At 41.6% G+C, this 282549-nt stretch overlaps 4 protein-coding genes and 5 pseudogenes across 24 annotated transcripts; 6 read left to right on the top strand and 3 right to left on the bottom strand.

The window, feature by feature from the left end:
* Positions 1-1193: 1193 nt before the first annotated feature.
* Positions 1194-22660, bottom strand: Podn (podocan). Of its 6 annotated transcripts, XM_087214826.1 has the most exons (13): positions 21455-21572; positions 20970-21024; positions 17466-17517; positions 14785-15101; positions 13806-13899; positions 12523-12587; positions 11209-11318; positions 10517-10673; positions 10133-10248; positions 8430-9087; positions 5580-5728; positions 4423-4631; positions 1194-2159 (listed from the first exon to the last, which is right to left on the bottom strand). In XM_087214826.1, the coding sequence occupies exons 4-12, from the start codon at positions 15094-15096 to the stop codon at positions 4448-4450; spliced, it is 1845 nt and encodes a 614-aa protein (XP_087070952.1). In that variant the 5' UTR covers positions 15097-15101; positions 17466-17517; positions 20970-21024; positions 21455-21572; the 3' UTR covers positions 1194-2159; positions 4423-4447. The 6 variants fall into 6 exon arrangements, with proteins under 6 accessions (XP_087070952.1, XP_012922708.2, XP_004869284.2 ...); XM_013067254.3 differs by lacking the exons at positions 20970-21024; positions 21455-21572 and adding an exon at positions 22191-22660; XM_004869227.4 differs by lacking the exon at positions 20970-21024 and having other exon boundaries at positions 21455-21566.
* Positions 22661-30896: 8236 nt separating this feature from the next.
* Scp2 (sterol carrier protein 2) lies at positions 30897-171742 on the bottom strand. Its single transcript, XM_004869228.4, has 16 exons — positions 171560-171742; positions 146612-146669; positions 140303-140374; positions 137000-137131; positions 135036-135100; positions 117310-117436; positions 104083-104146; positions 102517-102603; positions 101141-101291; positions 97069-97216; positions 91448-91555; positions 67080-67233; positions 54922-55015; positions 46197-46326; positions 34302-34381; positions 30897-31844 (listed from the first exon to the last, which is right to left on the bottom strand). The coding sequence occupies exons 1-16, from the start codon at positions 171626-171628 to the stop codon at positions 31749-31751; spliced, it is 1635 nt and encodes a 544-aa protein (XP_004869285.2). The 5' UTR covers positions 171629-171742; the 3' UTR covers positions 30897-31748.
* LOC106008107 (polyribonucleotide nucleotidyltransferase 1, mitochondrial-like) lies at positions 84979-88067 on the top strand (annotated as a pseudogene).
* Positions 151938-153997, top strand: LOC106008097 (zinc finger MYND domain-containing protein 11 pseudogene; annotated as a pseudogene).
* On the top strand, positions 171627-179158 carry LOC101704911 (uncharacterized; annotated as a pseudogene). Its single transcript, XR_015452631.1, has 2 exons — positions 171627-172029; positions 177798-179158. The product of XR_015452631.1 is annotated as an uncharacterized LOC101704911 (transcript).
* A 17724-nt stretch (positions 179159-196882) lies between these two features.
* On the top strand, positions 196883-197742 carry LOC101705652 (protein AF-9 pseudogene; annotated as a pseudogene).
* Positions 197732-199376, top strand: LOC147827294 (protein AF-9 pseudogene; annotated as a pseudogene).
* Positions 199377-202372: 2996 nt separating this feature from the next.
* On the top strand, positions 202373-218399 carry Echdc2 (enoyl-CoA hydratase domain containing 2). Of its 9 annotated transcripts, none has more exons than XM_004869229.4 (10): positions 202373-202698; positions 207455-207522; positions 207596-207683; positions 208937-209023; positions 209974-210066; positions 210984-211040; positions 211242-211429; positions 215678-215728; positions 217059-217106; positions 217876-218399. In XM_004869229.4, the coding sequence occupies exons 1-10, from the start codon at positions 202542-202544 to the stop codon at positions 217951-217953; spliced, it is 915 nt and encodes a 304-aa protein (XP_004869286.1). In that variant the 5' UTR covers positions 202373-202541; the 3' UTR covers positions 217954-218399. The 9 variants fall into 9 exon arrangements, with proteins under 9 accessions (XP_004869286.1, XP_021103587.1, XP_087070962.1 ...); XM_021247928.2 differs by having other exon boundaries at positions 202387-202698; positions 207455-207513; positions 209977-210066; XM_004869230.4 differs by having other exon boundaries at positions 202394-202698; positions 209977-210066.
* Positions 218033-273503, bottom strand: Zyg11a (zyg-11 family member A, cell cycle regulator). 7 transcript variants are annotated; one of them, XM_087214830.1, is made up of 14 exons: positions 273269-273503; positions 261012-261177; positions 257833-258584; positions 253952-254092; positions 247738-247914; positions 239556-239621; positions 238252-238350; positions 238113-238166; positions 232468-232629; positions 232348-232392; positions 229141-229236; positions 225982-226043; positions 225513-225610; positions 218033-221055 (listed from the first exon to the last, which is right to left on the bottom strand). In XM_087214830.1, exons 1-14 carry the CDS (start codon positions 273356-273358, stop codon positions 220892-220894), a joined length of 2172 nt encoding a protein of 723 aa, XP_087070956.1. In that variant the 5' UTR covers positions 273359-273503; the 3' UTR covers positions 218033-220891. The 7 variants fall into 7 exon arrangements, with proteins under 7 accessions (XP_087070956.1, XP_087070954.1, XP_087070958.1 ...); XM_087214828.1 differs by having other exon boundaries at positions 229042-229236; XM_087214832.1 differs by lacking the exon at positions 232468-232629 and having other exon boundaries at positions 229042-229236.
* Between the last annotated feature and the right edge of the window lie 9046 nt (positions 273504-282549).

A 282549-nucleotide genomic window follows, 5' to 3' on the forward strand; every position in this document is an offset into this window, starting at 1 on the left:
CCCTTGGTGAGTGGTTTGCCTTAGAGAGGGGACACGCCCATGGCATCCCAGTGTCTCCCCCATTCCCCTCGCTGCAGGTAGCTGCAGGAGGCCTCTGGGAGGGTCATACACCATGACATCCATGAAGACATTGACATCCAGGGAGGGACAAGCCTCCCAAGGTCACCTTGAAAGGAAGGCACCTGCTTCTACCCTAGCTCCCAATCTATATCCATCTTGCTCCCGGAATGACGGTGTGAAGAGTCCAGGAAGGGCCTGGGCCCTGGGCTGCCCCAGTCACTGCAGGGCTGGGGGCCTTACAGCCACCACAAGACTTCTTTCCATTCTCAAGGCCTCAGCACCTAAGAGAGGCCAGATGGCAGGCTACCAGTCACTCCCACCTTCGTGTGGATGGGCTTTTGGGTCCTTCCCAGAGTCACATTTCTTTCTTTCTTTTTTTTTGGTACCGGGGATCGAGGCAGGTGCCGGAACCACTGAGCTAAATCCCCGGCCCCTCAGGGTCACATTTCTAAGGCCCTTTAAGCAACCAAGTCAACCCCATCACAAGGCAGGAATCTATTCTTTAGCAGCCTTGACAGGCGTGTGGTTACACACCTCCAGTAGCAGGGAGGTCACTACTTCCTGGGCATCACATTCTACTGTGGGGCAACTCTGTCCATTAGAGATTTTCTTCACTGGGAGCTAGGTGCCATCTCCTGCAGCTTCCTCTCCGGGCCCCAGCTCTGCCCCAGAGACACCACACTGGGCCTGTCTGTCATCTCTTCCCCACAGAAACTCTGCCCCTAGGGAAACTCTGCTCCAGCTCCTAGGCCTGCCTCCTCCTTCCCACTTCCGTGGGACAGACCAGATTGGTAACAGCCCCTCAGTGCAAAGGTGACCCTCTAAATGAGCCTTGAGCAGCCCGATGCCCGGCAGGGCCTTTGCTGGGCTTGTAGGCCTGGTGTGGCAGTCCCAGTCCTATCTCCTGATTCCCACCCACCCGAGGGTCCGTGTACACTTCTAGGTCTCCTTACCAGCCACAAAGCCCCATTTCCCTGGTCCCCTGCCCATGCAGCTCCTTTGGAGGCGCCCCAAGAACTGAACTCTGCCCTGACTCCTGCTGGTCTGGCAGGATGCTGCAGCTCTTGTATCCTGCCCACCCCTAGCAGACCCCAGCCCAGCACCTGCCAGGAACCACACGTAGACACGCCAGCTGCAAGGACAGGGATAATGCTTTTATATTAGTTTTTCTGTAACAAGAAAAGTCAGCTTTGAGATTTTTATCATTTTTCTTTTCTTAAAAAAAAAACTAAACTAAACTAAAAAGAAAAAAAGGCACCCAGAACTTCCCTGAAGGCCCTAAGTATAGAGTGTCTCCTAGGTATAGCCCGGCCCTTCCTGCCTGCTCCTCCAGCTCCATGGCCTCGGCTCCCCGGAGTACCCAGGAGGCCTTCCACTGGCTTCCTTGAGGCCTGTCCATCAAAAGTGCCTGTGGCCTGCCAGTGCACAGCAGGGGGGGGCGCGCTCAGCAGGGTGACTGCCTCAGCACCTGGCGGGCAGAAATCCAGAAGGTTCCTGTCCCCAAAGGGAGGGAAAGGAACAAAAGCCAGCTTTTGTGAGTTCCAGACCGCAGAAAGCACCTGGACACAGAGCAAGGAGATAACCCTGTGTATTCTCCAGGTAGCAGACAGACAGAAGGCCAGGCAGATAGTGAGCAGTCCTGGCCACATGTGGCTAGGGGCAAGAGCTGTTGGTGGCATTGATGTATGTGTGTGTGTGTGTGTAGGGGGTGCTTGCAGGTGAGTGTGTGTGTGTGTGTGTGTGTGTGCACAGGCTAAGTGTGCCAGGGAAGGACAGGCCCTGCCTGAGTCTGTGTGACTCAGAGGGCAGGCAAGTCCGCAGAGGTGGGCCTGAGCTGGAGAGTAGGATCGTTTGTTTGGAGGGTGATGCGCAGCTGGCTCTGTGTGTGGCCAAGCTGGGTGTGCGTGGGTGTAGCGTGGTGTCTGTACTTGTCTGGCCGTGGGACACATTGCAGGAAGGGGTAGGGACCCAAGATGGCGTTGAGCCTCTGGCAGGTGGGATGGCCCATGGGTTCCGCGCTGGGTGCGTCTGTGTGAGCGTGCAGATGGTGCTCACAGGACATGGCACGTGCTGCAGAAAGGAGTCCATGATCCATCATCCTGCAGAATATGGAGGAGAGTCAGGGGCCCGCCCAGGGCAACACACCAACCATACCAGCAGCCCCCCACTTGAGGGGGCTCTGGGAAAGCCAGGGTACTATGAGTGGGGAGGGAGATACCCAGGGAGCCTGGCGCCCAGAGGAGATGCCCATGCCAGCATGAGAAGAACAGGTTTTGGATCTCTCTGGCCACTTCCCGGGGCCTCACAACCGACCTGACTGTAGCCAGTGTCTTCCAGAGGGGCCGGATTCTTTCCCATCCCAAGACTCCACAGCTCCCTTAGTAGGGCCATGCAATTTGTATGGGGTTGTGCTGTGTTTTGTTTTGAGACAGGGTTTCCTTATGCAGTTCAGGCTGAACTTGAACCCACTATGTAGCCCAGGCTGGCCTCAAACTCATGGCAATCCTCCTGCCTCAGCCTCCTGAGTTCTGGGATCACATGTATGTGCCACTATGCCTGGCCCATGGAATCCTAGTGAGTATCAGCTTACCCCCATAGCTGACCCCTGGCTCTGCGTGAGGATGATGCCTCCGGAGAAGGAGCTCTGCCTCATAACCAACCCCCAGAGTAAGACAAGGGGACTCTGGAGCACTCCCTCTGGGCCTGACCCCAACACTCAGATGTTAGCATGCAAGCTGAGATCAGCATGGATGCCTCTCCCCATTCGTCACTCACCCACAGGGCTGCTGTCATACATCAATAGGCTGCAGGCCCCTCTCTGCCCCAGGTCCTATTTCAAGTCAACCTCCTGGTTCCCTGGTAGTAGCCTCCCATGGCCCTGTGACCCCTGGAACAGCTCACCGCCAACTCATCACCAACTCTGATGTCCTCTGTGACCAACCACCTCTCTCCCGGCTACTGTCCCACACTGGGCCTGGGCTCCACCATCCTCCCTTCCATACCTCTTTCCCTACTCAGCCTGGCCTCGGGACCCATGCCTTCAGCCACCCCTTCTTAATGCACTTCACCTCCTTGTTCCTCTTCCTCCTAGTCCTGTACCCTTCCTGGTCCCACAGCCCAGCCATGGATGGATTCAGTGGTCCACCTTCTCCCCACTCCATGGTCTGCTAAGCACCTCGTACTGCATGGGGGAAACAAGGCTGCAGGCTAAAGGCCATATGACTTCATATCCAGCCACCGAGCCACTCACTTGCCTGTGACTGCAGCCACTGGGCTCTCTAACCCTCCTACCACAGTGGGAGTGCATAGGCCTCCTGCAGTCCCTACAGCAGCCTCACATCCACTTTGCTTCTTATGGCAGGCCCTGCCCACTGCCCTGAGTCAGCATCCACCAGCTCCAACCCTGAAGAAAGCACCACGTGAGAGGAGCCTTTCCCGAGCACATGCTGCCTTCGTCCTTCTGCCCTGCCTCACCTCTTCACAGCCAGACTTCCCCAGAGAAGGGATGTGCTCCCCTCCAGCCACGGCCATCTTGCCCTTCTCCCCATGAAGGCACAGATGACTCCACATGCATAAATGCAGTGGGCTCTGGACAGTGCTGACACTGCCAAGTCCCCTGCTTCTGGATAAGCCTGTGCATGTACACACCACGCACACACGTGGCCCACCTGTGAAGGCCTGTGCACAGCACACAGGTATGCATGTGTGCACATGCTTATAAGCAGGCACATACATGCAAGTCTGTACATGGTTGGTGCTTATGTATCATGGGCTATGTGTGTGTCTCCCTGTGCGTGTGTGCAGTGTGTGTTCTGCAGGTGTTGTTTGTGACTGCGTGTGCATGCTTAGACTAGTGTGTTGGTGCATGTGCTTGTGTATAGTACCCGTGTGATAGGCATTTGCAAAGCCCTGTCCCCCAGCCCCACCTCCACCTCCGCTTTCCCAACTTCCCCAGCTGTCTCCTCTGCAGGTCCCACACTCACCCTGGGCGATGACCCCCACCCGCCGGCAGCTTCAGTGCCTGTCTCAAGGCTGACAGAGCTTGGATCCCCAGCTCCAGCCTAGACCTCCCTCCTGAGGCCCCGACCCCTGTGCCCAACCTGGCCCAGCTGGCTCCCACAGCAGCACATATCACCCTGGATTAGGGTGCCCTGGCACATGCCAGCCTCCAGGGCTGCTGTTCCACCTCAATCCCTCACCCCGGTCCCGGCGCCTCCCACATGCCAAGCAAACACATGCAATCGCAAAATGAAGAGATGAAGAGGGGATGAGGGTGAAGAATGGACAAAAAGACCCTAGGATGGGGTTAGGGCAGGATGGTGGTGAGGGACAGTGAGCACCGTCCCCACACAGACCACCTACCTAGGTCAGATCTGTCACCTTGTCACTATCTTGTTTCCTCCTCATCTTCCTCCTCTTCCTCTTCCTCCTCCTCCTCTTCTTTCTCCAAGTGGCCACGGCCCTTGGAAGTATCACCAAATTCAATGTTTCCTTCAATGTCCAAGACCTGCAGGTGCTTCAGCCTCCGGAAGGCACTTTCAACCACAGAGCCCACGGCCAGCTTGTTAAACCTGGGTAGCATACAACCGGGGTCAATGCAGGAGCCCAGCCCCGGGGTCCCACACCCACTGACCTTGGAAGGTAACAGGAGGAAGCCAGCCCGCTGGGGTGACACAGCGAGATGAAAAGGCTGGGTTCAGGAGTGTGGTGCAAGGTGGCAAGCGTGAGTTGTTCAGGGTAGTGACAGCAGCTCAGGAGCGGGAAAGGGTACCGGGCCGGCCATCCACAAAGCGAGAGGAAGTCTCTCTCTGCGCACATTCTCACTGGCCATTGTGGGAGCCTCTTCTCTGCCCACTCTCAGGTGCCAGCTCCAAAGTCTGGGCTGGCACCCAGGCAGGGCCACAGCTGAGCCGGGTGGGGAGCACACTCAGGTGAGGGATGGCAGAGGCCATAGCTCTGGTCTCAGGCGCCCTCCAGAGGCCTGAGGACATGTCACACCACCCAGTGTTCCCAAGCACTGGGCCTTCTGCTGTGTTGTTCTGTCTGCTAATTTGGGGGGTACGGGCAGTGTTGGAAAGAACCATGCTGGCTCTAACGGAAGTGCCCATATCCTCCAGGAGCTGGGTCCTCTGAATCATTCCAAACCCCCAACCTCCCCCCATCCATGCTCTCTGGGCCTTAGCTCTCCCAGCTATAAATGGGAAAGATGATCTCTGAGGTCCCTCCCTGCCACATTAACATCAATAATACCCAAGTGCACTGCTTTTTAAAGTTACCGAGGCTGAGGCTCGTTTACAAACCTACAAACTATATCAGCCTGGCCAGGGCTGTGCCCATGTTTGAAGGCTGAGACAGCAGTACCTGGTGTGTTCTGACTGTCGCAAGGTCCATAGCCACTCAGCAATAGAGCAGGCTGCATGCACTGACCTCTGCCTGCAAGCTCTTCCCGTGGGCCTCAACTGACCTGCTGGAGCTGGACACCCAGAGGGGTGCATGGGGGGCCATGGGGGGCTTCCTACCTGAGAAAGATCCCCTTGAGGTTGGGTGTGGAGTCAAAGGCATTGGCGGGCACGGTGCTAATCTTGTTGTTCTGCAGATACAAGTACTCGAGCGACTCAGGGAGCCCTTCGGGGATCTCTGTGAGCTGATTCCCAGCGATGTCCAGCAGCTGCAGAGGTGACCAAGGGAGTCAGGGACTCCCACCTGTGCAAAGCACTCAACAGCTTACAAAACTCCCGCCAAGGCCCCAGCCAATCTAAACCATATAACCCTGCTGAGGAGAGGGGTCTGTCTAAACGATCTCCATTTTCCACATGGCGAAACTGAAGCTCAGAGACACTCAGTGATTCACCCAAGGCCACACAGCCTGTAAGAGGCTGGAACCTGGTGTGCCTGAATCCAAACACTTATTATGACTGACATAGGTCCTACCCATACCCTTGTGCCTTCACATATAAAGTCATAGCCAAGATGTTTGGGCATCACAGTCCTGGCCTTCTTAATACATCTGTCACTCTCATCAGACTAAGGCCTAATACAAGTCAGAGGCTGGGGATCATCCAGCCTTTGAATCTTGTCCCATCAAACCTGGGTGGGGGTGGAAAGAACTGCACGGGGGCACTGCTCACCTACTGACCTCAAAGGCCACATGTGCAAGGCCCGTGTGAGGACACGAGGCCTGCGGTGACCCTGGCACAATGGCCAGACCCCGAGGTGGTCAGCTCGGAGCTATCATGTGTCTGGAGTCCAGGAACCATCAACCAGGGAATGGGCTGGGCTTCACAGAAGCAGAACACACATGGGACTGGGTGGACACAGCCCTGTGGTCCCCAAGCTCCCTTCCCAACCCTGAGAGGCTGGGAGTCAGGATCAGGAAGCTGGGCAAGATGGCCTCGGGACTGAAGGGGAGCACAGGTTCATGCACTTTAGGGAGCCTCTCTGTAACCTCCTCCTAGCTCAGGGCTCCCTGCTGTCCCGCGTCCCAGAGCACACGGTGCCCTTCATGTTTCTCCATGTTAGCACTTCCTCCTGCATCCCAAATGTCCTCAGTGGCCCTCGGTGCAGGGGACGTGGGCTCCACTGAGACACGGCTCCACCTCTCTGTAGGAGGAAGACTCTCTTCATCTTGCCAGGCATTCCCAGCTGAACTCCCCCATTCTCTCTGCCCATTGTTGGTAGAGAGAAAAGTGACAACCAAGTTGTGTCCTAGGTATACGTCTAGCAGGGTAGAGGGCTTCCATCTAACTCCCCATGGGCTTCCCACTCTTGGAGCTGTGTCTGGAACATGGTGGGGGCTGGGTCCAGAATCATGGAGTGAAGGGGCAGGCGTCTCCTGCGAGCAAAGGTGAGGGGCCTCCAGCAGAAGGGCCTGGTGCACTTGCAGCTGGCAGAGCAGGCCCTGACAGCCATGGCAGTGGGGATAAGGAACATGAAAGGGTATGTGGTTGTTAAAGATTTTCTTGCTGGTATATGGACTACCACGGTGACAAGCTCCTAGGAATCTGGGCAAGAAATGGGTGGCTTGGTCTGGGGCCTGGAAACAGGCTAGAGAGAAGTAGACAGAATAAGAAGTGTGAAGGCAGTACAGTGGGTCAGGTGCTGAGGGGCCACTGGAGGCAGGTAGAGGTGAAAAGGCAGCTTCCAGGTTTCCCCGGATGCCACCCTGTCCCTTCAGTGAACTAGAAAATCCAGCAGGACGGGCAGGTGTGGAGGAGAAAACAGCGGGCTCTGGGCTCTCAAGAACTGGCTCTTGAGGAACACCCTGAGGTGCCATAGGTAGCTGGACCCTGGTCTCAGCAAGGCTGTTTGGATGAGGAGAGACCTCAGCTAATCTGCAGGACCAGCTGCCTCACCCACTCACATCCCACACTCCATGCAGATGTCCCAGTCCTGACAGCACTTCCAGTGGAGGTGATGGCTCTTCCTGTCCTCCCTCTACATGCAGTGACCATGAACCTGCCATGGACAGCCACAGACACAGGAGACTAGCATGCCTGTCCTGACCGAGGGGCAGGCAACACCAAGTGAGGTGACCTGAGCCTGCAGGAATAAGGCTTATGAAGAAAAAAAAGCAGAGGAAGACTGCCCTAGGAGATGGTATTGAGCAGACCCTCAGAAAGAGAGAAGAGGAAGCTCTGAGGATGGGGCAGGGGCAGCTATGCAGAGGGCCTGACCCTGTGTTAGCTCTGTTGTGAAAGATGGCTCTGGCCCGGCAGCAGAAGGGCTGTGGCAGGTCAGGGGCAGGGCCTCTGCCCTCCATCCCAGCTGGCCAAGGACTCCCCTTCACCCATGCTTACTGAGAGGGGAGGTTTCACTCGTCACCTGGAGGCTTGACTCATGCCCAGATATCCTACCTGACTCAGCACGCGGCCACAGCAGCTGCCTTCCCTGAACAGCTCCAGAATGCCTTGGACAGACCCCTGCTCAACCCCCAGCCCTCTGTCGACTTGAGGCAAGGCCATGCCCCCGCCTATCCCCCAACCTTTACCCCAAGGCCTAGCCTTCAAGCACCTGTCCCTGCAGGTGGATAAGCTTGACTCTCTGTGCCCCCTGAACTGCCCTGCAGTCCTCCTGAACTATGGGCCCCTGCCTGCAGCTATGACCTCTTATCTCCTCACTCCTTCTCAAGCCTGCATCTGCCTGGCCATGTCAGTCAGACACTCCCACACTCTCCCTTCACTCCTGTGTCTGCAGGGGTCTGGGCTACCCGGGCACAACAGCCATGCCCTCTGCCTGGCTCACCTCGCTGCACCCTGAGCCCAGCCTGGCTGTACCAGAGGAACCTCCTCCAAGGCCCAGCCCTCACCTGGTCCCAGCAGATGGGCCGGCTCAGGGCAGCCACACCAGTGGCATCCCAGGCTAGCCTTTACCTGCAGGTGGGCGAGGTCTGACCAAGCACGGGGGGCCAGGGCACGGCTCCACAGGTGGTTGCTGGTGAGGTAGAGCTCTCGAAGCTGGGCCATGCCCGCCAGCGCCCCACGCGCCAGGGCAGCCAGCTCATTGCGCTTGACCTTCAGCACATGCACATTGCGGGGCAGCCCTGGGGGCAGAATGTGCAGGCGGTTGCCGGACAGGTCGAGCGAGCGCAACAGGCGCAGCTTGCGGAAGGCGTCACGGTGCACCTGCGGGCTGGTGATGCGGTTGTAGCTGAGGTTGAGCTCCTCTAGGAAGTAGGTGGTGGCAAAGTCCTCACGGCCGATGCCTGTGATCTGGTTATGCAAGATCATGAGGGTGCGCACACGGCGGGGCAGGCCACTGGGCACGCGCTCCAGTGCGTTGTTGTACAGGTGCACTGTGTGCAGCCGCTTGAGGCCCTGGAAGGCCAGTGGGTGGATGCCGTCAGCCCGAAGCTGGTTGCTGTGCAGCAGCAGGTACTCCAGGCTGCGGATGGGGGTCAGCACATCGGCGTCCACCCGCTGGATGATGTTCTTCTCCAGGTGCAGCAGGACTAGGCTGCGTGGCAGCCCCACAGGGACCCGTGACAGGTTGTTGCTGGACAGATCCAGGTACTCCAGGCTGGAGAGCTTCCTGGGGGAGGGGAGAAATAGGACACTGGGGAGAGCCCACCACTGCTGTTCCTACCATGATTCCCAAGGGAAATAGTAGAGGACCCCTTGAAATCACCCAGCTCTTCCCAGAGCCTTCCTCTGGGTTGACTCAATGATATGCAACGTGGTAAAAATAGACGGTGAATTTTAAATTATAAAAGTTTTATTACAGTAAAAAGCACATTGCCATCAACCCCTCCCTTGCTCCCGAACTTAATCCTATCATTCTTGTCACTTTCTAAAGTAATTTGAAGTCCTTTTTTGTGTCTTTAAGAAGTAGGATCAAAACTACAGTGAATGATGCTGCTTCCGGGTGCCATCCAACAGCAAGGCCCTCTCATGAAAACATTAGTGCTCATCCACTATGCAACTTCTGGTCTTCCTCCAAGTCAAAATGACCACAAAAGGCAAACCTTTTGAACCCATCCAGGACATTGAGGCAGCCAACAACACAATTTAAAGACCCTCAAGAAAGAGGACTTCCAGAACAGCTTCAGAAAGTGGCAAGAACGTGGGATAAGTGGGTTCAAAGTGAGGGGGATATTTTGAGGGGGATTAATGACAATGTATCTTATATTGTAATATTTTTCAAATTTGAACATTAACGAGTTTCAATCATACTTTATACATTTGTGTAGGAAGGATTTTGCCTCATTTCTGACTCATGGGAATTTATTTGAAGACCACCATTGAACATCAGCCTTTTGTGGCTGTCTGGGGCTCCCCCAGATGAAAACATATTTGCTCTCAGCAAGAACGCTGCGTTTGCATTTTGTACCCAGGACCCAGTCTCCTTCAGCAGTACCTGACTCCCTGCCATCTCAGTAGCCCTTTACCTAGACATACCACTTGTTCCTGGAGCGAGAAATGGCAACAAAAGCATGAACCTCAAAGATTCTCCTCCAGGGAAAGCGGCCAGGGGAGGTGGGGAGGGCTGCGTGACCACGCCTGGCTGGGGAGGCCCTGGAAGGAGCTTGCCAATGCCATGGTGTCGCTGAGGCTGTGCTGAGACGGGACCCACCCACCAGAAGGTCTCATTGTCCAAGCCCTGATCCGTCAGGTAGTTGTTCTGTAGGTACAGCTCGCGCAGGTTGCTCAGCTCACTGAAGGCCCCAGGTGGGATCTTCTCCAGCTTATTGTTCTAGGGATGGAGAAATCGGGAGCAGAGTGTGAGGAGGCAAGCGGCAAGAGCAGGGCCTCAGGGGAGATGTGGGAAGGCCTGGGGCCACCAGACAGGGGCTCACACTTGGAGCCTGGTGCGCAGTCTCCTGTGTCCCCACAGTGGGCTTTCGATCTGGCACGTGCAACACTGCACCTGCGTGGGCTGGTTTCTTGCCTTTGCAGGTCCCCACCCTCGGGCCCCAGCCCTGGGGTCTGCTCTGCTCTGTCCCTGCTACACCCCTCCCCACCTTGAGGTGCAGCTTGTACAGGGCAGGTGGCAGGTGCTTGGGCACGTGGCGCAGGAAGTTGCTGGACAGGATGAGGATCTCGACATTGCTGGAACCATTGAACATGCTGTCCGGCAGCCCGGCATCCGCCAGCTTGTTGTTGTGCAGGTACACAGACCTGGGGTTGAGGCATAGGTTCACACACATCTCGGCTCCCCCGAGCCCTGGGCCAGCTTCTAGTGAGCGCTTAAACCTCCGCTCAGGCTGGGACTGGGGCCCAGGACTCTCTCCTCCCATCTTAACCCAAGGACAGAGTCAAAGAGCCTCAGACGCCATCTCCACAGCCCAGGGACCAGTGACCAGAAGTCACCCCACAAGCTAGTGGCAGAAGGAGGCGTTCCTGACCCCCAGCCCAGGCCCCTCCACACCAGGACCAGGGAAGGGCGGTTCTGCCTGTGGAGGGTACTCTGGAGCCCCAGCCCCTGCCCACAATTCCCACAAAACGCTCTCCATTCCCACCTCCTGGTCTAAGTCCTCTCACATCTAGGTGTGAGCCCCCTACAGTCTTGAGCTCCTCCCGAGTCCAGATGCCCCTGCACCACAACCCTTGGCCTTGTTGGCCCACTGCAAAGCAAGCCCCTCCTCATGGTCTGTCTGTGCCCTACCTCAGCCTCCCTTTTCTCCCCTGCCAAGCCCAGGACCATCCCTCTGACCTCAAATTTGGCTTCTGACCAAAGGTGAGCCCATAGATCTTGGTGAGATAATTGGCAGCAAAGTCCACGCTGATCAGGGCATTTGGCAGGAATCGAGGTGCCAACGTCAGCTGGAAAGGGAAGAGTCAAGCATGAAGACCAATGAGGAAAAAAGGCCAGCTGCTGGCTGCTCATCTGCGCCCCTTTACTTCTCTCTTTCTGGCAACCAGGACCAACTTTCTGAAGTGGAAGCCTGTCCCACTCGCTGATAGAGCCAAACTGTCTCCAGCTGCCCCAGCTCTTAGCTTGGCAGGCAAGGCCCTCTGCATCTGTTGTGCCCCACCCATCTTCCTGGGCTCAACCGGGGGTGGGGTGGGGAGTAGAGAGGTAGAAGCAGGGCTGCCCTCTGGCTGCCCCGAGGAGAAAGGAGAAGGAAGTGAGGCAGAGGGGCACGAGGTGGTGGGTGGTGGACCTGAGCCTGTGGGCAGCTGAGGGGCTGGACATGGGTGAAGGAGGCTCAGGGTCCAGGAGACTTCCGATCTGTGGCTCACACAAGCAGTGTGGGTGGCGGAGGAGGCCTTCTCGAGGGTGGGGAGCTGGGGGGTTTGGGAGCTGCAGGCAGGAAGCAGTAGCGTCACTTCCACTAGATACCTAGGGGCGACGTCAAGAAGGCAGGCGGACCTTTTCATCTCAGCCCGAGGAATGGATGGGGCTAGAGACTGCCTCAGACATGGCCATGGCACACACTGGCTCGAAGCCTGGCAGGAATTTGGGGGCATTCAGAGACATAGGGGCTGGGATAGGGCTCTGGGATACACTAAATATTTTGAGCCTAGGTGCTTTTATGCTTCACTCTGCTGTCCCTTGTTCATTCATTCATTCATTCATTCATGACAAGGTCTTGCTCTGTTGCCCAGGCTGGTCTTAAATTCCTAGAGTCAAGTAATCCTCTGCCTTCAGCCTCCCAAGTGTTGGGACAACAGACCATGCCATTGAGCCTGGCACCTGTCCTTTCTATTGCAGTGCCCTCCGCGGGGGCCCTGGCTAGAATTTGACTTCATTGCCTTGCCCACATGCCATCTCCTCCAAGAAGCCCTCCCAGTGCCCCCTCCCAGTGGGTCAAGCTCTCCCTCCCCGATGCTACAGAAGGACTTGGCTTCCATCTCCCTGGGTTACAGGGGTGAAGTCTATGGTTTCTTCCCCATCTTCTAGGATCATGTCTGAGCAGCAACAAGGACCTGACAGACCAGAAACAGCTGGTAAAAGGTCACAAAATTCCCAGGAAGACAGTGCCAGGGGGACAGAGCAGCACACTCCACCTTCTGCAGCCCTCACCTTGTTATTGGCCAGGTACAGGTAATTGAGGTTGGTCAGGTGCTCAAACGCCTCCTCGGGGAGCCCTTCAAAGGACAGGTCAGAGCCCTGGATGAAGGAGATGCTACAGGGGAGCACAAGAGGCACCCCACCCTCACACCCACCTCATTGCTAGAGAAGCAGGCAGGGGCAGCTGGAACCCCTTCCCGGTTGGTCCAGATGGCCCTGTCCAGCCCTGCATTCCTTCTCATTGCTCACGTGGCCCAAGCACATGCTCAAGCAGTTAAATGTCTGCGGAGGGACTGAGCAACCTCGCCTGACCCTTTAGCCCGGAAGGAGTGCTCCCCTGAGAGTTGCCACTGGGGTCAGAGCTCCTCCTCACCCCAGCCCCAACCACAGGCCAGTGGGGCCGAGCTGGGTCTCCTCACCACCTGACTCTGTCTTGCCCCTTCTGATGGATGTCACATGACCAGGAGCCCAGCCAGACTGGGCCCTTCCCAGAGATGAGGTGGCCTCTGACACTCAGTTCTGGGCTCCTGGTCCCCTAGATGCTGGGGCCCACCCAAGTTTCTAAGGAGCAGGAACAGTTACATAAACCATGGAGCGATGCTACATTGGCTACCCTGCTGCAGGGTGTAAAATGACAGCCAGAGAGGGCTTTCGCAACATGAGAGGCGCTATGAGTGAACTATTTAGTGAAACCATGAAGGTTATCTGTCTGTGAATGAGTTCAGCTGTGAAGTTAAAAAACTGCTAAGAAAAAATGACTGGGTTGAACTGTCTCGATGGTGATTATATAACTGCATAAACTTACTAGAACTCATCAAATCGTAATATAAGTTGAGCAAATGTTACAGTATATAAGTTATACCTCAGTAAAGCTGCTTTTTCTAAAACATGGAAAGAAATACATGAAAATGCCCACACTGATTAATTCAATGTGACAACATTATGAGTTTTTTCTTTCCATTTAATTTGCCTAATTTTCTATCTTAATAATATACTATTTTTGCTATCAGAAAAAAATTTAAGTTTGAAGCCTCCAGCTGTCTGAATCTAAAGGCCCTGTGAACTGAACAGTCTATGAGAAGGTCTGGGGATGCCCAGGGGTGGCTCTGGGTAGCCTCAGGGAACCCTGCTGCGTGTAGAGCCAGTCTTTGTACAGCTCCATGGCCAGCCTAGTCCAGGCCAGCCGCTTTCCCACAGTCCAGCATCTACAGAGCCAATATGACCCCTTGGGTGCCTAGCACCACTCAGGACCCCGAGCCTCTACCTGGTGTCCCCTGACTCTGGTGACCCCTCACCTCGGGAGGTCAGGCGGTTGTTCTGGAGGTTCAGAGTCTCCAACCACTGCAGCCGGGAGAGTTCCTCAGGGTAGATCTTCTCCAGCTGATTGTTCTAGAGCAATGAGGAAGCAGCATCAGCAGGAGGAGGAAGGATGCATCTACCCTCAGCACCCATCCTAGGCACTTGTCCCTGTCTTGGGTACCTGCCTTGGGATTCTCCTCCATGACAGTCAGGCCCTGGATACCTGGGGCACAGCAGTGGCCACAAAGATGTAAGTCCTACCTTCAAGGACCCCACACCTGGATACCCACAGACTGGAAGCACCTGATAGGCAGGGTATGTCCAAGTCCTTCCTAAGTGCTCAGCACCCCACATAAGACCAGAGGCATCGGGCAGGTGTCCAAGAGACAGGCTGTGTATGAGTAAGTGGGCAGATGAACTTCATCAGAGCTGTCCTCAGTTTGTCCCTTCCTCACATGGGCCAACCTAGCCCAGGTTCATAGCTAGTGTCGTGTGAGCCTTGGAGGGTCACTGGACCTGACCTCCTCTGAAAGGGTACGGCGGCCCATCCTGGGTGCCCCAGAGCCCACCCAGTCTGGGAGGCCAAGCCCACTTCTCAAGGGGAGGGTTCTCTGCTCGAAGCCTCTGAGTACTTGAGCCGGTCATTTGGCTCTGATTTTCCTGGCCCTGGACCCTGCCTGTTCAGAGAGAGGGACAGCTGCCTGCAGGTCCCTTACGTGTCCACCAGGAGACAGAGCCCAGAGCCGTCTCAGTGAATAAGCAGACCACATTGTCTCAGTGCTCTGTGGCCAGACATCAAGCAGGCTGTCACTTGGGTGGCCAGGACACCACGAATCAGACCTATTCAGCACCCTGGAATGGGGCTGAGGGGCCACAAGACCTGGAGGCTCTGGGTGAACAGGGAGGGGATCTGGGAGGGGAGCCATGAGGGCAGGGAGCAGCCCCCGGTGACCGCTGGTGCAACATCAGCCTCACCTGCAGGGACAGGTGATTGGTGTGCTCAGGTAGGTCCCCTGGGAACTCACGCAGGTCGATGCCTCCACAGTCCACAACCCCTTCCTGGGAGCAGGCACAGTCCCGGGGGCAGTCAATGGTGGCAGGGCCAGGCCTTGGCTCCTCGGGGCTCAGGACCAGCACAGGCTCCTCCTCCACAAACTCGTTCTCCTCAGGGCTTGGGCTGTGGGCACCACTCCGGCCAAACCCCAGGGGCCTCACAGCGATCACAGGTCCCAGGTGCAGCTGCGGCGGCAGCAGCAAGAGCAGCAGCAGTGCTCTGCTCTGGGCCATGGTGCCTGCAGAAGGGTCCAGTCAGATCCCCCTGGCACCGGGGCCAACTTGTTAGGAACACTGGGCACATGGCTAGGGCCCTCAAAAGTCATGATGGAGCCCTCTGGGGCATAGGCAGCACACACGCTGGACCCCACCCTTGGCACCCTGCTGGCCTGCTGACTTCTCTCCCCCTGGGCCCCTACCAGGACTGCCCTCTGGATGTTGGAGTGGGGTGAAACCTACTCTTTAGGCAGGTCTGCACTTCCATAGCTCTCACCAGGCTGGCTCCCATGGAGTCCATACCCCCATTTCACAGAAGGGGAAGATGAGCCAGGACCTGGACTTGGCTGAGCTCCTGCCCCCTGGTACAGGCAGTGCAGGGAGCCCTTGTCCCTTCTCCAGCAGCCACAAACCAGGGAGGGTCAGGCCAGTGGGTGTGTCTCAGCACTTCAGCTTGCCCTTCTGGGACCCGCAGACTGCCAGCTGTCCTCTCCCAGCCATCCCATGCCCATGTGGGTCTTCCCTCCATGCCCCACACAGGCTGCTCCTTCTGCCTCCTTCCACTCTCTTGTGCAATCAGCAACGTCTTTTCTGGGAACCATCTCCAGGGTATGACATACGAAAGGTTCTGAGATGACTCAGGGCTCAGCGTTAGTTGAACTATGAATGCTCAAGGGTGTCATTCACACACAGGGCTGTGAGCAGCTTTCGGTGTCTGGACATAGGCCAAGCACAGACCTGGTACAGGAGCCCCCGTGACCTCCCACATCCCATTCCTGGTGTTCACATGCTCAGCTGCCCTCCCTGGGACCTAATGTGTTCACATGTCAGCTGCCACCTGCAGGAAGCCACGCCCCAGCATGGTCCCCGGGTATAGCAGGAAGGGGTGTTGCCTGAGGAAGATGCGGGAGTGACATTGTCCCAGCAGCCCCATGGACCTGGGCTTGGCTCAGGGATGGGGGCCTAAGTTCTTGTTCAGGGCCTCAAAGACAGTGTCTCTGGGGCGTGGTGAGTCATGACAGGTAGTGGTCAGGAGCCCTGACTCTGGGGTCCCACAGCCCTATTTGAGTCCCACCTCCACCACTTGGTGGCTCTGATGCTGAACCCCAGCTTCCCCATCTGCATGCAGACGCTCCGTCTAAACTCACAGCCCTATGAGAAGTCAGTAAGGCACCAGGCTCAAAGCACCCGGCAGCACTCACTAGGCGACAAGGACCCGCCATGGCTATTGTAGTGACTGCACATTAGTACTCCAGTTGCAGGGTGGGAAGTGGGGGGCCTCAAGGGTGTCCACTGGGGAGCAGAGCACATGGTCCCCACTAGCTTGGGAACCACAACCCACAGAGCGTGTAGAAGGGTCTGACCAGAGCCTGGGCCTAGGCAGGTTTGGGAAACAGCTTGACAAGACGCTGCTGTCCGGTCAAGAGGATGTGCCCTGAAGCCACATGGCCAGGGCTGTGATCTCACTGGCTCTCAGCAGCTGTGTGACTCAGGGAAAGTTTTGAAACAGTCCTAATCTCAGGTTCTCATCTGCCCTCGGGACGCTAACAGAACTGTCCTCAGGGGGAGGCATGGACTCAGTGAGATGCTACGCTCACACACTGAATGCTCAGTAAACATCTTCTACTTCCTGACCATACTATCCCCCACTCCAGAGTCCCTGCTTCTCCCCCTTCCCTTGCCCAGACCCCACTTGGGCTTTGCAGCTTGGGCCCAGCTGGTCCCAGAGATACATACTGGCCGCCTGTGGGCTCCTCCAGCCCTGGGGGCTGCTGCAGTATTTCAGATACTGCTTCCTCTTCCTCAAGAGTCAGCCAAGTCTCCGAAGTGCAGCCCTGTCTGTACCCAGGCCTGTGCTGTGAGATAACTGCCATGCCTTCTTTCTGGAGGGGACAGCACACCCCAGTACCAATAACCACTGCCCACCCAGACCTGGGTAGCAGTGTAAAGGGGTCCCTAGGAGGATGAGGTCCAAGAAGGAAAAGGTATGAGAAGAAGAGGGGTGGCAGCCAGGCCTCCTCGACCCGACAGGTCCACCTGGCCTAAGCAGACTTGCGCCCCAGCCCCCTGGCAGACAGCTCCTGGGCTCCAGAGGTCAGGCAGCAGCAGTGAATGACACCCACCGGCCACACCTGTGCTGCCCCAGGGCGCTTACCAAATGCCAGTCTGCAGACCATCACTACCCCAGCACATTACAAAGCCTACAGCTGGCTCTCTAGCCTTAACCCCGGAGCTGCCAGCCTTAGACCACAGCAAGCCTCTCCCCTCCCTGTCCCCACTGCAACAGAGGTAGGCACAGGTCCAGGTCCCAGATTCTCTCAGGGCAGGAGGCTGCGGAGAAGGATCTGGGGAAGGAGTTCAGGTCCCCTCCTATCCTGTGCACTTACTAGACAGGCTGGTCTTCCTCTCTCGTCTTCAGTTTGGATCTGTAAACTGCATCTGTACAAATATTTAATTTATATTAACATTCTGAACTATATTGAAGCTGTGTTTATCACCACGTTACAGATCAGGGAGCATCAGCCAGTGTCACTGCTCTTGAATGGCCAAGCTGAGCTCCAGCCCAGGTCTTCAGCACCATCCTATCCTGCTCTTGCCTGGGCTGAGCATGGATGGGGTCTGGGGGCACAGATGGGCTCCCGGCCTTAAGAGGGTCACAGCCACACTGCTCACTCTGGTAGTCACTCGCCACACGTGGCTAGAGAGCAACTGAAGTGACAAGCTCCAACTGAGGTGTGCTGTAAGTATAAACTGCCGTGTTTATGGATTTCAAAGACATGGTACAAAAAAGAATATAAAATACCTCATTAATATTAATGATACAACAATTTTCATTTATTTTTATGATTACTGGATAATGCAGTAGATATACTGGGTTAAACAAAATTAAATTAACCTGTTTCATTTTACTCTTTTAAATGTGACTTCTAGAAAAGTTTACATTGCATCTGTAGCTCACATTAGACTTCTGTTAGATGGTCCTCATCTATAGCATTATGTGTAAACTGAGCCTGATAATCTCAGGGTCCTCAGAGCTATAATGGAGGGAAGCTGAGGACCTGGAGGCCGCCTCATCTTGCCAGAGAAGACTTCTCAGAAGAGCTGAGGGCTGGTCTAGCCCTCCTGGAGGCTGGGCCTTGGCAGAAGGAGAAGGGTAATAGAAGCTGGGGTGACACAGGAGATAGGGCTCAGCAAAGCTGGCTGGGGAAGTAGGTGTGACCTGGGACTTACAAGATCCTGAAGTACCTGTGCCCAGGAGATTCTGATAACGGGGTGTCAGAGTGTGCAGCTTGAGGGCAAGAGAGCCCATGTTGCGAACTCTAGGAAGCTCACCAGACTGGCTGGTGGCATGTGGGTACTGGGAATGATAAGAGCAGACACAGCAGCCACAAGCCCAGGCCCCACAAGGCCAGAGTGTCAGCCTTGTCTCAGGAAGATGAGAAGTCCCTGGAAAACATGAGTGTAACAGGCAGGCTCGGCAGGGGTGGCCTGCAAGGCTGTGCAATTCATGCAAGGGCGAGGAATAAAGACCCTGCTCCAGGCAGAGAGAGAGGTGCTGGCTGCAGGGATGGAGAGGCGGGACTAGATTTCAGGGAGTGGTGGGAGAGTGGTAGCCCCAGGGGCTCCTCCTATTCCCCAGCTTTTTTTTTTTTTTTTTTTTTTGCTTAAATTCCTTTATTGGTACATTTTCGGTATACAATTCGTTCACATTTATCATTGGGTGCCTGTCCCTGTACACGATGCATCTTGGTTCTTCTTTTTCCCCCATTCCCTGTGTGCCCTTCTCCCCCTCCCCCCTTCCCTATTTACAAAGACTTTGCTTCCATTTTTTCCTTTTCTCATCATTTTTCCTTTCCCCTCTTCCCTTTCCCCTCCCCCTCCTCCCCAGCCTTCCCAAACATGGGAAGCACAGAGCCCAGGCAGCCCCAGCTCTACCACGTGGCTCGCTGTGTAACCTTGGCCACACCACTGCCCCATCTCTCCATTTTCCCTTTGCTCTCCTAAAACTGCTGAGCAAGACAAGCTCCCGAGACCCCTTCTGAGTGACAGACACGTAGGAAGTGTGTGGGGAAAACAGCAGACAAGCAGATCCCTGGTCTCCAGGAGCTTTAAGTCTACCGGGTGAGGACAATACAAGCCCTTGGGACAGAGGCCAGCTGAGCCTGCAGTAAGCTTTCCCTCAGGTGCAGAGCTATAGAGACAGGAGGACATGATTTCCAATCCTGACTGCTGTATGAGCCTGGAGCAGTCGCTTCACTTCCTGGAGCCTCTGCTCACCAGTTAGGAATGGAAAGGGGCACTCCTTACAAGGATTAAATGAAAAGCTGGCCCAGCCCAGTGCTGGCAAAAAGTAGGAGTGCCATACTGAGGTTTACCGTTACTGGGAAAGTCACTCGGACACGCTGCCAAGCAAACCCCAAGCCCCTCCGTGGGGGGTTAGGGAAGGACTGGAAGAAGGAAGGGAAACTTGAATTGAGAGGCAGACCCTTAGCCCCTAGCTCCACTTTCCTCCCCCACTCGAGTTCAGGAAAAATTCACTGACGCCCTCCTTGGGTTAGGCCACACATTGCTACATCTTGTGATGCCAAGAGAAACCCCAGGATTAAAAGTCTGTCTTCCCACTTTGTAGGTTCAGGACACAAGTGTAAAGCCCCCCTCCCAGCTGCCCTTCCCTGGTAATCTCCTCAGACACCCCTGCTCCGGGGAGCCTCTCCTGCTCCTTCAGCTGGAGTATGGTGCTCCTTGGTGCTCCCACGGAACTCCACACCCTGCTGCATCTTTCAGGGTTCCACAGAGCCTCCCCTAACTCCCAGGCATGGAGTGGGAACTCAAGACATGTTTACTGAATGAATCTGTGAAAGGCAGAGTTGGAAAATGTGTACACTTGTATCTGTCCTCACTCCTCAGATTTGTCTTTTGCCCAGAGCCTTGAGCTAGTCTTGAAGGCTGTGCAGACCTCCAAGGGGACGAAGGGGAGGACAGGCACAAGCAAATGCCTCAGAGGAGATGGACGAGGAGGGAGGGAAGTGTGTTTAAGGAGGCAAAATCAGGAATAGAGGGTGGAGCTGCAGGCACAGTTTGCCAAGGGCATCAGGCGCTGTGCATAAGTGTTGGTGATAGGGAGCCATCAAGGGCTCTGAGCACGTATGTACGACCTGAGCTGAAGGCCTATAGGTGCTACCATTAGCAACGCCTACCCAAGACTCATACAGCAGGGACAAACCATCCTCTCACAAGAGTATGTGAAAACAGTCATGTGAATCTGATACTTCTTAACTTGCACTCTAGGCTAGAAGCAGACTGGGCCCTGAACCCAAAGAACTGACCGAGGGGCCAGAATCCCCAGAGCAGTCACTGGCTGGGGTTCGTCTGAGTGGTTGGCCCTTCTGCCCGGGAGAGCTGAGAGCCCAGGGAGCAAGCCCGGCCCCTCCTGACTTCCCAGACCCCAAGGTTTCCTTAGAAGGGGTTGAGGGACAGGGCGCTCGGGCTCTCACAGTTCACACCTCCTGGAGCCCGACAGACCTCAGCCTCACCTTCCACAGACGCTCAGGTTGGCTCCTGTCTCGCCAGCTGCTTCTCTCCAGCGGCCTCCCAGCCCCAGCCCTCTTCCACCTGACAGCGCCTCAGGTGTCCCAACGGCAGGATCCCGCCCTGCCCCTGCCCCCACCCCAGGCCAGGCTGGTGGTTTGGGAACCCACAACCTGGGGCTTCCACTACTTTAGCGGGAGGGCAAGATCTCTCCTCTTGCCCTCCCCGTCCCTCCGTGCTGCTATCCCGGCCGGGAAGCAGCCACCTAGGCAGACAGAAGGACTCCAGGCCGCCAGCTGAGCGCTGGGTTGGGGCGGCCCTGGCCTGGAGCAGACTCGGAGGCGGACGCGGAGTGCTCTCACCTGCCCACGCGCCCTGGCGGGGTCCCTGCCCCTCCCGGGGCCTCAGTCTCCCCGTCTGTAAAGAGACCGGAGGTTGGACTCGCTGGGGTCCCTAATGAACTGATGCGGAAAAACGCGGAGATACTCGGCCTGGGGTCTAAGTAGAGGGGTCCACGCCCCTCCCCAGCTCCACCTACCCCCACCTTTCCAGCCGCCAGCCCGCACCCCTCCACTCGGCCCCCAATCTGCTCAGATTCTTCCCAGATGTGCACGTCCGGGGAGGGCGCCCTGGGGGCTGGGACCAGACTCTGGCCAGGGAGGCGGAAGGGACTCTGCGGGGGTCTTCCCGGTACCGGGGTGGTATCCCGAGAGGACATCTCCCGCCGCGCCCTCGGTGCAGGGTCGAGACGCGGGGCTCCGCCCGGGCAGCTCCCGGGCCGTCCGAAGGAGGCGGGAAGGGTCGGCGGCCCCGGCCCCTCGCCCACTTCGCCGCCCGCGCCCCGTACCTGCTGCGCCCGGTGCCGCGCTGCGCCCCACAGGCCGAAGCCGCTGCCCGGAGTCTCGGCTGCGCTCCGCGGGCGCGGGCTCCTGCCATTCAAGTCAGCCGGGCGCCGCTCGCTGAGCCAGCTGTGCTGTGAGTTTTCTCCTCCCCGCCTCTCCCCCGCCCGCCACCCCCGCGTGCATCTGCTGGACGCCGGCCTCCTCTGGACACAGGCGAGGGTTCCCCTGGGCCGGGGAGGGGGGCTGCACCCTCTGGCGCTGGGCTGGGCCGGGCCGGGCCCCACTTCCCGGAGAGGCCGGCCGCCCACCCGCTCCTCTCCGCCCCGGCGGGCCGGGCGCACCGCGCCCCCACTGAGACCTGAAGGCCTCGCCCCAGCCTTCGGCACCAGCCTAGGCCCCGCACCTGAAGGGGAGCAGAGAGAGAGGCCTCTTCCGCCCAGTGTCTCCAAGCCCAGCTCCTTCCTCTGGCCTGAGCATCCCGCAGCCGCCCCGTCCGGACGCGAGTACCTTCCCTTTCTTCTCCCACCTTGGGGTCCTGGGCCGTGATGAATGCGGCCGCCAGCCAAGACCCTGCAGGGCCCCTTCCCGGAAAACTCCCTGCTCTCCTCCCGCCCTCTGCCCCCACCCGCTGGCCCTGGGCCCACAACCTGGTGACCCTTGAAAGATGGTAAATTGGGCTGGGCGTCGGGGGAACGCAGATGCCAGTCGAAAAGACAGGGGCTAACAGTGAACCCGCGGTACCTTATTGCTCCCGGGAGCTGAACTGTTTCCAAGCAAAGGAGCCTTAAGTACTAGCAGCTGAAGCAACACTGCTCGGCGCCAGGGGCTGCGCTGGTGCAGGCGGCGGGGCTGGATTTAGGTGGTTCTTGGCACCTCCACGGTGGTACAAGCCTCTCCTTCATACCTGCTCTGGCCTGTGGGCAGGGCACCCAGCGCTGCCTCCCCTGATTCTTGGGGAGGGAGAAGGATAAATAAACCAAACGTGATACCTCTTGCTCAGCTAAACTGCCAAGGCCCTGAACGAATGTGTGGCTCCCTTAAAGCGCCTGCTTTTTTAGTCGCGGCTGCCGCCAAGGCATCCTGTTCCTAAGCATCACATACATCACTGTACTTTTCACAACTCTGTGAAAGAAGCCTGCTGCCTCCCCCATTTCCCAAGGAACAAGACAGCCTCAGAAAGGGGTTCTGAACTGAGTCCACCTTTCCGTACAGCCCTGCCCATGGTGGGAACAGGCAAGTCTGAGCAGGCAAGTGTAGAGCCTGGGTTTGAACCCACGACTCTGTTTCCTTTACACCCATAACTCAGGAATTCAGTGAGAGCAGAAAAGGGAAATATTTTGCCTTTGTCCTCAAATCCCAGTTCTGAGTTCATACTAATGAGCACTGGTATGATTCAGAGGATTGGACAGGGACCAACACAGACACACATCTTCTGTCTTCTCCTGAACACAGATTCAAGTTCAACTGAGAGAACAAGTCTACTGGCTTGAATGGCCAGGAACTAAACTCTTCAAGGGTAATGAGAACCAGCACATACCAAGTGCATTCAAAGTGCCAGGCGCTGTCCTAAAACCCATCCTATCATCCCAACCCCATAGGGAAGGTACAACAGCAAGGGGCAGGGTGTGTAAAGGGCCAGCCATGAGGCACACCACACGCCCACTCCCTAGTGCGCTCACTGAAATAGGGTCTGCCACGCCAGGGCTCACACCTGCTTGGTGCGAGCTGATGACATAGACAGGAGCTACGTTGCTTGTCTGAAGCACACCCTGGAGGACTCACCCCCAGGGTCTGGTGAAAAAATTAAGACAAAAGAAAGTTTCTCACTTTCAGAAGGGCTGTGAGTTTAGGCTTCCTGGATCCACCTGTGCTGCTCCAACTCCTTCACGCTGGCCCCCACGGACAAGTCCCATCTGACATTACTGTAGTGTGTGGCGTTAGGTACAAGCTTTGGGTGTAGATCTGAATTCAGTATCAGCCAGGTGCAAATGAAAATTAAAAATAGTACCTACCCATGACAAAACATCTGCATTAGTGGGAAAATGCAAGTACTGTATAGGACTCTGCTCAGCACCTGACCCATGGTAAGTGCTCAATAAAAGGCAGCTGTAATTACAAAACTATCACCCATACCCAGCCAAACATCCAGGTAACATTAAAAGGGAAATGACAAGTGGCAGGAATTAAACAGGAACCCCTGCACTACCCTGGACAAGTAGTGCCTTCTAATTAGAAACAGAACACTTAGGAGGGAGGGACCGCCCTTGCAGAGTGGTGCACACCTGTAATCCCAGTACTCAGGAGGCTGAGGTAGGAGGATCACCATGAGTTCAAGGCCAGCCTGGACTACATAGTGAGACCCTGTCTCAAAAAAACAAAACAAAACCAATAAAAAGTGGAGGGAGGAAAACACATGGTAGAGAGAGAGCTAGGATTGAAGAGCAAGAATTCTCTCACAGGGGTTTGATAATGAGAAAGAGGAGAAAGGGAATAATGAGCTGTAAAACTATATCATCAAAGGAGAGAATGATTCCTTCCTTTTACCTTGAGCTGAGGGCCCAAGACCTTTCTTATTAAGAGTCCTAAATACTGAGCTATGGCAGTGGCTTGATCCAATCTCTTGGTAGTGTTTGGAGTCTGGGTTCCATCTGAAGGACCCTGATGAAAGACAAGACTCAAGGTGCAAGCAGAGAATGATGGAAAAACCGCCGGCTGGCAGGCACACAGGAGGTCTTCTGGCCTCCCATAACACCTCATACAAACCCTGTTTTAGACTCTCCCTGCTGTACTGTGATCCCTCCAGGGCAAGAACCTCATCTTATGTTCTGTGAGGTCCCCTTTCCAGGCCTAAAAAATATCACCATGATAAGTGGAATGCCCCCCATGTCCACACTGCAATCCTTACACCTGTGGACATGTTACATAACACAAGGACTTTTATATTTTTTATTAAGGTTATGGGTTCTTTTTTTGCTGCTGGGAATGGAATGCAGGGCCTTATGCATGCTATGCAAGTGCTGTACTACTGAGCTACATCCCCAGCCTAAGGTTTTAGACCTAATCTAATCATGCAAGTTTTAAAAACAGATGTTTTTTGGCTGGAGACAGGAGAGATGAAGCAGAGGGGAGGGCAGAGAGATTTGAAATGTGAGAAGGACTTGACTAGCTTTCACTAGGAAGGGCCCATGAGGCAGCTCTAGAAGCTGAAACACCTGCAGCCTTCCAGTAAGAGCCCAGAGAATTTGGTCCTACGGCAGCATGGAACCGAGCTCTGCCAAAACCCTGAGGGAGCACAGAAGTGGATTCACCCCTAGAGTTTCCAGGGAGGAGCTCAGGGCAGCAATAGCTCGACTTCAGCCTTGTGAGACTCCAGCAAAGAAACCAGTAGAACCCAATCAGACTCCTAAGCATGATGGTATCATTGCGCCTTATTTTAGAAGACTGGGGCTCAGGGAGGTTGCAAAGCCTGCCCAGAGGACACATTTAATGAGTTTTTGAGGCAGAATTCAAACTCAGGTCTTCTGGTTCTACTTCCAGCAGGAGTCTCCTAGGCTGCAGCTACCAATCTGTAGCTTGTGGAGTCCACCTTAAGCCAAATAAGCATTAACCAGAAAAAAAGGACCAACACAGGAAGTAAAACAAAACAAAAACCAAACTTCAGCTCAGGCTGCTTTCACACTAGGTAAACGTTTGAATAGTCACTTTGAAATCTTTTGAGTACTCATTTTGAATAAATGAATACTCACTTCTTTTGAATACTTTTGAACACTCATTTCTTTTGCACACTTGGTTTCTTCCAAAGTAAGTTATGAGCAAGTCCAGGTATAAACAAGAAAATAAAAAGATATCAAGTCTTCCTTTTGACGCACAGAAGAAAAAAATACTAAAAGGAGAAATCAAGTGTGGCTATTCACTTTTTTTTTTGGTACCGGGGATCAAACTCGGGTCCTTGCACTTGCGCAGCAGGTGGTGAAAGCACTGAGCTAAATGCCTAGCCGCGGCTATTCCCTTTTGATTTCTCCTGTTTAGCTGATCTTGTACCCACTGTTAAGGTCCATCTCTTGCAATGAAATCCTGTTTCTGTCAGCTGCATTTAGGAACATCTCTGTCCTGGGAGCGGGACACTCCATGCTAGTTTTTATTGTCAAGACATTCAACTGAGTTTCAGCCGGAAATTTCTCTTTACTTCTAATAACTAAGCAAAATAATTCCTCCCCCTGTCTGTCTTCCATCTCCCAAATATTTGTGAACTGATATCACATTCTGCCTGTGGGTATTGTTTTACCAAGCTGAAGCCTTCTTTCAGCCAGCCTCAGCAAACCATTCTCTTAGACTATGGTGTCTTCATGGTCAAAATTCTTTGCTCTTTCTTTCTGTCCTAATGAAGTCTCTAATCTTGAACAGAGAGTGTTTTGCACACTATGGAAGGTGCCATATTCCAAAAGGTAAATTACACAATAGCTTGCAGAAAAAAAAGACATCATTGTTAAGTAGTTGGTTAGAAAATAAGTACTTACTACTTCTCTGTATTTAAATAAATAGCAGATTAAAACTAATTTTCCCCAATTCTACACAAGAGTTGATGGCCACAAATAGAGCAACTAAAAGGTCAAGAGCTTCCTACATGCTGCTGGAAACAGCACTGTGAATATTTATGAAGTATCTGAAGGACTATTAATAGAATAAACAGACATCACTTTTGCAGTAAGTTGTGAATATATTTTTTTAAAAAATATTTCTTTAAGAAATCTGGCTAAAATTCCATACAAGTTAAACTTCCAGCCAAATGGAACCAGACGCCACATTTCTTAAGAGCCAGAAATTTGGCCCAATATTCTTTGTTCTTAGCAAGAACGAAAGAGCTGTTTGTTTGCAGCAGTCTCCAGATAGATCTAATATGAACCTTTCCAGAAGATTTTGTAACTCACTGTTGAGAAAAACTCTAAAATTTGGCCAGACTTGGCTGTAGTTCTGATAGCACATAAATCTTTCAGGCCCCTCATCAGCCATTTAGTACAAATTCCTAATTCATATCAGTGTAGTTTCTAAACAAACTCAATCCCAGAGTAATTACCCAGAGGTACAACCAGGCTGATCATCTTTCTTTTTTTAGTCAATAATATCAAGCAACTTCTCATGTTCAAGAAGCAATCACAGCACAGGCAGCTAGAACTGTAATCTTTGGCCAAAACACACACCTTCTTCTCAAAGACATACTAAATAATTCTATATACATTCATTTAGTTGCAAAAACTATTAATTTTTAATGGGCCTTAAGGAAAATAGAGGGATACAATCAAAGTATCTTGTCCTCGATCCTGAAGCTAGCTGATTATCTGAACCCAAAGGACTGTCTCAGAATGTTCCCATTAATGATTTATGTGAAAGTTTCTCAGATAACCTCAGGCACCACCTACTGAGTACCCACTGTGTGCTAGACATTTTACAGCTATAATGGCCAATCCTCACAACCACTAACAAGGTAGGCACCATTATTCCCTTCTGGTAGGGGGAGACACAGGCTTAGAACCTGTTATTATTAGCTCAGTTCCCAAGGCTGTTTAAGTGCCACAGCTAGGACCATCGATGGGCCTCATACCATCCTGCTCTGTATTATTTTCTAAAACTGCTAAAGTTTCAGGAGATAAAACTGTTAGCTGCAGGCTTTAATTTTCAATTTTTTTCCCTGAAATGACATACTATAGATGGAAAGATATATGTATGTGACTGAGCCTTTTACAAAATATTTTGCAATCTAAAAAGAACTTTAATGATCATTGTCTAGCCTCCATTCATCCACAGAACAGCTATTGAGCTCATTCTGGTGGACAATGCATCAAACACTGGAGTAATTTCTATAGTCAAGGTGCTTCCGGTCTAATGAGAGATTCCCCCCCCCCCCAAATGTAAGGATCCTCCTTAGAATCAAACGAAGAAACTAAAGCCTAGTGAGGCCTGAATGCCTTCCCCTAACAAAGGTTACATGAGGCAGTGACAGGACCTAATCAAGTCCTGATCCAGGAGCCTTCAGGCGGTGGCTCAGCAACTCTCCTCACACTCTGCTTCCCAGCCATGCTTGACATTTCTGTTCCTCCGCACACTCGGCAAGGACTGTAGGGATCTGAGAGTGTGAATTCATCTGGCAGCCAGACCAACATGACTGATGATTTTAATGCACAAAAATCCCAATAGGCCAGTTTGTTGTTTAGAAGTTAATAAATCCATTAATAAGCTGATTTCTCTTACTATTTCAGACTACTTCCACCTGAAGTTGAAAGACTGTTATGATGAAGCTAAATATTTTCAAAGAAAGATCAGGATAAGTTAGGATAAGGGAGAATATCTGTGCTCTTTCATCATCTGGGAAGCAAATGGTCTTTGTAACAGGTTCAGCGGTTTCCTTACTAGGTTCCCCCCCTCAGAAATGCCCCTGGTGAATATGAAGCTGTTTTTAGCTTGTCTCACTCATTCATTTGGGGACAGCCAGCCGAGGCTGTGCTGGGGGTGTCAAAATAGATCATGAGGAATGATTAGGCCTATTTTGTGGCAAACAGGGACAGCTTTCTGGAAGACACTGGAGTACGTCTTAAAGGATGAAGAGGAATTTTCCGTGTGTGTGTGTGCGCGCACGCGCGTGCACGCGTGCAAGGGGTGGGGTGGCCAGGGACTAAATGGTGAGAACAGCAGTGTAAGATGACCTGGCTTAGAACTGTGTCCAGTGCAAGATCACCCAGCTTGGAACTCAGTGTCTGTTGGTACCTGCGACTCCTTAGAATTGTGCATGTCATTGCCAAATGGAATTCTTCTGCTCTTGTTATCCATACAATGTTAGTAAGCTTTCATCCTTACTACTGAACTGAAACTGTTTTTGCAGTGGTCACCAGTGACTTTCAAGTGGCCTAATCCAGGAGACACTTTCAGACACGATCCTATTTGACCGCTCCACTGCAATCGGACCTTCCCTGTTTTGGGTTGTCCTGTGAAGTTTTGCCTCCTCCACTTCTCTGGGCCCTCCGCTCCTCCTCTACTTGATCTCTCATGAGCTAAGAACTTCAGGGTTTATCTCAACCCTCCTTTCCTGCACCCCAGGTAATATGCATTTTGTAACCTTAACTATAACCCATATGTTCACGATTTCCAGATGTGTATCTCTAAGCTGACCTCACCTCTGAACTCATCTTCGAAATCCCACTGTTCCCTTAATATCTCTGTTTGGAAATCTCTCAGGTGTCTCAATTAACAAGTTCAAAAGAGGAAGTTAATTCAGCCCCCCTCCAACCCTGCTTATCCACCACTTCCAGGTCAGGGCCCACCTTGTGACTGGCGTCCCCAGAGTCCTTCTTGCCCTTGCCTCCAGCTACCATCTTCTGCCAGCTCTACCTCTTTCTACTTTCCCATCTCTGTCCCCACTGACAGCCACACTCCTGCAGGACACCAACCTCTTGGATCTGCACATCCACAGCAATAGCAACCCCTTCAGTCCCCTGCATATGGTGCTGCTCTGGTGGTCCTCGGTTCTGCTCACACGTACTCCTAGCTCCATCCTCTCCTTCTGGTAGGTACATTGCAGTTAGATGGGGCATATGATTTTCTTTGGACAATGAAATAGGAGCAAAAGTGATACATGACTTCACTTTTGTCCCTTCCTCTGCCATGATGTTCCAGATAACGACTACCCTATCCGCCTGGGTTCCAGAATTAGGATACAATGGTAAAGTGGACCTGCAGCATCAGTGAAAAACAAACACATACAGCCATATCTTCAACCACTTCTCACTGCGTTGAGATGAAACACAAATGTCTTGCCTTAATGAACGAATTCCAATATAACTAGCTCTTGTGTACTTTCCACCTCATCTTGGGCCTGTCTTTTCTGTTCACTATATTCCACTCATACTGGCCCCCTTACAAGTTTTGGAACATGCTAAGGCCCTTTCTTGTAATCTGCTTTGTGCAGCTTGTTCCTTCCTAACTTTCAGATCTCAGCCTAAAAATTATTTCCTAAACTGGCTGTGGTACACACTTGGGAGTCCTAACGCTTGGGAAGCCGAGGCAGGATCTCAATTTAGAGGCTTGCCTGGGTTACATGGTGACACCCTGTCTCAAAAAACAGCCCTCCCCGCCCCATTACTTTCTCAGAGATGTCTCACTTAACTACATCATCAAAGTCCCTCACTATGACTCCCCAGCACAGCACCCTGATCATTTCCTGCACAGCATTCAGTCTGGAATAATTATTCATCTCTGGGTGACTCTCTCCATCTCCGGTGCCTAGCACTATACCTTCCATATAGTACCCTACATATAGTAGGCACTCAGTAAATACTGTTAAATGAACAGATGAAAAAGACGCCAGAAGTAGGACAGAACTCTACAGACATCTTATCACAGGAGCAGGTGGTGGTGATAATGGTGAGGACGAGAAAGGAGCTCATATTTACTAAATGCCTACAATGTCCCTAGCACTGTTCTAGGTATAGATCAGATAATTGAGGCTCAACCTGCTCAAGTAACACATCTAGTAACAACAGCAGTTTTAACCCTGATCTGTTAATGTCTTTCCTTTAAATCATACACTAGGGGGAAAATAACCCTAGTACTATACTCTTTCACTAAGTACGCCTCTGTTATACACATAAATTACATTCATGTATGAATACACTGGCTGTGTGTGTGTATAAGTGACAAGGGATTGAACCCAGGGCCTTCACAGTGAGCTACATCCCCAGCCCCTATACTGACACAGAGTCTCATTAATTCCCTAACTTGCCCAGGGAGGGTCTTCTTGCCTCAGTATCCCAGAGTGCTGGACTTACAGGCCTGCACCACCACACCTGGTTTCAGATATCTTGTTTTCTGAGACTGGCGAGGGTAGAATGATGCAGGCAAATCAGACGTTCATTGGAACCTTTTTCTTGAAGTCTTTCTTCTCAGAGTGAGAGTATAATTAAGAAGTAGGTCTGTGTTCTGAATTCTTTCTACAGGACTTGAGATTGACTAGTAGTATTGGCTTAATTTATCCTCTGGCCCTATCACTAAATGCTGATACTTCTCAGAGAACACGCAAAGCCCAGTAATCACAGGGGATCTAGTCCGCAGTCCCAACTCTATCAGCAAGGGCTCCAAACATCTAAAACAAATGAATAATTTGGCTTTGTACTTCTAACCACCTGGCCTGCACAACTCCCATACAGTAGACTCACAGGATCATCACAGCAGAAGGGACCTTAGAGACCATCTGTTTAGGGCCTCTCTTTTAACAGCGTGGGAAACAGGTCCAGGTGGCTACGGGTCACACCCTCTTCCCGCCAAACCCCCTAATGGGTGTCAGGGCAATCAGGAGGTACTGTCCAGATAACATTCAGTATATAAAATCCTAGTTTTTCTTCTCATGCTCCACCACGGAGAAAACCCTGAGCAAAAAGAACATATACAATACAAAGGAGATCAGAAAGAGTTATTTTAATTTTCTATTGAACATTCTTCCAAAAGTATTTTTATCCCATATATATGAATTATAAAAATAACAGAATTAGAAAAACTAGGAAGAAAGATAAATGAAGATAATTAGTTACCCAAAACAGGAAAACAAACAAGACTGAGAACTTCATAAACATAAATTAATGAGATAACAGTCTGAGAACTGCATCTGAAAGCAAAATTTATTTGCTCAATTATTTTTAGCAATACCATTTTATGACTCTACTACCCTGATTTTTCAAGAAGGAACATCATTTTAAAAATAATTTTACTTTAAAAATAAGCCTGTGTTCATCTACAAACGTTTCACCCTAAGCTTTGATCAGATTTCTTTTATTTTATTTCGGGAGAACATTTCTTTGTGATGGCATAAAATGCAAAATTTTAAAGATCTGTAATACCAGTACAGAATTTTAAGAACTGTTAGTGAGAAATCAATGACGGTCATCAAGTGGATGACACTAATTGCTGGCCAGCAACTGGTATTGCTTCTTTCCCAGTTCTCCCAAGGAAAATTTAAATTGGATCCACCACAGGATAATTCTTAAATATACTTCTAAGCAAAACAAGAGCTTTTGTTTACATAGTTTTTACTGTTCCTACTTTTATTCTGAAACTCAAATTTACCCCAAACCATAATTACCATATTAACTTTGTCATGCACATTTTATGCAATTCTGCAAAGCAGTAGCATACCATCAGCTCAAAGCTATCTCATATTATTTGCCAACGTGTAGTTTCAGCCTAAGCTCTGACAATGAAATATATGGATCTATATCTCATCTTGATTTTCCAAAGCTGCCAAAGGGAGTTAGTTCTTCACAGCTTAGCTTTGCCTGGCTGAAGCTGAAGATTCTGTAACTTCATTGCCAGGCCCATGTTGCCAGTGATTTTCAATTTACCTTGAAAGAAGGCCTGTGAGGAAGAAGAAAGAAAAGTGGCAGTTTTGTCTTGAGACTGCTAATGTTCCTAGACTATCCAGCACCGAGATCATTCATCCAGGTCACTGATGTTCTTCAAAATACAACACGTAGCTTTTTGGAACAGACTTAGAACCAGACTCCTCAGATGAAAGGACTGTAAAGACCATGCTTTATGTAGAGCAGGAGGAGGGTACACTGTCCCCAAATGTCTTCTGTTTCTTTTTCCTCCAAAATGTCTTCTCCTAGAAACCGAGAATTACTCTGCTTTCCCTGATAAAGACTGGTCCCCACAGAGGACAGGCCCATGCGGACCAGGTGCTCAAGCTACTTGCTGGCCCAGGGAGAAGAATCAGACCACTCTGAAGGGCAGAGCCGAAATCTGTTCCCTTTAACAACACTTGGGATTAGATCACATGATGTTTGCTGAATTTACCATGTAACAAAACCTTAGAAACACTTAAGAGAAACAGCAAAGTTGGGAGCACAGCTTGATTTCCCTGACATGATCTCAATCTTTTAACTCAATTCCTGAAATAAGGAAGAGCTAAAGAGAAAAGTTTCTGGTAGTCTTAGCTTTTTACACAAGTATATTAAGTGAGGGGCTTTGCCCTTTTTTGTACGCCTCTTGGTAAGGGTGACTAATTCCTTTTTTTTCTTCCCTCCCTGTCTGGGCAAACTAAATATTTCCTTTCTATATGGCACGAAGCCTTCTGTCTGATGACTTAAAGGTCAGGTGTCTCAGAACACAATACATTTAACATATGTCATTTAAAAATACAGACCAGCAGTACAAAAGAAACTCTCCATCTTTCCCCTTTTTAACTTAAAAGGGAAAATAATGCTTTATTTACTAATAGAGAAAATATGAATCTGACTCTGTGGATAACCCAAACATACGGATCATTTTAAAGTGGCCTCTAGGTGTTCTTCATGTGTGCTTTGGGCTGGAGAGCACACGGGTTTGTTTTGACCATAGCCAAACACTGGAATTAGAATTTCCACTGCATTTAATGATCTCCAGCCAAGTCCTCTACTGAGCATAAGGGAAGGCCATTAGCACATTACCAGAAAGCTCTGCTGTTTCAATCTGTGATTCCTTTGGGTGCTAACAGGTGCTGAGGGAAAATAAGCTGTCACCTCACTCCCACACCCCAAATAGGCAGTGCACAGATGAATGGAGAGAGAGAAGGCAGCTGATGCGTGAAGTCTGCACACCCTGCCAAAGCAGTGCACGGTGTCTGCAGGGGGACAGGCAGCATGGCTGGGAAGAAGGGTGACTGCCAACTCCTACACTGGTGGCCTCTGTCCTGTCCAGGTTTCGAGAGAACTCTGGGTGGAACTGTCTGTGTATATTCATTGAAACATATGGCACCAACTGAAATATGTGTAGTGGCTCAGAAAAAAGATTTTAAAAGGCATACATGTGACGGTCAGATTGAGCTGTTTTATCTAATCTTAGGAATTACCAGGGAAGGATAAGAACAAGGCCTGAAACAAACAAGGCTGAGGCAACAAACTAAGTTACAATGAAAAGAAAGGTCTCAGCTTCTTTCTGCCAATAGAACACTCAGTATACCAAGCTGACAGAAAGCCCAGCACACCCTGTCTGTTTACCACCATACAACTAAAGAGTACAAGGAACTCTTGACCATTTGGGGATCAGGAAGATCCATACAAGGCACCAATATATTTTAGACAAGCACAATTTGTTCCAACAACTATTTATAAAAACCTGAACACATCAGGCATTGTGCTAAGTTCTACAAACAGAAAGATCAATATGATGTGATTTGTATTTGAGACATTCATTGTTTAATGGAAAAGAGGCACATTACAGCTAACAGGACAAGTGCTAAACTAGCAATCCAGTAAGTGGCTCAGACTTGGGACTCTACAGCTTTCAACAATTTGGAGTCTCAAGAGAGAATACCTAAGCTAATTTCAAAAGTCAGGGGATTTTGTCAGGGAATGAGAATTGAGGCAGGAAGAACAAAGCCAAGACACAAAACCTCAAAGGTCCTGTGTGCTCAACCCCACCCTACACCCTGACGTTACTCCTCTCCACGGTGCACTGCTATCTTCCGCCTGTTGTGGGGCCCCTAGTGTCCCAGAAAACAAGGCTGCTCCTTCCTCTACTCTCCCTGACCACAAGCCAGGCAAGGCACTCTGGATCACTAGTTATATTTACTCTTTTACAGATCTGTCTCATACCACACTGTGGTTGCCCTGACTGTGGGAACTATTTCCTGAATCTGGCACTTCCAGCACCCAGGACAGTGTCTGGCACACAGCTGGCCCCACAAATGTCTGTCATTTGTCAGGTGATGTTCTGGGGAACGCTGAGTTTTGTGGGTCTGACCATTTTGCATAGAGGGTCTGAGGCAGGAGGTGAAGTGCAAAGGGCCGAGAGACCCATCTGCTAGCAGGATTGAGGCTCCATCATACTTACCGACTGAGGGTTCATTTTACCAGTCATCAGAGCCAGCAAGTCTGAGTCAGCCATGGTGATGGTGCAGTCGGCCTTCTTATCTAAAGCAGGACACACAGGAGGAAGAGGAGAGAAGGGAGAGAGTTTGGGTTCATTTATACATTGAACAAGAGCCATGACTGCAACAGAATTGCACCCAGCCTGAAGTAGTGTAAGGAAATGAGCACCCATTTCAATGGCATATGGCAAATGGTAAGATGAGCAAGTTTGATATTTAACATAAAGAGTACAATTAAGTAAATTATATCCATCTAATGGGATACAATGCAGCCATTAGGGGGGATGCTGTGGATCTAGACTTACTGACCTGAAAAATGTTTATGTTCCTCTGCTCAGGATACCATTATATAAGCCAGTTACACAATAAACTATATGTATGATCCTATTTTTGCTTAAAACAGTATCCAATTATCTAAGTATAGGAAAAGTACCTGACAACTTAGATACCAATCTATGACTCAGATTACTGTGGCAAACACACTCTAAAGGGATCCCTGCCTCTTGGTGTACCTCCCTTTGTATAATCCCCTTCCCTCCTGTGTGAGCAGGAGGGCAGGTCCTGTGACTGCTTCTAGCCAAAAGAAAGTGGCAGCAGTGATGGAATGGCATTCCTGTACTGGTATGTTGCATAAGCCTCCATCTTGCCGGCAGACCCATTCTTGCTGTCCTGCTGGCTCTGAAGAGCCATGGACTCACTGTATGAACTTCCCCTGCCAAGGGCTATGCTTCCTGAGGAGCTGGGGTGACTCTGGCATACAGCCAGTAAAACACGAAGGCTGCCTCTCTCACAACCACAGGAAATACATTCTTCCAGCGGGCTGGATAAGCTTGGACCTGAACCCTTCCCTAGTCGAGCCTCTACATAGGACCCAGCCCTGGCCAACACCTCCACTGCAGCCTTGGGTGATCCTATGCAGAGGACCCTGCTAAGCTGTCCTCAGCTGCCTCATCCATGGGAATCTGTAGGGTGATAAATGTGTGTGTTCTTTTAAGCCACTAAGTTTGTAGTAATTTGTTATGCTGTAGGAGAAAGCAAATACAGCCATCTAAATCTGTGGTCAACAAACTTTTCTGTAAAGGACTGGATACTAAATATTTTAGGCTCTATAGATAACCAGGTCTGTATCACAACTACTCCACTGTGCCTGTGTAGTGCAAAAGCAGCCACAGACTACACACAAACACATGTGTGGCTATGTGCCAATATAACTATTTTCAAAGCATGTGGCAGATAGAGGGGGAGAAAATATTTGCAACTCATGCACTATCTGACATCTATATCTAAAATACAGAAAGAACTCCCACTTCTCGGAAAAGCTTGGCTAACCCACTACAAACATGGTCAAATGGCACAACCAGGCATGGCACAGAAGGGACTCTCCAAATGGCCCAAACCATATGAAACACTGCTTAATTTCAGCAGTGTTTGTCAGTGGAAAATCAACATTAAAACCACAACGAGATGCCACATACCTACTAGAATGAATGGTTAGAATTAATTAATTAATTAATTAATTTGGGGGGGGGGGTACCAGGGATTGAACCCGGAACCTTGTGCTTGCGAGGCAGGCGGCGGAACCACTGAGCTAAATCCCCAGCCCCAAGAATTTTTTTTTAAAGTATCAAAATCCAGCGCTGGTGAGGATGCCGAGCAACCTAATACTAGACAGAGGGACTGTACGGGCACTCTGATAACAATCTGGGAGTTCTGTAACATGAAAACTTCAGAAGAGCAGGCCCCTCACAGTCTTGTTCACTGCTGTGTCCCCAGCCCTTGAAGAGAGGTTCACACATAAAGAGCAATCAATAAATTACTCAGTCTGTGCCTTAATGAAAGGATAAACTGTCATAGTGTGGCATATGCCCATACTACTAAATAACTAAAGCAAGATGAGGAAATAAAGTCTTTATTACATGTCTTACAACTCAAGGATTGTCCTTAAAAGACTAAAAGTCAAAGATCATTCTACCCTGGGTGCTAACAAAAATTTTTCTTATTAGGAGGGAAAAAAGGCTTGAAGCCTTAAAAATGAAGGAATTTACAGTTTAGAAAATCCAGTTCTATTGCAGATATATAACATCAAAGAACAGAGAGGAAAAAGCTAACAAACTGAGTTGTTGGTCCTGACCCTAATATTCCAAGAAAGGACTCTTGGTCACTGAAGGGTGACTTGGGGAAGTGAAATCTGCTGCTGAGGGAGCATCAGAGTTTATTGAGCTTTCATGCTGAGCATCTCACACACCTGGTCTCATCTGCTCTTTAAAATAACTTGCCTCAGATTGCACAGCAGATTCCTGCTGCCAAAGCCCATACTCCCAACTCCTGTGCACACTCATCTTTTTTTTGCGGGGGAGTAACCAGGAATCGAACTCGGGACCTTGCACTTTCGAGGCAGGCGCCAGAACCACTGAGCTAAATCCCTGGCTTCATCTCAGTTTTAATGGGGCTTTCACCAATTCATCAGTGTGCAATACATCCCAGATGCTTTCTCAGTTCCCCAAGTCCTTTAGGAGGCTTAGACAAGCCTTTGTGTCCAAGCAAAATTTGTATTTAATGTATGGGCTGGGAGTGAACAATGATTTACAGAGCATGGACAAGTGCCTTATACACCTTATTATCTCATGCAATCCCGACAACATGGGTAGAATTACTCTCATTTATTTTCTAGACAAGACAACTGAACTCTGGGAAGGTCTATACCTTGTCAGGGACAGAGCCCAGATCTGAAGCCAAGCTTGGGTGTCTCCAGAGGCTCTGTTCTATCTAGTGTACTCTGGGGCTGGTGACCCTGAGGCTTTCTATATCCTGTCGCCCATAAAGGACAGGGCTGAGAACTCAAGTGCTGAGAGGCAAAATAAAGAAATAATTTGTCATGTTAGATTAATCAATGTTGGCTTCCCGGCGATATGCTATGTGAGTTATTTCAAAGGAGAGGAGGGAAGGGCAGGACTCATGGAGAACACACTGAAAGGCACCCAGGCAGCACAAATCCACAAGTCCTTAATACCATCATGTACATAATCAATCATTACCAAGCTCTTAGGGGATAAGCAGATGAGAAACACATTTAAGTAAATAAGTAAGTATCACTTCGTTAACAGTAAATAAACCTCCTAACACTATGTACATGGCAAAGAAACCAGCAATTCTCCTAAGGAGCCAGTTCAAACTAGGGCAGGTTACTGATGCTTTAACATAGCTAAATTTTAACAAATGGTCACTTGTTGGTGGAGGTAAAAGGAGCTGGCAATTTGCAGTGGTGGCTTTCACAGGCTAAGTCCACATTTCAACACCACTCCTGACTGCCAACGGTGTCAGTTTCAGGAGAAACTACCCTGCTCGAGGGTAAGATCACTTTGGGTCTCAGACGGGGCACCTAATGTGGAGAGAGTACATGGGAGGTCTCTCTGCAGGGAACACGAGGCTTTTCTGAAATCATTCCACAGCTTTCCATAAGCGGATTATCTTTCCTGATGAAATAACCAACCAGCAACAAAATAGGAGGAAAAGGAGAAAGTTTTTTAAATCACCTTAACATCTGTCTAGGAATTTCAGAATACAATCCTAAGTAACTATTAACCTGTAGTCATTTAAAAAATTGGCACTACTGTATTTCCCAAAGCTCCTTCTAAAAGCTGAAAATCTAGACAAAACTTTGGCTTTTCTTCCTTAGAGCAGCAGCTTATAGGATACAAAGCCTTTTTCTGCCCGGCGGGGGGGGGGGGGGTGTCGTCTGTATAATTCAGAAATCTTCACAACAAAACCATACTTCCCACACTAGATCAGCCGACTCCTTCACCGCTATTCAGCTTTTCCTTCTTAACCTCTTCTTGACTGCCTATTCATCAGTGTGTAACGATGTTCTTAACTTCTCTTGCCTCCATGCTCCGAACTCTATTCCATGAGCTCTGTCAACCTCTCCCCCTTAACCACCATTAAAAAGAAAGAGTCCTCCGTCCTTCCTTCCTAAGGCCGGCCCTCCTTCCACCTGTGCCCCTGGTGTTACCCTCTCCTCCGAGACTGTCCTGAAGTGTGACCTCTTTCTTCTACACCGCATCCAGGTTCCATTAATTCCACCTCTGATACCAGCATCTCCCCTCGAAAAACTAACCTGCTGTGTTCACTGCCACCCTGAGCTGCTCACTCGGTGTACACCCCTCCTCCCAAATGCTGCCTCTCATCTCTACTTTCCAGTCCATCAGGTCCAATGCACCAGCCCTGTCTTCTAAATAGAGCTGGCTTTCATTTTTTAAAAACTTTAATGGATTGATTATATATTAAATGACTTTCAAAGTTCCTATCATGCATAGTAAGCTCTTTGAAAGCTGGTCCCACTTCATCATATTTTAAATTATACCATGTCCTTGCCAGCAGGAGAAACTTAGTGCAAGATAGCTACCACTGACTGAATGTTTTCTACACGACATTCATTCAATCTGTTGTTCAAATGTATTTAGTCGCAAAGCCTGTCATGTGTCAAGTACTATGCCAGGAACTGGGAATGCAGTAAACCTAATGGACAAAAAGTTCTGCGTCTGCAGAGACTGCAATACACATGGGGAAGATGAACAATAAGCAAACAAATGATATTATATGGGATATGGAGACAGTGATGAATACAAAAGAGAAAAATATGGCAGACATGACAACAGGTTATGGTAATAAGAATGTGATCTTTTAAGGTGGTTAGGGAAAAGCTCATGAGAAGGTGACATTTGGGCAAAAAGCAAAAAATCTGCAACCAGCCATGAAGATATCTGGATGAAGACAATTCTAAGCAGCAAGAACAGAGAGTAGAAGCCCCCAGTTTGAGAACACAGAACACCCCACATTCAAGCAATAGCAAGGAAGCCGGCGTTACTGCATCCAAGTGATCAAGGATGTAGTACAACAGAGAAGACTGAGGCCAGATCATGTAGTACCGTCACAGGAACTCTGCTTGATGTGGAATGAGTTGATGGCCATTGGACAGTTTGAGCAGAGGAGATTAAAAAACTTCTGAGTTTTAAAATGATCACTCTGGACTCTCAGTGCAGAGGTTTCTGGGCCGCCATACGACCGCTCCCAGTGCAGAGCAGGTGAGCTGCACGGGCACCAGCAGCACACACACATACCCCACCCCCCCAGAGGCCCACCCCCAATGAAATGAGAAGACACTTAAACAAGTCTCAAAACCAGACTTCCAGATCACCTATAGCAACCCCAAAGGGAAACGAGATGGAACGCTCTGATACTCAACCACCTGGACTCCCTGAATTGGCAACAAAAGAGGATCTGGGAAAAATGAAATCAGAAATAATTTCTCAGATAACAACAGAGATTGTGCTCATAGTGCAAGATTAATAAATCTAGAGAGGAGCTGATGAACATAATGGAATCCCAACATAGGAAACAAATGGAATCCATAAAACAGATGCAAACAGATTTCCAGGAGATTAAAAACTCCACTGAATGTCTACACAGCAGAATGAGCCAATGTGAGGACACAATTTCAGATACAGAAGATAGCATTGCAATTAGTGACCAGGAAAAGGGAAATTGCTTTAAAATTGTAAGGGACCATGAGAAATCAATCCAGCACCTGCTAGACAATGCAAAGAAGAGTAACATAAGACTGATTGGAGTAAATGAAGAAACAGGAGACAGTGCAGATGACATAACAAAACTGTTCACAGATGTGATGGCAGAAAACTTCCCAAGCAGGGGAAAAGAACTTGACACACAGATAAGTGAGGCACATAGGACTCCAACACTAGCCTTGATAAAAAAAAATATATACACATAGGAATATAATTGTTAAGATTCCAGAAACCCAACAGAAGAACAAAGTTCTGCATGCAGTTAGAGAAAAGAAACAAATCACATACAAAGGAAAGTCCATCAGAATCACAGCAGACTTCTCAATGCAAACCCTCAAGGCAAGAAGAGCATGGAGTGACATATTGCAAGCCCTAAAGGGAAACAGCCTCCAACCCAGATTGATGTACCCTACAAAACTATCTTTCAAAATTGATGGAGAAATAAGATACTTTCATGATAAAGAGCACCTTAGGAACTTCATGAATACCAAACCAGCACTCCAAAAAATTTTAGACAATATCCTAGGAAAAGACAACGAGGATCACAACCCTAGGAAACACAGCAGAATGAATCTGTCAGATGCGACAAGAAATTAAATGCAAAGGGGGAGAATCCAACAAAAAGAAAAAGTCATGACAATGACAAGTCAATACGTACCAGTTATAACCATCAATGTTAATGGTCTCAACTCACCAATCAAAAGAAATAGACTAGAAGAGTGGGTCAAGAAGATCCAACAATATGCTGTATACAAGAAACACACCTGATTCAAAAAGAAACTCATAGACTGAAAGTTAAAGGGTGGAAAAAAATACTCCATGCAAGAGGAACCCCCAAAAAAGCAGGAGTAGCTATCCTCTTGGCAGATCAAGTGGATTTCAAACCAACACTGATTAAGAGAGGCAAAGAAGGACACTACATCCTTGTAAAGGAACAATCCAACAGGAAGAGATGATAATCATAAATATCTATGCACCAAACACTAGGGCATCCAACTATATAAAACAAATACTAACGGACATGAAGTCATATATGCACTAATACAATAATAGTGGGGGACCTCAATACCCCATTGTCACAGATAGATCAACTAGACAAAGAATAAGTAATGAAATACGAGAACTCAATCAAACTCTTGAACAATTGAACTTACACATGTATACAGAGTGTTCCACCCCACCAAATCAGAATACATATTCTTTTCAGCTACACACAGGTCATTCTCCAAACTAGACCACACACTTGCTCATAGAACATGTTTAAGTAGGTGCAAAGGAATTGACATTATCCCCTGTATATTAACAGACTACAGTGCGATGAAATTGGAGATCAATAGCAAAAGAAACCACAAAAATTTCATAAACACATGGAAACTGAACAACACACTTCTGAATAACCAATGGGTCACAGAGGAAATTAAAGAAGAAATCAGACAGTTCCTTCAATTAAATGACAATGACAATACAACATATCAGAATCTATGGGACACAATGAAAGCAGTCTTACGAGGGAAATTCATAGCAGTGAACACTCATATTAGGAAAACAGAGCTAGCCCAATTAAACAACCTGATGCTGAACCTCAAGCTTCTAGAAAAAGAAGAGTAGGACAAATCCAAAGCTCATACAAGGGAGGAAATTATAAAGAGCAGAACAGAAATCAATGCAATGGAGACTAAGAGAACAACACACAAAAAAAATCAATGAAGCCAAGAGTTGGTTCTTTGAAAGAATCAACAAAATTGACAAACCCTTACCCAAACTTATCAGAAAAAGGAAAGAAAAGGCCCAAATCCATGCAATTAGGAATGAAAAGGATGAAATTACAACGGACCCAGCAGAAATCCAGAGGATCATCAATACCTACTTCTAGAAGCTATACACCAATAACATGGAAAACACAGAAACGGACAGATTCCTAGATACTTATGAATTACCAAAGTTGAACAAAGAAGACCTAAAAATTCTAACCAACCCAATATCAATCAATGAAATTGAAATGTAATTAAAAACTTACCAACTAAGAAAAGCCCAGGTCCTGATGGCTTCCCTGCTGAATTCTACAAGACATTTAGAAAGGAACTACTGCAACTACTGTTTAAACTCTTCAATGAAATTGAAAGGGAAGCGATACTCCCAAATTCATTCCTGGAAGCAAGCATCACCTTGATCTCCAAAGCAGAGAAAGACCCAACTGAAAAAGAGAACTATAGGCCAATCTCACTAATGAACATAGATGCAAAATTCCTTAGTAAGATACTGGCAAATAGAATGCAGAAGATCATCAAGAAGATAATACACCCCGACCAAGTAGGATTCATCCCAGGGATGCAGGGATGGTTCAACATACGCAAATCAATTAATGTAATATACTATTATCAATAGATCCAAGGACAAAAATCATATGATCATATCAATTGATGCAGAAAAAGCATTCAACAAAATCCAACACACATTTATGATAAAAACCCTACAAAAAATTGGAATAGACGGTCTCTACCTCAATCTGATAAAAGCCATCTTTGAAAAACCAACAGCCAATATCATACTAAATGGTCAAAAACTGAAATCCTTCACACCAAAATTAGGAACAAGACAAGGATGTCCATATCACCACTCCTGTTCGATATAGTTTTGGAAACATTAGCCATGGCAATTAGACAAGAGAAAGAAATAAAAGGAATAAAGATAGGAAATGAAGAAGTCAAACAGTCATTATTTGCAGAAGACATGATACTGTATATAGAAGACCCCAAGAACTCCACCAAAAGTCTTCTAGACTTAATAACCAAATTCAGTAGAGTAGCTGGATACAAGGTCAACACACAAAAATCAACAGCTTTCCTCGACACGAACAAGAGACCCACTGAGACAGAAACAGGGTAAACAATTCCTTTCACAATAGCATCCAAAACAATGAAATACCTAGGAATCAACCTAACAAAAGAAATCAAAGACCTCTTCTCTGAAAACTATAGCACTCTGAAAAAAGAGATTGAGGAGGATATCAGAAAATGGAAAGACATCCCCTGCTCCTGAGTAGGAAGGATCAACAGTGAAAATGGCCATACTTCTAAAACTACTATATAGATTCAATGCAATCCCAATTGAAAGCCCAGCAGCATACTTCACAGATCTTGAGAAAACAATCCAAAAATTCATTTGGAACAAGAAGAGACCAAGAATAGCAAAAGCAATTCTAGGCAACAGAGCCATGCCAGCGGGTATCACAACCCCCAACTTGAAACTATACTACAAAGCTACTGTGATAAAAACAGCATGGCACTGGCAAAGAAACAGACCTGAGGACCAGTGGAACAGATTAGAAGATGCAGAAACAACTCCAGACACACTCAGCCACCTCATCTTCGACAAAGGAGCCAAACATCCTCACTGGAGGAAAGATAGCCTCTTTAATAAATGGTGTTGGAAAAATTGGGTTTCAACTTGCCAACAATTAAAGCTAGACTTATATCTCTTACCATGTACTAAACTAAAATCTAAATGGATTAAAGATCTAAATATTAAAATAGAAACGCTGAATCAGCTGGAACAGAGGTTAGGTAGAACTCTTGAAGACACTGGTGTAGGAAAAGATTTTATGAACAAAACCTCAGTTGCCTGTGAACTAGCACAAACAATCAACAAGTGGGATCTCTTCTTATTAAAAAGCTTCTGCACAGCAAGAGAAACCACCAGCAGTATGAACAGACAACCCACGATGTGGGGAAAAATTTTAACCTGCTGTTCCTCAGACAAAGGTCTACTATCTGGAATCAAGAAAGAACTTAAAAAAAATCAGACCTCCCAAATTTAAAGACCCAATCTGAAAATGGGCATCTGAAATGAACAGACATTTTTCAGATAAAGAAGTAGAAATAGCAAATAAATATATGAAAAAATGTTCAACATCACTGGTCATTTGAGAGATGCAAATGAAAACAATGCTGAGATTCCACCTCACTCCAGAAAGAATGGCTGCTATCATGAAATCAACCAACAACAACTGCTGGTGGGGCTGTGGGGAAAGAGGAACCCTGCTCCAGTGCTGGTGGGAGTGTAGACTGGTGCAAGCACTGTGGAAATCAGTATGGAGCTACCTCAAAGAACTAGGACTGGAAATCCCATTTGACCCCGCTATTCCCCTGCTGGGAATCTTCTCCAAAGAATTAAAAGAATCATACCACAGTGATATATGTGCACCCATGTTCATAGCAGAACAGTTTGTAATAGCTAAAACGTGGAAACAGCCCAAATGCCCATCAACTGGAGACTGGATAAAAAAAATGTGGTTTTTTAATAAAATGGAGTACTACTCAGCCATAAAAAATGAGAAATTAGAGACATTTATTGCTAAATGGATGCACATTGAGGCGATACTCTTAAGTGAAATAAATAGGACACACACGTGTAAATAAAATACTGAATGGTTTCTCTAGTGTGAGAAACTGAAAGTGTAAATAAGGATTAAAAGGTATAATAGACAATGTGAAATAGGAAGAAAAGGGGCAAAGAGGAAGGGGAAGTGGGAGGGCTAGGGGAAAGGAAAGAAGGGAATGGAATTAATATGAGAAAATGAAAAAATGGAAACAAAGTCTTTGTAAATAGGGAGAGATGGAGGAACTGAAGGGAAGGCAGGGGAAGGGGAAAAATAAGAACGAAGAGAGATCATGTAAAGGTGCAAAAAAAAAGAAGAAAAAGATCGCTCTTGCTGCTGTGTGCAGAAGATCCACAGGGGACACAAACAGAAGCTAGGAGACTGCAAAAATAAGGTAACTGCTTAGACCAGGTGCCAGTAGTAGAGGGCAGGATTTGCTGGGCCAGTCTGTCAAGAAAAAGAGCAGCCAGCAGGACACAAGAGCAAGTTACCGAGAAGAGATAAGACAGCAGGAAAAGTGCATGCTTACAGGGAGGAGGAGGAGAAACAGGAGTTCAGCTTCAGACATGGTTACTCTGAGATACCTATTAGGTGCTACAATGTTCTCTCTAAAACTCATGTTGCAATTTAATTGCATTTGTAATAGTATTAAAAGGTGAAAAGCTGGGTGTGGTGAAACATGCCTGTAATGCTAGAACTCTGGGAGGCTGAGGCCAGAGGAGCACAAGTTCAAACCAGGCCGTGGCAACTTAGGGAGAGCCTATTGCAACCAAAGAAAAGGGGGTGGGGAGGTTAAGTCCTTAAAAGGTGATTAAGCCACGAGGGTCTGTCCTCAAGAATGCATTAATGCCATTATCTTAGGTATGGGCTCCTGAAAAAAAAAGTTCAGCTCCTACCTTTCTTTTACTTTCTGTTTCACAAAAGCATACCTGCCCTTTCATTACATTGTGATACAGTAAGAAAGTCGTCACAAGACACACCCCCTCAATGTTGGACTGCTCAGCCTCCACAACCATGAGCCAAATAAACTTCTTTCCATAATTTATTGAGTTCATAACACTTTTATAGCAACAGCAAACACCCCAAGACAGACATCCTAGTCGTAAACCTGTTAATTAAGGATCTGCATATTCACTTAGGTGGTCATGCTGAACACACAAATCTGGGAGTCATCGGTAGAGAGATGGTTTTTAAAGAGGAAAGTAGATGAGATCCCAAGGAATGAAATGGAACCGAGCCTTGCAGCTGTTCCACTGGTTAGAACTTTGAAGATGAGAAATTAGCAAGACAGGCCAAGAAGGAGCAGCCAGGCAGCAAGAGGAAAACCTGGAAGTGTGCTATCATGAGGGCTAGAATTCATCACTGAATTTAGCAACGTGGCAGTCATCGGAGACCGGCAGAAACAGATTTTACATAGTGATCAGAACAAAAGCTCATCAAAAAAGATTAAGATGAGAGGAGGCAGTGGCAGTGAATCCGCATAACCTTGCACTGGACCGTGTGCTTTCCAGGCTAGGAGAGAATCCTCCAATCCCCACATCCAGCCTATGAAATAGGCACCATTTACCAACCCACTTACAGATAAGAAACCCGAGTTTCAGAGAAGCTAAACAATGGGTCCAGGGTCAGAATGAATATGGCAAGGCCAAGACCCCAGGCAAGTCTGTCTAATTCCACAGCCTAAGACTGGCAGTGCTATGATGGGGCCTCCCGACCTTGGGAGGAGGTGGCTCTGTCCTCTCCTGTTTACAAGGCTTCACTTCTGAGGTTCTTTAATAAAACCTAGAGCCTCTAAAGCTGGTCTTTTTGGGGAACCCAAAAACAGACTCCAATTTTCCCTGCTGACAGCCTTTGCGAACTTGTCATTGCTCCATAAATTAAGTCACCACTGCACTGACCTGAGTTGGGAAGCACCGATCCTTTGCCGTTCTTCACATCCACGACCCAGGTGGCTTCTTTACCCCCAGGGCCATCCTTCACCTTGAAGGCAAAAATACCACCGATTTTCTTCACAAACTGCTCACCTTCCTGGAAACACAAATAACACTAGAAGTTACATTAAGTCCTCTTCTTTGGCTTTCTCCTCAGACAAATTAATGTTTAAATAGGTATATTATGGGAGCAGCTGGGCCATCGGGCAGTGCCCAAGCTCCCTTAGGATCTTTTACCCACAAGACAGGAAGGCAACCAGGCAACGACTTCCACATCTGTCAGATCTTCTTTTCAAATGGCTTTCTGGACACTACTAGTAGAAGGAAAGGAAAGATGGGGGTGGTATGGCAGCATTTTCTGCTAAAACAGCCTTCATTTGTCTCAGGGAGTTGGGACAGATTCACTCTGATCTCTCCAAATGTAGGAGGAATTCCTAACTCATCCCTTCGTTTTGCACTCCAATGTTTAGAACTTTGGAGATGAGAAATTGGCAAAATAAATTATATTCATTTTTGGTTCTCCACAATCAGAACTTACAGATAAGTGGTTCTGAGATCAAAGTTTTTTATTTGGGGTGGGGTGTCAAGTTGTTTTCTATATTAATAAAAAGAATTATACACGGAATACACCATCTGCCACTCACGTCTGGGTATCAGGGGTGAGACTGGCCTAATACAAAAAGCATAACCTGAATCATGCCTGCAGGCCGTTTCCCTCTTCCCTCCCTGCCTCTTTTCTTTGGTCCTTCCCTCAGCTTCATCTTTCCTCCCTGAAACATTTACTAAGCTGGACACTGTTCTAGGCACCAAGGATTTGGAAGCAGGACTCAGAAAAGTAAATGACAGCAATGCTCTGCAACCACTAGGACAATATACCATGGGCACAGGCTCTGTGGGAGCAGTTGGCATGGCGAACAATGAAAGGGCAACAGCAGTTCACACATCTTGTTTAAAAAAACCAAAAGCAGCACAGTGATTTTAATAAAATGATTTTTCTCTAGAGAAGAAGCACATTACACAGTGGAGTGGAAAACATTGATAAGGAAAAATATAAATTATTCAATTTTCATAATTTTATCAAAGAAAATCGTATTTGGTATAGATCCCATCTTTTTTCTCTGTATGTATATTTTAAACATGGGATCCTATTATTTTATAATCTACTTTTCTGTTTCATGTAATTATGTGCATTACTATGTCACTATCCTTCCATCCATTTCCCCTTTTAGTTAGTATGTTTGCTATACATAATAAACATGTTCATCGTGGGAAATGGCACTTGTACACGTTCAATCTTGATCCTTTTTACTTCCCTTTCCTCTCATCTACCCAGATCCCCTTCCCATCTCCACGGAGTCTGCCTTCCTGTTTCCCAACATCTATATTTTATTTCACTCTTTAAAATTATTTCTAGCTTGGGTTTCTCATATAAGAGAAACCATATGATATTTAAGCTTTTGAGTCCGATTTATTTCACTCAGCATTATAGTCTCAAGGTACATCCATTTTCCCATGAATGACTCAAATTTATCCTTCCTTACGGCTGAGTAGTACTCCATCGTGTATATAAACCATATTTTCTTTACTTATCTGCTAATGGAGATATAGGCCCCTTCCAATATTTAGCTAACATGAGCTGTGCTGCTATAAACATGTATGCATTTACCACTGTAACATATCTTTAGCTCTTTGGGAAGATACCCAGAAATACGATAGCTGTGTTGAATGGAATTCCTATTTTTAGTTTTTTGAGGAATCTCTGTACTGATTTCCCAAAGTGGCTGCACTAGTGGACTAGTGAGTTCCTTTTTCCCCACAACTTCTCTAGCATTTGTTGGGTTTTTTTGAGTTCTTGATAACCATTTTTTTTTCTGTAGTAAGATGGAATCTCAGTGTTGTTTCTATTTCCAGTTTTTTAGTGGCCAAAGATGTTGACCATTTTTTAATGTATTTACTGACCATTTGAACTTCTTCTGAGAAGTGTCTGTTCATTTCAATTCCCCATTTTTGGGGTTTTTGTTTTTGTTTTGTTTTGTTTTTTTGTAGCGGGGATCAAACTCAGGACCTTGTGCTTATGAGACAGGCACTGTGCCACTGAGCTAAATCCCCGGCCCAAATTCCCCATTTTTGGATGGCACCTTTTATTGTGTGTGGGGGGTGTCTATGAGTTCTTTGTATCTTCTGGATATGAGTCCTCTGTCCAAGGAGTAGCTGGCAAAAATTTTTGTCTCTTCACTCTTTTGGTTGTTTCCTTTGCTGTGCAGAAACTCTTTAATTTGATATAGTCCCATTTGTTGACTCATATTATCTCTCATGTAACTGGGGTTCAGTTAAGAAAGTCCTTGCCTATATTTTCTAGTTTTACCTATTTTATCTTCCAGCAGATTAAGTGTTCCTGTTTTAGTATCTAGGTCTTGGATCCATTTTGATTTTATTTTAGAACAGGATGAGAAATAGGGCTCTATATTCATTCTACATGTAGGTAACCAGTTTTTCCAGAACCATTTGTTTAAGATGCTATCTTTCAATTCTGTTCCACTGATCTACCTGTCTGTTTTTGTACCAGTACCATGCTGGGGTTTTATTTTTTTTTAATCACCTTCCACATAATTTTAAATGGCCACATATAAAATTATAAAAGGGTACTATATTTTACTTAATCAACACCCTTTTGCTTGTTACTTAGTCTAATTCTATCTTCAGGCTTGTGTTACAATGCTCTGAATAACATTCTTATATCTTCATATTTTCACATAGCCTCATTTATTTAAAAGAAAATTCCTAAAAATAAACTTTGCTAGTTAAGAACAGTGAACCTGGGAATCAGCATAGCTTTGAGTTCCTATACTGCCAAATGCTTCTAATAACCCCAGACAAGTTATTAAAATGCTGTGTCTTAGTTTTTTTTAATCAGTTAAATAGAAATAAAACTACCCTCATAAAGTTCTATGAGAATTAAATTATGTAAATACCCATAACGCAGAGTAATTTGTTCAATGAATGTTAGTATTTTGTTTTGCTGTTTTATTCTATGATCTGCCTGTTAATCCTGTGCTAATATAATAGCTTTATAATGTACTTCACTCTGCACAGCAAAGCCCCATCATAATTCCTCTCTTTCAAATACTCTTGGCTATTTTTGGATTTTTTTGTTTGTTTTTTTGAGACAGGGTCTCACTTATTGCAGTTCAGGCTGGCCTTGAACTCACACTGATCCTCCTGCCTCAGCCTCCCAAGTGCTGGGATTATAGCCCTGTGCCACCTTACCTGGCTGTTCTTGGATTTGAGGAAACAAATTTTCTTCTTTACGTATTTGTAATTGTTTTATTAGATTTTTTTCCCCAAAATGCTGATGAATTTAGGATGGAATTACACAGAATATATGCATCTGTTTGGAGCAGAGGTATTATCATCACAATGTTAAGTCTTTAACACTGTCCTTTGATGTCCCTTAGAAAAATGTGATTTTTCCCCCATTTTAGGATTTTGTACATCTCTTGCTACATTTATTCTTAGGTATTTTATATCACTCTTGCTAATAATTAATTTTTTCATTATATTTTATGGCTAGGTTATTGCAAATATATAGAAATATAGTAAGCTTTTATATTTACTTTGGAACTGGCTACTTTTTGAGTTCTTTTATTTCTAGCGTATTTTACTTCATTCTTTCTTTATCTTAGCTTTGCATCTCAGCAATAATTTATATGCAAGATTCTCCCCTTTTTTTTTGGTACCGGGGATCGAACTTGGGTCCTTGCGCTTGCGCAGGTGACGAAACCACTGAGCTAAATCCCCGGCCCCAATATTCACTGCTTTAACAAAGGCCAAAGCTTTTACTATATTCAGGCACTGAAATAAGTACCTAAAACACTCAAATAATTGTTTCTTCTGAGAATTTACTGACACAAGATACTAACCATGTGCTCCTCCACACACAGCCAAAAGCAACAGACCTAAGCAACCATGGTCTGAAACCTCTTCCTTCTTTTAAGTTGAATTATTTAAGGTATTTTGTCACAGCAGTGGAAAACAAACACACCATCCTTTCTCACTAGCTTCTGGCAACCACAAATCTACTTCCTGCCTCTACTGATTTGCTTAATCTGGATATTTCATATAAATGGAACCACATAGGATGTGGCTTTTTGTGGCTGACTTCTTTCACCTAGCACAATGCTTCCAAGAGCCATGCAAGCTGAAGTGTATACTGAGGGGTACATCACTCATTTTGCTAGCCAGTTATTCCTTTGTATGGATGGAGCACATTTTGTTGACCTACCATCAGGTGATGGTTGTTTCTACTTTTGGTTGTTATAAGTAATCCTGCTATCAACATTTGTGAGCAAGATTTTGGGTGGACATAGACTCTAATTAGGTATGTTTCTAGAAGTGGAATTGCTGGGTCATATGATGCTATTTAACTTTTTGAGAAATTACCAAACTTTTCTAAAGTGGGTATACTATGTAACAATCTGTGGTGGTCCATGCCTGTAATCCCAGCGCTTGGGAGGGTGAGGCAGGAGGACTGCCATGAGTTTGAGGCCAGCCTGGGCTACGTAGTGAGTTCAAGGCCAACCTGAACTATATAGCAAGACCCTGTCTCCAAACAAATGAACAAACAAAAAGCAACCAATCTCAAAAGCAATGAGTGAAGGCTCCAATTTCTCCATATCCCTCACTGTCAACATTTACTGTCTTTTAAATTTAGTCATCCTACTGGGTACATCAATCTTTTTCTTATACACAAGTATCACCTCAAACCACCTACCTGAAATCAACCAAGTATCTTAAGACAAAGCAGTTGTTCTAAAAACATTCAGTCCAGGTGCATCTTCTACCTGTGGATGTTCTGAAATTAACTACATATTTTTTATTTGTTTTATTTATTTATTTTGGGGGCACAGTACTGGGGATTGAACTTGGGGCCTTCACACTGAGCTATACCTCTAGCCCTCTAAGCTACATCCCCAGCCCTCTATATTTCCCAGGCTGGATTTGAATTTGTGATCCCCCCACCTCAGCCTCCCAGAGTGCTCGATTCGCAGGCATTTGCTACCACATTGGGCCCCAAATTTTCTAGTTAAACACCAGTATGACTGCCAGGTTTTTAAATGCAAAAGAAATCATCTTATTTTGGTTTTCCTTAAAAAAGCTCAAATTATTTTCAGTTGACTTTAGGAAAAATTATAAACAACAATTTGGGGGAAGACTTTAAAGTTTTCAAATACTTTTATACATGTAATTCCTTTAATCTTCATAAAGTCCCATAAGCAACTGGGGAGCCATTAACATCACCTTATTAAGGAGAAAAGGCAACAGAGGCTTGGAGAGGTTAAGGACCTTTAGACCGGTTAGGAGTGTAGCTCAGTGGTAGAACACTTGCCTCACTCTCACGTGTGCAAGGCCAATCCCCAGAACCACAAACCAAAACAAAAGCTTGAGACTATCCTCTATACTTCTGCCCATCAGGCCACCTAACATAACCCACTGCACACTAATGTAACACATCTAATACTCTCAGACCTGAATTTCATACACAGTCAACAGGATGAAGTCTGTCTTCACATAGCATTCAAGACTCTTCATGATCTAAAAGATACTTGTCTGTTCTTATCTCTAGCCATCTTCTCAGGCTTTATGCTCCAATAATACTAATCATTTTGAATAGATGCGCCATGTTTTCTTTTGGCTCCATGTCCTCACCCAGCACACTCACCTCCTCTTCTTGTCCACTCCCACCCCAAGCTCATCACCCAAGTCTCAGCTCACAGGCTAATTCTCCTGCACAGGTACTCTCAAGGCCCTGGACATGTACCCATGTTTCTTGTTCAAGAAGCTACTTTTCTCTGGAAAAATTTTTCCAGATCTCTCTTACCACGCAATTCCATGAGGAGCAGAGATTTACGGCTAATAAGCAGCAAAACCCAAACTCAGTCCCAGCTTGGTTTACTCCCAAATTCAATGCTCTTTCCATCTGACTATACCATACCACAACTGTAGATTACATCAATACTTCAAACCGGAGTGTATCCACAGAACAGTATCTGCTACCACAGAAGGAGTTAAAAGGAAGTTCAAAGTCTCCTCCACATTCCTCAAAATCTTTTCTCTCTGAGGTTCTATGCAGACAACCCAGGGTGATGGGTTAATAAGGATGGTGTGCTAGGCCACCCAGGAGCCAGGGTCCTCGGGCCCAGCACCACATGGATGACTCTTTCCAGGTGTATCCATAATATCTGCTTGCAAAATGCCTCAGTAATACAGCTATGAGCAGGCACCAAGTCAGAGCAGAAGAACACCAGCAAACATTCAGAAACCCCATCTGTGCACTTGAAGAGAAACTCCTGCAATCTTTCACTTATCCTCCCACCTACTTAAGAAAGATGCAGATTAATTTTCACTTATTACTTCTGAGAACCAATTGGTCCTCTTACAAAATCTCATCCACTGGTGAATAAAACGTGTTCACTTCAAGTTGGCATGAGAGTGGGTAAGGAAATTCGTGAGGAGGAGACAGAGTTAAAAGGGAAAACAAAATGGAGTTGTGAAACTGGAGATCATGAATACTAAGAAAGTCCTAAGTGCCTCCTTATGGAAGAAAAGTACTTCTTTCTGAGTAGGCAAAAAGGTCAAGGAGTAGGTCCTGCCGTAAACTTAGTAGGGACAAAAACTTAAGACAGATTTCAAAGAAGGGCAATGGAGTACTGCTAACAAAGACAAAAGTGTAAATAAAATCTCTTGCCAGGCTGCCTTTGCTAATGCAGAAAATGTATGAATTGACCAAAGAATCCAAGATTTTCTAGTGCTGCAAACACTGAGAAAACTGACAATCGTGGGAAGGAGAAAAGAAACAAGGGTATAAGGTTGGTGGGGTAAGCTTATAGAGGAGAAAAGAATTAAAAATGGGAGCAGGGAGAAAAGGGCATACATATGCAAAACTGAAAGCATGCTGCAAAATAAAAACAGCAATGAATTATTCAATGACTGCCCTATAGTCATACCCCAGATAATCTCTATACAGACTAAGGTTGAAAAAAGTAAAAAAAAAAAAAAAATTCAAGCTCAGCCTTTCTAGTGGGGAGTCTGGCAAACTGTATTAAAATGCAAAATGGCCAGGGATTTAGCTCAGTGGTTTCGCTTCCTGTGCACAAGCACAAGGACCTGAGTTCGATCCCCCGTACCCACCCCCCCAAAAAAGAAAAAAAAAAAGCAAAATGTACATATCTAACAACACAAAAATTCTTTTCTATTCTCTAAGCTAAGTTGATCCTAGCATAAGTACTCAAATGCAAAAGGAAATTTATTGCAGCATTTACAAGCAAAATATTCGTGATAGGGAGTTAGTTAAATAAATTATGACATATTTGTGTAATGCATAGCATGCACTGAAAAGGGATGGTAGGGATTTATATTTACAGCCATGGAATGCACTGTGAAGAGCAAACAGCAGTGGTTAAGACAGGTAGCGTCATGCAGGCATGTATCTGCAAGGTGGCAGCGTGACAGTCCCGTGGCCTGGGCCAGCGCTGCCCTGCCCCCACACCTTAGCCTGGCCTTGCAGATGCTTGTGACAATCCTGAAAGTGCTGCCCTTTCACAAGGACACATCTCCGGCTACCATCCATGGTGTAATTACCTTTGTGCTAAGAAGTTCCACCATAGGGAATTAGGAAATAGGCCCAATGTTTGCTTTTCACTCTCTGACTCTTTAGGGGCGTGAAAGACACAGTGTAAATGCTCTGAATCCTTTTGTTTATTTTAGCACATTTTGATCATTTTATCAAATAGGTAATCTGAACTGTGAGAAATGCCATAATTCTGCCTTGGTCTTAAATCTAATTGAAACAATGAAGTAAATAATTTTGTTTAGGATAGTAATTCCCTTTTTGGAGTTACTGTTCGATTGCTTTAGTGTGATCATTATCTATCAAGAACCAATTCTTATACATAAAAACAATGTGCATATAGAGTGTAATAAAAAAACTCAACATGTATATGACCCGAGTTACATAAAACTGTAAATTTAGGTACAGAAAGAGATGACAGAACGTAGGTTCACCATTGTTAACATTTTAGTGAACTCTGGTAGAATGCAGGAATATTTACAATTTTATATGTTTCTGTACAGTGTAAAATTTATTTAATTACCATTATATTTTACCATAACAAAATAAATTAAAATCTCCTTTTAAAAAAATCAAATACAAATGATTCCTTTTTTAAAAATGTTGGAATCGAGACATTTAAAATATTATTCTTTTTTTTTTTTGGTACCGGGGATTGAACTCGGGTCCTTATGCTTTCGAGGCAGGCAGTGGAACCACTGAGCTAATCCCCGGCCCTAAAATATTATTCTTTAGAATGATTCTAAATAAAATCTTTTTAATTTGGGAGGAAATGAGAACCCCTTTACATACAAACTTTGTCCATAATGAATCTCTCTCTGGCAAACGGGACAAAGAATGACAATTTTACACAATATTTATTATGGCTGTCTAACTCAAATCTGGAGATCTGTGTGTATTCCTTAAGTGTATTCTTATTAATAGACACTCAGAAATCTAAAACACACTCAGTACTTGACAACATGGCATAAATTTTCAACTTGTGTGACTACATGGCAGTAGTTGAAACCTATGTGTGCTTTCTCTGGCCTAGGGTCTTCCCCCAGTATTTTATACAAATCTCACCTCTTCAAGCTTCTTCTCAATCTCCTTGAAGACAAGGTTTGCCTTAAATCCATCCCCAGCAGAGCTGGTTAGAGCAGCCTCAATTTGATTCATCCTGAAAGAAGTGGGGGAAAGGATCAACTTCAAGTCAGCATGTCACAGATACTACGTTTTCTGATTTTTAAACAGTGTTTTCAAGGGTCCTAAAAATAGAGATGTAGCAACTTTTATCTAAAATCTTTAGCAAGCATATAATACAAGCATTTCTCCCCAATTTTTCACCAAATACTGAGTGCTCATTAGGTGTTAAGTGTTCTTGAAAACAGAGTTAATCAAAGAAGCTACCTTCATGAGACTTATGAGGTATAATTGAAAAATATGGGGAATTTAAAAAAAATTAATAAAAGACACTTTGCCATTAATCCTCTTCAAAATACTTCCCTTCACTTTGAACACACTTATCCTATTATTCTTGCCACTGTCTCAAGCAGTTCTGGAAGTCCTCTTTCATGTCCTTATTTGCACTGTTGCGGCTGTGTCAATGTTCTGAACAAATTCAGATGTTTACCTTTCATGGTCGTTTTGACTTTGGGGAAGAGCCATAAGTCACTGGTACCAGAGCCAGTGAATGGGGTGGATGAGGACACTCCGTCATTTTTCTAGGAGCCTGCCTTTCCACTGGATGGCATCAGGAGAATCATTCACAGCATTTTCAATCACACTTTGTAAAAGAAACTCACAAAAAAATGATGCGATGAGTATCTTTGAAGTGAGGGGATATTTTCTGAGGGGAATTAATGGCAATGTGTCCTTTACTGTAATAAAGTTTATTTAAACGTTCACTGTATATTATGATCATACCTCATATATCCTAGCAGAGACAATAACTAAAAATAAAGAATACAGTTACTACAGAGAAAATAAACAAGATAAAGAGACAGAATATTTTATGTGTGTTAGACATGCTGTTTGATTGACTGATTGATGGGTGCTGGGGACTGCAGGGCTTCCTGCACGGTGTGCAAGTGCTCTACCAGGGTGCTACACCCCAGCCCTCTCATCCTATTTTAGACAGTGTGACCCTGGAAGGCCTCTCTGGGGAGGTGATATTTAAGTTAGTCTCAAACTATGTAAATGAGGGAGGCCTACAAAGATTTAGGCAGGGAAATAATTCTAGCCTGAAAACCCCTAGAAATAAAGGATTTAAGGTAGAAACTTAGCTTGGTAGTTAAAGGAAATATAAGGCCAGTTTGGCTGGAACAGAGAAGAAAGTCAGGTCAGAGAAACATATAGGGCAACTGGTGAGGGCCTTTATGATGATGCTCAGAAGTTTCAGTTTTAAGGGAGGGAGAGGCACCTCAATGGTAGAGCCCTTGCTTAAAAAACACACGTGGCCCTGGGACCTCAGCACCAAAATCACTCGCAGAATAGTTTCTGGTTTAAGTATAATGAGAAGAACAGTAGAGCATACTCCAATTTACATATTTCACAAAATCAATCTGGCTGCCAGCTGGAAATTGGGGAGAAAGGGAGGTCAGCTAAGAGGCTATTGCAGCAGTCTGCAAGAGATGATGATAAGCAAAACAGGGCTATAAGGGAGTGGGAAGCAAGCAGAATGGACTTGAGATAGACCTTTACCTGCAACAGGAGATGGGAATTTATCAAGTTCTTTGGTCGTTATAAAACAACCACAAATAAGCACTGATAAGTGGCCTGATGTGGCAGAAGGAACACAGCCCTCACACACCACAAAGGTGCGGGCTCTGAGCTTTGTGGTGTGGTTTCCTCCATTCACAGGGGATGTAATTCTCAGCAGGTTGTTTCATCTGTGTGCATAGTTGCTTTATCTGAGGGCAGAGGTGGGGAGTGCCCACGACTTTGCACAAGTAACCAAGATCTGTGTGAAGGCACCCTGCAGAGTGCAGGGCCCATGGGTGTCAGGTGTGCCCCAAAACCCCAGGGGTCTGAGAAGAGGAGGGTCTCTAGACTGCTAGGCAGCTCTTCTGACCTCCCCCCACACAATCCACTTCTCCCTTTCTATTCCTTTTCCACTTTGTATCACTGCAGAAGCATCTAGTGATTGCCTGCTACACTGCCGGCTGCCCCTGGGGATACAGTCAGACCTAGCCCCTCGCTGGGTTTCCATTCTTCCACTGGAGAAGAAAAAGAAGTGCATACACACAATAATGGCAGATTGCAGCCAGTGTTGGGGTATAAATAACAAGAAACTATGTAGGACAGTCATGGAATGATTTCTTGAGCAGGTGAATTTAGAGCAAGAAAGGGATCTAGCTGTTCAAAGAAGAAACTGCCAAGATCTGAGGGAGAAAAGTGCTTGGTAGATCAAAAGAAAGCAAAAGAAGACAAGGATCATTAGAACACAGTTGGTGGGAGAACGACATGAAATGAAACTGGAGAACAGGCAGGAGGGACCAGACCATGCAGGCAGGCCAAGTAAGGAATCAATCTGGGAAGGTACAGAAATGGTAACAGGGAAAAAGTTTGATTTGCAGTTATTCTTATGACAGTGTACAGAATGATCTGGGGAGGAGCCACAGGAGAGGGGACTTAGTTCTGAGGCTGCTGGAGTGGTCTAGATAGAGAGAGGAAGTGGATTCAAAATAGAAACAGAATCCTCAGGCTTTGTTGCTGGGAGTGAGGGAGATGAAAAGAGATGACGAAACAGCAAGGAGGATTCAGATATTTGTGAGTAACGAGGGATGGCAATGCTATTTACTGTGACAGGAAGAATGCAGTGGGAGTAGAGGGGACCAGCATTCTGAGTCAGGCAGAGTCAGCACAAGATGTGTGTGACAAGAAGGTAGCTGGATGTGAGAGTCTGGAGCTCAAAGCAGAGGTCTAATTGGAGAGGAAATGGAGTAATCAGCATAATGAAAGCACATAAATCCCCAGGAATGGACTATATGGGAATTACAGCAAAAGGATGGCCCAGAACAATGCCCTTTGGAACCCTGTTAGTTAGAGGTCTGAGACAGAAGGGGAAGCTGCTGCCAGTGAGGACTCAGGCAGAAATTCAGGGAAGCACACTGTCATAGAAGCACAGAGAGAAGAAAGTGCAGGAGCAAGGTGTAAGCTATGTCAAATGCTGCCAAGAAGTCAAGCACCTACTGGATTTGGCAATGCTGAAGATTATAGATAACCTTGACAAAGGCAGTGTCAAGTGCTGGAGTGTGGAAATCAACTACAGTGAACTAAAGAGAGAACAGGGAGGGGAAAGAGAGACAGTGCGGCCCCTCTGAGACATTCCTTTAGAGGAAGGGTGAAATAGTGTGGTCTGGGGGAGGGGGATGCTGGTAGCAAGGAAGTTTATTTGGGTTTTTTGGAATGGGATAAAAATGGCATCTTTGAGTAATCTTTTTAAGAAATGTAGCTCTCCTTCTGGATTGGGTATACAGAGATCTTTAACTTCTAAAACTTTTCTACTTTTGTAATTACGTTAAAACTTATATATTTATATATATATATAAATAACAAATATAAAATTTGCCATCCTAGCCATTTTAAGGATACAGTTGAATTGTAGTAAATATATTCACCACGTTGTGCAACCATTACCAACATCCATCTCTATAACCATTTTCATCTTGTAAAACTGAAACTCTGTATCCATTAAACAATAACTTCCTGCCCACCCCACCCCTGGCAATCACCATTCTGCTTGTCTCTATGATTGTGTCTACTCTGATTATGTCCATAAAAATGGAACCATACAGTATTTGTCTTTTTGTGACTTGCTTATATCACTTAATATAATGTCCTCGAGGTTCACTCATCATGTTGCACATGTCAGAATTTTAAGGAGGGTTTGGTTTGGTTTGAAGATTAATGTATCAGAGCATGTACGCCTGATGATGGTAATGAGCCAGGAAAAGAGTCGGAAGGAGAGAAGTCTTAAGAAGATGACAGGGCACAGGATCTAAGACAAGGAGATCCAGGAAAGAAAGGATCAGACAGATGCAAATCTATCAGTTTTGAGAGCGATGATATGGGAACTTGGGTTTAATGACTTCTATTTTCTCACAAAGCATAAGGCAAAGAAATCAACAGAGACAGAGCAAAAGGGTGGGTATGGAAAGTCCAAAAGGCTGAACAGTGAGCCTGCTAGAGGAATCACATTAACATGGACCAGGAATGGAACTGAAGTAGTACGGCAGCTCTGGCGCTGGAACACTCCTGTCCTGGCAAACTCTGTTCATCCTTCAAAACTCAGTCCAGAAAACTCTTCTCAAGATCCACTTCTCAAGATCAGATACCATATTTTAACAAGAATACCAAAATACTTTGTATCCACAGTTTCCAATTCACAACAGGCATTTAGTCTATAGTGACTGACAAACTTGCATTTAATTCGCCCTTCCTAAATCCTGATTTCTCCCTTTCCCATTCAGAGCAGAATCATCTGTAGAACAGCATCTTTTTAGTCAAAAGCCTGAATGAGTGATCTAAAACCAGGTAGTCACAACAAGGACTACTCTACAAACCAATTCCGTTCTATTAATGATCCTATTTTAAACTTTCTCATCTTTGTGCCCTTCTCCTAACTTGCCACTTCTTAAATGTATAAGATAAAGTAATAATTAATACTAGTAGCACTTTTTGGTGTACAAAATATCTTGATCTCTTATGTCCCAAAGGTCCCAGTGTCCTGATGTGTCCCCAATGGTCACATATATCTCTTTACCTTACTTGCTTTGAAAAGCTCATAAAGTTCTTGATTAACCAATTTTTCATCTGTGTTAGGAAAAAAGTACGTATAAAGCGCTATCAATATTCTCTGAAAATCCTTCCTTACAATTTACTTTACTTCATGTGTGCCCTGATCAAGGGGATACTGAACATACCGATTTAAATTCAAAAAAAGAGAGTATTCATAATCACAAAAAGATATTTCTCATGATTTCTTTTTCGTTCTGTTTTGCTTTGTTTTTCAAACAAGGTCTCACTATGTTGCCCAGGGTGGCCTCAAACTTCTGGATTCCAGTGATTCTCCTGCTATAGCCTTCTAAGTGCTAGGATTATCTGCACATGCTACTATACCTGGGTACTCGTGATTTCTTTATAAACAAAGTTCTTTCCAGCCAAGAACGGTGGCACATGTCTATAATCCCAGAATTCTGAGAGCTGAGGCAGAAGGACTGCAAGTTCTAGCCCAGCCTAGGCAATTTTAGTCATTCACCAAGACCCTGGCTTAAAATAAAATAAAACAGCTAAGGATATAGCTCAATGGGAAGGCTGTGGGTTCAATTCCCAGTACAAGTTAAAAAGGAAAAAAAAAAGTTCTTTCCACAGAAACAAAGGTCTATATGTAAATTTCTTGGAATAAATCTAATGTGTAAAATGTTGGAAAGGATCTCGAAGACAGCCAGCAGAATAACCTAGTTGGTGTGTGAATTCCCTCTAGATCCCTCCCCAAATTTCATTGTAAGGCTTACACAGGCTCTTCTTCAACAATAACAAAGACTGAGAACACAGAGTAGTGAACAAACAAGAACTCTGAAGTGGGACAATCAATTCCTACCATGTCAGACTTTTTTTAGATAAACTGTTTTAACTCTGATCATCCATCTCATCTACACACAGGGTACAAAACCTTTGGTGTAGTTTTTATGAGGAATAGACAAAGAAGTGGGACTCGGTACATGGTTCAGTGATATAGCACTTGTCAGGCATGCACAAAGTCCTGAATTTGGTCCCCAGCACAGGAAAAAAAGAAGAAAAAAAAAAAGTGAAGCACCTACCATGTACCTGGCCTATACCAGGCCCTCAGAAAAGTGGTTGTTAAAGAACTCCTACAACTCAACAATAAATAAGCAAATAACCCAATTTAAAAATGGACATTTCTCCAAAGATGATATAAAAGTAGTTAATAAGCACTTGAACAGAGGTTCAACATCATCAGCTATTGAGGAAATGCAAATCAAAATAACAATGAGATATCACTTCACACCCACTAGGATCTGCTAGAACAAAAAAGACAATAACAAGCAATAAGGATGTGGAGAAAAGAGAACCTTCATATAAATGGGATATTATTCAGCTTAAAAGGGATGAACCTTGAAAGCACTTTGTTAAGTGAAAGAAGCCACTCATGTATGACCACACCATTACCTGAAAAGCCCAGCACAGGCAAATCCACAGGCAGAACTAGATGAGCAGCTGGCTGCCAGAGACTGCAAGGAGCAGCAGCTGGGGAATGACTGCTATTGGGTATGCAGTTTGTTTGGGGAAAATGAAAATGTTCTAAAATTGATTATGATAATGACTGCACAACTCTGTGATATTCTATAAACTGCTGAATATACACTTAGAATGGGTGAGTTGTTTGGCATGTGAATTATGTCTCAACAGAGTTGTTTGAAATCATTTTGTTGCTATTCTTCTTAGTGTCTGAGAGGAACACAAAAGCCAACATTTTAATTATTCATTCCCAAATCCATCAGTTAACTGGTAATCAGTTATGCAATGCACGTAAATAAAAGGGAGTAAAGTTCACAATCAGCACATCCCCTTGACCTCAGAGCAGGCACATGGTCCTATGCCAACAGATATACAGTCCCAAGTCCTGGGAGTTGAAAGACAAAAAATGAAACCTCCTAGTGATATGATAGCAAGTGCAATCAGATGTTCCTGAGCCAAGTTCTGAGCTTACACAAGTTAGATATGTACCCTATTCTGTACTAAAAATTCATGTTCATTTTTTCTAAACCCATAAGTCATATCTTTAATTTAATAAATTTTTAATCATTTAACCAGTGACACAAACTACAGACATAGGAAAGAAGAATGGTGCACTGGGAAATAAAAAATCAACAAGTTTACTAAACAATTCCAATGAGTGACGGTTATTTTCTATTAGTTTTCTGATTCCCTAAAGTAAATATTTTCAGTGAGGAAAAGGTTAACATGCTCAAAACATGCAGGATGATTGAAAAGTCAGTAGGATGTTCTATCCCCTGATCAACACTGCCTTTCTGATGAGTCTATAAAAACCCTAAAAAGATGTCGCCTACAAGTGGTATTTAATTACTTTTATAAACTCTTCATTTTAACTCCAAACAAACGGATGGTTACATAAGTATGGAGACAGAAAGAAGTAACGAAAGATTACTGCATGTATTCCTTAAATATTTACTTTAAAACAAAACTAAAATAATGCATATGTGCACATGTGTCTCTGTGTCTGCTAAGAAGGCCTAAAAGTAGCAACAATGAGCACAGAGCTAGAGGCCACACAATGGTTTCTAAATACCACTCTCCACTAAAGAGAACCATGACTCCTTGGAAAAACAACTGATCCCAGGGAGGGAACATGGAAAATACAAAATGATCCAGAAAGTAGCAAAGTACTTCTAAAAAGATTCACAGGGGCATATGATTCAGTTCAGGGGTATAAGGTTCCCACTATCCAAGTCAGGGGCATTCTAAACATCAAGATAACTTATACTAATGGATTATAATCCATTGAGTAAAATAAGAATCCATGAGTTCACATAGTATATATGGATAAATATAAAAATAGGATAGGAGGGAAAGCTCTTCATTGCTGGTGAATGCAGTTAATAAACATACTAGAGGCTAGGTGTGGTGATCCACACCTGTAATTCTAGCACTTGGGAGGCTGAGGCAGGAGGATAGCCATGAGTTTGAGGCCAGCCGTGGGCTACATAGTGAGTTCAAGGCCAGCCTGAACTATGTAGTGAGACCCTGGCTCAAAAAAAACAAACCAACAATAGCAACAACAACCAAAACACCCATACAACAGATGATGAAGTTAGAAGATCATCAGTGGATGCTAAAATGAATGGGTAATAGGTGAAAGTGTGATAGGGCAAAGCATTTCACCACAACTTATTAACTACAAAGTAGAAGAAAAAAAATTCCAGAAACTTTTCAGAGGAAAACATGGTAGATACCATTAATCAAGTAATCAAAGCTAACATTATCAATATAGGACAAGCAACACCATGCACCGCAGGATATGATGTACTGAGGATCATCACTTAACCTGAAACTCATTACAGGGAAACATCTGACAAATGCAAACCCAGAGACTTTTCACTCTTTTTTTTTTTTTGGTACCGGGGATCGAACTCGGATCCTTGCACTTGCAGGGCAGGCGGCTGCACCACTGAGCTAAATCCCCAGCACTTTTCACTCTTAATGAATGTACCTGGACCTTTCAAAACAATCAGGGTCAAGAAATGTAAAGAATGGCTGAAGGATTGTTTCAGGTTAAAGGATACTAAAGAGACACTGCAGCTAAGTGCGTTCAGGGATTTCTTCTGGACAGGGAGAAAAAAAACATAAAGCTTAGATATTCTTGGAACAATTATTGAACTGTAAGTATGTTCTTTAGATTAAATATTATACAGTGTTGTATCAATGTTAAATTGTCTTATTTTGATAACTGATGTGGTTTTTTAAGAGAATGTCCTTGTTCTTAGCAATGCACACAAAAATGAGCTTGTCTCCAACTTTCTCTCAAATAGTCAAGTGAAATATACATATAGATATAAATATATGTAGAGAAAAAGTAACAAAACTAATAAATCTAGGCCCAAGTTTATGAGAGTTCCTTGTACTATTCTGGCACATTTTTCCCATGTATGCTTGAAACTATAGCAAAAGACAAAGTTCTAGTTGAAATGGAAATTCAGAAAAGGAAAAAGCTAATCACCTTTAATGCCACTACTCCAACAAGACTGCTATATTCATTTCTCTATGTGGCTCCTTCAAGTCCTTGTTTATGGGCAGGCACACAGTTGTAATCCTTACATAAAAGCAATTCCTACCTCTAAATTTCAAACGTTCAAGCTTAGCTTCCAATTTAAAAAAATTGGAACAACCCAACTATCCAAATCCTTAATCAGGGAATGAATAAACCAACTGCAGTAAATCCACACAACAGAATACTACTGAGTAATAAAAAGTAACAAATTACTGATACTATACACAATAAAGTGGATGAGTCTCAAATGCCTTATATGCTAAGTAAAAGAAGCCAGCCTCAAAGGCTTTTTGATTTCACTCACATGACATTCATGAAAAGGGAAAACTATGGGAGCGGAAAAAGATGAGTGGTTGCCAGAGATGAAAGGGTGGGAGGGACAGCTGACAAGATATACAAGGAATTAGGGGAAGGGTAGAATTATTCTATATCTTGACTTTGGTGGTAGTTATATAACTAGACAGGCTATGTATGCCAAAACTTGCAGATATGTACTAAAAAGATACATTTTGCTATATGTAAATTAAACCTTACTTTTTAAAAAAGAAACATGTAACAAAGCCAAGTTTAGAAATAGTTTCCCTTTAACCCAGTACAGAGTGCAAATTTATTCTGTCTGCATCATAAAAACTTTCTATTTATATCAAAAGGTCAGGAGGATGTTTTAATCAAAGTTGACACATGTTCAAAACTGGCCTAATTAAAGAAAAATTTAACTGTACATCAAATACATTTGTCACAGTTCTTAACTATGACCTCTTCTCTTCATTTTCAAGACCCTGTTTCAGCACAAACAATTCTCCACACTACTGCAACAGCCTTCTAAGCATTTGGGCTTCTGTCCTCTCCTCCACTGAACTCAAAGAAACACCAGATAGATATAGTGAACACAGAACATAACCAACCACATGATCTTCTGATAAACCCATATTCTACGAGATAAATCCCTAACTCCTGAGCATAGCATTTGAAGTGCTTGGAGACCAAGTTGTACTGTTACTATTGCCCATGCAGTACGGACTCTGCCCTCCTCTCAGGCCCAGATGAAAGAACTTACCCTCCACCCACCCACACAGCACTACTTGCCAAACTTCCTTATATTTTCTTCTTTTTTTTCCTGGAAATTTTTTAAGCAATAGATTTGTGTGTGGTTCTATGGTTACTTTTTAAAGTTTTTAGTTTTCATTAGTACATGTTGGCAGTATATAATGATTACATTTCTTGTGGGAAGGTGGTACAGGTACACAACACATCTTAAGAGTTTTTTACATCTCCTTCCCCTAAATGTTTATACATACAGGCCTGGACTGCCCTTTCTCCTACCCTTCTGCTGGATACACTTAGTTATCCCCATTCAAAATTTATCTTCTTTTATTTTTACTTTTTACTGTTTTTCAGTACTGGGGCATTGAACCAGGGAACGCTGAGCTATATCCCCAGACCCTTTTAATTTTATTTTAGATAGGGTCATGCCCAGGCTACCCTAGAACCTGTGGTCCTTCTGACCCAGCCTCCCACATAGGTGAAATTATAGGTGCACCACAACACTCAGCCTCAAACATACCTTCCTGCAAGCTACAGCACTTGAAAAAAGTATGTCTGCCTTCCCCACATACTTAGAGGATTATACCTGGGGTGCCTGAGCATTCAGCAGTTGCTCCATAACAGCTAGCTCATTTAGTAAGCAAATCAGTTTATATGCCATGTGTAGCTTATAATTTTATTTGCAGCATCAGAATTAAAATTTTCCTAATTTGGCTTTTAACGAGTGAGTGATATTTCATCAGTAAACCTATCAATCATATCAGCAATATGTATTTCAAATCAAACTCCTTTAGTCATTAATACATCACCTGGATTTTTTTCAAGTTTCTGTCTTTCCAGAAATAACCCTAGGTAACATGAGCAACTCCTTCTCCCAACGATTTAGACTCCTAAAAATAATGAAACTATGAGAATTCCACATTTAAAACTGAATCTGTTGCCCAAAGTTCATAACTTTCTACTCCGAGAAAGTTATACAAATTATGCTGGCTCTGGTGGCTCTCCCTAGTTCTGCTTTTACTAAGTATTTTTGACTTCAGGTATAGACTGGATGGAATGCCAGAATCAGTACAGAATCGGCAAATCAGATTTAGTAGCAAACAAGATTCAGTGTCTTTTATCTGACTCAGTTTGGTAAACATTTACTCACTATGGGAGACACTCCAAGGGCAGGGGAATTCAGACTTAGGCCTCAAGTATTTCATGTAACTGTTAATTAGACAAGCTACACTACAATACAACCAAACCAAAATTGCAATAAGACCCAAAAGCTGCGGATATTTAAAAGGAGATAGTACTTGAGATGGGTCGGAAAGAAAAAACTTTTACCAAAGAAATGACATTCTGGGTCAAGAAAGATAAGACGGAAGAGACCCAAGAGCTTGCAAAAGGTAAGAATATAAGGTATTCTGTAAAAGGAGTGTATCTCACATCACTTGTGAACAAATGGTATGAGTAAATAACTAAATAATTACTAAAATTTCAGGTGATAAAATGGAGCCAATTAGCATTAATACCTAAGGCACAACTACAAAGAATAAGACAAGGACATCGACTTCATTCAGAGCAGCTTTACCTGACCTGAGCGGTGAGGTAAGAAACTAGATTGAGGTATTTCAGCAAAGATGGCCCCACAAAATGGCTCATCATGAAAGAGAATAATTAAAGCAAGCAGAAAAGTAGTTTTGTTTTGTTTTTTAAGTAAGTTTTGTTTTGTTTTTGCTGACAAAGGGAAAGAGCCGGTGAAGGAGGAAAGATTCAAAAGCAGGTGTATGTAATATGTGGAATAAAGTTAGAGAGTGGTTGGAAACACAAGCATGCAAAGGAGAAAGTTGGACCTTGAAAAGGAAAGACCCCTTCTCAAAGAGGTGACAAAGAAGTTCCAGGATTCTAGAAGGTACCTGGAGCCTTGAAGAGTGCAGGCATTTGAAGGAGAGGAGGAAAGTCAGTAAGAAACAAAAAGAATTTTAGCAGCAACAGGGCTTGGCCAGGTTTAGAAACATACATTTGCAAAGACCCAATGTCATACGTATTTAGTGGCTTTCTCTAAACCACCTCATAAGCCTGAGATGCCAGCTGTGGAAAAGGAAACCAAAAAGTGACTTGCTTAAACTCCACGAGGTGCCAGAACTGAGACCAGCAGCCAGCCGCTTGGGCTTCTGGCAAAGAATTCTCCTTTGACTACACTGCCTTCTCTTGACGGAACAGAATTTCCCTAAGGCTGGTTAAGTTTAAAAGCCTGTGGCCTGTTTTAAAGCCGTGTGAGCGAAGCGATGTAATGACATACTTTCCCTGGAATACCAGACAATAAAATTAGGATGTTTTACACGGAAAGCATCAACTGTGAAAAGTCATAAGGATGAACTAAATTCAGAATGCCACTTACCTGGCGGCTTCCGGAAAACCCATCCTGTACAGTGTCACTACAACCGCTCCACCAAGGCCTAAATTGTGCTGCAGAGCCACCTTTGCACCGGGAACTTGCATCTTTCCGGCTTCCCCTCTCAGCTGCCAGCAGAGTTCTGCACATTGAGCCAGACCTGGCCAATCGAACACAGATTAGGAAGCGGCCTCCACCAGCTTTCTCGAGCCAGCAAAGGGCTAGCAACTAATCATGACTTTTAATTAAAGCATTTAAATCGGGACCATGTTTGCCTCAGTAACTTCTCTGAAAGCACGGAAGGGTTTTACAGATTGTGTCTCCCCTCCCAAGAAATCTGTATTTAGACAATATCCAGGCCTAAGAAATGCTCTTTATACCTATTCAAGCTGTCGTTTTCTGGCACGTTGAAAGCGAAGACAATATACAATTCACCAGCCCGGGAAAAACAACATACAAATAATTGAACTAATTTTACCACTTTAAATGTATCAGAAAAAAATAATCTAGGATTTGGAGATCACTTTTCCTAAAATATCTGGGTGGTAAAAGGAATTTTTCCTATTTTTTCCCCAAGTAGTTCCCAACAAGTATGAACTGTTTTCCAAAAGTGTTCTCAGCTATTGCAAGGAAACGCCTGGATTCACAAGCATAGTATTATGTCCCTTGGAAAATAAGATCAAAGATTTTTAGAGCTGTAGGGAACTTAATAATGTAAACAGAAAGTTTAAACAATCTGTGGATAGTAAATAATTAGCAAACTAATTCCAGAGTTAAGATTAGAACCCATATCTCAAGATTTTTTAAAAAATTCTTTTATTGGTACATTTTAGGTATATACCTTTACATGATGCATCTTGGTTCTTATCTTTTCCCCATTCCTAGCCCTCCCTTCACCCCCTCCACCCTTCCCTATTTACAAAGACTTTGTTTCCATTTTTTCCATTTCTCATAATTTTTCCTTTCCCTTCTTTTCTTTCCCCTGCCCCTCCCACTATCTCTACCCTTTTGGACCTTTTCTTCCTATTTCGCATTATCAATTATTCATTCTAATCACTGGTACATTTTAGGTATACAATATAATGACATTCATCATTGGAAATTTGCACCTTTACATAATCTCTCTTGGTTCTTATTTTTCACCCTTCCCCTGCCCTCCCTTCAACCTCTCCATCCCTCCCTATTTACAAAGACTTTGTTTCCATTTTTTCATTTTCTCATATTAATTCCATTCCCTTCTTTCCTTTCCCCTAGCCCTCCCACTTCCCCTTCCCCTTTGCCCCTTTTCTTCCTATTTCACATTATCTATTATACCTTTTAGTCCTTATTTACACTTTTAGTTTCTCACACTAGAGAAACTATTCAGTATTTATACATGTGTGTCCTATTTATTTCACTTAAGAGTATCGCCTCAATATGCACCCATGATACTGTATACAGAAGACCCCAAGAACTCCACCAAGTCTTCTAGACTCAAAAACCAAATTCAGTCAAGCAGCTGGATACAAGGTCAACAGACAAAACTCAATAGCTTTCCTCTACACGAATAACAGACTTACTGAGAGAGAAATAGGGCAAATAATAATTCCTTTCACAGCAGCATCCAAAACACTGAAATACCTAGGAATCAACCTTACGAAAGAAATCAATGACCTCGTCTCTGAAAACTATAGCACTCTGAAAAGAGAGATTAAAGAGGATATCAGAAAATGGACAGACATCCCTTGCTCCTGGGTAGGAAGGACCAATATAGTGAAAACGGCCATACTTCCAAAACTGCTATATAGATTTAATTCAATTCCAATTGAGACCCCAGCAGCATACTTCACAGACCTTGAGAAAACAATCCAAAAATTCATTTGGAACAAGAAGAGACCAAGAATAACAAAAGCAATTCTAGGTAACAGAGACATGGCAGGGGATATCACAATCCTCAACTTGCAACTATACTACAAAGCTACTGTGATAAAAACAGCATGGCACTGGCAAAGAAACAGACCTGAGGACAAGTGGAACAGATTAGAAGATGCAGAAACAACGCCAGACACACTCAGCCATCTCATCTTCGATAAAGGAGCCAAACACCCTCACTGGAGGAAAGATAGCCTCTTTAATAAATGGTGCTGGAAAAATTGGGTTTCAACTTGCCAAAGATTAAAACTAGACCTGTATCTCTCATCATGCACTAAACTAAAATTGAAATGGATTAAAGATCTAAATATTAAAATAGAAACGCTGAACCAGCTGGAACAGAGGTTAGGTAGAACTCTTGAAGACATTGGTGTAGGAAAAGATTTTATGAACAAAACCTCAGTTGCCTGTGAACTAGCACAAACAATCAACAAGTGGGATCTTTTCTTATTAAAAAGCTTCTGCACAGCAAGAGAAATCACCAGCAGTGTGAAGAGACAACCCACAATGTGGGAAAAAATCTTCACCTGCTCTTCTTCAAAGGTCTAATATCTCAAATCTATAAAGAATTTAAAAAGATCAGACTTCCCAAATTTAAAGACCCAATCTGAAAATGGGCATCTGAAATGAACAGACATTTCTCACACAAAGAAGTAGAAATAGCAAATAAATACATGAAAAAATGTTCAACATCACTGGTCATTCGAGAGATGCAAATGAAAACAACGCTGAGATTCCACCTCACTCCAGAAAGAATGGCTGCTATCATGAAATGAACCAATAACAAATGCTGGAGGGGCTGTGGGGAAAGAGGAATCCTGCTCCAGTGCTGGTGGGAGTGTAGACTGGTGCAAGCACTGTGGAAATCAGTATGGAGCTACCTCAAAGAACTAGGACTGGAAGTCCCATTTGATCCAGCTAATCCCCTGCTGGGGATCTTCCCCAAAGAATTAAAAGAATCATACCACAGTGATATATGTGCACCCATGTTCATGGCAGCAAAGTTTGTAATAGCTAAAACACGGAAACAGCCCAAATGCCTATCAAATGGAGACTGGATAAAGAAAATGTGGTGGTTTTTTTTAATAAAATGGAGTACTACTCAGCCATAAAAAATGAGAAATCAAGATTTTAAGTTAGCCTATCAGACCAGCTCTAAAAGTAGCTGAATTTGGAATGTTCTATCAAGTTACACTGGTCTCCCTGTCCTGTGCAGATCTACCTAGTGTGTATTCTTCCATCCACAGCCTCAGCCACAACTTCTGATCCCTGTGTACCTGTGACAGTTTCCTACACAAACACCAACCTCCTCAAGAAATTGCTACTTTTCATTTCCAAGCAGTGTGCACATATTTAAAGAATATATCTTAAACATCACCATTACCGTACGGAGGTGTCTTAACTCCGTAGTCTCTTCAACTTTGATTTTTCCATTTTTAAACAACCTTACCAATTTAATCTGTTAAATAGCATCTTTCTGTTTGATTTGACAAAGTGAGGTTAAATACTTTCTCAAATAGTTGTAAGCCATATAGATTTATTCTCTGAGAGGGAAACTAGCAATGTTTCCCCACCCTTGTGTGTAACGCCAGTTTGAATACTTTTTGTCATACATATTCCATTAAATGTTTAGGCTTTTTATAAGGCAGATTTCTAATTAGATGGATTGCCCCAAAGTTGGAGTACAATTGAATCATTTCACTTTGATCTTCCTCATTAATGTTCTTCAGCATGTTCACAATTCAAAAAAAAAATCATTAAATGTGTAGAGTTAGTTTTTTAAACAAAGCTTAAGCCAGCACCTCTTGGGGAAAAAACTCAGGCATAGGCACCATTTTATATACAAGCTATCTGTTTACAGTATCATATTATTATAACAATGAAAAACTACATAATCTAAAAGAGAAATAATTGAGGAATGGTTATATAAATAATGGGCAGCCATTTGTAAAAGGGAAAAAAGAAAACATTTTCCCTCTTTGCTCAATATACCCACTGCATACTTCTGTGACCAGATCACATTCATTCCTCTACCCACCAATTCTCCAGTGGACACCAACTGGGTATCCAATAATTCAATTCAATTCTTAAGACTATCGCTGGGCATGGTGGTACATGCCTGTAATCCCAGCACTCCGGAAGCTGAGGCAGGAGGATCATCGAAAGTTCGAGGCCAGCCAGCACTACATAGCAAGACCCTGTCTCAAAAAACCACACACACACCCAAACCATTGAACAAAACAAAACAAAAAAACCAACTTAAGCTATCTACCTGAGATAATGGCTACAAACCTGAGTCCCACAACTTCCTCCTTGGGTTAATTTGCTAGGATGGCTCTCAGAACTTCGGGAGACACATTTGCCACTTTATTACAAAGGACAGAGAAGAAGAAGCACATAGACCAAGATCTAGAAGAATCCTGAGCATAGGCGCTTCTGTGTGCTACCCTCCTGGCAGGTGTATGTAGTGACCAACTCAGAAGCTCACCAAATCTCCTGGTCAGAAAGTTTTTATAGACCTTGATCTCTCCCCCAACTTTTTCCTTGAGCCCAGGGGGTGGGGCTGAGAGTTCCAAACCTGAAAATAAGACCTAACTGGAAAATAAGCCCTAGCATGATTTTTCAAAGTGCTCCTAATATAAACCCCTAACTCGAAAATAAACCTGTGAAAATCATGAGACAGACGCATTTAGTACATCTGTTGAAACACAGGACACCCAGATCTACACAGGGGCTCCGCCTCTGCTGGGTCCCCTGAGGACAGGCCATGGCAAAGGGTCACAAAGCTGCAGGGCAGGAGTTCCATGAGTCCCCTACGAAGCACTTCAGCTGTGGGGGACTCCACATTTCCTCACCAGTGTCACCCCAGCCTGCGGGGCCGGGCAGAGAAGCCTTGCTCACCTGTGTATCTGCGGTGCGCATGACAGGGATCAGGCCTGGAGAACACAGTGCCCATTGCTGATGCAACAATTCACTTGTCAGACAGGTATTTGGAGTACGTACCACATTTCCCAGAATATAAGACCCAATGGGAAGATAAGCCCTAGTGTGATTTTTCAGGATGCTTGTAATACAAGCTGTACCCTAAAAATAGGCTCTAGTTAAGATCACTAGTCAAATTGATACAAATTGATACATATCCACTGCAACACATGATGGATGTATCGAATTATAAAATAATAATATATAATTAAATATAAATGACATTAATACTTAAAATAAATAATAATATAAATTCTAATTAAGTATTTGTAAATCCCCAAGTAGGTGCCTTTGGACAAGAGGTAAACGCCTATGTAAATAGATGAACTAGAGACTTACCATATTGCCCAATGACCGACCAATGGGAGTACAAACACAACCAGGAATAATTTGCACACTTGATGACAAACGGATGTGGTTGTGTCTAATATGAATGTTCATAATTCAATATGTCCTGTATTATAACAAATATCCTTAATATACTTGTGTAAAATGAGGAAACATTTTCTGAATTTTGGTGCCTGCAATTTTTTGTCATTTTTTGTTGTTCATCATTCTTAGCTGTGATCATTTTTGCTGCCACTCCTGTCTTGTTAAGTCTTCAATTTACCCTTGATTTAATGGAAACTTTGGGAAGCCCAGCCTGCAAGAGGTCGTGACTTAGGTGAAGTTTCCATGGAATAAAACCACTGACGGCTGTGTTGCCAATGCACTTTGAGCAGGCTACACGGACAAGAAGTCCTCATTTAAGGAGAGCTGTATTGCTGGACATGACAGATTAGGGTCAATAGTTCTACAGGAAATGGAGTTGCAAGAAATTCAGGCTGGAGTTTGGGGGTCTGGAGAGTTATGATGATGTTCCAGCAGATGACAGGACTGTATTTGGATAAATGTAAATTTTTGTACATAAATTAATGTAATTTTTTAAATGAATACAGATTGTTGTACATGAAAAAATAAGACATCCTCTGAAAATAAACCCTATTGTGTCTTTTGGAGGAAAAATTAACATAAGTCCCTGTCTTATTTTCTGGGAAATACGGTGATCCTCTAGTCACTTGGTCTTTCTGGTGATCAGGCCCATCTTGAGACTACTTTGCGCATCCCAGTTTAAGTCACTGCTTTATCATAAATTCAGGGGTGATGGAAAGGAACTGTTATGACTAACAATTGATATTCCCATCACTCAGGAAATTCAGAGGGTTTGAGGAATTTTGTACAAGAACAAATAGAAAAGATGGTCCTATTACCATGTGTGTCAGATACCAGATGAAGATCAAAATCCATATATTTCTTACTACACAACATATGATAAATCACTTTATTCCCATTTAAAGTGATGTTTACAAAGTTTGTAACAATACAGGGACGTTGGAACATTCATCCAACAAATATTTACTGAATGTCTATCATGGGCCATCTTCTGGATAAGGCTCAGCAGAACCAACAATAAACAAGATTAGCATGTTTTCCTTGTGAAGTTGATGGTCTGAGATATAAAGACATTGGCATTTAAAATATGACCAATAACACTACCTCAGGCATCAACACAGGTGTTCAGAGGAGGAATACCTAACATAGCTTGAAAGGTGAAGGTGTCCAGATAAATGAAAATCTAAACTGAGGCCCTATGAACAGAGAGGAGCTAGTCAGGGACAAAAGGAGAAAAGAATGTGTCTTGAAGAAAGACAAGCATTTGCAAAGAAGGAACACGGCCTGCTTGGGGAAGACAAAGTTAAGTGAAAGTTAAGCTTAGAGTGTTCAGGACATCCACTATGGGAGCAGGGAAGAAAAACAGAAAGGAAAAGAGGCAGGGAGGGAGAAAAGAGTGGGTGGAATATGAATGAATATATTGGAAGCATTTCCAGATTTCACAATAACTTTAATCACACCTAATACTGCAGAACATGCTGTACACAGAAAGGAGAGAGGGAATAAAGCTCCATATTATCAATTTATTTTCTTATTTGCTTTCAAAAAATGCTAATTGTCAGTAGGCAAACACTGATTATATGAGCTGTCTGTTTTTCTAATTTCAGGTTAAACAAGAGTTCCCTGTATTTCTAGAATCTAGATCTGAATTGACTTCAAGAATCTACTTGAATCTACTTAAAATTTTTTTCCTTCCTTGATAACTTCTGGCATTGAACTGAAAACCATTTTTCCTTCTGCTTGGAGAAAATAAACTATCAAACATGAACATGATATGCTTATAAATAAATTATGGATGAGCATAGGAATGGCTATCAGGTCGAGAAGCATATCCAACCAGTAGTGCCCTTCTAGTCTCTTATGAAGGGAAAAAATTTCCTTTAAACCTGATTGCTTCATTTTAGCATTGTGCGTGTGTGTGTGTGTGTGTGTGTGTGTGTGTGTGTGTGTGTTACTGGGGACTGAACCCAAGGGTGCTCTACCACTGAGCTACACCTCCAGTCCTCTTTTCATTTTGAGACAGGGTCTCCCTAAGTTGCCTGGACTGGCCTCAAAGATCCACAAGACCCACCAGCCTCTTAAGTAGCTGGGATTACAGGCATATGCCACTGTGCTCAGTTCTTTATTTATCTTCTTGCTGCAAAAATTTCTTAACAAGATATTGCTCAATCTTTTTATATAAAATAAATGGCCTTGAGCTGGGAATGTAGTTCAGCAAGATCCCGAGTTTGATCCCTGGTACCAAAAAAGAAAAAAATAATTTGGCCTAGGACTCAACTATATAGATAAAGGTACGTAGTCCAGTTGCTTCTAAAAATAACCCATTCAAACATATATCAGGAACTCTACTAAGAGGTGAAGATACAAAGAATTCACAGCATACTGTAAAGTAGAGTGCCACCAAAGATAAGTACTAAGTGCCATGGAAAACAGCTGAATGGAGTAACTTAGGAGATAGTATTTTGAGAAATTACCTGAGGTCTTTTCTTCTTTCAGCTTCCTTTAACTCATGACCCTTACTATACCATTAAGACAACCAAACACAAAAGAAGTCATATCTGAGTCTTAGTTTCAAATTAGACATTTAAGTAGAAACAATGTTTAAAAAGATGATTTACTACTAATTGAGTCTGGCTTTTTTTTTTTTTTTTTTGGTACCAGGGATTGAACTAGGGTCCTTGCGCTTGCACAGCAGGCAGCGAAACCACTGTGCTAAATCCGCTGCCCGAGTCTGGCTTTTTGAAAAAGAAAAGGCTTGTTGAGTTTCAAAGAGCAAAAAGTTTTAATGGACTTAGCATAAACTAAAAAATATGTATTTATACAGAGTGTTTTTTTCCTCTAAAAGATATAAAATTATCAGTGCTGAATTCTATCAAATCTAAAAACATATTTTGAAAATAAAATAAACTATTTCAGACATACAAAGCTGAAAGAATTTGTCATCACACTACAACGGAGGCTGGGGCTTAGCTTGGTGGTAGTCAGCACTTGTGCAAAGCCTTGAGCTCAACAGGAAGGGAGGGAGGGAGGGAAAGAGGGAAAGGAAAATTTTTTAGGTAGACAGAAAATGATAGTAGGCAGAAATATATTCTGAGGGTCTATGTCATATAAAATGTTGTTAAATACATATATTTTTTAAGCTTTTCTCTTGTCAATCTGTCTATTAGTGTAGGGATGTCTACAATGACATGTGTAATGGGAGAAGAAAAGTTACTACTTTTTTCCCTTAAAACCATAAATACAATCTACAAAATACAAGTAGATAACTGGGACTTTACACAAATTTTAAACTACTGCTCTTCAAAAAATACTACTAAGAGAAAGAAAAAAAGGGCACAGACTGAGAAGCTCTGCGAAGTATGTGTAATGACTTGTGTACATAATATATAAAGAACTCCCAGATTCAACAAAAAGAAAACCTAACTTCAAAAAATGGGCAAAATATTGGAATAGACACTTCACCGAAGGAGATGTACAGATAGCAAACAAACACAGGAAAAAACGCTCAATATCATTAATCATTAGGAAAATGCAAATTAAAACCATTAAAACGCCACAACCCAGATTAGAACACAACCCAGATCAGAATGAATTAAAACACCAAAACAGATTAGAATAAAGGAAAAGTACTAACCACTGTAAGAGCTGATGTGAACCTGGAGGAACTGGAGCTCTCCTACCTTACTGTAGGAATGTAAGGTGGAACCACCAGTTTGGAAAGCAGTGTGTTGGTTTCTTACAAGGTAAACATAAATCTAGTGTGGTGCTCCAGTTACTATACTCCCAGCATTTACTTGAGAGAAAACGTAAAATACTAAGAATTACACTTGAATGTTCACAGTATCTTTAATTCTAATTGCCAAGAAACAACCCAAATGTTTGTCAGCAATACATTGTGGTACATCTATACAGCTGAATACTACTTAGCAATAAAAAGGAGTGAACTACTAACATGTAATAACACTGCTGAATCTCAATCAGACAAAAAAAGTATATAAGATTCCATTTATATAAAACTCTAGAAAATGCAAACTAATCTACATGGACAGAAAGCAGGTCAGTAGTTGATTCAAGATATGGATGGGGAACAGTGGGTGGGAGGGATTACAAAGAGGTATTGTATATTTTGAATATATAATAAGTCAGGTATAGTGGTTCAGGCCTGCAGTCCCAGCTATTTGAGAGGCAGAAGCAGGAGGATTGCTTGAGTTTAAGAAAGTTCAAGACTAGCCTGGGCAATACAGCAAGACCCAATCTCAAAAAAAAAAAAAAAAAAAATTTTGTTTGTGTGTTAATTTTACCTCAGTAAAGCTATAAAGTAATAAATTAAATAAAATATGGACCATATAGGTATAATCTTTCTCTTTTCCTTGTACATGCCAGGAGTGCTAAGAGCTAGGGCCTGCTCCAAGGCATTCCTAGCTAGCAATGGGTGTCAAAAGTAAACAGTCTTGGGCTTCATTTCTCCTGGCACTGGAAGGTATGCATTAGTTTAATCTCAAAACTTATCTCTCCTCACATCACAGTGGTAAAAATGTAAAATTCTGGGGAAGGGAAACAGAGATGGGTACTCTGGGGGATATGATGAAAGGTAGCAGCTGCTTCAGTGAAAAGTTATTTAGGTTTTTTCAGTTGATAGAACTCTATCTTGGACTTAGGTCTTGCCAGGCATTCTTTCAGGATTTATTTCTTTTGGTAACCTCTTGTAGAATAAAAGAACACCCATGCCATAGTTTGCATATGCCAGGATCCCTGTTTAGAATTCCATTTATTTCCACCTTGTTTTTGTTCCCCTTATTATTTTTTTAACACCTAAGAAGTTTGTAATACCTTTAAAGGCACTGGTATGTGTAAACAAAAAAATCACAGGACAGAATAATATATGTACCATTAAAAATATGAAGAACTATGTGAAGCGAAGTAAGAAATAACTACACTCCATTAGGTGATCAGAGCATCTTGGAATCGGGAAGGATCTAAGATTTCATCAAATCTAAGGCCATAACAAATGGGCAATTCCCCTTACAACATTCTCATCTTTTTGTTAAATATATTTTTAGCACATAGCCTCTCTGGCAGGCTATGCATACTCCAAGAAGGTAACAGATTCCACTTTGGAGAAGCCATATTAGAAATTTCTTTGAGTCAAGCCAAAATCTACCTTTCTGTGAATTCTTTCCAAGGATCTTTCCCACACCAAGTACCTTCTCTCCCCCTATGCCACTGTTCAGAGGTTAACAGAGCAATAATGTTTTTGATCATTTCTTTACATACGCAAAGTCTTGTCTTAGGTATTGCATAGGGTAGAGGGACCAGTGAAACATGGACGCTAACTTCATAGGCTCTTAATCAAATAGGGGAGACTTTTCTAAAAGTGTATAATCATAATATGCACTATAAGCATAAATGTCAAAAGCACTGAGAAAATATAACAGAGATTCTTAAAAGAGAAATACTAAATCAATCTCTGTTGGGACAGGATTCCTATGGTGAGTAACACTTAAAAGGAACCTTGGAGATGGGCATTTCCACTAGGAAGGGGCCCTGAGGTACAGTGTTGTGGTTAAGACCACAGTTTCCAGAAATACATGGTCTGGGTTTGAATTTAACTTTGCTACTCTATAGCTTGGTGGCTTCTGACAAATTACTTAAGCTATCCAGGTCTCTATTTTCTTTTCTTTTTACATAAAATATTTTAAAATATGAGAACCAAAGGCATTTATTAATGAAGAGTACTCAGGACAGTGCCCAGCACTTTAAGTGTTTGCTGTTTTTATCACTGAAAAAATAACAAAAATAGAGTCTATAGAAGTCAAAAAGAATTAAACCCATTGAGTAAAAGCAAATAGTTAGGTTGAATTTAAATATGCTCTTCTTTCTGTATCTCTTTTGAACTCCAACTAGACACAAATTCTAGTGAAGTGCCTGGCACATGGGGAGTATTTAGGAACTCTTCACCCCTGATATCCCCCTTGCCTTTGTCTTCTCGTCATAGCTCTGGTCTGTGCTTCTCTGTCTTGTATTATAATTATACAAGTAATTATACTTAATGAAAATAAGGTAGGTATAAGTAATAAGGTAGGTATACAATACAATTACAGGGGAAGATCAGTGCCTAAAATCTGATGAAACGGTACCACAAAGGCACTAACTGCCAGGCCAAACTGGTACAAAATGTCAAACTGAGAAGCCATTTTCCAGCTTCAGAGTAACAATCCTTCTCAGGAGGTTTACCTCAAAGGCACTTCCACACCATTTCAGCAGATCACTGACACTAAAAAACAGCTAAGAATAAGTTCAAGCTAAGTCTTATTTGTTTTAAACAAGTGTTGAGCAATATTTGTAAGTGTTGGGCAGTACATATAAGAACACTTTTAAAACTGAAGTAAAACATGTTACTATTATTTGGAAGCAAATTTGGTTATTTTGTTCTATACATACTGTAAAATAAAATAAGCTCCAGTTTAATATGATTTTTCTAACTGGAAAAATCTAAAAGAAATTCATGTTTTAAACTGAAGATGAACAAAAGAATACTCAATTCAAATGTTTAAACCTATCTTTTTTCTCATAGTATGGGTACTGTTATGACAGCTAAAAACTTTTCTCATTCAGATCTGAAGAAGTTAAAATCAGACAACAGTATCACGGAGTTTTAGTTTTAAAGCTAATGCTCCAATACTGAGTTTCCATCAAAGTGGCACTGCAGTCTTTCCGTTAATCTAATACCTCTGGCAGAACAGGACCCTTACAACCAGTCTTACCATGTTTGGGAAACACTTGACCATCTTCTGATTCTCTCAGAATCCTACTGCAGTTTGTTATCGAAGTAACCACGGGAAAAACATTTAAACTACTCAGAACTGTCATGTTGATACATTTTCCAGTCTGAATTCTTTCTTGGGCCACATTACAGCTACTGGCCACATGTCAGATTTATTTGAAACACATCCAACCCACAATATGTAGCAAGTAAACATTTACTCTTCAATAACTCCTCATCTCTATCCAGACTATCACTCAAGTCATCAAGATTTTTCAGTTTTTCCCTCACCTTCCTTATCACCAGATACTATTTCTCAAAGACTAATAACAGGAAAAATTTACCAACAGCATGACATAAATACTAGAAAATGCTATGAAAGGATACTCTGGAAGATAGTGCTTCCTTTTCAGTCTTTTTTTTTTTTTAAGACAGGTTCTCACTATGTAGTTCAGGCTGACCTCGAACTCATGGAGATCCTCCTGACTCTGCCTCCCAAGTGCTGGGATTATAGGCATGTACTACCATGTCCAGCTTTTCAGAATATTTTAAAAACTGAGTAAATTCTTTTTTTTTTTTGGTACCGGGGATCAAACTCGCATCCTTGCGCTTGCAAGGCAGCTGGCGGAACCACTGAGCTAAATCCCCAGCCCCAGTAAATTCTATCTTTCTGGTGTGTTTTACGTTAGCTTTTCAGTACCCAGGGAGGAAATGAATGGCTTGCCAAATCTGGCAAAAATTTTTAAATTTGATAAGATAATCCAATGTTAACAATATTGAAGAAAAACAAGCATCTTCATACTCTGTTGTTGGTAATATACATTGATACAATCTTCTCTGAACAAAATTCAGCAATCTCCACCAATTTTTAAATATAGTATATACTATCCATTGATGCAGTTAGTCTACTGTTTAGAATTCTATATATTTGTAAATGTATAGAAAGGTACAAGGATGCTCATTGAAGCATCACTGTAATAATAAACTTGATATAACATACATGTTTATAGATACGGGAATGACTAGGTAAATTTCTTAAAATTAGAATGCTATATTGGCATTTAAAAGAATAAAGAATATCTGTACAGAAAAATTTTAACATATAAGTGAAAAAAGCAGTTTACATGTGATAAATACACACATATATCCAGAAAAGTTATAAACCCATATGTATTTGTATAAGTGTAATATTTTGTGAAAAACACAAAGGAAATGTTAATATGGATTGACTAAGAAATAAAACCAAAGGTAAAAAAAGAAAAGAAAGTGCTAAATATTAAAAATTTGTCATCTAGCTATCATATTAAAAAACACATAACAACCTCTCGGAGAACTATTTGGCCATTTTTTATAAAATTAAACATACATATGTTCTATAAACCAGCAATTTCTCTCCTAGTTATTAACCCAAGAGAAATAAAGACATATTTCAGCAAGAAGACTTCCACAAAAATATTTATAGTAGTTTCATTCCTAACAGCCTCAACTAGGAAACAACTCAAACACTTATCAGCAGGAGAATGGATAAACAAACTGCTATATTTCAACAGTGGAATACTGCAAGAAATACTTGACAAGAAAAAAGAACAAAGTACTGATATGAGAAAAACTTGGACGAAACTTACATTATGCTGAGTGAGAGAAGTCAGACACAAAGAGTACATACACTCACTGTAACATTCTGCTACCTATACTCACTGTACAACTCCACTGATACAAAGTTCTAGGATCAGCAAAACTAATCTATAGTGACAAAAGTCAAAAAGTCTTAGCCTGGGAATGATGAAAAGTGAGAGGAATGTTTGAGGAAGCTAGAGGATTGAAAGAAATAGGATGGAACTTTCTGCAGTGATGGAAATGTGCTATATCTTGTTTTGGCTGGTAGTTAGCAGCATGTATACAATTGTCAAAACAAATAATCTATTTCAAGTATACAATGCAATGGTTTTTTAGTATGTTCACAGACATGTATCACCATCACCACAGTCAATTTTAGGGTATTTTCACTGGGAATTTAGCTCAGTGGTGCAGCGCCTGCCTCACAAGTGCAAGGTCCTGAAACTGATCCCTGGTACAAAACAAAAACAAAAACAAAAAAAAATTAGGGTATTTTCATTACCTCAGAAGGGAACTCCATCCCTCCTCCTATTACCTTTGTATATCCTCCAGACCTAAGAAATCACTAATTTACTATCTCTGTGGATTGCCTACTCTGGACATTTCGTTAAAATGGAATCATAAAATATATTGTGCGTTGTGATTAATTCACTTGGCAAAATGTTTTCAAGATTAACCTATGTTGTAGCATGAATCAGCATTTCATTCCTTTCCTGGCTGTAGAATATTCCATAGTATGAATATAGCACATTTCATTTGTCAGCTCATCAGTTCAGTTGATGAGAGACATTTGGGTTCCTTCTACTTTTTAACTATTACAAATACCTAGGCACAATTTTTTGTGAGAACTACGCATCTTATTTTTGAAAACTGTATCTCAGATTTAAGAAAGGATATTGATATAAAAATTACATTGTTACTTTAAAGTATTATTTCTGAATATTTTAATGAATAGAAGGACAAAAATATCTCAGAATGGCACATTATCTCACAACACATTATAACAAAAACATGCTGTTTCAAAGGAGAAAAATGTTTTATGTCAATGAAAACAACTGAATACTATATTCATCTCCTTATGAAACAGAGATCTTCTCTGCAGTAAATAAGAAACTACCCTATGACTTTTTAAGTCTTCCATCACCATGCCACAGAAATATTTATTATCACCCTGACATTCCTATGTCCCGTTAGTATCAAGAATCAACACTGAAGTATGACTTAATTCTTTTTTTGGTATTGCTTTAGTACATCAGTATCAACCCCAGATATACTGAGCTTCTGAGAATTTGAGAATTACATACACAAATAAGAAATGCATTAGTTTTATTTGGCTGACTCCTCTCACCCCCTTCCTTTCCCTCCCTCTCTCCCTTCCCCCTTCCTCCCTTCCTTTCTGTAATAGTGGTGATTGAACCCAGGGCCTTCACTGAGCTACACCCCAGCCTTTAAAAAATATTTTATATTTTGAGATGGTCTTGCTAAATTGCTAAGGGTGGACTCAAACTTGTGATCTTAATTCTTTTTTTTTTTAAGTTAAGAAAACAGTTTAGTCTATTTACCAAAGGGAGAGAGTTTAAAAATAATATCTGTGTGGTACTGGCCATACCATTTATACAGAGATCTGATGCCTTGTGGCTGTCATAGTAGAAGGAAAAATATTTTCTATACAAATTAAACAATGTTCTTTTTCTGAAATAGCTATGAATTATTTTCCATACTATGATACAAGCAAGAGTATTACTGCTGGCCAAAAACAAAAAGCTAGTTAAGTGATCTATTAGGACTTCCTTCTGTAGAAATGATGGAAAAGAACACTAAAAATTATTGTGTTCCTACTGTCTTTGAGGTACTCTGCTAATACTTTTCATACATATATTTTCTCATTGAACCTACAGAACAGTCTTATGTAATAGGGACTACACTTTATTCTCATCTTACACATAAGGAAACTAGGATTAATTAGTTAAGCTATGTACAGAAAAGAGTTGAAGAAGTTAGGATCAAACGCAAGACTTCATTCACACAGAATATATACCTAAATTCAGATATATCCCCTCTTTACATCCCTTTCCATTCATCACCACCTTTCCTAATAGTATACCTGCACTGATAGGGAAAAGTTTTAAAGTAAATTTACTAGATTAGCTATTAAAGCAGTTTTGGAGGCAAAATAGGTAGTGTATCCCTTTAAAAGCTTGCCTTAGCCCATTGCTTCTGCTGTTTAAAGTGAAGGTTATATAGCTCCTTTGATCTGTAGCTCCACTATAGATAACATCCTAGCTCTGAAGAACAAAGTGAGAATCCTTGAACAAACTTGTGATTATACGTGCCTTCACTGTCACGTGTTTAGGACTGTAATCAGTGACAGAAACCACCTGTGTCTAACCATTAAACAGGAATTGGAACTTTATTTACTTAACAAAGACCACTAGGGACGAGATAATGACTGACAAAAGTATAAAAGGTGATGGACAAAGAACGCAATGGGGGGATTCTGACCAGACCACTTTCTGGCATCCCGCCTTGCTAGCAAGTAAAGATCTTTGTTGTTTTACCCGAATTCTGAGTCTCTGTGCGCTTCTTTCTGCAATTCCGGAACAGCACTATTACTGCCATTTTCTCACTTCTAATTCTGAATCCCATGGATTCACAATGACTTTGTAAGAGCCAGATCCAAAGGATTCTTTTGCTCTGTTAATGTTTCTGGCCTTTTACTTTTCAAATGTTCTTCTTCACTGGGTAACTGGGCTTTCCTTCTTAGCATTCTTAAATTACCGGGAGCAATGCTACATAATTTTAGGGTAAAATCATTTGGTTAGCCTAGTTCTCCTGCCTACAGCCCAGCTATGGAATTCCGAGACATAATTCCATTTTGGCCTCCGGTCACAACTTAAACTTCAATGATCCGGTGATGCTGTGATTCTCCAGGACAAGATTACACCAGCTGAAAACATCCTGGGAGGAACAAAATCTTCATCTACTCAGTTCTTCATTGTTCTTGGATTGTTACACCTTGTTTACACGGATGTACTGAACTCTCTGCAAGTCATTTGTTACATTTGGCTTTCCTCTTTGCTGCCCAGAGCAGCACTGATCAGACCCAAAGCTCAGCTTCTTCTCAGTCTCATTTTTCTACCTTTTCTGTAATTCACCTTATGCTGCCGTGGCTCACAGGAGACTAGGACTTACTGCAGAGGTTCTAGTAACATCCCCTTTCCCTGTTTCCCACATTAAATGGCTCTTTTCTTCCTGCTACACCTTTACTTTTTATATCCACTAAAACCTACATGATTATTCTTGATCTTCATGATGGGATTTCTTTTCAACTCTAGAATTTCTATTTGGTTTTTTTTCTGTAATTTCTATCTATGCACTAACATTCCCTACTTGGTAAAACAGTTACATACTTTCCTTCAGTTCTTTATATATAGTTCCTTTTAGTTCACTGACTATGCTATAAATAGATAAAGTCTTCATCTAGAATTCCAATATCGTGGCTTCAAGAATAGTTTCTATTGACTGCTTTTTTCCCCCTTTGTATATTGACTACAGTTTCTTTGCATGTCTCGTAGTTTTTTGTTGCAAATTGGACATTTAAAGAAATATATTGTGGCATTCTAAAAGTCAATCAGATTATCTCCCCTTTCCATAATTCCTGTTTATTTAGTGACTTTTCCAAACTAATTCTGTAGTCTGTATTTTTTTGTCACATATGACCACTCTATTCTTTGCCACATATTACCACATATGTCTATTTTGTAATTTTCTTCTTGGTTAACTTAGTGATCAGCTACTGACTGGATAGAGATTTCCTCAAATACCTGGCACTAACAGTCTCCTGGTGCTTGCCTGGGCCCTGTGTCCACATGTGTGTTTGGATCAAACCCACCATGCAGTTTACCACCCTCACCTTACTTCTGCCAGTGCAGAGCCCAAGGTTAGTTAGAGGTGAGGTCTTTCCTTGCATGCACACAGCCCTGGCCATGCACAAAATGTTCTGTATGCACTTGACTTTCCAGATTTCCTGGAAGGCATCAGATCTTTTCAAAGCCCCTGTGGACATCTTATTCCCCAGTTTTTCCTATTAAGCCTTCTGGTTAGCTTTTTGTTGGCCCTAACTGACTCCACAGGTAGCTGCGCTGTTAAACAGCTGTTGCTGTGGGGAAACACTCTTTGTGTTGAGTTTTTCAGTCAGATTAATAAAGATAAACTTTTCAAGTAGAGTTTACCAGGAAACTGCCTGGCAGAACAAATAATGACATTTTCTGAAAATGGGGCTTTGAAAAAAGCTTTTAAACTCCATTTAGACCCTTTCTGAGCTGACTAGGCTACTTATTTCCATCGTGACTGAGTTTTTAGGCTGCCGTGAAGCCATGAAATTAATACAAACTAAATGCCATGAAATGTGCTGTTTTTACAGAGATTCAGGGGTCTTTTGCTGTTATTGTAAATAGATGCAGATTGTGGTAATAAATTATTGGATAATACCTAAAGTTATGAAAATAGTTGATCTTGATAATTGTTGCCAGTGTTGTTGGCACTTTTATAAAAAAGATTTTCAATATTGTTATTTTGCCACTCCATTTATAACACTCAACTCCGTCATTTTAAATTTTTTTTCAAAATATTAGATTGTTTAAAATCAGTAATAGTAATGGTATACTGTGAGATTTATACTCCATTTGGAAATAAATGTATGACAACACAAAGACTAGAAGGGGTGAACAGAAATAAGGTGTTGTAAAATCTTGCATTATCTGTGAGATGGTGTAACACTACTTGAAGGGTCAGTGGTAAGTGAAGAATGGATACTGCATACCATTGAGCAGGCATTAAAAACAATTGTTTAGGCCAAGTGTCATGGCTGCCTGAAGGCAGTGCTGCTCCTGTCTACAACTCCAGCTAATGGTCCCCTCTGACTATCAGGGTGGAATCTGGCACTCGCTCATTTGCAAGTACGAGCACTATGGAGTAGCACAAGATCCCAAGCTCTATCTGTGGACTTAGGCAACAGAAAATTAGAAATATCTTCTGGAAAACTGGCCAGATTTGCAGATGGGTCTGCTGTAGTACAGTCAGGTGATACTGCGGTAAAGGTCACAGCACTCAGCAAAACAAAACCTTCACCTTCACAGTTCATGCCTTTGGTGATTGACTATAGACAGAAGGCTGCTGCAGCAGGTAGAATTCCCACAAACTACCTTAGAAGAGAAATTGGTTCTTCTGATAGAGAAATTCTTACAAATAGAATAATTGATCGATCATTTATTCTTTCCAGCTCTCTTTCCAGCTGGCTACTCGTATGATACACAGGTCCTTTGGAATGTAAGCAGTAGATGGTATTAATGAACCTGATGTCCTAGCAATTAATGGTGCTTCAGTAGCCCTCTCATTATCAGATATTCCTTGGAATGGACCTGTTGGGGCAGTATGAATAGGAATGATTGATGGAGAATGTATTGTTAACCCAACAAGAAAAGAAATGTCTTCTAGTACTTTAAATTTAGTGGTTGCTGGAACACCTAAAAGATTGGCAGCGGAACCACTGAGCTAAATCCCCAGCCCTATTATTGATATTTTGGAAGTATGTTTATTCTGAAGAAAGACATTGTAAAAGTCATGTTGGAAGCCTCTGCAGAGAATATTTTACAGCAAGACTTTTGCTATGCTATCAAAGTGGGAGTAAAATATACACAACAAATAATTCAAGGGATCCAGCAATTAGTAAAAGAAATTGGGGTTGCCAAAAGGACACCTCAGAAGATATTTACCCCTCTACCAGACATTGTGAAACATGCTCATAACCTTGCCATGGAGAAACTTTACACAGTTTTTACAGATTACAAACGTGATAAAAGTTTCCAGAGATGAAGTTAACAAGATAAGATTAGATACAGAGGAACAACTAAAAGAAAAGTTTCCAGAGGCTGATCCATATGAAATAATGGAGTTCTTCAATGTTGTTTCAAAGGAGGTTTTTAGAAGTATTATTTTGAATGAATATAAAAGATGTGATGGACATGATTTGACTTCACTTAGGAATATAAGTTGTGAGGTAGATATATTTAAAACTCTTCATGGATCAGCATTATTTCAGAGGGGACGAACAGGTGCTTTGTACTGCTACATTTGATTCATTAGAATCCAGTATAAAATCAGATCAAATTATAACAGCTATAAATGGGATAAAAGATAAAAATTTCATGCTGCACTATGAGTTTCCTCCTTATGCAACTAACGAAACTGGCAAAGTTACTGGAATAAATAGGACAGAACTTGGGCATAGCGCTCTTGCAGAGAAAGCTTTGTATCCTGTTATTCCCAAAGATTTTCCTTTCACTGTTAAGAGTTACATCTGAAGTCCTAGAGTCAAATGGGTCCTCTTCTATGGCATCTGCATGTGGTGGAAGTTTGGCATTAATGAATTCAGGGGTTCCAGTATCATCTGCTGTCGCAGGTGCAGCAGTAGGATTGATCACCAAAATCAATCCCGAGAAAGGTGGAATAAAAGATTTTCATTTGCTGACAGATATTCTGGGAATTGAAGATTACAACGGTGACATGAATTTCAAAAGAGCTGGTACCAATAAGGGAATAACTGCATTACAGGTTAATACTAAATTACCAGGAATACCAATAAAAATTGTAATGGAGGCTATTCAGCAAGCATCAGTGGCAAAGAGGGAAATATTACAGATTATGAACAAGAATTTCAAAACCTCGAGCATCCAGAAAAGAAAATGGACCTGTTGTAGAAACTGTTGAGGTTCCATTATCAAAATGAGCAAAATTTGTTGGACCAGGTGGATATCATTTTAAAAGACTTCAAGCTGAAACAGGTATAACTATTAGTCAAGTGGATGAAGAAACATATTCTGTGTTTGCACCAACACCCAGTGCAATGCATGAGGCAAGAGAATTCATCACTGAAATCTGTAAAGATGACCAAGAATACCAATTAGAATTTGGAGCTGTTTATACTGCCACAATAACTGAAATGAGACTCTGGAGTAATGGTAAAACTGTGCCCAAATCTGACTGCAGTACTACTTCATAACACACAACTTGATCAATGAAAGATTAAACATCCCACTGCCCTAGGATTAGAAGTTGGCCAAGAAATTCAGGTGAAATACTCTGGACGTGATCCAGCTGATGGAAGAATGAGGCTTTCTCGTAAAGTGCTTCAGTCCCCAGCTACATCTGTTGTCAAAACTCTAAGTGACAGAAACAATATCATGATGGGAGAACCTATTTCACAATCATCATCTAATTCTTCCAGGTGATTTTAAAAAAAATAGAATTCTAGGGTGATATTCTGTAGCAAAATCCTAAGATGGAGAATTATATATAGTATAAATATATTCAAATTATTTGTATCACAGTACTCATTTACATGTGCCATTTTTTTAAATTCCAAGAATAGTCTATGTTCGCTTATTCTTATTTACATTATAAGTCAATAAGTATTTATTAAAAGTAAACCATTTAGGGCCGGGGATTTAGCTCAGTGGTTCCGGCACCTGCCTTGCAAGCACAAGGTCCTGAGTTTGATCTCCAGTACCCCCCCCCAAAAAAAGAATCTAAAAATAGGACCAGGAATTTAGCTCAGTGGCACCACACCTGCCTGGCAAGTGTGAGGTCCTGAGTATGATCCCCAGTACCAAAAAAAAAAAAAAATCTAAAAGTAAACCATTTATACATCTTTAAAAAATAGTTGTTTAAAGTAATTTAAAAGAAGAGAGAAACCAGGGATTTAGCTCAGTGGTTCTGCTGCTTGCCTCACAAGCACAAGGACCCAAGTTTGATCCCCAGTACAAAATAATAAAAGAGAAAATAAAATCCTAAAAAATACCCAATTAAATTTTTTAAATAGCATAAAAAAAGAGAAAGAAAAGAACCAAGGAGATGAAACAAATGGCAAGATAGCATATCACATTGCAACTATAGTTGTGTACTGTATATTTCTACCTGTCTCTCTTCTTTTCCTTCTCCCTCCATCAATCTTTTCTACTTGGTTATGGGCTTACTAAATTTGAATGGCAAAAATAAACTCAGGTTAACTGCTCTAATAAATACATTATTAATTCTAACTTCTGTTTTGGATCTATGAGAAATTATAAAATTTTACTAATTGAATCAAGCAATAAAATAAGACAATGTGGAAAGAATACAAGACTCACCTGTCTTCTCAAAAGTAAATCACAAATTTTAGTGCTCAAAGTTATTTTGGAAATTGCAAATTTTACAAGTTTGTCATTGTACAATTAAGGAACTAAGAGTCAAAGTAATTAATTGATAACTGATAGAACAATTACATGGCTGGTTAGCAACAGTTATAGTAAAATTCTTAATTTCCATGGAGTGCCACCCATGCATACAACAACATATAAATAATGTGCTCGTTTGAAATGATTCTTATCTAGCAGATCTAGCAAGATTGCTGGAGACATCCTATTAGTTAAGTTTTGTAGCTATCTAAAAACAATCAAACTTTTAAAAATACACATTATTGAATTTAGAGTCTCAATTAATTTAAATTTGCATCAATTAATCCAGATTATTGAGGTACACTGTAGTTAAAGGAAAAATTTAAATATGGCTAAATAATCATTTAAAGCACCTGCTGGAAAGAAAATGGTGGAGTGGTGATCAATAGCAAAATTCAGTCTCTCTGAGATCCAGAATTCAGACATGGGAAAATAACAGCTTATTGAAGAAAAAAAGAGAAGCGGATCACTGGAGTCTTTGTGACTTCCTCATTGCAAGGACAAGATACCAAATACCCACAAATTGAAGGAAGAAGAGTTTATTGTAGCTCACAATTTGCAGAGGTTTTACTACGCAGTCAGCTGACTCCAAGGCAGGGCAGCATGGAAGAGGAAAAACAGTCCATGGCATGGAAGGCAGGAAGCAGTGCAGCTTCCTTCTCCTTTCCCTTTTTATTCCTTCCAGTCTATAAGCCTCTTGGTTGGTGATACCCACACTTAAGGTGAGTCTTCCCTCTTCAGTAAATCCATCATCCATACCAAGAACTATGCTAAGCCAATCAGTGAACTAATCCAGTATCACATACCCATGACCCAGTCACTCTCAAAAGCCCCACCCATGAGGGCATGAAGCTTTGAGAGGATAATCTAAATATACGCCATAACAGCTGGGAATCAGGAAGGAACTGAAAGAAAAAATTAGAAGATACAGAGAGGTTGGAAAGACAATCCACAATGCAGAGAAAAGAAGGAAACAATTTAGACTGTTTTCCCAGCTCTCCCAGCTCATGGGTAGGGGCTTCTCAGAAGCAAGGTAAGAGTCCCAGGCTGGGAGATCCAAAGAGCAGTGGCAGCAGAACATGCCATTTTGTGAACTGCAAAAATAACACAGGGTTTTGCTGTAAAGGGACTCCTTCCACGCTGCAGGCAACAGCCAGAGAGGGATTCAAGCACGAGCACTTACCATATCACCAAAACAATAATCAAGCACCATATGAGGAAGGGGTTGATTATTTAAATTTGGGACTCAGAACAACTAAAAACCAACTTCATTTCAGGGCTACCAGTGTTACCCTCCCATAGTGACTGGATGGGAAAAAGCCATGGGAGACAGCCATGAACATGGAGCAGGCTACAAAATAGATACAACTCTTGGAGACATAGCCATATGCAAGAATTTTCTGACCAGAACTCCAATCACAAGAAGTAACACTTAGAATCAACAAATTAGATCACATCAAATTAAAAAGCTTCTGCACAACAAAGAAACTAACAGAGTGAAGAGACAACAGAACAGGCAAGCAATTTTGCCATCTACTGTTCAGACAGAGGATTAATATCTAAAATATATAAAGAAGATGGGTCATGTGCAGATACAAATTCCCTATGATGAATGTTATCATTATGTCTATCTAAAATGTACCAATAAATGTTTTGCTTAAAAAAGTAAAACAAAATATAAAAACCTCAAAAATTGACCCGCCCAAAATAAAAGACCCAATCAAAAAGAGTTAAAGTCTGGCCTGGGGATTTAGCTCAGTGGTTCCGCTGCCTGCCCCACAAGCACAAGGACCCGGGTTCGATCCCTGGTACCAAAAGAAAAAGAGTCATCCTATTACAGTGATACATGCATACCCACGTTTATAGCAGCATAATTCACAATTGCTAAATCTTGGAAGCAGCCTATGTACCCATCAACAGAAGAATGGATAAATAAAATGTATTTACATACAATGGAGTACTATTCTGTCATTAAGAAGAATAAACTTGAGTCATTTGTAGGGAAATGGATGCACTTTGAGACATTAACGTTAAGTGAAATAAATCAGACACACAAGCATAAATATTGCATGATTTCTCTTATATGAGAAAATCAAAATATGAATAAAGAGCAAAATAAAAGATAATAGGAAAAGGATGGGGGTAGGAAGGATGAAGAGGAGAAAATGAAGCTGGGAGGGAAAGGAAGAGAAAGTGGCATAAAAAATTAAGATGTATTATGTACATGTACCAACTCCTCCTGATGAATGTAATCATTATGTAATCCAAACATGTAATAATTTAAAATAAGCACCGGCTAATAAGTTCAGAGAACACAAACTTACACTCAAAGCAAGGACTAAACCACACTTACGGCAAAAATGACAAAAGCTTATGAAATCTGTGAGTAGTATTACCTGTAGCTCCCAGTGGATGTCCCTTGGAAAGCAATCCACCACTAGGATTTATGACCCACTTTCCTCCATAAGTATTATCTCCTCTATCAACCAGTGTTCCACCTTGTCCTATAGAATGAAAAATAATATTCACAAGTATTAAAAATAATATTGAAACAAATTGCATGTTTTTAATTTATCTATATAGCTAAGAATTTCTCAGAATTTTTTTTGGACATAGATGGAACCCAAAAGTGCTCTACTGATGAACTACAGCCCCATCCATTCATCCATCCATCTATTCATCTATCTGTCTACCTATCTGTTACTTATTTCTGAGACAGGGTCTCATTAAATTGCCAAGGCTGGGCTCCAACTTGCAATCTTGCTGCCTAAGGCTCCTTAAGGGCTAGGATTTCAGCCATGCATCACTACTTAGAGTAAACTTTTTTCTTTTCTTTTTTTTCTGGTACCGGGGATCAAACTCAGGACCTTGTGCTTGTGAGGCAGGCGCGGCGCCACTGAGCTAAATCCCTGGGTCAAGAGCAAACATTTCTTAACAGCTTAATGACAATTTGGCACAAGCATTTCCTAAAGTTAAAAAATAAGTATTAAGCAATAAAGGCTAATCTTTTCAGATATATCCTGCATTTCAAAAACTCCTATTCATTCCTATAAGCTCTCTTCTACCTTACAAAATTGCTCCAAATATATTAAGATTCAAGAGCCAGAAGAAAGGATCTGAAATGGATACAATATTGTGTAATATTATACCTGAAATAATTATAGGAGATTTAAAATTCTTAATTTTCCCAGATATATTCATTTACCTCCATTGTCAACTGTACTGCTGTAGGGTATGCAAATACTTAATTAACAGGGAAAAGCAAGAAAAAAGGCACTTTCATAAAATTAAGGGAAATGGCTAAAAATGCTATTGAACTACAAAAGTGAGAGAAAAACATTACTTCATATTCCTGGAAGCTTAAGCATTCCTTCCAATGTTCTGGTCACTATTTCAGGTAGTGAAGAAGTAAATGAAAGTACATGCATTTGCATTAAATATCCTTCTGGATGATACTTCTGATAAAATAATAAGAGGCACCCCAAATAATGATAATGGTGGTGGTGATGATATACAAGGAGTACTTATGTATATCAAGTCTTGTTCTAATTATTTTTGTGTGTTTATATAATTTAACCTCAAGCTATTATTCTAATTTTCTGGATGAGTAAACACCCAAGGCAAGAATAAGAGACAAAAAACAAACTCTCCTCTACTGGTAAAATAAAATGGACTCATCACAGAATTTAGATAACCAACACTAGTCCTAAATTGGCTTTAAATCTAGGTTGTATATTTTAAAACATATACACACTGCTATGGCATTATTTCTTATTTTTTGGTTTGTTTCCAACAGAACCTACTACAAGGCCCCAATGATCACATGCATTCTACTTACTATTCCCATTTTCAAAACTGCTAATATTGCTATTGCACCATGTCAGAGCAGACAAAATACAAACTATCCCTAAGAAAACCTTACTACACATTTTTTTCCAAAATATATACAAACCTGTGAGGTAGTAAGATTATTAAAAGGTTCCTGAGGAAAGTGATCTTGAACTTACCAACTGACAAGGAGCCAGAGATGAAGGTATTGTAAATGACCACTCTATCTACTGCAGCAGGAAAATAAATGTGCACACTTGGAAAGCAATTGTGTCCATTACGTGCCAAAACATAACCTGAGAACTTATGGATTCAGTAATGAATGAAAAACACAAAAAATCCCTGCTCTTATGGTATTTAATTTAATGTGGAAAAGGGGGTAAGGAAGGGATAGCCAATACATGAAATAATAATATGTAGAGTGGTCGTAAGTGCCAGGAAAATGAGGCAAAAAAGAGAGTTTGGGAAGTGCAGGGACAAGGAAGATGCGAGCAAGGCATTTACAGAGGTTTCCACTGAGGAGACATCAGCCAAAAACTTAAAGGCAGTGACGATACAAATCAAAGGCCCTGGGCTAGGAGCAACCTAGAGAGCTTGAAGAAGCAGGCTGCTTTAGCTGCAGAAGAGCTGAATTAGGGAGAAGTAGAAGAGGTCAGAGAGATGGAAGTGGGGAGTAAAGATACCACATTTGGCTTTCTTATTCTGGGTCAGATGAGAAACTACTGGGTTTTGAACAGAAAAGTGACACTAGCCTGCTACATACTTCTACCAGGATCATTTGGCTTCAGTCTAGTGAAGAGACTACAAGAAGACAAAGGAGATGCAGGGACCAGCCGTGAGACTATTACAATGATTTACGCCAAGAAACAATGCTGGTGGTGATAAAGCATGGAGCAATGCGGTCATATTCTGGGTTTATTTTGGGGGCAAAGTCCATAGCCAACAGGGTTTAGAGATGGATACAATGGGGGCTGTGTGAGAGAGGGCTCCAGGATGACACTACAACTTCCAGTTTGACCATTTAGAGGATGGGAAGATTGAGGGAGGAAGAAATTTGGGAAATAGCAGGAATTGAATTCTGAACATAGGTGTGAGAGGCTTATGAGACAGCACAAGCAAAGAAAAAGAAACCTGAAAAGTAGGCAGCTGGATACCTAAAGCAGTGAGAGCTAAGAACACAAAAATCCTGAAATCATCATCACATATGTGACATTTAATGCTGAGAGTAGGTAACTGGTGGGTTCCAGTTTGGCATATGTTCTCTACTGTACTTCTCCCCCACTGATTACAACTGAAAACACTGGATAAAATAAAAATGGGGATTATAGGGAGAGTGAAAACTTGGAGAAGTCACTGCAGTGATGATGATTTCCCAGTTACCTTTTTCAGGCTCTGTCTCTTAATGGTTTTACCCCACAGTGAGCACAAACTCTAATAGAAACCTCATTTCCCTAACCAAAGGCACCAGGGCAAGAAATTCTTGCAGGCTAGGGAGTAAGGGAAGAAGGCCACAGGGGGGAGATCAAGAAAAAGAGGACCCCCTAATTCTATGCATGAACCTATTTGAGTCTTGGGCTCACTCCTGAGCAAAGTGTACATAAAATGGACCTAAACCCGCATAGCTTAGAGAATGGAATGATGACTTTATCTACCACCCTCCAAAGACAGAGCAGAACTTGTCAAATAAACTGGGCTGACTTCTTGCTAAGACAAAAACATCAACTTTCACTAGAGGATCTGTACAATATAACATTCACCCGGTCCAAGCTAAAATCTAAAATTAATATATAAGGAATCAGAAAAATGCAACCAAATCTCAAAAGAAAATACCATTAGTAGATGTAAAAGCTGAGAAGGCCCAGGTAATGGAATTATCAGACTTGACCACAGACAATAGAACTACAAGGGGAAAAGTCACACTAGAAACAAATACAAAGATACAAGTCATCAGCAGAGAAAAAGAAACTATGAAATGAACCAAATGGAAATTTTAGAACTGAAAAATACAATATTTGAAATAAAAAACTCACTAGAGGGCTGGAGATGTAGCTCAATGGTAGAGCACTTACCTAGTATACATGATCCCTAGGTTTAATTCCCAGTACTACAAAAGCAAACACACAAAAACTCGCTAGAAGGGCTCAAGAGCAGAAAGAAAATAAAAATAAAGGAGTCAGTGAATTTAAAGATATACCAATATAAATTATTTAACCTAAAAAACAGGTAGAAGGGGGACTAAAAATAAACAGATCTTTGTGGCCCCAAGTTTAACCTCCAGCACCTCATACACACACACACAAAAGTTTCAGGCACCTGTGGGATAATATCAAAAGGTCTACTCTACTATATGAATCATTCTAATATCAGAGGTGAAGAAGAAAATTAGAGCAGAACAACAATTAGGAACAATAATTTAAATGACCACAGACACATTAGAAATCATGGATGCCAGAAGACTTCTAGGTCCAGCAAAAATTTCCTTTAGGAATTCAAGACATTTTCAGGTGAAAGAAAACTAAGAGAATTCATCTCCCAGAGATGAATTTATTTATTTATTTATTTATTTATTTTTGGTACCGGGGATTGAACTCGGGTCCTTGCGCTTGCGCAGCAGGCAGCGAAACCACTGAGCTAAATCCCCGGCCCGAGACTTGCACTTTAAAGCATGCTAAGAGAAATACTTTAGGCAAAACGAAATGATTAAGAGAGAAAACTTAAGGATCAGAGGTGAAAAGAGGGGAGTCTGTTAATGTACCTAAATGGTTGCAAGGTTTTTCCATTTCATGTAAAGTGGCACAATATTAACTCAAAGGAGACTGTGAAGGTAAAGTATACACGCTATAGCTCTTAGAGTAGTATCCCTGACTAGGAGAATTTTTGCCTCCAAGAGACATTTGGCAATGTCTAGAGACATTTTTGGTTGTCACAACTGTGGAGGAAGCTGCCGTTGGCATTTAGTAAGTAATAAGACAAGAAAAATGCTGGATATTCTAAAGTTCACATGCCCTATCATACGAACAACAGAGCCCAAACCTTATCCTATAGTAACCACCAGAGAGAGAAAGAGAGAATGAAAACACAAAGAGTTATAGTAAAAAAAAAAATCCATAGATACATTAAAATGATATACTGAAAATACTCAAGTAATTAAAAGAGAGGCTAAATAAACAAAAATTTAAAAACATAAAAAGGAGGCAGGGGACAAAAGAAACAGGTAGGGGGCAGGCACAGTAGTACATGTCTGTAAACCCAGCACTTGGGAAACTGCAGTAGGAGGATTGTGACAAGTTCTAGCCAGCCTGGGCTACATAGTGAGTTCAAGGCCACCTTGAATTACCTAGTGAAACCCTGTCTCAAACGAACTAAAAAAGGAGAGCGGGAGGTCAAAGATCCAAACAGACACTTCACAAAAGAAGATATATGAGTGACCAACAAGCAAAGGAAAAGATGCTTAATATCATTAATCATCAGTTATACATAAATTAAAACTAAAATAAAAATACTACGATACACTCTTCTGTTTGGCTGAGATTTTAAAAACTGACCATATCAAGTGTCGGCAAGGAAGTAACAACTAGAACTCTCATATACTGCTAGTAGTAAAGGAAAACAGTACACTTTAAGAAATGAAAGAAAAAATCTTTCAGATGTCCCCAACCACCTTTTCCATTTTTCTTTTTGTGAGTCTTTATCCTAACACAATTAGAAATACTCACACCTGTAATCCCAGCACTCTAGGAGGCTGAGGCAGAAGGCTCATAAGTCTGAACCCAGCCTGGGCAACTCAGTGACTTAGTAAGACCCCAACTCAAAAATGAAAAATGACAAAAGCACTGAGGATGCAACTTAGAGCAAAGGCCTTGGGTTCAATCCACAGAACCACATAAAAAGCAAAGAAAAATACCTGGGCTGCTGGGTGTAGTGTTATATCCTTTTTAAAATTTAAGGGTACATTATGTGTTCCTAATTTGCATAATATAAATTATTTTTATACTCTGTTACTTGGTGTTCATATTGTCCAAAACTATGTGTTCTAAGAAAGTCCACTAAAACTGCTTACACACACTTTGCTCACTGGCAGAGCCAACATGGAGGGAAAGGCAATTCATGAATTCTTCTGTTTAATGGTAAAAGTGAAGCTTTCTCAGTGAAATTTAACCAATTCATCTGCCTGTCTCGGAGATACTACCTTCTGAACAGAGTCCTAGAGCTTCATAAGTAAGGAGTTCATTTACAGAAAAGCAGTCATGAAGTTCTATTACATCAACATCACTTGGTCCCAGGCCAGATTTCTCATAGCATCTTCTGGCAGCTTCTTTAGTCATATCATAGCCAACCTGAAACCAAAACCATATATAAACCCAGGGCACCAAAAGTTGCTTTTTAGTAAAGTATTATGAAATTAATATATGCAAAAACTTAACAGTTTAGAATACCACACATATCAAAATCTCATTTAACTATTAGACAGAAAGTCCAAATAAAATAATATCCAGGAGGGAGAATGCACAAATTAAATTGTGTACTATAAAGTACAGAAGTTTAAGATATTGACAGATCTATATGAAAGGATTCAGAATTCCTCAGATCATATTTTGTACTAGGTTAATAATACTCTATCTTGGGCTGGGGATTTAGCTCAGTGGTTTTGCTGCCTGCTGTGCAAGCGCAAGGACACGAGTTAGATCCCCGGTACCAAAAAAAAAAAAAAAAAGAATACTCTATCAAATCACAATGGATAGGGCTGGGGATTTAGCTCAGTGGCACCATGCCTGCCTTGCGGGTGCAAGGTCCTGAGTTCGATCCCCGGTAACAACAACAAAAAAATCACAATGGATAATTGTGGTAAATTGAAGATATTTGTCATTATACGGATATACTAAAAATATAAAGGAATTTCTATACAAAAATACACAATCTTCTTTTAGAAAACCATATAGGATTCAAACCATTTTTACAAAGTCCATGCTCTTAAACCTTTTTTGGTCTTATATAATAGAAGAACATGCAAACTTACATTTTCTTCCAGAAATAAAACTAGAATAATAGAGAATGTATAATAATCAGAAAACTTGAATATAAGGTCCACCTCTGCCAAAACCTAACTATGTGATCTTAGTCAAGTTGTAAGGTCATTTTCAAATTCACAACACTGCAAAATCTTTTTTTTTTTTTTTGGTACCGGGGATCGAACTCGGGTCCTTGCACTTGCAAGGTGGGCGGCGGAACCACTGAGCTAAATCCCCGGCCTGTAAAATCATTTTTTAAACTGTAATTTACCACATAATTTACCTATGGGTTAGGAAAGAACCTTCAAATTCAATTAATTCTAAATCTCAATTCTCTTTTTTACTTTCTCTATTTTGCACAAAATCTTTAATCAGGATTTTAAAATTACTATAATTATTAACACATTAACTGTATAAATTAATGTGAAAGTTATATACACACATATGTTATACCTCGATCATTTTCACTTTCCTTCTGCCCAATCTTGCCCTCTGCTTCCTACCACCTACTCCCATTCACTTTCTTTCTTGAAAGTCTCTTTTCTACTTTCAGGTCATCTTTTTTTTTTCACATATAAGACATAATATGTGATACTTGAGTTTTTGTGTCTAGCTTATTTCACTTATGATATCCTTCAGTTCCATTACTTTCCTGCAAATGTCATTTCATTCTTCTTTACGGCTCAATAATGCTGTGATAAACATATAATTTTTTTATCCATTCATTTATTAACAGGCATTTAGGCTGATTCCGTATCTTAGCTATTATAAATAATGCTGCAAATAATATGGGTATGCAAGTGTGTTATCTTTTATGCTGATTTAATTTCCTTTCGATATATAACCAGGAGTGGATAGGTGGATCATATGGTATTTCTATTTTAAATTTTTTGAGAAATCTCCATCTGTTTTCCATAATGGCTATACTAATTTATATCCCTAACCAAGAGTGCACAAGGCCTTCCTTTTTCTCCAAAGTCTTGCCAGTATTAACAGCCACTGTGACCTAGGTGCAGTGGAATCTCAATGATAATGGCCATTGTACTTGATTTTTAATTTTTTAAATTTTATTAGTACATGTTTGCAATTCACGCAATTTACAATCATCTTGTAGAATGCTTACGTATGACAGCTTTTTAAAAATCCCCTTTCCTTCCCTCCCCTCCCCTCTCCAGTTTCCCTATCCCCTTTTCTTAACTTGTTGATATTATTTATCTCATCTCATGCTAAGGCATATAGTGTTTACATAAATTGGGGTTATTAGGTTCCTGTACATGTCACATCCTTATTCTTCTCATTTCCCCTTCCCCTCCTCCTCACCCCTTGCCCTTGTTCCCTTGGACCACTTCCCTGTTGCAAAAGATCCATCCCCTTGTCTCTATCCATCTTTTCTTATTTTCTTTATTAGTACTTTGCCTCTCTCAAATGAGAGACACCATACCATATTTAAGTTTGTGTGTCTGGTTTATTTCACTCAGCATACTTTCCAGGTGCATCTATTACTAGAGTTATGAACTTGAGGTTTCATATTTCCTTGTTTTTTATTATTTCTTATGTTTTCAGGTTGATATCTGTGGATATGTTGGGATGGGTATCTCTTTCACTTTTATCTGAGGCTTCTTATCAAGCAGCCTTCTTTTGATGATGTGTCCTGGGATATTAGCTTGCTGTGTAGTGTTAAGTTTAATACCACTTGGATCTCATGGTAGTTTCCGTGTGACTTCTTGGGCTGTGACTAGTGAGTTTTGATACAATATGCACTGTGTCAGAGCCCAGGGGACCCACTTTCTCTGAAGATCTTGCAAGATGGGGATCCATTTGATGGTTCATATAGGTGTGGTACGGGAAGAAGAGCATGGGATGTACCCTCTATGGTTACCCCTACAATGGGACTGAAAGCCCCCATCAGATAATGGAGTTTCCTCAGACTTTGTTGATACCAGCTCTGATACTTGAAAGCAATTCTGTTCCTGGTTGTTCCAGTTGTGGATGGGCTTAGGAGTTCTTATCCTGTGTTTAGTCATTGATGTAGCTCCAAGTGTTTCATGGGGAAGGACAAGGGATGGGGTCACAGTTCCCCCTATGGCACTCACCTCTTGTCTTATCAGCAATGTATGATCTGGTAGGGCATGGGAGAGCTGATGCTAAGGTCCCTCATAGGTATGATGTCCACAACAGTCGGGTTATTTCTCTCTGCTGTTGCTACTGGGGTGAGTTCCAGGAGTGGGACTTCAAACACCTCTAGTTGTGCTTGCTTCGGGATGGGTCATCAGCTGGATTAAATCCCCATTCATTAAGATTAAGTATTCACCAAGGTCCAGGTGCAATTAGGTCATGGCTGGAGCTGCTACTGCTTGCTACTTCAGTGTCTTCTGCCTGTTTTCCATGGACTATTCCTCCTTCATGATGCCCCTCTGCCATGCCACCCTGCCTTGGAGCCACCCAACTATGGACTGAAACCTCTACAAACTGTGAACTGAAATAAACCTTTCCTCCTTTGAGTGTCGGGTATTTTGTCTCAGCACCATACAAAGTAACTAAACACCTTCTTTCACCTTCCACCCCTCCCTCTGCTGTACTTCAAAAAGATCAGTGCTGGGGGCTCTGTTTTACCCTCTGTCGTATTACCCAAAGTCTCCGGGTTTCCCCAAGTCTCCCTGTCCTCTATTGAACTTCAGCATAGTCCCATGATTACTCACCCCAATAAGCAGCTACACCCTAGTTGTTCTGATTCTGTTCTGTGGAAAAGTAGGCAAATGCTGGTGCCTCCAATCAGCCATCTTGAATCTGCCTCTTATCAGGATTTTTGAAATGCTAAGTGTTAAGAAAGTTCTCTGGATCCAAGTGTAGTAGGGCAAACCTATGCTTTGGCAGGAGGATCACTTGAGTCCAAGAGTTCAAACGCAGTCTGGGCAGCACAATGAGACCTCACCACAAGAAAGAAAAGAAAACTCCCCAGAAACATGGTTGTCTTTCCCTTAACTCAGTAAGCATTCTAGGCATACTCCATCAACTCATAAAAAAGAAAAGTATGTCCAGTTAATTGAAAATTATCTACTCATAGCTCCATCATAAGAAGCATCTGTTTTTATCATTTGTTTTCTCTTAACAGATTCATAAGGATTGGTTATAATTTCTAGACCAATTTTTTGCAAGTAAATAACTTTCAGAGCAGATATCAACAAAATGTCACCTGGCAATTTTAAATACTACTTCCTCAGTCTGATTATTAAGACAGAATCTCAGACATACCATTTTAATAACGCTTTTTTCTTCAAATGTGCTTGGAAAATCAGTTACCATCTCTTGTACCAAAATTTCCACAGCTTTAGATTCCAGGCCATTCTTCCGTACAAATTCTTCACTGGCCAGAACTGCTGCTGCAGCACCATCTGAAGTGGGACTAAGATAAGGTAAAAATAATTAAACCCAGCGCCACCTCAATCCCAGGACTTCAGAGCAAGATAAGAGAAGACAGTCTGACTATGCTTGCTGGTGGGAGCACTATCTTCTCTCTGATATCTACAGTTAAAAATTACCCATGATGGGCCGGGGATTTAGTTCAGTGGTTCCACCACCTGCCTTGCAAGCTCAAGGTCCCAAGTTCGATCTCCAGTACCAAAAAAGAAAAAGAAAAATTACCCTCAAACAAGACCTTAAATATTGTCAGTCACTGCTTGGTCTCTAGTGTCTCTCCTGAAAAGTTCTCATTGCCAAGAATCTCATATTTGCCTCTGAAGATGCATAAGACAACTTTCTGGGGGCTTTCAGAGGAGTCCAAAAGGTTATTTCCCATCCTAATAAAATAAAGATTCTGTTATAGGCCCATGTAGCACTAATTTTGCTATATTCCAAATAGCTCAGTCCTGAAATCCTTTGGGAAACTAAGGAAGAATAGAATAAGGGCTACCAGAAAGTCCATGGTTAAAACTCCTAAGATCTCTTTGAAATAGATCTTTTCCTTGGAGCAAGTTGTAAAAGAAGGTTGCATATACAAGATTCCTCTGTAAGCGCAGCAGGATATTCTCAGCAGATGACTCTCAGATTGCAACAGATAAAACCTGATGGGACTTGTTCACCTGCATCCCAGCCGATATCTCCAAGACACAGCCAAGGATATACTAGGACACAGTCAGGAGCTACACAGTTCTCATTTAATTATCTAGGAAACAGACACTGTGAGGCAATTTATAAGATACAACTATTATCATCATTAAGACTATGATTTTTTCCCTTGTTTTAATTTTACCCTTAGCTACTATTACAGAGAGGTCTAATTAGTTTCCTATATTGGGCATTTACAAAATGCTCAATGAAAAACTCTTTGGACTCCACTGGCCTAAGCTACATTTTAATAAATACAATTAAAACAACCAAAGCAGTTAGAAGTCATGAGATGGGGAGGGAGAAGAAGTTTTCAAGAGTTTTCAAGAGGGAGAAGAAAGTTTGTCTCTGAGCAGGAATAGGCAGTAAAAGTACTTTAGTGAAGTAACCCAGAGTGTGGACTACACTGTAGGAGTTCAACAAAAGGTACGCCAAGATACAGAGCCCAAGGTTAATCACAGAGGGAAAGGCAGGTATGGGAGCATTTATATCCATCTATAAATCTTAAAATATGTTTTTCTTACCAACATTGTAAGATAGTCAAAAAGTCAAAAACTTTTCGAGATGCCATTATTTCATCTAAACTGTATTCTTTTTGGAACTGGGAATACCTAAATACAAAAGAAAGAGTTATAAAATGTGAGATAGTAATTGTAGTTTTTACTGAACCTGTGCTTGGTCCATAGAGAATATTCTTTTTACCACCAAAAGACAGATTATGAGTAGTTTCAACCTTTTGAGTCTTTAAAAAATTTTGAGTTTTTAAAAAAGCTTAACTCCATAATACCTATGCTGTATAATAAAAAATTTGGCCAGTCTTTGTCCTGGGTTCATGCCATGGTGTCTCTTTTTTTGTTTGTTTTTTGTTTTTTTGAAACAGTGTTTTGCTATGTAGTTCGCGCTGGCCTTGAGCTCACTGTGTAGCCCAGGCTGGGCTAGAATTTGTAATCCTCCTGCCTCATCCTCCCCAGTACTGAGATTATAGGCCTGAGCCACCACTCCTAGCACCATGGTGCTTCTGAAACCCTGAGTGATAGTAGTGCCTTTGTTATGTAAGTGAGGCAGTAGGTCACAGTTGTCTTCAAGATGGGAGTCAGATCACCAGATAAATCAGCCCTGTGCACACTGGCATGATTAGACTTCTGAGCCAGTTCAACATCCTGAAGAAGGGGTAAGGCTGGAAACTGAGTGTAGTTATGTGGCCAGTGATTTACTTAGCATGCCTACACAATGAAATCCAATAAAACTTTGATCACAGAAGGGCTGCCTTGCCGGGGAACACCGTGATGTACTGAAAGGGAGACCAGAGGGTAACCTGCTCTTCATAGGGAGAGGCATGAAAGTTCTGCAGTGGGACCCTCGCAGACCTAGCCCTGTTCTTCACTTGACTGTTCCTGATGTGTATCCTTCATAATAAAGCTATAACTGTAATTATAGCACTTCCTGAGTTCTAGGGAGTTATCAAACCTGAGGGGGGGTCACTGGACCACCTGCAGCTGAAGTGAGGGCAGACTTGTAGAGGGCTGAAGCTTCAACTCATCAAGTCTGCGCTAACTCTGATGCTTTGTGCCAGAACTGAGTTGCAGGAAACCCAGCTAGTGTTAGACTAGTTGGAGATTAAAAAAGAACATATTTCTTTCCACATGAAAATAACAATAGACAAGAAAAAGCTATTGACAAAATCCAGCATCTATTCATAATTTTTAAAGTCCTGAAGAAAATAAGTAAAGAAGGACCTTATCTCAATCTGATAGTCATTTATGACAAATTAACAGCCAACATCATATTAAATGGCATTCCCAAAAGAGTTCCACTGAGCTATATCCCAAGTCCTATGTTATTTTTTATTTTGAGACAGAGTCTCACTAATTTGCTAAATTCCCCAGGCTGGGCTGAAACTTGTGATTCTTCTGCCTTAGCCTCCAAGAATGTTAGGATTATATGCCCAGTGGGCATCAGCCTTCTATAAGAAAAAATACCCAAAATATTCTAGTTAATATCTTTAAGACTTCACATTTGCTTTTCAAGTATACGTATTACATGGCAGACTAAACCAAGTTTTCATTATTTCATATTTCTGACATACTTACGGGTTGTTAATCGAGTGTTTATGATTTTTCCATCCAATTTTTGCAAAGTGTTCAATTTTTGTTCCTGTAGAGAAAGAAAACATTGATTAGTGTGTTAATGTTTTTCTGTTGCTTATTAACTAATGTAGCAGTGGTACTGAGTGTTCTGCTAAATATTTCCATATTTTCCCCTTGCTTAAAATAAGGTCTTTAGAAGAATTACATCCTTGTAAGAACTATGTACACTTTTAAAATTCCTAACAGAAAATGCAAATATGTAATGGTGTCAAGAAAACACAAACAAGTACATCAAGAAGGTAAAAAGTATATTTACTACTTCTGGAAAAAAACAGAATGAAATAGGCTTTGAATTTTCATTTAGAGATAGAGAAGCCCAGGAAGGAAAAAATCTACTGATCGGGGCTGATAATGTTATAGATGGCACAGTAAAGTAGGAAATCTCAATTTCAGTTTTATCTCCATATTCTCCGTCAAAGAGGACTATCTTTAAAGCAGAAATATATACATACAATAGAGCAAAACTTATACCAGTTATAGTGAAAAAGAAGAGGAGGAGGAGGTAAGATTCCACACTGGTGGTCTTTTAGCAATAACAGATATTGATCTGGAGACCAATATGAGTTCAATAAAAACAAGCCAAATTAAAATGTTTTGTGATTGATTTGACTGTTAGCTCAAAGTAACACATGGTCTGGGTATCAACAAGATAACTAAGTTGTTCAGGACATCTTTTTGGATAAGACAAAAAATACTGTAGTGTGGGTTTTGTTTTTTTGTTTTTTCATTATTTTTGATGTTACTAAAAAAAAAAAAAAAAAAAAAGGAGGGTTCTTCTGTCAAAAAAGCATAGATGGGTTAAAGACTTCCTAAAAAAAAAAAAATCCCCCCTTTGGACCAGGGATTTACCTCAGTGGTTCCACTGCCTGCCTCGCAAGAACAAGGACCCGAGTTCAATCCCTGGTACCAAAAGAAAAAAAAGACTTCCTTCCTGTAATCATCAGAGTCCTCACCATTGTGTGCAGTAAGAAGTATTTCCCAACTTATCTGACCCATATCACAGAGCATCTTATGACCTTCATGTTCTATAAAACATTCACTGGGAAATAACAGGCATTGGTTAATGCCTAAACCTGAAGAAAAGTCTCTAGCACTAACCCTTAAGCTCAACTGTGCTCGAGTTAATATTTCTAACCAAAACTGAATTATGAGATTAATGGAATTCTCCCCAAACCTGAAGCTGGGAGGGACTGCTACCACAATGGACCCAAATAGGTTTATCAACCGAATGGGCTGGAATATAAATCAAATGTCCATTTCTATTCTTAAGCTCCCAAGACAACCTGGGATAAGGAGCAGCAACTATGATACAGGCTATGAGGTTCTGTTCAATTTATAAGCCCAGTGAGATTTAACAGTGTGATGTGACTACCACAAAAGCTTCCACGTGGTCACAGTACTGAAATTAGACAGGTGGTGGGTCATAAAACAAGTCTCATGAGAAAGAATTAAAGAAAACAGAAAGAATTAAACACAGGATCTGGCTGGCTTTAGATACTTGAAGGGCCATGAGTTTAAAAAAAGCTTATACTGAGTCTTGAGAAATAGAAACCAGACCATGGATATAAACTATAGGGGAAGAGATTTGAGTTTAATGTGAAACCAACTGGAATCACCCCAAAAATGGAACTGGTGACCTTAGTTAATGGCACCTTCCTTGTTACAGGAAGTACAATTGTTTCATTATCTCTCTTAGATTTACAAGGAATTTACACATGGGTTGGTAGGAAGAGGGGCAGCTAAACTACATAAAAGCATTCAGCCTCATGTCCGACACGAGATATTCAATAGGTGCTGATTTCTTTCTTTTTCCTTATCATGGAATCCAATTAATCTATGAAAGACAGCATCCCCTTGAAAAGTATTCTGCCAATCATTTATATATTTCTTTCTTTTTTTTTCTTTTTTGTACCAGGGATCGAACCCGGGACTTTGTGCTTGCGAGGCAGGTGGCAGAACCACTGAGCTAAATATCCCTGGCCCATCATTTATATATTTCTTAAGCTGGGGCACTCACAAAGAGCTCATTAACCACTGACTCAGTCGACTAAGATTGCTGGCTATTCACAGGATATGGCTGCTATTGGATTTCAATCTCCTTGAATCAAACTATGAAGACACAAATATCTGTTGATTCTACAAATGACATAAGCTACTATAAACTTTCTTATGTATTCATTTATCGTTCAGGCTCATAAACAGATGTTTCAAGTGACAACTTAAATTCGAAGAAATTCAGCAGGAAAATGGAAGGATCTTAAGACCATTATGTTAAGCTAATTGAGACAAGAAATAAGAGAAATGCAACTATAAATAAAGAGTAAAATAAAGCCAGACTTTTCACAGTAGGGGAAGGGAATCAGGAAGTAAGAAAGAAGAGAGTAAGAATAGAGGAGAGATAGAAAATGATTATATATTTTTCCCCCAAAACAAATGTAAACATCATGTATTACAAACATAGACCAATTTAAAAATTAAAAACAAATTAATGACTGTCTAACCAAAGAAGAATGCTATGAAATTCTACAACTCGCTTAGAAACCTGTTGAAAAATAACATTTCAACTAAAACAGTGTACATTTTTAGGTCTCACAAACTGTCCAGTTGTCCCAATGCATGTAAAACTTGAGAAAATATATAAGCTAAAAAACACACCAGGAACAAGACTTCCAAGTATCTGAGGACAATGGAAGCTGCAAATCAATCAGTCCTCATTCCCTCTGTCTCCCTGTCTCTCCCTCCCTCTTCCCTCCTAAAAACAATACGTGATAATAAGAAGAAAACAGAAAGGCCACACAAAACCATACAATTAGCATAGCCAGAAAACAGAAGATACCAAACCTTCAAATTATCTATAAGCTGGAGAAAGAGCAGAAACAAAATAGACCAAATCCCAGCCAACAACTGCTCCTGCTCCCACCACAAGTCTTTCTAGGAACAGAGCATACAAAGAAAAACTGCGCAGGTGAGAGTCACAGATGTAGTGGCAGCCTACCGTTCCTATAAATCTGTCATAGGAAGAAAAAGACCTCCTCCTCAAGAATGAACATGCTGAGAATATGTTCCTATTGAAATAAAAATAAAATTGTAAATTGTAAAAAATTACTTTGCAGATTTCTATATAAATTGAATATCTAAATGAAATGGATAATTTCTTGGAGAAATATAGACTACCATTGATCTTATTGGTACTAGGGCATTTAAGCATGAAATAGATAAAATTACCAAGCAACTACCCCACAGAAAAAGAACTAGGCCTAGATAGTTTCACAGGAAATTCTACCAAACCTATTACAATCAAGCGGTCCCAATGCTCCACAAGTGTTTCAGAGCATTAAGAAGGAAAAAGTTGAGCCAGGTATGGTAACCCACACCTATAATCCAAGCACTTGGGAGGCTGAGACAGGAGGATTGCTATGAGTTCCAGGCCAGGCCAGAATACACAGTGAGTTTAAGGACAGCCTGAACTACAAAGTGAGACCCTGTCTCAAAAAAGGGGGGGTGGGGGCGGGGATTTAGCTCAGTGGCACCGCGCCTGCCTCGAAACCACAAAGTCCTGAGTTCAATCCCCAGTATAAAATAAAAAAGTCTTTCATTTCTTTTTATGAAACAAGTATAAAATGAACACTCAAACTTAATAATGACAGAACAAAAAGCTACAAACCAATATCACTTATGAATATTAATTTGAAATTACTAAATAATACTAATAGCATCTAACTCCACATTTCAGATTTCATAGTTTGATTTTTTTTGTTGTTTTTTTTTGGAAACAGGGTCTCATTATGTAGATCAGGCAGGCCTTGAAGTCACTATGTAGTCCAGGCTGGCCTCGAATTCGAAGCAATCTTCCTGCCTCAGCTTCTTGAGTCCTGGGATTACAGGCATGTGCCACTGCACTTGGCTCATATTTTGAATTTTAAATTTAAAATGCTCAACCTGTGTATATCATTGTCCTGGAGTCAAAATCTTATTTCCAGAAAAATCATTAAAATCAAGGTGCCTACTATCTCCACTTAATATGTACTTGTGGTACAAGCTAATGCCATTAAACACAAGAAATTAAATGGATGTTACACTTAGTAAAGAAGCAGAAAACTCTCTCTTTCTGCAGATAACACAGTTGCATATCCAGAAACCCCAATAAATAAAATAAATGATAAAACTAGCTCAAAAATTAGAAAATTAAGTGAAATAGTCACAAAATTAATATACCAAAATCAGTATCCATATATACAAGTTTAGAGGCTATAACAGCAAAGTCTATCTGTAACAGTATCAAAGATGAAGAAATGAATTAGACAAGATCTTTAGAAGTTCAAGACCAGCCTGAACTGTATAGCCAAGACCCTGTCTCAGAAAACAAACAAACAAAAAGATGTTTAGGAGTAAATTTAACAAGAAATAAAACATTTATATATGAGGAAAACGTTAACATTCTCCTGAAAGACACAAAGGTAGAACTGAAGAAATAAAAAGATACAGTTGACCCCCAAAATTAGCAGGGGTTACGTTTCTAGAGCACCCACAAATTGCAAAAAACTGCAAGTTCCAGATATGGTCAGAAAAATGCCTATAAATGACTATTTTATAGTTTAAATCCCAAATATGTTATGTCTCCCACAGCTGTCATTTAATAAAATACTGTATTAATAAAGCCTTAGAAGGTGCAGGGCATTTTGGCGGCATCTTAGGGATCTTAGGGCTTTTAAGAAGAACAAAACCAAGAAAACTGGAGATAGCTATATGTGATAGAGCAACCTGTTATGATGCGGGAATGCTGGTGCATCTGCCAGAGATGGGTTATAGGGCAGCAGCCAATCAGCAACAAGGAGAACTGAATAGTACTCTGAGATTGGCTACTTGCAAACCTCCTTCCAAAAAAACAATTGCAGAGGATATTTGTGATTTCTGTGAAATTTCTGGAGTTTCCCCCAACAATTATTAGTTAGGTTCTAAGGAAAAATCATCGAAGGACTGAGGCCATGAACTCTGAACCAAGACTTCAAGGGGGAATACTGTAATCCCTATTTTTAGGACAGCTTAACATCATACATCGGTTCTCTTTAAATTAACTTCTAAGATTAAAACAAATCCAATGAAAATATCAGTAAGATTTTATAGAGCTAGACAAATGGGGAGTAAAGCTCAAATGAGGTAGTAGGGATAGGAGATACAAAAATCCACACACAACTATGCATGAATGTAGCTAAGAAAACACGGAAAAAGAAAAACTATGAGGGGCTCTTGGGCCAGAAAACAGATGCGAGTGGGATAAATGGTGAAACTTAGTATAAGGTTTATAGATTAGATAATATCATCATTTATAGATTAGATTATAGATTATATTATTATATATATTATAGTGTTATATATTATATTATATATTGTTATATATTATATTATATATTATTATATATTATATTATATTATATTATTAGATTATAGATTAGATTATTAGATTATGGATTAGATAAGATCATGTCACACTATGTTGCCCAGCCTGGCCCTGAACTCCTTAGGCTCAAGCATCCCTCCCATTTCAGCCTCCCAAATAGCAAGGACTAGAGACGTGTGCCACTATGGCTGGCTCAATATTAATGTCTTGTTTTGATAACTAAAATGTGACTATGGAAGAATTGTAATTGGCTCTCAATTTAAAAAAAAATAGTGACATAGATAAAAGAATGAAAAATAATCATGGCAAATGTTAATGTTTAGGGAATCTGGGAAAGAGTATTAAGATTTTTTGTACAATTTCTGCCACATTCTCATTAAATATGAAATTATTTCAAAACAAAATGTTGTAAAAAGCATATTACAACATCCTTTAGTAAGTCTAAAAGCAGCATACCATATTTTAAAACTGATGTCTTTCAAATGATAAGCATGAACAAATATAGTTTTAAAATCATAATCTGGCTATATTCACTATTTAGGAAAGTAAGATAATTTATAATATTAAATAATACATCATAAAATTCATTTTCCTTCCAACTTTACAAAGTAGGTAAAAAAAAAATAAAGAAAGGCATTGTTCTAGCCAACTTAAAAGAAAATTCAAAGCAAAACATGTTTCAATACCTATTTTTTTAATTAATTTTATTGGTACATTTTAGGTATACAGTATAATGACATTCATCATTTGGAGATTTGTACCTTTACATAATATATCTTGATTCTTATTTTTTCCCCACTCCCCTACCCTCCTTTCAACCCCTCCACCCCTTTCTATTTACAAAGACTTTGTTTCCATTTTCAATACTTATTAATAAATGCTGAACAACTGCCTAATCTCCCTCAGCTATGCACAAGAATAAGAAACCAAAAAATTAATACAAAAGGTTTATTGTTTAAAATTAAATATAGCTAGATAAGAAACAGTGAAAAGGATGGATGTTTTATAGCATGGTAGATCTGAGGTCTGTCTGTTTGCTTTTGAGACAGGGTCTCGCTTTGTAGTGCAGGCTGGCCTTCGGCCTTGAACTCTCCTGAGTTCTAGGATTACAGCATGTGCCACCATGCCCAGCTGGTAGATCTGAGTTTGAAACACTCTGCTATAATCTACAAGAAGTTACTTAAATTCCCTAAGCTTCAGTTTGAAAAATAGGCATAAACCCACCTCCTAAAATAATCATTTGATTTCGTACGTAAAATATCTTATATGCATGTGACATGTAACAAGGGGCAACTGTAATTCCTAGAGTATGGCTGCACAATAGAAAAAACACGAGTTTTTAAAAGATGAAATTAGCATTGAGTGCAGACTCTGCTACTTACTAACCATATGATCTGGCCAAATCAAAAACTTCTTTAGATATCAGACTCTTCAGCTATAAATGGGGTAATAACACCTCTGATAATGGGTTGTTTAAAGAATTGAGTGAGATAACTTATGTGTGGAAATTCATTTATTCATTCATTCAACAATGGTCTATGAAGCATTTCGGCTGGGAACTACAGAATTGAAGGAGGAGTAACTTCCTTATATGCCAAGTACTGTGTTAGGTGACCTATCAAACACAAACACAGCAGGCATGGTCTATGCCATCACAGAGCTTATGGACTAATAAGGAAGAAAATAAAGAACAAGCAAAACTACATATGATAAATACACAAATGTAAGTAGTGCCAACGACTATGAAGGAAAATAATATGGCACTGTCTACAAAGGAGAATGACAAGAAGGATCTATTTCAACTTAAATAGTGAAGGAAGGCCTTTCTCTTGGAGATTAAACAATATAAGCCTGTGCCAGGCACTATCCTTGGTGACAATGAACAGAGAATAAAACAAACAAAAACCCATGACTTTGTGGAACCTAATATTCTGGCTAGAAGAGACAGTCAATAAACAGGAAAACAATATGTATAAATATCAGATCATTGGGCTGGGGATTTAGCTCAGTGGTTCCATCGCCTGCCTCGAAAGTGCAAGGACCCGAGTTCGATCCCTGGTATCAAAAAAAAAAAAAAAAAAGAACAGAAAGGAAAGACCCCCTGGAGCAAGTGGTAAAAGCCAAATGGTAAGAGACAAAGTCAGAAAGCTAAAGAGGGTGGAGAGGGCTGGAGATGCAGCTCAGTGGTAGAGCACTTGCCTGGCATGTGCAGGTTCCTGGGTTCAATCCCCAGTACCACAAAAAATAAATAAAATTCAAAGAAAGAAAGAGAGAGAGAGAAGAGAGAAAGGTGGGAGGGAGGAAAGGGAAGAAGGGAGGGAGAGAGAGAAAGAAAGAAAGAGAAGAGACAGATCATGTAGAACCTTGTTGACCAGAAGATTCAGTCTAAGAGGTTTCAATCTAAGTATTTTAAGTATGACGGGAACACAACAGTGTTGGGTAGATGTGTGAAATGATCTGACTTAGATTTTTAAAGACTAGCTGCCCTTAAAATAGAGAACTGCCTGCCAAGGTACACAAGCAAAAGACAAATCAGTCAGAACACTCATACATGAGAAATGTCACTCCTATGTGACACTTCAAGTGAGAAATGATGGTGGCTTGCGTTACAATACAAGTGGTGGGAGGACAGAGTGAAAGGGTTTGCTGATGCACTGAATGTGTAGTATGAGTGAAATCAAGAATGGTTCGGGTTTTTGGCCAATGTTGCTGACAGGTGGAATTATCATTTACTGAATAGAGAAAGGGGCCGGGGATTTAGCTCAGTGGTTCCGTCACCTGCCTCACAGACACAAGGTCCTGAGTTCGATCCCTGGTACAAAAAAAAAAATTAAGTATTGAATAGAGAAAGCTTCAGAAAAGACAGATGGAGTGAGCTAGGGAGCAGTTCAAGGAAAGAATTAACAGTCTTAGACTATTAAATCAGAGATGTTGATTAAATATCCCCAGGGGGAAATATCTTTTGTAAGGTGCAGGAGATACGAGATAAGGTTGATTTTTTGGTTCTGTTTTTGTTTTTTCTGCTTTGGTTTCTTTGTTGTGGTTTGTTAGTTGGTTGATAGGTTTTGCTATGCTGGAGATGGAACCCAGGGCCTCAAAACACCAAGCTAGGCAAGCATTCTATCACTGAGCCAGACCCCAACTCTTCAGAACTTTTTTGAATACCTAAAGGATGAGAAGAGCTGACCTTGAAAGAATGGATTAAAGGACACTGAAGCCAGATGGAACCTCACCTGCTGAGGCTCTGAGGCAAGAGCTTTCTTTCTTTTTTTTTTTTTTGTACCAGAGATCGAACTCAGGACCTTGTGCTTACAAGGCAGGCGACAGAACTACTGAGCTAAATCCCCGGCAAGAGCTTTCTTTTTATTGAAGACTCTGCCAGAAGGCACGTGAGCTTACCAACAGGGGGACTAGAAAACTGGAATGAAAACGAGAAATATTTTTAAGAATAGAAAGAATGAGCATGTCTCTGTAGCAGACTGCTTGCCTAACATACATAAGGCCATAAGTTCAATTCCCAGCACCAAAAAAAGCCAAAATAAAAACAGACTTACTGTTTCAGGGTAATTGATAATTAATACATATTTTGGTTGCTGAATGCTATGGACTGAATTGTGCCCCCCTCCCCTAAAATCGTATGTTGAAGCCCTGGCCCCCATATGAATGAGACATGGGACCTTTGGAGGTGCAATGGACTGAATGTTTATGCCCCTTTCAAATTCATATCCCCAAGGTGATACCGCCTGCTATCACCTTGGGATAGTATTAGGAGGCAGGGTCTTTGGGAGGTAATTAACTCATGAGGATAGTGTTCAAGAATGGAATTAGTATACTGGGCATGATGGCACACGCCTGTAATCCCAGCACTTGGGAGGCTGAAGCAGGAGGATCCTCATGAGTTCAAGGCCAACCTGGGCTACATAGTGAGGTCAAGGCCAGCCTGCATTACAAAGCAAGAACCAGTCTCAAAAAAAAAAAAAAAGGAATTATTGTCTTTATAAAAGAATACCCAGAGCTCTCCTCTTCCTTGTGTGAGGACATAAAATGCTCTCTATGAGCCAGGAAGCAGGCTCTTACCAGACAATGGGTCTGCCAGTGCCTTGCTCTTGGACATTTCAAACTCCAGAACTGCGAGGGAAAAAATTCTGTTGTATAAGCCCCTAGTCTATGATATTTTTGTTATGGTAGCACAAGCAGATTGATACACTGAAAGTGAGGCTACACTAAACAAGAGTAAACTACATGAGTACCTCTGAAGCCAGACAGTGGTCTTTGAGGAGACTGCTAGTGAAAGCCTGGAGAGCCTGGAAGAGATTATTTGTGGAGTCTTTGGGGTTCTCTGAGGATGCTGCAGGGGTGGGCTTCTAAGTAGGTAAAAAAAAATCTGACTGGGAACTGAAGGGAGACCTTGCTCTAATAGCAGTAGCACTTGTTCTAACACTACTGCCTGCAAGTATGTGGCAATTAGACAACACACAAATACTGAAGTTGCCACCTGGTTTCTTCTTGCTGCTTATAGTAAAATTCTGTATCTCCATACTGAGGAAAAGACCGTTGAACAAAAAAGACCCAGGACTTCATAGTTTTTGAAAATTTTATCTATGTGTAAAAGAAGCTAAAATTAAGAGATGTCCTTTTAGCAAAGATCAAATCCAGGACACTGCCAGGAATACAGTCTGAGAAGCAGCTCAGGCTGTGACAAATCTTTAGTTAAAATCTCAACAAGATCAAAGGGGATGCCTCAGAACATAGTTCCGATAGACCAAATTCTCCCAGTCAAACAAACGGCTACTAGGAAGCCTAGACTGTTGTTTCTTACCCATCTCAGAAGAAACACATGGTAGAGAAGAACTTATCTCGTAAGATTTGAGGTATGCCCAACAAAGTGAGCCAAAATAAATTGATAGGACATAGGATGGGACTGGAGTGGGGGAAAGGGAGAAAAAGGTACCAAAGTTAATTCATGTATCTGCTTAGACCATCTGAGCAGATTGAAGTGCCACTTACTAAAATGAGGAAGACTGGAGAAAGGAGAAAATCTGAGCTGCTAGGAGAAGAGAAGTAAAGAGTTTGCATTTGAACATGTTAAATGTGAGATGCCCATTAGATACACAAGCAGAGATGACAAGATGCCAGCTGGATATATAAGTATAGAGGCCTTCCTATCTTAAATTTGCCATCTTCTCCCCGCAAGCACATTACCTCACTTTATTTTCTTCACAGAACTAATAACTATATGTAATTATCTCAGGTTTTCATGTGTTATTGTCTCTCCCCTACCAGAAATTCACATAAAAAATTTAAGCTTTCATTTGTTTGTTTACTGTTTCTTAATAAATGAATTAATATCGCTAATCCTTTGACCCATCTGAATGTCCTTTGTAGTTTCATCTCACAATTTCCTACCACAAAAGAAGTGGAGTATATTTCGTTGTCCCTTAATTCCTTTGGTTAACAGTTTAAGTTTCAAAAAGCCTTGCATGTTTCTCTCTCTCTCTCTCTCTCTCTCTCTCTCTCTCTCTCTCTGTCTGTCTATATCTCTCTGTCTCTGCCCCTCTGTATTGGCAATTGAGCCCAGAGTCTTTACACTGAGCCACATCTCCAACCTTTTTGTTATTTTTGTTTTGAAACAGGGTTTCAGTAAGTCTCTAAATTGCTCAGACTGGGCTCAGATTTACAATCACCTGCCTCTGCCTCCCAGTGTTTTGGGATTACAGGCATGTACAACCGCACCTGGCTCCATATTATGCTCTTATACTTCTGCTATTACCATAAAAAGTACATGCTAGATTTGGCCCTTTGGTCCCAGGAAAAGGAAGAGAGACACCTGACCCAGCCAAACAGGACTACTACAGAGCCTCTATGCAACCTATAGTGACAGGAGGTAACTTCTTAGATCAGCTCATTTTCTTTTTTTTTTTTTTTGGTACCGGGGATCGAACTCAGGACCTTGCGCTTGCAAGGCAGGCGGCAGAACCACTGAGATAAATCCCTGGCCCAGATCAGCTCACTTTCAATTATCCTATAAACTTGTAATCTATATAAAAAAGTAACTGTGGATTAAAATCACTGAGTTGTTGGGGCCGGGGATTTAGTTTAGTGGTTTCGACGCCTGCTGCGCAAGCCCAAGGACCCAAGTTCGATCCCCGGTACCAAAAAAATAAAATAAATAAAACAAAATAAAATCACTGAGTTGGGGGGGTATTATACAGCAATAACTAACTGATAAGATTGCTATAGTTCAGTGCCCAGAACAGTGCCTGGAATACAATGAGAATGCAGTAATATTTTAAATGAGTTAGTCAGTTGAAAAGGAAATAAAGAATACCCAAAGAGGTAAGAAAATAAGAGGAGAATGAAGGGTTGTCAAAGAGGTCGTGAGAATGTTTCAGTAAGGAAGTGCTTGGAAGGGACTAACGGGATTGAGAGATTTATTCAATGAGAATTTATTGGATATGGCAAACATGGCAATCATTTGCAGCCTTGAGAAAAGAAGGAAGCCAGACTGGAATGAACTGAGGTTAAAATGGTAAGAAACAGTTGCAAAACAGAAAATTCCCATGACCAAAAAGTGGCAGTGTTCCTCCACATGATCCCACTACTTTTCCTTAAAGTTTTTATTTTATTTTATTTTTTCTTTCTGATTACTTGACCCTGGCTATTGAACCTGGAATATATTTCCTACGAAAACACGAATCCTGGGGCTAGGAAGGTAGCTCAGAGTTACAGCTCTTGCCTAATGTGTCTTAAGTTCCTGGGTTCAATTCTCATCACCACAAAATAAATAAGAAAACAAACAACAGGACTTCTGAACTTTCAAATATGACTCATCTTACAGTATACAACTAGGCACCAGTTCAGTAATACAAGAGAAAAAAAGCAAAATAAAACAAAACCCTGTCTGTCCTGTCCTATGATTTACCTAACTCACTAAAATAGCCAACTGTGGACCATCAGTCAAAGAACTAGGACGTTTTCCTATAAAATAAAAACAAAAATCTTAACTTCATAAAACAACATAGAGGGCCAGGGATTTAGCTCAGTGATGCCGCTGCCTGCCTTGCAAGCACAAGGTCCCAAGTTTGATCCCCAGTACCAAACAAAAAAAAAAACATGGAATGACAAGTGATAATGGACTCTCGATAGGCTTAAATATTAGGAATAAAATTTGCCTGTATAAATCTATTATTAAGAGCTAGGAATATAGCTCAGTGGCAGACTACTTGCCTAGCATGCACAAGGCCCTAGGTTCAACACCAGTACCATAATACACAGAGTCCACCCAAAAACATGTATACACACTTCAGCAATTCACTGTACTAATAATGTCTGGAAGCTAACAGCCACCACTTTGAGCACCTCTTGTAACTGTAGAGGCCAAAAGTAACTTGCATTAATCTCCTAATGTCTCAATAAATTTAGAATTAAAATATTTATATAAGTTTTTCTTTTCCTGATGTATATATTTTTTGGCAAACTCTGTATATCATCAGGAGCAAGTTTTGGTCTCTTTTATATTCAGAATTGATAATTCTCATTTTATAGGTCATGATTTCCAGAGACAAATTTTGTGCTATTTTTCTTATTTCAATTTCCTACTGCACAGTACCCTAGCTATTTCCCTAGGAAATATACCCTACTTTCAACCTAATTCAAAGACCATTTTATATCTTATATAGCCTGTTATTCTCCAAAGTTCCTTAATAAATACCTATTATTTCTTATCTCATGTGCATAACTAATAAGAAGCCTTAAAAGGTTTTTTAGCATACCATATTTTTCCATGTGCTCTCTTCCAGCAGACCCAAACATCTGAGGAGTAAGTGGGTGGGCAGACAACCCATATTTATTGATCAAGACATCAAGGTGTTTATCAATTGGATTGGTCTTCTCTGGAAACTGAAAGAAGGAAAAAGCAAAATGTAATAAGTAGTTGGCAAAGATAAATGCCTCTTTCAACCACTATAGCGATACTGAGGCATTTGCTTATTCTAAGCATAGTAAATTTAAAAATTGTCAGTGTGACTATAACCATCAATAAATGGCTATGCAGGAAAAAATAGGAAGAAGAGAAAAATAAATGATCAAAGAGACAGTCTTATAAGAATGTTTATCAAGTATCCAATACGCAGCAGTAACTACTCAAGGCACAGGGGATAAAGGGGTAAGCAAATTGCCTAAGGATTCTATTCATCGGTCATTTATATTTAAGGGAAGGGTAGCAGAAGGTGATAGGGACAAGAACAAATTAAAATATAAATAATAAGTCTATAAAGAAGAATAAGTCTGTGCAGGAGGATAAAGACTGGTGGTGGGGAAGCACTAGTTTGTAGACAACAGTCAGGGTAGGTTTCACTGATGGGGACATTTAAGCAGGAATATGAAGGAGTGGGGAATAAGTCATCTGGCTCATCTTGGGCAGATTGAACAACAGAAACAACGATGTGAGACAGCAGTACACGTGGGGTTCAGAAAAGTAGCTGATCGGGATAAAGATAAAGTGATCCTCAGAAAATGCAACCACCTCTGTTTCCATGGTTCTAGAGCAGATGATCGGTTCCCCTGTAAATATTCCACAAAGGGAAACTCACTGGTTCTTGTCAGTTACCTGGGCTATACCACAGCCCTCTCTATGCATACCCCACTAGCATATAGCCTCCTATATGGTAAACACTCCACAAATAATTGTTGAATCAATAAACAGAAGATATTTTTGGTCCACAAAGTGTTCTAAAGGGGATATTATTTAGCCATTCTCCTTCATTAAGAAAAAAATAGGCTTAAAGGAAGAAAATAAATAAGTATCTGGGTATAGTGGTATGCACTTATATTCTCAGCTCTTAGAAGACTGAGGCAGAAGGATTGCAAATTTGAAGCTAGTCTGAGCAACATAATGAGACCTTGTCTCAAAATAAAAGGGATTGCAGATGTAGGAGATGTAGAGCAACCCCAGGTTCCAGCTTCAGTAAAAAAGAAGAGGAGGAAGAGGAAGGGGGAGGAAAATGACACATATGGATCAATGGAATAGAACTGAAAGAACACAAACCCTCACAATTATCATTAACTGATATTCAAAGAGGTGCCAAGATACCTCAGTGGAGTCCATAGCCCCCCAGGAACTTAAAAACAGACCCAAAAAACCCTGGTTCTCAGCCTAAGCAGATCATAAGACATCTTGACAAAAGATAAAGAACAAGAATATATTGTTCTTTTCAACATGTTCAAATGGGAAGGGGAATAAGAGAGAGGGCAGGGGGAAGGGAAGGAAAGGAAAAGAGATTTTAAAAAAGAGAACGAAAGGAAAAAATGGAAATAAAGCTTTTGTAAATGGGGAGGGGAAGAAGGGTCAAGGGGAGAGGAGGATGGAGAAAAAAAAGAATTAAGATATATTATGGGGCCGGGGATTTAGCTCAGTGGTTTCGCTGCCTGCTGTGTAAGTGCAAGACCCGAGTTTGATTCCTGGTACCAAAAGAAAAAAAAAGACATATTATGAATAGTACTCCACTATATGTAAAAAAAGATGTATACATAAATTCCCTATGATGAATGATTATTATGTATGGCAAATATGTACAAAAAATACATACGTATATACACATATACAATATTGTTCTTCTATACAGTCTCTTCCTTGGCAAAAATTTTAACTCCTAATGCTTCCCTATGCTTGTTTGAGACATGAACAGTTTACAGTGGCAGCCAACCCTAGACTCTCTCATGCCTAAAATCCAGTCAAGAGCTGATTTAACCTTGCTGACTTTACAACCAATTTCACAGGCTCAAATGAACCAAAACATAAGTACTCAGAGGGCCAGGGATTTAGCTCAGTGGTTTCGCCACCTGCTATGCAAGTGCAAGGACCCAAGTTTGATCTCTGGTACCAAAAAACAAAAAACCATAGTGACATAAGTACTCAGAGGCCATACAGAATGGCAACATTCCATCACTGAAGAAATTAAAAACTAAGCAAAGTAAATAAACTGATAAAAACTGTTTGATATCAAGAGCCATAGACTCATGTCACCATATAAGGGCAGCAGCCTCTGAAGTCTCCTGGCTACACTAAGGATTCTACAAAAACAATGTGAAAAATCTATGCTAATCATAAATTTTCAGGCAACTATGTTAAAGAAGTAAAAGAAATATATGGGATTAATTTGAATATATTTTATTTCACCAAATATGTCTAAAATATTAGAATTTCAACATGTAATCAGTATTTTAAAATTAAGATATTTTACACTGCTTTCTCACTCTAAAGCTTCAAAATCCTGTGTATATTTTACACTTACAACACATTTCAACTTGGATGCAAGTTTTCTTCATAAGTATTTAATCTATATTTAGATTTCATGAAATATGCAGTTGTAAAGGTAGATTCACTAGCTCAATTATCTCAAACGTACTTAAATGTTTTCCAATAACTGACTTGATTATTAACCTGAAATTAATTAAAATTAAAGTTTTCAGTTGTAGTAACCATATTTTAAGAGCACGATTAATCAAATGTGGTAGTGGCTGCCTGACAGGTGCAGTGGTACCTCAGTTCACAAACGAAAGCATCTGGCAAAATTTCATTTTCGTTTGTGAACTTTGCATCAGGTGACAAACACGACTGCAGCCATCTTTCCCATATGAACACCAAAGTGGCCCTCTCTTCCAGAATCTTGGAAATGAATCAAGTTCGTGAACCAAGGGGCCTCTGCACAGTATGTCTGTTGTGAATAGAATTCCCAGTATAACAAATACTATCTTCAGCTCAATCTAGTCACTCTCCGCTATATAATCAGAAATTATTACTCTTGAAAAAGTTATGATCTGAAGGGAAACAGGTCAAACAGCACAGCAGGAGTGGAAGGCTCAGCCCTCAGTCATAGAGAGCCATCTAGGGGCCAGAAACAGAAACATCAAGTTATTTTTATTCACTTGGGTTGTTCAATAAATCTAAGTTTAAAATTTAAGAGTTAGAAATACAAAATCTTGCCCAATCTCATGGTGCAATCAGCTAGGGTCTAAACATACCAGGCATAATTCTTTAGACAACAAAGTGCTTAAATTGTTTTTTACAAAGTGCCTCCAGAATCTACTCAAGGACAATCTGAAACCAGATTTTCAAGAAAGAACACAAGCAGAACCAGCCAGCTCATCTGATCAAGATCTTCTAATATCACACGCACAAAATCTTCCACATGGAATATGGCAAACTTCCCAAAAAGAAACATGAGACCTTCAAAGGGACCTGACGACCATCTATGCCTATGCAAAACCCTAAAACTTCCCTTTCTCGCCAATCAACCAGCAGCTTCTCTTCTTTCTCGTCTTAAAAATTTCTCTGATATCAACTGATGGGGGAGACAGACTTGAGATTTTTAATATCCTGTCTCAATGGTGACTGGCTCTCAATAAAAATCTTTTTCGTGGTTGGGAGTACAGCTCAAGAGACAGAGCTCTTTAAAGAAACCGAGAGAGAGACAAGGAAAGGAGGAGGGAAGAAGGAAGGAAGGAAGGAAGGAAGGAAGGAAGGAAGGAAGGAAGGAAGGAAGGAAGGAAGGAAGGAAGGAAGGAGGAAAGTCACCCACAATTCTCATATGTGTTGCAGGTGGTTGGACCATGGGGGCACTAAATTGATCAGTGGATCCATCCATTCATGAGTTCAGCAGCTGAATGTGCTGTTAGGAGGTAGGTTGGGTGGGTCACTGGAGATGTGATCTGCAAGGTTATTTCTCCCTCCCCAGTTCCTCCTTTTTCTCTCTCTGCTTTCTGGCTCCCATGAGTTGAACATCTTTTCCTCTATCATGCTCTCTGCCACCGTGTTTCTGCCTTATGGCCAGCCAACCGTGGACTGAAACTGTGAGCCAAGGTAAAACTCTCCTCCTTTAAATTCTGGGTATCAGGTTATTTTGTCCCAGCAATGGGAAACAGAAGGAGAAATAGATGTCTAATTATTAACATAGGTTTATTCAAGGGACATGATTGAATAGGCAGAAAGGACATTTTAACTTACCTACGTTTTTTTTAAATTCAGGAAGTATAGATTCATTTTTACTAATTTTCAAATAAAAGTAATCAAAGTACCTACCATTCACTACAAAGGAAAGAAACCTATTTGTCACGTGACATCTAACCAATCTTTATTTCCCACTCTTCTCTAGCTGCCATTCTTAAATCCAGACAGGTTTGCAAAATGTTCCCTGAGCACACTCTATTCATTCATGACTTGGCTGATATTTCCCACTGGTACCCAGAAAGACTTCATGTCCTCCATCTAGTCCTTACTTACCTTCAAGACGCAACCTAACTTCTACTTTCTTAAAATGCTCTTTAAAGTAGTTAACAATTCTTGTTGATTTGAATGCCTATTTTAGCAAGACATTCTTGTGACTTCTAAGCAATGCTATCACATGTTTATAATTTAATTTGGAGTAGATGTCCTTTAATGTTTGAACAGAGAAAATGAGATGAGGTTGATCACATGGATTGGGTAATAATATAGTGATCTTAGAGAACAGACTAAAAGTTATCTTTAACTCATTTTATAACATTCCAACTATTTTTTATTTTGTGGCAACTTTTATAAGAAAATCTGGAATTTACCCGAGATTAATTCCTAAACATTTATATTTTAAATAATCATCAAATAAATAATTTATGAAGAATTCTCCTTGAAAAAAAAATACTAAATCAACTACTTGTTCCAGGGCCTGGAATTAAGACACCTGGAAAACAAGAACTTGGTGAGCATGAAAAAAAAAAAGATCTCTATGAATCGGAAGGGAACTGATAGGAAAACTAGAAACTACAGAGAAGCCAGGGAAATGGAGCACAACACAAAGAAAAAAAAGAAGCAGTCTGGAAAGCTATACTATTAACAACTATACTCTAGAGTCACTGGTGTCACCCTACCACAGTGACTGGATAGGAGATGGCCATAAGAGACGATCTCAGAGAGGGTGTAGGCTAGACAAAGAAGAGCCCTGAGAAGTTTCAGTCAGGCCAGGAAGAAGGAGTCCCGCCTTCTGTAGTGAAAGCCAGGCCAGTCATGTGTGGGTGGGTCTGAAAGTGCTAGTGTTGAGTCCAGCAGTCTGCTTATACCTCTGCCTCACTGCCTATAGCCAGGACAGAACTCAGCAGTCTGTTTACTTTCTGTATCCACCAACATGAGCAGGGATACAGCTCAACTTGGACGGTTTCCACCACCTGAGGTGAATGGACAGAGGGGCCTCTGGAGTAGGGGGCTGGGAGAAACCTCACCAACCCACAGGCCATAAAACCAGGGAGAGAAAGCCATAACTTGGGACACACAGAGGAATACAGAAATAGCAGCTATCAAAGTAGCTACACCTCTAAAGCAGAAATAACTGACCTACCACTTTCACTGAGAAAGGTAGGGCAGGATCTAGCATTCACACACAAAAACCTGATAATGGAAATAAAATAGATCCTAGCAGTGACTCACTATCCCACCCACTCATCTGGTGGATTCCAATACTGCAGATCTTAGAAAGACACCACTCATTCAAAAATACAGAGGAATTGTTTTTTTAACCCTGTCTTTTTTTTTTCCTTTATTAGAGTTCTGGGCTCACTCTTTCTTTCTTTCTTTCTTTCTTTTCATTTCTTCTTTTTTTTCCTTTATTTTGCTCACAGTTTTTTCTTTTATCTTCATTTTCTTGTTTGTTCCTTTCTATTACTTTTATCAAATTCTATTAATTTTCTTTTACTCCTTAATGGGTTTCTTTATCTCATTTGCTCTCTTCCCTTTTATCTTTCAAATTTTATGTTTTTCCTTCTCCTGTCCTCCACCTACTCCATTTTTACTAGTATTACTATTAAGCCTTATTAGTATCTAGAAATTTAGTTAACTCTTATGCTATTATTGTTGAATTCTTTTTTATTGTTAATGATGGTAAGTCATTGCCTTTAGTAGATATTTACTGTATGTCTGTATTTGCTTTGTCATTCTTTCTAAATTATAATTATAGATCTCTTTTCTACGGCTGAAGGTGTTACAGTGTTAACTTCTATTGGTTTTTATGGTATGTCAATATCCACGTCTGTTTTGATTCTATTACTGTTGCTAATTTTGTTGCTATTGCCAGGATGGCACAGTTGTTGCTATTAAAATTGGTTCTTACTGTATGCCAAAATCTGGTTTGTCTCCGTGTGTCTCTGTCACAATATTGATGAACAATATTGTCATTCATTTCTAGGCCAATTATACTACATCCTCTCTCCCAAATTAACAGAAGTGGTCAGATATTGTGAGAGAGGCTATAGCTACCAATGCCCAGAATTGCACCAGTGAAAAGCAGACACTAACTACAGAGATCTCCATACTAGCAAGTGTTTCCACTACAACAGACCTGCAAACATCAGCACACGTGCACACACAAAATTGAAACATGAGAAAACAAGACAACAAAATGTCTCCAAAACCTTCCCAATCCTACAAAGCTGATCAATGTGGAGGAAATCAAAAGCCAAAGAGCTGAATTATACTAAATGATAAAAGAGACAAAATAGGGCCAGGGATTTAGCTCAGTGGTTTTGCCACCTGCTGCGCAAGCACAAGGACCCGAGTTCGATCCCCAGCACCAAAAAAAAAAGAGAGTCAAAATAATAGATCAATAAGGAGGTTGAGGAACTCAAAGATAGCTAAGATAAACACAATGACATAAAACATTAATGACCACTTTACAGAGAATTAGAGTCCATGAAAAGGTACTAAACAGAAATTCAGAATATAAAAAATTCTATTGAAAGTGTTGAGGCCAAGACAAGAGGATTGCTATGTGTTCAAGGCCAGCCTGAGCTACATAGTGAAACCCTGTCTCAAAAAAAAAAAAAAAAAAAGTATGAGAGGTCAGGCATGGCGGTACTCGCCTATAATCTGAGCTCTCAGGAGGCTGGGGCAGGAGGAAATCAGATCAGAAAACAACTTCTTCAAGACAAATCAGTCAAAATCCCAGAAGTCTGACACATGGACAGAATCTTAAAAAGAAAAGCAACAAATCATTTATAAAGGTCAGCCCATTAGAATCACAGCAGACTTCTCAACACAAATTCGAGGCAAGCCTTGGCTACATAGTGAATTCAAACCCAACCTGATAAACATATTGAAACCCTGTCTCAAAAAATTAAAAACAGGGCCAGGGATTTATCTCAGTGGTTCCACCACCTTCCTCACTAGCACAAGCTCCCAAGTTCGATCCCCGGTACCAAAAAAATAAAAATAAAAACAAAACCAAGAAAAGGCATGGGCAGTGGAAGTGACCAGTGTCAGAGAAGCTCAGCCGGTCCCAGCACCCGGGAGGAAGCTCCCCGCCTCCATCCCAGGCTCCTAGGGCAGTGAAGCTGAGCTGGTCCCAGCACCCGGAAGGAAGCTCCCCCACTGCCATCCCAAACTCCTAGGGCAGAGAAGGTGAGCTGGTCCCAGAACCCGGAAGGAAGCTCCCCCGCTGCCATCCCAAGCTCCTAGGGCAGTGAGCTGCGTGAGCGCCAGCAGCACCCCCTCCCATGGAAATGAGAAGACATGTAAACAAGTCTCAAAAACAGACTTCTGGATCACCTACAGCAACCCCAAGGGGAAATGAGATGGAACACTCTGATGCTCAACCACCTGGACTCTTTGAACTGGCAACAAAACAGGATCTGGGAAAAATGAAATCAGAAATAATTACTCAGATAACAGCAAAGATTTTGCTCATGGTGCAAGACATGATTAATAAATTTAGAGAGGACACAGATAAAAAAATAGAGGATCTGAGGAACATGATGGAATCCCAACATAGGAAACAAATGGAATCCATAAAACACATACAAACAAGATTTCCAAGAAATTAAAAACTCCATCGTAAGTCTGCGCAGCAGAATGAACCAACGTGAGATAGAATTTCACATATAGAAGATAAGATTGCAATTAGTGAGGAGGAAAAGAAAAATTGCTTTAAATTGTAAGGGAACACAAGAAATCAATCCAGCAGCTGCTAGACAATGCAAAGAACAATAACATATGACTGATTGGAGTCAATGAAGAAAGAGGAGAGAGTGCAAATGACATAAAAAAACTCTTCACAGAAGTGATGGCAGAAAACTTCCCAAGGAGGGGAAAAGAACTTGACATACAGATAAGTGAGGCATATAGGACTCCAGCTAGCCTTAATCAAAAAAAGTCTACACATAGGCATATAACAGGATTCCAGAAATCCAACAGAAGAATAAAATTCTATAAGCAGTGAGAGAAAAGAAACAAATCACATACAAAGGAGAGCCCATCAGAATCACAGCAAACTTCTCAAGGCAAACCCTCAAGGCAAGAAGAGCTTGGAGAAATGTATTTCAAGCCCTGAAGGAAAACAGCCTCCAGCCCAGACTGATGTACCTTGCAAAACTATCTTTCAAAAATTGATGGAGAAATAAGATACTTTTATGACAAAAAGCACCTCAGGAACTTCATGAATACCAAACAGGCACTCCAAAAAATTTTAGACAATACCCTAGGAAAAGACAATGAGGATCACAACCCCAGGAAACCCAGCAGAATGAATCCATTGGGCGTGACAAATTAAACGCAAAGGGGGAGAATCCAACAAAAAGAAAAAGTCATGACAAGGCTTTTAAAACTTTTAACTTCATCTCCCTAATGAGTGTATAATTCAATCTCATTATTGTACTGATTAGTATTTTTCTGATTCTAGAGTTGCACACCATTCCTTGTGCTATACTGGCTATTTATCATCTTCTTATGTCTACATTTTAATTGGGTTGTCTATTAATGAGCTCTAAGAATTCTTTATATATCCTGGTCATAGGTTATCTGTATTGTAAATATGGTCTGTTTAAGGACTACTTTTCATTTTAATGATGTCATTTAAAGTTCTAAATTTTGACGGAATCCCATTTATCAATGTTTTTCTTTTATACATCATGTTTTTTGTATCCTAGGTAGTTCTTGCCTACCCTGAATTCATAAATATTTTCCCTTATAATTTCTTCTTAAAGTTTTATACTTTTAGGCTTTCTTATTTAGGTTCATAGATCCCTTCAAGTTATTTTCATGTATGGAAAAAAAGGGTTGAGGTTAATTTTTTATATACGGATACCAGGTGTTCTAGTGCCGTTTGCTGCAAACACTATCTCTTCCTCGGCTCTTGAATTGAGTTTATATTCTATAAAATGCTAATGTTAAATAATCTTTCAAAAGTCAGTGGACCATATATGTGTGGTTCTATTTCTAGATTCTCTGTTTTATTCCAATGATCTATATGTCTTTCCTTATACCAACACTGCCTTGATTACTGTAGCTTTAGAAGAAGTCTTAAAATTAGGTACTAAACATCTTCCAACACTGTTGTTTTTTTCTTTTAACTTTTCTAGGTCCTTTGTACGCCTACATAACTTTTAAATTTCAATATCCAATTCTTCATTTATAGCAAGTATACACAGACCTGAATTTTTATATATACCTTGTGTTTTCTAATCCTGCTAAATTCAAGTACAAGTTCTAGGAGCTCCTAGAGATTTCTTAGTATTTTCTCTGTAGATGATCATTTCATCTACATATAAAGATTTTGCTTCTGCCGTGCCAATCCTATCCTAGTTGTGTCATTTTATTGCCAGACTATTTTGGTGGAGACTAGGTTTCAAAGTTTAATGGACAGATAAAGAGTAAGCATATCTACCCTTGTTCGCCACTTAAGGAGAAAGCATTGTATCTTCTCCATTTATATAAGGCATTCTCGCTGGAAGTATGGAGTACATGTCTTTAATCTGTTGAGAAGTTTCTGTTCTACTTCTAGGCTCCTGATAGCTTTTACCATGAACAGCTGTAGAATTTAGTCCAGTACTTTTTCTCCAACTAGTGACAGGATCATATGGCTTTCTCCTTTCCTCTGTTTAAATGATTACTTTTGGGGGTGGATCTTCCAATGCTGAACCAACACTGCCATCCCTATAACAAAACCACTTTCTACATCCTGCCAGATCTGACTTCCAATAGTTTGTTTTGTTAAACAAATTTCTATCTATGTTCATACTTTTTTTTTTCTATTATCTTTATCCAGTTTTAGGATTAGCACAATGTTGAGTTCCTAAAATGAGGGGAGAAGTGTTCCTTCTTTTTTCTGCTTTAAATGTTTGATATAATTTATCAGTTAAAATGTTTATGAGCCTGCTGTTGTCATATAGGTAGGTTTTCAACCTAGAAATATACTTTCTTTAATAGGTGCTATTCAAATTTTATATTTCCTCCAGAGTTAGTGTCATTAATTTGTCTTCCAAGGTGCTTCTTAGAAGTTGTCAAATTTATTTCAAAAAAGATTTTTGTAATATGCTTTCTATATCCTTTTAAATTCTGTAAAATCTGTGGTAATGTCTCCTAGATCTTAATATTGTAATTTTAAAAATGTATAACTGATATTGTGTAACAGGAAGAAAAGGTCTAAAAGAGCAGGGGAATTGGGAGGGGTAGGGGAAGGGAAAAAAGGGAAAGGAAAAAATATGAAAAGAAAAAAAATGGAAACAAGGTCTTTGCAAATAGGGAAGGGTGGAGGGGAGGGCAAGGGAAGGGGAAAATAATAAGAACCAAGACACTCAGGTAAAGGTACAAGATCCCAATGATGGATGTAACTGTATTTTATACCAAAAATGTACCAATAAACTTAATGGGAAAAAAAAAAGAAGTGACCAGTGTGAGCAGAGAGTGTCAAAATTAGAAAACAGGGCTGATACAAGTGACATATACTCAGAGATACTTTAAAAAAACAAGAGACCATGGAAAGTGGATTTGACAGCTGCTGTCAAATCCAAAGAATAGAAAGATTAACCTAAGATTACCTGGAATGAGAGAAAAATCAGAAGATAGCAAAAATGGCATAGAAAACTTTCCAAATATGGAGAAAGAATTTAATATACAGATAAGCAAGGCATACAGAACTCCAAATAGCCACAATAAGAAAAGAACTTCATGACACATGTCAAAATCCCGCAAGTAAAACACGTGGACAGAATCTTAAAAGCTGTTAGAGAAAAACAACGTAACATTTATAAAGGTAAACCCATTAGAATCACAGCAGACTTCTCAACACAAACTTAAAAGGCCAGGAGAGCCTGGAATGAAGTATTCTGAGCCCTAAATGAAAACAACTTCCAATTCACACTGATATATCCTACAAAACTATCTTTCAAAGTTAATGGGAAAATATGGTATTTCCATGACAAAGACATTATAGAAATTCATGACCAGCAGCCATCACTCCAAAATATTCTCAACAGTATCTTCAAAGAGACAATGAAGTCCACAATGTTTGACACCCATATTCCTCAAAAACCTTTTTTTGTTTTTTTTGGTATCGGGAATTGAACTCAGGTCCTTGCACTTGCAAGGCAGGCAGCTGAACCACTGAGCTAAATCCCTGGCCCTATTCCTCAAAATCTTTAATAAAATTGAAAGCAAAAGAGTACTTCCAAACTCATTCCTTGAAGCCAGCATTACCCTGATTCAAAAGCCAGACAATGATCCAATTGAAAAAAGAAAATTACAGGTCAATTTCTTCAATGAACATAAATGCAAAAAACTGAAATGAGATACTGATAAACAGAATACAACAAATTATCAAAAAGATCATGACCAAGTAAACTTAATCCCAGGGATGTAAGGATGGCTTAACATATGTAAACCAACAAATATATAGAAACAATGATAAAGATCATATACTGGCCAGGTGTGGTGGTACAACCTGTAATCCTAGCACTCAGGAGGCTGAGGCAGGAGGACTGGCACAAGGTCATCCTGGGCTACATAGTGAGACCATCTCAAAAAATAAAAATCATATGATGATCTCAACAAATGCAAAAACCCTTTGACAGAATCTAACATTCATTCATGATTTTTTAAAAACCCTAAAGAAAATAGATATGGACGGACCTTATCTCAATCTGATAAAAGCCATTTATGACAAACCTACAGCCAACATGATATTAAATGGAGAAAAGTTGAAAGTTATCCCCCTAAAATCAAGAATAAGACAAGGATGTCCACTATCAACACTCCTGTTCAATATAATACTCTAAACATTAGCCAGAGCAATCAGGCAAGAAAAAAAAAATAAAAGGCCTATGTACAGGATAGAAAGAAGTCAAATTATTATTTGCATACAACATGATCTTATACATAGAAAATCCAAAATATTCCACCTAAAGACTCCTAGAATTAATAACAAATTTAGCAATGTAGGAGGATACAAAATCAACACACAAAAGTCAGTGGTATTCCTATACCAATAACAAACTCACCCAGAAAGAAATTAGGAAAACAATACACTTCACAGTAGCATCAAAAAAATTAGATACTTCAGAATTAACATATCCAAGCTAGGCACAGTGGCACACGCCTATAATCTGAGCACTTGGGAGGCTGAGGCAGGCAGATTTGCCAGCCTAGGCTATATAGCTGGTTCAAGGTCAGCCCAAACTACATACCAAGACACTGCCTCAAAAACAACAACAACAAAAACAGAATAACATAACCAAGGATGTAAAAGATCCGTACAATGAAAGCAACACTATGTTTAAAAAAGGAGATGAAAGAAGACATTAGAAAATGGAAAGATACCCCTCTTTCTTGATAGGCAAAAGTAACATTGTCAAAATGGTCATCCAGTGTGCTTCCAAAACTGATATATAGATTAAATGAAATCCTAACAAAAATACCAACAATATTCTTCACGCATCTGTATAAAACAATCCTAAAATTTTCATGGAACCAGAAAAGAACCAGAATAGCAAAAGCAGTCCTGGGTAACAACAGCAAAGCAGGATTTCAAGTTATATTACAAAGCTACAATGATAAAAACAGCATGGCACAAAAACAAATATAGGGGTCAATGGAACAGAACAGAGGACAAAGAAACAACCCAAGGAATATTCAGACATCTGATCTCTGACAAAGGGGCAAAATGACACACAATAGAGGAAAGATAGCCTCTTTAGCAAATGGTGCTGGAGAAATTGCTATAAACATACAGAAGATTGAAGCCAGACCCATATCTCACACAATATACTAAACTAAAATCAAATGGATTAAAGACTTAAATATTAAAACAGAAATAATCTGCTAAAAGATTAAATAGGTAAATCTCTTGAAGATAGAGACACAGTACAAGAAATAATATCAAGAATCACCATGGGCCAGGGATTTAACTCAGTGGTTCTGCCACCTGCCTCAAAAGCTCAAGGTCCTGAGTTCGATCCCCAGTACCCCCCAAAAAACAAAAGACTCACCAAATGAAATTAGGCCAATTCAAAAGCTTCTTCAAAGCAAAGGAAACAACCAAAAAGTGAAGAGACAACCTACAGAATGGGAAAAAAAATTTGCCAGCTACTCCTCAGACAGAAGATTAAGATCTAGAACATAAAACTCAAAAAAATTCAAAAAAATTAGATCTTCCCCCAAAATAAAAGATCCAATCAAAAAATGGGCAACTGAAATGAATGGACACTTCTTAGAAGTACCTATAGCCAATAAATACATAAAAAATGGTCACTGGCCATTAAAGAAATGCAAATTAAAACAACACCGAGAGAGCTGAGCATGGTGGTGCACACCTGCAGTCCCAGCACTTGGGAGGCTGAGGCAAAACCAGTCTGGGCTACATAGTGAGTTCAAGCCAGCCTGAACTACATAGTGAGACCTTGCCTCAAAAAACCAAAACCGAAACAAACAAACAAACAAAAAACATTGTTGTGGTTTGTGTCTAGATGTTCCCCTAAAGCCTCATGTGGTCATAGGCTATTTTGGAGGTGGCTGAATCCAGTCTGTGATTGATTCATGGTGGGGCTAGGCCCATACCATACTTTTCTAATAAAAATACGCACTTTAGCATAACAGTAGACAGCTGTGAATCTTAGTAGCTGCACTTGGGGAATACACAAAGCAATCTTTGTGTTCCACCCACTTGATACTACCAATGGCAAGGCATATACACGTGTGTCCAAGGGTAATTGGTTGAGTTTTACCCGTGTCATGTGCAATGTTACATTTTTGTGAATTTATAATTTTTTTATCAAATATTTTCTATTGCTTTTTCTTAAAGAATTAGCCCAATTCAGTACAATGTTACATGAAAATCTGCTTTTACAACTTTGGGAGGAGGTTGAAAATGAGTCATCAGGTGACTCTGCTATGGATGATGACTTGGATCGTGTAAGCCAAAGAAGTTAGCAAGATATGACAGATATGACAGAGAAATACAGAATGAAGACCTTGATTCAGATGATGAAGAAAATAGTAATGTAAATAAATATTTGACTAGTCAAAACGCTACAAAATGGTCAAGTATACCTGAATGATCCAATGTTAAACTAGGTCAGAAAATGTTCTTAGGTTCTTGTCAGGGATGAAACCTATTAGACAGAATGTCAACACTGCAATTCAATGTTAGAAATTATTTGTAATGGACAATATGTTACAAGATGTTCTGAAATATACTAATAAATAAATACAAGAAAACATTCTACATGCCTCAATAGTAATACTCAAAAATATACCATGACACCTCACTATCTGAACTAAAAGCCTTTAAAGGCTCTATCCAGGACTTAATCATTCTAATCATCTGAATTTAAAGGATTGATGGAGAAATGACAGATGTGGTGTTGTGATTCTTAGAACAATAATGACACACAAGAGATCTGGTTTCCTTCAAAATTGCCTACTTTTTTTTTTTTGGTACCGGGGATCAAACTCAGGACTTTGCGCTTGCGAGGCAAGGGTGGTACCACGGAGCTAAATCCCTGGCCCCCAAAACTGCCTATGTTTTAATGACAAAAAGACCTCCCAAGAAAGAAAAAAATCCTACAATTTGGCTCTACTCACTTATTTGTTGAAAGCTTGTTTTGAACTGTCAAGTAATTTATACATTGTCCAAATACATGATAATGGACAAACAAACATATCATTTCATGGTTGTTGAAGCCTTCAGCAATACATGCCAAGTAAACTTTCCAAATACGGTACTGAAATACATGCCCTGGTAGATGCAAAAACATTTTTTTTAGAAAAGACATTGAAAAGAATTTAGAAATTTATCCTGGAACACAGCCTCCAGGTCTTTCTCCATGCAGTACTGTACTGTATGACACTGTGATTAGACTTGTTTATCTATTTTAAAAAGTAACCCAAATGTCACGTTTGACAATTGGTTCACTAGTTACCCACTGATGTTACATTTGTTAAAAGAACACCAGTAGAAAAAAAAAAGAACACCAGTTGACCAGCACAGGAACTATTTACAAGAACAAAGACAAGATTCCTGAAAAAAGTGTTGCAACTTCAAAACAGTACAATCTTTGGATTTCAGAAATTTTTAACATTGGCCTCCGATATGGCAAAGAAAAACAGAGTGGTATTGGTACTGTCAACATTACACCATGATGTTAAGATTGATAGTGAGGCTGGGCATGGTGTTACATTCCTGTAATCCCAGAACTCAGGAGGCCTAGCCAGGAGGATCCTGTGAGTTCAAAGTCAGCCTGTGGTACATAGTGAGTTCAAGGCTAGCCTGGACTACATAGCAAGACCCTGCCTCAAAACAAACAAAAACTGAGAGTGAATCCTCAACACAAATGAAGCCAGAAATCGTCACATTTGAAATGTGACCACTTGAAACAAAATGAAAGGCAGAGTAGATTTTGATGAGTTATGCAGCAATTATGATGTCACCTGAAACACAAAGCATTGGTCAATGGTTGTGTTTTACTTGATCCTAAATATGTGAAGCATAAATAGTTTCACAGTTTACAAAGAACATAACAAGCACAAAATATCATGGAGAAATTTTCTCAGAGGATTGATAAATGAGTGATTGAAACAGAGGAAGAACAATATGTATCTGCCCAAAGAACTCCTCAAAAGAATTCTGGAGCAGACCAGTGAACAAACAGGTAGAAACATCACAAGAACCTTTTAAGAAAAAAAGATTGGCAAGATGTCAAGTTTGTCCTACCGAAGAAGACAGGAAAACAAAACACAAACGCTGTCAGTGTAAGCAAGACTTGTGTATGGAACATGCTGCTGTCATGTGTGAAGACTAAATCAGATTTGATAACTGAAGCAAGATTATTTCTGTGGTAGAGTTGTGTTTGTATTTTCGTTGTAGTTCATATAGGAATTAATTTTTGCTGTTATTTTTTAGATCTTGTAAGCAGGTAAACAGTTGATGTTGAAAATGTTGATGTTATTCTACACACTCAATACACATTAAAATTTTAATATTTTATTTTCCTATTAAGTACACATTGTTTAATATAATAAAACTCATAAAATTAAAAATAATTCATCAATAGAAATTCTTCTAAAAAATAAATGTGGGCATTACATACTCCCATAATGTGCCTTTTCTAAAAATTTGCCATGATGCCTGGGGCTACAAACTGGCACCCTGCCTCTCATAGGTAGACTAAAGTAGAGATATCAGCACCCTCACACGCTGTTGTGCTAATACAGTAAATCCTTCTGCCTTGATGGGTCATCTGGGTCCTAAATCTACCTAGGTTCTGCTCAGTACTAATTATTAAGTACTGCTCAGTACAAATTATCCCTGTAACCTCACAAAAGTAGATAGTTGTACTTCAAGTTCATCCTTATCCAAAAGGTTTACCCCTATATGCAGAGACCCAGCTTAATGTCAGGAATGGGTATAAAACTGATAGAAGGCCTAAACTTTGACTATTTCTGCTTCATTCCAGCCAGCTATAAAACTGGCTTTGACAAAAAGGCCTTGGAAGCAAGAAAAGCTTCAAATGCTGATGTTAATTCTCTGGCATCCACATGTAGTTCTGCTCTCTTGTCATTCTTCAATGCCTTTAGGACTTTTTCATATTCTATCCAAATATTTTACTTGCCATTAGTGGAAGAACTAACTCAAATAATGTGGCTTACCATTACCAGAACTGGTGGTATTAACCCTTTCCAGTCTGTGGAATGAGTGACTTTCAAATTAAACAGATGAGTTAACAAACTCAAATTCCACCATTTAACCTCTTTTATCATTGGTAAAATAAAGAGTTTCAACTGGCCAGTTGTGGTGGTATCAGTATATAATAATCCCAAATACTCTGGGAGGGTGAAATAGGAGAATCACAAGTTTGAGACCAGCCTGGGCAATTTAGAGACTTAGCAAGACTCTGTCTCAAAATTAAAAATAAAAAATGGGCTGGGGATGTAGCTCAGTGTGAATATGTATCTTGGTACTGGGTTCAAATCTCCAGTACCAAGACTTTGAATTTAAAATCTCTAAGATTCTTTACTATTCTGAAATACCAGATGTAAGGGTACATATATGGTATCACCTTTCACCTTTTGGTTAAATCATCTTATTAAATAACTATGCTAAATTATGTTTTACTGTGCTCACTAACAGACTCTATTTATGATAATCAGATGGGCAAAGTTTTCTCATAGTAATATAATAATTATAAAATAACAATAAATGAGACTTACTTTTGATGCAAGGGATCCCTTCTCCATCTTCTCAAACCCAAGAGCCAAAGTACAATCTGCCAAACCTTAAAGGAAAATATAATTCTTTGGAAAATTCAAATTCCCAGACATCCAACAAAATACTATAAATATTCCAATTTAAATAAATTTCAAATTTAAGTAAATTTAAATATGCCGTGTACAAGTACAAATTCCTTATGATGAATGTTATCATTATGTATATCTAAAATGTACCAATAAAAAAATAAGTATGTTGGGCTGGGGATTTAGCTCAGTGGTTCAGGTGCCTGCCTCGCAAGCGCAAGGTTCCGAGTTCAATCCCCGGTACCAAAAAAATAATAATAATAATAAATATGTCAATTTCCATAAAATGCAAAAGAATTTCATAATTCTATAAAATTCTCAATGAAAAGTACAGAGAAATTCTTACATGCTTCTAAATAAGAGGAAAAATCAAGGTGCTTAATTCTTCCCTTAATTCTTAATATCCTAATAAAATTTTTCATTAATGTGGAATATGTTTTAGAAAGACAACTATAGGGCTGGGGATTTAGCTCAGTGGTTCCGGCGCCTGCCTCACAAGCTCAAGGTCCTGAGTTCGATCCCCGGTACCAAAAAAAAAAAAAAAAAAAAAACTATAAAAAGCAAGTTGTGCGGACCAGGGGGAGGGGGGTGGATTTAACTCAGTGGTGCTGCCACCTGCCTAGCAAGCACAAGGTTCCAAGTTCAATCCCTGGTACCAAAAAAAAAAGAAGCAAGTTGTGAATTTTAAAACATTTAAAAATTTTTGTTATTTTAAAAGTTATTTAAAAAATTTTAAAGATTCCAATCAAAATCTCAACAATTGTTTTTGGAGGAAGGGAGCATCTACAAGTGATGCTAAAGTTCAACTGAAGAGCAAAACATGACAAACTCACCAAAATTTTTCTTTAAAAAATGAAAGGAAAAATAATGAAGGAAAAGGAGGGGCACTAGCTTTGTCATACAGTTCAGATTTCAAAACTCCAAGATTTAAAACATTAAGATGTGGAGTTGTAATCAATGATGAAATCACTGAAACAGAACAGAAGGCCTAATAAAAGACCTTAGAATATTCAAAACTTAAGAGTATGGCACAGATCGGAAAGAACTGAAAACATGGCCTCAAAAATACTGTACAGGAAAGTTCATCACAGCATTATTTATAGTAGCAAAAAAAAAACCCCACAGAAACAACAATGTTCACCAATGATGAACAGATAGGTAACACAGTACAGCTATACAGTGGAATATTTGGTCATAAAAAGGAGTAAAATGCTGATAAATGATACCATATGATGAAAAAATAAAACACGCTAAGTGAAAGAAGCCACAAAAGGCCATGTATTATAAGTTTCTGTTCATATAAATATTCAGAATAGATAAATTCACAGAAACGGAAAGATTAGTGGCAGCAAGGGTCTGGGTGCGGGGGAAGAGTAATGACTGCTGGTAGGCACAGGGATTTTTTGTGGGTGAGAAAAATCTTCTGTAATTAGACAGTGGTGATAGTTGCATGATTCTGTGACCATAATTAAAAAATACTAAATTGTATGCCCCCCAAAATGAATTTTATGGTATGTGAATTATATCTCAATAAACCTTTGTTTCCCACCCTGAGGTACTGAGGATTAATTAAACCCAGGGCCTATGCACTGAGGGACATCCCCACCCATCCATCTATCTACCTATTTATTTATTTATTTAAGACAACATCTCACTAAGTTGTTGCCCAGGCTGGGCTTGAATGTGAGATACTCCTGCCTCAGCCTCCCAGAGTGCTGGGATTACAAGCATGCACCATCACATCCAGCTAAAAGTAAAGCACTTTTTTTTAAAGAAATACATTATAAACCAATCCCTCTAAGGATACTGTGAAGAAATGATGAAAAGCAGCAAAAACCTCGCATTTATTTGAGTACACTAGACAAATGAGCATTCCTCACCACCCTGAATCAGTTGCCGGGCCATAAACAAAGCAGTAGAACCAGTAGAACAGTTATTGTTGACATTGATTATAGGAATTCCAGTCAGTCCCAAACTGTGATAGATAGCCCTCTGCCCAGAGGCAGAGTCACCTGTATGGAAAAACAAATAAAAATATTAATACCTACAACACAGGAATCATGGGGCTGCAATGGCACATAATACTACATCCTGATCTCTCATTGTGATGCCTCTGCCTAGCACACAATATAAGCAGGACGGTAAATGCACTGTTGACATCTTACTCAGAAACACATAGAACATTAAGCATTGTTTACTTTGCAAATACAAAAAAATTATAAAAATAAAGATTTTATGTGTTCTTTCTTTACATAATACAGAGGTAGCAAGTAATTCAATCTGAACAAGGCTATGTCATAAAGGAAGCATGAACACGACATTCAGATATAAATTTTTAAAACTATACCAATTGTTTAAAGGTCATTATTATTTCTGATATAAAGATTCTACAACTTAAGTTGGATGCAGTGGCACATGCTTGTAGCCCCAAAATGTGAAGCTCAGGCAGGAGGACCACTTAAGCCCGAGTTCAAGACCACCCTGAACAATGTAGCACAACCCTGTCTCAAAAAGATTCTACTACTTCAAAAAGTTTAAAAAATACTATGTGCCAAGGTATTGTAAAAAAAATGTGATCCATATTCAGTATACATGTCATATCTTCTCCTTAGTAACATAACCACCAAAGCAGAAATGCTACAGCAACCCACCACTCCTGCAATCCCAGCACTCAAGAGGCTGAGGCAGGAGGATCACCCCAAATTCAAGACCAGCCTGGGCTACATAGCAAGTTCAAAGCCATCTTGGAATACATGGTGAGAGGCTATGTTACCCCCTCCCAAAAATAAAATAAAATAAAATGTTGCAGCAGTAAGGAACACCTGAAAGTTCAGACTTAACTAGGTATCTTCAGTAAAAACAGCAAGGTTCAAAATGTCCTTTTCAACACAAGCATTCTGCTTTCCTTTGACCCAATACATTCCCCTTCTAAAATACCCTTGATATCTCGAGATCTCAAGGAAATGAATGATATGCATAAGATATGCAAAAATACTATTAAATAACATCTAATATTTATAACATCATAATAACTAGAAATTAGAAATAATTTTAAATGCTCAAGAAAAAGATATTATTATTACTAATAATAATAGTTTAGACCTTCAAAACAAGAATACCATAAAATCATTAAAAATGTTGTAAGGGAGTAGGAGAAATAGTCAAAGGATACCAACTTTCAGTTAGAAAATGAACAAGTTCTAGAAATCTAATGTGCAGCATGGGTGGTCATAGATAAGCAAATTAATTTGGTTATGGTAATCATTACATAATGTATGCATATAGCAAATCATCATGTTGTACCTTGAGTATATTCAATCTTTAACAATTAAAAAATTTAAATACTATAAATGAAATATCCTAAATAGCCATTAAAAAGGATTATAATATATTCATTCAATAGAATACTATGCTATCAAAAATCAAAAAAGGACCAAGGAAGCTCTTTAAAATAGAATTTAGAAGTTGTCAAGAACTGCTAACCAAAAAAGCAAGGTACAAAATGATGTTCATGCTACACTCCCATGCATGTAACAAACCAAGGATAAAGGGAAATTACATATCCACACACATTTGTTTGTGCATGCATAGTGTATCTCTCCAAAAATACATTAGAAACTGGGACGGGACGGTGATTTAGCTCAGTGGTCTCGCCGCCTGCTGCGCAAGCGCAAGGACCCAAGTTCAATCCCCAGTACCAAAAAAAAAAGAAACTGAGACAAGTACTGTGATTGTATAAGGGTAAGGTTTTTGGTTTGGTGTATAAGTTGTATAAGAGTAAGACTTTCCTCTACATAACAACTATATAATCTTTTGTATTTTGAACCATGTTAATATTTAAGCAATTACAAAAAATAATAAATTTAATTGAAAATGTTAATGATGTTATAAAAGAAGACAGTGGGAAATGTTCGATACAGTAAACTGAAAAAAGCATATTACAAAAATGTATACCAGGACCTTGTTTTTTTTTTAAGAGAAACTGGGCATGATCCCAGCACACAGGGGCCTGAGGCAGGAGGGTCTCAAGTTCGAAGCACAAAGTGAGTTCATGGCCATTCTGGACCACATATTGAGACCTTGTCTCAGAAAAAAAAGAAAGATAGAAGGAAAAGGAAACAGAAAATAAAAGCCTGTGTACACACATAAACCACCACATACATACTCACTAAAGGATATACACTGATAAATGAAATAGTATGGATAACTGGATTAGAGGTAACTTGTTCCTTCTTGTGCTTTTTGTGGTTCCATTTTTCTTTTCATATTTAACAAATATATATATCTCCTCCCAGTACCAGGAATCAAACTCAGGACCTTGAGCTTGCCAGGCAGATGGAGTGCTGCTGAGCTACATCCCAGGCCCAACAAATAAATATATATATATATATATATATATATATATATATACATACACACACACACACACAAATATATATATTAACAAATATATATACAAATATATATTAACAAATATATATGTTAACAAATATATATATATTTTAACAAATATATTTTTAATCAGAAAATGTTTAATGAAAAATTTTGTTAGATACAAAAAAGTCAATAAATACAAATTTTAAGACAGCAAAAGCAAAACTTTATCTTCTGAACAATAACTTTAATAATTTAAAGATATCCTTACATGGTAGAACTATGAGTAATTTTTTTTTTTGTATTGGGGATCGAGCTCAGGCCCTTGTGCTCGTGAGGCAGGCGGCAGAACCACTGAGCTAAATCCCCGGGCCTGGGTAATTCTTTTTTTTAAGATCAAAAATGCTGGGCCGGGGATTTAGCTCAGTGGTTGCGCTGCCTGCTATGCAAGCACAGGGACCCGAGTTCAATCCCCAGTACCAAAAAAAAAAGATCAAAAATGTTTTTAAGGGCTGGGGATTTAGCACAGTGGTGCAGCACCTGCCTTGAAAGTGCAAGGTACTGAGTTTGATCCCTGGTACCACAAAAAAACAATAAATAAGTTTTTAAATTTTCTTCATGTTTTGTAATACTATAATGGAAAAAATAAATAACTTACACAAGACTAGTACACAAAGAAAATCTATGAATGATGGGAATAAGCTTCCAAATTTTGAGTTTTGAGGTTAAAGTTAAACACCTTCACATTGTTTATGCAATTGCTCCTAGATTTAGGTGAATAATTTTAGAACACAGAGTTTACTACATACCAAAAACGTAGCCAACATATACCTGCTCCACTGCTGAATAAGGGATCTGAGCATCCGCTAAAGCCTTCTGACCTATAAAAACAAAAAGGGTTGTTTTAAATCAAAAAGTACTTTAAACACAAAGAAAGATAAATTTGAGGGATTTGTAGGTAAGTGGATGCAACTTGAGAACATAATGTTAAGTGAAAAAGTCAGATACATAAGCTCAAATATCACATGGTTTCTCTTATATGAGAAACATACATACATACATACATACATATATATATATATATATATATATATATATATATATATATATATAAATAGAAGAGAGATAAATAGGAAGTAGGGAGAGGCTCAAAGACTTTCCCAAATTACATATTCCATTGTTTTAAAAATATTTCAGTGGGGCCAGGGATTTAGCCCAGTGATTTCGCCACCTGCTGTGCAAGTGCAAGGACCCAAGTTTGATCCCTGGCACCAAAAGAAAAAAATTTCAGTATATATTAATTTGTTTCATTTATACTGTTTATCTTAGTTCGCTGAAAAGAAAGTTTGTGTTATTATCTATTTGTTTCTCTTTGTAAGAATATTTTTGGTGTATGTCTTGCACTGAGTTATTACTTTGAAGATAATTCACAGTGTAATAACTATTGCTATTCTCTTATTATTTGGTTATGAATATTTGTTCTATTTTTTCATAAAATGAAAAGAAAGTACTTTAAGTATCTGCTTTAGGTGAGTAAAAGTTAAGTTTAAAGTTTTCTCAGATTATATTTACCTCTATATGGTCTATGTTCAATTTGAAGGATAAGCAATCATTCTGTCCTAACTGCACATCTAACTGTAAATACATTAAATCCTAAGAGTCTTGAAGCTTCTCAATGGCAAGGTCTTTGTCTTGTTTAACTGCATCCTTCACGTGACAGGATGTCATTGATGGGGATGAGGGGAGGGGTAGAACTGATGCACTCATCTTACAAAGCCAGGACGGAGAGATGATCTTTTTTATGAAACAAGAAATGGAGTTTTAAGGATGCTATCCAAAGGGGCAGAAATGACCAGTGAGTGAACTGAGAAAAATGATGTACATAAACAGGAAAGAGAAAGACAGGTTGGGGATGGTGGTGTGTAGCTCAGTGGCACAGCACTCACTGGCCAAGCATGCACAAGACCCTGGTTCAATTCCCAGCAAAACACACACACACACACACACACAAACACACACACACACACACAAGAGAAGACAGAGAGAAAGGTTGGAGAGGTACCAGCTCGATACTCTACTGAAGTCACGTATCACAGTGAGATCCAAATCAACATCTAAAATTGATTAATCAAAAACTTTGATGAGCATTATAGAAAAAGCATTTGTGTATATAGGTAAGCACCAGAAAACCTAAGGACAAAAGAGTTGTTTTTGGTTTTCTGTTTTTCTTTAATTGTCCCTGGGGGAAGGACCTGTGAATTACAAGCCATTTTCTCCCCCAGTACCAAAGACTAAACCCAACTTCTTTGTTTTGTTTTGTTTTTTGACACAGTCAAAATCCTCAGTGCTGGGATTACAGGCGTGCACCACCATGCCCAGCTTTATTTTTCAAACTGAATAAACATATTACTTTGGATATTTTTAATTTAATTGAAAACATATAATTGCTTATAGGATTGGTTGAATCAGAAAATAAGTTTTGTGTTCAGAATATAAGCAAAAACTAAGCCTTTTACTTATAATAATGTCACTGTCCTGGTTCTTAGCAGTCTAGGAGGAAGAATTTGCCTAGCTGCCACACTCCAGCACTCCACGGAGAGACTGTGCGAGCAAAGTATTGGTTTAGAGAAACAAAAGTTTTATTGCAAAGTAGGACATGGCTTACAGTAAGCAATGATGAGTTCCTTTGTTCTGGTTCCCTTTATTTCCCCACACTTCCAGCCTTTAGAGTTCTCTACCCTCTGACCTTCACACATACGAACGAAGAGGATCAAATTCAGGGCATTCAGGATAATTACTCCACATGTTTACAGGGGTGCAAAGTGCCTAGTGATTCTTACTGATTAACAAGCAGGTGCCTCCCACCACTAGTCATTTTCTAATTGGTCTTGCGTACTTGGCCTGAACCCGAGGCCCAGTGAGGCCGAAAGTCCTTGAGTGAACGTCCCCAGGCCATCCCCCACCACTCTTGTCTATTTATCTATATACAATTTGGAGAAACTATGTTAAGAAAAACATTCTCATATGCTGCCATTGAGACTCTAACAGTCTGAAAAATAAATTGGCAAGACCTTCAAAATATTCACATTCCTTGGGGAAGAAAAATGTTCACAGTCATTAGTCAATTGATTCTAGGTTCTGTCCTCAAAAATAACCAATCATGAGAACAAATATTTAGCAAAATGCTCACTATGATTACCCCAAAATGTTAAAATTGGGAACCTAAATTCCAACAAAAATTAGGGCATAAATATACATACATAGTGTACAAAAATTAGACATTTTTTCAAACAATTTTAAGTAATGGGAAAATGCATGATAAAATAAGTTTTAAAAATTAAGAATACAAGGAAATGCTTATTTTATTTTATGGAATGAAGTGTTGCCCAGTTCTAGAATCAAAAATAAAGACAAGATAGATCATTTTTTAAAACTGGGATACAAAACTACATTTAGAATATGATTGTATACAACCAGAGGAAACATACTGAAATAAAATACAAGTACACCATACAAGTGTCTACAAGAAGACAATCCAAGTTTTGTGGCTGGGTCTGGGCCACAACATTCTGCTTTCACTGTTACATAATTACATTCCAATAAGACACATCCATTGCTCTTATAATCAGCAAGAAAGAATGAGCCACAAAGAGCTCATCATTGCTTACTATAAGCTGTACCCTGTTTTGCAATAAAACTTTGATTTCTCTAAACCAATACATTGCTTTCCTCTGTCCCTCCTTTAAATATCAACAGCCTTGAGACCTGCACACCACACCATTCTGAATCCTTCACAGTGAGACAAGAGGTAGAGGGATGATATGCAGATTAGGGCAAGGACCTGACTATACTGAAGGCAAGGTAAGATAAGCCTTGGCAAACTGGAGCACAGGGGACAAAGGCCAAGTGTCTGTGTAAACTGGGACAAGCCTCACAAAACTGGTGTTCAAAGGACAAAAAAAGAGTCAGCTTTCTGTACATCAAGAGCCTAGCAACAATGGCAACTGCATTTTTGCGTATCCATCTGCCCTCTTTGCACACCAAAAACTCCATATAAGCCTCTAGACCTGGACACTTCCTCGGTGTCTTCCTTTAGAGCTCCTTTTCACTAGCAAGAGCTTTCCTTTTTTTCTTTCTAATAAACCACACCTGGTTCCATTCCCCACTGCTGTTCTGTGGGCTTCATTTTCCCATTGCCCTCAGGACAAGAGCCCCAAGAGAAAAACTGGTTACAAGGGGGCCCAGGAGACATACTGTTTCTTGAAATTTCCTGAATAAACTTTCAGATTAAAATAATTATTAAATAAAAATGTTAAAAGGATGAGAAAACAAAGAAGCATGAATGTTTCAAAGAGCTCAAAGAGTTCAAAGAGTTTCAAAGAGTGCACATGTTGCTATCATTCCAACGTGTATCATCTGTATTTAGGTACAAAGGATCCCAACCTTTCTTGGAGGGAAGGAAGGATGAATAAAAGTATATAGTGCTGGGCCAGGGATGTAGCTCAGTGGTTCCACCGCCTGCCTTGCAAGCTAAGGACCCAAGTTCAATCCCCGGTACAAAAAAAAAGTATATAGTGCTGACATCCCAAAATAATGGAAGTGACAGGACACAATTCTGGTTGTGCTCTTCTCCATTCTATGCATTTAGAACTGCTGGGAAAGAAAATGGTGGAAGAACTGCAAAACTGGTTTGGAGGAGAGGGTGAGACTTCTGGATTCACTGTTCTGTAAAGCCAATCACCCTGCAGCAGCACCTCAGTCTGCAATGAACCCTCAAAGAACAAAGTGAAAATAATTTACAGTTGTTTAGGGGTTTGCCTCTCTAAACTGTGGTTAGAAAAATATCCAACAAAAATGTCACAGATGTGGTTTAATGGCGCTTTTGGAAGTTATATGAGTGAGTCTTTTCCCACAGCCTATGTGGCTGAAGGGTCCACGGAGCAAGAATGGTGGAGGATGAAGAAAAAACAAAGAGATACAAAAGAACAAAGCTGGGGCCAGGTGGAGCCTCACTCCTGATGGGAGAAAAGGTCTGCCAGGCAACTGCATTGTATGTGTGTATGTATGTATGTATGTATTTATTTATTTAATGTCGTAGAGATAAGGGAAGCGCAAGGCTTGGTAAAAGGGGCTGGTTGTAACTGGAGCCAGGAGAGTAGCTCAGGTCTGCAGAACATCATGCTTTGATGGTTTTATGGGGAACAGACAGTGAGGAAGGCACATCATGTTCCTCATTCCACACGTGGCCCTGCCTCATCCATGGGAGGAGGCAAGTTAGGCCTGGCCATAGTGATCTACAGTGCAGCACTCCCAGCATCCTTTTTCTTTTCTCTTTTTGCAGTGCTAGGAATGTAACTCAGGGCCTCATGATGCTAGGCAAGTGGTCTAGCACTGAGCGACATCCCCCAGCCCAAAGTTAAGTTTTAAAGGTTTATGCTACAGAAAAATCCCTTGCTTGTTTTCCTTCTGTAACTTCCAAAATAAGATTTATACTAACAAGTAAGAGGAGTTGTTCAGACTAGTTTTCCTTTTTCTTTTTTCTGTTTTGTTCTGTGTTTTTGAGATAAGGCCTCACTGTGTAGTTCGGGCTGGCCTTGAACTGATTATATAACCCGGGCCAACCTCCTACTCATGGTACTCTTCTTGCCTCACCCTCCCAGCACTGGGATTATAGGTATGTTGCACCATGCCTGGCAGACAGGTTTTCTTCTTACTAGTCAATTCCCAGAAAAGAAGAATTTCTACACAGAATAAACATGAAATGAATAGTGGCCTCCATGAGAAATAATAGCAGTCAATCAAATCTCATCAATCTTAATTTAGGAGTAGAGGGTTAAGATGGTCTGATTAATTAAATGACATATACATATTGAGTTGAATAATAAGTTGATGCAGAATTTAAATATACATACGCTGGGCACACAGAGTACTCATGGAAACAAGCAGGAACATCCATGGAATAATTTCAATAACATTTTTTCAATTTCCCAGCAACAAGCTAGCAGGACTTGGGTAGGGGGGCTCCCCCTGAAGGACTATCCCTAACACAGGCACTTAAGCTTAGGCTAAATGTCCTTTCCTTCCCTTCTTCCCTCACTCCTTTCCTTCCTTCCCCTTATTTTTATTTATTTATTTATTTTTATTTATTCATTCATTCATTCCACATTATTTCCTTCGGCCATGTAAAGAAGCTGTCTGCTTATAAGAGAGAGAGAGAGAGAGAGAGAGAGAGAGAGAGAGAGAGAGAGAGGGAGAGAGAGGGAGAGAGGGAGAGGGAGAGGAAAGATGAGATGAAAAAGGAACTGAGGTGTGTTATGCACCGATACTCCCCACAATGGATGTAATCATTACGTACTCCAAATGTACTAATAATAAATAACAAATAAATAAATAATTTCTAAAAGATAGAAAGGACATGAGAAAGAGAACAACGGAAGGATATCTCTCTGCTGGAGTTCAGACCCATAGTAAAGACAGCTGCATACAGGCCCAAGCTTGTGTCTCTAAAAAATGCCCGATGCTTAGAGAACAAGGACTTGGATCTTTCTCTCTGAGTTCTAGCTCACAAGAATTCAGCCAAGTCCTTTGCTTACTGGCCCTAACACACACAGGAATAAACAAAAAACAAAGTGCATCACCTCATTTAGTCATGCAATAGCCTGGTGACAGAAAAAAAATTCTCTAATTTAGCCTACTAAAATGAAGAGAGAAAAGCCACCACATGGGTAGTCCATACATCTTGAATTTGATTCTCCCTTTTCCAAGAAAGGAAAGCATTCCAGTAATTCTACCATAACTCCAGAGAACCCACACTAGAATCAAGCTGTCTACTTTAAAGATGTCACCTTTCTCTCCCAAAGATCCCTTTAACACCCCAACAAACATCTGGACAACACATAAACCACAAGCCACAGTTCATTCTGGCTATGTGGCTGCTAAGAACACACATGCCCTCTCTCCTTTTTCTTTTCCAGTATGTCACTAAGCCACACTCTGCCTAAGTTCTTTCCCACTGACTAGGCTTCATTGTGCTTGAAAGCTGCTTTAACCTAACCGTGGACTAGGAATGATCAAACAATAAGCAATGAATGTTCAAGGATCTGAATTTTCTCTATTACCTGCTTCTTTTGCCAAATCAGGGTAGTTCCTTGAATTCTCAACTCCAGGTTTCATGAACTAGAATATGGAAGATAATAAATAGAAACAAACATAGTTAGATTTTTTTCACAATAATATCACAGAAATTCATTCAGCTATTAATTTAAAACAAAATATATTACTGCAGCACCAGGGTGTAATGGTACACATATAATTCCAGCTGAGGCAGGAGGTCTGAAAATTCAAGGCCAGCCTAGGCAACTTAGCAACTTAGTAATTCCCTGTCATTAAAAGAAATTTTGGGGGGGACCAAGGATTTAGCTCAGTGGTTTGGCCGCCTGCCTTGCAAGCACAGGGTCCCAAGTTAAATCCCCAGTTCAGAAAAAAAAATTTTTTTAATTTTATAAAGGGCTGGTGATATAGCTCAGTGCAAAGGCCCTGTGTCATTAACTAGTGGCGGGGGGGGGGGGGAGACAAAGAAGAGTCCTGTACATAGATGGTTAGTAGCTTTATTCATAGTTGCCAAAACTTGGAAGCAATCAGTATGTCCTTCAGAACGTAAATGGACAACCAAAAGAATGGTACACCAAAGGAATGGAGCACTAGTGCACTAAAAAGAAATGCATTATCAAGAACAGAGGAGGGCTGGGAATTTAGCACAGTGGTTCTGGTGCCTGCCTCACAAGCACAAGTTCCCGAGTTCGATCCCCAGTACCAAAAAAAAAAAAAAAAGAACAGAGGAAAGAAATTTTATCTAGTAAAAGAAGCCAATCTGAAAAGACTATATGCTGTATGATTTCAACTAAATGACATTTTGGAAAAAGGTAAAACTATGAAAACAGTAAAAAGATTAGTGGTAGCCTAGAGCTGGTAGAGAGGAAAGGATGAATGGTAGAGCAAAAGGATTTTTAGGGCAGTGAAACTACTCAGTATGGTACCATAATACTGGATGCATGTCATTATATATTGGCCAGAAATCACAGAATGTACACCAAGAGTGAACCCTAATGTAAACTATAGACTTGTAAACTATAAACTTTGTACAACCCTGGTGTGGGTTTTTGATAATGAAGGCTGCATGTGTGTTGGGTAAGGGACACGTGATATATGGGAAATTTCTGTACTTTGTGCTCATTTTTGTTGGAGCCAGTTCATCTTTTCTTTTCTTTTCTTTTCCCTTGTAGTACTGTGATTGAACTGAGGGCTTCATGCATGCTAGGCACATACTTTCCCACTGAGCTACATCCCTGGTCTTCTCTGCAGCCATTTCAAATAATTTTCTAAACTTCCACCAGGAAGGTGGTATATGTGTGAATACCAGTTTTCTGGGTACAGGGATGGGAAATACTATCCATTAGTATTCAGGGGTTCACCCCTGCTTCCATTAAGCCTAATGGCCCAGATGATTCTGGAGCTTCTTCATCTGTTCAGTTTCTCTAGAGATAAAGCTTCCCAACTTTCTCCAGAAAAGATAGTCACCTAACAGTAAAAGAGATCTTGAGGCCACATGCCATTCCCCACATAGGCCAATGCAGAGCAGCAAAAGGCACTGTGTAGCGTGGGCTGAAGCAGAGCAGCAGCAGCAGCTGCAACCATCTGCCAACTTCAGGCTGGCTCTATGTTTTGCTTCCACTTAGCATGAAGAAACAGAGGTGAGGTCTAACCAACCAACCAGATCGCTGATGAGAACAATACCCAGGAAGAGAAGTTATTTGGGACCTAGAGGTCTTTCTCCCTTTTTTCCCCCCTCTCTCTTTTCTTCTTCCCTTTTAACTTTCTTTTTCCTTCTTATCTTTCTTTAATTTCTTGTATTTTACTCTGTTTTTCTTTTTTCTACTTCTTATTCATTCCTGTTTCCTAATACTATTAATTTCCTTTCACTCCTCCATAGGATCTCCTATCTCATTTTGCTCTTCTCCTTTTCATCTTCCATTGACAAATTTTACTTTTTTTCATTCTCTGGTTTCCCACCCCCCTCTACCTCTTCTAGTATAACTATAATCTTTTATGAGTCTTTAGCTAGCTAGTTAACTCTGCTATTAAATACTGTTGTATTGTTAGTGGAAGTAAAGTAATTCCATTTAATAGATACTTACTGTAAGTCCATATTTGGTTTATCTTAGTGTTTATACCATAATTACAGATCTCTCTTCTGTGGTTAAGAGTGGCATATTATTGGTTCTTAGGATATGTCAATATTCAATTTGTCTTTGATGCTATTAGTATTGCTGATTTTATTACTAAAGCTAAGGAGACACAGTTGTTGCTAGTAATTGGTTCACTCTAGATGCCAATATCTGGATTGCCTTTGTGTCATTAACAATACTATGGACCATGCCAGGAATACTGGTTACTGGGCCAAATATGCAGTAACTCCCCTCTTAAATAAATGGAGGTGGTTAGATCCTGCGATAGAGGCAAAGGCCAATAGTTAGCCATGCCTAGAAAGCATCACTAAAAAGCAGATATTAACTAAAGAGGTTTCTACACTAGCAACAAAGCTTTCCATTATAACCACCCTGCAAACTTCAGCTCAAAAAGCTGAAGTAAATAAATAAAAACAGAAACATGAATAGAGGGCAACAAATTACTTCCAAAATCTTTCAACTTCCTGTACACTGAAGGGGAGGAACTCAAAAACAATACACTCAAATTATTCAAAAGGATAACAGAGATGATAACACTTTTAATATATGTGCTGCCTGCTGAAGTGAATAGAGGTGATAACAAAACAGATAAGGCACTTGGAAAACTCAAGATATAACTAAACAGATAATGGGCCTAATATACAAAGCAATTAGCAAGTCTACAAAAGACATAAATAAAAAGCTAGCTGAGCTAAACAAAATTATACAACACTTGAATGATCAGCTTAAACAAAGAATTAAGAGTCTATAAGAAAAGCACCAAACATAAATTGAGGAGATTAAAAATTCCATCCAAAGTATGGGCACCAGGAGTAAAGAATGTGAGGACAGAGTATCAGAACTAAAAGACAGGGCTGTTGTCGGTGACCAATTAAAGTAAGGTACCTTGAAAACAACAAAGGAATGTGAAAAATAGATCAACACCTGCTAGATTAAGCAAAGAAGACTAATCTAAGATTAACTGGTACAAGTGAAAAATCAGAAGACAGCAACAATGACATTTAAAAAACTCTGTTTTGGGCTGGGGATTTAGCTCAGTGGCACCGTGCCTGTCTCGCAAGCGCAAACTCCTAAATTCAATCCAAGGTACAAAAAAAAAAAACCCTGTTTAGAGAAATAATTCCAGAAAACTTTCCAAATATGGGGAAAAAATTAACTTACTGAATTAACTGAAGCACAGAGAATCCCAAACAGCTATGATAAGAAAAGAACCGCTCCACAAATAGTCAAAAGCCCTGAAGCCCAACATAAGAACAAAATCTTAAGAGCTATAAGAGAAAAGCAACAGAGATGCGGGTAGCTGCGCCCTGCTCCATCTGGCTTGTCCTGCCCACTTACATCCAGGAGACCGTGAGGATACCCCCTTCCATCAGTCCCACCAGCCGCTGCCTTGGCCAACCAGCCCCCCACCCCCCAGCCTCTTGGCTGTACAGCTACTCGGTTCCACACTACAGAGGGACAGGGGGACATAAAGGCCATTGTCCTGAGTTGCAGAGGTGAACAGCAGAGAGAGGGCTTCTCTCAGGCTCCCTGATGAAAACTGAAGTCTACTGGAAAAGTGAAGATAATCTCTGCAATAGGGATCATCACCTCCCACTTGATCCTGGACTACTGTCAGGGGAAAGACAGCTGGAACCTGTAGTACAGCCCCTGTGGGAGGGTGGGTAGCTCAATTTGGGACTTGCAGCCAGAAGTCTGTCTGAATCTCACAGGTCTGTGACTGCCTTACTGGGACTCACTGACTTATAACTGACAGTACCAAAAACAAAAATGAGAAGACACTTAAGCAAGTCACAAACTCAGGCTTCCACCCCACAAAAGGCAATTTCTGGGGAAAATGAGGTGGAAAAGTCTGATAATCAACCACCTGGACACCCTGAACTGATAGCACAGGAAGTAACAAAACAGATGAATGAGGGTCTAGAAAAATTCAAAGCAGAAATAATCTCCCAGATAACTACAGAGATAGTGAGCAGAGTGAAAGACATAATTAGAGGCTCTAGAACAGAAACAGATGAAAAAAACAGATGAGCACAGAAATATGCTGGAAGTCATGAATGCCCAGCATAAGAAAGAAATTGAAACCATGATCGCCCAACATAAGAAAGAAATGGAATCCATGAAACAGATTCCAACAGATATTCAGGAGATTAAAAACTCCATTGAAAGCATGTATAGCAGATTGAGGGAATCTGAAGATAGAATATCAGACATAGAAGACAGGATTGCGGTTAAGGACCATTAGAATAGAGATTTCTTAAAAATAGTAAGGGACCATGAGAAATCAATCTAGCAGCTGCTACATGATGCAAGGAAGAATAACATAAGACTGATAGGAGTCCATGAAAAAACAGGAGAAAATACAATTGACATAAAAAAAACTGTTCACAGAAGTAATAGTAGAAAACTTCCCAGACAGAGGTGAACTGGACATACAGACAAGTGAGGCATATAGAACTCAAATTAGCCATAATCAAAAAAAAATCTAGGCCTAGACATATAATAGTCAAGATCCCAGAAACCCAACAGAAGAACAAAATCCTACAGGCAGTTAGAGAAAGAAACAAATCACCTACAAAGGAAAGCCCATCAGAATCAAGGCAGATTTTTCAACCCAAACCCTCAAGTCAAGGAGAGCATGGAGTCAAGTATTTCAAGCCCTAAAAGAAAATAACTTCCAACCTAGACTGCTGTATCCTGGAAAATTATCTTTCAAAATCGATGGGGAAATTAGATACTTCCACGACAAAGAACACCTGAGAAATTTCATGAATACCAAACTAGCACTCCAAACAATCCTAAGCAATATCCTAGAAAAAGACAATGAAGATCACAACTCCATGAGGCCCAAAAGAAGGAAGCCACCAGGCAAGGTAAGAAACTAAAGCAAAAGGAAAAAAAAAAAACAAGAAATAAAAGAACCACCAACAGTAAAACATCATGACAAGGATGAGTCAATATCTATCAATTATAACCATCAAAGTTAATGGTCTCAATTCACCAATCAAAAGAAACAGACTGACAGAATGGATCAAGAAGTAAAATCCAACAATATGGTGTATACAAGAAACACACCTTGGAGAGGCGCCGAAGACAGGACGCAGGAAGGTAGGCGTGGGTGCACCAGGCCCCAGGGGGGAGGCAGACGCGAGCCCGGCAGGCTGCATGCAGGTCCCAACCCACTGCCTGAGCTCCGAGCATGGCGTGGCCCAGGTCTCCGCCAGGCCGGCACTGTCCACCCTGAGCAGGCCAAGGCTGAGCCCAGCGCCACACCCCACGGCGCCTTGCAGGCAGCCAACTTTCCCGGGCCCGCATTGCCCCGCATTGCCCCGCACCAGCCGCGCCCAGCTGCTGGGCTCGCAACCCCCAGGCCCACCCCAATCCAGTTCCGCTGCCCGGCTTGGTGAGGAGATGACCTAAAGAAGTAAACAGGTCACGGCACGTTTAACAAAAAGGCGACAGGTGGATACAAAAGCTATCCAGCATCTTTGGGCAGCAACTGAGATTATATGGAATCAGAAGCAGACTGCCAACACTGACCAAATTACAAAGTATGTCTTGAGTCCACAGTATGTATCCAAAAGAGACCACCCATCAGCTGAGCTTAGCTGTGAAAAATAGTCTTATTGTTGAAACTCTTATCAGTGGGCTGCAAAGGTTCAAAAGCTGGTATTGAACAAGAAGGATATTCGTTGCCAGGAGATGAGACTGCCTACAGTATGCATCCTTTCTCCAGGACAGGAACCCCAAACAAGGACTGGGAAATAGAAAATCATGACTGGTAGTGTTTTGAATGCCATTTGCCTGGAGAGGTGTTGATATGTGACCTGTGTTTTCATGTGTATCATTCCAAGCGTTTGTCTGATGAGTTCAGGCTTAGAGACAGCAGTAGTCACTGGCAGTGCCCAGTTTTCAGGAGCATTAAGAAGAAGAATACACCTGGTACCAAAAAAAAAAAAAGAAGAAGAAGAAGAATACAAATAAACAGGAGATGAGATGGGCACATACCTGAGATTCATTGTCTCCCAAATGAAGGAGAGGGCTATAGACCTTAATAAGAAGGGGAAGGACAATAAACACGCAATGTACAGGAGGCTGGTGGATTCAGCTGTCGATGTTCCCACCATACAAGAGAAAGTGAATGAGGGGAAATATCCAAGTTATGAAGAATTCAAAGCTGACACCCAGCTGCTTCTCCACAACACAGTGATTTTCTATGGAGCAGACAGTGAGCAAGCTGACATTGCAAGGATGCTATAAAAAGACACGTGTTATGAGCTAGATGAACTACAGCTTTACAAGAATTGCTTCTATTTGTCAAATGCTCGTCCGGACAATTGGTTCTGCTATCCTTGTATACCTAATCATGAGCTGGTTTGGGCTAAAATGAAAGGTTTCGGGTTTTGGCCAGCCAAAGTCATGCAGAAAGAGGACAATCAAGTTGACATTCACCGGCTGCACGTGAAGCGCACTATGGGGTGGAAAAAGGCCTGTGATGAGCTGGAACTGCACCAGTGCTTCCTTCGTGAAGGAAGATTTTGGAAGTCTAAGAACGAGGACTGAGGTGAGGAAGAGGCAGAATCCAGTATCTCTTCTACCAGTAATGAGCAGCTAAAGGTCACTCAAGAACCAAGAGCAAAGAAAGGATGACGTAATCAAAGTGTGGAACCCAAAAAGGAAGAACCAGAGCCTGCAACAGAAGCAGTGAGTTCTAGCCAGGAAATCCCCACAATGCCTCAGCCAATTGAGAAGGTGTCAGTATCAACACAGTCTAAGAAGTTAAGTGGCTCTTCCCCTAGAATGCTGCACTGGAGCACCCAGACCACCAGCGAGGGGGTCTGTCAGAGCATGTGCCATGACCAGTACACCAAAATTTTCAATGACTTTAAAGACCGGATGAAATCGGACCACAAGCGAGAGACAGAGAGAGTTGTCCGTGAAGCTCTGGAAAAGCTGCGTTCTGAAATGGAAGAAGAAAAAAGACAGGCTACAAATAAGGCTGTAGCAAACATGCAGGGTGAGATGGGCAGAAAATGTAAGCAAGTAAAGGAAAAGTGTAAAGAAGAATTTGTAGAAGAAATCAAGAAGCTAGCCACCCAGCACAAACAATTAATATCTCAGACCAAGAAGAAGCAGTGGTGCCACAACTGTGAGGAGGAGGCCATGTACCACTGTTGCTGGAACACGTCCTACTGCTCCATCAAGTGCCAGCAGGAGCACTGCTATGCGGAGCACAAGCGCACCTGCTGCTGGAAATGATGAGGCCGGCTCCATGTCGCCTACCCGACCAGTACGCCTCAGACACAGCGGTTTTTGTTTCCAAGAAGCCAAAATTCTTTAGAATTTGCTTCCCATTTTGCACCAGCCTTTAAACACTTTTCGTGAAGAAATTTTGCACAGTAGTTTAAATCTTTTGTTAATGCTCCTCTGGAGTTTTTTCAGGGGGTAAAAAGTAACATCAGTGGAGGGTATTATTTTAAATAAATTTTAATTGAGAATTTGTTGCATTTTCAGCAAATTTTAAAACATTTTTAGGTTTTACAGAGATATTAACCTTTAAACAACAGATCTTTAAAAAGAACAACAGGTGAATACAAGTGAGTTTAACAAAGAAACATTTAGAATAGATCTGAATGTAAGAACTACAGAACTGTTTCAGAATAAAACATACTACCTTGATGTGATGTTTCTTCCTTAACCGTGTTGAGCTGGTCTGGCTCAGCTTCATTCACTGTTCAAAGGCATTATCTGTTGGTCATGCCAGTGGGTATGTGACTGAATTTAGGGACAGGGTTGACACAGCAGGGCTAGTCCTGCGTATTTTTTCTTAAATATTTCCCAATTGTGTTTTTCATTATTTCTTTTCAATATATAACTTTTATAACAAATTATTAGCTTTGATCTTGTAGTTTAAAATTGCAGGGAACTGGGGTAATCTTTTACTGAGCTGGATCTTAGAGAAAACGAATATTTAAATTTTAAAGTTTGCACATTTCATCTTTATCCTGAGTGCTTGTAACAAGATAAACAACAAAAAATAAAAAGCCAAAAACTACCTTTATCCATGTGAAATTATAGATGAGGCATACAAATTTCTTCAATGCTTTTCTCCCCTTCCCTTCCCAATATCATCCTAACTGCCTATTATCTGGTGTCACTTCTTGTATGTAAGTTAATATTAAAAGGAAAGAAAGCACTTAAGTTTCACAGAAGCCGTTATGTTTGTAGTAATGGGTCATTGCCTACTAATGAACTCCATCACTGTATACAGAATGAAGAATAATGCATGTTAATTTTCTTGTATTAAAGATGCCATGGAATCAGCCCGCTGCAGACAGGCAGGTCTGTGCACGCCCTACCGAAGTCCTGAGTCACGCGGAAGACACCGAATCACCCCGCTGCAGACAGGCAGCCGCCTGATTCCACCCTACAAAGACGCAGAGGACACCAGATCACCAGACCAGGTACTGAGTCCCACTGTTCCCGGCCCAGAGGTGGGGGCTTCTGAGCCGTCGTCCCACTGCTCCTGGTCCAGAGGAAGGGGCTTCCCAGTCACCATCCCTCCCGCTGCTACCAGCCCAGAGGAAAGGGCTTTTGGGCCACCTTCTGTCCCGCTGCTCCTGGCCCAGAGGAAGGGGCTTCCGGGCCACCATCCCTCCCACCGCTCCCGGCCCCAGAGGGAGGGGCTTCTGAGCCACCATTCCACTGCTCCTGGTCCAGAGGAAGGGGTTTCCCGGCCACCATCCCTCCCGCTGCTCCCAGCCCACAGGAAAGGGCTTTTGGGTCACCATCCCTACCACTGCTCCCGGCCCCTGTCCCACCTCACCCAACTCAGAGGAGGTAATCCGTGCAGGCGCTAACAGCCCCCCACCCCAGTCGAAATGAGAAAACACGTAAGTCTCAAAACCAGACTTCCAGATCACCTACAGCAACCCCAAAGGGAAATGACATGGAACACTCTGATACTCAACCACCTGGACCCACTGAACTGGCAACAAAAGGGGATCTGGAAAAAATGAAATCAGAAATAATTTCTCAGATAACAGGAGAAATTGTGTCCCTAGTGCAAGACATGATTAATAAATATAGAGAGGAGCTCAGGAACATGATGGAATCCCAACATACAAAACAAATGGAATCCATAAAACAGATGCAAATAGACTTCTAGGACATGAAAAACTCCACTGAAAGTCTACACAGAAGAATGAGCCAATGTGAGGACAGAATTTCAGATATAGAAGATAAGACTGCAATTAGTGACCAGGAAAAGAAAAATTGCTTCAAAATTATAAGGGAACATGAGAAATCAATCCAGCAGCTGCTAGATGATGCAAAGAAGAATAACATAATACTGATTGGGCTCAATGAAGAAACAGGAGAGGGTGCAGATGACATAAAAAATCTCTTCACAGAAATAATGGCAGAAAACTTCTCAAGCAGGGGAAAAGAGCTTGACATACAGATAAGTGAGGCATATAGGACTCCGAATAGCCTTAATCAAAAAAAAATCTACACATAGGCATACAATAGTTAGGATTCCAGAAACACAACAGAAGAACAAAGTCCTCCAAGCAGTCAGAGAAAAGAAACAAATCACATACAAAGGAAAGCCCATCACAATCACAGCAGACTTCTCAACACAACCCATCAAGGCAAGAAGAGCTTGGAGTGACATATTCCAAGCCCTAAAAGAAAACAGCCTCCAACCCAGATTGATGTACCCTGTAAAACTATCTTTCAAAATGGATGGAGAAATAAGATATTTTCATGACAAAGAGCACCTTAGGAACTTCGTGAATACCAAACCAGCACTCCAAAGAATTTTACACAATAGCCTAGGAACAGACATTGAGGATCACAACCCCAGGAAGCAAAGCAGAATGAACCCATCTGGCAAGACAAGAAATTAAATGTAAAGGGGGAGAACCCAACAAAAAGAAAAAGTCATGGCAATGACAAATCAATACGTTTCAGTTATAACCATCAACGTTAATGGTCTCAGTTCACCAATCAAAAGGAACTAGACGGGCAGAATGGGTCAAGCAGCAAAATCCAACAATATGCTGCATATAAGAAACACACTTAATTCAAAAGAAAACTCATAGACTGAAAGTTAAAGGGTGGAAAACAATACTGCATGCGACAGGAACCCGAAAAAAAGCAGGAGTAGCTATCCTCTTGGCAGATCCAGTAGATTCCAAACCAACACTGATTAAGAGAGACAAAGAAGGACACTACATCCTTGTAAAGGGAAGAATCCAAGAGGAAGAGATGACAATCATAAATATCTATGCACCAAACACTAGTGCACCCAACTATATAAAACAAATACTAATGGACATGAAAAGTCATATATCCACTAATACAATTGTAGTGGGGAACCTCAACACCCCACTGTCACAAATAGATAGATCAACTAGACTAAAAATAAGTAATGAAATACTAGAACTCAATCGAACTCTTGAACAAATGAACTTAACAGATGTTTACAGAGTCTTCCACCCCACAAAATCAGAATACACATTCTTCTCAGCTGCACATGGGTCATTCTCCAAAATAGACCACATACTCACACATAGAACATGTTTAAGTAAGTGCAAAGGAATTGAAGTTATCCCCTGTATATTATCAGACCATAGTGCAATGAAATTGGAGATCCATAGCAAAAGAAACTCAAAAAATTTCATAAACACGTGGAAATTGAACAACACACTTCTGAATAACCAATGGGTCACAGAGGAAATTAAAGAAGAAATCAGACAGTTCCTTCAATTAAATGACAATGACAATACAACATATCAGAATCTATGGGACACAATGAAAGCAGTCTTACGAGGGAAATTCATAGCAGTGAATACACATATTAGGAAAACAGAACGAGCCCAATTAAACAACCTGATGCTGAACCTCAAGCTTCTAGAAAAAGAGCAGGACAACCCCAAAGCTCATACAAGGGAAGAAATTATAAAGATCAGAGGAGAAATCAATGCAATGGAGACTAAGAGAACGATACAAAAAAATCAATGAAGCCAAGAGTTGGTTCTTTGAAAGAATCAACAAAATTGACAAACCTTTAGCCAACCTTGTCAGAAAAAGGAAAGAAAAGGCCCAAATCCATGCAATTAGGAATGAAAAGGGTGAAATTACAACAGACCCAGCAGAAATCCAGAGGATCATCAATACCTACTTCCAGAACCTATACGCCAATAAGATGGACAACACAGAAGAAATGGACAGATTCCTAGATACATATGAATTACTAAAGTTGAATGAAGAGGACCTAAAAATTCTGAACAACCCAATATCAACCAATGAAATTGAAAATGTAATTAAAAACTTATCAACTAAGAAAAGCCCGGGCCCTGATGGCTTCACTGCTGAATTCTACAAGACATTTAAAGAGGAACTGCTGCCATTACTGTTTAAACTCTTCAATGAAATTGAAAGGGAAGCAGTACTCCCAAATTCATTCCTGGAAGCAAGCATCACCTTGATCCCCAAAACCGAGAAAGACCCAACTGAAAAAGAGAACTATAGGCCAATCTCATTAATGAACATAGGTGCAAAAATCCTTAATAAGATACTGGCAAACAGAATGCAGAAGATCATATACCCTGATCAAGTGGGATTCATCCCAGGGATGCAGGGATGGTTCAATATACGAAAATCAATTAATGTAATACACTATATCAATAGAGCCAAGGACAAAAACCATATGATTATCTCCATAGACGCAGAAAAAGCATTTGACAAAATCCAACATGCATTTATGATAAAAACCCTACAAAAAATTGGAATAGATGTTCTCTACCTCAGACTGACAGAAGCCATCTATGAAAAACCAACAGCCAATATCATACTAAATGGTCAAAAACTGAAATCCTTCATATAGTAAAAATACTGTTTTATGTGAAAAAAAAAAAAGATGCCATGATTTATAAAAAGTCTGTATTTTGCAGAATGTCTGGATTGAGAAGCATTACCAATAGGAATGGATCGATAGTTGACTAAATGCTTTCTTTATACGTAGATATATAAAATACAACCAGGAAAACTTAAATTACTTTTCTTTAAAAATATCTCACAATTTATGTTGTTTAGTTTTTTGGTTTTTGGCAAAGACTGACCTTAGACCAAGTCAAATTCTCATTTATCATTTAGTTGTTTTTTGAGGTTAGAGAAATAATTTATAAATATTTAGTTAGACCTTTGATATTTATTAAAGGAATTACTCTCAACGGAAGTGAAAGAATCAGGAGAAAAGCCTTTTAAAAAGTTTTCTCCAGGTTTTTCAGGGTCACTCTGAAGATGAAAGTGTAAGTCAGTCTTTTGTGAAACATCATCCATCCAATCCCAACGCTGTCGCAGATGTTGGTGACACAAGTTAATTGACAAACTACTGCCAAATGGTGCGTACTCTTTTGTACAGTCTGCCTGGCAGCCCCATTTCCCACAACTACGTACCAGGTTCCGCAGTGACTCGGTTCATCGCCCCTCCTCATTGCTGTTCAACAGGCCCAGTCACGCCGGTGCCAGGGCACAGATGGAGAGTCATAACCAAGAACACTTAATCTTCTTTGATTGTTTTTCAAGTTTTAAAACTTTGATCAACCCCTATGAGAGCAAGTTATTGTGGAAATATTTTTGGTGTAAAATCATTCCACAGTATGTAATATGTAACCGATAGCTGCATGACAGTGAGGTTCATACTTTGGCTTTTCTGTCTCTGTTGACATGGTTGCACATTTCCAAGTTACTAAAGCGTGAAAACTGTGTGTTTAAAAAAAAACAAAAACAAAATTAGGGCCAGGGATTTTGCTCATTGGTTCCACCACCTGCCCTGCAAGTGCAAGGACCCAAGTTCGATCCCTAGTACCAAAAAAAAAAAGAAAAATTTTAAAAATTAAAAAAAAACAAAATTAAAAAAAGAGATTGTGGCCTGGTTTTGTAAAAGTTTTAGATAAAATTACAATTGATTGTTTCAGAATTCATTATTGAAATTTTCTGCAATCATAAAGCTATATCAAGGTGTTGAGCTTAGCCACTATGCACATTGTAATTATTCATTGTGGCTGTCCAGTTCTATGATGCATTCTAGCATTTTGTAAACTTCTCTGACTAGCAACATATAGATTCATTTAATGTGTTAACATTGGTTAATAAATGTATTTTTTTAAAAAAACACCTAACTCAAAAAGAAATACATAGACTGAAAGTAAAAGGATGGAAAACAGTTCTCCACACCACAGGAACCCAGAAAAAGGCAGGGATCGCAATACTATTTGCAGACAAAGTAGATTTCAAACCAAAATTAATTAAGAGACAAAGATGGTCACTACATCCTTGTGAAGGGAACAGTCCAAGAGGAAGAGATGACAATCATAAATATATATGCACCAAATTCGAATGCCCCCAACTATACAAAACAAATATTAATGGACATGAAAAACCAAATAAGCTCTAATACAATTGTAGTGGGGATCTCAATACCCCTTTATCACAATTACAGATCATCTAGACAAAAAATTAACAATGAAATTCTAGAATTGAACCAAGATATTGAACAAATGGACTTAATAGATGTTTACAGAGTGTTTCACCCCACAAAATCAGAATACACATTCTTTTTGGCTGCACAGGGGTCATTCTCTAAAATAGACCACATGCTAGCTTATAGGACATGTCTAAGTAAATGTAAAAGAACTGAAGTTACCGCCTGTGTATTATCAGACCATAGTGCAATAAAATTGGAGATCAATGACATAAGAAACTGCAAAACTCCCACAAACGCATGGAAATTAAATAACACCCTCCTGAACAACCAATGGGTCACAGAGGCAATTAAAGAAGAAATTAGACAATTTCTACAAGTAAATGATAATGCCAGTACAACACACAGGAATCTATGGGACACTATGAAAGCAGTTCTACATGGGAAATTCATAGCAGTCAATGCCCATAATAGGAAAACAGAGAGAACTTCAATAAATTACCTAATGCAGAACCTCAAGCTCCTAGAAAAAGAAGAGCATAACAAGTCCAAACCTCATATAAGAGAGGAAATTATAAAGATCTGAGCAGAAATCAATGCAGGGGAGACTAAGAGAACGATACAAAAAATTAATGAATCAAAGAGTTGGTTTTTCAAAAGAATAAATAAAATCGATAAACCCTTAGCCAACCTTATCAAAAAAAAGGAAAGAGGGGCCAGGGATTTAGCTCAGTGCTTCCACTGCCTGTCTTGCAAGCACAAGGTCCCAAGTTCGATCCCCATAACCAAAAAAAAAAAAGAGAAAGAAAAGGCTCAAATCCATGCAATCAAGAATGAAAAAGGTGAAGTCACAACAGATCCAGGAGAAATCCAAAGCATCATCAGTACCTACTTCGAGAACCTGTACTCTAATAAAATGGAAAACACAGAAGAAATGGACAGATTCCTAGACACACATGAATTACCAAAGTTAAATGAAGAAGACATAGAAATTCTAAACACCCCAATTACAATGAGTGAAATTGAAAATGTAATAAAAAATTTACCAACAAGGAAAAGCCCAGGTCCTGATGGCTTCACTGCTGAATTCTACAAGACATTTAAAGAAGAACTATCATCATTACTTTTTAAACTCATCAAGGAAATTGAAAGGGAAGCAAAGTTTCCAAATTCATTCCTGGAAGCAAGTATTACTTTGATTTCAAAGCCAGGGAAAGACACAACCCAAAAAGAGAACTACAGGCCAATCTCCCTAATGAATATTGATGCAGAAATCCTCAACAAGATACTGGCAAACAGAATACAAGGGGTCATCAAGAAGATCATACAACCTGACCAAGTTGGATTTATCCCAGGGATGCAAGGATGGTTCAGTATTCACAAATCAATAAACATAATACACTATATTAACAGAGTCAAGGACAAAAACCATATGATCATCTCAATAGATACAGAAAAGTCATTTGACAAAATCCAACACCCATTCATGATAAAAACCCTACAGAAAATTGGAATAGAAGGTCTTTATCTCAACTTGATTAAGGTGATCTGTGAAAAACCAACAGCAAACATCATACTAAATGGTCAAAAACTGAAAACGTTCATGCTAAAATCAGGAACAAGACAAGGATGCCCACTATCACCACTCCTGTATAATCTGTTCTTGAAACATTAGCCACAGCAATTAGAAAAGAGAAAGAAATAAAAGGAATAAAAATAGGAAAGGAAGAAGTTAAATTGTCATTATTTGCTGATGATAGGATACTTTACATAGAAGACCTAAAAACCTTTGCCAAAAGACTTCTAGACTTAATTGATTCCATAGAGTAGCTGGATATAAGGTCAACACTCAAAAAACAATAGCCTTAGGGCCAGGGATTTAGCTCAGTGGTTTTGCCACCTGCTGCACAAGCGCAAGGACCTGAGTTCAATCCCCAGTACCAAAAAAACCCCCCAAAAATATAGCCTTTTTATATACAAATTATTAAATAGCCTCACTGAGAGAGAAATTAGGGAAACAATTCCTTTACAATAGCATCCACAAAAATGAAATATCTAGGAGTCAATCTAACAAAGGAAGCAAAAGACCTCTATACTAAGGGAACAGCAACAAATCACTTAGAAAAATAAACCCATCAGAATTACAATAGATTTCTCAGCCCAAATAGAGCATGAAGTGAAGTGTTTCATGCCCTGAAAGAAAACAATTTCCAACCCAGTTGCATATGTCTTGCAAAACTATCTTCAAAATTAATGGAGAAACAAGATATTCCCATGATAAAAAGCACCTTAAGAAATTCGTGACCAATAGGCTTGGGATGTGGCTCAGTGATAGAATGCTTGCCTACCATATCCAAGAAATTCATAACCACCAAACCACAAAAAAATTCTCAAGGATAGCCTAGAAAGAGATAATGAAGCTAACAATGAAAAAAAAAGGGCTAGTGGAATGAATATATCAGGTAGTGTGAGCAGTTAATTAGAAAGGAAAGAAAAGGAGTCATCAGGGCCAGGGATTTAACTCTGTGGCACCACACCTGCCTGGCAAGCACAAGGTCCTGAGTTCAATCCCCGGTACCAAAAAGAAGAGTCATCAACAGAAAAATGATGTAATGACAGGAATGAATCAAAATTTCACCAATAACTTTCAATGTGAATGGTCTCAATTCCCCCATCAAAAAACATAGATTGGGCTGGGGATTTAGCTCAGTGGTTTCGCTGCCTGCTGCGCAAGTGCAAGGACCCGAGTTCAATCCCCAGTACCAAAAAAAACAAGACACAGAATGGCAGAGTGGATAAAGAAACAAAACCCAATGGGTGGTTTATATAAGAAATATATTTAACCCAAAAATAAATGCACAGACTAAAAATCAAAGAGTGGAAAACAATATTCTACGCCACAGGAAACAAGCAGGAGTACCTATCTTATTTTCAGACAAAGTGGACTTCCATCCATAACGGATCAGAGAAGCAAACAAGTTCACCATATATTCCTTAAAGGAACAAATCAACAGGAAGAGATAACAACTATTAACATATATGCACTGAACAATAGTGCACTGAACAATAGTGCACTCAACTTCAAAAAAACAAGTACTACTGGAAATAAAAGATAAGCCAGGCATGGTGGGCACATGCCTGTAATCCCAGCACTCAGAAGGCTGAGGCAGAAGGACTGCCAGGACTGAGGCCAGCCTGGGTTACACAGTGGGTTCAGGGCCAGCCTGAACTATAAAGCAGGACCCTGTCTCAAAACAAAACAAACAAACAAAAAGATCAGACAAATATAATACAATATAGTAAAGGACCTCAAAATCATGCAAAAACATGGAAATTTTAAATACCCTCTTAAACAATCAATAGGTTATAGAACAAATCAAGAAAGAAATAACAGTTCCTAGAATTAAATGATAATGCCAGAAAAACATGCCAGAACTTATGACTCAATAAAAGAGGTCTTAAGAAGGAAGTTCAGGCCGGGGATTTAGCTCAGTGGGTCCGAAAGCGCAAGGTTCTGAGTTCGATCCCTGGTACCAAAAAAAAAAAAAAAAGGAAGTTCATAGAATGCAGTAAATCATCAAAAAGATCATACACCATTACCAAGTATGCTTCATTCCAAGGATGTTAGGATGGTTCAACATACACAAATCAATAAATGTAATACATCACATAAACAAAAGGAAGGACAAAAATCACAAGATCATCTCAATGTATGCAGAAAAAGCCTTTGACAAAATCCAACTGAACAGGGAACATGTTTTTCTGCAGTTAAAGCCAAACTTACTGGTGGAAAAGTTTTCCCCCATTCCCTCAACCTGTCCGGGTTTCCACACACTTCTTCTCAAGCATCTCAGGAATTTTCTTTGTTCCCAGTTTTATTATTTCTATCTCCCCACCAAATGTAAATGAGATGTGGCTCTGTGCACTGAGCTTACATTCTGTAATATCTGATAACTGGTGAATTTGCTGGGCCCAGATGACTTGGGCTCTATGTACCCAAAGCAAAGTGCTCAACTCCTGCAAGCCCGCCCCCTCCCAAGAGTATAACCTGTCCTGCTCAATCCCCAAGGGGGGTCAGTCTCTTTGTGGAGAAGTCCCAGACTGACCTGCTGGGGTTAAAAATAAAACTGTACATTTTGCCTCCAAAACTTCTGGCTATGTCTTCCATTCTCCTGGACTACTTATCTGTATGTTCTGGCTGGCACTTTGCCGCTACACAACATCTATTTATTATCACAACACTAAAGAAAATAGGTATAAAAGGACTTTATCTCAATCTGATAAAAGCCATTTATGACAAACCTACTGCCAATATATTAAATTGGATAAAACTGAAAGCTTTCCCTCTAAAATTAGGAAAAGACAGGGGGTCCACTATCAAAATTCCAGTTCACTGGTGCTGCTGCCTGCCTCACAAGCTCAAGGTCCTGAGTTCAATCCCCAGTACCAAAAAAAAAAATTCCTATTCAACATGGTACTCAAAACATTAGCCAGAGCAATCAGGCAAGAAAAAAAAACAAAAGGGAGATGTATAGGAAAGAAAGAAGTCAAATTATCACTAGTGGTGCACAACATGATTCTCTGCATAGAAGATCCAAACATTCCACCAAAACCCTCCTAGAATTAATAACCAAATTCAGGCCGCACAACTGCAAGGTCCCGAGTTTGATCCCTGGTAAAAAAACAAAAAACAAAAAACCAAATTCAGTAATGTAGCAGGATACAAAATCAACACACAAAAATCAATAGTGGGCCGGGGATTTAGCTCAGTGGTTTCGCCGCCTGTTGCACAAGCGCAAGGACCCGAGTTCAATCCCCAGTACCAAAAAAAGAAATCAATAGTGTGCCTGTACACCAAAAATGAACTCACTGAGAAAAAAATGAGGAAAAAAAAAACCTATTCACAATAGCATCAAGCAAAATTAAATACTTAGGAACTAACCTAATCAAGGAAGTGAAAGACTTCTATAATGAAAACTTCTGAAAAAGGAGATGAAAAAGGACATCAGAAAATGGAAAGATATTACCTGTTCCTGGATAGGCAGAACCAATATAGTCAAAATGCCGATATTTCCCAAACTGATATACAGATGTACTGCAATCCCAATCAAAATAAAACCAACATTGCTTACAGAAGTAGAGAAAACAATCCTAAAATTCATATAAAACCAAAAGAGACCTAGAATATCAGAAATAATCATGAGTAACAAGAGCAAAGCAGGAGGTATCAAAATCCCAGATAGGAAGTTATATTACAAAGCTACAGTGATTTAAAAAAAAAAACCAGCATGGTGCAGACACAAAAACAGACATGGATCAATGGATCAGTACAGAGGACACAGAAACAACCCCAGGAACACTCAGACATCTGGTCTTCAACAAAGGGTCCAAAAACATACACTAGAGGAAAAGAGCCTCTTTAATAAATGGTTTGGGGAAAATTGGCTTTCCACATGCAGAAGATTGAATCTTAGACATGTATCTCTCACCATGTATTAAACTAAAATCGAATGGGTTAAAGATCTAAATGTGAAACCAGAAACCTTTCATCTGCTGGAAGATAAAATAGGTAAAGCTCTTGAAGTCATAGGCATAGGCAAGGACTTTTTTTTTTTTTTTTTTTGGTACCAGGGATCAAACTCAGGTACTTGCGCTTGTGGAGCAGGCAGCGGAACCACTGAGCTAAATCCCCGGCCCTGGCAAGGACTTTTTTAACAGAACCCCAGTTACACAAGAAATAGTACCAAGAATCAACAAATGGAATTACACAAAATTAAAAAGCTTCTGCACAACAAAGGAAATAACCAAGAGTGAAGAGACAACCAACTGTATGGGAGAGAACAATTTGGCTAGCTATTCCTCAAACAGAAGACTAATACCTAGACTACATACAAAGAATTCAAAAAGATTAGACCTCTCAAATAAAAGACCCAATTCAAAGAATGTTCTAGTGAAAAGACATTCTCAGGAGTACAAATGGCCAATAAATACATAAAAAAAAATGTTCACCATCTCTGGCCATTAAAGAAAAGCAAATTAAAACCACACTAAGATTCCATCTTACTCCAGAAAGAATGCCTATTATTCAGAAATCAAGCAATAACAAATGCTGGTGAGGCTGCAGGAAAAAAAGAATCCTTCTACATTGTTGTCAAGTATGTAAACTAGTACAAGCACTTTGAAAATCAGTATGGAGATTCCTCAAAAAAATCTAAAAACAAAAATTCCCTTCAACACAACTATTTCCCTTCTAGGTATTTTCTCAAAAGAGTTAAAATCATCATTGCAGTGAATATGCATACCCATGTTTATAACATCACAGTTCATCACAGCTAAATCTTGGAAGTGGCTTATGCCCATCAACAGACAAATGGATAGAGAAAATATGGTATTTATACACAAGGGGGTACTACCCTGTCATAAAGAAGGATAAACTTGAATCATTTGTAGGAAAATGCATGCACTTTGAGACTATAATGTTAAGTGAAATAAACCAGACACACAAGCTTAAATATCACATAGTTTCTCTTATATGAGAATCTCAAAGTATAAATAAAGAGCAAAATAAAGGATAAATAATAAGAAGTAGGGAGATGGATCTTTCCCACATGGGAAGGGAATTAAAAGTTGAAGGGAGGAGGGAGGTGGATAAGAGGAGTTGAAAAAAGTAATTAAGATGTGTCATGTACATGTACCAACTCCCCATAAGGAATGTAATCATTATGAGTAATATCATTTGTATTAATGAAAAAGAGAAAGAGACAGAGATAGAGACACAGAGACAGACTGAGATTGATTTTGGTATCTAATTGTTACATAACAGCTCTTTCCTTCCTTCCTTCACTCCCACCTTCTTGAGACCTCATCTATCCAAGACTTGGGTCTTCTGGAGTTCTGCCAGGAGACTCAGCCTGTATAGTTCCTCTCCAGGAACCTGGGTTGTGGGTTCCTGGGTTGTGGGTTCCTGTGCTGCGTCACGGACCACTTTTCTATCAGCTTTCAATCTTCCAAAATTTTTCTGGCATCTCTGTTAGTTTCCTTTCCTATTCCCCTTGCTCTTATGGATTCACACACTTTTATTTCATTATTGTTGTTTTAGCAGGATTTGGGAAGCACTGTGTTCAACTAAATGTCCCAATTTTTCTTTCTTAAATTACTTGATTTTCTTTTTCTCCTCCAGATTATACATTCCCTAAGAACAGGAACCTTGCTTTTTCATGTTCCCCATCCCTTGAGTATAACACACACTATGTACACTGAATAGATACTGAAATGATAAGCGCACTCTCCATACTCCCTACCTCTTCTCTCAGGAGTGTTATCATCTCCCCCACCTCCATCTCCCAACTTGAGAAAAAAGAAATACATCTCCTAATTTTGTAACAAACTGTGCTTTTCTTTTTTTCTTGCTTTTTTTTTTTTTTTTTTTTCCTGGTACCAAGGATCAAACTCAGGACCTTGCACTTGCAAGGCAGGCGCAGTGCCACTGAGCTAAATCCCCAGCCCCAAACTATGCTTTTCAATACAGTCCATATAATCAGACATTCAACACCCAGTGGAAGACACTTAAAAATGAAACACACTTGGACCAGGGGTTTAGCTCAGTGGCACTGCGCCTGCCTCTCAAACACAAGGTCCTGAGTTCGATCCCTAGTACTGGGGGGAAAAAAATTAAACACACTCAAAAAACATTTTGCTATTCACTTATATTAGAAGGGCCCTCTTCTATGAAACAGTAAGATGACCTTCAAGCATTTATGTTACACTTGATCTTAGCCAAAAGACCGAGAAGTGATGCATTTATCTTACAATATATTAGTTAACTTTTCTATTTACACTTATTGACTGAATTATATGTTCTTAGCGCACTGTAAGATGGTAAAAATTTTAAGGCTGTTGTCACAGAAAAAGAACTTTCCCCAGGAACTCTTCACAAACTATCTATTTTATACTGTTCACATAACATTCACTAAGGCTCTCTCTCTCTCTCTCTCTCTCTCTCTCTCTCTGTGTGTGTGTGTGTCTCTGCTTCCCATTGCCATGCATGAGCTATTTCTCCTCTATCTTACCCTTCTACCAGGTTGTGCTGCCTTCGAGCCAATGAATTATGGACTGAAACCTCTATGAACTGTGAACCAAAATAAACCTATATTCCTTTAACTTGCAGGTGATAGGTATTGTGTCTCAGCAATAAGAAACACAGATTGGTTTTTTTTGTTGTTTTTTGGTACCAGGGATTGAACTGGGGTCCTTGAGCTTGCAGGGCAGGTGGCAGAACCACTGAGCTAAATCCCCAGCCCTAGAATTTTTTTTGTTTTGTTTTGTTTGTTTGGTACCGGGGATAGAACTCGGGACCTTGTGCTTCCACGGCAGGCGCCAGAACCACTGAGCTAAATCCCTGGCAAGTAAGACAGATTTTGGCACCAGAAAATTAGGAGTCATTACAGTGATGCTACCAGACCATGTGGTCCAGAAGCCTGTGAAACTGGCTTGTAGGAGGAGTTTGGAAAGGTTTGGACATGTTAGCTAGAGAAGCAGCCCTAAAACGCTGTAAGATCTTGATGTGAGAGTCTGAACAGCATTCAGATCAGAATGCTGACAGTAATGCAGCCAGTAAAGACCAGACTCAGGAGATTTCACTTGGGAACGTGCACTCCATTGGCAGGTGGACTCCAGGCCATGTGTGTTATGCCCTGGCAGAAAATTTCTCTCCATTTTGCTCATGTCCTGAGACTTTGAGGAAGACTGGGATTTTGTTGTTTGTTTGTTTTGAGTCAGGGTGTTATGGCATTTGTCTAGATGTCCCCCCAAAGCCTCATGTGGTCATAGGTGGCTAGGTCTAGAATGTGTGATACTGGGATTGATTCATGGTGCAATGTATGATCAAGGACACTAGGACTAAGAGTGTGAGTGCTACCCACCTAAAGTAGCCCTGATAAGATATGAGATAGTGTGGGACTGCATAACCTTTGCCCCTTTTTCTCCAGCCCCATTGTGATTAAAATGTAAGTTAATAGATAGAGATGCTTGTTAGTCTAGAGATGCTAGATAGGGATCTGTAACCGACCTAGGGTCCCAGAGTAAACTACTCATCTCTTTGTTTATCCAGAACTGATATTCCAGGCACCACAATTGTTAGAACAAGCTGCAGATGTCTGCTAACCATCAATATGTGACAGTCGACCACTAACCTTTGTCCCCTTTTCTTTGATATGTTAACTTCCCCCTCAACCCCCTATAAAAACAGCCTTGGATTCTGAGCCAGTTGCCTCTCTAAGCTATTTTGCTTTGAGAGTGCCGTCTGGCCAGACTAATAAAGGTCTGTTTCCCAACTTGGCTGGTGTGTTCCTTCCCAGGTAGTCTTCGCTGTAGCCAGCTCCTTGGAGCGTTTGGTAAGGCTCTTGGTCTTACATTCTGAAGGCACCGCTGGGATTCCTGGGTGTGCTCCACTTCAGCTCCTTGGAGCATTTGGTAAGGCCCTTGGCCTTACATTCTGGAGGCACCGCTGGGATCCCTGGGTGTGCTTCACTATAGTCAGCTCCTCGGAGCGTTTGGTAAGGCCCTCGGTCTTACAATAGAAAGAACTGTGGTCGTCCCTTGTTGCTTTGCTACCTTTTGCCCACCATGAACTGTTTCTCCTCTGTGATGCCTCTGTGCTATGCCACCCTGTCTTGGAGCCAGTCAATTATGGATGGAAACCTCTACAAACTATGAGCTAAATAAATCTTTCCCCCTTTAATTTTAGGTGTCAAGTATTTTCTCTCAGCAACAAGAGGAAAGTAACTAACATACAGGCTCTCACTATGTATTTCAGGCTGGACTCGAACTCACTATGTGGCCCAAACTGGCCTCCAACTCGTGGCAATCCTCCTGCCTCTGCCTCCCAAGTGCTGGGATTACAGGCATGTGCCACCTTGCCGACCTAGAAGACTGGGATTAAGGGCAGTGCACTAATTACCCTGGCGGAGGAAACATCAAGGCAATCATTTAGGCTCTGGCTTGGGCACTGTTGGGGGCTTTTAGCTAGCTCTACTGTGAAAATCAAGAGCAAACAGCCTGCTGAAAGATTTTTAAAGTTTTGAGTTTGGCCAGAAAGGAAGCTATGGTAAAGTTGGGGCCTTCAAAGATGAAGCACAGCAGAGCTTTGTTGAGAAAAAGATTAACATTTAAAAGAAGCCAAGTACTCTGGAACAGGACAATAGGAAAGATGGCCAGAGGACATCACAGGGAGCAGGATCTCACCCTTCCAAGCCGCAGAATTGAATACGTGAAAGATACTCCAAGCACCATGCTCCAGAATGGCCACAGCCTAGGGAATGGGAATTGATTCCCCAAGATTTAGTTCACCATTCTCAGCCATCCAGGCACTGAGAAGCCTCTGCAACCATCAGAAAAATGATAAAGGGCTCCGCTAATGCTCCAGGAGGCACCAGACCTTGGTGTGATCCACATGGTGCTGATTTTAGGTACATGCAGAATGTAAGTGTTGTGGAATCAGGGAGGCTTCCACTCAGATTTCAGAAGATAGCCTGGGGGCCCAGCCAGTGGCTCACTGAGAGGGCAGTTCGTGAACCTGTGAGTGATGCCAAAAGTGCAGTGGAGACCCGGGATGTTGGAAAAGCCAGGAACATGGAACATCTGAGGAAAGCCTTGATGAGTAAGCAAAACGAGCCCAAGAGAGGCCACAAGAGCTATACAACCACTGGCATTGCAACAGGGCTGGGGCCACCCAAGCCCTTTGAAGTTCACAGCTCACCACAGATTGCCCTTAGTGCTGGACATACAACAGAAACTAAAGGTAGTTTGCGGTCACTAGAGCATGGTCAGGGTGTCAGGAAGTGAGGCTGTGGAACCCCCTAGATTCCTGAGTATCAGGCAGGCATCTGAAAAACAGAAGGGAGATCTAAGGATCCAGAAAACCTACTTGTGCCAAAGACTCTGAGCAGCGCTAGGGTTGCTGGTCCCCACCTCGCCCGGGGCTGTCCCTCCTGCTATGAGGAGGGCAAATCTGCTAACATCCGCGACCTGCTTTCCTTTCGGTATGAGCTCCACAGACTGGGACTCCACTTAGGGTTAAGAGCGCTGGGTTATAGTGGGACCCTTATCTGACCCAGCAGACAAGAGGAAGAGGAAGGGGAAAGAGAAGGCGAAGGCACTAGGATCCCGGAGACACCGACATCGCACCCCATCCGAGTAGCCACTCGCTGGCAGAGGCACCTCCAGCCAGATGGACAGACGGAACAGCCCAGGCCCTGTCCAGACCCCCGTTTCCCAGTCAGCTCCGGGCTCCACTGACCAGGGGACAGAGGGCGGTCCGCTGCTCTGTTTACCTTGGTCAAGCCAACTCCCACCACAAACACCCGGCGATGGGTGAGAAACTTCCACTCGGAAAGAGGCATGGCTCAGCAGCGCCGGACCCACACGAACACAGGAGACACGGGATCTCGCTCACCCACTGGAGCCTGGGCTGCAGGAGCTGGGCCTCCGCTAGGGGCGGTGCAGCGGGGGCGGCGTAGCAGGGGGCGGGGAGTCTGCGCATGCACGGCGTCGCCAGCGTCGCCAGCGTCGCGAGTCCCGGTCTGGCGTCTGCTCGTGCTTATTAGGCCAAGGCCCGAACCAAAATCACTAACGGAGCAAAAGAATCCGTCCTGTCAGGCCCCTAACAAAACAGCCTGGCAACAGCCGCTCGCTATTCCTGGGCCTGTGTCTAGGTCCTTTGTGATGCGCGCGAGAGAAGGGCCAGCAGTAGGACCGGAGACAGGAGGGGCTGGCCCGAAAGGGGACTCAGATTGTTTGGAATGTGAGTAGTGAATGGTCTGAGAGTCAGTGCTCTTGCCAGCCTTCGCTCCACAGGTCGCCAATAAGGAGGGAGGGTTGTACACATAGGTTTGTCTGAAACGGGCTATGCGGCCCTACCCAGTCTTTGCACTGGGGGTTGAACCCAGGGCCTTAGCTCTGAGCTACAGTCCCAAGGCTTTTTAAATTTGTTTAGAGAAAGGGTCTCGCTAAATGGCCCAAGCTGGGCTGACACTTAAGATCCTCCTGCCTCAGCCTCCCAGGGTGCTGGAATTTCAGGCTTGCATCAACTTGCACAGTTTCAAGTTCTCATTTGACAGTATAGGCGGGGCTTATTGTTTGACAATTCTGCATTTTTCAATTTGCATACTCCCCTTTACTTGTTAACCCCCAAGCCAGTACTCAGGTCTCAGTGTGGTGAACAATTTGAGTTGCCAAAGCCACATTCTCACGCAAGGTGAATGGAGACCACACTGCCTTTTTTTGGTTTTTTGTTTTTGTTTTTGGTACCAGGAATGGAACTCGGAGCCTTGGGCTTTCGAGACAGGCGGCGGAATCACGGAGCTAAATCCCTGGCCCCACACTGCCTTCTTGATCTAGCTCTCATATTGTAAACAAATGCCTTTTTCATGATCTACTTAGGGCCATGTTTTTTGTTTTTTGGATTTTTTTTCTTTTTGTTGTAGATTTGCTGTTTAAAAATTGCCTCCAAAGGGCCAGGGATTTAGCTCCGTGGTTCCGCCGCCTGCCTCTGAAAGGGAAGGTCCTGAGGTAGATCCCCAGGTGTCCAAAAAAAAAAAAAAATTGCCTCTAAGCATAGTGCTGAAGTTCTTTCTGGTGTTCATGTGTGCAAGAAACCTTAGGTGAAAATGCTTTATGGAGAAAATACATATTTTTGGTAAATTTATTCCTAGTGTGAGATATAGCGCTATTGCATTCACTGTTAATAAACCAGCAGTACAGAGTAATTTTTTTTTTTTTGGTACCGGGGATCAAACTCGGGTCCTTGCGCTTGTGCAGCAGGCAGTGAAACCACTGAGCTAAATCCCCGGACCCAGAATAATTATTTTTATACATGAAACAAGGAAGAATTTGTATTGGTTGATACAGGTATTTTATCCTGAATTTCCTCTAGGAGCAGTGGTTTGGTATTCACTAATTCAGTGCTCTTGTTAACTTTACAACACGCTAGGAAAAAAGAGAAGTGTAAGTTTCAGTGGCTTGCACATGTAGTCCAAGCTACTCAGGAAACTGAGGCCAGGTAATACAGCAAGACCCCTATCTCAAAAAAATTTTTTATTTTACTCTGTGTGTCTTTGTATAAAACTTTTTAAACCCATCGTAGCCCTAAGAATCTATAAGAGCCCCTCATAGATTTCCACGCCAAAAGGCATCAAATAGCTAGAAGAGCACTAGCTCTGGGACACCTCTTGTAATTGTTCTTAGGACTGCTAGAATTTAAGTCTAGGTACACACTTAGCAGAAACTCGACTTTGCTGCCAGAGGAAAACAGCTAGAAAGGAAGTAGGGAGACAGGACACTTTATTGCAGGTACGTCTCAAACAGGAGGGGGGCCAGGGAAGCTACAAAGAAACCCCAAGTAAAGAACTTTAGGGCTAAGCAGAGGTGTTCTGAGGCTGAGCAGGAAACAGCCTCGGTAGGGACTGAGTCCCCTGCCTCTGGGTAGAAGGATATGTTCAAATTGAGATGGGCTGACCTTGGGGGTATTGTGAGCTTTACAATTGACAGCCTTGCTCCTAAGAGGGAAATGGAGCCAAATGGCCTATAGTTCACAAGTAATTTTCATTATTTCAAAAGGTCTAATAGAAATTTTATTTATTCTCATGCCACCCCACCCCCAATAAAAATTATAGGTTCATAACATCCACATGCAGACACTCCTTTCTAATGAACCAGATCCTTTGGGGTGGAGGGTGATGAGAAGGAGGTGGAAACTAGGCAGCAATACTTAGAAAGTTTCTCCCAGGTGTCCCCATTGTGCTAGGTAAAGAACTACCAACCAGAAATGGATCAACTCAGTAAAATAGGAAGGGACTATGAATCTCCCCTTTTCCTATCTAGTCATACATCCTAGCACAAGGTGAAGCATTTACTAGGTGTACATTTGTTTCTTGATACTCTTATTGGATAATAAAGACAGCAATGTTAGTACAGTTAGAAACAATGGAGCTACCAGGTGTGGTGGCACATCCCTATAATCCCAGCACTCAGGAAGTTGAGGCAAGATCACCATGAATTCAAGGCCAGCCTGGGCTACATAGTGAGTTCAAGGCCAGCCCGAACTACATAACAAGACCCTGCCTCAAAAAAACAAAATAAATAAAATAAAGTTGGAATATCTGGGCCAAAGAGGCTATACTGAGGGAAAGAGAAAAAAAAAATTATATATATATGGAGGATGAGGTCTGCCAAAAAAAGAAAAAGAAAAAAATATATTGGGAGCAATGCTACATAATTTTAGGGAAAAATCATTTGGTTAGCCTAGTTCTCCTGCCTACAGCCCAGTTATGGAATTCCGAGACATAATTCCATTTTGGCCTCTGGTCACAACAGAGACCTCAATGAACCCGTGATGCTGTGATTCTCCAGGACAAGATTACACCAGCGGAAGACAGAATCTTCATCTACTCAGTTCCTCCTTGTTCTGGGATTGTTACATCTTATTTACGCAGGATGTACTGAACTCTCTGCAAGTCATTTGTTACATTTGTTTCTCCGATGTACTGAGTACTGACTAAAAGATGCGGTAAACTGGGGGCTTTCATCTTTGCCGCCCAGAGCAGCACAGATCAGACCCAAAGCTCAGCTTCTCAGTCTCATTTTTCTACCTTTCCTGTAATTCGCCTTGTGCTGCCGTGCCTCACAGGAGACTAGGACTCACTTCAGAGGTTCTAGTAACGTCCCCTTTCCCTGTTCCCTCCATATATATATATATATGGAGGGCGAGGTCCACCAAAAAATGTATCCATATTTCAGGAAAAGAAAAACTTTAAAACTTGTATAAATATTTTAATACTAAATTTATTGAGAGTCATGAGGTTAATACAAATTACCTTTGGCTTCCACAATTACAAGAGGTGCTCACAGTATTAGCCATTAACTTTCAGACATTTATTAGTACAGCGAACTACTGCTTGAGAACCTTGAGATTGCTGCACATGGATTTTCAGTTTTTTCTCTAAGGGCCAGGAGTGTAGGGGGTTTTCTGCGACATCCAACATCCTCTAGAGTGCCCCATACAGTGCTAACACCAACTGTTGAAAAATACCACACTATTTTTCTTTTCCTGAAGTGTGTATACATTTTTTTGGCAGATTCTGTGTCTATGTTGCCTACTTTGGCCTTAAACTCCTGGGCTTAAGTGATCCACAAAACCCAGCTAAGGGTATGCATTTATAATTCTGCCATATATTTGCCAAATGCTCTCCATTTAAAAACATTCTCATTAGCAATGTGCAAGTGCTTATATATGTTGCTTTTATAACTAAAATAAGAATTTTTAAAATTTAGCTATTAGGGATGAGAATGTAGCTCAGTGGTAGAGCACTAGCCTAGCATGTACAAGCCCATGAGTTAAGTCCCCAGTACTGAAAAAAAAATTAGATATTGGAGCAGAAGTCATTACTAAGGGACTATTTCTTCTTAAAACCATAGAATTTAGGGCCGGGGATTTAGCTCAGCGGTTTCACTGCCTGCTGTGCAAGCACAAAGACCCAATGATCCCCAGTACCAAAAAAATAAAACCATAGGATTTTAAAAGGAGGAAAAAATGTTATTCCCTATGGCCATGGAAACAATTGTCCCACTTCCCTCGCTCCTTGCTAAGCTCCCCTGGAATCCCAGAAACAATAATACTGTAAGGAGAAGGAAGCAGGAGCAACTGTTTTATTTTTAAAAAAGATTTCCTCACAGGAGAACTTAATCAGTGCATTAGTTTTCTGTGGCTGTCATAACAATAATACAGATTAGGTAGCTTAAGCAACAGAAATTTACTTTCTGACAATTTTAGAGGCTACAACCACAAGATCAAGTTGTTGATAAGATTGGTCAACAAGAGGCCCCAGGCAAAACCAATGCTATCTAGGTACTGGGGGTCAGGATTTCAGCACATGAATTTAGGGGTGCACAATTCAGTTTGCAACAGTTAGCATTAACTTCTTTAAAGTATGAGATGAAGTCTTATAACTGCTTCCCAATCATCTGTGAAAATTAATCATCTGCAGCCTCATATCTGTGATTCTTTTGGTTTTTTTGGTACCGGGGATTGAACTCGGGTCCTTGCGCTTGCACAGCAGGCGGAGAAACCACTGAGCTAAATCTCCGGCCCATATCTGTGATTCTTTAAGGAGTGAGGGAACTGGCGTTATGTCCAATAAATTACAGAGAAGGAACATGGAGGGATGGCCAGATGATCCATAATCTGTATTAATTCATTGAAGAGGGGAATGCCATCAGAAATAGTCAGGATTGATATAAACCTCAATTCCTCTTTTTCCTTTTAGATTATTTATTTATTTATGCATGCATGCATGCTGAAGATCAAACCCAGCTAAGTACACAATCCACCACTGATCTGCACCCCTAGTCAAAACCTCAAACACCCTTTTTGTGAATTCCGGTCCTGGGCCCATTCTGCCAGACCTCAAACCAGGACATCCACCACCATCTGCTAATCTATCTCCTTAATACTCATCTAGCCTGGATCCCAAGACCCCCTCCACAACACCATCAATGGATTTACGGGTAATAATAGTGGTGGCCAGAAAACAGGTTTCCTTTCTGGCAGACTAAGGGGCCACCCTCTCTGTTCTTATTGAATATTTTGGGCCTTTGCTCCCCTCTATCTCTGTTGTTGGAATAAAGGGCCTAATAGAAATGCCAGCCAAGATTCCACCCTTATACTGTTCCTTAGGCCATGTAACTTTCACGTACTCTTTCTTGTTAATCCCCCACTGCCCCACACCCCTTTTAGGAAGACATGGTCTCCATCACTTGGGGCCATCTATATATATTCCCTCACTTCCTTCTGAGCCCTTCCTTATTCTAGCAGTCATACTGACTAATAAGACCTTCCCCTCTGAGGCAATCCAACTCATCAAATCATAAGTTGATCCTATTGCTTGGGACACAAAAAAACCCTTCCTTAGCCTTATACCACCAACCCCTCAAAATGGCCCTGAGGGACCCAACTCGAGCTGTTAGAGTCAACCAATACCTCCTTATCCCCGATGGCCATCTTGGCCTTCAGCCCATTATCAACTGCCTTTTTAAAGCCCCAATTCTCATCTCTACCCACTCTCCTCCAATACTACCGTTCTTCCGAGAAAAAAAAAAAAACACTGATGGCTCCTTCTGATTAGTCCAAGATCTTGGAAAGATTAATGAAGCTGTTGTTCCCACTCACCCAGTGGTCCCCAACCCCTACCCTCCTTTCCCACATCCCCCCAATATTCAATCCTTTCCTGTTTAGACCTCAAAGATGCCTTCCTTAGTATTCCCCTTAGCCTTGACTCCCAATAACTTTTTGCCTTTACCTAGACAGACCCCATATCTCTGTTCACCCAACAACTCACATGGACAGTTCTTACCCAGGGATTTGGGGATAGCTTCCACTTCTTTGGCCAAGCATTACAAAAGGACCTTCAATCCCTTGGCCTTACCCCCAGCCACCTGCTCCAATATGTTGATGACCTTTTGCTTTGCATCCCCTCATAAAAATGATTCTATATCCTACACTCTCTCCCTTCTTAGGTTCTTGGGGGGAAAGGGATACCGTGTCTCAGAACACAAAGCCCAGAGCTCTGGCGGCGGGAGGAGCGGCAGTGGCCGCGCAGCGTAGTTCCGCAAGGCTCCCGTGCGTCGCAGCTCCAGCTTCCGCACGCACACCCCGCGACGCCAAGATGCCCAAGAGGAAGGCCAGCTCCCCCGAAGGGGCGGCGAAGGAGGAGCCCAAGAGGAGATCGGCGAGGTTGTCGGCTAAACCTGCTCCTGCAAAAGTGGAAACGAAGCCAAAAAAGCGGGAAAGAATAAATCTTCCGACAAAAAAGGGCAAGCCAAAGGGAAAAGGGGAGCAAAAGGAAAACAGGCTGAAGTGCCTAATCAAGAACCTAAGGAAGATTTACCCACGGAAAACGGAGAAACTAAAAACGGGGAGAGCCCAGCCTCCAAAGAAACGGAAGCAAAAGAAGCCAAGTCTGACTGAGCACACCGCGTCTTACCAGTGCTCCCTGTCTCCCTTCTCGTACAATCCAGAGGAATATTTTTGTCAGCTATTTTGTAAACGCAAGTTTTTTAGCAGCTCTAGAAACATTTTTAAAAAGGAGGGAATCCCACCTCATCGCATTTTTTAAGTGTAAATGATTTTTTTTTTAGACGTGAAATCATTTGCTGGTTGTTTATTTTTTGGTACAACCAGAAAATAGTGGGATATTGAATTATGGCAGGCTTTGACTGTCCTGGGTGTCAGCTTAACATTCCACAGGTGGGGATTAGTTTTATATCCTGTAATATAAAGCATACTAAATGGTAATTTGGAGTCACAGTCGTGCATTTAATATGTCTTGGATTTTTGGGGGGTTTTTTGGTACCGAGGATCGAACTCGGGTCCTTGCACTTGCAAAGCAGGCGGTGAAACCACTGAGCTAAATCCCCGACCCCTGCCTTGGATATTCTAAATGACTTCTATTCCCATGTTTTTAGTAGAATTGTTTCCTAAAGAAAACTACTTCCTGATCGTTGCCCTGTCAGAATTGTGTGTGCTCTGTAACATCTTTTTTGGTCATGCTAGTCCAGTTTGCCTAATTTTGCTAATGTCCTGTGAAAGATCGAAAATTTGTGTATGTAGTGTATATGATAAGAAATTGTGAATTGATGAGACTTAAGTAACACTTCATCAGCATTCGAAGATACTGGTACTTAATCCTTTGATGGAAAATTTGCCTCCAAATTTGAAGCTGGAAAGTCACTGGAATAACTGAAAAAGAAACAATACATAGTTTTTTAGATTTTCGGTACATGTGTTAAAAATTGTGTACAAAGTGAAGTGTCTGTACTGATCCTCAACACAACCAATAAAATCTCAAATGTGGAAAAAAAAAAAAAAAGAATACAAAGCCCAGCTGGTACAACAAGAGGTCACTTACCTTAGCCTGCACCTCACCCCCACCACTCACTGCGTACCTCTTTCCTGAAAAGAGGCTATTAACAAATCTTCCTTTTCCCACCACAAGATATCTCCTTTCATTTCTGGGGCTTCTTAGCTATTTTAGACTTTGGATCCCAAATTTCTCACTCATTGCAAAATCCCTCTATGAGGCGTCCCATAGGGATCCCTGAGAAAGAGAGCCAGAAACAGATTTAATTCCAGTTTCCTTTTGGGTCCTCAATCGCACAGTCCTTAAAGCTCCCACTTTGACCCTACCCAATCTTTTTTGGGGGGGGTACCAGGGATCGAACTCGGGTCCTTGCAATTGCACAGCAGGTGACGAAACCACTGAGCTAAATCCCCGGCCCAACCCTACCCAATCTTTTTTTTTTTTTCCATTAAGTTTATTGGTACATTTTAGGTATAAAATACAGTTACATTCATCATTGTGATCTTGTACCATTACATGATGTATCTTGGTTCTTATTTTTCCCCATTCCTCTGCCCTCCCTTCACCCCCTCCACCCTTCCATATTTACAAAGACTTTGCTTCCATTTTTTTCCTTTTCTCATATTTTTTCTTTTCCCTTCTTTCCTTTCCCCTACCCCTCCCACTTCCCCTACTCCTTTAGACATTTTCTTCCTATTACACAGTATCAATTATACATTTTTTAAATTACAATATCAAGATTTAGAGGACATTATCACAGATTTTACAGAATTTAAAAGGATATAGAAAGCATATTACAAAAAATATTTTTTAAAATAAATTTGACAACTTCTATGAAGTACCTTGGAAGACAAATTAATGAAACTGACTCTGGAGGAAATACAAAATTTGAATAGCACCTATTAAAGAAAGTATGTTCCTAGCTTGAAAACCTACCTATATGACAACAGGCTCATATATATTTTAACTGATAAATTATATCAAACATTTAAAGCAGAAAAAAGAAGGAACACTTCTCCCCTCATTTTAGGAACTCAACATTGTGCTAATCCTAAAACTGGATAAAGATAATAGAAGAGAAAAGTATGAACATAAATAAAAATTTGTTTAACAAAACAAACTATTAGAAGTCAGATCTGGCAGCATATAGTAAGTGGTTTTATTATAGGGATGGCAGTGTTGGTTCAGCATTGGAAGATCCACCCCCAAAAGTCATCATTCTAACAGAGGAAAGGAAAAAGCCATATGATCCTATCAGTAGCTGCCGAAAAATTATTGGACTAAATTCTACAACTGTTTATGGTAAAAGCTATCAGGAGACTAGAAGTAGAACAGAAACTTCTCAACGGATAAAAGACATGTACTCCATATGTCCTGCAAAAACTCCTTATATGAATGGAAAAGATACAATGCTTTCTCCCTAAGGTGGGAAACAAGGGCAGATATGTCTACTCTTCATCTGTCCATTAAACTTTTAAACATAGGCCCAAACCAAAATAGTCTGGCAATAAAAAGAAACAAATAGCATAGGACTGACAAGGTAGAAGTAGAATCTTTATACGTAGATGAAATGATCATCTACAGAGAAAATGCTAAGAAATCTCTAGGAGCCTCTAGAACTTGTGTTTGAATTTAGCAGGATTAGAAAACACAAGGTATATATAAAAATTCAGATCTATGTATACTTGCTAAAAATGAAGAATTGGATATTGAAATTTAAAAGTTATGTAGGAGTGGAAAGGACCTGGAAAAGTAAAAAGAAAAAAAAAAACAGTGTTGGAAGGCATTTATTACCTAATTTTAAGACTTCTTCTAAAGCTACAGTAATCAAGGCAATGTTGGCATAAGGAAAGATATATAGATCAATGGAATAAAACAGAGAATCTAGAAATAGAACCACACATATATGGTCTACTGCCAATCTTAATAAACCTTTTTTTTAAATTTCTAGCCAGCAAGCAGGGACAAGCATTAGGACTACTTGCACAGCTAGCTGGAGGCTCCTGCTAACCTGTTGCCTATTTATCCAAACAGCTTGACCTTATAACAAGGTTGGGCTTTCTGTTTACAGGTCTTAGTGTCAGCTGCACTCCTTATCCCTGAGGCCCAGAAGATTACTCTCCACTGCTCCCCTACAGGTATGCTCTTCACACAACTTCTCCAACCTTCTCAGCCATTGTGCTTTAACCCTCCCCTCTCCAGCCCAAGTTCAAATGCTACACTCTCAGCTCTTACAACCCTCAGTTATCTTCTGCTGCTCATCTGCCCTAAACCCTGCCAACCTCTTCCCAGTACCTGACTCCCAAGCCTCCACCCCCCAACATGAGTGCACTGAGCTCCTTCATTTTACTCTCTCGATTCCATCACATAACCTTGGAACATATTCCAGGGGCCCCCAACTGCTTTCTTGATGGAAGTGCTTCAAAGACCACCCATTCCCTGGCAGGGTACACCATCATTGAAGGCTATCAGGATAGCCAGTCATCCTAACCTTCCTGAGAAGTAACTGAGGCAGCAGTCCTCCACACGGACAACTTCACAGCAGGCAATACTCATTGCACTTACTAGAGCTCTCACTCTTGAAAGAGATAAAACCATTAATATTTACACAGACTCCAACTACGTATATAATATCCTATACTCAAACACCCAAATCTGACATAAAAGGGGATTCCTTACTGCAAAACATACCCCTATACAAAATAGGTCCCTAACTCAAGACCTTCTAGAGGCAACTCTTCTACCCCACAGAGCTACAGTCATTCATTGCAAAGGCTATCAAAGACCTAACTCATGAGATAAACACCACAAACTTATCTTTTGTGGAAATATCGAGGCCGGTAGAAGCAGCCACCAAGCCTCTCTCCATTTCCTGCTTCCTGTTCCCTCTTATACATTCCTACTCACCCCAAGAAATAACTCTACTCAAAGAATAGGGGGCAAGGCCTGGGATTTAGCTCAGTGGTTCTGCTGCCTGCCTCAAAAGTGCAAGGTCCTGAGTTCAATCCCTGATACCAAAAAAAAAAAATGAACAGGGGGCAAGAAAAGAGGAACAGTGGTGGTTTCTCCATGAAAAATTAGTCCTTCCTGAAAGCTTGCAAAACAAATTCCTTTCATCTTTCCATGACAAGTTCCATGCCGGATCATTCTCCCTGCTCCAATTCCTAGAGATTCACTCACATACATCTCACCCCTACGTTTAGGACCTCTCTGCAAAAGACTATCACCTAGTGCTCCATATGCCAAACCACCAATCCCCAGAGCAATCTCAGACCACCGCCCTTCCCTGCCCATCAATTTCTGGGATCCCTCCCGGCACTGACTGGCAAATAGACTTTACTCACATGCCTCCAGTAAAAAAACAAAGATACCTCCTTGTCCTAGTTAACACTTTCTCAGGAGGCCTTTCCTACATCAAACAAAAGATCCTCCACAGCAGCACATATCCTACTCAATGAAATCATCCCCCGCTTCGGCTTCCCAACCTCCATTCAAACCAATAATGGACCTCAATTTACCTCACACATCACCCAACATGTAGCCTTCTCCCTAAATATAGCCTGGAAGTTCCATATCCCATTTTGACCCCAATCCTCAGGTAAGGTTGGAAAGCTTTCCAGTTAATCTCTCCCCAATTTAGCTGCATCCTTAAGAATTGGAAACTGTTTGACCCTCATGACTTGAAGAATAGGTGCCTAATAGTCTACCCACACATGGCTGAAGTCACTCAGGGAGTCTCACCAGCCCTGGGTATATAATATTGCCCACACTGTGGCTGCAGATTTCAGTCTTTGGGGAAAGTAGAGGGATCAATGGAATTCTTAAAACCCATCTCTGTTAATTAACCCATGAGACTGGGCTTCCCTGGACCACCTTCCTACCCATTTTCCTACTTAGGATAAGAAATTCCCCTCAGTGTTCAGGCCTCAGCCCCTTTGAGATATGGTACAGGAGCCTTTTTCTTACCAATGATTTCTTATTAGATCCAGAAGTGACTGGCCAGGTGAAACATCATCTCTCTCACTTCTAGAGGGGCCTCCAGGAAAACATAGAGGCCCAGCCCAGAGAGAACAAGCCCCCTCTTTTTAACCAGAAGACCTGATCCTAGTAAATTCTTTACCTACCTCCACTCCTTCTCTTGACCCAACATGGTAGGGACCCCATTCGGTAATTCTCTTCACCCTCTCATTAGCTCAAGTCCCCAGATACAATTCCTGGATCTACCACTCCTACCTATAACTGTGGTCAGTAGCCCAGGAAAACATCTCAGTGGAGAAAAACCACTGGCTAAATACTCCTATTAACTGCTAGAAAACTTACAATTCCTCTTTCAGAAAATGTCACCTTGGGCCGAGGATTTAGCTCAGTGGTTCTGCCGCCTGCCTCGCAAGCGCAAGGACCCAAGTTCGATCCCCGGTACCAAAAAAAAAAAAAGAAAGAAAATGTCACCTCCTTCTTCAAAAGATTGGTAATGCTCAATAAAGACAGACCCACCTCTGTTCTGGTTAAATCTCCAGCTAGGAATCCTCATTCTGACTTTCCTCTGGTTCTGTCTAACTTGTCGGCTTCCTGGGGAGTGGAAACACATTCACTGCCAAGCTAGATAACTATTTAGGTTTTCTCTCTCTAGTTAAAAATTAGCTCTGTCTGGGAATAGATCCCAAGACCCTAAGGCTGATCTCATGGTTTCATGTCTCTCTACCACTCTCCTACCATATCCAGTTTACCTTTGACTAGCTCTTTGACCTACAGTAGTACTCCATCCCCTCTAATTCTAACTCTCCAATAAATACTTTTATATTTCTTGTATAAGAACTATGGCTCCAAGGCACCTTCCAAGAGTTTTAATCTATCCAAACCTCAATCTTTTGTTTCTGTCTTTGTTTGGTAGTGTAAACTCACCAACCCAATCTACTATCCCAATTCCATCTGGGATAGAATACTTACATCACACTGTCAATTTTACCCATCACCTTCTCAACCAGTTCACCCCTACATTAACATTAAGTTGCTGGTTATGCCTCTCACCCTCTGCTGCAGCCCACTATATGGTTCCCATACAAGCTCCCACCTGGCTCCAGATAAAGGCATTGATCAACTACACAGTCTAGTACAGTTCTTCCTTAAAGACAGTGACCAGGGTCTAGAAACTTGTTAGACACCACCATGCACACTCAACTTCTTGGTCAAATTTGTTTCTTCTCATCTAACAGCTTTAAACCTACAGATGGTACAGACAGACTCACCAATAGATGTTCATCCTGATTTCTACTTAGGAACCATAGATAGATCTCACAGCGGTGGGCCCTGACTGCTACCCTGCCAGCACCCTCTCAGCAAGAAGCAGCCAAAGCAACTGATTCTCTCACATCCCTAACAGCAGTTAGGGTCACCACTGTTAAGGGGGTAGATTGAGACTAGCAGACAGAGGGATGATAGGCAGTTTAAGGCAAGGGTCTGAGTAAACTAAAGGCAAAGTAAGGTAAGCCTTGGGGAATTGGAGCACAAGGGACAAAGCACAAGTGCCTGAGTAAATTGGGATGAGCTTCAAAAGACTGGCATGCAAAGGACAAAAATAATAATAATAATAAAGTCTGCTTTCTGCACATCAAAAAGCCTAGCGAGAGTGGCAACTACATTCTCTCACATTCATCTGCCACTTTCACACCCCAAGGACTGCATAAAAGCCTCTAGATTTAGAATGCCTCTACGGGGTCCTCCTTTGGAACCCCCATTGACTAGTAGGAGCTTTCCTTCTTTTTTTTTAATAAACCACCCCCAGTTTCATCCCCCATTGCTGTCCTGTCAGCTTCATTTTTCTGTCACACTCAGAATAAGACCCCAGTGGGACAAAATTGATTATATTGGCAACCATTTTCAGGATCCCTCCCAACTACTGAGAGCTTTCTCTCTTCTTGTACTTCCAGTAAACACTTCTCTTAACTACTTCCTTTGTCCATGATTTCATTCTTCAACTTTCCAAGGAACCAACCTGGTTTGGACTGTAACAGCAGAACAGCATGGCAGATTAACAGTTGTTCATGGCATCGCAGACAGGAAACAGAGAGAGCATGATGGAAGGAGCTGCAAAGGGAGATATAGCCCTCCAGGTCATGCCCACCATGACCTGCCTCTTCTGACCAGATCCCATCTCCTTTTTTTTTTTTTTTCTTTTTCTTTTTTGGTACCAGGGATCAAACTCAGGACCTTGTGCTTTTGAGACTGATGGCAGAACCACTGAGCTAAATCCCTGGCCCAAGACCCAATCTCCTAACAGCAAGTTAGCTATAAGCCCCTGTAATCCATTCACCTTCCAAAATCTTCACCTACGAGCACATGAAGCTCCTGGAAGATATCTAGATATAAACCATAACATTCTGCCCCTGGTCACCAAAAGACTCATATGCATCCCTTTATTGAAAATGCACTTAGTATATCTCTAAGAGTTTCTAAGTCCTAATAGTTCCAGCATTGCTGAAAACTCCAAATCCAAACTCTCTTCTGATATTTAAGGCAAAAATAGTAGCTGTGATCCAATAAACATTTAAAAATAAGAAAAAATGCTCAATGTTACCAGTTAACAGTTAAATAACATTTAACTGTTATCAGTTAAATGAAAAATAATCATAAAGAAAAACCCATAAAAAGATTCAATTTCATTTTCCCAAATATTGGCCATGATGTACAGTAAGTGGAGGCACACGTTGCTATAATCCTTTGCAATATGTAGTAAGTGGGTAGGCATAAGTTCTTTACAGCATGTAGTACAGTTGAAAATGCCGAGGACTAGTTGACGAATTTGTCCTTCTGAAAATACGCCACAAAGAAACTTTTTACAGGAGCACACAGACACACATGTCAGATACTTAGTAATGGCTATTATAATTAAAAATTTTTAAAACTAAATTCCAGACAACAGGTTAATATGTTTAAACTTTTTCCTATTTATGCTTATTAAGTAGTATATATTAATTAAAATGAAGGAAATGGATTTACATGTGTCAATATTGACAAAATAGCATAATGTTATGATAATACTTTATGGTCAAATTCAACTTGGAGAATATTGCCATTTAAGTAAGTTGCAAAATGCACACTATATGGAGATAGGCATGTGAAGTATAATGTTCAAGGTATGCACAGGAAGCCTGTCATTAGCTGTATGCAGATGATACTGCTTGTCCCCTGGTAGAGGAAGTGGATCAGAAGCATTAAGAACAGAATCTTGGGGCCAGGGATGTAGCTCAGGGGTGCTGTGCCTGCCTGGCAAGCACAAGGTCCTGAGTTCAATCCCCCATACCGGGGGAAAAAAAAGAAAGAAAGAAAAAAAGAAAGAATAGAATCTCTCAGTTTTATCTCCAGCACTATAAAATGTTAAAAAAAAAAATTTTAAATAGGGCCTGAACTCTATTCCAGATGCTTAATATTTTTAACAAGTTGTAAGGCAAGTAAGATAAAATATTAACCCTGTGCCAATTCTGGGTAATGAGTATGTGGTTATTTATTGTGTGAATTCATTCTATAACTTCCTGGATATTGGAAATTTTCTACAATAAAAGATACTATAAATATATACATATGTATATATGCTGTGAACCCCCATAAAAATCGAAAGAAAGTGAAACACTGCTGACATACAAAGCCACAGGATACACATTCCAATTTCAAAAAGGAAGAATAGGGTATAGAAATCAGTGGGATCAAAACAAGACTAAAATCCAGCACAACAAACATTGAATGCTGTAGTTTCATATCCAGCAACCATGGCAAACTAGTAAATATAAATTTCAAAAGGCTTTGGTGGTCCCACCCCCATGGCATTGCCAGTGGTTGTAGCTCTCATGGCTTCTCTCTCAGACTGGCTTTGCTCACTTCTTGCAGCTTTCCTCAGAAATTCCACATTCCTGGCATCTCCAATGTCCTGGGGTCTCCATTGTGCTTTCAATTTCACTCTAATAGCTTCATGCACTCCCCTCTCATGGGCACACTGTCTGGCCTCCCAGAACTTCTTTTGAAATCTGGGTAGACGCTTCCATGACCTCCAAGTTCTTATATTCTTCATTCCTATAAAACCAGGACCACATGGATGATGACAAATCTGCCACCAATTCAAGCAGTAGCCAGTAACCTTGAATTGTGGCTGCAGAGGCCTCAGAGTGTCTGGATGGCTGAGCACTGTGAACCAAATCCCAAGAACAAATTCCCTGGGGGACATTATTGAATATGGTGCCCTAGGACTCACTTTTCAAAGCAATCACTTTTACAATTTTGAGCTTGTGAAGGGTGAAGCCTGGCTGGTTCCTAACATGCCCTTAAGCCATTCTTTTGATTGTCCTGATACAAAGTACTCAGCTTCTTTTTAATCTTTTCAGTAAACATGCTTTCCTCAGCCAAAACTTCACAGGCTCTTTCTGGGGAAGCTGAAAACTTTTGACATGGGCTTTTTGCATCTGATTCTCAATGTAGAACTGGTTAAAAGCCCCAACAGCACCCATGTGACAGCCTGAAGGTGGGGCTATCTTGAAATTTCTTCCACCAGATTAACTAGTCTGCCCCCCTTAATCTCTGTCTTTTGCAAAGCCTCAGGATATAAGCAAAATATAGACAAATTTTCTGCCAGAGCATAACACACATGGCCTGAAGTCCAAGTGCCAATGGAGTCTTTGTTCACAACTGAAACCTCCCGAGCCTAGTTTTTACTGGTTTCATTACTGTCAACATTTTGGTCTTTTGAACTCTAACCAGAATCTTACATCATACTGAGCTTACAACATTCTAGAATTTCTCTAGCTAGCATCTCCAAATTTTTCCAAATTCCTTCTATGAACCAGTTTAAAGGACTTCTAAACCACATGGTTAGGTAACAGTCACAGCAACAATCCCACTTCTCTGTTACCAAAATCTGTCTTAGTCACTTTCTTCATTGCTGGGACAAAATACCCAACACACACAACTTAGGAGAGGTTTATTTTGGTTCATGTTTTACTCCGTAGTTGACTGGTATCAATGTAAGACCGCATGACAGATGAGATTTGTACATGGCATGGTGGACAGGATGCAGAGAGAGAGTGTGAAGGGAAATATACCCTTCCAGGTCACAACCACTGTGGCCCTCTTTCAAGCAGACCTACCTCCTAACCGCAAGCCAGCTATAAACTATCATAATCAAATCATCTTGGAAAAGCCCTGCCTATTAGCACATGAGGCTCTTGGGGGACATCTAGATATAAACCAAAACACCTCCCTACCTTTTCTATTTCTTTATTTTCAAGATTTTGGTTCCTTATCTTAAGGGATGCAGAGGAGCAGAAGGTCTTCTTATTGCTGTTTCAGGCTGAGGGGAAGATGAGGCTGACCATTCCTAGCCAGGGACCAAGTCTCACTGACTGACCTAAAGGAAACATAGGATGATATGTTTTGTTGTTTGATAAACCATCAGTTTTTGATAGTCAAAATCATAATCCCCATGTCTCTTTACCTCCTAAAGCTGGCTCACCGAAAGAAATGTCACTGGACAGGGTCCAAGGAGGTCCCCCAATGTGGAGATGTGAAACCTCGACTCCTTCACCCATGGGGCAAATGAAGTTTAGTTGACTTACATCACAGAAAGAGAGGAGATTTCCAGAAAGATAGTGGAGTGGTAAGCAGCAACAAATCAGCCTCTCGAATAGTCAGAATCCAGACACTGGAAAATAACAACTTGGGGAAGAAAAGAAGGAGGGAGTTTGATCCCTGGGACCCAGGAAAGATCTAAAGGGATTATTGGAGCCTACAGAGCAAATGAAGAGACAGACCACAGTGCAGAAAAAGAAAGGGGCGATCTGGACTTTCTCCCTGGTTCCTGGCTCACGGTGTGAGAAAGGAAGATCAAATCTACAGAGACACAGTGAAAGTGGGCAACTCCAGAGGCCTTTAGGGAGAAAGGCCTCAGTGGAATTGAGCAGTGGATGCTGTGCACCACAACAGCTGGTGAGGGACTCCAGTCCAAGCAACTGCTATATCCCCTGGAGCGAGCACTTGCTTGGTTAGATGCCATTCTAGGGAAGGGCCAACTGAACCCAGAACTCAGAGAAGCCATGGATTGGCTTCATTTCAGAGCTCCCAGTGTTAAGGTCCCACAGTGACTGGGTGAGGGACAACCACGGAAGATGTCCATGGTCAGGGAGATATGGTCAGGCCAGCAAGAGACACCCAATGTATTATAAGCTAAATGACTCAGGTCCCAACCCCATGACCACAGCCCAGGTTTAGACTGAACTTCCAGGGATTTGAAAGTTGTAGGACTGGCAACCCACCCCTATCCTACTGCAAGCTTGTTGGTGATTATCCGGTAAAGATCTGGGTTCTGATTCTGACTGCGTCCTTGTTTATCACCAAGATTAGAGTCACACCTTGAATTGGACACTGCCAGAAAATTGTAGACCCCAGAAGATAACCATAGGCTTGAAATTACAGTAAAAAAGCTTTTTCTGTCTGCCTTTTTTGGGGGGGGAAGGGGGCGGGGAACAGGGTCTCACTATGTAGTTCAGGCTGGCCTTGAACTCCCTGTGTAGCCCAGATTGGCCTCAAACTCATTGTGATCCTCCTGCCTCAGACTCCCAAGTGCTGGGATTACAGATATGTACCAACACATCCTGCTGGGTATTTTTTATTGGTTTTTTGTTTGTTTTGTTCTTGCTTTTGTTTTTTCCTTCTTTCCTTCCCTCTTCTTTACCAGTTTCCTGAGGCTTGGGTAATCTTCCTCTGTCTTTCAGCCTTGCTTCTAATCTCTTTCTCTTATTTTATCTATTTTTTCCTCTTCTGCCTTTTACATTTTCTCCCCTTAGGGTAAAATATCTTTTTTCTTTTTTGAGACAGGATCTCATTCTGTAGTTCAGGCTGGGCTTGAACTCACTATGTAGTCCAGGCTGGCCTCAAACTCATGGTGATGCTCCTGCCTTAGCCTCCTGAGTGCTGGGATTACAGGTGTGCACCACTATGTCTGGCAAAATCACTCTGTTGAGTGGATATTTATTGTATATAATTTTCTGATTTGTCTTAGATTTTGTTATATAATTATAAATCTTGTACCTATGGTTAAAGGTGGCAAATTATTAGTTATTTCAGTTTGTCATCTTCCAGTCTGTGTTTGATGCTCTTGTTATTACTGATTGTACTACTTTAACCAAGATGATATAGTTGTTGTGATCAATTGATCTTCCTTGTATGCCAATACCTAGATTGTCTGGGGGTCATAACAATACTACAGTCCAGCACCAAAGGAGTGGGTGCTGGGCCGGGGATTTAGCTCAGTGGTTCCAGTGCTTGCCTTGCAACCACAAGGTCCTGAGTTTGATCCCCAGTACCCCACCCCCCCAAAAAAAGTGGGTGCTAGGCCAAACAGACCACAACCTTTCATTCCTAATAAATTGAAGAGGCAGGATCCTGGGACAGACTCAAGCCAAAAGCCAGCTCTCCCTAGAAGACACCTCTGAAAAGTAGTCATTTCCTAAAGAGGTCTCGACACTAGTAATAAAGCTACCTACCATAAGCAATTTACAAGCCTCAATGTGAAAACAAATAACAAAATAAAAGGGAAAGAAAAGAAAATGAGAAAGCATGGCAGCAAGATGCAGCCTGTAACCTCCAACTTTCCCAAGACAAATCCAGGAGGCATTGAGGTGGAAGAAATCAAAAGCCATCCAGCTGAATTTCCTGGAAAAAAAAACCTCTGCTTCTTTAACAGCTTCATCCTCACCCATTTTGGTTGTTAATGTTACAAAAATCTTCATGCATTGTGTTTTGGGCAAAAATATAAACTAAATTTTTTTGAAATACATTAACCTCTTCAATGATACAGACAACAAAATGTAGGGTTGCAAACTAAAATTACAAAAATATTAGCTTTTAGACTAAAAAAATTTTCAGTACTAGGGATCGAATCTAGGGCTTTTACACTGAGCTATATCCCTTGCTCCTTTTTTGTTTTTTGCTTTGAGACAGGGTCTCGCTAAGTCACTATGTTGCTCAGGCTGGTCTCAAACTTGTGATCCTTCTGCCTCAGCCTCCCAGATTCCTGGGATTACAAGTTATAGGGAAAGGGAAAAGGGACGTTACCAGAGACCCCAGCAGTGGTCCTGGTCTCCTGCAAGCCAGTACAATGTCCAAAAGATAGGAAAGTGAAAATAGAAAAAACACACAGAGACGAGAGACACACTTGAGTCTTGGGCTGATCGAAGCTGCTCTGGGCAGCAAAGACAAAGGTCTCCCAGGACATCCAGTGTTTATTCATTACAGGGTGGGAAGGAGGGAAGCTGGGCGGGCCTCGGGACACCTGCTGATAACAAGTATCCAGTAGGCAGGACTGTAGAATGAGGGCCCACACATAGCTTTGTTGAGGAGAACGAATGATTCAGTTGGTTAATTCAGAGGGGAGGAATTTAGCTGGAGCTGAGTTGACCTTGGCTGGAAGTGAACTTAGCTCATTGAACTGCTTCCAATGTAACACAGCCAAATTATGGAGGGGCAAGAAGCTTGTGCCACTATAGCCTACTAATACCGGGCAGAGGTGTCTGGTACAAGTTGTGTCCTGATGCCTAGCTTGAAAAAAAATTAATGTATTAGTCTCTGAAGTCATGAAGAAACAAAAAGTACAGTTACAAACCTTAGTTACAATAATACTAGCTTTTATAATTGCTCACTGGGAGCCTTATTTCTTCTTACGGCTGCTAGATGATATCTATCATTTCAACCCATGTGACTTCCTTGAGCACTTATTTCAGGGGAGATCTAGTGGTAACAAACTCCCTCAGCTTTGGTTTATCTGGGAATGTCATCATTTCTGTACATATTTTTACTGGGGATTGAACCCAGGGCCTCACGCATGCTAGGCAAATGCTCTACCACTGAGCTATATCTGCAGGCCTCTCCTTCACTTTTAAAGGACAATTTTGCTGAAAATAGGATTGATTCCTGGTTGGTTGCTGTTTTTTTCTTTAGTGCCTTGAATACAGATTATCTCAGATTTATATGGTTTGACTTACAATATTTTTATTTTATAATGTTGTGACAACAATAAACAGTCAGTAGAAACCACATTTTGAATCTTTTGAATTTTGATCTTTTCCCAGACGATCGATACTCTTGTTTAATGCTGAGCAGCAGCAGCGAGCCACAGTAGCGAGCCACAGCTCCCAGTCAGTCAATCATGAGGATAAAAAAAAAATACACTACAGTGTATTGTGTTGCTGTGATGTTTGGAAGGTTAGGTGTATTAAATGCATTACAACTTACAATATTTTTAGCATATAATGTATTTATCAGGACTTAACCTTGTGATAAATCAAGGAGCAACCCACTATCTTCTAGCCTACTGTATAAAGTTTTTGAAGGGAACTCTCTGGATAATTAGATTGAGGTTCCTCTTTGCATGATGAATGATGAGTTGCTTCTCTCTTGCAGCTTTCAAGATTCTGTCTTTTCCAAGTTTGAGTATAAAGCCTGATGCTGGCACGCATGCGTGGTGATCCCAGATGCTTATTGTTCTATAAGGCCCTTAGGCTCTGTTCACTTTCCTCCAGTCTTTTAACTTTGTTCCTCAGAATTATTTTCATAGCCCTATCTTCAATTTGATGATTTGTTTTTCCTGCTTGTTCAAATCTGCCTCTGAGTCCCTCTAGTGAATTTTTCGTTTCATTTATTATATTTTTGAGCTCTGTAATGTTTTTTTCTGGGTTTTTTTATTTTTTATTTTTTAGGTTTTTGGTCTCTTTATTGATGTTGCCATTTTGCTCATACGTATTTTTCTTGACTCCACATTTTCTTTTAATTCTTCAAGCATCTTTAAGATAGCTACTTAAAGTCTTTATCAGAAAACATTGCCATCAGGTATTTTTCAGGGACAGTTTCTGTTGATTTACTTATTTTTCCTTTGAATAGACCATATTTTCCCCTCTTCATATGTCTATGATCTTTTGTTGAAAGGTTGACATTTGAATCTAATAACATGGTACCTGTGTAACTCAGATTTTTCCCCTTCCTTAGTGTTTGCTGGGTTTTACTATTTTTTTCTTGGGTTTTTTTGGGGGGGGGATTGTTTGTTTTTTGAGATAAGGTCTGGCTTTATAGCCCAAGGTGGCCTCAAACTGACAGTGATTCTCCTGCCTCAGCCTCCCAAGTGCTGGGGTCACAGGCATGTGCCACCATACCAGGCTTCACTATTGTTTTTATTACTTTGGGATTTTAAATATAACTATCTGGTGTATGTTGTCTCTGAACCAAGGATCAGCCTGAGGTGTAAACATAAGGTCTTCTTGCATCACTTCTTAGACTGTGCTTCTGCCTGGGCATGATGAGTTGTTTTCTAATTTTCCCCATAAAATTGAATATCTAGCTCCTAAAAGGGAAAAGAGAAAAATGAAGGTGGGGGAAGGGCCCTTTAAATACTCTGAATGTCACTTCACCTGGAGGAGCAGGGCTTGCAACAATGGCCACCAGCCTCTTTGTCTGTACCTGAGCAGGCAGAGGCAGTGATCAGTGATCCAAAGATAAATTACCAACATTTGCAGAACAGTGTCATTGTGTTCTCCGTGACACCTGCAGACTGCCTGCCATAAGGCTGGGAATGAGATCCATGTGGCTGTTACTGTGCTAAGGGCTGAAATTGACTAAAATTGACCACAATTTATTATCTAGGCCTTCCCCTGAAAATTTCAAGCCTTCCGTGGACCCCAGAGTTCTAACACAGTTCCATCAGAAAGATTCTGCTCAATAATTATTGTCCAGGTGGGGAGAGAGATTCCTAGTGCTTCTTACTCTGCCATCTTCCCAGAATTATTCTCCTTGTCAAGGGCTGGGGATTTAGCTCAGTGGTTCCTCAGCCTGCCTCATAAGCGCAAAGACCCGAGTTTGATCGCTGGTACCAAAAAAAAAAATTCTCCTCATCAAATGTTTTTTTGACATCAATTGAAAAGATCACGTTATTTCTTTAGCCTGTTGACATGGTGGATTGCAGTGACTGACTTCCAGAAGTTCCAGAAGTTCCAGAAGTTCCTTGAATAGGTGGAATACATTGTACTTAGACATGGTGTATTACTCTTTGGATAATGATAATCCAGTAACAGTTGGATTTTATTTACTAGGATTTTTGTGTTAATGTTCAGAAGAGATACCAGTCAGTAGTATTCATTCCATATGTTTTGTGGTTTGTTTGTTTTTTTTGGTACTGGGGATCAAACTTGGGTCCTTGTGCTTACAAGGCAGGCGGCAGAACCACTGAGCTAAATCCCTGGCCCTATTCATTCCATATGAATGAACCAGATAATATCTTCATCTGGTTTGGGTATTAATATAATGCTGGCCTCAAAGAATACACTATGAAGTATTCCATTCTATTTTCTGGAAGACATTGTGGAGAATTAGTATAATTTCTGCCAAGCATGGTGGTGCACACCTGTATCCCAACATTCAGGAGGCTGAGGCAGGAGGATCACTGGAAGTTCAAGGCTAGCCTCGGCTACACAGTGAGTTCAAGGCCAGCCTGAACTGCATAGTGAGACCCTGTCTCAGAAAGAGAGAGAGAGAGAGAGAGAGAGAGAGAGAGAGAGAGAGAGAGAGAGACAGAGAGAGAGAGAGACAGAGAGAGAGAGAGACAGAATTAGTATAATTTCTTCCTTAAATACATCCCCTCTATCATGGTTCTTTATTTCTTGGTTCTTTTATTTCTCTATCCTCTCTCTCTATTTCTCTGACTCCTTGCTCTGAACCATCTCCCTGTCTTCCTTCCCTCCTTCCTCCTTTTCAGGCCTGCAGCCAGTGAAGCTACCTCCAGACCAGCCTTGCTGGGGGAGCTCCAGTCCTGGGAGTCAAGGAGTCTCTAAGGCCTCACGCACCCCCCCCCCTCAGTTTCTTCTGATCTGAGGGTGTTTCGTGAAATGTGGGAACAGAAAGGTTCAAAATTCACTGTCATCACTCATCTTCCACCAAGGAAACTGAGGCCCAAGAGACCTGCTCAGACTGGAAGAAGAAGGGTGTTGAGAAGAGAAGATCAGTACTATCTCCTGTGGTTTAAACATGCCCCTCCCCAGTGACCATTGTGTGCTGGAAACTTCATCTCCAAATTCATATGTTAATGGTATTTGGAGGTGGAATTTTGGCAGGTGATTGGGTCATGAGGACTCTTCCCTCATGAAAAGATCGGTCCACTATGGGTTACTGAGGAAGCAGCTTTGCTATAAAAGTGAGTTCTCCCTGGGACTCTTGGTCTGTCTTGCCATGTGATGCCCTGCACTCCAGTGGGACTCTGTAGAGAGTCCACACTAGCAAGAAAGCCTCTGTCAGACATGGCCCCTCAACCTGTACCTCCCAGTCCCCAGAATCATGAGCTGAATAAACTTCTTTCCTTTATACATTACCCAGCCTCAGATATTCTGTTATAGCAACATGAAGTCATCATGCCACCCTCTCTATCGGAGATGCACACCTGAACGAAGCTGCCCAGAGCCAGGCTCTCCCATACTTCCAACCCTAGCCGGTATCCAACCTCAAGCTTCGGGCTGCTGGCTAAACTTTTAATAATGGGGCAAAATAAATAAATAATAAGGTAGAAGGTATAATCTTGTGGGAAAGAAGAAAATAACCCACCCCTTGTACCCCACACAAAGCCTGGCATGCTTCCATCCATTCCACAAAACATTTATTGAGTACCTGCTATGTGCCAGGCAAAGAATAACAACAAAGTACCCGTTCTAACAGAAATTTTATTCTAGTAGGGAAAACAAGAAATAAACAATTTTCCAACAGTGATAAATGCCTTGAAGTGAGTATTTTCTGCAACCCCGGATTCAACTCACAGTTCAGGCCTTAAACTCCCAAACAAACATTGTTGGTTTCTCTCATCTCCCATGGTCTGCTTCTCATAAGCCATTTCCTCTGAGACATTCAGCATCACTCAAACTCATCCATCACCTTCCAAAGGGAACTTATTTCCTGTCTCAACTGGCTCCACACCAACGTGGGCAGGCTGACCTTTGGCTCCTGGCCTTTCCTTCCAAGAGAAGACTCCCTCCACAGCCTGAGGACCAGAGTTGTTCATGAGCAACCCCTTCACCGGAGCTCAGGAGACCCCACAGTGCCTAGCAATGGAGCCACATGAGAAACTTCCCTGCGATGTGGACCAGACTATGTCCCTTGATGGTAATAAGTACTTACACTAAAAAGCAGGGGTGAGCAGGGATGGCACAGCTGTGTTAGCTCAGCCACATGCAAGTTTCAGAACCAGAGGAGCCCACAGAAGAGACCCCTCCAGAGTGACCCTGCTCCCCCGCATCTGGTTTCTGCTATGGACCAAATGTCTGCTCCTGGCCCCATTCAGTTCATATATTGAAGCCTAATCCCCGGTATGATGTTATTAGGTGAGGGCTTTGGCAGCTGATTAAGTCATGAAAGTGGAGCCCTCATGAATGAAATTAATGCCCTTATCAGAGACAGAAGAAGCTGGGTGAGGGCTTGGGGATTTAGCTCAGTGGCGCTGTGCTTGCCTTGCAAGTGCAAGATCTTGAGTTCGGCCCTGTAGCCGCTGCCTCGGCCGCCGCTTCTGCCGTGGGGCTGAGTGTAGTGGGCGAGCGGACGAGCGCGGGGCCGCCAGATCATGTCCGCCGTCCGCTCTGCGCTCCGGGGCGAGCGCTCGAGCGCCACGGCCGCTCCATGAATTCCAGCTGAGCGCGGGGGCGGGCGGGACCTCAGCGCCCGCAGACCTAGCCCGGCATGGCTAGCTCGTGCACCCTGCAGGTGAAGCTGGAGCTGGGGCAACGCGCCCAGGTGCGGAAGAAACCCACCGTGGAGGGCTTCACCCACGACTGGATGGTGTTCGTGTGCGGTCCGGAGCACAGCAACATTCAGCACTTCGTGGAGAAAGTCGTCTTCCACTTGCACGAGAGCTTTCCTAGGCCAAAAAGAGTGTGCAAAGATCCACCTTACAAAGCAGAAGAATCTGGGTATGCTGGTTTCATTTTGCCAATTGAGATTTATTTTAAAAACAAGGAAGAACCTAAGAAAGTCCGCTTTGATTATGACTTATTCCTGCATCTTGAAGGCCATCCACCAGTGAATCATCTCCTCTGTGAGAAGCTCACTTTCAATAACCCCACAGAGGACTTTAGAAGAAAGTTGCTGAAGGCAGGAGGGGACCCTAATAGTATTCATACCAGCAGCAGCAGCAGCAGTACTAGTTTTTCAAAGCCTCACAAATTAATGAAGGAGCACAAGGAAAAACCTTCTCAAGACTCCAGAGAACATAAAAGTGCCTTCAAAGAACCTTCCAGGGATCACAACAAATCTTCCAAAGAATCCTCTAAGAAACCCAAAGAAAATAAACCACTGAAAGAAGAGAAAATTGTTCCTAAAATGGCCTTCAAGGAACCTAAACCCATGTCAAAAGAGCCAAAACCAGATAGTAACTTACTCACCATCACTAGTGGACAGCAAGATAAGAAGGCTCCTAGTAAAAGGCCCCCTATTTCAGATTCTGATGAACTCTCAGCCAAAAAAAAGGAAAAAGAGTAGCTCAGAGGCTTTATTTAAAAGTTTTTCTAGCACGACACCACTGATACTTGTTCTGCTGATAAAAAGCAGATAAAAGATAAATCTCATGTCAAGATGGGAAGGGTCAAAATCGAAGGGGAGGTATCAAAGAAGAAACCAACTTTGCCACCTTTTGATGATATCGTGGATCCTAACGATTCAGATGTGGAGGAGAATATGTCCTCTAAATCCGATTCCGAGCAGCCCAGCCCTGCCAGCTCCAGCTCCAGCTCCAGTTCCAGCTTTGCACCGTCCCAGACCAGGCAACAAGGTCCCTTACGGTCTATAATGAAAGATCTGCATTCTGATGACAATGAGGAGGAATCGGATGAAGCAGAGGGTAATGACAATGACTCTGAGATGGAAAGGCCTGTAAATAGAGGAGGCAGCCGAAGTCGCAGAGTTAGCTTGAGTGATGGCAGTGATAGTGAAAGCAGTTCTGCTTCTTCACTCCTACATCATGAACCTCCACCACCATTATTAAAAACCAACAACAGTCAGATTCTTGAAGTGAAAAGTCCAATAAAGCAAAGCAAATCAGATAAGGAAATAAAGAATGGTGAATGTGACAAGGCATACGTAGATGAGCTGGTCGAGCTTCACAGAAGGTTAATGACGCTAAGGGAAAGACACATTCTGCAGCAGATTGTGAACCTTATAGAAGAAACTGGACACTTTCATATCACAAACACAACATTTGATTTAGATCTTTGCTCACTGGACGAAACTACAGTCCGTAAACTACAGAGTTACCTGGAAACATCTGGAACATCCTGAGGATACAACAACTGGATGCATCAAAAACTATTGTTTTTGGTTTGGTTTTTTTTGGGGGGGGGGTTGTGGTTTTTTGTTGTTTATATGAAAACACTCAGAATGATGCAACCAAAAGAGAAAAAGTAAAAATCAAACAACCCTCAGCTTTATTTTTCTTCAAAGCCAGTCATCATCTCTTGATAAAGGAGAGGGTAAGCAAACCAGCCTCAGCGGACCACTCTTCTCTCCAAGGAAATCCTGGGAAGAGTTAGCCTGGATAGCCTTGAAAACAAAGCAGACAAAACACAGGAACACTTAGAGAATGTGTACGGGATCATGTGTGTCTCTCTCTGGTATAGTTCATTCCGCAGGACGAATGCATATTCAACACACTGCCTTATTATGTAACTGATCTATCTATTATCGCATACAGATATTTTAAAGTCTTTGAGGGAATGACACCACCAGACGTCAAAATACTTGGTCATGTGGATGCTCTATCAATGCAGCACCCTCGCCGTCCCATGCCCAGTGACCTACTCTACACCATGCCACTCTCCGCCAACTTCTTACAAGTCCTTGAGCGTGTCACAGTCTGTATTTTCCACCTTCTGTTTTTCCAGGTCCAGGACACAAATTATCAACTGGGAGGAGGGGGGACCAAATAGGCACTTTGATTTTCTTCTTCTTTGTGGTCTTTTTCTCCTGAAAGTTGGGGCCCAGTCCTTGGCTGTCTCCATGTAATGATCTTGGACCATGGTAGAAAATGCACCAAATAGGATCATATGAATTGCTGTCTAGCCTTAGTCAATAAACCTGTAGGACTTCTAACAAAAGTGTACCTGTAAATGTCCTGAATCCAGCATTGTTAAGCTGTCATCAACAGTCTTGTGTCTGTTTTACTGTTATAATATTAGGTAAATATGGAAGTAAAAGCATTCCACAGGATCATCATTTTAAAAAAGGAATTCAAGTCCTATTTTCTAAATACAGTAGAAATTAATTCAGATCTATTTATTAATAAGCGTTTCAGATCTCTGCAGCTGCCAGTGTGGGACTCATCTTTACCTTAAACCAGGAACCAGAGGCTTTTGTTTGCTTAAATATGATTCTCTTAAACTTTTGTATTCAAGAAATTAAAATCCTCCTTTGGGGATAATTCTTGTTTATTCTGCCATCACAGACTATGTTTTAACTTATAGATTGGTGGTTCGATACCTGTTAGACACTTGCTAATGTTTCCAGAAGGACTTCCTGTATTGGTGAAAGTAAAGATGATTGGGGAGGGAGGATGATTTTTGTCCTTATTGTACCCTTGGTTTGACACTAGAAATCTGTCCTGTGGCATGCAAGACAAAGCAAATTATTTTTAAAAGAAAAAAGATAACCAAAGTACTTTGGTGTCATTATTCTACCCTCTCCATTCAATGAGAAGTGAAATGAAAAGTGAGAACAGCTATCTTCCAAGGTTTTTTAGGAACTCAACTGGAAAGAAAAGAAATGAAGAAGTACTTCTGGATCCAAGTGTCCGTCACAGGATCGGCCTTAACGTCTCTGAGCTCATGGCCAGTGCCTCCCTCGAGTGTTCCATGCCAGGCGCTGGCCCCTCACGCAGAGGTTAACTAGTGTCCATGCAGAAAACATCTTTCCAGACCCGTTCTTTGGGGCAGTAATGTAAATGCAGATTGATAATGAAGTGATTTCTGCATTTTAAAAAGGGGATTTTTTTACACTGTTTCTTTCTATCCAAAGAAACTATTTTTTTCCTTTAAAAAATTATAATACAGCCATGCTCCTTGTAATTTACTTCTCTGAAGTGTCCTCCCAGAGGACAAGTGTGCTTTTCCAAGAATGTTATGACTCTTTATGATGATTGGCATGAACCGTACTTGAAGCATTTGTTGTATAGTCAACTTCTTAATGTGCAATTACAGAGATACTTTGCAAGTCATTTTGGACATTAGGTGACTGATTAATTGTGTGGTTTTAGTTGTGTTTTTATTTTTAACTTTACAGATAAAAGGGGAAGGCAATGTTTGTATGAAAATGTTTGTAAAGATTCAAAACTCATTTAAATTTTCTAATTGCTAATCCACATATTCTCCCTAAACCAGAAATTTGTGTGGTTTAACTAATACATCTCTGTAGTTTAACTAGGGTCATGCATATGTAGTTTGGGCTATTTTTATTTTTGTAACTAAATTGTATGGCAAAATCTTAAAAAAAAAAAAAGATCCTGAGTTCAATCCCCGCTACCAAGACGGGGTGGTGGGGGGAGAAGCTGGGTGTGGTGGTGCACACTGTGATCGCAGCACCCTCGGGAGGCTGAAGCAGGATGATCAAAAGTTCCAGCCCAGCCTGGGCAATTTAATGACTTAGACCCTGTCTCAAAGTAAAAATGTGCTGGGGATGTAGCTCAATGTGAAGGTCCTGGGTTCAATCCCTGGTGCAGAGGAGAGAGGGGAGGAGAGAGGGAGAGGGGGAGGGAGATCAAAAGCATGCAAGATCCCCCCGCTGGGTATCTTCCCCAGAGAATGAAAAGCATCATACCACAGCGATATACGTGCACCCATGTTCATAGCGCACAGTCTGTAACAGCTAAGGTTTGGAAATAGCCCAAGTGCCCATCAACTGGAAACTGGATAAAGAAGATGTGGGTTTTTTATAAAATGGAGTACTACTCAGCCATAAAGAACGAGAAACTAGAGTCATTTATAGATAAATGGATGCATATTGAGGCCATACTCTTAAGTGAAATAAATAGGATACACATGTGTAAATACTGAATAGTTTCTCTAGTGTGAGAAACTGAAAGTGTAAATAAGGACGAAAATGATTAAAACGAATAACTGATAATTTGAAATAGGAAAAGGTCCAAAGGTGTAGGGGTGGTGGGAGGGCAAGGGGAAAGGGAAGAAGGGAAAGGAAAAATTATGAGAAAGAAAAAAAAATGGAAACAAAGTCTATGTAAATAGGGAAGGGTGGAGGGGTGAAGGGCGCTTAGGTAATGGGGAAAAAAATAAGAACTAAGATACATCATGTTCAGGTACAAACAACCAATGATAAATGTAAACAAATTGTATACCTAAAATGTACCAATAAAATGTACCAATTAAAAAAAAACACAAAAGCATACAAGAGAGACAGATTCTGAATGTGAGCTCACCCCTTTCTGCTCACTGCCTCAAGGACCATGCCCAGCTGCCCACAGTGTGTTTGTTACAGCTTCCCACACTAAGCCATTCCCACTGCCTATGTTACTCATCCTGCCTTGTAACAAACCTGTCTTACCCAAGCTGGTTTAGGTGGCTTTCCTTTACTTGTACCCCAGATCTCCCTGGCTGTCAGTGGTCCTATTTTTGTCAAAGAGATTATATTAATCAGTAACAAAGAGACCAAAAATACTAGTGTATTGAAAGAGAGAATCTAACAGTTTAGCTAGCCATAAGTCCAGGGCCAGATCTGTTAATGGCTTGAGATATTCAAATAGGAAGAGTAAGAATTTGGGGAGCAGGGAGAGCGTACACTGATACTCTTGATTGATCAACGTGGAAAGAACCAAACAAGGCCTCTGCAAAGGCAGCGTGGATGGACAGAGGGGAGCAGAAACTAGCAATTCACATTCATAAATATTTTTGTGGGACAACTTATTGAGCCTTAAATTGGGCTAAGCATTACATTTAATAGGAGGTGAAGCAGTAACCTCACTGCCTCGCCTCCCATTCTGTTTGAGGCACAAATGGAGGTGAGACAGAGGGGTCAGTGAATGTAGGCAATGCCGGAGTGACTGATAAAATGCCACATTTTAACTGAAATGACATTTATTGAGCATACGTGTGAGCAAAATTCACATACTATATTCAGTCGTCACGTCACCACCACGAGGCAGTCGCTGTTATTCTCCCTGCTCTTCAGACTAACTCTCGGAGAGGCTGAAACCTTGCCCCAAATTCCATGGAGAAGATGGGCTTTACGGGCTCGTCTCCCGGTCTCCAAGCGGCGCAGCGACCTCTCGGCCCATAGGTGGAGCAATTGTGGAGGCCTCGCTCGCCGCCGGAACTAAGTTTTCAGCGGAGCAGAGGCTGGGATGGGTCCGATCCGCACCTTCCCGGCCCGCGCCCCTATGCTGCGCGCCCTGCTCCTCCTGCACCCCTGGAGGCCCCTGGGGGTCCGCGGCTGCACCTCCCACGGGACCTCTGGGGGCCGCGAGATCCAAGTGCGTGCCCTGGCCGGTCCCGACCAAGGTAAAAGGCCGTCACGGGGTGGGTCGGGACCCGGCGGGCTGAGGGCAGGCCCAGCACTCTGAGCTTCTGCAAGGCTTCGAGCTCGGCCCACGCGCCCTGGAGAGGCTGAGGCCGTGGGCGAGGCGAGTCTCCGAGCGCCACTGAGGACTGGAACCAGATCGCCTCCTCCCAAGCTAGGATTCCCGAGCCGCCCAAGGCCCAAGAAGCGGCTGCCTAACCGCGGTGGGACTTGGTCAGACTCCGTCTCCTCCACCTCCCATTTGGTGACCTCGGGTGTGTGGAAGGAGAGAGGCGTAGCGCAGGGCTGGCACTGGGTTCCAGGAGCTCCGGGTCATGAGCGATAAAGTGCCAGCTGCTACCCCCCGCCCCCAGGGTCCTGGCGCGGCTCTGGAGCGGAAGCGGCGGAGCCAATCCTGCGGGACGTGCGGGGACTCGGGAGCGGGGAGCCGGACGGCCGCCTGTACCCCGCGCGCTGGCTCCCCGGGGAAGTTCAGAGGTTGCGGGCAGATAACGCCTTTGATCGCTCCTCGTGTTGGCCGGGGGTGGGGTGAGGGTGTTGTTTTTGCACTTAAGGTGCGTTCGACGGCGCCCATCGGGCTCCCTAGTCCGCTGTGGAGAACCACCGGGGTGAGACCCTTGTCTTTCCAACCCCCTAGTCCCATTTCCTTTCCCGGGCGTTTGATGTCGGGTTATTCTTTTTTTTTTAACGACGGGTTATTCTTGTGAGTTGTGTTGCGTTGTATATTTGACTGTATTTCTTGCCGTTTATGCCCTGACACTTTTTTATTAGTACATGTTTGTTGTACGTACTGAATCCAAGCCTTGTAGGAGGTTGGTGCATATAAATGACACTAAGTTTTAAAGAGCTGCTTTTCCATATTACTTGTTCCCCTGGTTTGGAGTGAGGGGTTTTTAAGCCATTTGTTCTCCACTCTGCTTTCCAGCAGCCTCTGTTGACCCCACCCTACCACCTAGCCTTGCTCTAGACCAGTGATGGCAAAGCTTTAGAGCTTTCAGTGATACAAACAGGCTGCTGTGGCACGCGTGCCATAGATTTGCCACCACTGCTTGACCATCCAGACAGAAATGACCTCAGCCAGCTGCTCAGGAAAGGCGCATTGTGCTTGGTGAGAGGGGGAAGGGTGCAGTGCAGACCCAGCTGCACTGGTAGGGTCAGAACGGGCTATGCTCCCAGAATCTGAGACAGACTGAGAAGGCAGGGACCAGCGCTAGGTCCTCTGGTTCTCCAGAACCTGGCATGGGGATATGCACGTTGTTATCATCAGGTGGGTAAATAAAAGCCAGAGACACCCTGCCTCAGGACTCCTGGCCTGGGCTGCAGTCTCCTTAGGACCTAGAGTTGCCTAAGTCCCTGCTCATTTTGCCCTGCTTACCACACACTCAAACTGCGGCCAGACACTTTGGTACATTTGATCTCTTTTTACTCCTCAGATCGACCTTTTACTTGTTTCTCTTTACAGATCAGGAAATTAAAGGCCAGAGGGTAAAGACACTTAACTAAGGCCCTAGAGCTGGTTATCTGACCTGTGGCTTAAATCAAGGATTGTAAGACCTGCCAATCAGAATTCTGAGGAGGATATACAGGTGGAGAGAGAAAATGAAGACAGAAGATGAGAGGAGGGGCCAGAGATACAGCTCAGTGGCAGAGCTGTGGTTTACCACGCTCAATTCCCAGCACCATCCAAAAAAAAAAAAAAAAAAAAAATGAGAGTTAGGCAGAGAGAAAGGACAGAACAGGAAAGCAAAGAGGAGAGGGGAAAGTGTCTCAGTCTCAGGCCATCATGATTGCTTGTTTTGTTTTTTAGTACCAGGGATCGAACTCTGGACCTTGCGCTTGTGAGGCAGGCAGTGGAACCACTGAGCTAAATCCCCAGCCCAAGGCCATCATGATTGTATTTGTCTTCTGTTTCCATATAACAAACGACCACAAACTCCGTTGCTTAAAACAACATACACTTATTCTCCCATAGTTATTGTAAGTCACAAGTCCAGGAGAAGCTTAGCTGAGTTTTCTGTGTCAGTTGTTAACCAGGATACAGATGTGGAGTTGGCTGGAGCTCTGGTCTCATTGGAGGCTTTACGGGAGTGGGATCTACTTCCAGGTCCTCCAGCAGTTGACGGAATTCACCTCCTCTTGGCTGTGGGACTGACGTCCCATTTTCTTGCAGATTTTTGGTCAAGAGTCCCCCTCAGCTCTTAGAAACTTGCCACATGTCCCTGTCTGTGTAGGCCCTGGAGTCTGACTAGACAAGAGCCTGGCGTATATCACAGCCTGATCACAAAGTCACATCTTGTTGCCTTTGCATACAGCTTAACCCGATGTCAAAGTGACATTTTATGACCTATGCTGCTTTAAATTGGTTAGAAGCAGTTTTCAGGCCCCATCTGCTCAGGGGAAGGACTTGTTGAGAGTGTGATTAAGTGGCCCAGCATCTGACACACTGACCTTGTATCTAGACTGTTGCAAAGTTTATGAGACGTGAGTCTCTCTGTGCCTCTGATCTCATTTGTGTCCACCATGGTTGCTCTCCCCAGAGTTGCATCCTTTTCTCTTCTGAGGCACCAGAGCTAGGAAGGGCCATAGGGCCATCTGAGCAATCTGCAGACCTCCAGCCTGCTGGGCTCTTAGAGCTTGCTATAGGTTTCCCGGGAGGCTAAGAAGCCTTACTTGCCTGAACATCATGGTCTTCTGCCCTGAGCATAATTCTGTAACTCCTGCTGCGTACCTGCCCCTTGCTGGTGCAAAGCTTGCCCTGGCCCTCTGTGCCTCAGGTCGACTCATTTTTGCCAGCCAAATGGATACTGCTGTTCTGCATGCTGAGGGGCTCAGGAGACAGTAAGAAGGGGCTGTAGGGCCCGCTATTTAGCTCAGTGGTTTCGCCACCTGCTGCGCAAGCACAAGGACCCGAGTTCAATCCCCGGTGCCAAAAAAAAAAAGAAGAGGCTGTAAAGGCCAAAGAATTGGAACAAGCTTTAGCCATCCTGACATTTTATAAGAGAGACACAGCCTGGCGGGGGGGTGATAGGAGTGTTTGAGCCCCTTCCCAGAGCCATCTGTCTTCCCCACACCCTGCACATGGTGCAGATGAGTTCACACCGAAGCAGGGTACGAGGACAGATCATGGGGACCTTTGTGTGTGGTACTAAGAAATTGGACTTTTTTTTTTTAAGGGGGAGGAAAGGGAGAGACGTAGTTAGAAAGAGAACTCTGTCCCAGAAGGAGGCATGTATGTATGTGGGAGAGAGCAAAGTGAAGGACAAGAGGCCTGGTTGGGAGACAAGAACTAAAGGAAAGCCCCAGCTAGTGGCTGTGCAGTGGGTCTGCACTGGGGACTTGAGATCTGTTTAGTTTGGACTGCCAGCTTTGTGACTGAGCACATTTTCTGGGTAATGTGGTTATGCTGGTGGCCTTGGGTGGGGCCCAGGTTAGAGAAGGTTTAAGGGAGTGATCTTATGAATGTGACTAAATGAGTGGAAAACTCACCCAGACAGGCAGGGGATACCAACAGAGACAGACACAACAACAATCAAGCTTCAGGGTTTAATTGTTTGTTTCTTGTGACAGAGAAGCAGGCTGTTTTGCCCTCATGAGTGAATCAGTAACATCTAGACTTTGAGAAATGCTCCTGGGTCCTCAACAGGCGACTACTTTTGAGGGAAAGACAGGGCCCAAGGAAGATTCTGGAGGTTTTAACAGGCTTTTAATAGACACAAAAAATTTTTTAAAACTAGAAAGTCTGGGGCCGGGGATTTAGCTCAGTGGCGCCACGCCTGCCGTGCAAGCGCAAGGTCCTGAGTTCAATCCCCAGTACAAAAAAACCAAAAACTAGAAAGTATGATGTCTAATGGTGCACACTTGAGTGATAAAATGACAAAGTAATACATGGAAAGCCTGGTGCAGTAATCCCAGTACCCTGAGAGGCTGAGGCTGGAGGGATGCAAGGTCAAGCTCAGGCTGGGCAACTTATCAACATAGGAAGACCATGTCTCAAAATAAAATATAAGAGGGCCGGGGATTTAGCTCAGTGGTTTCACCGCCTGCCTCTCAAGCACAAGTACCTGAGTTCAATCCCCAGTACCAATAAATAAATAAAATAAAAAATAAGAAAGGGTAGGGATGTAGCTCAGTGGTAGAAGCCCCTGGGATCTGACCCCAGCACTGTACTGGGGGGAAAAAAGAAGTACATGGAAGTGATTACACAAAAGTTGGAAGAGCTACTCTGGGAGAAAGGAGGAGATGTGATGGCACAGGGCATGCGGTGGGTTTCTGAGGCGGGGTCCTATTGGCATGGCTCCATTTTGTGGCTCTCGGTGGGTATTTCCCTTATCCTAGCATCAGCTCTAGAGGAAGAGTGTCAGTTGTGAAGGGAATGATAATATAGAAGCCGCGAGATGGAAGATGTGTCCCTGCACCTGCGTGTGTGTGTGTGTGTGCACACACACGCGTGTGTCTAATGAAGCAGGCAGGGGCTATTGAGAAGATCATTCTTGCTCCTTTTTCCACTTTGCTCCATGCTTTACAAGCTCTTCTGCTTCCTCTGTGAAGTAGTAAGAGGAACAGTTATTCTTTCCATGTCACAGTTGGAAAAACTGAGGCCCTGGTGTGCGACTGCCAGTCACACTATTCATCAAGGGCAGAGGTTCCCGAGCCCTGGGCTCCTACCCCCTGTCCCCCATCTGGGGTGAGCAGGGCCAGCCCCTCATCCCAGGCTGACCCCAGGCTGATCCCCTGCAGGAATCACGGAGATTCTGATGAACAGACCTCGAGCCCGCAATGCCCTGGGGAACGTCTTTGTGAGTGAGGTAGGAAAGGGGGTGCCTGGGTGGGGCCCCATGGGGCTGGGGTATGGGGTGTCTGACAGGGTGTCCTCCACAGCTGCAGGAAGCTCTGGCCAGGCTGCGTGAGGACCAGCAAGTGCGTGTCCTGCTCTTCAGAAGTAGCGTGAAGGGGGTGTTCTGTGCAGGTGGGTCCCCACCCCAGGGCTCTGGCAGAGGGGAGTAGGTCAGCTCCAGCGTGGGATGCATTATTCCCATTTTACAGATGTGAACTCAGGGTGGTAAAATTCCTTGCCTAGTACCCTACACTAGTGAAGAATCAAATAGAATTTTTCTTTTGTTACCAAGGATTGAACTCGGGTCCTTGCGCTTGCAGGGCAGGCGGTGGAACCACTGAGCTAAATCCCTGGCCCTAGAATTCATTTTGATGTTGGCCCCTCTGACCCCACACACCAACTTTCTGCTACTCCACGGTTTGTTCCAATCCTTCACTGAAGAGATGAGAGAACTGACTCCAGGCACAAGGTCATTTGCCAAGGTGGGACTTTGTGCCCTTTGTCCACCCATAGAATCAGTCCCTGTGGCTGGAACTCAACCACACCTGTGCTATCTGGTCCTCATACAAGGCAGGCATCATGAACTTCTGCTTCAAGGCAGGAGAAAAATGTACCCCAGGCCCAGAAGGAAGAGCAAGTCAAGGACCACAGCTAGGCTGAGAACTGACTCAGGAGGTGTCCTTGGGGAGGGGCAGCAGGGCCAGGGCCCGGTGTTCACTCACTCATCTGTTCATAGACCATGGGCTGTCTTCATCTTTGGTCATTCTGAGTAATGCCCTGTGCATTACTATGCAAGTTTCTGAGTTCCTGTTGCCAATTCTTTTGGGTATATACTCAGGCCTGGACTCCTATCGTAGTTTTGTTGAACTCATGGAAGAACCACCAAACCCTTTTCCATCATACTGTTTTCCATAACATTCTCACCAGCAATTGTCTGGGATTCCACTTTCTCCACTTCCATGCTGCCACTTTTTGATTTCTAGTACTGGGGATTGAACACAGGAACACCCTACCACTGAGCTGTACCCAGCCCCTTTATGTTTTAAGTAATAACCATCCCAGTGATTCATGGTATCTCACTGTGGTTTTGATTTGCATTTTCTTGCAGACCAGTGATGTTGAGCATCTTTTTGTATGCGTATTGGCCATCTGTATAGTTTCTCTGGAAAAATATCTTTTCACGTAGTTTGCCTACTTTGAATTGTTTCCTTGTTGACTTGTAGGAGTTTGTTTTGTTTTCTCTGGCTCCCGTGACTGCATCTCCTGGAGTTTCTCCTCCTCTCTGGCTACTTCTCGTCTAGTCTCCTTTGCTAGATCTCTAACCACTGGGGATTCCAGACTAGGCCATTCCCCAGATGCAGGCACCAATCCCTGACCATCTGCAGGTGCGGACCTGAAGGAGCGGGAGCAGATGAGTGCGGCAGAGGTGGGGGCCTTCGTCCAGCGACTCCGAGGCCTGATGAGTGAGATCGGTGAGGGTCTGGGAGGAGGGTAGAGGATTGGGGGTGGTCCCTGCTGTCCAGCCCCTCCTCACCCACACCATCCTCTACTTTGAAGAGAGCTCTGGTTTTGTTTTATTGAGACAGCTTCTCACTGTGTCATTCAGGCTGGCCTTGAATTCACTGTTTCTCAGGCTGACCTCGAACTCATGGCGCTCCTCCTGCCTCAGCCTCCCCAGTGCTAGAATTACAGGCATGCGTCACCATGCCTGGCCTGCTTTTTGTTTTGACCCCTGTGGGGAGACAGATGGGATGGGCACAAGGAATTCCACAAGGAAGAGGGGACAAGAGGAAGCAGAGAGCGTTTGTACCAGAGAGGACCCTGGCTGCTTAGCCTTGAGCCCCACTACAATGACCCTGCCCCACCCCACGGTTCCATCTCAGCTATTCCAGGAGTCAGGCTCACTGAGCATGCTTTCAAGCTTGAACAGTTACTGTTCCCTTTGTCCAGAACACCCCGTCTTGGCTATCTGAGCTTTCACTCATCCTTCAGTACCGCCAGTGCCCCCTCCAGGAAGCCCTCCCAGCCCACCCTCCAAGCTTCCTTTTATGGGAGCACTAAGTTCCCGAGTTATTGCCTGACTGCACATTTGCCTTCTCCATTAGCCCAAGCCCCATGGGAGCAGGGGTCACATTTGATTCAGGTCTGTGTTCCCAGCACCAGGATGGGGCTTGGTGCACACATAGGCAGGTCCCAGGGAGGCCGGTGGGAGAATGGGCCAGAGGAAGGATCACCCAGCCTACACTCCACTCCCCTTCCCCAGAGGTCCCAGAACCTTCCCTGGTGGGGAAACCAACTTCTCAGATAATCTGGCTTAGGCACCAGTAAGGGCCCCAACCGGGGACCCTCTGTTCTGCCAACTGGGGTCTGTGCCCTGATCCTGCCAGGACCACACAAAACTGAGCCCCTCTTCATCCCACAGCAGCCTTCCCTGCGCCCACCATTGCGGCTATGGATGGGTTTGCCTTGGGCGGAGGCTTGGAGCTTGCCCTGGCCTGTGACCTCCGAGTGGCAGGTACCAAAGTGTGTGAGGTGGGGTGAGGAGGGGAGGGTGAGTGAAGCACAGAGTCGAGAGGCTCTGCAAAGTCAGCCACTGCTCTTGGCCTTCCAGCCAAAAGGTAAACTGAGGTAGGGTAGGGGACACAGAGGGAACGCAGGCAAGGCAGGTTTGCCACCAACTGCTTCGGTGCCCACCACCTACCAGAACAGCTTCCACCTTCGGAATGGTCACTGCAGCCCTGTTTCAGGCATCTAACTTGCAGAGTCTGGGTAAGAGTTGAGAGCTGCAGGAGCAGTAGCACGGTCACTTCTTTGCCCACACCACACAGGTCAGGTGGCCTATACTGAGGAAACTCAGGAGAGAGGCCTGTGAGTAGTCAATCAAGGAAACCTTCTGAGGAAGCAGAACTGAGGAGGACAAGGAAAAGGTAGATGTAGACTGAAACCATCAGGAAATTTCAGGCAGGGAAAAGAAGCCCAGAGGTATTATCGTGAGGGGAACAGGAGCTACAGACACTCAAGGCCAGGCCAGAAATAAGGGTACATGAGACAGAATCCATTAACCCATAAACAGGTATCAGGAGCCTTTTAGGAGGCCCTTGTTCAAGCACCATCAGCCCATTTGATCTTTCGACACTGCGTGCAGAAGAGGGCCTAACATGCTCTTCTACCCTTGAGACTCAGAAGGGAGAGACTGCTAATGATGCCCAAACTCCAGCAGTGGGGGTGGGGGAGCCCAGGCCTGAGCCTCCTGACTGCCAGCTGGGGCTCCAACAGAGCCAGAATCTGGAGAGGTCTGGCTGTGGGCAGACCATGAGGGGAGTGGCTGGGGAGAAGCGGAGACTAGAGGCGGGTGTCTCTTCCCCCAGGGATTAAAAAGTGGTGTACAAGGGGTGGGACATGGAGGAATTCAACCTGTTCCTGTTTAAACAGCTTCCACAGCTGTCATGGGGCTGATCGAGACCACTCGAGGGCTGCTCCCAGGGGCAGGTAAGTGACCCACAGTCCTGCTCTTCTCTATCTGCCCAGTTCCACTCCATCCAAGTCCTTCCCAACTTTGTTTTTTGGCTCCATGCTGGGCTCTGCCCTCCCATCCTGACTCAGCCTGCAGCTCTGAGAAGCCCTGGCCATGCCCAGTCTCAGCCTTCTCAGAGAGCCTGACTTAACACCCTCACCCGTCCATCCTGGCAGGAGGGACTCAGAGGCTGCCACGCTGCCTAGGGGTGGCCCTGGCAAAAGAGCTTATCTTCACTGGCCGGCGACTGACTGGGGTAGAGGCCCATGCACTGGGGCTGGTGAACCACGCAGTGGACCAGAATGAGGAGGGCAATGCTGCCTACCACCAAGCGCGAGCCCTGGCCCAGGAGATCCTGCCTCAGGTGGGTGCCAGTCAGGCACAGGAGGGAGGGACTGTGGGAGGCATCTATTCAGCTATCTAGTGAACAAAACCAAAGCGAATTTTAATTTTGAATTACAATGAAAATTGAATCCAGCCCACAGTGACACTTGACAGGATGCCAAAAGGCCAGGGAGAGAGAGTCAGGGCCAGAGGTCCATGATCCGCCTCCGGTTCTGGCCAAGTCAGATGACTTACTGGGACTGAACAAAGGCGAGCCAGTGAGCTGTAGATGGACCTGGGAGGGACCTTTGCTCCCCAGTTCACAGGCACCAGCCAAGGCTGGCGCTGCTTGTTCTGCAATTGAGCCTTGAGGGAAGAAATGAAGGTAACTGATCACCTTTCAAGGTCACTGGCTCGGTGCCTGGGAGCCCTTCTTCGTGGCTGACATTCTGAGTGCCATTGGGGTGCTGGCTCCCCATGCTTTCATTGTTACCCCCAAAACCACACTGAAAAATGTATAGCTCCAGGCATAAATATAGCTTCTGTCTTCACAATGTGTGTCAAGAAGGAACTGGCCAAATGGCCAGGCCCTGAAATACTAGGTCAGACCTTAGCCCAATCTGCTCCTCACCAGCAGGTTACAAGCATCTAACTTGCAGAGTTTGGGTGAGAATTCATAGCGGAGAGCCGCAAAAGCACCACCCAAAACAGCATCAACAAAACAGCTTTAAGTCAGATAGTTTCCCTAAAGTTTTAGAATTAGTCTCTATGGCTAGCAGGCATGGTGACACATGCCTATAATCCTAGCACTCAGGAAGCTGAGGCAGGAGGGACCCAATTTTCCAGCCAGCCTGGGTTACATATGAGTTCAAGGCCAGCTGGACTAGAGTGAGACTTGTATGTATGGGGGAGGGGGTTGTTCCCTAGGGAACAGATTTAGGAGACTGCCCAGGAGCAACCCTATCAGCTGCAGGGCCCAAAGACCCAGTGTGATACCAGGATCTTTTCCAAGGGCCTGAGGAGCTTTGCTGGCTTTTCACTAAGGGACAGCAAGAAGGGATGAGGGATGGGGAGGTCTCAAGTTTCCATAAAGTAATAAAGTTAGCACTGACTGATATATAATAAATCTTGACTCCAGCCCATACCAGGTACCTCTTGTGTGTGAGACACAGTTCCTAGCACAAGGCAGCTGAGCTGAAGATCTTCATTTTATTTGTGAGAAGATAGACCCAGAAAAGTTAAGGGACTTGTTTATCAAGGTCACAAAGTTATTGCAACATCAGACAGAGTAACAGATAACACTGGTATTTGGGGGTTTATCTTGCACAACAGAGAGTGCAATGTAGAAACTATTTGGGGGGGGTACTGGGGATTGAATTCAGGTCCTTGTGCTTGTGCAGCAGGCGGCAAAACCACTGAGCTAAATCCCTGGCCCCGAAACTGCTATTTTTAAGAGTGCAGAATAGGTACAAATTTTTTTAATTTTTTGTTTTGATACAGGGTCTTGCTATGTAGTTTAGGCTGGCCTTGAACTCACATCTGTCATCATGCCTCAGTCTCCTGTGTGCTGGAATTACAGGTGTACACCACTATACTTCATTAAAAATGTTTAAAACTTTGAAACCAAATAATACTTTCAAGTACTGGGAACTGAACCTAGGGCCTTCAAACTGAGCTACAACCCCAGCCTTTTTTCTTGAGACAAGGGTCTCCCCAAATTACCAAATTGCCCAGTTCTAGGCTTGAACTTTTAATCCTCCTGCTTTGGCCCCCCAGAGTGGTAGGATTACAGGCATGTGCCTGTGCACTTGATTTATAAAACATTTTAGATCCTAAAAAATTTTACAAACATGTTAAAAACTGTTAAAATGTAAGTCTATAAAATTGGAAACCATATGACGCTTTAGCATTGCTTGTATTTTTTTTTTAAGGAGAGGTTTTGGCTCAGTTTGTAGAGGTTTCAGTCCAGTTGTCTGGCTCCAAGGCAGGGTGCCATGCAGATGGGCATGGCAGAGGAGAAGCAGGGAGCCATCAGAGTACAGGGGAAAGGTAAGGGACGTTACCAGAGACCCCTGCAATGGTCCTGGTCTCTTGCAAGCTAGTACAATGTCTGAAAGATATGAAAGTGGGAGTTAAAAGCACACAGAGACTTGAGAGAAACTGAGTCTTGGGTTGATCTAAGCTGCGCTGGGCAGCAAAGACAAAAGACTTCCAGAACATATAGTCCACAAGTGTGGGAAGAAGGCAAGCTGGGCAGGTCTTGGGACACCTGCTGATAACAAGTATCAAGCAGGCGGGACTGTAGAATGAGGGCACAAGCATATCTTTGTTGAAAAGAACAGTTAATTCAGAGGGGAAAATTTAGTTGGAGTCAGTTGACCTTAACTGGGAGTGAACTCAGCCAAGCTCTGCTACTTTTAATGTAACACAGCCAAATCATGGAGGGGCAAGCAGCTTGTGCCACTGTAGCCTGTTAATAATACTGGGCAGAGGTGTCTACTACAGAAGAGGAAGTGTTACCAAGTTTTGGAGTGCTGGGGTCTCCTTCTGGAGGTGGTTTCTAGGTTCTTTCTGTCCTGAACGAAGAATTGGTGAAGATAAGCACAAATGATAGCAAAGTTTTACTAAAGGTAAGAAAAGAAACAGGTTCTGTGTTGCAAGTTTTGACCAAGTAAAAGGAAAAGTACACCCTACAGCCCAAAGGTGGGCCATCCATGCAACAGAGAACACAGTGTCCTTAAGATTGGATCTGAAATAACCATCAAAATAAGTAACTGGGCGCAGTGGCAAATGCCTGTGATTGCAGCCTCTTGGGAGGCTGAGAGAAAATGGCAAGTTAAAGCCAGCCAGGCAATTTAGGGGCATCCTTCTAAAAAGAAAAAAATTAAAACAAGCATTGGGCATGTAGCTCAGCACTCCTGGGGTTCAATCCCTAGTACTACATAATAATACGGAGTGCTAAGTCTTTATAACTGAGATGTTCTTTCAGGGTAGGGTGGGAGGAGGCTCACTGCCCTTGCCAGGGCAGTCTTGAAGCCTTTAGGTTTATGTGTTTGGAGTCTCTGAATGCACACAGAAGCCAGGGATGACTGAAAGGAGTGGCGGGCTGCAGCTTCCCCAGGGAGCTGTCTAGCTGCACCTGGAGACGGGGTATGGTTTGCCTTTCGGTATAAACGGGGTAACAGGATCTCAAGATGATTTGTTTCCAAATATTCCAGGTGATGGCATTCAACTAATACAATTACAGTATGTGTTATTTCAATATTTAAAAGGAGCTCTATATACCAAAACATCAGCCTGTTGAAAATTAGGAACTACAGTTACTAATCTTCACAGCTGGGACCTTCTGGTGTAGCCTGAACAAACCTGCAACCAACTTCCTGCTGTTACTGGGGATTGTGAATAAAAGGCTTCCCAGGTTAGCTCCATGTGACAGGGGCCGCCATCTAGGGGACAAGGCACTAAGGAGGGAGCCGAATGGCTGGAAAGTTTACTCAGGCTAGAAAAAAAGCTACCAGTAGTATGTGGGTATGAGAGGTCCATATATTAACTCAGATTTCCCCTTTAAATAGTAAATATACATTAGCAACTGAAAGGATTTGACTGTGTTTTCTATTTGAACACCGAAGGAATGCAACATACTCTGGCCACAGTGTGAGCCATAGTCTCTTATCAAAATGTGAATATTTCTAATAATTTAAAAAATATATACATATATCCACACAGATACATATGTTCACACAGTTCACTTTCATGAAAAAAAATCAGTTTATTTGGGTAGTTACTTAAATAACAATATATATCCATGGCAAGTAGATCAAATAGAACAGAGTAAGAATGACACAGTAAAAAAAAAAACAACAAGAGGCTTCCATTTGCTGATGAGGTGAGGCAAAAAGAAGAGAGCGGCAGTAGTAAAGATGACAGGCAACAGTCAATTCTTTACCTCCCCGAGCTGTTTCAATCTGAGAACCCTGGAAAGCGAGTAGACCATTCAGTGAGCCTGCTGGTAAGGAAGTGCTCTGGGAGCCTTAAGATGTGGTAAGCACTGCAAGGATGGGGTGAATGACAAGAACCCAGCTGGTGAGGACCAGGAAGGTCAGGATCAGTCTCCTTCCTTTACTACAGAAAAAGAAGCTTGACCTAAGAGGCAGGAAGATTAGAGCTTAGGAAATACAGTGTACCAAAACAGCTGGTATTGGAACTAGGCCCAGCAAAGCTGTGACTCTCTCCAGCTCAATCCTGGGTTGAGCCACTCTTAACCAAGGACCGGTTTGCTTTTCCCCAGGCCCCCATTGCTGTGCGGCTGGGCAAAGTGGCCATCGACCGAGGAATGGAGGTGAGATTCCACTGGCACAGGACCTAGGTCCACACTAGAGGCAGCAGTGGCTGTGTTTCCCTGGCTCTTAAGACTGACAGCACAGATGGAAAAACTCAGAAACACCTCATCTGCAGGCTTCAAATCTGACCCCTTAGTTTACTCATCTACAAAGTGGTAAATGTGGCCAGATATTCCTGATGACATTTTATCCTCTTCTCTGCTCCTTGGAGAGGAGAAACAGGTTCAGAAAGAGCAAATGGCTTGCCCATAGTCACAGAGGATGCAAACAGGAAGAACCCAGGTTGTGTGGCTCCCAGTCCGAGCTCTATGGCTTTGTGCTGGGCTCAAGCACAGGGCTTGGGGTGATGGCAGTGCAGCTCATCTATCTGTGGAGATCAACTCACTCTTCCCACACTCAAGCTGGACCAGTGCAGGGAACAGGGACAGAGGTGCCCTCACAGTGGGCAGGGAGACACACACAAATACTAGCAGGAGGCTAAGGATGCCAAGCAGACACCTCAGCAGTGAGAGCTGAGCTGCCCATGAAGGCTGCAGGCAGCTGTTAAACTTGGTAAAAAGTGCATTAAGAATATTCAGCTTGGGGCTGGGGATTTAGCTCAGTGGTTCCGCTGCCTGCCTTGCAAGCAGAAGGATCCGAGTTCGATCCCCGGTACCAAAAAAAAAAAAAAAAAAGAATATTCAGCTTTCCCTTTACCTGTGGCATGGGGCTACCACATGGAGAAGTGCTGGCTTAAATGTTTCCCAGGTCTGGGCCTTGGGAAAGGTAAGAATTCCAGAGAAAAGCCAAAGTCAGCAAAGACACCAAGGTATGTGAGCAGGCAGCCTGCCAGGACTGAGGCACAGGCTCAAGAGAGTTGCTCTTCATTGTGGCTGCAAGTGGGTTTCTCAGCCATGTAACAGAGCTCTCAATCCTCACCATGAAATTGAGTTCCTATCCACAGTATTTACAGGTGCTGGCAGCAGCGAGTATGGGGCAGCAGAGGCTGGAGAAAGTGCCAGGGCCCCAAGGCCTGCAGCTAACCCCTGGGGATAGCAGAGGGTGTTGTGAGGAGCCAGTGGGAAAGGAGGGACACAGGCTTGAGCCTGCACTGTTCACTCCCCTTCCTGTCTGGAGAAACAAACCAGCAGCTCTACCCACGGCCGAGCAACCCTCCCCAGTTTTCCCAGCACTGTCTCATCACTGTTGTGAATGGTGTCCCTCTCCAGTTGGGAGGCTGCTTGTCAAGTCATCTCTGCTCACAGATGGGCACAGGGAGGAGGGCAAGTGGCTCCCAGTATGGGAACAGCTACACAAAGTCCGGCTGAACCAGGGAGTATTTCCTTGCAGGTGGACATTGCATCCGGGATGGCCATTGAAGGGATGTGCTATGCCCAGGTATGTGACTGCTGCCAGTCCCTGCGCACTTGTTAGTAGTACATGACATATTGGGAAGGCTTTCAATCCGAAGTTTGACTTTGTGCCAGCCCCTCCTCCTCGTAATTAACCTTTAGTGGCTGAGGGGAACATGTGACTCCTCCCTGAAACTTTCTTACTACCAAGTGGTGGTTCAACCTTCCCTATTAGTGACCATATTCACAGGAAACTGCACAAGCACCTGACAGAGAACAGCGTCTGCTGTCCCTGCCAGACAACACGGTAGGGGGTGGGCAGCAGGCAGGATGTCAAGGCCTGGGTACAAGCTACAGGCTGTACACAATGGAAGGACTGAAAACCTGGGGCTGACTCAATTCTCAGTTGAGTAAAAAGAATACTAATCTCAAGGATAATAAATATCTAACACACTCCTAACAAAAGGGTCTTGGAACTGGTAGACCTAGTGAGAACCAACCATATTGCTGGATGCAAAGCTCAATTTCTTGCTGCAGTCTGACCTCTACTGAGCAGGCTCCTATCAGACTGCTGCAGGAGGACATGAGCTCTCTGGAGGCAAAGCAGGGTGCAAGGAGAGGCCAGGGTTGGTGGGGCACAGATGCCAGAGGGTGGCCTGCCTTCCCCAGGAGATAGGCTCACAGCTCTGCCTGGCCCCAGACTAGACCCCAGAGACACCTGGGACCTGGCTTTGTTGTGGGCTTGATAAGCTTGAGTAGCCTGGTTTTTATCCTCTCCCTGCTCCCTCCTAACTTGTATTCTGTGCATTTTGCAGAACATCCCAACCCAGGACCGGCTGGAGGGCATGGCAGCCTTCAGGGAGAAGCGGCCCCCAAAGTTTATTGGCAAGTGAGCTCGTGCATGGGAGATGCACCCGGAAGGAGCTCACACCACTCCACCTAAGCTGCCTTCCTTTCTTCTCACCCTACGTAGATAATCACTGGTGTTGGTTTGCTTTGGAGAATGCTTGGCTCTCCCTACTCATGTGACAAAGCACAGATTAAAACGGACCCTTCTGTCGCTGTATTGGTGACTCTCGGGGCCTGGTCTCTGCCTCTTCACCAAGGTGCTTCTACCAGAGACAGCAAAAGGTTGTACAAAACCCCATGTTTCTTCCTTTGGACAAGAGAGACTCAATCCTAGTACTGGTTGAGCCTGTGTCAGGACTCAAACTGCAGAGTCCAGTTACCTGCTGCATAACTTTGGAAAAACTTTTAGGCTTCACCTTTGTTATCTGTGAAATGAATGTGAAGATTTTTTTAAACCCTTATGTTCAATAAACTAAGTTACAGATGCTTACCTCCAGGGTACTACGGGATCAAGTGAAATCACAGTGAAAACCTTTTGTAAACTGTAAGATGGCAGGAAGATCTTCACTGGGCTTCAGGAGCACTAAGAGAGCATTTTTTTTTTTCCAGTACCAGGTAATGAACCCAGGGCCTTTGCATTGAGCTACACTCCCAGCCTTTTTTGAGACACAGTCTAAGTAAGTGGCCCAGGCTGGGCTTGAAGCTATAATCCTACCTAAGTCTCCTAAGTACTTGGGATTACAGGTGTGCACCACCACACTCGGTTGAATGTGATTAATTGTAATGGAGAGAAGGGAGGTTCGGGAAATGAGCAGGCAATGCTGGAATCTCAGCCTGGAGGATTAGCAAAAGATGAAGGTTGATGGGAACAGCATAAGCAAAGGTGAACAAGGGGATGATGTACTTAGTAACAGGAACAGGGGAGGCCTGGTATTCACACATCCACCCTAGTCTCAAGACTTGCCGCCTCCTCTTTACCAAGGCTCTGCTGTGGTCATTTAGCTGGATATGAGCTCCGGCTGAGCGCCCTGAACATAACCATGGACACATAACAGTAATGATGACTTGCTAAATATAAGTTTGCCAGGATTACATTGTATCCTGGAGGGGAGAGTAAGAGAGGAGTCCAGGTCTTAGAATCACAGAGCATCCTCACTGCAGTGATCACTCTAGAAAGTCAACCGTATTGGACTTTCTTTTTCTCACCTGTTAAGTGGGGAGAATAAGACCTCAGAGGACTGTTGTGAATGAGACAAAATTTGAAGGGATACCTGGTACAGAGCAAGGCCACAGCAGACACTGAGCCCTACCACACATCCTCACATCAGCACAAGTTAGGATCTGCACTGTTCCTACGTTCTGGAATCCAGATCAGGAAACTGAGAGACCCCTTTTAGAATCAGTGTGAATGAGTGTGAAAAAATACAGTTCAGTTTAGGGACCATGGAAAGACTTGGTTACAAATTCTGCTTATCTAAGGAGGACACTTGAAAGGAATAGTTCAGAACATGGTTTGGAGTAACTAAGGATGAGTTTCTTCTGCAACTTATTCCCAAAGACGGCACATGATACTCCAGTTAAGAGTCCGGACCAGTCTGGTGTGGTGTGCCATCCCCATAATCCCAGCATTTGGGAGGCTGCGGCAGGAGGTTTATAAATCTGAGGCCAGGCTGGGTTACAGAGTGACACTTTCTCTCAAAATAAATAAAAGGTCTGGACCAAGCCAGCTAAAAGCACAAGACTAGGGTTGGGATGTAGCTCAGTGGTGCCGCCCCTGCCTGGCAAGTGCGAAGTCCTGAATTTGATTCTTGGTACTGAGAAAAAAATAAAAGCACAGGGGCTGGGGATTTAGCTCAGTGGTTCCACCCCCTTCCTGGCAAGTGCAAGGTCCCAAGTTTGATCCCTGGTACCAAAAAAAACCAAACAAACAAAAAAACCACAGGACTAGTCCCTCAACACGCTAATAATCTGGGCTTTACTTCTGGTCCTTAAAGCCTCTGATAGTTTATCTTGTAGCTGAGATTAGTTCTCAAAGAAGTTATACCTTTTTCTCCATACTGAGTAAGAGCACCCCTTGAAATGTTTGGCAGCCTTCTGGGCCCATCCGTTTACTCCCAGTTACAGCAAACTGAAGCAATGAGACTTACAATCTCTGTATAATCTTTCCTCTGCTGTTCTCAGGCCAGGGCCTGACCTGCTGTGGCCACCCTATCCTCATCGCCTGGGCTCAGAATGTCACATTCACTTGGTCTAATTACTCAAGCTGCAGAAGAAAGGGCACAGATAGAATGTCAAGGTTGTATTAAACATTTTCCTCTATACCTCTCAAATGGAAAATATTTGGTATCTGTAAAAAATAAGTTCTTTTATTCTCCAACAGAGGTTTTGCCTTCTAAACAAAATCTATGAGCATATTTTCTGATCTGTTCTTCATATACTTCTTTTCTGGTAGTTTCATATGACCAGAACAACAATTGAGGAAATTTAACATAACCATCAAGATTTCCCTTGTAGGTCTTTGATTTCTCTTCTGGGTACGCAAGTCCTGTTCAACTGACAAGCTCCCGCATGGGGAATGGCCCAGCTCTTTAAACACGAGCTCCCAGGTCCTCCTGGAGACTGTGGTTTGATTTTCTCCAAACTGCTGCTGACGGAGTGTCCCCAAAAGGATTCCACCTCGATCTGGGATTATGGGTAACACACAAATCCAATCCTTTTATAATTTAACTTACAAAAGCTCAACAAGAAGGCCGGGGATTTAGCTCAGTTGTTCTGCTGCCTGCCTTGCAAGTGCAAGGACCAGAATTCGATCCCTGGTACCAAAAAACCCAAAAAACAAAAACTCAACAAGAAAAGGTCAATGAGACAGTCAACTCATTAGTTCCAACAACTGGCTTCAACACTGAATTACACACAGGGCAGAAAGCCTGCTGCTGCAAAACAGAGCGCATCTCCACTGCGCCTTGGGCGCATAAAGAGCACTCAACACAGAGGGAATCTCCGGTAGCTTGTGAAATGCATCCTGAAGTCCTCTAGAATGGAAACTGCAATCTGCTGTGCTTGTGGGTTTGCCTGACCATCCACCTGGATATCACACAAAAGCTGCAATCCTCCTTCTTCAGCTAACATTTTGCAGTACACGCTGGCTGAAAGAAAAATCAAACAAAGACAACTGGTGTTTTGAATATTCCCACGTCACCGTATATACCTTTATGAAGAAAAACTACAAAAGCTTAAGCTCTTTGACCGAGGAATTAACAAATAAAATCAGTCAATTCCAGAGAAATTTGTCAAAACTTAAGTAATGCTTGGCTTGTAGGGTGAGAAAATAGATGATGATTTAAATATGTTTACTTCCAGACAACTCTTAACTTCAAACCCAGGGCCTTGTGGACATCAGGCAAGGGCTCTGCCACTGAGCTACCTCAGCCATCTTTTTTTTTTGGTAGCGGGGATTGAACTCGGGTCTTTGTGCTTGCATAGCAGGCGGCAAAACCACTGAGCTAAATCCCCGGCCCTACTTCAGCCATCTTTAATCCTAGCTTTTATAAAAGAAACAAACTTCCTTTACTTCAAAATATATGTACCTGTCAAGTTCAGGCAGTATGTTGGAAGAAATAACCTGAAATGAATAACAATGTACAGAAAGAATTTTTCGGGATAGAAATGAATATAAGGCTGGGCTTGGTGGCACACGCTTGTAGTGCCACACACTCTAGAACACCAAGGCAGGAGGATCACAAATTCAAGCCTACCCTAGGAATTTGGCAAGACTCCATCTCAAAAAATAAAAAAAAAGGGCTGGGGATTTAGCTCAGTGGTGCTGCTGCCTGTCTCGCAAGTGGTTCGATCCCCGTTACGAAAAAGGAAGAGCTGGGGAGGCAGTTCAGTTTGAAGGCCCTGGGTTCAACCCCAAGTACCATAAGAATAAGTAAATGAAAGAAATTCATATAAAAATGAGCCCAACCCTCTGGAGTACTTCACAGAAGCAAATACAAAATTATGCTGCAGGGCCTAAATTCAGTTTAAAATGGATGTCAATTCAGTCTAAAACGGATTCTCACAGAAAAACAAGCCCTGTTAAAGGGGAGGTCACAATCAAAAAAAATTACAAACAACTGAAAATGCAATATAAGCAAAAATAAATAGATGAGAGCCAGGCCTGGTGACACACACCTATAACCCCAGTTACTTGAGAGGCCAAGGCAGAAGAATTGAAAATTCGAAGCTGGCCTCAGCAACCTAATGAGACTGTGTCAAAATCAAATTTTAAAAAGAGCTGCGGATGTAAAAGAACCCCTGGGTAAATCCTCAGTGGTGGAATGGGGGGGGCAGGGGGATGGAAGGATGACAGATTAGAATCACCTCCCTCAACATGCAAACACAATCAGGTCTGATAAAGACAACAAACAATTACTTCATTGTTTTTTGTTTTGTTTTGAGACAAGGTCTTCTTATGTAGTACGGGCTGGCCTTGAACTCACAGTGCTCCTCCTGCCTCAGCCTTGTAAGTGCTGGTGGGTGTGCACCACCACAGCAAAATAATATTTTTAAGAAATAAAGGACAGGACTTTGTGTTTTCTTATTTTGTTTTTTTTGCGGTACTGGAATTGAAGCCAGGGGTACACTAACAATAAAGCTACATTCCCAGCCCTTTTCTGAGACAGGGTCTAAACTGCCCAGGTGGGACTCAAATTTACAATCCTCCTGCCTCAGCCTTGGTCAGTGCTGGGATTACAGGCACACCCTACTGCACTCAGCTAAGGATAGGCAGATTTGAAAAAGAAGCAAAGAAGATACATATCTGATAGAAGTTCCCCAAGAAAAGAACAGAAAAATGAATGAAAGGTAACATTCAGGAATCAGAAGTAGGAAGTAGAATAAAAATATATCCATATTAAGGCAAGCTACAGTTAAGCTACAGATCAGCAAAAATATAAGGCGGCATATAAAGGAAACAAAGGGAATAATTATCTATCGAGGAATGATAATTAGGTTGACAGCAGAGCTCAATAGCAACAGAAAACAATGGAAATACTTTTTGCTCCCAAGTGCTAACAGAAAATAACTTATTCTAGAATGTTATGTCCAGCTATGCTATTATTTAGTAGTAAGAAAGGAGGGAGGGACTTACATTCAGTTAGAGATTTTATCAATAACCCATGAAAAACTGATGCACATCTGTAATCCCAGCTATGCAGGGGGGTGAGGCACAAGCATCACAAGTTCAAGACCAGCCTTGGCACTTAGTTACCCTGTCTCACAACCCTAAAAGGCTGGGATACCACTCAGTGGTAGAGAGCATGCACAGCATGCACAAAACCCTGGGTTAGAGCCCCAGAATGGCGGGGTGGGGGTGGGGGGTGTCCTTGTATGTTAGTAACAGGAATTTATATTGGTAATCACCTTTATGGAGGACAATTTAACAATAACAATACCTAACTAAATTAAAGGTTTATAACTTTGACTCAGCCATTTTCCAAGGATTTTGCAGATTAACTCACATGACTACAAAATCATCTATCTTATTTAACAAAAGTTATGCACCATGCTAGTGCTAATATGATAGTATTTATATATAGCATAATATTAGTACTAGCATATTCTCTACAAATATCAACCAACTGGTCGTAAAACCCTTATGAAGTAAGTACTGTTATCTCCATTTTATACCTAAGGAAATGGAAGTACAGCAAGGTTAAGTCATCTGCTCAAGGTACACAATTAATAAGTGACAGAACCTGGGAGGTACAGCACAGGTCATCTGGTTCTGGGGTCAGTCCTCTTAAGTTACCACACTACTAGACATGTCTATCTTTTTTTTCTAGTTACATGTGTTATTTTTTAAAGACTGGAAACACATTCCATAAATTAATCTACTCATATGTAGTGAAAAAACCCTGAGCTAATGAACAGTGCCGACTGTGGCTCACTGGGTTTAGGCCTTGTCTCTGGCCATTGCTAGCCGTTTTAACCTTGGGCAAGTTACTTCCCTGTGCTTGTTTTCTCATCTGTGATAGATGGTTGATGACAATAATAATGATGCTTCCCCCCTCTAAATGAGCTATTCAAGTGCTTCCAATACCTGGAACACAGTGAATATTCAACGAAGTTCTAGTTGTTACCACCGATATAACTGAAAATGCCAGGGCTGGGATGTACCTCAGGGGCAGAGCACTTGCCTAGCATGTATTCAAATTTCCTGCACCACACCGAAAAAGGAAAGAAAGGAGAAGGGAGGGGAGAAACTACTCTGTTTCAGAATCATTCTGATCACTCTATTCATGTCTGTGCCATTCTCAGTAAAAATTATCATGTTAACAGAAGTACAAACTTCTAAAAGCCAGTTTCCTTTGTTAGTTTTTCTCCTGTTTATTCTGTGAGATGAACTTTAGAATAATTTTCAATCCCCTGTATCTCTTACCCATTCACTTGAATTGTACTATATCCATAAAAATTTTTAAAAATTGACATCTGTATCTTAGTATGTCTTTCCTTCTTTGGGGCATGGTATATCTACCTCTTAAGTATGTCAGTTTTAAGTGATCTCTTATAAATTCTTTATAAATTACATAGGTCTTATTACTTGTTTTTAATGGTCTAGGGACTGACCCAGGGCTTTATGCATGCTAGGCAAGCACTCTACCACAGAGATATACCCCTACCCTTTTTGTTCTTTTTTTTTTTTTTTGGTACCAGGGATTGAACTTGGGACCTTGTGCTTGTGAGGCAGGCGGTGGAACCACTGAGCTAAATCCCCAGCCCACCGCTACCCTTTTAAATTTTATGTTAGGACAGTATTTCACTAAGTTGTTCAGGCTGGCCTTGAACTTGTGATCCCCCTGCCTCAGATTCCCAGGAATGCCCAATTTCTTATTACTTGTTAAAGTCGATTTTAGATATTTTATATTTTGTTGATAATGTGAATTGCATCTTTTCCCTTAATTTTCAGCTTTTGCTGATATTAAAAACTAGTGGGGCTGGGTATGGTGACACACACTTGTAATCCCACCACTTGGGAAGCTGGAGTAGAAGGATCACTGTGAGTTTGAAGCCAGCCTGGGCTACATAGTGAGTTTAAGGCCAGCATGGACTTCAGCGTGAGGCCCTGTCTCAAAAAAAAAAAAACTTTTTATACTCTATATATAGTCAACATGCTTAATAAGCCTCTGGTTCTTAAAGTTGTCTCTTGGATTTTCTAGTATAAAAATCATAGCTATAAGATTTCATATAAGGTATATAAACAGCATATACTAAATATAGCATGTATAGAAAAGAAACTGGAGGGATAATTATCAATTATCCTGGATAGTTATCAAATTATTAATGCTGTTTACCTGGAGGAAATAGGAGTCAAAACAAATTTTTACTCTCTATATTGCTAGATATCCACACCCAATATATTACTACTTTTACAGCATTTTTAAAACTAATAAAATAATGTTCACTTTCTTTCTAAAAAGAGCTAAATTCACCAACTGTATAAGAAAAAGCGATATTTGAAGGACATAAGGAGACAATTTTTTAAATCCATCTTGAACTCATTCATTATTCAGAAAAATAGCTTGAAAATTACTATTCTGAGTACATATTGAACACATACGGTTTTTACTGCAGACGTGATACACAGCCCACAGTGCCCAGAGCTGAGCTGCTGGTTGAGAGAAGTTGCCAAGGAGTGGGAAAAATGTCTTGAAGGATCTAAAAAAGTAAAAAGATGTTAATTCAGAACTCAGGAATAGAAAAATAGTTTTCAGCATTTCCCCCACAGGGTTAATTCCTCACCAAGACAGATATATTATACAGCTAAGAGTGGAAGCTATCATTTAAGAAACTGCATTCTGTGTCAGACTCTCTACCTAACCAATATCTCATTTCATCCTCAGTCTTGGACATTCTCAGCGTCACTTCATAGATGAGGAAAACTGAGTCTCATGGCTTCTCTAAAAATGATTTTCATAACATCACAGAAAATGGGACGTGAATACGAGGCTAAATGATACCTAATACTTATTGTATCAAGTACACCAAGGACAAGCTTTAAGAAAAGCACTACATCATAATAAAATTACCTGTAGGTCACCAATGCCGACATCTTACATCTTGAACTCGGCCACTTCTGGATGGATGCATGCTATACCCAAAAGACAAAAAGGAGAAGAAACCAAGAGGCTGGTTATTATATTCCACCATTTAAAAAAAGCTCATGGTAGACTACTTCATGGCACTTATAACCAAACATATTCCAAACAACATAACTTTTCAAAATATGGGAATGACTAAACAAATTTAGATATACCTTCTTGCCAAGTTATCAATTATATATAGTTATCCATTATATACGTAGAATATACAAAGTAGAAAAATGCAAACAAGGTGGCTTTTTTAAAGGTGGTAAACTGAGCATGCATTTATCTGTACTCCTTCCTTATATCCTATAACAGAATACTGTAGTAAAATGATTTCAAAAAGAAAGCAAACATGCAGAACACAAAGAACAGAACCTCTAAGAGGATTAAAAATTTACCATACCAGATAACTTTTCAACTAAACAGGAGGTTAGTTAAGAGGATTAAAGGATAAAAACCTCTATTATCTCTTCTCCTAGCCTTAACAAAAACTTCTGGACTGGACAACTCTAGGAACAAGAGTGGGAACACCATGCTAAAAAAGAAGGGGCTGGACCGAAACTCTACATACCAAATGTTGAGTTTCTCCTGAACCCAACTCTCTTTAGTTAGTATATTGTTTAGATTTAAAATGTCCCCCCCAAAGTCTCATGTGTTCACAGGTAGGGCTTTTGAAAGGTGACTTGATCATAGGTGTACAATACTCATTAGTGGATTAATTCACTGATGAGTTGGTGGGGCCTAGTCGGGAGGAAGTAGGTCACTGGAGTTGAGACCCAGAAGAGTGAATTTTTGTCCCTGGCTCCTGCTTCTCTGATTTCTCCTGCCATAGGCTGAGCAGCTTTCCTCGCCCATCCCCTTCCACCATGCTGTTTCTGCCTTGGAGCCAGCCAACTGTGGACTGAAACCATGAGCCAAATAAACCCCTTGTCCCTAAGTTGCAGGAGTCAAGTATTTTGTTCTAGCCATGGGAGAGTGACTAACACAGTGGGCTTACGGATGAATGGCAATCAAGCTTACAGTTTACATGCCAGAAAACAGAAGACTTTTCTAGATAAGTTCCAAAAAGTTTAGGAACAAAAGATCTACAGATACTGACACTGAAGGACACTTAATCCATATCACTCTATAGTGATTCCCACAATTGAAAAGGTCCACTCATTTGTACACAGCTTCCAAATAGTTCTCCTCTTGGGTATTAATGGACTATGACTGACAGAAGAATATCTCTAACATAAAGGAACAGAATAAAGTATGAAAAAAGAGACACCTGCAAAAAAGAGACCTTAGAAGAAAACTTTAAAAAAACTAAAAACTATCGTTAATACCTTTGAAAGAGATAAATGAAAACATATAGCAACCATAAAACAAAAATAAGATAGTATATTTTTAAAAGCACTCAGAAAGCGGCTGAAGATATAGCTGAGTGGTAGAATACTTGATTAGTGTGCATGATAAGGTCCTGGGATTAATCTCAAATAAAAAATAAAGTTGCATACAATTTCAATATGGCTAGTGAGGCATAACTTGCCCAGCCCTCATTTCATTTATAATAGCAAAGAAAAGGGAAGAGAAGGGGAGAGGAGAGGAGTGGAAGGTAAGAAAGAAAGGCAAGAAAAGAAAAGCACTCGAAGAAAAAGGAGTTCTTATAACAGCAAAAATGCTGCACCTTGCCTTGCAAGTGCAAGATCCTGAGTTCCCAGGTACCAAAATACAAAGCAAAGAAAGGGATTTAAAATAAAGAAGCCAGGTGTGGTGGTGCACACTTGTAATCCCAGCACCTGGGAGGCTGAGGCAAGAGGATTGCCATGAGTTTAAGGACAGCCTGGGCTATATAGTGAGTTTGAGGCCAGCCTGAACTACATAGGGAGATTCTATCTCTAAATAAATAAATAATAGAAATTTCAGGCCAAGGATGCAGCTCAATGGTAGAGCACTTGTCTAGCATGTGCAAGGCTGTGGGTTCAATCCCTGGTACATACCAAAAACAAAACAAAACAAAATAGAGGGAAATAAGCTTATACAATCATAAGTACTCAATACAATATATGAAAATAAACCCATATGAAGACACATCACTGTGATTTCTACACACTATGGACAAAGATCTTAAACCTTCAAAAAAAAAACCTGAGTGACTTCTCAACAGCAATACTGAGACACAAAAGAATAGAGCACAGACTTAAAAATTGTGTTGGAGAGGTATTTCAAAGCTAAAATTTGATACCTAGGCTTTTGACCAACTAAGTTCTTACTCTCACGTACTTCTTCTTAGGAAGCAACAGGAGGACAAGACTTAGAAACATGAAGGAAAAACCAAGATATAGAAGGCACACAATCCAGGAAGTAGGGAATCTGACCTCAGAGGGGGGCAAGGGCATCCTCAGAATGGTGAGGAAGGGATATCCTGGAATGATAATGACAGAGGCATAGCAGATACACACAACAAACAGGCAAACCAATGGGAGAAACACTGAAGGCTCAGGGAAAGAAAACTCTGAGAATGTACAGCAGAGTACATTTGAATGTACTAACACATTTACAGCTGGAGCACAGGAAAGGTACACAGAGGGAAAAACCCCAGTGTGGAAAAATTAACTGATAATGCCTAAAGTTACAGTCAAGAATAAAAACACAATGTTATTTAGAGATATGGAAGTAAACACCAAAAGAAACAGTTTTAGAAAGAGTTGAAAGTGGGAATAAGAATTAGAATATGCCATACACAAGAGGGAACACAACAGAACGTTAACAAAGATTAGCTTCAGGTGGCAGAGTAAATTATAATTTTCTTCTTCAGGGTCCTCATTTTTAAAATGATCACATGCTATCTAGAACTTTTTGTGTGTGTGTGTGGTACTGGGGATCGAACTCAGGACCTTGTGCCTTCGAGGCAGGCGTGGTGCCACTGAGCTAAATCCCTGGCCCCTAGAACTCTTGTGATCTGGATAAATAGATTATCTTCAAGAAGATAGGCTTTGAGAAGAAGAATGGCTCCTGTACCAAGTCCTGGAGAAGAGCACTCCTCTGCAGGTCACACAGCAGCCAGGACTGTTTGTCATATGTCAGGTGGGCTATTATACCCGCAGCAAAATAGCTCACTTCTATTTGCTCGCTGTGGAGTAAAGTGCTGATGTGCTTCACGACATCTTCAGTCATCAGCTTGGCGGAGAGCTCTCTGACTTCAGCTACGTTGCTCTACAGATCAGATGGATATGAGAGCATCAGGGTCAAGTGGGAAGAAAGAATCGAAAACTTGCTCTTCTCCCTTTCCAACTACTCAGCTCAGATACATTCCCAATATTTATTCCCACCGCCCCTTAGCCTAACACCCAAATCCCACCCCTTCGAGATGATCATGACCACTAATAACAAATTTCTGAGTAAGCACTTACTAAGTGCCAGGCACAGTAGTAAATAAAAATTTCTTTTATCTCCTTTATCTCTCATTTTATCTTTAAAATAATCCTACAGAGAAACTTGACTTCTTGCAGCAAGACTAACTTGCCAGGTTCGCCTTGCTAATACCCGCTGAATTAGAATACAAATCCAGGTCCAAGCCAAACATTTAACTTTACTAGGGGCCTACTCAATGTTACCTTATTCTGAAGTTTAACAATAACAATGAAAGGCAGGGAGTATTTTCCTTATTTTATATACTGCATTAGTCTTCTATTGTGTCACAAATTGTTACAAACTCAGTGGCTTAAAAAGCATGCATTTACTACCTCAAAGTTTCTGTGAGACAGAAGTCTGGTCACAACTTTGCTAGGTCCTCTACTCTGAAGTCCCATAAGACTGCATCCTTATCTGGAGGCTCCACAAGGGAGAATCCACTTCCCACTTCACTCAGATTGCTGGCAGAAATCATTTCCTATGGCTGCAAAACTGAGAGACTTGGTTTCTTGCTGGAGGTGACCTTGAGCTCCTAAAGGTGCCCTAATGTCCTTGAAATGTGGATACCTCCCTTCTCCAACCACTTCATTCACAAGTTTATTCCTTTTGACCCAGTGGGGAACAGTGGGCTAGCAAAGATGGTTTCATACATACTTCGTAAAATAATCATGAAGTGATACCCTATCATCTTTGCCATATTCTGTTGGTTAGATGGTTAACAGGTTCTGCTCACATCTAAGCAGAGGGGAGCACAAAAAGACACAAACCCCAGGAGATTGGAATCTTGTGGGTCACCTTAAGGTCTTTTCACCCAAGAAAAGTCAAAGGTTTGAAGAGGTGCGACAGTCAAAGTAAATGGAGCAGTTTGTTTAAGTTATTGTTTTGGTTTTTTTCAGTACTGGGGATTGAACTCAGGACCTTGCACACAGGCAGGGATGGCACCACTGAGCTACATCCTGGGCTGTTTAAGTTATTGTTAACACTTGTGCTGCTGCTTCAGCAGCTTTCAAAAAAGCACATCATAGATACTAATACGTTGACAAGAGTGTAGGACAGTAAAGACCGAAGCAGAAATTGGACTGTCTTTAAGATCCTCCCAGCCCCAGTCCATTCTCTCTTGTTAAATGGCATGATTTCAGGGTTAAGTGTACCAGAGAGCTCCAAACAAGGAGAGACAAGATGGTAGCGCACTTAGCACAAGTAGAGAGACACTTCACTTGAGGCTCAAGATTTCTCCTGTAGGGCCCGGGATTGAGCTCAGTGGTTCCGGTGCCTGCCTCCTGCCTCCTGCCTCGTAAGCACAAGGTCCCAACTTTGATCCCAAGTGGCAAAAAAAAAAAGATTTCTCCTGTAAACATTTAGCAGTCTAGGGCCAGGATTTAGCTCAATGGTGCCACCGCCTGTCTCCCAAGTGCAAGGTCCCGAGTTCAATCCCTGTCCCCCCCCCAAACATTTAGCAGTCTAAGAGGCTCCCAAAAAGATAAATGGACAAATCATGTGTGTGGCGCTGGATCAAATCCAGGACCTTGTGCATGCTAGGCAAGTGCTCTTCCACTGAGCTACACCCCCAGCATAAAAAGTAGACCTTTAAAACTGAGTGCAGTGGTGTACACCTGTAATCCCACCACTCTGGGAGGCTAAGGCAAAAGGATCACAAGTTCAAGCCCAGAAATCTAGTCCAGGCAACTTAGTGAGATCATGTCTCAAATAAATAAAAAAGGTCTGGCTATATAGCTCAGTGCAAGGGCCCTGGGTTCAATATCCTGCACCCCAAAAAAACAAAAAGCCTAAAATTAAAGAGTAGATATTGTATTGTATAAGACACATGAGGCTTCATTCTAGAAAGCTCCCACTGGACTTGGCCTCCTATAACACATACCAGGTACAATCTTAGCTACCTATATAGCAGTCTAACACTGCCTGGCCCAAGTTACAAGCACCATCAGCTTGACCTATGTCATGTATCTGTGTCTCCCAGTGCACCCAGCATGGCACAATGAAGGTGCTTATAGTAGTTTTCATTATTTTTTTTAAAAATCTTTATCTTTAGAAAATAAATTTCCCAATTAGGTAATACTCTGATTGAAAGGCAGTATAGAATTATGAAAAAGAAATTTCTAAAACACTGACTGCACCTTGACAAAGAGAAAGTATAGTGAAGTGGCTAACATCAGAGGGCCTGGGCCAGACTGCCTGAGTTTGAACTCTGATTCTGTCTCTTACTAGATGATTTAGGATAACTAGTACTTCTATGCCTTCAGTTCCATGTCTATGGAATGTGGACAACAATGTGGGGCAATCATAACACAATTTTTCATATCCCTGTGCATACGGCTCTTAGCAATTTGACTTTGCTGTTCCTCCCATCAAGGATGGCCTTAATCTGGGCTGAACCGTGTAACCTGCTTTGGCCAATGAGATGTTAGGAAACGTGACATAAGCAGAGGTTGGAAAAGCACTTGTAGTTGCCCTCTAGCTGTCCTAAGACTGCTACAGGAGGAAGTTCACGGAGCCACAAGGCCTAGCTGACCACCAGCACTCACACAGCAGTCAGGCCACCTCAGAATATTCGGTCCCTGCTGAAGCATCAGATGACTGCAGCCACAGGAGTCTCCCTACATGAGACCAGCAAAACTGTGGAGTAGAGGTGAACTCAAACTGCTGATTCAGAGTCTTAAGTAAATAAAAAGGCTACTGTTTTAAGCCACTAAGCTGTAGTTTATTCACAGAAATAGATAACTGATTTATCTGATATACCACTGATTGATATACAGTGGTACTTATGGAGATAATGTGAAGATTAAATAAGTATATACATGTAAATTGCTTCCAACAGTGCCTAGCACATAGTACGTTACATAACTGTTAGTTTTCTGTACGTAATTAAAATTAATTCGAAAGAATTCACCTTACCAAAAGACCAAGTATTTTCCTTTGTATTGTGGACTCTGAAAAAGTCTGTCAAAAGAATATACAGGTTACTTTTTCATAAAGGAAACAATTTTACATATGAACTCAATCCCATATTCCCACCTCTAAGACTTGGATACAGATTGCCAGTCCTTGATTTTCCATAAAGTGCTTGCAGGTAGCTGGAGACTCATCTGTAAGATTCCAAAGTGCTTTCAAAGAAAACAAGAGGGTGGGATCATCTATATTCTCAGTAGTCTTTTGTTTTACTATTGCTAGAAGTTCCTAAAAACCAAAGAGATAGGGAATTAGATGTTCTCATGACATACTAACTTCCACTTTAAGGAAAGCAAAGTTAAGAAGAGCTTTAGAAACCCAAGTTCTATCACTTAATACTCTGTAACTTATTTTCTTTCTATAAAATGAATTATACTTACTCATAGTTTTTATGCTTATTTGAAAAAACAAAAAACAAAAATTTGGTTTTGGGGCACAGTGTAGCTCAGCAGTACAGCATTTGTCTAGTGTATATACAAGGAGGCCCTGGTTTCAATTTCCGGCAATGCAGAATAAAAAAAAACAAAAACAGATTTGAAGTTTAGTGAACACTTAGCTCAATTCTGGATTGGTAACAAAGCTTATTAGCAGCTTATTAAAGCTTATTAGCTCTTCCATTTTTTATTGGAAACAATCAGTCAATACTATCTGCAAGTCAGGTACTCATTCATGTAAGGAAGAAAACAATAACCAAAAAAGTTGGCTTTTCACAACTAAATGAAAGAATTTAAGTTTTGCCAAATGTACTAAGGGAAATACGTAAGAGCTTAAGGATTTAGAGGGTGGGAGAGGGAAGTCTGTATATAAAGGTAATATGTAAACTATAAATTGAAACCAGAAGGAAAGCAATACACTAGCCAGGTAATGAATGGGCAACAAGGCAGAGGTGACTGAAGCACAACACCAGGCAGTTCTGGGGGAAGAACACATGTGCTGCTCTAGGCCACAACACCAGTAGTCCAGCCATATGGCCTCACACCTGGGAGAAACCTCTGGCTTACATAATTAGAATTTGAAACCTGCCATTTTAGATGACACTACTTCTAGACAAGTTAAAAGTTAGTATTTATGGTTTCTTTCAGGCATATAAACACTGACGTGTGAGAGGGAAAAAGACAGTCATTTTCACTTAACAGGCTCCTGAAAAGATATAGAAAATAAAACAGAACCAAATACCAGAATATGCTTATTATCAAAAAGAATGAGATCCCCTCATATATTCTGCCCAATCAGAGAGCTCGTTATAAATATAAAAAAGGGCTGTTGGGGTCAGGGATTTAGCTCAGTGGTTCTGGCGCCTGCCCTCGTCAAGTGCAAGGTCCAGAATTTGATCCCTGGTAGCAAAAATAAAATAAAATTCAACAAGTGGGATCTCTTCTTATTAAAAGGCTTCTGCACAGCAAGAGAAACCACCAGCAGTGTGAAGAGACAACCCACAATGTGGGAAAAAATCTTCACCTGCTTTTCCTCAGACAAAGGTCTACTATCTCGAATCTATAAAGAACTTAAAAAGATCAGACCTCCCAAATTTAAAGACCCAATCCAAAAATGGGCATCTGAAATGAACAGACATTTCTCACAAAGAAGTAGAAATAGCAAATAAATACATGAAAAAATGTTCAACATCACTGGTCATTTGAGAGATGCAAATGAAAACAATGCTGAGATTCCACTTCACTCCAGAAAGAATGGCTGGTATCATGAAATCAACCAATAACACATGCTGGTGGGGCTGTGGGGAAAGAGGAATCCTGCTCCACTGCTGGTGGGAGTGTAGACTGGTGCAACCACTGTGGAAATCAGTATGGAGATACCTCAAAGAACTAGGACTGGAAGTCCCATTTGACCCCGCTATTCCACGGCTGGGGATCTTCCCCAAAGAATTAAAAGAATCATACCACAGTGATATATGTGCGCCCATGTTCATAGCAGCACAGTTTGTGATAGCTAAAACTTGGAAACAGCCCAAATGTCCATCAACTGGAGACTGGATAAAGAAAATGTGGGTTTTTTTATAAAATGGAGTACTACTCAGCCATAAAGTGAGAAATCAGAGATATTTATAGCTAAGTGGATGCACACGGAGCCAATACTCTTTTAAGTGAAATAAATAGGACACACATGTATAAATACCGAATAGTTTCTCTGGTGTGAGAAACTGAAAGTGTAAATAAGGACTAAATGTATAATAGGTAATGTGAAATAGGAAGAAAAGGGGCAAAGGGGAAGGAAGTGGGAGGGCTAGGGGAAAGGATAGAAGGGAATGGGATTAATATGAGAAAATGGAAAAATAGGAACAAAATCTTTGTAACTAGGGAGGACTGGAGGGGTTGAAGGGAGGGCTGGGCAAGGGTGAAAAATAAGAACCAAGAGAGACTATGTAAAGGTGCAAATTTCCAATGATGAATGTCATTATATTGTATACCTAAAATGTACCAATGATTAGAATGAATAATCAATAATGCAAAATAGGAAGAAAAGGTCCAAAGGGGTAGGGGTAGTGGGAGGGGCAGGGGAAAGGAAAGAAGGGAAAGGAAAAATGATGAGAAATGGAAAAAATGGAAATAAAGTCTTTGTAAATAGGGAAGGGTGGAGGGGGCGAAGGGAGGATAGGGGAATGGGGAAAAAATAAGAACCAAGATGCATTATGTAAAGGTACAATTCCCAATGAGAAATGTAATTGTGTTGTATACTTACAATGTAACAATAGAAGAATTTAATAAATTTAATTAATTAATTAATTAATTAAAATAAAAAAGGCCTGGTGGTGTAGCTCAGTGTGAATGTCCTAAGTTCACTCCTCAGTACCACCAAAAAAGTCTTAATGCAATCCATCTTACCAAAAAAAACAAAAACAAAACAAAACAACTACATATATTTCTTTGCATATCTTCTCATTAAAATATATTTAAAGTTTCCCATTTACCCATCATCCTTCTCCAATCAGATTTTGGCCCTCCATAATACTAAAATCACATAAGCAAAATGTCTAAGGACACAACTCCTATCTTGGCAAATTCAACAGTCTTCATTCCACATATCAAACTGCCTTCTTGTCATCTCAAACACCTCAGAAATTAACATGTCCAAAATCATTCTTGGTTTCTACACCCATTTTTAGCCTCAACTTTAGCCCTGTTATAAAACAGATATACAAACTAAGGGAATAGAATAAACTTACTGGCTGAATACCAAATACTCAAAGGATTCCACTCCTAAGAGCAATGCAAAAAAGTCTTGGAATAAATGTTACAAATATAAAATAGAAATGTGAAGAAAAATTCCACATTCTTATAGGGGACATAAGAGACTTAAATAAATGGAATAACATGCCCTATTCTTAGAGAAAAATCAGTATCGTTGGATGTTAATTTTCTGAAGTCAATCTACAAATTTAACACAACAGAATGAAAACAGATTTTTTTCCTTAGAGCTAGACAAGCCAGTTCTAGTTGTTGGACAAATAAAACAGGTAAGTGAAAGAAACTAAAGAACAAATTTTACATATTGAAGCATTTATAAAATTAGAAAGTAGTCATAGGGGCCAGGGATTTAGCTCAGTGTTTCCACCGCCTGCCTTGCAAGTGCAAGGTTCTGAGTTCGATCCCCAGAACCAAAAAAAAAAAAAGTTTATAGAAAGTAGTCATAACTTAATGGAACAGAATAAAGTTCAGAAACAGATGCAAATGTATAAGGAAATTTAAAAAATGATAAAGGCAGGACAGCCTAACAGTGGAGAGAAGAAAGCTGTTCGGCACAGGGTACAGAGGCAAGTAGAAACACACAGAGAAGAAAAGTTAAACATGGACTGCAGAATGCCTAGGGAGCAGTGAGGGTGTTTCTAAAAGACTGGAACATGGGCAAACAAACTAAAGAAATCCTCTCAGACCCCTAGATCTCAAAAAGAAAAAAACAAATCCAAATAAATACTTACACATTAAAAAAAAACAAAGAGGGTTAGGGATGTAGCTCAGTGGCAGAGCACTTGCCTAGCATGCGGCAGGCGCTAGGTTCAATCCTCAGCACACTCCCCAAAAGGAAGAAAGAAGCCATAGATAAAAAAATAAGAAACTTAAAAAAAAAAAAAATACTTCACAAAACAGGAAAATACTTTCCAAGTGTGCCATTGATCCCAGAAACATAAAAAAAAAAATTCAACCACACACACACACACACACACACACACACACACACACACACAAATGACATGGCCAAACATGCTACAAACAAAGTGAAAACAGATAAACAGCAAACTGAGGAAAACTACATCAAAAATAGTCAAAAGCAGGACTGGGGAAACAGCTAAATGGTAGCAATAGAGTGCCTGCCTACCAAGTCGAAGTCTCTGGGTTAGGGTTCCAGCACTGCAAAAAATAAAAAGTGAAAAGCTCATTTCCTTAATATGTGAAAAATCCTATACATCAGAAAAAGGACAAGAACCCAAAAGAAACTGTATAAAGACCATGAATACACAGTTAACGTGAAATACAAACTACTTTACTTTAGGGCCGGGGATTTAGCACAGTGGTTCTGCCGCCTGCCTTGCAAGCGCAAGGTCCCCAGTTCAATCCCCGGTACCCAAAAAAAGAAAGAAAATAAACTACTTTAAAAGCCTGTAATGACTTTACATGCCTGTAATCTCAGCTATTTGGGAGGCAGGAGGATCCAGAATTTAGGTCAGCTTGGGCAGCACAGCCAAGACCCTACGAAGAAGGGAAGGGAAGGGAGAGAAGAAAAAAGGCCCAGGGACGTAGCTCATGTAGCTCAGTCGTAGGCCATATGCTTAGCATTCATGGGGCCCCTGGGTTCAATCCCCAGCACTGAAAAGAAATTTTAAAAGGTGGCTCAAATTCCTCCAAATTAAGAGAAATCCAAAATAAAACAATGATGCACATTTGTTAGTAAGCAGTGTTCCCAGGATCTTAATGTAAATGATACTGATTGAAATCCATGATTTCAATTTATTGGGAACTGGGGAAAATAGAAATTTATAAAAATATATAGGACAGGGCCGGGGATTTAGCTCAGTGGTTTCGCTGCCTGCTGTGCAAGCACAAGGACCTGAGTCTGATCCCCGGTAAAAAAAAAAAAAAATAACATATATATATATATATATATATATATATATATATATATATATGACAGCTAAGTTCTTATTTACTGTAACAGCAAAATCAATAGGTAACACCCAAAACTAGTAAATAAAAGACATGAGTATAAACATTTTTAAAGTAAATGTGGAGGGCTGGGGACTTAGCTCAGTGGTGTAGCACCTGTCTCACAAGTGCAAGGTCCGGAGTTGGATCCCCGGTATGGGGGATGTGGTGGGGTGGGGGAACTTTTAAAATAAATGTGGAGGTAAATAAATAACTATGAGCAGAAAGCTTTTTCAGGGGAGCAAGTCGTACAGATATTTTATTTCAATAGTTTTTATAGTGATTTTTTGGGGGGTACCAGGGATTGAACTCAGGACTTTTCGAGGCAGCTGGCAGCACCACTGAGCTAAAATCCCAGCCCAATGATTTAAGTTTTTTCAATTGCATTAATTAAAATGACTTTGACTTTCTTTTTGTTTCTTTGTTTTTGGTACCAGGCAGGCATCGAACTCAGGACCTTGTGCTGTGCAGTAGGCGGCAGAACCACTGAGCTAAATTAAATTCCTGGCCCCTCACTTTGATTTTCTTAAAAAAGTAATTATTGACTCAACCTACCTTAACTGCCATAAAGAGATCTTCATCAAGTTGTGTAACCTGCTCACGTGTTAGCTAAAAACAAACAGAAAGCCACAGGTGAAACATCCCAGCTCTGTCAGATGAGGAGATGGCAACCCTGGCTGTGAGTGCCACACACCTGCAGGGCAAGGATGGAGAAGATGCTCACTGCCATGGTCTGGATCTTGGGGTTCTCATCCTTGTAGAGCCATCCTAAGACAAACCTGGCAGCACTCAACCTAAAAAGCAGATTTCTTTCACTTACAATCACATGAAGTTTGTGACATTGAGCAGGCTGGGGTGTAGCTCAGTGGGAAAGCCCTTGTCTAACATGTGCCAGGCCTTGGGTTTGATACTCAGCAAAAAATAAAATTTTAAAAAGTAAGCATAGTACACCGGATCAGAAGATCTAAGAAAAATTTCAAAGCTCTACCATTCATTTCTTGTGTGTGTGTGTACTGGGGACTGAACTTGGGACCTTGCGTTTGGAAGGCAGGCGCCAGAACCACTGAGCTAAATCCCCAGCTACCATTCATTTCTTAGACGAGTCTGAAAGAGAGGGAGTTCCCACAGTAGTAGTAATTTGTAAGCTGAATCATAAGACAGTGCCAAATGCCACAGCAGGCACGGGACTCAGCTAGCGTGGTGTCAGCTACAGCAAACCCTGCACCCACAATGAGAAGCTCAGCTCTCTCAGCTCGTGTTAAATTTCTGTGCTTAGTGCAGCACATTATACATGTTTTAAACTGAGGAATTGAAGATTACAAATGTCTCAAGAGGAATCCATATGCAATATTTAGGATAATGATTTTTAAAATTAATATTAATAATCAATGTAAAATAATAAATAAAAATGGTTAAGATTTCTTAGAAAAGCCTTAAGACAGGCACTGCTGGAGATACTAATCATCACATGTAATTCTCTTTAGAGTCTACTAGCCAGACGTGGTGGCACATGCTTCTAATCCCAGCACTCTGGGAGGCTGAGACAGGAGGAGTACAAGTCTGAGACCAGTCTAGGCAATTTAGTGACTGAGAACATTCTTAAAAGCCAAAAACGGCCAGGGATGCAGCTCAGTGAGAAGGTCCCCTGGTTCAATTTGAAGTACTATGAAAGGAAACAAACAAGCAAGAAACCAAGAGTTACTACTTTACAAATGAGGACACTTATGTGCAAAGATAATGGAAGAGCTAGAACTTAAATCCACGTGACTCTCTGGAGCACATGTTCTTAACCAATGCCAAGTACTAGAATCATCCCAGGGGAGAACATCTGCAATAAGAGGTCCTTCAAGTACCTCTCTGTGGAAGAGGCTCAAGGGAGTGGCTTCTCAATAATACCTTACTCAGCCTTAATCATGTCTCTGTTGATAACAAAGCCAACAATGCCCAGAGTAATACTGGTCAACAGCCCACTCAATGACCAAGTTTTATTTATACTTCCCTGTCAAATGGAACATCCGTAAGAATTCTGGCATTGGTCAAGGAGAGAAGACAATTCTTCTGTAACTTTTAGAGAATAAAAGAAATTGTGAGTAAATGTAACATTTCAATCTAAAAGCAAATTCTAAGCATTTCAATAGTGCTACCAGTTAGCTGTTCTTATTTACAGCTTGCTGTGGACCCAGCCTTCTCCAAGTTTTTCATTTACTTCTACAACTAATGCTTGCCATGCAAGAAGGAAGGCTGAGTGGACAAGACCATGGAACTTTCCAAGACTAGGCAAAAATACAGACTTCTCTAAAGGACTACCTTATTCTATTTTAAAGAATCAACTCACATTACAAGTACACATTTCAATTAGAACTGACAAGTTTATTCACCTGTTTAACCATCACCAGTCAAGTTTAAAAACACTTCCATCACCCCCAAACTTTCACTGGGGGCCCTTCTGGGGAATCCCAATTTTTAAGCCCCAATCCCAGGAAATTACATTGTTAAAAGTCTGATTTTAAAGTTTCACATAAAAGGAATCATACAGTATATACTCTACATGTATTTTGCTTGGCAAATGGTTTTGAAATTCCTGTTAATTTAATTTAAAAAAATAAAAAAGAAAGAAATTAATCTGTTGTAGGTATCAACACTCCATTCCTGCTGTGCTAAATATCATTTCCTTATATAAATATATCACAATTTGTTTATTTATCTGTTGGTGGACATTTAGGATGATTTCAGCTTTTTTGTGAGTAGAAATAAAAGAACTATGAACATTTATGTATAAGCCTATATAAACATAAGCTTTTGTTTCTTTCCAGCAAATAGCAACATGCAAAATGATTTAGGTATGGAAAGTGTATATTTTACTTCTAAAGAAATTATCACTGTCAAACTGGTTCTTGTACCATTTTACATTCTTACAATCAATATAAGAATTTCAGCCTGGGTGTGGTGGCCCACACCTGTAATCCTAGCACTTGGGGGAGGCTGAGGCAGGAGGATCGCAAGTTTTAGGCCAGCCTGGACTACATAGTGAGTTCAAGGCCAGTCTGAACTACATAATGAGACCAGCTCAAAAAATAAACCTAGGTGAATGGAATATGAGAAAATGAAAAAAATGAAAACAAAGTCTTTGTAAATAGGGAGGGATGGAGGGGTTGAAGGGAGGGTGGGGAAGGGGGAAAAATAAGAACCAAGAGAGATTAAGTAAAGGTGCAAATTTCCAATGATGAATGTCATTATGCTGTATACCTAAAATGTACCAATAAAATTAAATTAAAAAAAAAACAACCTAGGTGAACCTTCTGGGCGCCATACCACTGCCCCGAGTGCAGAGGAGCAGAGCGGCCCCCAGTGCAGAGGAGGTGAACCTTCTGGCCATCGTACTTCCGCCCCAAGCACTGAGGATGTGAGCCACATGGGCCCAAGCAGCATAATCCACCCCCATCCCCTCTTACTGGTTGAAATGAGAAGATATGTAAACAAGTCTGAAAAACAGACTTCCAGATCACCTAAAGCAACCCTAAAGGTAAACGAGATGGAATAATCTGATGGACACCTGGACTCCCTGAAATGGCAACAAAAGAGGATCTGAAAAAAATGAAATCAGAAATAATATCTCAGATATCATCAGAGATTGTGTCCATAGTGCAAGACATGATTAATAAATTTAGAGAAGACACAGATAAAAAAATAGATGAGCTGAGGAACATAATGGAATCACAATATAGGAAACAAATGGAATCCATAAAACAAGATGCAAACAGATATCCAGGAGATTAAAAACTCCATTGAAAGTTTACACAGCAGAATGAGCCAATGTGAGGCCAGAATTTCAAATACAGAAGATGAGATTGTAATTAGTGACCAGGAAAAGAAAAATTTCTTTAAAATAGTAAGGGACCACAACAATCAATCCAGCAGCTGCTAGACGATGCAAAGAAGAATAACGTAAGACTGATCGGAGTCAATAAAAAAACAGTAGATGGGCCAGGGATTTAGTTCAGTGGTTCCACTGCCTGCCTTGCAAGCACAAAGATCCAAGTTTGATCCTCAGTACCAAAAAAAAAGTAACAGAAGAGCGTGCAGACAACATAAAAAAACTGTTCACAGAAGTGATGGCAGAAAACTTCCCAAGCAGGGGAAAAGAACTTGTCATACAGATAAGTGAGGCATATAGAACTCCAACTAGTCATGATCAAAAAACATCTACACATAGGCATATAATACTTAAGATTCCAGAAACCCAACAGAAGAACAAAATTCTATAAGCAGTTAAGAGAAAAGAAACAAATCACATACAAAGGAAAGCCCATCAGAATCACAGCAGACTTCTCAAGGCAAACCCTCAAGGCAAGAAGATCTTGGAATGACATATTTCAAGCCCTAAAGGAAAACAGCCTCCAACCCAGATTGATACACCCTGCATAAACTATCATTCAAGGGCTGGGGATTTAGCTCAGTGGTTTCCCTGCCTGCTGCACAAGCACAAGGGCCTGAGTTCGATCCCTGGTACAAAAAACCCCACAAAAAACAAAAACAAAATTATCTTTCAAAACTGATGGAGAAATAAGATGCTTTCACGACACAGAGCACCTTAGGAACTTCATGAATACCCAAACAGCATTCCAAAAAATTTTAGACAATATTCTAGGAAAAGACAGCGAGGATCACAATGAGTCCACTGGCCACAACAAGAAATTAAATGCAAAGCGGAATAATTCAACAAAAAGAAAGTCATGACAAGGATAAGTCAATACATATCAGTTATAACCATCAATGTTAATGGTCTCAATTCACCAATAAAAAGAAATAGACTGGCAAAATGAGTCAAGAAGCAAGATCCAACAATATGCTGCATACAAGAAACACACTTAATTTAAAAAGAAAGTCAGACTGAAAGTTAAAGGATGGAAAACAATACTCCATGCGACAGGAACCCCCCAAAAAAGCAGGAGTAGCTATCCTCTTTGCAGATCAAGTGGATTTCAAACCAACACTGATTAAGAGAGACAAAGAAGGACACTACACTCTTGTAAAGGGAACAATCCAAGAGGAAGAGATGACAATCATAAACATTTATGCACCAAACACTAGTGCACCCAACTATATAAAACAAATATTGGCTGGGGATTTTGCTCAGTGGTTCTGCCACTTGGTACCCAAACCAAAACAAACAAACAAAAAAACCCAAATACTAACAGACATGAAAAATCAAATAAGCACTAATACAATACCCCAGTGTCACAAATAGATAGATCAACTAGACAAAAAATAAGCAACAAAAAAGTAGAACTCAAACTCTTAAACAAGTGAAGATGTTTACAGTGTTCCACCCCACAAAATCGAATACACATTCTTTTCAGCTGCACACAGGTTGTTCTCAAAAACAGACCACATACTTGCTCACAGAACATGTTTAAGTGAGTACAAAGGATTTGAAGTTATCCCCTGTATATTAACAGACCATAGTACAATGAAATTGGAGATAAACAGCAAAAGAAACTGCAAGAATTTCATAAACCATGGAAATTGAACAACACACTTCTGAATAACCAATGGGTCACAGAGAAAATTAAGTAAGAAATCAGACTGTTCCCACAATTAAATGACAATGACAATACAACATATTGGAATCTATGGGACACAATGAAAGCAGTCTTACGAGGGAAATTCATAGCAGTTAATACACATATTAGGAAAACAGAGTGAGGCCAATTAAACAACCTGATGCTGAACCTCAAGCTTCTAAAAAAGAACAGGACAAACCTAAAGCTCATACAAGGGAGGAAATTATAAAGGTCAGGGCAGAAATCAATGCAATGGAGACTAAGAGAACAATACAAAAAAAAAAACAAAAACAATGAAGTCGAGTTGGTTCTTCGAAAGAATAAAATTGACAAACCCTCAGCCAACCTTATCAGAAAAAGGTAAGAAAAGGCCCAAATCCATGCAATTAGGAATGAAAGGATGAAATTACAATGGACCCAGCAGAAATCCAGAGGATCATCAATACCTATTTCAGGAACCTATACGTCAATAAGATAGAAAACAGAAGAAATGGACAGATTCCTAGATACGTATGAAATACCAAAGCTGAACGGAGACCTAAAAATTCTAAACAACCCAATTATCAATCAATGAAATTGAAAACATAATTAAAAACTTATCAACTAAGAAAAGCCCAGGTCCCGATGGCTTCACTGCTGAATTCTACGAGACATTTAGAGAGAAACTACTGCCACTATTGTTTAAACTCTTCAATGAAATTGAAAGGGATGCAATACTCCCGAATTCATTCCTGGAAGCAAGCATCACCTTGATCCCTAAAGCAGAGAAAGACCCAACTGAAAAAGAGAACTATAGGCCAATCTCACTAATGAACACAGATGCAAAAATCCTTAATAAGATATTGGCAAATAGAATGAAGAAGATCATCAAGATCATACACCCTGACCAAGTGGGATTCATCCCAGGGATGCAGGGATGGTTCAACATATGCAAAATCAATATAATACACTATATCAATAGAGCCAAGGACAAAAAACACATGATCATCTCAATTGATGCAGAAAAAGCATTTGACAAAATCCAACATACATTTATGATAAAAATCCTACAAAAACTTGGATTAGACAGTCTCTACCTCAATCTGATGAAAACCATCTTTGAAAAACCAACAGCCAATATCATACTAAATGGTCAAAACCTGAAATCCTTCACACTAAAATCAGGAACGAGACAAGGATTCCCACTATCACCACTCCTGTTCAATACAGTTCTGGAAACATTAGCTATTGTAATTAGACAAGAGAAGGAAATAAAAGGAATAAAGATAGGAAATGAAGTCAAATTGTCATTATTTGGACATGACATGATACTCTCTACAGAAGACCCCAAGAACTCCACCAAAAGTTTTCTAGACTTAATAACCAAATTCAGTAGAGTAGCTGGATACAAGGTCAACAAACAAAAATCAATAGCTTTCCTCTACACGAACAGACTCTCTGAGAGAGAAATAGGGCAAACAATTCCTTTCACAATAGCATCCAAGAAACTAAAATACCTAGGAATCAACCTAACAAAAGAAATCAAAGACCTCTTCCCTGAAAACTATAGCACTCTGAAAAGAGAGATTGAAGATGATATCAGAAAATGGAAAGACATCCCTTGCTCCTGGGTGGGAAGAATCAACATAGTGAAAATGGCCATACTTCCAAAACTGCTATATAGAGTCAATGCAATCCCGAATGAAATTCCAGCAGCATATTTCATAGACCTTGAGAAAATAATCCAAAACTTTATTTGGAAGAAAAAGAGACCCAAAGTAGCAAAAGCAATTCTAGGCAACACAGACATGGCAGGGGGTATCACAACCCCCAACCTGAAACTATACTACAAAGCTACTGTGATAAAAAGAGCATGGTACTTTCAAAGAAACAGACCTGAGGACCAGTGGAACAGATCAGAAGATGCAGAAAGAACTCTAGACACACTTAGCCACCACATCTTCAACAAAGAAGCTAAACACCCTCACTGGAGAAAAGATAGCCTCTGTAATAAGTGGTGCTGGAAAAACTGGGTTTCAACTTGCCCAAGATTAAAACTAGAACTATATCTCTCATCATGCACTAAACTAAAATCAAAATGGAAGAAAGATCTAAATATTAAAACAGAAATGCTGAACTGTCTGGAACAGAGGTTAGGTAGAACTCCTGAAGACATTGGTGTAGGAAAAGATTTTACGAACAAAACCTCAGTTGCCCATGAACTAGCACAATCATCAAGTGGGATCTCTTCTTATTGAAAAGCTTCTGCACAGCAAGAGAAACCACCAACAGTTTGAAGAGACAACCCACAATGTGGGAAAAAATTTTCACCTGCTTTTCCTCAGACAAAGGTCTACTATCTAGAATCTATAAAGAACTTAAAAAAAAAAAAACACACCTCCCAAATTTAAAGATCCAATGCAAAAATGGGCATCTGAAATGAACAGACATTTCTCAAAGAAGAAAAAGCAACAAATAAACATATGAAAAAATGTTCAACATCACTGGTCACTCGAGATGCAAATGAAAACAAGGCTGAGATTCCACCTCACCCCAGAAAGAATGGCTTCATGAGATCGACCAACAACAAATGCTGGCGGGGCTGTGGGGAAAGAGGAACACTGCTCCACTGCTGGTAGGAGTGTAGACTGGAGCAACCACTGTGGAAATCAGTATCGAGCTACCTCAAAGAACTAGGACTGGTGGGGCCAAGGATTTAGCTCAGTGGTTTCACTGCCTGCTGAGCAACCATAAGGACCAAAGTTCGATCCCTGGTATCAAAAAAAAAAAAAGAACTAGGATTGGAAGTCCCATTTGACCCAGCTATTTCCCTGCTGGGGATCTTCCCAAAAGAATTAAAAGAATCATACCATAGTGATGTATGTGCACCCACGTTCATAGCAGCACAGTATGTAATAGCTAAAACTTGGAAGCAGTCCAAATGCCCATCAACTGTAGACAGGATAAAGAAGATGTGGTTTTTTTTGGTACTGGGGATTGAACTCGGGTTCTTGCACTTGCACAGCAGGCGGTGATATGGTTTTTTAATAAAATGGAGTACTACTTAGACATAAAAAATGAGAAATTAGAGACATTTATAGCTAAATGGATGCACATTGAGCCAATACTCTCTCAAGTGAAATAAATAGGACACGCGTGTAAATATAGAATAGTTTCCCTAGTGTGAGAAACTGAAAATGTAAATAAGGACTAAAAGGTATAATAGATAATGTGAAATACGAAGAAAAGGGACAAAGGGGAAGTGGGAGGGGTAGGGGAAAGGAAAGAAGGGAATGGAATTAATATGAAAAAATGGAAACAAAGTCTTTGTAAATAGGGAGGGATGGAGGGGTTGAAGGGAGGGCACGGAAATGGGGGAAAAAATAAGAACCAAGAGAGATTATGCAAAGGTACAAATTTCCAATGATGAATGTCATCATATTATGTACCTAAAATGTATCAATAAAATTTTTTAAAAATTGTAAAAAATAAACCTAATAAATAAATAAAAGAATTTCAGTTGTTGCATACTCTGCTATGATCACATTTTAAATTTTTAGGGCTGGGGATTTAGCTCAGTGGTTTCGCCACCTGCTGCGCAAGCGCAAAGACCCAAGTTCGATCCCCGGTACCAAAAAAAGAAAAAAAAAATTTTTTTAATTTTTAGCCAATCTAAGAGAGGTTTAATGATCTCTAGGAGTTTGGGTATTTCATCGTAGTTTTGAGTTAAATTTCCCTGATAAATAAATACATTGAGCATCTTCAAACCTTTGAAAATATTTTTTGGTGTGTGTATCAATAGTCCTTAGTTTTCATGGATTACACACCCATCTAGTCCTGGCAAATGAAATCCAGGACTTGTGCACGCCAGGCTCTACCACTGACCTACATCTCCAGCCCCGCTTCTTTTTGCAGTACTGGGGGTTGAACCCAGCACCTTTATCCTGAGCTATATCGCAGCCCTTTATTTGGAGACAGATTCTCACTAAGTCATTAAGTTGCCCAGACTGGGCTTGAACTTTAGATCTCCTTGCCTCAGCCTGCCTCGGTGCTGGGATTACAGGCATTCACCATCATGCCTGCTCCCCTTTTTAAAATTGTGATATGAGGTTTTGGTAATTTGCCTAGGCTGGCCTGAATTTGTAATCCGCCAACCTCAGTCTTCCAAGTAGTTGGAATTATAGGCATGTGCCATGGTGCGCTAAAGTTTTATGGTTTTGGCTTTTATACATAGATCTGCGTTTCCATTCAACCTAACTTTCATGTATGCACTAAAGGTCAAGATTTTTAAGACTATAAGGATATACTGAATTGTTACAAGATGTTTCTGGGGCCGGGCATTTAGCTCAGTGGCACCGAGCTTGCCTCACAAGTGCAAGGTCCTGAGTTTGATCCCTGGTTCCAAAAAAGAAAAAAGCTTCTGAGTAACTCGTTTATGAGTTTGAAATTTTTTAACCTCACTGCTTATCCATATTTCCTATTTTCCTGTAACAAATATGAACTTGTCTATTTTGTACCTCCCTCCCTCCCTCCCTCTCTCTCTCTCTCTGGTAGAATGGAAAATAAAAACCCTAAATAATACATATTTTTCATGAGGGTAAAGGGCACCAACAAGTACAATATTCAACTCAAATTACCTGTTTGTAACTAGGGAAATTTTTCAGAGCCTTGAAAAGCAGACAGATGACCTCTGACAACAGACGCACAGGCATCCCCCAGGCCAGGCCCTGGTGCATTAAGTTGAGGGCACAGGCACTGGCTGTGAACTGCACTGTCAAATCCAAAGGATGATTCCTCATTCCTATAGCTACAAGCTGAAGATAAACCTGATTTAGTGGCACATGAGAACATTATCATTCTTCATACAGTCTTGGGTTTATTTTGGCTGGCAAAAATACTTGCTCAATGAAACAGATTTTCCCTACCTTCAGCATTTATTCTCTTTAGGACATCAAGGTTATTGCATCAATACCTGCTTATCTAAATGCAGCCAGAGGAGCCTGGGATTTAGCTCAGTGGTTCCGCTGCCTGCCCCACAAGCGCAAGGACCCAAGTTCGATCCCCAGTACAAAAAAAAAAAAAAAAAATGCACCCAGAAACCAGCTATGTGACTCTAGGCAAGTCACTTCCTTCTCTGTACCACCATACCCTCTGTAAAATTAATTTCCTAATCATTTATTGTGCCTCACTTCATTCAAGGTGCTGCAGCAGACACAAACATTAGTGGAAAACCTTGTAAGAAAAACAGGGCAAGGGCCGGGGATTTAGCTCAGTGGTTCTGGTGCCTGCCTTGCAAGCGCAAGGTCCCGAGTTTGTTTGATCCCCGGTACCAAAAAAAAAAAAAAGAAAAAGAAAAACAGGGCATGTAAACAACACCGTGAGAGATGTCAAAACATAAAACTGGAAAAAGTCCCGTGAAAGAAGTATGAGTAATACAACTGTCTGAGGTAGTTACAGAGGGTGCAATCATTTGGGTCATTCCAGATGAGGAATCAAAAGGGTTCACTCAGAAAGCACACCAGGCAGGGTGTTTGATAGGAGCAGACAGAAGTCAGGTAGAAAGGAGAGAGGATTGATTCCTAGGGAAGGAACGTGTGACAAGAATAAAAAGGGAAAAGGATGAGTGAATCCACCAACAGAAGAGTAAGAATTTGAAAAGTACTGTAGTAGAATACAACATTAGATAATCTGAGGCTAGACTATTGAAAAGTCAGAAAAAAATGCAAAATGAGAGCATGGTTCTAAGCTTAGATTTTTCTTACTCCAACATTGAGGGGACCATGATATCCCTATCCTCCTTTTCCACTTCAGAGACCATTCTACTGATATTGCCTTGAATCATGAACAAAATCTCTCACCTTTTCTCTCTTTCTATCGATGGTACTGGGGATTAAACCCAGGGCCTCTGCACTGAGCTACATCCTCTACTTCCCATTTTTTTTTGAGACAGGGTTTTCCAAAGTTATCCATGCCAAGCTTGAACTTATGATCCTCCTGCCTCAGCCTCCCCAAGGAGCTGGGATTACAGGAATACACCACCATGCCTGGCCACAGTGCTGCGTTTAAATTATAAATAAATTTAATTTCTTATGCTGCAGAAACAGCCTTTTTTTGTGGTACTGGGAATAGAACTCAGGGTCTCTTAATGCTAGGCAAGTGCTCTACTACTGCCAAGCTACAAGCCCAGTCCTGTCCTATTTTTAAGGAACTGCAGAATATTACAAATAATAAATTTTGAAAGATGCTCCATTTTCATGTTTCATTTAATTTTACATAACTTTTTTGGTTTTGGGGTTTTGTTTTGTTTTTGGTACCAGGGATTGAACTCAGGACCTTGAGCTTGTGAGGCAGGTGGCAGCACCACTGAGCTAAATCCACAGCCCCAACTGTTTTTTAAAATACACACACACAGGGCAGCAGATGTAGCTCAGTGGTTGAATGTTTGCCTATCATGTAAGAGGCCCTGCATTTCATCTCCAGCACCACAAAAACAAACAAAACACACTTTATTAAAAGAAAAAATGAATAAATAAATGGAGCTCCTTTCCCAACCTACTAAATACTTTTGATTATATTTAAAATAAACTTATTTTTCCCTAAGCCAAAGCAAAGACTGGCTATATCAAAACTAGCAATTTTATTTTATTCACAATATACTTTAAATGGTAGATTTGGCCACCTTCAAGTTATTTTATTTTGTTGTTCTTATTTCATTCAGAAAATCAGATTTTAGGGGTTGGGGATAGAGCTCAGTTGTAGAGTGCTGGCTAGCATGCATGAAGTCTGGGATTTGATCCCCAGCACTGTTAAAAAAAAAAAAAGAAAGAAAATCAGATGTCAAATTTTTCTTTGGGAGTTAATGAATACTTAAGAAGCAAAGTGAATTCATATTAATAATGTGTAAGTCCTACTTTAAACAAAATAGTACAGTGGTCCTTGTCTGTCTTACTTTTGTATCACCAAGACACAATACCTGACATCCATAAATTAAAGAAGGAAAAGTTTATTTTGGCGCAGTTTGTAGAGGTTTCAATTCTAGTCAGCTGGCTCTTAGGACAGGCAGCATAGCAGAGGGGCATGGCTGAGGAGGGTTGCTCATGGCACGGCAGACAGGAAATGGAGAGAGAGAACAAGGTCAGAGGGAAGGAGTTAGACCTTCAAAGGGCACACCCTCAGTGACCTCTTCTCAATCAGCTTTACCTCCCAACAGTACATTTAGCTATAAATTCATCAATGGATTAGTCCCCATGATCCAATCGCCTCCCCAAAGCCTCACCTATGAGCACAAGGTTTTGGGGGAACATCTAGTCATAAACAGTAACATTCTGCCCCAGTCCCCCAAACACTCATTCGCCTCTAAATGCAAAGTCCATTTAGTCTATCTCTACAAGTTGCCAAAGTCTTAGCATTGTTGAAAAGTCCAACTCCAAGGTCTCTTCGGAGATTTAAGGCAAACTCTTAGCTGTGAGTCCCTGTAAAAATCAAAAGAAAGGTAAATACTGCCAACATACAAAAGCACAGGGTAAACATTCCCATTTCAAAAGGGAGAAATAGGGCCAGGGATTTAGCTCAGTGGTTCTGGCGCCTGTCTCACAAGCACAAGGTCCTGATTTCGATCCCTGGTATAAAAAAAAAAGGGGGAGAAATAGGGGAATAGAAAGGAATGGGACCAAAGCAAGACCAAAACTCAATAGGGCAAACGTTAAATCCCATAGTTCCGTGTCCAGCAAACCTATGGTAAGACGTGAACTTCAAAGGGCTTGTGGTTCCATCCCTATGGCACTGCCAGTGGTTGTAGCTCCCATGGCTTCTCTCTTGGGCTGGCTTTGCTCATTCCTTGCACCTTTCCTCAGACAATGGACCATGTGAGGGTCTCGAATGCACTTTCGGCTTCACACCCAGAGCTTCACACACTGCCCTCTAAGGGGCATAGTGCCTGGCCTCCAAAGCCTTCTTCTGAAATCTGGGTGGAAGCCTTCCTGACCCCACAACTCGTATTCTGTATTTCAAGTAAAACCAGCACCATGTGGAAGATGCCCAGTTACGCTGCCAGTTGGAGCAATAGCTGAGCCCATTTGCATCTTGCAGAGGCCTGGAGTATCTGGATGGCTAAGCAGGGTAAAGTGAACCCTGGGGTATCAATTCCTTAGGAGGCTCTTCTCCAACAGAGTGCCCTGGGGCTCTCTTCTCAAAGCAGTCTTTTAGCTTTGCACCCTTGACCTTGCCAAGGGAGTGATCTTGTTCCAGAGACGCCCTCAAGCCATTTTTCCTACTCTCCTGCAGTAAAGTATTGGGCTTCTTTTTTATTTCAGCAGCTAAGCTCTGATTTGCTCCAACTTTGCGGGCCCCAATTGTACCCAAGCTTCCTTTCTGGTCAAACTCAACACTTTAACATGTTCCCACCAGCTTTAACCACCTGTGGTAAATGCACAACTGTCCCATCAGGTGGTTTGGTCTTTTTACTAGTAAAATTAATAAAAAGTCTATAAATGGACCAAATTCAATTAGTTGCTGGACTCTGAATTGTGCCCAAATATAAATTAATACTATTCATACCAATTAAAATTATTACAATCATTGACAAATTTATTTCATTAAAGCAGTTTAGTTATATTTGTGAATTTAAAACATTTTATATATAAAGGTGGTTAATTTGTGCAAAGTGCACAAAATGCCATAATCCATTTGGCTTTTTTTGTGGCCACAGTAGCACCCACTTTTAAAGATAATTTTCAGTAACACTATCTACATTACTTGTGTGCATTTCTTGTCAACCCTAAATAAGCTTTTATAAAGGAATGTTTTTGCAAGTAATTTGCGCCCATGGCGTTTCTTCATGGCACACACCTGTAGTCCCAGCACTCGAGAGGCTGAGTCAGGAAGATGACTGTGAGTTCAAGGCCAACATAGGCTACACAGTAAGTTCAAGGCCACCCTGAACTGCATAGCATGACTCCTATCTCAAAAAACAACAACAAAAATTTTTTAACCTTTAACATGGAAAATCTTTTTTTTCTTTTTTGGTACTGGGGATCGAACTCAGGTCCTTCCGCTTGTGAGGCAGGTGGCGCAACCACTGAGCTAAATCCCCAGCCCCTAACGTGGAAATCTTACAAGTATACCATTCCCAGTGTACATAATACACATTTACAACTGCTGTGCCACAAATTAGCTGTATTACAATATTCTTATGCCACTTAAATGTTTTCCTTAAGAACTGTAATATGATGACATCTGGTCTGTTAAATCAATACCTTTCTTTGCATTATTATAATCAATCAAATAGTCCCTGAGAAGTAGTTCAAGCTGCCTGATGAGACAGTCATACATGCACCACTGGTGGTTCAAGCTGCCCGAGGGGACAGTCAATTCAAATCAGAGCCAACTGGCAGCAAGGCATACAAATTATAGCCCCATTGTGAACATGTTAAATCATTCAGCTATGCCTTCTGCTCTTGATTCTCAAGGGAGAGCTGGCTAAAAGTCCCCAACAGTATCCAAGCCACAGCTTCAACATTTAACTGCCTTAAAATTTCCTCTGCTAGATTAATTAGCCTTCTCCTCTTAATCTCAGTGTCGCTCACAAATCTCAGGACAGGAGCAAAATGTAGACATTTTCTGGCAGAGCATAACACACATGGCCAGGAGTCCAACTGCCAATGGAGTCTTTTTCCCAATTGAAACTTCCTGTGCCTGGTCTTTTCCATCAGCATTCTGGTCTTCCAAGCTCTAATCAGAATCATCCATCAAGCTTGGATTATGCATTCTAGGGTGGCATCTCCAAACCTTTCCAAACTCCTCCTATGAGCCAGTTCCAAAGGCTTCTGAACCACATGGTCAGATAGTCACAGCAATAACCCCACTTCTGGTACCAAAACCTATCTTAGTTCTTTTCTATTTTTTTTTTTTTGGTACCGGGGATCGAACTCAGGTCCTTGCGCTTGCACAGCAGGCGGTGAAACCACTAAGCTAAATCCCCAGCCCTATCTTAGTTCTTTTCAAAACCTGTCTTAGTTCTTTGTGCTGACATACAATACCAACTCCACAAATTAAAGGAGGAAAGGTTTGTTTTGGCTCAGTTTATAGAAGTTTCAGTCCATAGTTGAGAGGTTCCAAGGACAGGCAGCATGGCAGAAGGTTGCTCAAGGCACAGCAGACAGGAAGGAGAGAGAGAGATCAAGGGAGGAAGAAGATCTAGGTGCGGTGCCACACACCTCAAATCCCAGCACTCAGCACATCCACATCCCTACCCCCACACACACCCAAAAAAAAAACCTCCCAGCACTCAGAAGCCTGAGGCAAGAGGATCACCACAAGTTTGGGGCCAGCTTGGACTATAGTGAGTTCATGGCCAACTTGAACTACATTGCAAGACTCTTGTCAAAAAAAACAAAAAAAGAGGGGTAGAGAACCTTCAGGATACATCCCCAGTGACACACCTCCTCTTGAATCAGTCCCCATGATCCAATCACCTCCCAAAAGCCCCATCATCTATGACCATGAGGTTGTGGGAGAACATCTAGATATAAATCATACATCCTCAAACCAAATTCTTTTCATTCATTCATATTCACGTTTTCTTCCCCCACCACAAGCAGTGCTAGAGATCAAACCCACAGCTTTGTCCACAGTAGGCAGGCACTCTTTGAGCTAATTCCCTAGCTCCTCATGTAAGTTCAGATGTGTAAAGCAAGAGACAATCTGGTAAAGCCAACAGTGATTTCCTTTCTTGATGAGTGCACTTGACTCACTATACAATAAGGCATTGAAGTTACTTTAGTATGTCTGGTGAACAACTTTTAAATTAACCAAGAAAGATGCAGTAATCAAGATTGCCTGAGATGCAATTACCTGTAATACGGCAGGCATGGTTACATGTACTGAAAACGTTTCTGTGAAGAGTCTGTGAAGAGCTTTCCTCATATAACACGACCTGTTCCTGTATCGGCTCAGTGCCTCCAAAATCTGACTCAGACTGGCACCTCCAGCAACCTGAAAAACACAGTCCTAATAGGTTTCACTGGTCATCCCCAAGCAGTCTTTTTTGAGCCTCTAGGGTTTGAAACAATATCAATAGGTGTGCAATTAAATGTTCCAGGTTAGGGCCGGGGATTTAGCTCAGTGGTTTCGGGGATTTAGCTCAGTGGTTTCGCTGCCTGCTGCACAAGCGCAAGGACCCGAGTTCTATACCTGGTACCAAAAAAAATAAAATAAAATAAAGTTCCAGGTTATTCACAAGGTTCTCATTTAGATATAATTCTAAAAGGTTAAGTCTTTTATTAACTCCATCTATACCTGTGTCCAGAGAGGTAAAGTGTGTTGCTAATTTAACAAAGCAATTAAGTGGTGGCATCAGGATCAAATACAGTACCATCTCCCTACAACATTACAGTTAAGACCTCAACTGAATGATGAGAAACATGTAAATTTTTTAACAATCAATAACTACGAATGCATGTTTTCTAAGTACTCAAACAGGAAAAATTAGATAAAAAGGGAAAAGGCCTCACAAGATAATATGAAAAAGCAGCCATTATTAGTAGTTCTTTATATGTTTGGCATTATAATTTTTCCTTCTATCACTGAAGTACACACTTGAAACAGCCTGTATAAATACTGGTTCTGAAAGGTAGTGGTAATCTACTGAACCTGAATTGCCCATACTGCCCCCAACATTCTCCCCCTATATCTTCTTTCCAAACCACAAAGTCAACAAAAAATTTAAACAAAATTAGACACGACCTAGTTTTCAGGTTTATGATTAGTGAAAAAGAAGATGGCAATGGCAATGGGGTGGGGAAGGAAGGTCCTACAAAGTCAAAGTAAAAACAGCCCCATTCTGTCCTACCATAACAAATAACATCATCTCTCGATGAAATTTCACTTGACTAAACAGACAAGAGTGCTTTTGAATTACGAACCCTGTCAACTAGATACCAAGAAATAAAACCCCGATCAAGTCTACATAAAACCACCATAAGAAATTACAAAATAAAAGCCCATACATTTCACCTAAGAAAAAGTCTTCCCCAAAACAGAAGACTACAACGAAGTATTTCAATCTTAATTATTCTCAAGACGCACTTTGGTATATGGAAAAAACCCATAAATATCAAAGAGATTAAACAGAAGTTTACTGACTCAGAAAAGAAAGATAAAAACCCCCATTAAATAGGCAGAATAAATCACAAGGTATTCAAGGAAGGATAGACTTCAATGAAAATGTAGTCAAGGCAAGAAAAACAGAAACAAGAAAAGTTCCAAACAAAAAGGAAAAAAAGATATGAGTGTCAAAATGGAAGTAAATTGAAGAAGACACAACATACTTACAATTGAAGTTTTTGCAGGAAAAATGGACTATGTGAAACCATCATCCAAGAACTTTTCAAAATTAAAAAGTCCCAGGGGCTACAAATGTAGCTTAGTGATAAAAGACTTCCCTAGCATACCTGAGGGCCCTGGGTTCAAGCCTTAGCATCAAAAACAAAACAAAATGGTTGGGATATAGCTTAGTGCAAAAGCCTTAGGGTTCAATCACAGTTCAAAAAAAAGAATAACTCAAGCCAGATGGGGGCATTCCTGTACTTCCAATACTGATGAGACTGAGGCAGAAGGATCACTTGAGCCTAGGAATTCAAGGCCAGCCTGAGCAAGATATTGAGACTCCATCTCAAAAAATACTAAAATGAAAATATAAAATATGACAGAATAGAAATAGAGGCCACATATACCAGTGATGCCAAGAAATGCATATGGTTTATCATTTATTTATAAAAATTTTTTAATTAGCTCATAAAGCAAACACCAACTCTATGCAATAAGACCATACCTAAAATAGTGATTTTAAAAGGATAAAAATAAAGGAGCAATCTTATTATCAGAAAAAGTAGATCCAGGCAAGACAAAGCCAAAACCTTACAAATGCTGGTGATAAAAACCCCTAATTTGGGCCAGGGATTTAGCTGTGTTTCCAGTGCCTCCCTTGGAAGCACAGGGTCCCGAGTTCGATCCCTGGTACCAATAAATAAATAAAGAAAGAAATAAAACAGTGGATATATTCTAAACTAAATATATATATATATATATATATATTTTTTTTTTTTTTTTTTTTTTTTTTGGCACTGGGGATCAAACTTGGGACCTTGCACTTGTGAGGCAGGCGCTGGAACCACTGAGCTAAATCCCTGGCCCTATATATACATTTTTAAAATGGATGTCAAGAGTTGAAAGAGAAACAAAGGACGTGCCAAGACTCAACAGCTTCTGCACTGTCTGCTATTTCGTGGGCTTCCTGCAGCAGATACAATTACAGAACAATCTTCAGAAGGCATTCTTGCTATATCCCATCAATGGATTGAGTACCATTTCTCAGCAAATGAAAATACCCCTGCTTTTTATTACAAATGGTGGCCTTTCCATTCATTTTAAATGCATTAATTCCATATTGTCCATTCTTATTTTAGGTGTTAAAAAAAACCCATGTATTTGGATATTGTCTTTGGTTTTTCCAATGCTGTAATAAAATACTGTGTAATGTATAAAGAAAATGGGTTTATTTAGCTCACAGGTGCAGATGTTCAAGAACATGGCACCTGTACCTACTCAGCCCTGGAAGGTCCTCCCAGCTGTTACAAGCAAGTCATGTGAGAAGATATCACAGGGTAAGACAGGAAGCGAGAGGGCAAGGAGGGTCCAGATTTGCTCTTTCATCATTTTTTTCTTGCAGTATTAGGGATCAGACCCAGGGTCTTGTGCAACCTAAGCAAGTGCTCTACTATTGAGCTCCATCCTGGGAGGGGTGGCTCACTGAGACAGGTCTCACCAGGTAACACAGCCCAGATTGGCCTTGAACTTATAATCATCCTGCCTTACCCTTCCAAATGCTGAGATTACATGTGTGTGCCATCAAGTCCAGGGAGATAGGGTCTCATTATGTGGCCAAGGTTGGCCTTGAACTTGAAGTGATCCTCTTGTATGTTTCCCAAGTGCTGAGATTATAGGCACGCATCACCAAGCCCAACTTCAAAACATTTCTAAATGCTCTTTTAAAAACTGCGTTTTGGGCTGGGGATTTAGCTCGGTGGTTCCACCGCTTGCCTTGCAAGCGCAAGGTCCAGAGTTCGATCCCCAGTACCCAAAAAACAAAAAACTACATTTTGTCATACCTTGGCCAAAAAACAGTGCTAGCCATATACTCATACTGACCATCTGCCTTGTCAATTATATTCAGCCTCCCTCCTCATCCTGGGGAATCCAACCCAGGGTCCCATGCATGCCAGGCAAACGCTCTATCACTGAGCTACACCCCCACCCTATATTTAGCTCTTACTAAGAGGTAAAAAGCACAAGTTTTAGAATCACAAAAACATGGACACAGGTCTCAATCTACTACTTAAAGAGTTAGTTGCATGATTCTAAGTACATCTTTTGCTTCCCTTTGCTCATCTGCAAAATTGGAGGATTAAAGGAGAAAACAATGTGGACAGCACAGTATCAGGCACATACGAAGTAATATGTAAATGGCTGTAATAATCATTATTGAGCTAGATTAGGAGACACAGAGGCTGGCACATTATATTCCCACAACTTACCACATAGTAAGTACGTAATAATTAATTCTTACAGATTTTTTATGTCTTTGTAACTCTAATACCTAGTACAGATTCTGGTGTATAGTAAGAATTTAATAATGTTCTGAAGTGAAACAAAACTTATTTTAGATAAGAACAAACCTTTAAGCCTTGCTTTGCAGTAAAGAAGTCAGAATAACCGGCATCTGTACCCAAGAGTCCCACAAATTGCATTGCAGGCCGCTGCTGGATGAACTGTTCTACAGCTCTATCAGTGATGTAACTGCTCCCAGAAATATCCAGGGATACAATATTAGGCAGGATATCCTTCTGCTGTAGCAAATCAAAAGCTAGGTCTGATCTGAATTGCTTGTGACCAGAAATATCAAGGTGAAGTAGACATTTAAGTTCTCTGATGACTGCAAAAACCTGTGGTTTGGTCATGGTCAGACATTTCAGATAGTGCATTGTGAGAGATTTGAGTCGATCCTTACACGTAAGGAGCGCAGAGATATTGGTGACCTGAGTATTAGAGATATCCAAGTTTTCCAGACTTGGTAACTGAGAAACATTAGCCAGATCTTCACTATGAAACCAAACATTGAAAACACTTAAAGTGCGAAGACCAGTGAGCTGACCAAAGGACAGTGGTCTTGAATTGTGAGGGACACTTGCCGAGTCTAAGAGGAGACACCGGAGGTTTTGCTGGATCCAGTTACTGCTGCAGAGTCCACGTATGATGTCTGGGACTGGAAGGTCAGAGTGCACTGCAGTAGCATCCACTTCAATGAGCTTCTGATGGCAGAAGTATTTAATGAAGGCAGAGGCAGAGATTTTCGCTTTTTGGATACTGACCAGCTTCAGGTTCATTTGGTTGCCTTGGAAAATGCTTGCCGTCTTATCAGTCAGCCTTCCTGTAAGAGAAGCAGAACCAGCTTGTACTGACTACTAAATGGTCCAGCTTCCCAGGGTCCATGTGGGAATGAACGAGGACAGACGCTGTGGGACACCCTATCATCCCAGCACTCTGAGAGGGTAGGGCAGAAGGATGGCAAGTTCAAGCACAGACTGGGGAACTTAGTGCAAGTCCCAAAAACCTACTACACTGATACGGAAAGTTTTAGATAACTTAATAGATCGAATATTAAGGTAGTTGTAGAAACTAAGTAAGTAATGTGTTCTTTTAAGATTTGCTTTTCCTAACTCCTTAAGGTGAGGATTATCTGACTCTAACCAGTAACTTCATTAACCTAACAAAGTTACCATGCCAGGGAGAATTTACAATGTATATGGCCTATCTTGTGTCTGTGACTTGTAAATAGGAACTGGAATTATATTTACACATGAAAGACCAATAGGGATAAGATAATGGCTAAAAAGGATATAAAAAGGGAACCGCTGAAAAAAGGGGGTGTGCGGATACTGACCAGACTGGTTTCTGGCGTTCCACCCTGCTAGCAAGAAGAAATTTTATTATTTTATCTGAATTCTGTGTCTCTGTGTATTTCTTCTGAGATTTCCATAACAACACTACTTAGAATCTTTGCAATGAAAAAATTTCTCTGATCACCACAATCACAAAAGCTGACCAGATAAACACTTCATAAAAATCCCTGAAGAAAGGAGAGGGAAAGACCAAAAACAAAAATGGATCTGATCAAGCATCTATACCTATTATCCACTTGATAGGAAATAGTGGGATCAAAGAAACATGTCCCAAAGACTTTGCGGAAAAAAAAACTACTAGAACTAATATGCAAATTCACCAAAGTTGCAAGATATAAAAATAAACATTTAAAAATCAGTATCTTTTTATACACCATGAATTATCTGAACTAGAAATCAAGAAAGCAATCCCATTTACAGCAGATACTATTTTTTCTTTTTTTGGTACTGGGGATGGAACTCGGGTCCTTGCGCTTGCGCAGCAGGCGGTGAAACCACTGAGCTAAATCCCTGGTCCTACAACAGATACTATTAATCAATACAATACAATACTTAGGAACAAATTTAAGCAAAGAGGTAAAAGATTACTGTAAACTATAAAACACTGATGACAGAAACTGAAGTAGAAGCAGCTCCATCCTCCCAGAAAGACATCCAGACAAGCCATGTTCATGGACTGGACTGGAAGAAATCAGTATTGTTAAAAGGTACATCCTACCCAAAGTGATACACAGATATAGTATAACTGCTATCAAAATACTAATGACAGGGCCGGGGTTTAGCTTAGTGGTGCTGCCACCTGCCTTGCTAGCACAAAGTCCCAAGTTTGACCCCCAGTACCAAAAAAAAAGAAAAAAAAAAAATCCTCAAATGTGTATGTAACCATAAAAAAAACCCCAAATAGCTAAAACCATTTTGAGCTAAAAGAATAAGCACGGGTCATTACATTAGTATGAAGCTGTAGTGACTAAAACAGTACTGTCTTCTGGCTAACTCAGGAGGCTGAGGCAAAAGGATAGCCAGCCCGAGGCCAGCCTGAGTTAAACAGTGAGTTCAAGGCTAGCTTGGATTAAAAACAGTGAGTACCTATGACAAAACAAACAAAACACCCCCCACCAACACCAAAAAAAGAGCAGTAGTATTAAAAACAGTCTTTTCAGGGCCGGGGATCTAGCTCAGTGTTGCCGCAGCCTGCCTTGCAAGCGTAAGGTCCCAAGTTCGATCCCTGGTACCAAAAAAACAAAACAAAACAAAAACCAGTCTTTTCAATAAAATGGTAAAATAGTGACAGGAAAACTGGAGATATACATGCAGAAGAATGAAACTAGGCCCCCACCCCAGTTCTTACCTGTTACAAAATCAATTCAAAAATGGAGAGCTCAGACTATGAAACTACTAGAAGAACACAGAGTAGAAATGCTTCAGGATACTGGAACAAGCAAGGATTTTTTAGACAAGATCTCAAAAGCACAGGAAACAAAGCAAAAATAGGCAAATGGAGTTACATCAAATGAAAAAAATGCTCAACAAAAGAAACAACAGAATAAAAAGATAATCTGTAGAATGGGAGAAATTAAGCCAGGTATGGTGATGCACAACTATAATCCCAGCATTCTGGGAGGCTGAGGTAAAAGGATTACAAATTCAAGCCCAACCTGAGCAATTCAGCAAGATTTTATCTCAATATAAAAAATTTTAAAAGGCTGTGGATGTAGCTCAGTGCAAAGGCCCTCAAGTTTGGTCCCCACCACCACTTTAAAAAAAAAAAAAGGGCTAGGGATTTAGCTCAGTGGTGCCACACCTGCCTTGCAAGTGAAAGGTCCTGAGAGTTCAATCCCCAGTACCAAAAAAAAGAATACTATATGTATGAGTAGACTATACAGCAGCCTTATTACCTTGCCAAGTCATCATCCCAAGGAAATGGTCAGCTACTTCTTGTGGGAAATTCCAGTGTTCTGGAAGGCACAGTGTTCCATCAGGTCTTTCAGGACATAACTTTTCAAGATTAGCAATCAAGACATTCAGGCAAATATCGACCAAAGGGTAGGGTGAGGCTTCTTCCTAAAAAACAAACCCCAAACTTGTTGGAATAAACCTGTAAATATTCAACATAAAAGAGGTTATGCCATACAGGTTATGTTCCTGCTCTAATAATGACATGTATATAACGAAACCACCTTATCCCAACTATTAACTGAAGGGAAGATTTTATCTGTCGTACCATGGAGAAAAATTAAGTTCCTTCAATCCTTCACTTACCGTCTAGTCTGTGCCAACCACTAACAACAGAGAAATAAATAACACAGAGCTCCTACCCTTTTGGAGCTAACAGCCTACTGGAGGATAAAACCGAGAAATCACACAATTTCAACACATTTGGGACATTTTACTCAGAGGTCACATGGACATCCACTTTGGATATATTTTTTCAGCTACTATTCTGTGCCAAGGGGGAATAAGCCTATCCCTACTCTTCAAAGTGGTCACTACCTAGAAAGGAAATACACTCAAGGCTCTAGAAGAGTAACAGGCAGGAAAGACATAAAGACTCATGGCCCCTTCCCATGTGAGACAGCAGCATTCATTCACTCAACAGGCACGGCACTGTACCAGAAAGAGGGAGTGACACACCAGCAGACCACCACCTTTCTGAGAGGGTTCAATAGTCAAACATATCATTGATTCCCATAGCACTCTGAACTCATTAAATTCCCTCCTGAGGGCTGGGGATGGAGCTCAGTGATAACAGCACTTGCCTAGCACAAGCTCTCTGCTCTATCCCAGGCACCACCAAAAAAATTTTTTTTAAAAATCATAATCAGCTGGGGATTTAGCTCAGTGGTTCCGCCTCCTGCCCTGCAAGCACAAGGTCCCACATTTGATCCCTGGTACCAAAACAAAACAAAACAAAAAACCAAAAAAAATCATGATCAATCTCCAGCACTGCAAGGGGTTGGGGTCAGAGTAAGGCCTTCCTGGGAACGTACCGCAATGTTCACTAGTTTCATCCCACCATATCATTAAAAAAAAAAAGCTTGGACCAGGGATTTAGCTCAGTGGTTTCGCCGCCTCCTGCACGAGTGCAAAGACTGGAGTTCGATCCCTGGTACCAAAAAAAAAAAACAACAAAAAAAAGGCTAGGCAGTGGATGTGGGTCACTGGTACAGTGCTTCCTTAGCATTCTTGAGGCCTTGGGGTCAGACTCCAGCACTGCAAAACAGAAATAAACCAAACCACAGGAAAACAAGCCCTCTGTTGGTTCCCACATCCCCTTCAGTTATTGCTTTTCACAACCAAACTTCTCCAGGAAATTTACTCTACATGCTAAAATCACTTTCCTCTTTGCTGTGGTTTGAGAGTGCCCCTCAAAGTTCATGTGTTGGAAAATTAACCTCCAGTGTGACAATGGTGAGACAGGGGATGTTTAAGAACTGATTGAATAAAGAGATCTCTCCTCTCAAAAATGGAGTAATATCATTATTTTGGGAGTGAGTTTATTATTGTGAAAGGGTTGGGCCCAGCTTTTTGTTTTTCAGTAGATTTTGAAACAGGTCTCACTATGTAATCCAGACTGGCCTCAAACTCACCACCCGCTTGCCTCAGCCTCCTGAGCCCTGGGATTAGAGGTGTGTGGCACCATGCTCCGCTGGAGTCCAGCTCTCCTGCACACAGGCAGGTAGGCATGCAGGCAACATGGGATGATGCAGCAACAAAGCCTCCAAAAGACCTAGGCTCCTCAACCTTTGGCCTTCCTAGCCTCCAGTCCTCTGAGACATGTATCTCTCTTCTCTGTAAACAACCCTTCTCAGTCTGTAACCCCAGCACTCACTGCAAGTTCAAGGCCAGCCTGAACTACATAGGGAGACCCTGTCTCGATTAATTAATTACCCTGTCTCAGATATTCTTATGGCAGCATCAAGTGGATTCAGATACATGCTTTATTTTGTTCTGGGTGCTAGAAATCGAAGCCAAAACTTCCTGTGCTCTTCCAAGGAGCTACACTCTAGTATCATTCCTTTTTTTTTTTTGTTTGAATTACGGTAAAATTTAAATATAATCCCCCAAAAGTGGTGTTTTGTAGTATAGTTTTTTCCTTTTGGTAGTACAGAGGATTAAACTTTGGGTCTTTAAACTGACATATGTCCTCACTCCTTTTTATTTTGAAACAAGATCTCACGAAGTTGCCCAGGTTGGGCTCCAACTTGCAATTCTCCTGAATTTGCCTCCCTCAGATCGTAAATTCAAACTTAGCCTCGACAATTTAGGAACTTGGCAAGACCCAGTCTCAAAATAAAAAATAAAAGGTATTGGAGATGTACCTCAGTGGTAGAGCAACCTTGGGCTCAACCTTCTCTACCGCAAAAATAAAATGCTGGGCTCAGTGGCACATGCCTATAATCCCTGCACTTTTAATCTTATTAGTTGACTATAGTTTTGTCCCGCCTTAAACCTGCCTCACCTGGTGGCTTTACTCAATAAAACATCCTTGAGAAGGGGGATCAGCAGGCAGCCCGTTTTCCAGACTCCCTTCTGTCTCCCTTAGACAGACGCTATCTTTTCTCTCAATAAATTCTTCCATACTCTTAACTGCCATTGTTCTTTGATATTAGAGAACATAAACTCGGCATTTCAGACATCTAGCAGGTTGAGAGTTATAATATTTTCCTTATATTATTTAGAAGTCCATAGGCCATACGCCCTATATCGACAGGATTTTTTTTAAATGTAGATTTTTGTACATGAATAAATGTAGATTGTTGTACATCCCAAGAAAACCCTATTCATCCTTTGGAGCAAAAATTAATACAAGATCCAGTCTTATTTTCAGGGAAATATGGTAGTAGGAGATAGCAGTGACAGGACACAAACACTAAGAGCAGCTGGACTGAATCCAGCCCTGAGGCAGACACCACACCACACCCTGACCCCATCCAATGGGAAAGGTAGGGCAGGACTGCATTCACACAACAAAAGGTGGGTCTAAAAACAAAATAGGCCGGGGATTTAGCTCAGTGGTTCCATCAACAGTCTCACAACCACAAGGTCCCGAGTTCCATCCCCAGTACCGAAAAAAAATAAAATAACAAAATAGGCTCTAGCTGTGATTCACTACCCTCAACCACGTCTGGTGAATTCCAATACCACCTACCTTGGGAACAGGTGCAGGAATTTTTTGGACTCACTTTTTTTTCTATCTCTTGCTCTTTTACTTTCTCTTATTCTTTTTTCTGTCACTTTTACTTAACTCTACTTTCTTTTCTTTAATTGGATCAGTTATCTCTTTCCTCTCATCTTCCTTCTCTCAAATCTTACTTCTTCCCCTTCTGCCTCCATTTTATTATTTCTATTTACCTTTATTAATTTAGCTGTTTAGTTGTTTCTATGCCATTATAAGTGAATTCTCTTCTGTTGTTAATGGTGGTGGTTTAGTTATTGCTTTTCAGAGGTATGTACTATACGACAGTATTTGGTTTGTATCTGTGGCTACATTATAATTGCAGATTTCTTTCCCATTGTTAATGACGGTTACAGTATAGCTGTAGCTACAGTATTACCTACTGGTTATTACGGTATGTCAGTAACAGGTTAGTCTTTGATATTATTATTGCTGATTTCTTCTCCATTGTTAATGGTGGCCTAGTTGTTGCTTTTAATTGGCTTTTACTGTATGCCAGTGTCTGATTTGTCTTTGTATCATCAACATTACCATGGTTCATTTTCTCCTCTCTGAGTGGTACTGGGGATCAAGTTCCCAGAAGGTTGGACAGTAAGAAGACTGAAATACTACACCAAATAGGTCGAAGAGGGTATGGACACCAAAACACAACCAGTTCCCCATATGAATGTATTTACTATGCATCACAAAAAAATACTAATAAGAATCTAAAAAATAAAAAGGGCCAGGGATTTAGCTCAGTGGTGCCGCCTCCTGCCTCACAAGTGCAAGGTTCTGAGTTTGATCTCCAGTACCAAAATAAAAATTTAAATTAAAAATAAATAAAAAATAAAAAGGGCTGGAGATGTAGCTCAGTGCTCCCTGGGTTCAGTCTCCAGCAGCAACAGTACCACAACCACAAAAAAACACAAAGGAAAAGAGCAGGAAAACTAAGAGAATACTGTCATAAAACAAAGTAGTATGTTTAAAGGGGACTGTGACAAGCCAAAGAATACAGCCAGCCATCCAATAGGGTCTCACTATGTTGCCCAAGCTAGCCTTGAACTCCAGGACTTCAGCCATCCTCCTGCCTTAGCCTCCTGAGTAGTTAAGACTAGAGGCACATATGCCCCAGGGCTATGGCTCTCAAACTTTTTGTCTTAGAACAATCTATTCATACTCTTAAAAAAAACTCAAAAAACTGGGTTCTGACAGGAGAGATGGCACAGGCCTGCAATCCTAGTTCTCAGGGAGGCCGAAGGAAGAGGATCTCAAGTTCAAGTTCAGCCTGGGCAACTTCGTGAGACCTTGTCTCAAAAGTGGTAGTATTTTAGTGTATGTCCTGCCGAAGTAAACACAACTGGTAGTATTATAAACAGCTCAGCTAGGTAGAAATATTATAGGCAGTCAGATAGGGCTAGGCCCTCGAGTCAAGACAAAGGTAAAAACACATTACAACTGTGCCAAGAGGCACATCTATTGGAAGCCAGGCCTCAAGAAAAAGATGAAATGACCAGGCCTAAGATAAGTGGTGACACCTGATCTACTGAAGTCTAGATAGATATCAGTCACCTCGGTGGGTGACCAAGATCCTCAGTGGAATGACCAAGACCCTCAGACTCATCCCTTCCTAAAAAGTTCTTTGTTCCTTCCACGTACATTTGCTATGTGACTTGCTTCCCCATTGGATCAATGTTACCTAAGCAACTATACTTATAATCTTTATTGGTTGATCATAGCTGTAACTACGTTGTACCTATGTGGTTGTGCTCTATAAAACTTCCCCTGAAGAGATGGGCGTGGTGACGCATGCCTGTAATTCCAGCACTTGGGAGGCTGAGGCAGGAGGATCACTTCGAGTTCAGGGCCAGCCTGAACTACAAAGGGAGACCCTACCTCAAAAACCAAAAAAAAAAAAAAAAATTCCCTTGAGAAATGGGGTCCTTGGCAACCCAATTTTAGGTTGTCTCTCACCTCTCAGGAGCTGTAGCTTTCCCCTCAATAAATGTCCTACTCTTAACCACCTGTCATGCCTAGCCTGAAGGAGATCCTCTGAGCAAACACACACAATCCTCAGCAAACAACAGGCCACTCTCAGTAAACAGAACAGATCTCCCTGGTGCCTAAGAGTCCAGTATTATACGCACACCTGCACTGACCATCTTTGGACCCTCAATCATAAACATTCCACTCCAGATTTCTTAGGCCCTTCTAAAAACCTACATAGGGCCAGGGATTTAGCTCAGTGGTCCTAAATTCAATCCCCAGTACCAAAAAAAACAAAAACAAAAAAAACCCCTGTATAAACCTAATTTCCCTCCCATCTCACTACTGTAATCTCTCCCGATTTCAGTCTCTAGTCACAACCAGACAGGAATAAAGCCTTTGGTCTTACAAGACCTGTGTCCGAGTGGCCTCTCCTGTGCCATTTGTAACACCTCTGTTGTTCCTTAGAATTCATTCTTTAATTTGGGGGAACATGAACTGGCACGCTGGACATCTAGCAGGTTGGGAGTTGTAATTTTTCCCCTGTATCATTTGGAGGTCCTATGTCATTTCTTATATCAATAGGAAACATTTGCCCAGCTTCCATGAAATCCTGGGTTCAATCCTCAGCAATCCCCCCATACACATAACGAAAAAGAATTCTATCTATAACATTCACTGCATTAGAAATTAAAACAGAGAAATCCTTAAAATATATATTAATTCATTCAGAAATAATTTTAAAGCCAAACCAAATAATTTTTAAACCCAGATGTATCTCCAGAGTCCCAGCTACTCATGAAGCTGAAGCAGGATTGCTTGAGCCCACGAGATTGAGGATAGCCTGGGATATAGTAAGACACATGTCCAAAACAAAACAAAACAACCTCACACTATACTAACATTGAGAACATTTTTAAAATAGCTGTATTTTCCAATATAGATTAAAAAGAGACTTAGTGAGAATAGCAGCACTCTTTTACATTTCTGCAAATGTCACAAAAGTGTGGCTTCACAAATGATAATAAAATCTCAGGGACCCTGCAGGTCCTGGGCCCATATTTTGAAATACTCAATTCAAAAGAAGGGAGAAACAACAATGACAAATAAAACACAAGCAGCATCACAACAGACTTAAGCCAACAGTGCTCATTACTGCATTTAAAAAGCAGGCTGGGGGTGTGGCTCAGCAGCAGAGTGCTTGCCTTGCTAGCAACAAGGCCCTAGGTTCTATCCTCAGTACCACAAAAAGGGGGGAAAAAAAAGAGTCAGACAAAAAAAAAAGAAAAATGATAGGTACTATTGGGGACCAGGCTACATGACTTGGGTCCCTTAGAGCCCAAAGCCAATACAACTTGCTTCAGGAACAGAAAAGTTAATAAAAAACCACAGGCCTTCTGGCTGTGTGGGAAAACTCACAGGCACAGCACTCCTGGGCAAGATTCCTTCTGCTGAGGACGATGCAGAGAACATAGGCATCTGGGTAGAAGGAAGGATCTGTTCCCTATTAATCTTGTTCCCTGTTATGCATTTACTGACATCTACTGGCAAAGATTGTTCCGCAAATGATGCACAACCCCGTCCCCGTGTGCTTTCGGCTTTCTAATAAAAGTGGGTCAACCTAGAGATTGTTGAGTGTCCACTAGAAGCATAGCTCCCTCGGGACCCCTTGCATTCTAAATTACTGCCTGTCTCTTTTATCCTTTCATCATACCCTCACCCAGGCGACTGGGGATCTCATAAGCCCCCAATAATATACCATTCCCAAATATATGTGTATAAAAAATACACTCCTCGGGCCGGGGATTTAGCTCAGTGGTTCTGGCGCCTGCCTCACAAGCGCAAGGTCCTGAGTTCGATCCCCGGTACCCCCCCCCAAAAATACACTCCTCAATGATCAAGACTGGGGGATGTGGTTCAGTAGTACAGCACTTGCTTACCCTGCCCAAGAAAAAGATATTTTGAACAACGTATTAGTGTTATAGGAAATAGATAACTCAAATGTTTATATTAGATACTAGGAAAGGCATAAAAATTATCTTTCTGCCTTAAAGTGATAAAAACAAAAGTAAACACCAAATAAACAGAAGGAGATTATAAAGACATGAGCAGAAATCAATAAAATGGGAAACATGCACCATGTTTATGATCAAAAAAAGAAGTTTGTTCTTTGAAAAGATGTAATGCAGCCAGGCATTGTGGTACACACATCTGTAATCCCAGAACTCTGGGAGGCTGACGCAGGAGGATCTCAAGCTGGAGCCCAGCTTGGGCAACTCAGCAAGACTCTGTCTCAAAATAAAAAATAAAAATGGGTTGGGAATGTAACTCAGTGGTAGAAAGCCCTTGGGTTCAATCCCCAGAACCACAAAAATGAAGGCATAATAAGAAAAAGTAGGGGCTGGGGATTTAGCTCAGTGGTGACACCGCCTGCCTTGCAAGCCCAAAGTCCCAAGTTCGATCCCCAGTACCACACACACAAAAAAAAGAAAAAGTAAAGTTTTAATGCTATTATCATACCATTAAAAGGACAATACATAGGTGCAATGATCAATAGAGGGGGAGGAGAAAAACATAAAATTACCAATATCGCGAACAAACAAGAAATAGCATCACAGAATGATACATTGAATGGATTATAAAGGAATCCTATGAACAATCCTATTCCAGTAAATTTGATTACTTGGATAAAATGGCCAAATTCCTGGAAAGACATATTACCAACTCAACTTTTTCTTTCCTTCCCTCCCGCTCTCTCTCAAACTCAGGATCCTCCCACCTCAGATAGAATCAAAACCGTGTGCCACCACACATGGCATAACGTTGTTCCTTGATGCACTAACCCTTTTATATCAAAGTATATAAATAGTTCTACATAATTAAATTCTTCTCTCAGAGAAATAGATACAATAACCTTCCTTTAAATAAGTTAAAATCTCTAATGCCGGCAGGCGGCACAATCCTGTAATCCCAGCTCCTCAGGAGGCTGAGGCGGGAGGATTTCAACTTTGAGTTGCCTTCTGTAAGGTGAATCCAGGTACCTGTGTAACAAACCACAGGTACATGGCTGACATGTGCACTGGCAGTTGGTTTGCTTTGTATTTTCTTACCAAGCATTTCTTTCTTCCCTGTTCCTGTTACTTGGACCTTAAATATACATAGTCTCACATTTTCTGGCAAATTTCAAAAGTATGATCAACTCAATTCATCCTAAACACAGCTTCTCTCCAGAAAGGGCTTATTCCCAAAATGATACAAATACATGATATTTGGATCTTTAGAATTAGTACTGAAATGCTTTGAAACTGGACAAAAATGCTGTTCAGCATGGTGGCACACATCTATAATCTCAGCTACTCAGGAGGCTGTGGCAGGAGGATCACAAGTCACAAACTGGAGGTCAGCCTGGGTAATGTAGGGAGAACCTATCTCAAAACCAAAAGTAATGGGTTAGCTCAGTGGTAGAGCACTTGCCTGATAGGCTTGAGGCCCTGGGTTCAATCCCTAGAACTGCAAAAAAATTTTTTTACAGCTATTGATTATCCTATATGGAAGGAATAGTTAACACACTGCACTGTTTCTGTGACAATGTCGAATGACAGGTACAGTATTTGCACTGGCAGACTAGTCATGGGTTCTCCTCTGCTGCTTTCAAGTACAGAATTCTACTACGAGATACTTCTGTTTAGTGCATCTGGTGTATTCCTGCAGACAGGCTATATTCATAGGCAGGCTGGCAGAAATTAATGGCAGTCCAGTAAAGATACGGTAGATAAATCCAAGGAAATAGATTTGTTAAGAAACTAGGAACAAGTCAATTTATAAAAAATGGACATTATGTTAAGAAAATTCCTGATCATTCACAGTCACAGTTTAAGAAAACTTAAAGGCAAACCAGAATCATCTCTACGGGTTTATCAGACACTTTTCTGTTATTTTAGCTAAGATATATGCCCTTCTTTTTAAACAAGCCAAACCCTACCTTATAAGTATGCTTTTCTGCAAGAGTATGTGTTGATAGATGGGGTTGTTTTTGTACTTATTACTTACAGAGTTCCACCTTCACAGCTGACTAGAAATAAAAGACAGCAATGTATCTTACAGGCAGCCTGAGCCAGCATTCTGATTTTGGAACATGTGGGTTTTGCTGCTTTTGCAGATATAAAGCTGCTAAACCAATTAAGAAAGTAATCTGGGCCGGGGATTTAGCTCAGTGGTTTCGCCACCTGCTGCGCAAGCACAAGGACCCAAGTTAGAGTCCCAGTACCAAAAAAACCCAAAAAACAACAAAAAAAACCGCAAATAATTTGTTTCATTTTGTTTTGTTTTAGTTTTTTAAGATAGTCTCACTGTGTAGTTCAGGCTGCCTTGAATTCACTATATACCCCAGGCTGGCCTTGAAATTGCAGTGATCCTCCTGCCTCAGCCTGCCAAGTATTGGGAGTACAGGTGTGAGCCACTACACCTGGTTGAAAATAATTTATTTCAAGCAGTTAAAATATATTGTAGTTTAATGGTGTCTGTTTATTTGGGGTACACAATTTAACTGGTAAAGTCTGTCACCCTTTAGAAAAGGAAATATAAAACAGATGGCTAATACAGCCACCTGTGGTCTCACAGAAACTGTTTGAGATAAAAAGGATCAAGATGTGGCATGTACCAATTCCCCACAATGAATGTACTTATTATGTATTCCAAACATAAAAAGTATTACATCTGCCTCCTGCCTTGAAAGTACAAGGATCAGAGTTTGATCCCTGGTACCAAAAAAAAAAAAAAAGTACTACGAACATTTTTAGAGAGAAATTGCTTCTCTAGTAACAGTACCAAAGAAAGTTAGGTCTGCCTTAAAAGACAGTACTGTTGGGCTGGGGATTTAGCTTAGTGTAAACAGTCCTCAGTTCGATCCCCAGTACTAAAAAAAAAAAAAAAGATGGCACTGTCTTAGTACTCTGCTCTCAACCCCCAGGTTTGCCCATTAATGTTTTGCCTTTAAGTAGGTGACTCTTAAGACAACCCTGAATGTACCTATTTCCAACGAAATGACAGTGCTGCATTGTGACTTAGGAAGCAGTCTACAGTTGCTAACATTAATTCTAAGAAATAATTGTGAGATACATTCTACTTTTGAGAAGTAAACATATCAAAAATCTCCAAAGTTCTGACAAAGGGTAACAATGAAAAATTCAGTAAAATTTACAAGCAAAACTGAATGAAAAGAATTGCAGGCCAGCTTTGTGAGTGGGATGCAAGCATATAATCTGGAGTCTGAAGCAGGATGATGACAAGACATTGTCTCAAAAAAAACCAAAAATAAAGACAAAAAACGGTTGGGGATGTAGCTCAATGGTAGACTGCTGGATTCAATCCTCAGTGTGGCAAAAAAGAAAAAAACTTAGCAAATATAATCCTGTGCTATACAACAATGATACATCAGGACAAAAATGGAGTTTACTCCTAGAATAGAAAGTTAAATTCACAATTAATGAAATTCAAAATAAAACATTAACAGAAAAAAAGCTATGTTCTTTATTATAAATGACCCCCCAAAAAAGCATTCGGAAAAATTTAATATGTGTTCATGATTTTAAACTCTTAGCAAACCAGGAACAGAATGTATCTCACAAAGGGCTTCTATCAAACTACCTACAGTCAACATCATACTTAAAAAAAAGCTCAGTCATGGGGCCGGGGATTTAGCTCAGTGGTTCCACCGCCTGCCTCGCAAGCAAAAGGGACCCGAGTTCGATCCCCGGTACCAATAAATAAATAAATAAATAAAAGACAGCTTAACTTCAATCCCTGCGTGGGCAACTTAGACTACCTCAAAATAAAAAAGCTGATGTTGCTCAATACATCATTAATTAATAAATAATTAAGACTGTTGATGTAACAGTACAAATAAATAAAAATTAAAAGGAAAGCTCTAGGGCCGAGGATTTAGCTCAGTGGTTTCACCGCCTGCTGCGCAAGCACAAGAACCCGAGTTCGACCCCTGGTACCAAAAAAAAAAAAAGGAAAGATCTAGAACATCAGAAAGATGATCTTTCACCACTTTTCCTTAATGTTATAGAAAGTCTTGGAAAATGCAAACTTAAAAGACATTAAAAGTATAGACTAGAATGGTAAAAGTAGAACTGCTTTATTTGCAGATGACGTGATTATAGAAAAACAAACACCTAGGGCCGGGGATTTAGCCCAGTGGCGCCGAGCCTGCCTGGCAAGCGCAAGTGCCTAAATTCAATCCCCGGTACCCGGAGGAAAAAAAAAAAAAGAAAAGAAAATCAAACACCTACAAAAACTAGAGAAAATAAAACTTTGGCAAGACTGGTGGATACAAAATCAAAATTTAAAAACTCAATTTTATGTATATATAAACTTGTTTACATATAACACAAATCTGTTTGAACTTTAAAACATATTTCCGGGGGTGAAGGTGTAGCTAAATTCAGAATACTCTACTTCCTTCCCTCTGTACTAATTCTAGGTTGATCCTCCCTAGATTCTGATTTCTTAAAGGGTGGTTCCTGAGTGTAGTTGACTAGATTCCGACCTCAGAACTTGTGAGGTACAAAGCCAATCAACTCAGCTTCAGGGTTTCCATCTTCCTACATCAGGGAAGTGGGATGCGAAACGCCCACGGAGGATGGGAGACACTCGTTGCCTAGGAAACGCGCGGCTTCATCTCCCGCAAGCGCCGAGCGCATCTCCTGCGGTTTGCATTTGCGCCCCGGGGAGGGGGAAGGGCCCAGCGTGGAGCCCAGAACCTCAGCCTTCAGCCCCAGGGGAACTCCGAGCCCGCAACCTACACGGGGAAACGGCCAAGGCTGGAGGCCCTCGGGTCCACCGTGGCAACCTGGGCTACCGTCTAGTGAGGGCCGGCCGGAGGGGAACCAGACGGGCGCGCCTGAGTCACGCAGGCCTCGGCTCGCTTCGCCCAGCTGTGCCGGGTGCCCCGGCCGGCGTGGGCTCCGCTCCCGAGCCCGCCTGCCCCTCGCGCGCGCCCCTCACCTGCACCACGCGCCAGCCCTGGGCGTCCTTCCGGGCGTCGGGAGGCACGAGGCTTCGGGGCACCCGCGACGGGTGCAAGAAGTGGACCATGTCGACCCCCGATGAGGCGGAGAGCTAGGAGCGAAGAGCCAGCGTGGAGCGGGGGGTGGAACCGGCCAGAGCTGCGGAGATCCACGACGGCCGGGGTGCGAACGGACCGCTCAACAGCAGGTCTTTTGAAACGCCCGGCGAGACTGCGCGCAGGCGCTCTGGGCCGGCAGCCGTAGGCCCCGCCCCCACGGGCCCACTCAGGCCCCACCTGAACCCCGCCTCCCGGAGTTAACCTTTCGCTCCTCCAGCTGCTCCCCAACTCCTGCTCACCCCTGGAAGCCAGCTGCGCTCGAACCCACACTGCATGGAATCCAGAGAGTATATTCCTGTTGCCCCGCAGGAACATTTCCAAGGACTATGGCTTTGCAGAATTGAATATATATTTTAAATACTTCTTTAAATTTTTTTTTTTTAATTTTGAGACAAAGATTTGCTAAATTGCTCGAGCTAGTCTCAAACTTGTGATCTTTTTGTTTTGCGGGTTTGTTTTTTATTTTTTGAGACAAGGTCTGGCTGTGTAGTGCTGGCTGCCCTTGAACTCACTATGTACCCCAGACTGACCTCAAATTTGAGGCGATCCTCCTTCATCAGCCTCCTGAGTGCTGAGATTACACGGGTGGACTACCCACGCCCAGCTTCACTCATCTCTTTCAAAAACATCTTAAGTTCCCACTAACGCATGTAGTCTTCACCTGTGGTCCCTCTCTGTCTTTCCCTCTTTATTCTAAACCATTTATGCTCTCGTCTGGTCTAAGGCTGATCCCTACGTTTGTGCCCTAAATTCCGTCCCCTCTCTGTTTGCAAAAGGCAACATCCACCAAGGGCCTTTCTTCTGCATTATCAATTTTCCCCTTTCTCAGCTCATTCCCACCAGCATATAAACCTGCTGACACTTTTCCCTAATTAAAAATATTTTCATTGTATTATTTATTTGTGGTACTCTCAATGGAACCCAAGGGTGTTCTACCATTGAGGTACATCCGTATGTTTTGGTTTGTTTTCTCTTTTGAGATAGGGTCTCTGCTAAATTGCTCGGTTAGGACTTGAACTCGGGACCCTCCTGGCACAGCCTTCAGAGTGCTGGGATTCCTATTTGTTTCTTTACTAAAATATATATATATATATATATATATATATATATTTTTTTTTTTTAGGACTTAAACATTTTTTCTGAGAGATAAAAAATAACTTTTTAGGGCTAGGGATTTACCTCAGGGGTTCCACTGCCTGCCAAGCAAGTGCAAGGACCCAAATTTTATCCCCGGTACCAAAGGGAAAAAAAATACCTTTTAGCTTTCTTTTCTCACATTTGCAGTGAAACTTCTACAAAATGTGACTTGTACTCGCTATCTCCTCTTCTGCTACTGGTTTGTTCACCTGTGTCATTTGGCTAAACCGTTCTCAACTTCCAAGTTGTTAAATCCAATGGTCACTTATCATTCATTTTATTTGGCTGTTCAGGAGCATTTGACCAAGGTCATCATTTGTTTTTCCCTGAAATATTCCTCGGCTTCCAGGACACATCTGCCTCTTCCCTCTGCCACCCTACCCCTACCCCCACCCCCGCCCCAAACTCCACCCTTCCCCCACCCACACCCACTCCCGAACTCCACACCCCACCCCCACCCGCCCACACCCCCATCCCCAAACGTCTTTTAAAAATTCCTGCACTGGGAATTGAACCCAGGACCTCACATGTGGTAGGCAACGGTTCTACCACTGAGCTACACCGTCAGCCCATTTTATTTCTTCATCCTGAAAGCAGGATCTCACCAAATTGTCCCGCTGACCCTGAATTTGAGGACTTCCTGCCTCAGACCCCTAAGGAGCTGCGATTACAGTGTGTCCCCCTCTCGTCCTCTTGATTCCTCATTACCCAGACTTCAAACATTTGTACACCCCAGGACCTGGTGCTTGAATACTTGTCTATCCAGCCTATCTTTTTCTAAAGATAGGGTCCCCCCGCCAAAAGATAGTCTCCCTAAATCACGCAGGCTGGCCTCGAACTTGCTATCCTCCCAGAATGCTGGGATTATAGTGTGCCATCATGCACAGCTAGTGTTTAGCTTCTTTACAAAGTCTTTGCAAAGCTTAGCTGACTAAATACAAAGAAAAATCTTGCCTTGATGTATTTTGGGGCAACATTGGAATTTGAAGTCATCACTGGAATTTATTGAGTAGCTAATAGCATTTGAAATTATAGACCTCTTACAATAGTACTTGGGACTGTTGTACCCAGTGAGAAAGAACCAACCAGAGACCAATATTAAAGTCACACAGGAGTTTATTACCAGCCCGGACCCGAGCTGAGCATTGGAGTCGAGCCCCGACTGGGGAAAGACAAACATGTTTTATACACCTTTGAGGCCAACAGTTTCTAGGCCCCCCTATGGGATAGAACTAGTAAAGCAAGCAAAAGTTACAGAAGTGGAATGTCCTGCTGTTAGAACATTTGTAAAAGAATAGTTTATTAATTGTTATTGCTAAAGAGACTTTCTAAGGGGAGGAGGTTTTTAAGCTTCCTACTGAGTTCATCTAAAGGGCAGGCAGGTGGGTCAAGCAGCAATATGGAGTCTGTCTTGCTAACTAGGGTCTTTCAGGGACAAGATAAGAATTGATTACAAATCCTATAGTTGATCTGTTCCCATGGATCAATTTATTAATTCATTTACTTATTTGCGGTACTAGGGATTGAACCCAGAGCTTTCCCACTGAGCTATATCCCCAGCTTTTTTTTTTTCCTTTTTAAAACAGGATCAGGCCAGGGATTTAGCTCAGTGGTTTCTCGGCCTGCTGCGCAAGTGCAAGGACTGGAGTTTGATCCCCGGTACCAAAAAACAAAACAAAACAAAGCAAAACAAACCAGGATCTTGCTAAATCGCTACATTGCCTAGGCTGGCTGTGAACTTTCAATCCTGCTTCAGCCTCCCAGAGTGCTGGGATTAAAAATGATTAAAATGAACAGCAAATAATAGTTTCCACCATTTTCTTTGTCTTCACAGATGGAGAAGTTATGGGATAGCCCAGTGCATTAGACTTTTATGATGCATATTGAAGATTGGAATAGGAGATAAAAAGAGTAAAGGAGAAGAAAGGAAGTCCTCTGAAACACTAAGTCGATCAACATAACAAAAACTACAAGCAGAAAGGGGACAATGAAGAAAGACTGAATTTTTGGGGGGAGGGGGTGCTGGGCTTTGAATTTTAGGGCCTTGAGCAGGCTAGGGCATCCCTCTCAGCCCTTCTATTTTTTTTAAGTGACGTTCTACATAACACAGCTCAACAAATTGGTGAAGTGTTAGCCAAAGAAACTCATCTTCCTCCCCGTTTATGGTCCATAATAACATTACATTAAGTGCTTTACTATACAGGTAATATAAAATTAAGAAAAATAATTATAAAAATTATAATAAAAATTACATTTAGAAACCTTACAGCCACCCTAACAGATGTAATACAGTATTTTTATTAGTGAAGCAGTAGTGTTTGTAGTGACTTTGTTTTTGGTTTTTGAGACAGGTCTCCTATTCAGTCAAGGCCAATATTAAAGTCATTCTGTGGCTTTGAACTCCCAAAGCTCCTGTCTCAGCCTCTCAAGTGCTGGGAGCACCAAGTGCTGGGGTTACCAAGTGCTGGGGTTACAGGCCTGCACCACCATGCCCAGCATTTATTAACAGGTCTCTAGCATCTACACAGTAATGCTGCTGTACATTCTTTCTGGCAGCACTCGTTTGTTAATCATACACTGCCGGAGATCTAAAAAATCTTGAGCTATCATGCTTGAAAGTGGTGGGTTGGGGCCTGTTGTATTGGAAACACAGAGCTAAGAATTGTAGTGCAGTCTGTCACTGAATTGCTGTGTGACGTGAGCACTCATCTTACCCAAGCCCTATTTTCTTTAACTGTAAAATGAAAGTTCTGGAACTAAAATCACTAGTACTTTTTTCTTTGGAGGGGCAATCCCTGTATGGGATTTATATTTAGGGATTTAGGCAATCCCTAAATGCGTTTAAATAACATACATTACACCAATTAATTATCTATTTGTGTGAATGAGTGTCAACCCAGATATTATTTGCTCGAAGAACTCTTCCTGAACTGCCTCCTAGGTGTGCAGCCTGGGTTAGGTATTGTTAGGATAAACCGAGGCATGACGGAGACCACCAGAGTATGCAACACTGAAGCAACAAGTGAGGTTTTATTTTCAGCCTGGGGGCAGGGCAGTCAAGGGCGACACAGCGGTTGACCCTGGGGGCTAGGGTGAGGGGAAACTTTGTAGGGCAGTTTGGGTAGGGGAGGGGTAGTGGCAGGAGGAAATTTTTGTCTTGGAGTGGAGGAAGTCTTTTGTTCTGGTGGAGAGGAAGTCTGGTGGTCTCCAGGGGTATCTGGACCCACAGGGGTTGCTGCGTGGGGCGGGCTGTTTATGTTAAACCCAGGCCTTGGCTTCCTGTTATCCTTTGTGCCCACATTGCCTGGGAAGTTTTTCTCTTCTGCCTGGGTGGGGGTCTGACAGGTATGGGCTCTGGGCCTCTGTAACAAGCACAGTGGACTGGTCTGCAACACAGTTAACTAATATTTATCTGTTTATTGAACACTGATTCTTTTCCAATTTACAAATTCCTTGAAGGATTTGTAAATTAAGTAAATTCCACCACTTCCATAGTACCTAGCACAGGTACTTCATGAAATGAATGAATGCTGTTCCAGTACTAGAAACTTGTAAAGTAAAACAATGGCCTTTTTCAGAAAGCATATTGTTGCAAGGTGATCACTAAGGAATCTGAAGCTTACACTGATATTAAGCTTTAAACCAAATGTCTAGAATAAAAGTAAACAAGACACACTTTACATAAAATTTATACCATTTATTTAGGCAAAACCCAAAAAATTCCAAAACAAAATTCTGTACACACAACATTAATACTTAAGTGACGTCCTGATTTAAAATATAGCATGATTCAGGTACAGAATACTCCCATTATCTGGCCGGTCTGAGAACAGTGCCTTCCGTCCAGGTAACTGAGAGTCTTTAAAATGAACATACATTACACTTTCCAATGAATTTTTCATATTCTTTGAAAGGTGTTCAACTCTTCCATCACAATTCAAGCAAAAAGATAGCTTTTCTCACACTCACCACTCAGAATTTACAGAGAGAAACCTACAAACATCAGGGATTTAAAATTTTTTTATACTTGCAGATATCTGAGTACAAATCTTGATACACATCCTCTCATTTTTGGAGGAAAAAAATGCTCTCAAAGATTTGCTTTTATAAAAGTGTCTTCAGCTTTTACTAGCTAAATTTACTTTAAAGCTGATTAAAATAAGATTAAGAGGACCAATTTAAAGTTTGCCCCAAAGTAAGCCCCGTATTAAGCACCTACTATTGGTAAACTAGATTTATGATTTCTAGTAAATAATTTTGATAAATTTGGATTTTATTTTTGGGGGGATTGAACTCAGGGATCGAACTCAGGTCTTTGTGCTTGTGCAGCAGGTGGTGAAACCACTGAGCTAAATCCCTGGCCCTGAATTTGGATTTTTAAAATACTTTTTGTGGCTTGTTTTTTTGAGACAGAATCTTATGTTGCCCAGGCTGGTCTCAAACTCTTGAGCTCATGTACACCTCCTGCCTCAGCCTCCCAGAGTAGCTGGGACTGCAGTCTACAGGGAAGTAGTAGCAGCCCAGCTCTGAAATATTCCAGGGGTGGGGTGGGGGTGTTTACTGGAGATTGAACCTAGGGAGTACTGAGCTACATCCCCTACCATTTTTATTTTTGAGACAGGGTCTAAGTTGCACATAGGCTGTAATCATCGTGCCTCAGACATAGGGTGAAATTTTTTTAGAGAAGGGTTCTTGCTCTGCAGTTCAGGGTAGCCTTGAACTTACTATGTAGCCCAGGCTGGCCTCCAGCTCAAGGGGATCCTCCTGCCTCAACTTCCCAAATGCTGGGATTACAGGAGGGCACCCCCACACCTGGCTCGGAGGAAATTATTTTTAATGGTCATAAAGTTAGGCTGTTCTGTTTAAAAGACGCTTTACCTCATTCAAAGTAATGAAAAACACCATTTATAGTTGCATAATTCATGTAAAAAAAAAAGTGTGTATATGTGGGGGAAACAGGGTAAAAAGCTCTTCTGCTACCAATTAACATAGTGTCTTATGTTAGGATTTGGAAACCAAAGAATGCATTATTAGGAGTGTACTGTATCATACAAAGTCTATGAAATACTAAAGAGAAAACAATCACTCATTTAAAGCCCAATCAGCAAATTTTCCAATCATACTGCTATTCTCATCACTGGACAAAGGTTAATTTGGCATTATTCCTAAAGTAAACAGTTTGTTAAATTAACACTGAAAATTTAAAATGTGTCAACAAATATACACAAACATAATATACACAAATGCATCTGAAACTGCTGCAGTGGATTTCAGAGGGAAATCCAAAGTTTATAAACCTCTCTGAAAGCTCAGAGCAGTGTTCTGCAGCTCTTGGGGTACAAAGTCCCCAAATAAATAAAATACAGATAAGTTTGGAAAAGTCCACATCAGTTGACAGTGTGACACTGCTTTTAACATGCGCCTTCAGTTTAATAATACTGTATATACTATGGTTAAAGCTATACAATAACCAATAATTTAAACATACTATTAGAGGGCAGGAGAGAGGTACATCTCATCATACAAGAAACAGTACCTTTTTGCTACCTCTGTTCAACCTTCATACTGCTATACATTTTTCCATATGGGGCTAATGCATTTTACTTAATTCATTTTCTTTTGGGGGGATAATGCATTTTAGAACACTAAATCAAATTTATAGTTCATTCATCTAATTTACCCTAATTTGGCACACAAAGTATTTTCATTAAAATGTGCTCAAAGGTGATAGAAAATGACCTAATGTTATCTTGACACATGGCACAATTAAAAGTACAGCCAAATTAAAGTGGCTAGGGAGAAAAAGAGGCCAGCATAAAAAGATATGTAAGAGCAACTTCCTAAACTGGGTATGTATGGTATTAAACATAAATATTTAATTTTTTAGAAGTTTGCAAATAAAAGACACCATGAAGGCAAATTCCTATAGCAGTCTTTCACTCATCACACTCATCCTGAAGTTTATTAGTGCTACTAAACTGCTTTCCTGTCCTGAAGTACGCAGAAATATTTATGATGAACTGTGGGTCTGATAAAGTTTTCAAAAATCTTCAACCAAGAAGAGCTGGGTATAGTGGTGCCTCAGGCACTACAGGAGACTGAGGCATGATGATCATCCCTGGGCAACTTAGTGACATGGCGAGACCCTGTCTCAAAATAAAAATAAATTTTGACAGAGGGTTAAGGGTACAGCTCTGTGCAAAGGCTCTGGGTTTAATTCCAGTACCTGAGGGAGTAAAAAAAGTCTGCAACTAAGAAAGATGGGTATAGTGGCAAACTAATATAATCTCAGCACTCAGGGAGGCTGAGGCGGGAGGATCATGAATTCAAGGTTAGTTTGTGCTACATAGCAAGTTTTAAGGCCAATCTGGAACATAGCAAGATCCTGTTCCACAAAAACAGAAAACCTCAACTAAAACCTTGGCTAAATGGTCAACTAACCCCAATTACTACTTGATTTATGTTTCTTTTTTAACTGAAAAAAGAAAAAGAAGCCGGGCATGGTGACCCATGCCTTTAATCCCACCACTCAGGAGGCTGAGGCAGGAGGATCACTGCGAGTTCAAGGCCACCAGCCTGAGCTACATACATAATGAACTCAAGGCCAATCTGAACTACACAGTGAGACCCTGTCTCAAAAAAAACAAACAAAACTTACTTGCTGCAAATAATAAATTGCCTTAATTATGTTTGCTCTACTTTGTTTTACTCAATAACAACACACAGCCTTACAATCTAAAACATGTCTTTCTTTTCTTTTCTTTCATGTGTGTGGGGAGCTAGTGTGTAGTGCTAGGGACCAAGCCTAGGACTTTGTGCATCCATTTCCCTTAATACATCCATAACTTGCTATTGCTTATGGACTGATCTATTGATTTTTTTTTTTAAATGGTATCCAAATATCTGAGAACACCAATGATTTGAGCAATGAGTGGCATAACCTTAGTCTGAACTGTTCTTGGCACCTCTAAGTCACTGAAAGGTAACCTTTGAAGGCACCAAGTATGTTACATTCTAGTCTACAATTTCAAGAGGGTTACAGATTCTAACTGTAGAGACTGTCCAATTATACCTCATAATTTGAATATATTCATCCATTATATTTTTAGCCAAATTCAAGACTTTACAGACAAATCTGTGCCTTAATTATATATACAATTTTAAGAAGCATCCCAACCACAAAGGCACTAAAACCTACATATTTCGGATATGGTCAATTATTTTGCTTTTTAAGACTCAGAAGTATCTGGCTGCTACTGATGCTCAAAGTAGTAAATTTAAATTTAAACATTTTGAGTCTTCATCTATCAAGAAGTTACTCCAAATAAAGGTGTCAGCTGTTTTCTGTACATTTTTAGCCATTTCTAAGAACTTTTAAAAGACAAGAATCTAGCAGTAGTGTATAAAGATACATTTTTGCTTTGAATGGTATAAAATAAAAACTTCTCAGACTTTCCCTTAACTGTACTAGAAAGACCTGAAAATGGTCAGCCTCACTAGCAACTTTCAAGCTATCTCAGACCATCCTATTTTCTGAATTTTGCCTTAGATATTAAAATTAAGAAAAAAGGCAAAAAAACATTTTTTTTAAACTTTAAAAAGAATTTTGCACTTCCTCTGAAATAAGCATAATCTGTGAAAATGTATATTATAAAAAGTTCCTTAAGCCAACTGAATCAGAATTAAGCCATGTTTTTTTGGTACTGGAGATCGAACTCAGAACCTTGCGCTTTTGAGGCAGGCACCAGACCCACTGAGCTAAATCCCCGGCTCTATTAAGCCATAATTTAACACATCTTTTAATGATTTTACATATCTGCTTTCTTTTAGTTTAACTCAGTTTTTGTCCCTATAAAGGAATACCACAAAATTCAAGTCCATTTATTGTGATAGTGTCAAAAATGCTGTCAGTGCACTAGTACACCAGCTCCTTTCTGAAGGCGCTTCTGACTATCATTTTAACATCCTATTTAAAATCTCTAATGAAGGGGCCAGAGATTTAGCTCAGTGGTTTCACCGCCTG

Source organism: Heterocephalus glaber, unplaced genomic scaffold (genome assembly GCF_053883595.1).
Source record: "Heterocephalus glaber isolate CG9 unplaced genomic scaffold, H.glaber_assembly_v1.0 deba00001451, whole genome shotgun sequence".
Lineage (NCBI taxonomy): Eukaryota > Metazoa > Chordata > Mammalia > Rodentia > Bathyergidae > Heterocephalus > Heterocephalus glaber.

Excerpts from the sequence above, each read along its gene's own strand:
- Podn (XM_013067254.3), bottom strand. The coding sequence starts at position 15,096 with ATGGCCCAGAGCAGAGCACTGCTGCTGCTCTTGCTGCTGCCGCCGCAG. Across the intron at positions 12,588-13,805 it reads CAACCGCCTGACCTCCCGAG|GGCTCCCCGAGGAGGCGTTT; the intron begins GTGAGGGGTCAC and ends TGTCCTTTGAAG. Across the intron at positions 10,249-10,516 it reads TGTACAAGCTGCACCTCAAG|AACAATAAGCTGGAGAAGAT; the intron begins GTGGGGAGGGGT and ends CTCCATCCCTAG.
- Scp2 (XM_004869228.4), bottom strand. The coding sequence starts at position 171,628 with ATGCCTCTTTCCGAGTGGAAGTTTCTCACCCATCGCCGGGTGTTTGTG. Across the intron at positions 91,556-97,068 it reads TCTAGGACTCTGTTCAGAAG|GACAAGGTGGAACACTGGTT; the intron begins GTAGTATCTCCG and ends TTCATTCTATAG. Across the intron at positions 55,016-67,079 it reads GGTTTTCCGGAAGCCGCCAG|GATGAATCAAATTGAGGCTG; the intron begins GTAAGTGGCATT and ends CACTTCTTTCAG.
- Echdc2 (XM_004869229.4), top strand. The coding sequence starts at position 202,542 with ATGGGTCCGATCCGCACCTTCCCGGCCCGCGCCCCTATGCTGCGCGCC. Across the intron at positions 210,067-210,983 it reads CTGTGACCTCCGAGTGGCAG|CTTCCACAGCTGTCATGGGG; the intron begins GTACCAAAGTGT and ends CTGTTTAAACAG. Across the intron at positions 211,041-211,241 it reads AGGGCTGCTCCCAGGGGCAG|GAGGGACTCAGAGGCTGCCA; the intron begins GTAAGTGACCCA and ends CCATCCTGGCAG.
- Zyg11a (XM_087214828.1), bottom strand. The coding sequence starts at position 273,358 with ATGGTCCACTTCTTGCACCCGTCGCGGGTGCCCCGAAGCCTCGTGCCT. Across the intron at positions 226,044-229,041 it reads GTGCTCTTCTCCAGGACTTG|CATGCATCCATCCAGAAGTG; the intron begins GTACAGGAGCCA and ends TTTTGGGTATAG. Across the intron at positions 221,056-225,512 it reads TCACGTCTGCAGTAAAAACC|CCAGCGTGTACTGCAAAATG; the intron begins GTATGTGTTCAA and ends TTTTTCTTTCAG.